The sequence below is a fragment of the Ptychodera flava genome (assembly GCF_041260155.1).
Source record: "Ptychodera flava strain L36383 chromosome 23 unlocalized genomic scaffold, AS_Pfla_20210202 Scaffold_23__1_contigs__length_28996876_pilon, whole genome shotgun sequence".
Lineage (NCBI taxonomy): Eukaryota > Metazoa > Hemichordata > Enteropneusta > Ptychoderidae > Ptychodera > Ptychodera flava.
The window spans coordinates 19,607,786-19,828,376 of record NW_027248277.1 but is presented as its reverse complement, the minus strand read 5'-3'; the positions used below and the strand labels follow the sequence as shown (position 1 = coordinate 19,828,376).

Genomic DNA, 220,591 nt, shown 5'->3' with positions numbered 1-220,591 from the left:
AAAAGCTATTCGACCTATCGTTATCTGGAAAGCGTTGAAAAATAAAACCGAAAATGAAATAAAAACAATATTTTTTATTTCAATAGTAGTGGTATCAGACCACAGGCACCCGACACGTCGCTTCGTGATCGGTAGTTGATTCACAGTAAACAGAGAAAGATCATCAGTACCGATCGCGAAACGGCGTGACGCGTGCCTGTGTATCAGACCAGGATTGTTCATTACAAATAACAATAGCGGATACAATAAAATGGTCACTTTATGGTTTCTCCACAACGTAAGCTTTTTGTTGTTTATTGAGCACTGTAAGTTCGCCGGCAAACGCGCCCGGGACTCGACCCGATACCCAATCCCAAGCGTTCCATATGGTTGCCGCGCCGCATAAATCATTAAAAGGTTTGTTTTTTCACAACAGACCGTTGGAGAGAACTGGTCTCGCTAAAAACTGTGACATATCCAGTTCACAATGAATATTAAGCGCATATATTCCGACACATTCACTAAAGCGAAAAGCCCGAACCTAGTATTTCGACTACAGAACCACAGTCACCTGTGGTCTATTCCGCTTTGCGTCTATGCTCCCGTATACGTGTGTACATATGCCTGAAAAGAACTTCTCAGGCATATGTACACGTATACACACGTCTATGGATGCATAGACGGAAAGCGGAATAGACCACAGGTGACTGTGACAGAACTCAAAATCACCGGATCTCGGCGTGGTGTCATGCTAACTGGATGCACGGATTACAGTCCAGTGGGACGCGTTTCCGATGGTGCCGCGGTGAGAGACACAGACAGCCCAGCTTGGATTTAGGTAACCAGGTCAAATTGCATCAAACAAATTGATCATTAGAGGGCGCTGTTCCATAGCGCTGTCACATAGCAATTCATGTAATTCATTGTAATTTTAACGCATTCACAGGTACGTAGATTTGTTTTATTCGCGAATTTGTTGCAATAAATTTATCTTTTTAAAAAAGGTAATTCGTGTAATTGCGATTGGAGCGCTCTCTCTCTCTCTCTCTCTCTCTCTCTCTCTCTCTCTCTCTCTCTCCAATAATGATTATCAAGTAAAGGTTACAGCAAAAAATAGATATGCAAACAAATCCATACAAGAGGAAATGGAGATAGAATATGCTACAATATTCTATTCTACAAAGAAATGGAGTTTGAAAACAGTCGTTTGAAAACAATAAGTCCTACAAAAGGGCTACTTCTCTTTACTTTTTTAAACGTAGACTTGTGGAAACAAATCATTGGATCAAATACACAATAAAAAGAAAATAACAATATCCTTGACTTACAGAGATATGATCAAGCAAAGTGATGTTAAGACTATCATATGGAATCACTCTACTTGAAATTGGTATAAGAAAGGACATTAAGTCAAAGGTCAAATTGGCTGTAAGTGGACCGAGAACCTTACTCTCACCAACAATTACAAACTCCTTTATATACAGTCATTCTAATTCAACAAGAGTCTATTGCACAATAGTGATAATGTAAATTCCACACAGGCCTAATTGCAGGATGCATGGACAAATTTATAATATGATGAAGAGATGTGAAATGTATTTGAAAGCCTGGAACACATGTTATTAAAATGCAAATAGGGGAGGGGGGTTTGGCAAAAAAAAGGTATGTTTCATTACTAAACATAATGTCGACAACAATATCAAATCACCCATTTTAGTGAAAGCAGTGAAAAAAACACACAAAGACTTTTACTCAAAATTACTATGCCATTGTTCGAGTTTTCTCATACAGCCTGCTTATTTCTGTTTAATACACTTCTTAAGAATACAATTTTACTTCAGTGTATGGTTCAGTGGTCGGAATATAAACTGCTGTAAGGAGTTTGTTTGTTGAAATTTAAAGCTACAAGACTTTGTTTTCAACAGAATCTCATCAACAATAGAAAATTCTGCAAGAAAAGAAAGTTTTTCCCCACTGAAAAAATTTATGCATGTGTGGATGCAAAACACATTATTTACTTAATATGGCCTTTTGAAATTATTTAATAATGATAATATTTCATCTTTTCATGCTCATTGGCATATTCATAGCTTCATCACACAGTGAAAGCGATCCAAAGTATGCAAATTAACTGAGTACAAATAGGAAGTGAGACAACTTTACCATCTTTCTCCATACATGGTGTAGTGCAAGATGTCTTCATAACTTCATAACTATGCGGCTAGGATACCACACAGGCCGGAGCAGTGCTACTCCTCTTCCACCTACACACCCCTCTTTCCATACAATAAATCACTTTTCTGGAGCGAAGTGGTAAGGCTTTCAATATTAAGGTAGTATGCACTTCGAAAGTGAAAGACTTCAACTCCTGCTCAAACTTTCCTCATTGAATCTTTCAACCATTCTCTTACCACATCAAAATAAAAATCAGGGTTCTGCGAGGCTGGAGGTAAAATTATATAACACTTAATACCGGTACAAGAAATTCAAAATGGCCACCATCTCTGTGTTAACTCGATGGGGAAAAATTATTTTTTTGTTTTCATAAAACTAAGATAGTGAAAAATTTTCTTTCTCAAGGAGCTTTAAAATGAGCCCTAATCAGAAAAGAATTGTAAAAATTTGAGAGTCCAAATGTCTGTCCCTGAAGCAAATTCTACCACAAGTGCTGTCACACATCAATCTGTAGTACTTGTTTGCTTCATGTGTTTTAGTTTTGTAGATTTGAATTTCCGTTAGTGTTTAAATAAATTGAACTCTCAAAAACAAAATATAACTTCCCTTTTCACTATTCATTAGAGCAAAATATCGTCGATAAACTTGATATGACAAAATGTGCTTAATTTTCAGATTGCAAACTGTGTGCAAATTTTGTGACATACCCCGGTTTCTTGGAATATTTGGTGTAATTAAATTGTTTAAAAACCGTAACCATTTAAAATATTTTATGATAAATGAACATTGCATGGTAACAGTTTTTCTTGATAAATGTTGTATGCCTCTATTTAGTCTCCACAAACGCTTAGGAATGAGCACCCAATATCAGAAATCTAAAAGTTAACTGTAGAGGGCGTCCTGCAAGTCAAAAAGCAAGGTAGTATGGATTCCCACATGGCCAAACTAGGCCCTAACTCAATTCATGTGAACATTCAACATGGAAGTTTTTGTTTCATCCATTTACAGCTACTTGTATGTCTACATGACATTCATGCGTTTAGTTTTCAGAGATTTGTTTCGTGAATAAACTTGTGAAAGAATCTGCAACATTGAAGTAAAAGAAACAAATCCTTTTAGACTTGAAGACAAAAATAAAACTGCCATTTTGGCATACTTAAATGAAATTTTCAATGGACACAGTGATTTTATTGTAATGTGATTTTAATAGCAAGAAATGAATGTATCATTTTCATTTATGTACAGATTGTAAATCAATGAAAAAATGATAGTATTTTGAGAGAAGTTTGTATTTCCATGGCCTTATGAAATGGTCTGGGAAAGAAATGTTCATCTGAGGCATTCTTGTACTCTGAGTTAGGGAGTACAGATCAGTATGCAACCAATGAACAAGGAGTGTGCATGGTCCCTCTAAGAGGGACCGTGGTGTGTGCCTTGCCTGAGGACTCCTTAGAATAGTGTAGTGTGAATGTTTGTGTCAGATCATGAAGTTCACCTTTGGGCGCCTTCCTTTTTTATCTAAATTTTGCAAGATTGGACCATGATTTCAGGGTAAAGTATTGTCTTTTGGCGTAAAATATGATGTATTACTACAATAGTTTACGAGTGACTAGTTGGCACACCTGATTTTACAGGGCCCCTTCCATACTAATTGTTAAGCAACTGGACCCCCTAGGACAATGATCATTTATAATATTGTCCAGTCTTTGCTGAAGAATTTGTCTGCTGTTAAATTTGGACATAATCATTCCTTACTGAAAACTATTACAATACAGCCCCAATGGCTGTATATTTTAACCAAAAAAATACAATTCAATCTTTGGATAGATGTGTGGAATCTCCATTTATTAAGCCATTGTCAATCCTTTGTGCATTTGGTCAATTAGAATCAGACGCTTTTACAATATATATATGCTGCGGACATGTTTGAGTTGCAACTCAAAAATTACTCAGTTGTCAAATCTGAGTTGAGTTTGTCACCAATGTTTGAAAAATATTCTGTGGTCACGCCTTGGTTAGCATTTTTACACAAGTTGTTTGTGATTAAAAACCACCTTACTGGAAAAAAATGTCTAAAAGAGACAGCAAGTTAGTTTGAACAAATACACAAGCTTGGAAAGTACAAAGGCAAGATACTCATTTAACATTAACACAACAGCTTGGTATCTTTCCACCATTTTCAATTGGATGGATTGATCCATTACAAGGAAATGAGGTGGAAGGGCTAATACCTTCATTCTGACAGAGTAAAGTCGGTACATGCAAAACCCCAGGCGATGTACACTGTGGGCATGGTAATATGGTTTAATCTCCATTGTTTCCTATAGTAAGGTCTGGATCTACGTACTGGAAAAGAGGGGTGACAATTCTTCAACATCACTCATTTGATGAGAGAGAGAGAATCTCAATAACTCTGCATAATTTTCTGTTACTTTTGTTAATATTGTTTTCAATACAAAAAGGATGAAACGGTAATATAATCAAACCTCTCAAAACCACGACACATTGTACCTGACATACTGTATAACATTCAAACTTCAAATTTTGAAGATGATGAGAATTATGAAGGAATTCTGTACAAGTTTTATTTAAATCTATGACAGGTCATTTTTATAAATTATTCCAGATAAGACAGTACCCGACGACTTTGGCAAAATTGAAACAAATACTTAAAATTTTTTTCTGACTTTTAATTTTTTTAATTTTAAATACACAAGACTTGTTAGCACACAAGATAAGTTTTTCACTAAATTGACACCGGTCGTAGAGCACTTTGTCCTCACACATAGCTATTCTCTCTCAGACTGAAGTCTTTACAGAGGACATCTACAAAGGAACTATATTGTATAAACTGTATCACAACAAAATGCCATAAGTACATGTCACAGTTGCTAGGCAACTGCTGAGTCACATACTAGGCAACTGCCAAGCCATTGCTAGTAACTTCTCCTTTCAATCACCTATGCTCAAAAGTTCTCTTGTATGGAATTTTTTGGCCGGATAGTATTCAATCAAAAGCACCCATTGGTTCTCTGATATTTTCCAGGAAAACTGACTATTTCATATTGTTGAATAAGTTTTAATTCTGAATATATAATATTGGTCTTCGGTGAAGCTGAAGCAAATATTCAAGATAACATCAGATCTGTCTCTCACACTATAAAGCTGTTGAATTCGTCATTGTGGTACGACATCGCAAAATGGCCAACTATCTTCTGGACATAACGCACACACCCCTGTAAAGTAAATTAAACACACCACGGTTACAACAGAATCACCAAAAGAACACTGCATATACTTAAAGGTATACAGTCACCTGTAATCTAAATATGCCCATATATGGTCAAAGGGGCGTTCCTTGGTATTCCAAATGCCCATGTGAGGGCGCTGTTTTTAAAAAGCGGCCACCCGCTTAAAATCTGTGATTGGTTAGATTTTCTCTTTCCATGGTAACTGTGGCAAAATTGGAACAGGTGACAGTATACCTTTAAGGTAGAATGCACCTCGGTGACAGATATTCAGACCCTTGAACTTGTACAAATCTTTTCTGATCTACCACTTGTGGGGGTTCATTTTAAAGCTCTTGGTGAAAGGAAACTTTACGACTAAATTTTATTTTTCTCCATAAAGTAAACACAGGGATGGTGGCCATTTTGAATTTCAAATATCGGTAAATCTTGGGTAATTTGTATCTCTAGTACGAAAACGTGCATGGTGACACCCAATTTTTTTTCTCGATTTTGAAATGGCTGAAATATTCCTTGATAAAAGTTTGAGCAAAAGCTCAAGTTTTTCACTTTCGAGATGCATACAACCTGAAAGCATTGAGATCACAAAGCATGTTCAGAGACTGTCCTGTACTCAAGAACACACTAAACAACCTCTCATTTGCTTACAACTATACTCAACTGTTTGAACTGTCCACTTTGCTCAATCATGCAAAACTGGTAAACAGGTTTCAGTCAAAAACAAAAACATTTCTTTATGGTTGTTGACATTCTGCAAAAATACCGTCAAGGACAGTTGTACTCACATTTGGTTTGAATTGGTCCATTCAATAAATATTTAAACCAGAAAAACAAGAATGACAAAAGTAAATAAGGTCTGAAACTTTAGGTACTGGAGGTCAACTTTAGCAACATGCATAGCAGAGGAATGTACACAGTCTCTCTTAGTTTGAGCAGGTCTGCTAATATGTATCAGTTCATGAACAATGACAGGAAATGACTCATGAGCTGTTTCAGTTACTGCCACCACTCCTACACATAATAGGTACACTGCATATAAATAGGTTAGAGATCATAGAAGCTCTGACTCAAATGTGTGAGCTGTTTCCGTTGCTACAACCACTCCTGCACATTTGCAGGATTTCCCCTTTTTCCTTCCTCATTTGCATATTTTTGACACTGACATGTTCATTTGAACAACGTCACATCTCAACCCCTGGGTCTACCTGTACACCAAATACTTAGATGGTAGGTGTGGCGGTTTGGGAGCTTTTGCGTCCAATGGAAATACATCCGCACATACATACCGTACATACATACATACATACATACAGACACCATCGACACACTATATAAGCTCTTTTTGGTATTTATATACATACCAAATATGAGCTAAAAATGAGATAGTGATGCTAGCTATTTTTCCTCAAACCATTTCCTAGGGGGTATGTTTCTTTCTCTTCACTGACAAAGACACCCTAGGGACCATCAGATTACTACCATGAGAAGAGCTATTTTGTTTTACAGTTGCATTCATATTTCACAAAAATATAAACTAATTTCATATCACTGTCTACACATTCAATGCAAAGCTTTCACCTAGAGATAAAATTCTTAATGTTGTACCTGTTATTTTAAGTTTTTCAGATCAGTTCACATCTTATTCGTCATCTGCTTCACTAGCCACTTCTTCCTTTTCCTTCTCATCCTCTCGTTCGTCGTCATCTCTTTCCTCCTTCATTTCATCATCGTCATCTTCCTGTGATTCCTCCGCATCATCCTCGATATCAAACGTCGTTCCGTCAGGAATAACAAACTCATCCTCATCCTCTTCCTGGGCACTGCCGCATCTACTTCCAGCGTCGGCGTCATCAACCATTTCCTCTGCAGTGTTTTGCGTTTCAGAATTCGCGGGTGATCTTTCCGGAGCCGTGATGAAACTTTCATTGCTATTGTCGGCATCTTCAACCCCGTCCCCATCATCATTCGATGTAGCTGCATTACTGCTCAGATTTGCATCATGGCAGTCATTGACTTCTGTTGTCTTTGATGAATCACGTTCCCGTGTATTAGTCTCACTGCTTGCCAAAACTTCATCATCATGCTCGGTGGCTTCCGCTATTTCTTCATCATCTGGTTTCTCTTTGGTATCACCCTCTTCATCAGAGGCTCTTTCAACTGTTGCTTCTGCCATCTCTTCACCATCACTGACTGATTGACCAACTTCCCCGACCTCTGAATTTGACGTCCTTTGAACATCGTGACCAACAGCGCCCTCTATAGACTCATCTTGGGAATCAACCTCTGTTGTTGGCTTGCCAGCTTCCATAATGGCTGCCTCTGTTGACTTTTCTTCTGTCATCTCTGATACTTCTGGTGGCTCACCAGCTGAAACATCCATTGGTGAATTATCATCCTGATTAATATCACCCTCTGAGGATACGTTACTTTCAGGAGAAGTTTCCTCTGAGGATTTACTGTCTTGTGTGAGTGCGCCCTCTGTTGACTTTTCATCTTCAACGACAGCTTCATCTGTTGGGTCGTTATCTTTAGTATCAGCGCTTTCTGTTGGCTTTCCATCTTCAATAACAGCCTTCTCTACTGAATTGTTATCTTCAGTAACAGCGCCCTCTACTTGCCTATCATCTTGACGGGTATCGTTATCAGGGGATTCATCATCTGGAGACACCATGCCCTCTGCTGCATCACGATCTCCAGTGACAGCGCCCTCTTTTGCCGCAACATCTGAATCATCCCTCTCAGTCGATTCAGCATCTCCAGAGACATCCTCCGATGGTTTATCGTGGATTGTACTGTCTGGTGACTGTGAAGCTGAATCAGCAGCCTGAGTTGCATCGTTGGTCTCGCTGACGTCTTCCATTGAAGAATCTTCTCCCGGTTTCTCAGTGACTTCTGCATCATCCGATGGCGCAATGTGAAGAGCGCCCTCTGTGGCTGCTAAATGTTGAGGCTCAATTATTGTTTCCCTTGCAGCGGCGCCATTCGTATCTTCATCTGTACCAAAGAGGCGGTCAATTATGTTGGAAACTGATGCATGGATATTGTCTGAAGAGACCTCATCTAGTAGGGGGTCGTCTTCAAAAATTGTTTTTTCAAATGATTCACGAGGCTTACTTGGGTTTGGGCTATTGCTATTTGAAGATGACAAGCTCATTTCGTCTTGCCGACGTGGCCTGGTATGGTGTTTGAATCCTTCAACTTCTGTCGGCCCATTGACGCACGTCATCACATGACCAGCCATGGCAGAGCCTGATTCGGTCACGTAGTTACATCGCAGGCACTGGAGTACCGAGTCTGACAGTCTGGTTACAGGGTGTAACGCTGGCGTTTGCCCGCCGGAACGGTGGAATTTGATCATGTGATTACTGAACGAGAGTCCACAGTATGTGCGATAGGTGCAGTGTGAACATTTCAGGAATGTTGCGAAATGTGACGACAGGGACGAGATTTCAGTACCGCACTCACTACAACGATGAACGTCATTCTTTCTACTCTTATCAAATGATGCCTTCCAGTCGTTCAAACTATAGCTCTCTAATGTACCTTTCCTTGCATCTCCTTTCACTTGTTTCTTTTTCTTCTTGTACTGACTGTAACTGTCACTTGGGGCTGTCGGTGCCGCCACCTCTGCAACTTTGACAGCTGTGGCTGGTAATTCAGCTTTCACCGTAACAGGAGAGCTCTGCTTCTTGGACGATTTGACAACAGGAAATCTCTCGTGGTCATGGTTCATATGGGTTTTAAGATCCAAAGGTGTAATGAACATGAGCCTACATTTCTTGCATCGGATGTTCCCGCTCTTGGTCTGATGTTTTTGACAGTGGCGGAGATAGGCGTTCGCGTCTCCGCTCGCTTTGAGACAGTGCGTGCAAAGGATACGCTTGATTCCTTCATGCTTTGCTTTGAAATGGTCGATGGTGTCTTCCAGAACGGACGAACGGAATCCACAAATGGGGCAAGAGTACGGCATTTGCAGGGGTGGATGCTTACTTTGCAGATGGGCGTACAGCATTGATCTACTGTCAAGAGTGATATCACAAATGCGACACTTCAGCTCCGAACTCCGGATGTGCGATTTTTCAATGTGGCACTGGAGTTCAAAGGGCGTGATGAAACGTTTTCCGCAGTGATCGCAATTGATGATATCATTGAGGGTAAGGTTCTCCTGCTTTTCCTTGTCTAAGTGGTTCTTGATGTGGGTCATGTACTTGATATTGTTACTGATTACTTTTGTACAGTGATAGCACTTAAATCCATGCCTGTATTTCTCATCAGGATAATCCTTCGACCCTTCCTTTGTCCCGTAATACTGTTCAACAGTGTATCTCATCTCTTTTTCCTTCTTCGGTTCTGGGTTGTCATCAAACCTTTGCTTTTTGTTGGGATTGCCGTCAGTGGTATTAATCATTGTCGGACGTTTGCCTTGGTTTGCTTGCTTTCCTGATGAGAAGGCCCTACCCTGCTCTGGACTCGACCGCTTCCCAAGAAGGATGTCGGTTATTGAAGACGGCAGGTGTTGAGGCGGTTGGACTGGAGCCGGTGGGGGTGGGGGTGGTGCTGGGGGCTGGTACACGGGTTGGGATCTTTGAGCAGGTGGTCCCAGTAGCTGTGACGATGGAACAGTCTGTCCTAGGCTCTGACCCATGGCTGCTGTGGTTGTGGTGGCAGGACTGTACACATAATGGTAGACATTCCCGGTGGAGGTTAGCAGTTTGTAATTGCTGCCGAGGTGTTGCTGAATGTTAATACCTGTAGGAACACGTATGACTGTTGTCTTCACCGGACCCTTTGATCCACTATCAGATTGGATGGTCGCTTTGGGCTGCTGACTCTGTACCTGAGAAGAGTTGGAGTACATCCCCGGCGCATTCATGGTTGTCTGATTTGGCAGTGTGATAGGTACCAAGGTAGGGCCTGATCTTTTTGCAACTGATCTCTGTATAATATTTGGCACAGATGATGTCGACATGTATGATCCAGATTGACCGAGTTGCTGACCTGACAGGACAGGCCCAGCGTTCAGAGAAACAGGCTGCGGCATGTGACCTTTGACCAGACTGGTATCCGCCGCTCGTATAAACATCGGCTGCGCCCCGACTTGGGTCATCAGCATTTGTTGGGTTTGCCTCTCATTAACTTGCCCACCGATCTGTTTTGCAATATTCTGGACAATCCCAGATGCATTGTGTATGGTCTGTACTTTGTTAAGGGAGCCGTTTTGCTTTTGTTGCAATACCTGAGCCGCATGCCTCTCCTCTTCGAGTTTTCGCAACCTCTCCTGTTCCGCACGCCGCGCCTTCTCCTTATTGTAATTTTGCACGATCAAAGCATGGTTTTTGACTGCCTGAATCTGCTGCTGGTAGAGTTGTTTTTGAGATGGTGAGAGGTCTTCGTCGTCACACTCCATCATCAACTCCAAACTGTTCTTGCTCTTGCGACTCATGTGAGATCTCGCTATGGCAGCGGCCATCTTGACCGATCTAGCAAATATCTATACGATGACACACTCTCGATGAATGACAAATCTGAAAGGAAAGAAAAATTTTTTACAGATTTGATTTCTATTGATGTTTGCAACACCGGGTACAAGCTTCAAACAGCAGAATATTTCAAACAAGTTATGAATATTTCAGCAATACCGGTAAACCACATCCAGCAACGGTATACCACAAGATTTTGACCAGGTCGTGACATGTGTACCAGCAATAGCAAGTGCACATATGGAGTGAACTGGTCAAATAGAGTGGTATACCCATTGCTTGGATGATTTTTTGCTATTGCATGTATATCATAATATCAAATTGAAATTCCAGCGTGAAACGTCAAAAAGGGAATTTTTCTCTAGCTTACAACTGATGCCTATTCAAACTGTACTATACTATGAATACACAGTCATTTTCACGTCTCGACCAATCAGATTGCAGTATTTGCACAATGAAGATACTGATACGATATAATTCCATGTAGAACTGATGACGCCCTCTTTGAGTCAAAGCAAACAATAGAAGTGTGATATCCAAATAATTCACCTCTAGTCTTTGGTGCATCAAATCATTATCAATAGTATAAGTGAACTGATACTCAGCGAGGTGGGATGGAAGAACAAAATAAGTATGTATTCATGCACGAAAATTTTATTTGGATAAACTCGATGGCCAAGTGCAAGAGGGGCGTATCTCCTGTGCTTTAACACAGTAGTATAGTGTTGCAGCCAGGAAATGCCCCTGCGACAATGCCCCCTAAACAGAACCCATTGTCCTGCCTTTTCGCGTTCTGCGGGTCACCTCCGGCACGTTCATGAGTCCGACTGCAGTGGCTGTAGTCAGTAAGTAATATCTGAAACCGACGGTGGCCTTCATTTTGCATGATTATTCTGAGGCTTATACGGTATCTATGTACTTTCGGAGCTGTGCTTAGTCTAGTCCAACTGAGGTCTGATTGGCGGCAGAGAATGGTATACTGCTACAATACGTCGGTTTCGAGTTACCATAAGACCATTCGGTAATTCAAGGATTTTAAGCTTTTGCCATTAGGGGCGCTCTTCCTTTGACCGGAAGTGAGGGCTACTTTCTGCACTCCGGTCTGCGTATATTGCTATAACACAGACTCCGTATCCGTAACCTAAGTTTAGTCTAATTTCATCTGCTCTGTTGTCACCGTAAGCATTGGACTATGCCAAACTTTTACTGCAAAGCGGCAAACTCGACAAATACACATGGATGAATGGCTTGACCTTCCACCGTTTCCCCGATGTTAAGAAAGAGAAACGCCTGAGATCGTCATGGATAAGGATGATACGACGTGAACTTAGCTGGGTACCTAACAGTTTCCACATGTTTGTGATCTATTCCGCTCTCGGACTATACGCCCCACAGACGTGTATACATATGCCTGAGAAGAAGGAAGTCAAGAAACCAAAGGGCTATTTCCTATACAGGGATTATGCCACCATGTCGTCTTCGACGTTCGATTTTACTGTGAAAAGTAGCAAGTTCATCTATCATGTAACCGACAATCGTTCCCTATCATTCTCAAAATTCATACCTGGTATTAATTGCTTCAAAAACCGCTCGTTTCGTGTGATTTCCTAACAAATTCGACGGACACATTGCCAAATCATAAGCATGAGTGACATTATTCGACATTATTCAAGGGCGATAATTCTTCCAGATCAACCAACGTAAAACGAAACAGCAACAGTCTCGATGTCGGCGTCTTGCCAACGCATGTAAAACTGGAACTTGCCTCGCTACTCGAAGAGCAAGATCACTAAAATGCATTAAAATAAATTTTCACAAACACAAACTAAGGAAAGAATCTACACTGCGCCTGATGAGAAACCACACTCGGGTTTCGAAACGCAAGCGTCAAAGGGCCACTCTATCAACTTTGTCACACCATAGGCCCGGCTGCGTCTCGCCATAAGCTTTCCCCACACAAACAAAACATTACCGTACACACAAATCCAAACTTCCCTGCAAATATCCGAAGCGAAACAAACATTTTTATTAACACAAACAATCGGATAAGAATGTAGGAACACATATTCGAAACGAATCAAACACAAACTCGACACAAAAAAACATTTTGGATAGTATGGTGGGGAGCCTCTTTCACATTTTTTACATTGGTTTCTAACCCAAGGTCGATGGATTTCTCAGCAAGCTCTACCAACTCAGCCGTTTTAGCTTTGGAAGGAGGAATCTTCCTTGCTTTTAAAAATTCTGGTAGCTCTTTTATGTTCATTTTGCGGACGTCTTCACGCGTGATGTTGTGACTTCCCTCCATGACTGAAATTTTAGCCCCCACGTTTGCGAAATCTCGAGCGCCCCCATGCGACCAATGTTAAAAATCCATGCGTTTTCTGACAACTCGAAACCGACGTATTGCCTAAACCTCAAGCATAGTGACACAGTGTCCCCTGGTTTAAAACTTCTGGCTGCTACACTGTGGATAAGCCTCTCTTGCACTGGGCCATTGAACTGGTATTTCAACCTACTTGTTAAGTACTTTTGAAGTAGAATACGCCCTTGGGAAAGATTATTGGATTTTTAAAATTTTCAAAATACTGATTTGGTCAACATTTGTTTTTATTTTGAAGTTTATGGTATTCCTTTCATCCACTTATTTTTTAATTGAAATTTTATGTTCTCCCATACAGTTAATCCAGGGATGGTGGCTATTTTGAATTTCAAGGGTCGGTAAATATTGTGTAATTTGTTTCTCTTGCTGATTAGCCTTTATCTATTATTCTTCTACCCTACATCTACATGTATTTCTCCATCTGCCAAGTCAGTAAAACGCAATAATGAGCCACACAATCTACGGGTATATTCACCTACTTGACAAGGCATGTTACAATCTGATCAAAATCAGATGAAGAGATAGAGACATTTCCACCTTTGCCTTTCTTTGCCATTTCTAACCCAATGTTAGCTGCTAGTCGCCTCACTACAGCTGACCCAATGCCATAGAAAAATCTGTTAAAATCTCACACTTTGCAGGAGACAATCAGGATGTGTTTAAATACCACGCTGCAATCCATAACAAGTGGCAGTCGTAGCCGTCTTTCAGATTGGTTGGATGTTCTGGCCAATGTGCGAGATTTGAACACAATGTTCTGTGGCAGTGGGTCAGATTGTACCAGTAGTGAGGCAATGAGCAGCTAACGAGAACAGCACACAACAACTTGGTGGAAACGATGCGATCACTACATCTGATCTTAACCCTTCACCCCATTTCCCTCTCTAGAGATACAACTTTACCATAGAAAACAACGGGATTGGGTAAAATCATAGTGGCAAAGGTTAAATACAGATTGGGATTTGGGTCTGTTACAAGTTAGGTCAGTAAAAATCATGTTTACAGCATCGATGTTTTCAGGAACTTTCATATGTGATGTCAAAGTCTTCATTGAATATAAATGCAACATCCATGTGTGGCACATGTTCAATACGCATCACTGGTTTTAACCAACTTGAGCTGATTGTGACAGATGATCTTGGCAAGATAGGATAAAGGTTGATAATATACCAAACTTAAAGGCCAACACTGTACACTTAGGGTACATAAATTAAGGGCAAATACACTATTTGCATGGAAGGATAATTAGCAAGTTGTGATGTTTGAAAAATATTATTAAACTTTTCTCTACATCTTGAATGGGTTGGGATGACATTTAGCTAATTAAGGACGCATTTAGCTGAATGAAAAATCTACTGATGGCAATGAAAATCCGAAAATGCTAAAAAAGCATGCAGCTTATTCAGTGTTTTACAGTTTTTCTGATGCACACTGTTTCCTCAATTCTGTGGATACCATCATACATGTACATGTGCATGGTAAAAAACTCATTGCTTGTGACCCACTTCCCTAAATAGAAGTTTGGAATTCTGAAAATCGGATCACGAAATTACGATTTGAACTTCCCCTAAACACAATAAATTATTGAAATCCATTGTTGAAAGTTTGACAAGCACAAAATTACCGGTACTCACAAAATTTTCACATTTTCAATACTTTGTTCTAAAAATAACATTAAATTACTATGGATGTGAAATCAGTTTGTCAAACAAGAAGCCACCTGGGTCCTGTAATCGGTCATGGCCCTGGGTAACTGTGTATGTAACGGGAATGTAAAATCTGACGGACCCAATGTGCATGTTGGCAAAATATGCATGACCTCTGTCATGTATTTGCCCATATTCTCACACTGTAGGGCTAGTCTTGCTTGTCTTTCTGGTAGTACTGAGATGTAGTCAATCAGAAATGAATTCAAAAAAAGTACTGAAAATCACCAAATGTTGCTACAACTGTCCCTTTCAGCCAAAGTGCTAGCAAAATGTTTACCATTAACTGACACAGTTTTCTGATGATAAGTTGGTGACTGCATATACTGATTGTCAAGCATATAATTTCTCTTTCATTGGGCGGATGAATACGAAATATCGTAAGATCACTCTGTGATCATAACCCCAGTTATTATAACCAGAATGGCTGTTTTACATATATCCAAGCAAAGGTAATGTCTCAATTACATGGATTGACAACACAAAATGTTCATATCATATTATATGAAATGTTCCAAAAATTGACCGAAAGAATTCTGATTAGGGTGAAGTTCAAGGACAAACTAGTTCTGTGTACAATTCACTCACATTTAATTACATTTACTTGATATGTTATTTGGAACTGATAGTTAATAATGTTCCGTGAAGATGATATTTGACCTGTCTTTGACCTGGTATCAGTTCACTATATTTCTGTATCAGAAAATTTCAATGAAACATCTCATTTCAGTGTGACAATCAATTCATACATCAAGCATTCAAACTGATCTAGTTACCGAATAACAGAATTTACTAATTTCTGTTGATCAGCTGGTCACCCACCCCACTGCTTTACAGAACAAACTGAGAATAAGTGTTTATGTTTGTAGTATATTTGCACAATAAACCACATTCAGAGATGGTATACCACAATATTTTGACCGGTTCACGACATACCGGTATGTACACGAATGATAGCGAGTGCATATACAGAGTAAACTGGTCGAAATGAAGTTGTATACTTGTTGCTGTAGTGGTTTATCACTTATATCGTAGTATCAAATCAAAATTCCGGCGTGAAACGTCAAAAAGGGAATTTTTCTCTAGCTGAGAAGCTCATCCCTGTTCCAACCATACTATATTGCCAATACAGCACGGCTGTTTCACATCTCCATCAAGCAGATCGCAGTATTTGCGCCATCAATATACAGGTATGATGTAATAAGGGACATGCACGTCAGAGATACCTTTTTTCCTAGCCGACATGTTTCATTTTCTTTTCCTTGATTTTTTTATGTTGACAACAACAAAGTGTATAGTGCATAATATGCAGCGTTGCCTGTACTGTGGACAGTGACAAAGTATTCCTTGTCCGGACTTGAATTCAGTTGACAACAATAAAATCAGACATTAACAGTAGTAACACTCACATGCTGTGTTGACAAGCTCAAACTGATTTTGAGACTGGAACAAAACAACTACATTAAACGTGAAGAACCGAAAACACATCAAGAGTCACGTGTACAACTAGCGGAGCACTTCTTTCAGCTTGAATTTTTACCTTGTTGTTGAGAGCTTTCGTTCAGAGAATTATTGAAGCATGCTGAAAACAGCATCAGTAAATCAATCTTTGTCCTGCTTGAGTACCGGTAATCACTTGCCGTTCAACAAATTTGGCAAAAACATCAGCATAAAACCATCCACAAACCATACAAAATTCTTATGACCTTACTCATTGTAAGCCCCGTAAAAACATAAGTATTTACACACTTTTCACTGACATTTCTCACTACTTTAGACATAAACAAACATGTTTGACTGTAGCCAGGAATGGAAGACACAGCTGCCTACGGTTTGACCTTATCACGATAGCATACATATCATAGTTGTGTGTCACGGATATCTGCTATCCTATCTTTTTTTATAATAATGCCTTCTTTATACAGATTCTCTATCCGCTAATTCAAAGACCTTAAGAGCAAAATTGTAAGAGTAACACCATGCTCCAGCACAGCAACAGCACATGTTGGTAATACCCATACATTTCCCCCTTTCACACTCATCCTGCAAATCAGCGTACCTACAGCCGCTTTTCAAGGTCAACTAATTGTATAACAAGTTCCCCTTTGCAGCAGGATCACTGAATTGGTGAAATGCACCTACTTGACAAAAAAGACACCAGATACATGTAGAAAAATAGGATGCACTTCAGCCCAGGGTGTTAAACTTGGGCCTTTAAATTTTATAAAGAGAATGTTTTGATTACTGGTAAAAACACACAAATCCACACAGTGTTGCAGTGCTTGCTAACTTGCATCTGAAAAAAACCTCTACATTTAAAATTCTTGGATTCACATTCAGCAATGTGTAGGCTGAAAGATTCCAAGAAAGAGCTTCCAACTTCCAAGCAGGCTAACGCGAGCATGAAAGAAGTGTATTGTTTGTCTATCCAACCTCACCCGAGCAGTGGCCCTGAAAGCTGTATACATATATCAGTGGAACAGAGGGAGGTGAACAGAAGAACGGAACAGCACAAAGGGCATCTCATCTGCAGCCGTGCCTGATCGAGGGCACAGCAACAAAATTTGTAACAGTTCAAGTACAGTTTGCACAAATGTTGTTTCTGACCGGGAAAAAAAAATACTAAATTTTAAAATATAAATGTAAAGGTTGGTTTACCACATTGTTCCCGCCACTTCTGTAGAGGTACAATTTTCAACGGCTACAGCTTGCATTGTGCACCCCTAAGTAGGTAGTAATCAGTCAACTAGCCCAGCTTTATGATTTACCACTGTGCTGTTGATTGCTATTTTTAGAAACAATGCATGCAAACTTGAACTTTAATGGTGTTAATTTTTTGTACTGGTTTTCTACATTCCAAAATTAGTTGAAAAAAAAAAAATTTACCGATCAGTTGCACTACCGGTATATCAACGAGACTTGCACACAATTATTTTCAAGGTCATTACACCAACAGCTTTTTGAATGAGTAGGAACGTCTTGGTTTCAGCTCTAGATCTATTTATTTTAAGAGTAAACATTTCTTGCAGTAGCATTTTTTCGTGTCAGTCATGTACTTCATTGATTGCAACGCAAGTACGCAAAAAAACTGTAAAACTGCACAAAACAGACTCGGATGTCCACAGAGCTTGGTTTCCTACCCACTGAAATTCATAAATTACGTTAACTGCTATTTTATACTTTGCAAAAAGTAATGTGATGGGACATGCTGCCCTGATAGTTAAGGTAGCTTTCTCGACTACCCGTATGTTTAATTGTTCACAGTACAATTCTAGTCTGTTACTTGTAGACTCCATTTTGAAACCTGCGGAGAATATGACATTTTCACTGACGTGTTTTTATGGTAAAATGCGCCTCTTGGACAGACATTCAGACTCTCTGATATGAATTTGGCATCACTTGTTGCAGCTTATTCTGTGTTTCCTCTGGCTTCTGAAATTTTTTAGTAAATTTACGAATTGAGTATTGAAACTTTTCGTAAATTTTGAAATTCATAAGTAAACTTAACCGTTTCAATACGGAATATCATTCAATCAAATTCAAATTAAGTACAACATGTGCTTAGACAGAAGAACTATTTTGAGGTTTGGGGGCCTTCAGCTCTCAATCAACTAGCTGCTTCCTCGCATTCGTATATTTACGAATCAACAATGAAAAAAATTAGTAAATCATCTAAAAGATTTTATGAATTTGAGAGTGGCAGAGGAAACACAGTTATTTTGCAGTTCATTGAGTAAACAACGTTTTTACCAGGAGCGTATTTTTGTGAAAAATTAGAAAATTATTTTTTCTCTATAACAACATGGGTGGCAGCCATTTTGCACTTGAAGCGTAGGTAAATCCCAGTGACCTCACATTTTTACTCTTGATTACAACAAGGAATGGTTTAAAAGGGAAGTTTGAGCAAAAGCTTAAGTCTCTGTATTAATGAAGAGTAAACTACCTTAAAACTTGTACAATAAAACTTGTGCAATAATTAATGTTTTCCCATAGGGTTTACAAAGGTTAGGGCCACTTTGAATTTCAAATACCGGTACATCATAGGAAGTTTGTTTCTCTGATCAAAAACATTGCATAAGATCTGTCAATTTACTCATGACTATGAAAGAGGACTGTTTTAGTTAAAGCCGCACTTTTCAATCCCAGGTTCTCGCATTAGTGGAGTTCTCCTCCCAGTCAAACACATGGCCAGTATGATGTTTGATTTCTATAACATTAATTACACAAACTGATCTCAACCTTTTGTCACCTTTTTCTAATCCTGCAAACAGAGTTTATGCAAGCTTTTGATTGATGGTCGGTTCAAATCGCCAACGGTCATTGATTCCCCACCACAAACGCTCGAATTTCCAAAAAATTGTCTTCCAGTCCCGTTAGACTTTGAATATAACCACAGAGTGCGATTGGCAGCAACTTCACGCTGACCACTTGGCAGTCTGTCTGTGTTTTTGCGGCCAGGGAAAACTAAAATGTGGCATTTTCTGGAGCGTGTGCCCGCATGTTGCCTGTTTGGTGTCCACTTACATGATAAACGCCGCCATACCTTGGCGTCCTTTTAAATGGATCCTCCGCCTTTAAATCCCAGCTTGAAAAGGCCCCGGATCAGGATGAACGTGTTAAGAAGATTATGAGGCATTTCTGTCTTTTGTCTTCTTTTGAAATTGCAATCATTATATAAATATGTTGCTAGATTTTTGGATTAAGTCAGGTATATGTGTGTGTGTGTGTGTGTGTGTGTGTGTGTGTGTGTGTGTGTGTGTGTGTGTGTGTCAGTTTGCTTGATTAAACAAGATTAAACACTACGCTCTGCATTTGTACGACGTTATATTTGATGATCAATGCTGGCAACAAGGAAATCCAATTTGCTTTCGGGAAAAGAAAGTGCAGGGGGCTCTCCACAAGGGGATTTCAAGGACTGGGTCACACGTATTTTTTAAGCAATCTATTCATATGTAAATTGCAAACAAAAGAATATATTTACACAACAAATATGCAAATTGTGCAGTGTTATGTAAATTGGCAGCCCGTTCTTTTTTCAGAGCTATGTAGAATACTGGAGGGACAACATGCTGATATGGCATATCCATTGTTATAGATGTGTGCTGTGTAGTTCATTACATCGTTTACTTTCTTTCACCATTTTTTGTCTACAGAATCCTTGATCCATTCAAACTTTAGTGTTTTACATTTAAATTGATAAAGCATTTCTGCTCAAAAGATGACAAACTCAAACATCATTTTCAGTTTAACTTTCCTTTCTGTTCTACTTGCCATTTTCGGTACAAATTTAAGGTGTGGTGGGAGAAAGTGAACGCATTTAGTAATGCAAGCTACCGACAACCACGCCTTTACAAACAGTCACAGGGCTCGAAATTAACTTTTTTCCCTGGTAGTCCCATTGGGCTACCATTTTCTAAAGTTGGTAGCCCAGTGACAAGGTCTGGTAGCCCATGCACGAATGAAGAGTTTTTTGTAAAGGATATTTTTATTTACCGGTATATCTAGACAATGAAAGATTTATTTTGCATGATTCTATCCAGGAAGTGAATTTTCTAGTCATTTGACATTGATACCTGCAGATCATAGCCTTAGGAGAACGGTATAGCAATGTGTAGTGGACAACGGTGACGCCTCAAAGTTAGACAACCTATTCACACATACGCAGAGCTTATATGCAAATTTTGATGTTCGCTATGACAACGACTTTTCACTCAACACATGTAAACATAACATGGCTGAAAATAAGTTGGCTATGAATTCCAGGATGGCAACTTGGTACAGTCATGTTCCTAATACTTTCATGGCAATTTTGGCTATATTTCTCCACCATAGTACACTATCATCTCGCACACTTTGGAAAGCGTAATTTGTTGATGGCCCGACAGCTTATTCTTTGCAGTTTGAATAATTTTGTGTTTAATTATGATTGATACATTGTGATTAAATAACTATGAAAATAAAATATTTATTGGCCATCATTTCCCGAGCCTGTCATCCATGTACATCAGTTCAGATAATGACGTTTTATTGAAAGTTTGTCGCAAAAATTTGACTGCACTGTCGCCTTTTAATTTGCATAACTGGGTTGACTGTATGAGCGTCGGTCGTCTCACAGCGATCAACATCATGTCGCTCACGAAGTAATTTCATGTCCCAGGCTTTGGTAGTCCGTGTGGGCTACCATTTCATGGGTTTTGGTAGCCCAAGGGAAAAGTTGGTAGTCTGTGGACGCGGGACTATCGCTAATTTTGAGCCCTGAGTCAAGGTATACTGTAGACTCTCCACACTGCCTTTTTTGTGCGCCAGGCACAGCGACTGTCGGTTCTTGCGAGGATATGAATATTCATAAGGTAGTGCCATCAAAAGAAACACCTATCTAACTGGACGGAGAGAATACATTATACTATTAACTAGTAGTGGCTAGTAGCAGACCTATGTATGCGATATGTTTTTATTTGTCATTTTTAATTTTATTTGGCTATGGTACTTGTCATTTGTTTATGATTGACAGATGCGTTAAGTTCTATAGAGTACCCGGATCAGGCAGAAATCCGATCGGTGGCTTGCAAGAACGTCCAAACCCTGAGATGCGCGTAGCATCTTTGAAGGGCGCGCACATATTCCAACTGTTTGACAAGGAAGAATGCGAATACCAGGGTCTCTACCAGACTAGGTATACTTGTGCACTGGTTTCTACAGAGTGAATGGTTCCACAGCAAATCCCCACTATGTTTCCCTTAAAGGTCTGGTGAAATGCCCATGTTGCAAAATCACAGAAATACAGTTGGTGGTCTATAAAACAGTTACATTCATTTCTTTTTTCGTTTAGCGCGCGTGATTATGAAATATGGCAAAAGAAAAATGCAATGTGGGCGTGTCCCCCGAGCCTCTCCAGTCGACTTTTTTCAGCTTTCCGATGTTTGCCCGACGCCGTATCTCATAACGGGAAGTAAAGTATTTCACATCTCCGTAAGCCCCCCACGGGGGGGTAACTTCTAGGGTTTCCGCTTACATGATCAGGACAGTGTCCTCCTTCACTATGGTACGACGTAGTTCTTCTTGTGGCTGTGACAGCGGCAAGAACATGAACGGCTCAACTGTAAACTTTTTCAAGTTCCTGTCAAGTTTGAGTGTTTGAACCATAATGTGCTTGTCTCTTCTGGTTCGTACGATCGGCCACAGTCCCCTCGGCTGAGCCTGCCTCGCTACTCGCTACACAGAAGGTTGGGACCGCAATGCAAATCAACTGCATGGACACCAACACTAAACGTTGTGACTGCCATTAAAATGCACTAGTCTACAACACGGAACGTCAGGATCGACCGCAATGCAAATCGACAGTAACTTAAAACGTAAATGGGACCGTGATTAAAATGCACTACAACTACAACACGGAAGGTTGGGACCGCGATGCAAATCAGCTGCATGAACAGCAACACTGAACGTTGAGACTACCATTAAAACAACAACAACACGGAAGTTTCAATTCTCGTGAAAGCCATCTATGCATGCTATACACTAGACTAAATGACGTCAAATCTCTCGCGAGACTTGGCTCGATTGCAAATACGTACAACGGAAAGAACGCAATAATACGGAAGTAGAGACAGTTTTTGCGAATCGCCGAGAGAGAAGCGCAGATTAAACAAAAGACTAAAAAACCACGTTTTTTCTTTATTTTACCATATTTTTTAAACAAAAATCAGTTTCGCCACTGTGGGGAATTAGGATCGATTTTTTTCGCCACTTCGGATTTCGATTCGCATTGGCGAACGTGGCGAATGGGCAGCGCGAACACTGCTACTAGCCTGTTTTGTTAGCGGATACCCGGCAGAGATAAGGCAGCGTTGGACCGCTATTCGATGTAAATGAACACACCTGTGACGTCACATATCGCCAACCATGATCCCTGCTGTGGGCGTGACCTGAGTGTCGCAAAATGACCCCATGAAAGCGCGCATAGAAATATCAAAAACATAGGGCTAAAGTCCCTGAAGCTACTATAGACATGGATACAAAATTAAGTATTTCCTGACTGTATGAAATTATCTCACTTACATGTAGGTCATCCTAGGGACCTGTAAACCAAATATTAAAGCTGTCTGACCAGTGGTTTTGAAAGAACAAGCAACTCAACAGTTGACAGAGCTCTGCTGTGTTATGTAGAGAATAACCTTTTGTGACACATGTATTGATGAAGAAGGTGGATATCTTTGATTAACATTGTAAGTGAGTTCTGTTGAATAAGTTGAGACTGTACATACTCAGAGAAAGCACACTGAAGAGACAAATGTTTGAAACTTAAGAAGTTCAAGGTCATCACTTATAAGGAATCATGTAGCTTTCATTGCACTGTTTACACAGATTGCATAATTGCTATAAATAGCACATGAGGAATCTTACAGCCCTGCTTTACCATAAAAACCCTATCACTTTGACCACTCTTTTAATTGACCACTCTATTTTTTTCCTCAAAAAGTAATTTTATTTTATCCTTACCAAGTCAACCATAAATGGAAATTAGAACTTTCTCTATCTCTATCTCTATTGACTATTTTGAGCAATTTCTTTTAGATAACATACAGGGCACAATAAATGACGGTTCAGAATATGTCAAAGTTGGGATTCAGGAAGTTGCCTTTACATGTTTTAATCCTCCAAGATGGTAAGCATTTCACTATGAACTGTCAAAAAAAGTTGAACTTTCTGATAATTCCACACTAAAATTATTTTGGCTTTGATGATTTCCTAATTATTCAATTATTTAAAATCATATTAAATATTTTTTTTGGGGTGAATTGATAGGGTTTATACAGTACAAGAATTACATACAATGTAAGTCAAATTTTGACCAAAAATGACAAAAAAATTCCTTAAAAATACACATTTGCATATTTCATCACAATTTGAACAAGTCTAAGTTGGGTTACCCCTAGGGACCTGTATACCAAATAACAAAGCTGTCTGACCAGCGGTTATGAAGAGGAAGATTTTTTACCAAAAACACCTTTTTGGCATTAATTTGCCTATTTTCAATAATATCAAAAAATTAAAAAAAATAGTTTCTCAAAATCATATTTTTCATCTACGCAACAAATATCAAATCAGTAAGTACTGCGGTTCTCAAGATATTTGAGTGGACGGACGCCTCACAAACGGACATACATACATACATACATACATACATACAGACTGACGACGGACGGATACCCATCCCAATAGCTTCTATAGACTATAGTCTATAGTAGCTAAAAATTAACACTTGCGCCTACTTTTTGGTTCCAATTCTGTTGCGAGTGTAATAGTATTGACCCCCTGGAAGATATTCAGTCACACAAACGGGACCATTTCACCAGACCTTTAAAAAAAACACAAACAGCTGACAAACTTTGACCACTGGCACAGTGCCAAATCATTCCAATGCGTCCACTGTGACATACTGTTGTTGATAAATGAATTTCGGTATGGACTAAATTTCAGTATTCTATGAAAACATTAGAGTAATATAATACACCCATGTAGACTGCATTGTCAAACTGAACACTGAGCATCTTTAAATTATTTTGGGAGTAGAACAAGAAACTATTTAACAAACAGAACTGAAATGGTACTATAGGAACATTGTCATTACTGAAATACTAATGGATTTTTAGGTTATTTCTACTGGCTGAAATAGTTGGTGTTACAGATTTGGTGTTAATGCTCTCTGTACTGTACAAACATCAAGGCATCACAGTTCACCATTAATGCTAGCTTGCATAATTGATTTACCAAACTTGCTCATAAAACTACAACTTCATCACCTCAAACAAATCCCATCTGATTTGATTAGCCATTTAATGCTTCAAAATGGCTGAACATAAATTATACCAGGACAGCTGGTGGGGCGGAAAAGAGTAAACAGAAGAGCAAAAAATCCTTGGGAAACAAACAACGTGAAAAAAAGGACCACTAAGCTAGGGGTGCCTTGACCTATTTAAATAATCAATAAATCAACATAACATGACCTCGCCGCATGATACCTGCTAATTCATGCAAATCCTGAAGAAAAATACTGCAAGAAATTAGCGGCGTTTGTGACTTCCATAATGGTAAATTCATAGACAATGCTGATGTCATTTTGGTGCAGGCAAACTGAGTGTGTGTTTTTTGAACTTCTTTCCCCAACATTTTACTTGGTTGATTTCCTACCATTGTCTTCCAACAGGTCATGGCTACCCAATCATGTTGAGTCAATGGTTGCAGAAGATCCAGCAGGATAAGGAATGCGACATTTCAACACTTCCAGCCACTGAATTTACAAACAGAAATGAAACTGGGCTCCAAAACCATTTTTCTACGTACCAAAACACTCTGGCTGTAAAATGTGGGCCCCTCTCAAACATAAATCAATGAAGCAAAATGGGAGTTAAATGCCATCCCTACTGAGTGCATAGATATACCGGTACTGCCTGACATGTCCTACCAATTTTCACTTCAAAGTTCTACCATAACTGGGCAGTATATCATATCTCAATCCTGCAGACCTGTGATGAGAGAATACATCTCTCGAAAAATTAATTGACTCTGCAACGCACAAATGATATTCCTATGGGTATTTATTTCTCAATGCAAGTTCACATATGATATTTTCAGACGTCTGTAATTTGATTATCTTTTCATTCCCTACAGTTCATCATAATGTACAAAGAATTTCATCACAATGTGCAAAAAATTTTGGCAGTAAATTATACAAGCTCCAAAGCCCCTTATCTGGTGAGTGGAGTGGCAGATACAAAGACTACCGCCATTTAACTCTGCTGTACCGGTATTGATAAGCCGCCATACATTTGAGCTATTCCGTCTACTATTCTTCCTCCTACTGGTGTAAAATGGACATTTAATCTGACGTTTTGGGGATTCATTTCATATTTTTTTGAAATCAACCTGATTTCAATGTCACCTGGCGTGCGGTCTAAAGTGCTGTCATGGTTTTTACGGCAGTCTGCGCACGTCACATCATATTATGAGCAGTAAGTTAACACTCCCTGGACCCATTCTATGATCAGACAATTTTACAGAAGTGAGACAATCAACACGCCGAAGCTTGTGTATAGTTGCTATGATCAAAAGTTCTCTACAACTGGATTTTGAGAGGTGGGCCATCCCATTTTTTGACCAATCTATACACATGCTAATAACCAAACAAAAGATATATTTTCAAGACAAAAGAATATGCAAACTTATGTTAATTGGCTCCCCCTCTGTTTTTCGAAACTTGTGGACATTGCTGAATCAGGCTCGCCTGTTGTTTCTGCCTGCCTAACAAGCAGCTGAATTATGAGTTGGTTAGTATCATACAGACTGCTGGGCAAATGGAATCCAGAGTTGGGATAGTAACTTTTTCAGGCATTCGCCCATATACAGAATTTTGAAATGATCTGCACATTAAATTAAAACGCAAAATAACAACATGGAAAACTTATTTATCAAACAAACTGAGTTTTGTTATCTGTGGTCCCTGAAGCCTCTCAAAAATTGATGCGCTCATTTGTCAAGTCAGTGAAATTACATTATATTGGCAAATGTCCGTATCTAACAGTCATGTGTGTGAGAAACAGTTATTAATTTTGTAATAACAGGCAGAATATGAACCTGAAACAATGTTCTTTTAAGTACTCAATAATGGTTATACAACAAGATTTCCCTTTGTTTGAATGTAAGCATATACTGTACCGGTACTACAACTCATATCGAGTCATTTTCAGAAGAACAGAATTTTTCTCCATAGAGTATGATAGAGTTTACACATAGTACAGCTGCCACTTTGAATTTCAGATACGTATCTAATTTTAGGTGGTGGTAATGTTTTTCTCTAGCACCAAACTTCACAAAGTGATCCCTGATTTACATACTTTATTATGAATGGGCGCGAAATTATGCACAGTGTTCAACCAAACTTGTCATCAAAACATGACAGAAAGTTTGGAACAGAATTCATTTGTCACAAATAAAATTCCATATTGTAAGACATAATGGTGATATGATAGCAAAGCTAATATTTCTCTATCAGAGCAAAAACTATGAAAATAGTATCAAAAGTTTCAGCCATTGGACTTTTAATATTTACACTACTGGTAGTCTGTGTTTATTTCAATTCAGTTTTACGTTTCACTTCCCAAGGATTTTCAGTTTCGAGAAAAATTTCGCATCAAGATATAATTTAAATTTGAATATAATACTGGCTCACTGTGCGTGATATTAACCTATTTTATCTATCCATTTTTTTTCCTTTGAGGATTGCTTTTCTGGTCTTAGGGGGAAGTCGCATATTTTCATTCTCGCTTTGTCTCAATTCAATCATATTGTTCAGTGTCTTGAAAGTTGAAATACGCTGGAAAACTGGTTGCTTATGGGCTACTTCATATTGCTACCTTTGCAACATAATAAGATAATATGTAACGCATTTGACAAATCATATGTAAATTACAACATGATTCAGGATTATGGGTTTTTTTTACGGTATTTCACGTTTTCTTGACACAAATAACCGACCAAAAGTAGTAAATTTGTCCCCTGGCCAAATACTAAAGATGGCTGTTCACTTTATCGTACCACCACCCTCAAGTCATGTCAACTGATACAAAGTATGCAGAGCAGAAGCCATTTTGAAAGGGTTGAGTTGTTTTGGCAATTTGCCAGAAATGGCTGTGGCTCTTCTATGAAATACACTTGACAAATCAAACTAAATGAAACACATTCAATTGGTTGAAACCATATAATTACTTACAATTGGCAACAGACATGCACACAAAAAGTACTTGTATATTATTTCTGGTTTTGTGACATATGATGATCGATCAGTCATAGCTGTTATCTCTATTAAGCAAGTGGCATGCATCTTTGTCCATCCTCATTCATTTCTCTATTATTTACTTCCCACTCATACACTGAAAGTTGGTTCTATCCTTAATAGTTCTCTTTTCCAGAACTTTCGAACATGGTAAAATATACCTCTCTCATATCAATTTTGATTAATGAATTTCCTCAATGTGAAATGTTTCGAGAGCTAAATATGTAGTATTTAATACGTATTTACCCCTTCAATGACTAATACATCTTATGTTATCATTGGCTAAATGAAATATTTTAATAAAAATTGGTATGAATGTTCAAATCATACAAACCATTGCACATATATTATCACACTAATTCACACGCCTAGCCTGGACATAATGAAATTACGAAGCAAGCACTGTACAAAATTAAATAAATAATGCAGATGAGAGTAAAATTTTAAAAAAAAATATTAAATTTCAGTTAGAAAATTAAAATTATAAATTTGCACTATGGCATTGTGCATGTCAAGGTGCTTCACGCAATTATCTATACGGTAAATTTCTAAAGATTAAAACTAGGTCAATGGAGTCTCCTGTGAAAACGAGTAAATAGTTGTGGAAAACACAAGATAAATGTAACTTGGTTGAGTGGCCTTGAAATGTCTGGTTTTAATATTGCCCTTTGGCGGCAAACTTGTTTATTTTATACACTGGCGGTAAAGTGTGAATGGCTTATCTGGTATACGCTATTCATGTTCCCGGGCCCCACACACGTACCGTCTGCACGCGGGCAATGGGGTAAAAAACTCGCCTCAAATTGGATATTCCAAACAACATCAGGGCATTTTATATAGAATTTCTTGCCTAATTTTAAGACGTTGTTAAATGTTCCAACTCGTACGCAAAGGTGAAGTGACAAGACCTGTTAAAGTGCCGTCGCACATAAACAAAGATGGCCGCCTGTGCTTAACATCCAGGAACAGTTCACAGCGGGCCAAACTCCATGGAAGTCGGACACAAATGTTACGCTGCACCATTTTTTTACAAAGTCGGGGTAGAATATCCATACATTTACCAAACTGTCGACTTACCTTCCAAGAAAGGGCAAATAGCTTCAAGAACACGCTTCAAATTGCCGCGGGTTGTCGTCGGCCGCACTTTCATACGCTGAACAATAAGTGACAAGGCCTACACCCTGTTCAGGTTGTTCACATAAAAGTTGTTTTCGAAGTGCATGGTGGGTTGTACGTACAGTTCGAGAACCAGGTAACTCGGTAATCAATTTGCTTTCGAGCTATAACCGTATTGAAATGTCTTCCAAACATAGCTTTTGTTTATCAAAGAATTCCCTAACTATTCAAAATCATTGTCTACAGAATAAAGACGATTGGTTAGATGTTAACAGAAATGGTTAAAGGGATAAAACTAGTTTTATTTTCATGATCAGGCGAGCATGATTAGGCTCTTGCATCATCCTCGAACGCGGGTTCGAATTTTACGCCTATGTGATAATGCACCAAACTTCTGCATTCGTCATTTAACATAAAATCTACAACGATTCCGGTTAATTATGACAGGGAAATATGTTTTACATGCATTTACAGCTTTAATTACAAAAAATGAGTACATGTTTTCCTCGTAGCAACTGCCGTCTAGTTGTTCACTTGATCCAGTTAGGCTTGCAGCAACAAAGACATGCACGAGGTCAAGCTACCCTCAGTATATGACCCTCAGGCTTGATATTTACATATTAACATCCTCCACCGCGGATGTTACCCGACTGTACCAATCACCGAAAGCTATAGGCAGCAGTCTCGCAAGGTTGCTCGTGATTGTTCAATTTCTGAACGCAACTCTTCGTTTGACCAATGCGTGGCTTCCATTTGTCAGAGGAAATGACCAAGGTTACACGCCTATCCATGGCAAACTATATATGGTTTTAAATGTTTATGATACTTGATACTGGCTAATAAAATCACAAGAGTCAGACGCCTCTACTGTCGACAATAAAAATAAGGAACACTTATCAAGGTGTCGTTATTTTCATACCTAAACGTTAAATTATTGTGCTTAAATCATACTGTGTCGTCCCAAAAATATGTACCAATAATAAATTTGGTTTCGATAACAAGCTTTAGGCCTATATGCCTATGGTGAGTTTTATCAATCCTTTGTCTTTGATTCGATGGCTTAGGGGGCTTAGTGAGAAATGAATATTTAAATAATCTCTATACGTTTACAAGGCATGGTATTGGTAGCCAGCCGTATTTGGGATGTACATTCCTGGAGTAGGCCTAAAGAATCACGGTTGCGAGTGGAGTGATACGTAGGCCTACCGGCCGCCGCGTACTATGCATATAATAATTATTATATGAATAGTACGCGGCGGCCGGTACGTATCACTCCACTCGCAACTGTGTAAAGAATGGTACAAATATATATAGCGTTGAATATGCTTGAGTACGAACCTTACAAGGTCTATTCTTGCTGCTGTACATAAGCCTGTCACGTGCACTGATAAAAACAAAAACTGAATGGAATTGTAAAGAATGACTGTTACCGAAGGCATAGACCAAGTATTTGTGACTAAGAATAGTCGTTCAGTGATGATCTTCATAAGGGACAGCCCCCCTCTGAATCCCGTTGAACGCACCCTAGCGCCCATCCCAAGTTGTCCATGCATGCTTTATTCCAGACGCTGTCACTCAATTGGCCAACGCGTGTTTCACCACCAAGAGCACTTGAGCACGCCCCTTCGCATGAACACTAGCGAGTGCGGTGGGTACGGAAACTTGGCCTGCTATAAAGTAGGGAAGGAACATTCGATATCAAGGGGAGGGGCCGGTGGGTCACGTGTTCAGAGCCGCCCAGAGAGTATGACTCCGCCAGGGCTTCTGTACGTCCCTTTGTACCACATTACAAACTCCCTACACGCTCTCCTACCCCGAGATTGGCCTATATTTGGTAAGGATAACCACCCCATCAACCATCAGATCATGACCATTAATTAAAGATTAAGGCAGATATGGTCCATAACGGAAAACCAGTACGGTAAAAATTGCACAAATAATTTTCAGGCTTGCTGCTTGTCGCATTTAAAGGGGAGGTGTCGTCGGAACTGCGCATGTACGACTTTCTTGTTTACAAACAATGTATTTTTATACATGATGTCTAGAGTCAGCACGTCATCATAGCTGCAACATTAAAATTTACGATATTTATTTGTAACAAACATCAATAGCCAACATACCATAGATACAGTCTTTACATCGGTCGTGGGGTTCTTGGCAACCTTTGAGCGGACAACCTCCCTTTAATTATTACAGTCACTCGAAACAGCATTTGCAACTTTTTCTTGTGTCTCTTCTATTTCATACGAACCTTAGTATTTGAAATTTTGCAGCCCAGGTCAAGTTTTCCTATCGATCGAACGCGTTACCTCTGAGTCTGCGCAGTAGCAGTGAGTTAGTTTAATCTGTGCCATGTGGAACTCCCCTGTATCACGCTCACCTAACTCACACATTCCATATAGGCCTACACAAGTCATCGCGTTCACCCAACTCACACGTTCATACTCGAGTATGTTAAGGCACGGCTCCCGCAAGGGCGCCCTCTATCGACGAGTGCGTTTCGGTTTTACTGGCTAAATCGGCACATCCTTCCGTATTAGTCAAACTTTGTATATGTTTTTTATAAAAAACGACTCCGCAAAATAGTATTATGTTGATAAAATCCGGAAATAATAATTTATTTCACTAAATAACGGTATTTTTGGTTCGAAAATGGTATGGTCTGTTCGAGCACAGAATCCAGCCGGTAGACTCCCCCATATCCTGTAAATAACCACACTGTCCGCGTTGACCTCACTTTCCATCACTAGTGCGACCTATACTGTAAGAAATTTCGCCCCCGTATTAATGACTCGCCACAAAATATCAGCTGACCCTTGACGGACGACCTCCAGTACGAGCGTAATTGGGGTCAAACTGTGCCTGCACTTGCTTTCTGGGATAAAGAATTGCCGTCATGATAATGACAAACATGTCAATATAATATTCAAATCAGCGATTTAAAAAAAATAACAAGTTTAGCGGCTGGATTTTGGCAATTTCTTGTCGTAATTTGGGACTCTAGCCGGCCCGGGGAATCCCTATGCAGGCCCCTGGGGAAGCCCATCCAGGGACCACATACAATGCTTTATGGGTAGAGACAGCTGACTGTATCCTAGTAACGAGGCGGTCGCGTCCATTTCAGCACCGTACGCATTCAGCGATCGCGTCGGTGCGAGAGCAGTTCTGGAGATCGATAAAATACTCAACCTCGCTTTTGTTTCTGACGTTTTTTTGTACATATCGTGAGTAGTGACAACCAGTAGTTGCAAAACACTCCTGTCTGTCCTTGATGAATGATGGCGAAAACAAGTGGTGGGCCACATCATGTATCAGGGATCAACATGTGCTGATGGCGGCAACCCCGGGCGGCAACCATGATGGCGTAGCCACAATATCCTTCGTCAAACTGCGTTCATTTCGATATGCTCTTGATATGCCAAAGACCGAAACGGTGAAGTTGGCTGACATAAATAGCCGTTCCAAATCTCCCGTTTGGGTCTTTTGCCCACATGAGCTGAAGCCTCGAAGGCTACACTCGCGAGTACTCGCACACCATACACGTCCGCGACCCGGTTGAATCAAGCTGAGCGCGCGCGCTCAGGGAAACATGAATATTTATTAGTGCAAATTTGCATATTCATAAGAAATTTCTCGAGCCTCGCCTTAACGTACTCGAGTAAATCACAGGCTTAAACCAACCGTCTACCTTCTACCCACTCAAAAAATCATGACCCGCCCCTGAAGACGATGAAAATTGTCATAGCCTCTTGTTTGCGCAATTGCTAGAGTAATTTGTCAAATTTTGTGCTATTTACAGTTACGTTAAAATGAACAATAATTTTCCTAGCAGCGCAGTTTATAGGCGTATGTATATCTACAAGAAGCGGTTTTTCGAAAGTGAAAAAGACCTAAACTTTCGCTCGGCCATTCTCTTACAAAATCAATATAAAATCAGGGGTCACCGTGCAAAGTTTGGAACTAGTGAAGCAAATTACCCAACATTTGCGATTTTTGAAATTCAAAATGGCCGCCATTCCTGTGTTAACTCTATGGAGGAAAAATTCTATTTGGATTTTCTAAAAATCGAGAAGGTGAAAGTTTTTCTTTCTCAAAGTTCCCCACAAATGGTAGATAAGAAAAGATTGTAGAAATTTGAGAGTCCGACTATCACATGTCTTCAGGAAATTGGGGAGGAACGGTGGGCCAGGAATTTGTTTTCATTTCTTCGTCCGATAAAAAAATAGCAAAAATTTGGCAAAAGCACGCTATATGCTGACTCAACAGAGCGTTTTAACATTTACGCTGTGAAGAAACGATCACTTGAAAAGGGACATGCGCAGTTCTCAACCCTGGTTATGGCATAAGTGGCTGTTTGCATTGACTATTTATGTGATTTTAGACCTTTTTGTTCTCCTTTGAAAGTTGTGCACAGTTTTGTCAATAGACCATGTTCCGAACCGCGCGAGACATTCCGAGATATCGCGAGAATATGTGGTTCGCAGTGGACGTGTTCTCGCAACACAGGACAAACTGCGTAAAACAGGACAAGTCGCTAATTACGTTAACACTGCATAAAATATATGAAGTTGCAATCTTTGCTCAGTTCTGCACTTTTTCTAGTTCATACAAAGTTTGACTGGAATCCTGTTTCTACGGGCATGTATTAAAGTCTCGCGAGATCTCGCAATAAGCGGAACATCGTCTATTGACCAAGAGATAAAGCTGATAAAGAACTCGTCCCTTTAAAGCCCCAGTGCTGCTAACTTTTGATGGTTTGTTCATTATTTTTATTTTATAAATCAATGATTGAAACTTCTTATTCTACTCCCCAAAGAATGTTGAAACACCCACTATTTAGCTTGTCAACTTAGCGTCTATATGACATGGTTATTGTTTACATTTGAATTCTAGTCCGGACCAGAAGTCAGGTTTCAACAATAACAATGCACTTTACAACCATAGGGGCTGAGTTGACAAGCTGGATACTTTGTTTAACAACATTATTATAGGGAGAAGAACAAGAAATTAGGGTTTACATTCAAAGTAATAATGGTGAAATTATCATCAAAAGTTAGCAATGCTGGGGCTTTAATGTTCGATGTGTGACAGTTTAGTAATCAGAAAGTGTTAATATTTTCAGTGTGCCCAGTCAGGAACGCCAACTACGGTTCCGTGTACATGTTGTTGATACAGCGTATACATACTGATATTCCTGAAGACGAACTCCCGGACCATTCTTTCCAGTTTGAACCGGCAAGAAAATTTATCATATGTTAGAAAGTGTGCAATGTATACGTGGCAAAAGCGATCTAAGCGAATTCTGGACGTACTTTCGATTTTATCGTCGCATAAAGCTTATTCAGGGGCAGTCAACAAAGTCGTTGAGATAAGTATGTAAGCGATTTCTTTGCGGGCGGTCAGGCAATATTTTTTACCGTATAAGCTAGGCTGGGCGGACAACGGATTGATAAGATGGGCGGCGTTTTGCCGTGTCAGCGGGAGGGCAGACATATGACGTCACACCAGTGGACGGAGAATTTCATCCACTGCTGAACAGAGACCCGAAAAGGCCTAGGGGGGGGGGGGGAGGATTGGGTTCGTTTTTTGATGGGCTAGGGAGAGTCATATGAGAAATTATGGCAGGGGAACTTTTGTTGTAGGGAATGGCAGTGGGAAGTTTCCATAGAAGGGGAGAGGGGAGATATACTGGATACAGGAGAAACATAATACGAGGGGAAGTATTCCGATCGTAGCGGGGAAGGGGGCCAGTAGCGAAGGTCTTCTATTTCCTTTTCCAATTTTGATCTGTGCAAAATATAGCCAATTTAACCTATAAAAAACCTACGGTAAAATTAGTCTCCATAATAGGAATGTTGGCTGGACTGCCCAGGTTGCAAGAGATGAAAGCTAGTTCTGAGACGTCAGAATGAAAATATCTTTGTTTGTGGTAACATGACCCACCTTCTTTCTGTTTTTTCACGGCACTTTTTTTTCCTATGGTATTTTTTTTTCTCGTTAAAGATATACATGTCTGAAAACCACAACAATGTGACCAAAAACCCCACCTTTTTCTTTAATTTATAAACTTCGCTCGGATTTTGCCAAAGTTTGCTATTTTTGACGATGGTCGCAAAATAAAAAATAAAAAAAAAGTGCCCGACTGATCTACCCTGTTTTTTTGAAGAAATGTTACTGGAAACATGCATGCTTTTATTTTGTCTTTAAATCACATTTTACCATTTCAAGTTTTGAAACTACACTTTCTTCTCTCGGTCTAGAATTCGATTTACACATCAGATTTCAGTAAGCTTACATTGGCTGCTTCCAAGCCCACAAGGCAGCAATTTTGCAGTTTTATTCAGATCTGTAGATTCCCCGTTCGATCCCCGAGTCACGTTATGTCCATAAACGCTCTGACTGGATTTTATTCAACACATCCTAGGACTGGACTCGTTATTCAACGTACATCCCAGCGTATGTGTGTCCATCTGTCTACTTTGTGGACATTGAAGGTACGTAATATGACGTTTAGGAGTTCATATAACAGTACTCTGACGATGTTGTTTCTGTTTTAATCACACTCAAGTCGAAGTCGTCACTAATATTCACTTAAAGGAAGTCAAAATAATAGGGCCTCTACAGCTGCAATGTACCGGAGAGGTACGGAGGGGGGGGGGGGGTCGGGGTTTGGATGTACTCAGAGTCTTGCGCTTGGGCGGGAGTTTGTAGACAGCAGAGCCGAATGTATAATATGTATGAGACAGGAGTTAACGGTTGTACTGAGATTCTTCAGGTTTATAAAAACAGTAAGCCCTGCTCAAAGGTCGATATTCATATTTATTCGAGGAAATCGGATTTCTTTTCGTTTCTTAAGAGTAAGATGGGTGGGGCAGACTTTATCAAACTTTTACCAATCAGTGTTTCGGTTTTTGCTCTTTGTGGAAGATTTTGTCCCGATCTTCCTCGGTGCGTCAACCGGAGTGCGCCCTCAACGGACAATTAAGAAACAGAAAGCCAGAGTCTTAGGCTGGTGTTTGCGTAAATAACAAAAATAGACAGCAGCAACAGACGTTACATGAAGAAAAGATGAAATTTTCTAAGTTGGGCATTATTTCCGAATAGCAAAAGGTCATTCAGCGAAACATTTTAGGGCTTCTAAGTGTACAATGAAGTTCAGTGTACAAACTTTCACCGAGAATGGTATAGCTGAATATATGCCTACATAATTAAGTTTGAATCTCATGCATGCTAAGTTTATAGTGTAGAGATTTGGATTGGTGGTACCTATCATGTAGGTAAAGATAACAGCTTTCACATTTACATTGCCGCAATGTGATTGTTCATTTTCTATACACAGCAAAGCAAGTCTGAATGGGTGTTCATTTGTCTTGAGGTCACAAACATTGAAAATCATGTTTGCATTCAGCAAAGGGGTAATTTTTGACTGTCGTCATTTTGTAAACCGAGTTACTGTCCATGTTTTCTTGCTGTAAAAGGTAAAAAAAAGTCAATTTGGCTACCAGAAATTTCTGGCACCAATTTCTGGGAGATCGTCCAGGGTGATATATGGTACGAGATTGTCACTAACATCAGCAAGACTGACTTATGGTGGACCCACATGGAATGAATTACCGATCGACATAATCCTTGAGGGTCCAGTTCCTTTGCAAAGCTATTGAAGCACGATTTTTGGTATGGAAATTGGGCCCATGTTTCTTCAGGTGCAACCTCACACATTTCACAACTTTAAATCCACTCTGTGTAATTTGATGGTATTGGCCGATTTTGGAAAACTTTTTCAATGATCTAGAACACAGCAACATCCAATTCATGAAAGACAACAATAAACAGCCAGTTTAATTTTTCCCAGATATTTTATTTCTCTGCTGCTGAAATATTTCTGGAATAGCTTACAACCCAGCAAGAAAGCAGTAAAATTTCACCAGCTTGGGCGGTTTCAAAACAGCTATTCTTATAGATTGCCTGCTTTGCCCCTGGTTACTTCATTTAAAGGGATGGAATATTTGAAATTTTATGAATTGAACTACAAAGCGTCATCGAGACGAGGTAACTGAATGCACATATTTCTAATCCTTGACATGTTTCAGGTTGTAGTTATTACCAGTAAATGGCAAATTGCAGGACAGGCAACCCAAGCAGAGAATGCTACTATGAACCACTTCGGGAGTTACATGCCAGAAAGATGAGATTCATGGCGCCCTCTATGGCCAGTTGTCTGACATATGCAAAAACTTCACAAACCAATTTTGCATAGCCCCTTTTTAAATAAACTACAAAATTTATCAAACGACAATACTGACCAAGCATAAACACTTCTTTTTATTCTCTGAAATTATTTTTGATGTAGGAGCTAAAATGATTTGTATTATCACCAGGAAAATCCAAAAAATACAGAAAATAACGTCTTTTGTGAATTCCATGCAACACTGCACTAAAACACACAACTTTATCTGCAATCAAGAATAAATGTACTGTAAATTATCATTTTAAACATAAGAGGTAAATGGTCAGAACTTATATGCTAATTCAAATCCCTACCCTGTGATTGGTTAATGTACTGTGACCTCTTAATTTGATTGGATAATACTCTTTATGTATATCAACATTGAGGTGCATCTGTAAATACTTTTATGACTTTGTAAGGGTTTTCGTAATACTAATAATCATGATAAATAACATTAGGGATGCGAACACCAAATTTTCTGTTTATAAATAGTTACTTTGGGCACACCCATCTTTTAAGATTAGGTTCATTGGCAAGTTTTGACTTTAGCAAACTTAAAGTTTTGCTGCATGCTGTTGTACACAGTAATAAATTATAACAGGAACAATAGTTAAGAAAGCTGATAGGTACTATAATCATTATTGACAAATGAGTCGACATAAAATACAAACAAAAATACAATTATCTTATGTGGCTGTACTAGAATTAACTTGGGAATAAAAATATTCTCCCTTCATTCCAAATCCATTGCTAACTCTGTGGCATGACAGCAGTACTAGAATTAATTGGGAATTAAAATATTCTCCCTTCATTCCAAATCCATGGCTAGCTCTGCTGCATAACAACAGCCTGATCTGACTATAATGTGGGAAGTGAAACACACAGTACATTTTCAACATCGTTCATGGCAAGATTGAACAATACTTGGCCTACACTCAGAAGTTTTTACAAAACAACATAATCCTAGGGGGTCCAATTGGTTGAAAAGCCATGAGAGGCACCCTAAGAGTATGTGTTTGTTTTCATACGAAGATTGGGCCAAGTTTTCCTCAGCTATACCAACATCTTTCAATTTATTTTCATTCAAAACAAACCAATCCTGTGACTTAGTTGATGAGTCCGACTGTAGGAAATATACTGACCATGATTTTAGGGCTGTGCAAATTCAGACGTCAGTCACTGGGCAACAATGTTGAGCTGATAAGTGGCCCTTTTCACTTGCCTGACAGAAGAATTGACTTGAAGTAAGACTAAACACTAAATGATGCATATAGGACTACTAGGCCAGCCTACAGGATCACCAGGACCGTGTATTGAGTTTTACTTACCCTAGTCTACAACTCACAAATGGCATTTGGCAACGATGCTGAAGTTATTTTCGTATTCGTTTTCGTATTCGTATTCGTATTCGTATTGGAGTCACTGACAGAAATTGTTATTTTTAGTCCAGGTTTCAGGTATGAAACGTGCAATATACGATATTTACTGAGGTTAAATATTGTGATAATTTGATTCGTAATTTCATCTGCCAAATTTGGTTAAATTTACATAAATTTGCATTTGTAGATATTAAAGAATTTTGTTCACTTCATTTATTGAAAAAAAAATACTTAAAATCGGTTGGGATCTGGTAAGGTAGCATCTTCGCTTGCCAATGTCTCTTGACCGGGCAGCTGGATGCACCCCGAAATCAGGTGGTCAGTGCCAAGTAATGGGACTCGTGAGAGCGGATGCAAAGGAGCTGCCCTGGACTGTACCATTGTTTTGCGGGGAGGGCAGATTTTTGTGAGGCGCTGCAAAACGGGTGACTGTTGAAAGCTATGATGAACGGGGGACTTGTCTAGGACAACCATCTGAATAAAAAAGTGTGAAAATTGTTATATCCGGTCATCCTTTTGGACTCACTTTAGAATGATCATATCCATTTACAATTTGTATTTCAAGTATTTTACTTGATTTTGATATGGCTCCACGTAGACCTGAAATAAATTATAATAACAATACAATACAATACTTTACAAAACTCAGGGAGTGCGGTAAGGCAAAAATTACAAAATTGCAAGTTACGACTAAGTTGTACGTGCTGCTACAGGGGAGAAAGTAACATAAATCAATGACAATAGGTAGTTTATCTTTCAGAGTAAAGATGTGAGCAATATTATACATAAAACCGGACCGACCGATAATTCATGTATTACATTCAATCAGGGCTCAAAGTAGCGACCATTTTCAGTCGCATAGGCGACCAAATTTTATGAGATTGCAACTGAATTTTTTTCAAGACATTTCTCCATACCGTATACGTGATCAAATACAACATATATTCGCTCAGTGTTCACGGAGCATTGTCCTGAAAGGCCACGACCCCAAAATACGCATTGAATAAGCATAGCCTTTGAGCGGAGTTAATCAAAGGTTTGAGCGCGTTCTCTCCACTGCACAGCGCTGCCAATGTGTCTGCTGATGTTATCTTGAATGATCTGTCAAAATATCCCATGAATTTAATGATAAATTTTACTGCAATCCAATCAAGTATCAGAAGCAGTTTTAGTGCTGTCACATCATTTCAAATGAACCAATCATAATCCCAGCATAAAATGTCATCAAAATATAGCTGACAAGGGAAAACAAGCAACCAGTAACTGCAACATGTTTCATGCGTTCACGTGCGTAATGAATATTTGCGTTAGTGGCATGTGACCGGCTAGACCATTTCCGGAAATCGTCCTTTGGAAAGCAGATCAAAGCATCGATTTCATCAAGCTTGGACTGGATTATCCTGTTTCATAAAGGTTTGTTTTCAGCTAGATCTAAATAACAAGCAACTTTATTGAAATATCATGGCAAATCTGCCGGGTAGCGACTGCAATTATGTAGAACCATGGAGGTAGTAGAGAACAGACCATGGATGGTACTGTGGCGATGACCTCAATGACCCGAGCGAGTTCGATACACGCCACAAGTACCGCTGCGATATCACAGCTAGGATTAAATGCGCATATACGTTTGAGTTTTGTTCTCTTGCCTACAAAATATCTATCGAAAGTTGATAGTTGCTGCATTTCTATTCAGAGTTTTGTTGAAAAAAGGAGCTATCTACGGCTAGCGGCTTAATTGGTCCCCCAAAATAGTACTGCTGAAAGTTTTCGGAGTGACCTGCAGAACGGAGTTGTAGAGCGGGGCAAACTGCGTAACACTAAAACTGGATCGCACAGTAACAAATGACGGAAACCGATCGAGCCAGTTGCGACAGCTACTAGACTAGCTGAAGTCTATTTTTCATAGAATACAGGTATTTCTCGATATTTCGCGATACAAATTAATTTCCATGCATTCTGGTGTATCTTATCATAACGCAAGTTGATCAAAATGTTCTGGCAATGACAGTTGACGCAAACGCAAGGAAAGAAAAAGAGATGGGCCGTACTGAAATAAAGACTCTGACAACAGCTCACACATTAATTTAATCTTTATTAGGGAAACAAATGTACCGATCGGGACATAGGCCTATGATACCATTTTGTTCATCTCGTTTTCTTTTATGACGCTTTCCCACATCATATGAGATGATATTTTCTTTGCGACAGCAGTCTAAATATAGCATGTCATCGACTTAGGGGCATGCGATAACGTTGAGCCCTGCATTCACTGTCGTTATGACGATCACTTTCTCAGAGATATCAGTTTAAAACAAGAAAATTACCTTTTAAGTTTACAACTCGTCAAATTGGGCGGGTCAGCTAAATTTCCATTATCGATACTAATGATGTCAACAGAATGTTTAAGTTGGTTGTTGTGATAAAGTTAATACGAATACGAATACGAATACGAAAATGATGTTTGTTTAAAAAATCTTTCCTCCAAAGACTACTACTGGCCCACAGGCGCTAATAGCTTGGTAGTCTGCTAAATAGATCGATTTTCGGCTCGATCTATCGATCCCGTGGTCAGTATGCCCGCCACTGTAACCTAGTGAGTATTTGGTTACAATGGCGCGCATATCGACTACGGGATCGATAGATCGAACCGAAAATCGATCTATTCAACAGACTACCCAGCTAAGGAGTGCCTGTGTACTGGCCGTTTGTTTTTAAAATCTCTCCTCTAATTATAGCAACGATATCTTTCAATCTAGGGCCTAAAAAGATTGGATCTTTTTCAACTTACATTCTCAAATATTGAAGTATTGATATATTGTCATATAAAAAGCACTTTAAGTTCTGTAAAGACAGAACTTTTATATAATACGTACGAAATTTGGACTAAAAATAAAAAATTTTGTCAGTGACTCCAATACGAATACGAATACGAATACGAAAACGAATACGAAAACGAATACGAAAATAACTTCAGCATCGTCATTTGGCAAGGGAGTGATTATATTACAGAGTCAACAAGGCACCCTAGGATCATCAAAAATATTTAACATCAGCCCTGGGGAGTATGTTTACATTACAGATTTTGCAAGGACCCCTAAGATCTCAATAACAAATTAGCATAAGCCTAGGGGGTATCTTTACATTACAGATTTTGAAAGATACCCTGGCACAAGATGTTTACATAATAAAAATGAAGACGGTACCTTGTATACGTATTTCTCAAGACGACTCCTTGCAGTATCTGTAAGTACAAAGTTGATTTAATTTTTGTGGCTTAACTGAATGAAACATCTAACATAAAGTACTCTTTGCATTGATGTGTCTGGCTTGGAATAATTTGGCCCCTTTTCCCATCTTGCATAAAATGAAGTGAAAATTATTGTGTCACAAAATCTGGATACTGGCTATGACATCTGATTCGACTCCAAACAATTCTGTGCAGTTTGACATTAATAGTGTTTTACACAATAGCCATTTAACCAAAAGCAACATTTCACTTGGGTACTTTTTTCCACAAACCTAAGGAGGCATTTGAGGTAATTCAGGTACATTCATACTCCAGTCATTGAATTAAGGAGCCCTGTATATATTGCTGGTGACATAGGGAGCTTTGAACTGCTTATCTATTTAAAAATTAACACCAATAATACAAAATAATCAAGGTGAATTGGCATATTATGTCCCTATTTCTTCATCAAACTAATTAATATTTGATAGAAAATCAGTACTTTCCAAGCATTTTATATACCCTTACAAAAAGTTCATTGGTCTATAGCAGAATACAGCAGTAAATATCAACAAGGGTGCCCCATACCCTCAAGCAGGTACTAACTGGAACATACTTTTATAATAAAAGACTAACAACTGATAAAATAAACTCATTTTGATATTTTCATAATCCCGGCGTAATTCAAGACAAAACACATTTTGATTTTTGAAAATCCTAGTGTAATTCAAGATCAAGCGATTGCAGTCTTTAAAATTGAGCTTCAAAACAGTTCACACCACACTTTATAATTTATGTAAAACCTCATCTCATAGGGGTGAATGTATCCACACCAACTAAAAACCAAAATGCACACACACACACACTCACTTGCAGAAAACCCCCAAAATATTTGCACATTATTGACTTGCGGTCATTTTCCATTCAAACCTATCATCAATGTTGCCCTGTATGATCAAAAAATCCCTTTGCAGCAAAGTTACATCTGTTTTAAAGAACAAGGTAGTAACACAGTATGTGGACATGTGACTGTTCCTTTCGATGAGGGAAACACTGACCTGCTCACCCCTGATTCCCAGTCAACAGTTCCACAATCACCATGATAACAATTGGTTTGGGCCAAACCATGGTGGTGAAAGGGTTAAATATGTTATGTTGACCTCTCTCTGACCACAAGATCATTATAAGACATTTAAAAAACAAACTTCTTTTAGTATATCTCTGTCCTATGCAGCAGGTTTACTGGCATCAATAACCACAATAATACTAAACTAAATCAAAAATACTTGTTTCAAAAGAAGTGCTTGAAACACGCATGATATAATTGCAGGAAAAAAGGTGGAAAAACTTCATGAGTGTATGGCACATCAAATCGCCCATACACAATTCTTAAAGCCTTGTAATAGCTTGGAGTTCATCAACATCTATATCGTCAAACCAGTCGCTCTCATCTGAGATCCATGGTTCACTTTCACCATTATGATTACTTTTTCTTCTTCTTAGTTTTGTCCTTCGCTTTCTTAGAATCTTTCTTAGCTCCATCAGTTCCTCCAGGTCTTGCCGTCTCCTCATTTCTTCCAGTCGTCTCTCTTCCTCTAGAAGATGTTGACGATCTCCTCGCCTTCGCCTTGGCACTCTGAAGTTCGGCCATGATTTTTTTCTCAGTTCTGGAAAGTGAAACGACCCCCAGACAAGACTAGAATCAGTTTTGTAACACTTTTGAGAACTTCAAAAAGATAAAACCTCCATTGGCAACCTGTTCACACCCATTTCCCAGTAAACACACCCACAGTTATCACTGATGACAATAGATTTGGACCAAACCAATTGAGGAAGAAGGGTTAAGAGTTTTTTGTGACAACTGGGTATCTGATACTTGATGAAACAACATAATGGTATTCACGTTTGCAAATAATATGATAATGAGTACTGTTTGAGCATGAATTCAAACTCCACAATGAGGAATTGAATACCAAAATATGCACAACAAACATTATTAATCAGAAATTGGGCACACTGTATATTTGGATTAACTGAAAATCAAACATGATATCAAACTCCTTATATTCATATGAGACCATGTGTACTTTCATGTACCAAATGTAGGCATGTACCGAAGTCTGGGAACAGGTTAACATGTACACCCCTAATCCTCCGTGAACAGGTCCACAATCACCCATTGATAACAATGGATTTGGGCCAAACCATGTTGGTGAATGGGTTAAGTCAGTCAGATGTGAACACTGGTTGACTCAAGCAGACATTACTGGTTGAGTTTCAATATCATAAATTTGCATGATCTGAGACTGTGTTTAGGACATGCCTGTCCACAAAACGCACATCTTGCTAGATGTGCTACAAAATACCCTATCTGCTTTGTGGAGTGACTGTGTCTAAATACATGGCATGCTGAGTTTTATACAATATCTGTTAGTGAGAGATGCCATTCAAAATTAAACACGCTGAAAACTGGCCTGTTAACCCTTTGAGCACTGTAATTTTTTCCCCAAAATATCAGGGCAACACTTTATCACTTTTTACGAATTTTTCTGTAATTTTTTCCAAGATTTTGGACTAAAAGGGTAGAAATTTTTATGGGCTGCACTTTTTTACCAAAATTTTGGGAAAGATCTGAAAACAATTGTCTGGATCTGAAAGAAGTTGTCGCCGTTGTATAGTATAAATGCGACAAAAATCGACTTTGGCACTCAAAGGGTTAATTGCTACACCTAGGAAGTTTACTGGCAAGCTGTAACTTTTGATATGTTTCCAGTATTTTGTTCTGAGCAATTTGTGTGGCACAAAATGATTTGTGATGTTATACTGATTTCTTGGTTATTTCAACATTTTCAAAAGCACATTGAAACACTCAATATTTAGCTTGCCAACACAGCGCCTATACATGTGAAATGCAATGTAATTGTTTACATTTGAATTCTAGTCCAGACCGGAATTCAGCAATAACAATGCAGTTAATACCAGTATGTTCAGACCAGCTGAATACTGTGTATCTCAACACGCTCTTGGAATTAGAACTTGAACAGAAACTGTGGTTGGCATTCAGAACAAAAATAGTGAAAAATCACTAAAAGTTACAGCTACAGGCCCTTTTACCCTTCAAGTGCTGTAATTTTTCCCACCAAAATTTTACTGCAACATTTTACCAATTATGAATTTTTCTGTAATTGTTTTGATAATTTGGGACCAAATGGACATCGTGTTTTGTTGCCTCCAGTTTTTTATCAAAATTTTGGCAAAAATCTGAAAAAAATTGACTAGATTGAGTATATTTTATAAAGGCAACAAGATTGACTTTGGTGCTCAAAGGGTTAAATATCCAAGGTGTTCCTTAATATGTTAAGAAACACTTTGTAAGGCATGTAAAAAACTCTTACACAGTCACTTCTTACAACAAAAAATCAATTATCGAATTGTTGCACAAATTCAAACATCAGTTGGATCAGACAGCATAGTGAAGCAATTTGCATATTCATGAGCCAGAATATGAATAGTGATGGCTGACATTTCAAATATGCAAAGTAGGAAGCCGCTGGAAAGCCTGTTAGACCAGATAAAACTCGCTTAGGTTAATTCTGCCTTTGCCTTGGATTAGTACTTGCCATGTTCATACTTGTTCAAATAAATAACTAAGTTTAAGGTAGAATGCGCCTCAGGGAAACATATTCAGACTCGATTTTGTTCAATACTGTTCTCGTCTATGGCTTGTAGGGGTTCAGCACTTGGTTTAAGAAAAATTTTAACCAGCTTAGGTTTTCAAATATGAGGAACTTAATTTTCCCCCACAGAGTTACCACGTGGATGGCAGCCATTTTGAATTTTAAATATTGGTACATGTCAGGTAATTTGTTTCTTTAGTACAAATCTTTGCATGGTAACACCTGATTTTTTTTAATTTGGTAAGAGAATGGTTCAAAATTTTATTGAGGAAACTTTGAGCAAAAATTCACGTCTTTCACCTTCGAGGCGCATACTACCTTAATACAGGGTGGCACAGGAAGGAAGTAGGTTGATGGAAAGTCTGAAAAGATTGTGAAATTGAGAGAGATGACAGTACTAACCACACCACTTTTTATCAAGATGATAAATATCTGCGAAAGATGTGACATGGAGCAGGACAGGGACAATGAAGAGAACAGAAAAATGGAAAAGAACAGAACTGAGAACTCAAAAGTTGTGTGAGAAAGTTTCAGAGTTGACATCAGAAATTTAACAAGTGGTAAACAATTGGGCTGATACTGGTACTTCCTATGATTGTAAAATGTGAGAGAGCTAATGACAACACGGAATTTAATGAATCTTTTTATCAAATTTGAATTCACATCCTGTAGACCTACAAACCTAGCAAAGAAGTCCGAGATCAAAATGACATGCCCACATGAAATCATTCAGCGTGATAGTTTTGTCGACTTTCAACTCTGGGAATATATTTTCAAATCTGCACGGAGACAATTTCAATGAACTGCCTTTCAGTTGATGCACATCACTTCATTTTCAGTGTCCCCTCAAACTCACAAGATTCTGAACTTCATGAGTCAACTCTGTGACTTTGTTGAAAATTTCTTTGCGTCACTGCCCTAAACCAGTACATGTGTCCATAACAAGTACAATTATTCACAGATGACAGTTGAAATTTCTAAATAATTCTTCTGTACAACTCTGAAACTTTGCAAGTAAGATCAATGCAGAAAAGAAAAAATAAATACAGAAAAAGAAAGCAATCATATCAACCCTTGCATTCCTGTCTAGTGTAACAATCATCAAAGGGACCCTATCATCCCTAATAATACCAAATTATAGATTATTCCAATTGTTTTCATTGTGAGTAGACCATACAAAAGGGGTAGTGTCTCTGCAATTTGTGCGATTCTAATCCTGTCACCCCTATTTCCCTGTAAATTGGCCAATCCTACGTATTGATAACAATGGGACATACCAATGCTTGGCGGTAGAAGGGTTAACTCTTGATGAAGGTTACACCATTTGAAGCGGGGGTTGATAGGAGGAAGGAGAAACACAGGACTGTGAGGGTCGACATTGACACTCCATGCAGTGGGACAAGATTGAAATGAGATGAACACCTCAGTGAAATTCAAGGTGCTGAAGTCGTAAAGTAAGTAAAGAGACTAAAAGGTTTGTTGACGCAGAGGAGGAACCACCGGCCAAGTGGAAGATAACCAGAAGACTGTGGAAATAAATTGATATACATTAGATCTTTATGTAAAATGTGATTGTCTGGATGGGTGTGTGCCCATACTTCAACTACAGTTATGGCTGTGTGTGCGCCTCTATCTATGGGTATGGCTGAGTGTGTCTGTATCTATGGGTGTGGTAGTGTATCTATGGGTATGGCTGTGTATGTCTGGGTATGGCTGTATGTGTCTGTATATATGGTTACGGCTGTGAGAGAGAAAATGCACCAAGCTGTTGTATGTGGGAAGAGCAGTTAAGGGCCATTGCATTGCTGAAAGGGGGGGGATTTGTTGGAACTGTGCCTGTGAAACTTTCTTGTTTACAAAAAATGTATTTCATGCTTGAAATCTAGACGCATCACATCAACATATCTAACTGCAACATTTAAATTTTAGGATGTACATTATGACAAACGTGTTTTAACTTTTATCAATCGCCAGCGTACTTTGGATACAGCGTTTGTATGGGTTGTATGGTCCCACACAACCTTTGAGCACAGTTCCAACAACCCACCCCCCCTTTAATGGTTTCAGATAAGACCCTTTGAACCCTGACCCCTTGATGACCTAAACGTCATACAGGAATTGAACCATGGCACAGTGTTTAATGAATAAATAAATAATATCCAACATAGTAAAATGTGGCAATTTGTCAGAATTTTTAAATAATAACTGTAATATTACTGATTCCATCTATTCTGCTTTTTTCATAATTGTCTTTTTACATTTTGAAATCTGAAAATCTGAAACCAAATGTTAGGTGTGTTTTTTTTATTGCTGCGGCGTTAGAGTGCAGTGCAACTGGATGTGAAAAGTGTAGATATATATTAAATTATGAAAAGTGTGGATTAAATCATGAAAATTGTGGAAGAATGACACACAGTGAAATGCAATGTAGTTAGATTGAGTAGAATCAATTATACCGTTACCATAGGAGCTGCTTTTCCAACATGGCCATCTGGATACTATTTTCCAGACTCATTGCTATTTTTACACTTTTACAGTATGTCGGCAAATCGAGATATATAAAATTGTGATAAGCTTTGTCACATTTTTGAAAGAGTTGTCAGGTTTTTTATCTTGTCCGTGTGGTGGTGATATGATCTTTCAGTAAAGTCACTGCTATAACAAATATTAGTTGGTAGTGAATGAGCTGTTTGCAATGATATCAAATCTACATATTGGAGTCTGAGGTTCACAGACAGTAGCTACAGCTTATGGACTTTTACTGGTATGTGTTGTTTGTCCATAAAATTGTAATGTAATTCAACAACATTCAGAGCTCAAATGTAATTTTGAAAATCAATCGGGAAGTCCATCAGAATGGAAGAGGGCTGTAATACCATTATTTGACCCCAGTTTCTTTTCTTACAGCGCCCCCAACGTTTTATCTCTCACTTTCAGAAATACAGATAATGGTTACCATGAGGAAACATAGTGTGTTCTATTTGATTTCCTTTTTTGGCGGCCATATTGGATAAGTAGCTCCATGGCAACCAAGAGTAGAGAAACTTCACTCAGTGTATTTAGTTAGGCATGCAAAACAACAAACAAACAGACAAACCACTGAAAACCAATGTACCTTTTTCTTCCGCTTCTTGTCATCAAATCTTAACATATGCAATGTAAAAAAATAAAGACATTTACAATGTGAGATGGGAGGGGTACTATCCATGATACAAAAATGAATGAACTTGACAAATGTAATGGCACCGGTGGTAAAATGGAACCATTGCTCCTGCATGAATGAATTACAATGAATTTGAAAATTGAGATGTCTTCAATTTCATGAATATAATATGACTTGTCCTTACGGTAGGATGCGCCTTGGCGACAGATATTTGAACTCTAAAACTTTTACAACTCTCTTTTGGTCTTCAACTTGTTGGGGCTCATTTTGAAGTTTGTTGAGGAAATAAATTTTCTCTGACTTATTTTTGTGAAAATCAAAATATTATTTTGTCCTATGAAATTACAACAGGGGTGGAATTTCAAATACCAGTAAATATACGGTAAATTTGTTTCTCTAGTACCAAACTCTGCACTGTGATCCCTGATTTTTCTTCTTGCTCTCCAAAGAGAATGACATCAAGGTTCCTCATGGAAAGTTTGAGCAAAAGTTTGAAGTCTTTCAATTTTGAGGCACATACTACCTTTAAGGAAAGCATTGACAAAAGACGCAGACCACCAGTGTTATAAAATTTTACAAATGATGTACCCTTTAAACATTTTCTCAAAAATTGTTACTTTATGATGAATTGAAATGTTCATTTAAAGTATATATTCATGATTTGTTTCTTGTCTTGATGGAAAATATCTCCAACCATTCAGCGGCCTGTGGCACAAAAAATGTAACTCAAATTTTCATTTTGAGGACAAGACGCAAATCACTGACAAAAATGACTGTCATTATTGATTTTCATTGATGAAAATTTTTACACTAATATTGAATTATGATCTTCTATGCCAAGAATGTGTTAATTTTCTCAATTAATGCATTTCAAGACAAGAATTAAAATACGAAAAAAAATCTCTTTTTACCAAAATAAGAGTTATGTCTCCTTTCCTGAGAGTCACAAACAATTTGTGTTTTCTCTAATACATTTCTGAACTCTTTGAGTCAATTTCAAAACTTCCGCATTTCTTCATCAATACATGCAATGTATAAACTTTTAATGAATCAAAACAAACTCCCTCTGGGGTCAATGGTGTGTCACTGGTTCTAATCCGGAATATAAATGACCCACAGAATTCTACAAACTCCGTACACCAAAGGAATCATGTGATGGTGGTACAAACAAACCCATGTGTGTTTACATATATGGAAATACACATTTCTATACGTATTTGGTTCTCTTTGTGCTGTGGTCAGTTCAAAATCTTGGTCTAACTCATTCAGCATAGAGGATATAGTGTCAATGTTTATCATAATCATTTGGAAGATGTGGATAAGATTCACATAAGTTTGTTCAAGACTTACAATTTAACTTGCTCCGGTATGTAGACGTATTCCAGTGGGGTGAGCTGCTTCAAATCTTCAAGACTTGTTACAAATCGTAACTTACGACTGAATTTAGAACTTGTAAAAAGAAGAAAGAAGACTGCTGTCATATACAACTACACATGCTAATGTCTGGAATTGTACATATGAATAGTAACATTGACATCTGGCACTCAGTTCACACGCATACACACAAACATACACATACATAAATATACACAAACACACGCACATGCATACACACACATGCACATACACACATACACATGCACTCAAGCACACACACAAAGGCAAACACGTACTCAAACACAAATACACATGCATAGCATACTTTCATACATATCCATACATACGGTATAGTGCCCCAAAGATAGACACCAGAACTTTAACTGAAAATAAACCATTGTACAGATACTTAGAAACAACTATATTCTTACCTAATAAATGGCTTTGAAAATCTGACTACAGTTTTCAACCACAGGTTTGGATGGGTCAGCAGTAAGGCTTTCAGATTCTTCCTTAATCTGAATGATGTATGATATTAGAAAATTACATGATGATACCCTGGTAGATGTGACATGTTAGATCATTCTGTATCAAGAAGACTCTTAAACTGGATGCATTGTGTACAGTTAGTGTTAAACAGAAATTTGTTTGTTTGTTTTCTCTATCTCAAGAATATCATGTCAAATTCAAACATAAGACTCCAATAATGATGACCCAGCAATGTGTATGTGTCAAATAAGATCCTGCTATTTGTCAAAGTTTACAGTTTATGAAAGCAGCTGAAAATATTCATTATCATTTTTAATGTATTATAAATGTCTTTACGTACACTTTCAGAATGTGTCAAAGATGTCACTGATATCAGGAACTTTTCTGTTAATAAGGGAATGGCAAAAACAACGGCAAAGGGGAATTGCAGATTCTTTAACCCTTTACACCCTGACCCCCTGGTACTCTATGACGTCATCCGACATTTATGTCCGAGCCGGGTTCAAAGGGTTAAACAATACAGTGACATCACCGTTTTTTGTGTTATACATCGCCAGTTCTTTAACCTCTAGTGACCTATGACAGTACGAGGGGAGGTACCCTGTCACACTGTTAAAGTACAGAAGTAAAACAAACATGTAAATCAGGAGCAGAAAAGGCACTCTTTTCAATTGACATTTTCTGTGAAAAATGGAATCACAAAACAAGTTTTGCCAAATAGTCATTGGAAATAACAAAGTTGTAGAAATTGGCATGTTTTTAAGAACCAGTTGCTGGAATTTTTGGAGATTTTTTTCAGAGTTTTTATTTTGTACATCAATTGTGTAAGTTCTTTTCCTACTCTCAAAGCATATTGAGATGCATAGTATACAATTTGTCTACAGCCTCTGTAAATGTAAAATGCACTGTTATTTTTTACGTTTGAATTCTAGTCCGGACCAGAATTCACTTGTAAACAATAACAATGCAGTCTACACATGTACAGGCTGAGTTGACAAGATGAATACTATGCTTTGGGAAGAAGACCAAGGAATGGTAGTTGACAAACAAATCAAAAATAGTGAAACACATTATTCAAAGTTGCAGAAACTTGTCGTTTAATAAAAAGCAAAATCCACCACATAGGTGAACTGTTACCTTCTGTCAATCATCTTGTAACATCGTTTCAACCATCCAAGATTTGGTGCTTGGTGTTTAGTACATCCACCATGGAAGTAAATAATCATGTAATCTTGAGCCACTAGTAAATCCAGAGTACTTATAACATATCTGTAGATGTGAAGAAAAATGTACAAAGTTTTTCTCACTCAACAAAAGAAATATTAGACACGTCAGCATTATATATACCTAGATCAGTATTCATGATTGGTAAAACTTTGAGGAAACTTGCAAACTATGAACGTCAGGTCTGTAAAATAATTGAAATTTTATTTATTTGCAAACATTTTTTTAAAATCTTGAAATGAAAGATGCACAAAGTGGCAGTGTAGGTAATGTGGACTTTTCAAAACGAATGGTCTTAAACTTCTGCCACTGAGGGCGCCCTTTCAGAGATTCCCCTTCATGCAAAGGGTCATTGAACTATTGGCTGTGAGCCACTGAGTTTGTACAGTGCAGGATGTTTATGTTTTTGTCAAACACACAATAAAAGAATCTTTTCTTTCAAATGGCTTTCAGGTCAGCTGAAATTATTTGCAGTGATTTGGCACCTGGCTATTTATGCAGCATAAGATTGTAGACAGCTCAATGTGATTGGTGATTAATATTTACTCGGCTGGCCAAGTGACCAATACCAGAATCAAAGTCATTGAGAAGACCAGTTGTTTTTGGGAGTATTATGGAATAATCTGCCTTTTCTTCAGCACTGATGTCATAAATCAACACATCACAGTTGTCTTCAATCGTTTAATAAACATTTGCATAAAAATTGATATTTTTATGATAGCCCAAGCTTTTTTCACAAACTATGGAAGGTAAGTCCATTTTCCAAGATTTTCAAGGAATCATTTCAATTTTCCAGAAAGTTTGCAGATCTCTCAATGTCAATAACAATATGGTAATGTTGTTTCAAAAAAATCCCAAAAGCAGTACATACCATAATATGAAAGTGAATGGTTAAAGTAGTGAATTGACTTACAGGAATAAATTGTCCATCACATAGTTATAATCTTTTCTTGTCTTTTCTGGCAAATAACACGCCGCGAAAACTATGATTGCATTTAGTCCATCACCATAGTAACCTGTCAAAGAACAAGCCTCATTATTCCTTATCTAATCCGTGTTGTGCACTTGTTTACGATTGCAGCAAAAACCGCTTATGATATTGCCTGTTGGAAGTGAACTGTCATGGACACATGAACAGATACAGCAAATATTTTCGATCACCCTGCCAATATTCTGAAAGACACCAAAAATTACAAGAGTGATAAGAAACATGTACATCATTAAAATAGGCAAGCAGTTCCTACGGAACTCTAGGTCACCTACCCCCTGGATGTTCACCGCTTGGATAGTTACCCTAACCCTATCCATAATCCTGTACAGCTCAAGCAAGCACATCCAGGGGGTGACTGTACTGATGTCTTGTAGCTCCATTTTTCACTCCTGCCATAGTGGGCAATACATGTACTTTAAGGCATGTCAATACATGCAGAAACAATGCTGGATGGGGTAACTCATTCATGTATTTTGTTTTTAGAATTCTTTGTTACGTGTATTATGCTATGTTATATTACGTTTGGTAATTCTTGTGTTGTATTGTGTTTGGTGTTAAGAACCACAAGTAACTTTCTCTATAGGAGATAATACAGTTTTCTGAATCTGAAATATTGTGCCTACCACCGTGGGAAAGTACTTTCTTGTATGGGTGTATAACCTTCATGTCTAAATTGTAGTTCTTTCCGCCAATCTCAACAACTCTCCAGTGTCTGTTGTCCTTTGTCTCTTCCGCTGCTGTGTATTCTGGGATCTTTTCTGATGAAGTTGTCTTTGACAGGGGGGTGTCATCTGCTCATATGCAAAATACACATGAATTCGGTAAATATTAAAATAGTGCGGCTGCTATCTCGAGGATTAAAATAATAAATAAATAGTGATATATGATAGCAAGAACAAGTTCATTGTTTTGCCAACACTGACCGTATATCCAGTATTGTTAGTGTTGAAAAGTGAATTCAGGTCTGGACTTGAATTCCATTGTCAACAATAACATTTCACACCACACACTGACACACTGCATTCACTGATTGACAACCAAATACTGGGTATTTCAACATGTAAGAGCAAGCAGACCAAGAAATGTTGATGAGAGGTTGAATGAAAATACCGGAAAAAAAATTATCAAAAGTTACAGTTACTGTAGACTGAAAGATCCATCGCTTGCGGGCACTCTCTACGCTCCCCCGTCTACGAGCGCCCTCAAGCGATGGATCTTACAGTCTACAGCTTTACCGTAGCTTTAACTAAGTTCAGTCTCATTGTCAACATAAATGTCTTGGAAGAATGAAAGAATGTAGTATGTTTACCTTCCCATTCCATTTCACCGCTGGTCATCAAAATACTACTATCATCTCGGAGACTTGGTGTACGCATGTCCGGTGTCTGTAAATCGTCAATTCTACTCAAATCAAAGCTGTCGCTAGGTGTGGACCCCCTGTCATCATCATTGTCAGTGATCTTCAGTTCTGCAGGGGGGCTCACTTTCTTCCTGGTTTTAGGTTTTGCGCCCAGATCCAATGATGCTGTGGGTGGTTAATATTAAACATATCATTTATATGACCAGCAAGAAATTCACACTAACAGAAAAGTGTCTTTACTTTTGGTCTTTGTGAGGTTGTTTCCAAATAATTGATAAAATTCTGAATTTCATGTACGATTGAATTTCTTTGATAGCTGCCTATTTTAGGGCAATGTACAGACAACTCTCCAGAGTGACTGTGACAAAGAATGTCACAATGATGTATGTAGCAGTGTTTCCTCTGAACTGCAGCATTGCCACACTGTGGCGAGCTAGCTATACCCTTGCTGTCAGGCAGTGAAAGGTACTAAAACCACAAACACTGGAAGAGAGATGACGGTCCCACAACGGAACACCATTCCCTGATCATACAAACTGTTGTCTATTTACAGCATGGTAACACTCGAACGCATACATTTCAACGTCTCAAAAAATAAATAATGTCGTGCATTCCTTGATTTTATTGCTGTTGATGAAGAGCTCTTTCGATAGACTTCTACCTAATACTTTCCTGATTGGTGGCATCATTGAGGTTCTCACAGCTCTGTGTAAATACCATGCTCATTCAAAATTTCACTATGTGGAAACACATAAACAAACAAACAAACAAACAAACAAAAACATAAATAAGCAAAACCTGGGGGGCCCTTTTTCTGCAAATATGGATGAGACTCCAAAAAAATGCCAATCTATTTCTTGAAAGCTGCGCAGAGAGATCAACTGATGATAATTTTGCTGGGTAAACTCACAAATTACGCAAGTCAATGGACTTACTAGGTCTTGTTAATGCATCATCTCTCGGTGGTACCGGGTCTGTGATATCTATCTCTATGACATCATTGAGCCAATCTTCCCCGATATCAGCATGGTGTTTCATGATATCATCATCGTCCTGCCATTCTTCCTTCAGGTTTACGCCAGCCATCCTCTCCTCGGCGTCTATCGAGCGCTGCGGCACGCTCTTCTTTCGCGGCGACGCCTTGGCGACATTTTCCGCGATTCGCATGCTACTCATCAAATCCCCTTCTTCTTCCTCGTCTATGTATTTCTCCATGTATCGCGCCACCGCTTCCTTCTGTGCAGCGTCCAAATCATTTACAGTTCTAGCTGGATATTCGTCTTTATCTAAATCAGGTGTTGTAGCCTTGTCGTTTGGTACGCTTTCAACTTCGGGTGCTTTCACTTCCGTGGCTCCTCGTTTTATCAGAATTGTCTTCCTGTCCAATGACCACCCTTTCCTCTTCCATAATGTCACTCTCAATAACACCATTACTTGTTGGCTTTTCCGGAACCACCTCAACAGTGACGACGTCCTCCTCCGTCTCACTTACAGGTTCCTCAATCTCTGCTATGCTTGTGATGGCGTGGTGCACGGGAGATGGAATTTCACTGCAGCTGAAGGACCCGCTTGTCGTCGAGGCCTCGTCACCGCTAGTCTGCGACTCGCTGTCACCACTTGGACTTGACACCCTCCTGTCTGTCATCAATCCCTCTGGTAATGACAAAATTGACAATATTATCAACATTGACTCCTGGTACATTAGACATAAAACTGACCTGAAAGTACACTAAACACAGTACATCATAAACAATATACTACCCTATGAACAGCCCTTATTATCATACCAATATACTGATGGTATAAACACTGCGATCTTATTGGTTGAAACATGAAAATAACTGTGCCATATTGGCAATATAGTATGGTTGGAACAGGAATGAGCTCTCAGCTAGAGAAAAATTCCCTTTTTGACATTTTGCGCCAGAATTTTGATTTGATATTATGATGTAACGGCAATAAATCACCTCAGCAATGGGTATACCACTCGATTTTAACCAGTTTACTCCATATGATGCACTCGCTATGGCTCATATACACGTCGTGAACTGTTCAAAATCTAATGGTATACTGTGGCTGGTGTAGTTTATTGTTAAATATAAATACTGCCTGCACAAACAGCTCCTTTTGCCATGAGAAAATACATCAAAAGTTGCACAGCATTTGAAATTCATAAATAATATTCATAAATAATGGAAAGCAAGTTACGGAAAACTATCATAAGGTATTGAATAATTTATGAATGTGAAGGGGACATCCTTAGGGTTTCCTAGCCTATTGATAAAGACGACAAAATATTTATGTTACCACTTTTCAGATGTTGCAATAATCATATCTTGAAATATATCTCAACAAAATAAAAAAAGTAGCAACAACCTGTAAAGCTAAACAGAAATATTGATGGTTAGTTGCAGAAAGCTTCTTTAAAACTAATCACAAGTTTCAATTACTCTACAGTCATGTCTTTTGACCTTGAAGAAAATTGCTGTCATTTTAGGGAAGGCCTCAGTCTCATGATAGAGCAGGCATTTTCTCAGGTGAAGGTTGTTATCAGAGAGAATTTAACATAAATTACAATGTGACCTAACATATTATGCTTCTTTTGTGCAACAACACCTGAACATTAAGGTAGCATGATATTCAGATGCTCAAACTTTTGCAATACTTCTCTGATCTACGGCTAAGAAAGTTTTTCAGTGTCTTATTTGAAAATCAAAATTTCATTTTTCCTCATAGAGACAACACAGGGATGGCAGCCATTTTGAATTTCAAATATTGGTAAATGTTAGGTAATTTGTTTCTCTGTTACCAAACTTTGCACAGTGACCCCTGATTTTTATTCTTGATTTGGCAAGAGAATGGTTGAAAGTTTCACTGAGGCAAGTTTGAGAAAATGTTTAAGTCTTTTCACTTTCGAGGCACACACTACCTTAAAACTTTCAATCACGAAATTTTGCAATCACCAAATTGGTTCGATAAAAAAGTGACTGCACAGAGGCAAACACAAATGGTACTTTTTGCTTGAGATATCCAGGAAGGGTCACCTGTTTTTTTAAGCAAAAACAAAAAATTCTATATAGCAGATGTCTAATAATACAAAAGGTGTGATTCCTCAGAACAAAAAAATATGGGCATCTATTTTGAAATTGAGGTCTTTGAATGAGGTGTTGAAATTGAGTCTTTGAGCAACTTTCATATTATTTTATGGCTGATACAAGCTTATTGTTAGTCTTAACCCTTTCACCACCATGGTTTGTCCCAAATCCATTGTTTTCTATGGTAAAGTTGGATCTGTATACAGGGAACTGGGGGTGAAAGGGTTTAAGCATACCTGAACATGCCGACAAATAGCTGTGACTTTGAGTATTTCCATTATTTTAGGCATTTGGATATGATTTCAGGAGTTACACAAGACACACAGTTTTACAATCAGAACAAAAACATTGGAAAATACATCAAAAGTCACAGCTACTGGCCAGGAACTTTATCACACCCCTGAACTTAAAAGTTTGGTACAACAAACATTGTAAATCAGTAACACCTGTTCCACACTAGTATGTTGCCAAAACTTCCACTGTATTATTCTTTCTGAAATAAAGTCATACTGTAAAACTTGCTGTGTCTGTTGATGAAAATTTGGCCTAGCCTCAAGAACACTGGATTCACGATAAACTAGAGGAAAATTCGACACTCCTTGGGATATATAAATATTGAGGTAGAATGCGCCTTGGGGGCAGATTTTCAGACTCTCAAACTGTTACGATACTGTTTTGGACTACCACTTATGGTGGCTCATTTTGAAGTTAATTGCGTGGATGAATTTTTCTTTTCATGGTCTTATTTTTGTGAATCATTTAGTTTTTCCCATAGAGTTAACACAGGGATGACGGCCATTTTGGATTTCAAATATTAGTAAATTGAAGGTAATTTGTTTCTCTTGTACGATATGTGCACCGTGACTCTGATATTTATACTTGATTTTGACAGAGAATGGTCAAAAGTTTTCAGGGGAAAATTTTTAGCGAAGTCTTTTAACTTTTGAGGTGAGTATTATCTTAACCCTTTGAGCGCCAGAGTCTATTTTTGTCCCCTTTATAATAAAATAAACCCCAGCCAATTTTTCCTAGATTTTCCCCAAAAATGTGAGAAAAAACTGTAGCCAATGAAATGCAATGTCAATTTTGTTCAAAATTATCAAAAAAATTACAAAAAAAATTCATAAAAATTGGTAAAATGTTGCACTAAAATTTTGGCGGGAAAAAATTACACTGCTCAAAGGGTTAAGGTAGCTTGTGCCTCAAAATTGAAACTCTCACTCAATCTTTCTGTAAAAGAATTTTAAACCATTCCCTTCAAAATAAAGAATAAAAATTGAAAATCATTGTGCAAAATTTGGTGCTTGAGAAACAAATTACTGAATATTTCCCAACTTTTGAATTCAAAATGGCAGCCATTCCTGTGTCGACTCCATGTGGAAAATTAAAATTTTTGATTTTCACAATAAATAGGACAATGAAAACTTTATTTACTCTGTGAGCTTCAAAATAAGCCTTCACAAATGGTAGTTTAAAATACTGAATTGTCTGTCCCTCATGCGCATTCTACCATATGTCATTAAAATGGCACACTCATACAGATACTGATCAATTCAAAATGCAGATGTGGCCAGCGTTCTTCAGTTTTGCAAAATTTCAGATCTGACACTCCATCACTGGCAAAAGAAGATCGACATTGATGAGGATAAAGATCATGCAGAAAGACAAGGGTTAAGTAAGGTTAGAAATAAAAAGACGTAAGGAAGAATAGAGAGACAGACCTGAGGATCTGGGTCTGGGTTGGTTAGGTACAGAAGTGAGATGAGGGGTCAGCTGCTCGGAGGAACCATCAGACGCAGGAAGAGTGGAGTTTCCAGGAGTCGAAGAAGAGACGACTTTGTCTGGTGGCTTTGGGACATCAGATGTGAAGGAGAGTTGAGAATGATCTGATGGTGGGTGTTCAGAAGTGGAAGTGACTGGATCATGAATGGTATGAGCGGTTGATTCTCTAGGTGATTTTGAGTCTATGTTAGAGGAGACGTTAGGTAAAGAGGCTTGAGATGGCTTGACTTCTGATGAAGTTGGTGCAGGTGAAATGTTTTGAGATGGAGAAATGAGAGCTTTAGGTTCTGATTCAGCTGGACTGCTTGCAGAGCTGTCAGCTTCACTTGAAGGTTTGTCCGTAATTTCACTTTCTGGGACTTCAACAGTGACTGGATCAACAGGAAGTTCTTGTACAATTTCCTGAACTGTATACACTTGTAACGATGGTTTTTCCTGCAAAACAGCCTCCCTAGCTCTCTCAGGCGTTGGGTCTTGTGGTGATACACTCTCATTTCCTGCCTGTCTTTCAACACTACTGTCAGGTTCTGAAGTCGTCGTCAGGTCTGGTGAGACTTGTAAAACAGGTGGCTCTTGATCAGTGCCTTGAGGAACCGTGTCCAGTGACACCTGTGTTGCTGGAATTGTTACTCCAGGGATTTCAGTATGCGTTTGTGTACTATCTTCAGCAAGTGAATCTTCATTTGTCACTGAAGCTACTGAACATAGAGGATTAACTTGTAACACTGGTGGTTCATGGCTTACCGCTTCACCAACACCATGTGACGGTGTTTCTGATGAAGGTACATTCTCAGGAGTAGCCTGTTGTAATGTTTCCGTAATGTCCTCTGGAAAAACCTCAACATTCTTTGAAGCTATTTGTGGATGGGGATAAACGTGCAAAACTGGTGGTTCCTGGCTGTGCGCTTCTGAAATTCCACCTACTGGCACCTCTGTTGATGGAATGTTCTCAGGTGTGAGGTCTTGCTGCATTTCTGTTACATCATCTGGCAGCACTTCAACATTCCTTGAAGCTACTTGTGGATGGGGATAGACATGTAAAACTGGTGGTTCCTGGCTGAGCACTTCAGACACCTTACCTACTGATACTTCTGATGATGGTATGTTCTCAGGAGTGACTTCTTGCCTCATTTCTGTAACATCCTCTTGAAGCACTTCAACATTCCTTGAAGCTGTTTGCAGATGCGGAGAGACCTTTAAAACTGGTGGTTCCTGGCTGAGCACTTCAGACACCTTACCTACTGATACCTCTGATGATGGTATGTTCTCGGGAGTGACTTCTTGCCGCATTTCTGTAACATCCTCTGGAAGCACTTCAACATTCCTTGAAGCTGTTTGCAGATGCGGAGAGACCTTTAAAACTGGTGGCTCCTGGCTGAGCACTTCTGAAAGTTCCCTGGTTGTCTCTTCTGTTGATGGTAGTGTTGCATGCCTGACTTCTGGCTGCACTTCAGTGACATCCTCTTGGAACACCTCAACACTCTTTGAAGCTACACGTCGGAGATTGACCTGTAGACCTGTGTCCTGGCTTGGTGCTGCTGACACTTGATCGGGTGGTGTCTTGGTATCATCCTTAACCTCATGCTCTGTTTCTACCACATCTTCAGGAATTATTTCACTTTCAACAGATATCTCCATTACACCAGGCGTGTCATCACTGATTATGATAAACTCTTCCTCACACTCTTCCTGGGACACCATCGCAGAGTTCTCTTTTGAGTAAGTCACTTCTAACTGTTGCTCTGCCAACGGTATCTCATAATGCTTGCAAATGTCTTCATCTACTTTATGAACGCCAAGATCAGCACTATGACGAAGTACAGGTAACATACTTGCAGGATCTGGAGACATTGTTTCTTCAGTTTCTACAGAAAGTGATAAAAGATCTTCAACATCTTCCTTTTCATCAGCTTCCTTTATTTGAATGAACTCATCTTGTTCTTGCTGATTCTCAACCACTGGACTGGAATCTGACAACTCAGAATTCTCATCAAGCTTACTTTCGGAAAACTCTTTCTTATCCTCTTTGATCTCTTCTGACATCTTTGACAAGTTATCTGTGGGTGTAGCATCTTCAGTAACCACACTTCCAGTCTCTTCCATAAGTTCCTCAGTCTTCTCCTCCATAACTTCCTCACTCTGTGCCACGACAGAAGGCACTGGTATATCTGACTCTGCCAACACAACCCTTTCATCAATTTCATCTGATACAACTATTTCAACGGGTTCTGACTGAACCAGCAGCTTGCCTTCAGCTGTATCTTTCAAATTATGTGAGTCATCCATCAGTTTAGTCTCTGCTTTGGACTGGGACTCCTCCTCATCCCGAGGCAGGACAAAAGAGTCTTCAAACCCTAGCATGTTACCCGAGGCCACTGCTACTGGATATATTCCCCATGGTGAGACATCTACTTCTTGTGGCTCCTCATATTTGACTATGCTGCACTCTTCTGCAACCTCATCACTGACATCCTTCACTTCTGCAGGCTCTAATATTTCCCAAGATTCATCATCAAAGGTTAAACCTTCATTTTCATCTTGTGTCGTTGTGCTTCCAGCATCATCTATCTCTGTGGAAAACTCTCCTCGCTTTCTTCCTTTTGTGAAATATATTCAACTGTCTCATGAGTCTTTTTGTCTGTGCCCTCTGTCACTGAAGTATCTATGTTTTTCTCAATCTCAAGCTCTTCTGTTTGGTCTTCTGAGCAGATTATCTCGTCGCTGTTGTCAGGTGTAGTGTTCTCACTTGAAGAATATTTCTGAGCCAAATGAAGCAGATTCTGCACTGATTTTGTTGCTCCTCTACATCAGGCTGTGCATCTGTGAAAGACTGGTTCCTACTTTCATCCTTAATCTGCATTAACTGTGGATACTCTTCCAGCACAAAGCTTAGCTGTTCTGGAGGCATCACTTCTTGTATCAAAGCAAACGCTACTTCTTCGGAGTTCACTAGTTCAAGTGCCTCTTCAAATGCATCTTCCTCTGGTCCTGGAACATGCATGGTAACTGCCTCATGTAAATTTTTAGTTGCGGTAATGACGTCTTGAACTTTGGTGTCATCAAGTGATGCAGCTGGATGATCTACGCATTCTTCTTCTTCTTCTTCCTCTTCTTCAGACACAGAAGATCCAAAAGAAACTGATGATTCACTTTCATTATCTTGATGTACTTCTTCTGTGGCGACTGTCTGCATTTGATTTTGACCACTTTCACTCGTTTTGACATAAATCTCCTCTGATTCAGTAATGATATCATCATTCTCTGGTTTGTAAGCCGTTTCATCATCCACATTATCATCATCAGAAACTGATGTTCCATCTGATACGGGAGTGATCTCATCAAGAGAACCCCCACTGCCACCGTTTACATGAAGCCCCTCATCTTTGCTTTGTACTGAGTCACCAGGTGTATCTGGAACTCTGTCATCATCTTCATCCTCATCACCAGATGACCAGGAAAGAGATGTTCCAACAGAGGATCCTGCACAAGACCTATTACTATCATCATCATCTGAGTCTTCTTCTGCATGCATTGCCTCAGGTAATTTATCAAGATATTCCCTATCAGTTGTGTTTGAAGGAACATTCTCAGTTGGTACCTGTTTTCCTTCATTTGTGTCCTTCATCTCATACAGAGGTCTTGTTGTATCTGCCAGGAGGTCACTGTCGCCTAGCAAGTCTGCAATGGCTGTTTGTGAAGGAGAGATACCTACATCAACGTTATCTCCAACACTGGACAAGTTTTCCTCTTCAGACTTTTGTGCTGTTTGTTGTGGAGTGGGAACACTCATGTCCAAACCTAGCAAGTCGTCAACACTGGTATTTGTCTCTGTAAGTAAAAGCTCATCCTGCTGAGTTTTGGGTGTAGATGGAAGATTGGGTTGAATATCAAGCAAATCTTGCGACGACTGTACAGGAACAGTAGTCAAGGACGTGGCAATGTCTTCAACTGGTGTAGTAGACTTGCCTTGGTTCTCGGTAAGATCATTCAAAGTCAGCAAACTGCCCTCTGCAGGTGATAATGCAGATTCCTCATCTTGAAGAGGATGTACTGGAAGAGATGGAGGTGCACTGTTTTCCATGGAAACTGCACCATTGTCTTTCTTGCTGTCGGAAAAGTCTAAAAGGTCTTCAAACTGGTCAAAATAACTCTGATGACGTTCAGATTCAGCTGATGTATGATCAGGATGTTGAGTGGACAAGGATGGAGACAGTGAAGATGTATAAGATGGGATGGGAATGAGAGAGGAACTGGGATTCATATTGGCTTCAGCTGCAGCCGGGTGCTGAAGATTCATCTCAGAGAGGTCATCATCTGTTAGTGGAGAACTTGAAACAGTTAGTGTGTCATTGTCTGTACAGCTTCCAACACGGACACCAACACCACTTTGACAGTTACCACCACCATCACCACAGTTACTTACAATACCGTCACCATCACCATTGACACCACCACCATTGTCACAAACAGTGTTACGTAAATTTACATCAACTACGCTATTCTTATCATTATTTCCTCTTCCACTGCATTCAATATAACTTTTATCTCTTAAATCATTTTCAGGCCAAGCCAAAGGTACTGACTTTTCTGATTCTGCATTTGAGTGAATATTGATGTCCTTTTGCAAACTATCTTTTTCATCAATACAGGATATTTTAATCTCTTGAACAGTCTTGACACCGTTGATATTTTTCAAACCCTTTTCGTCGTTATCACTATAATCTATACTGAAACTACCAATACTTTGAATATCTTTCATTCCACTTTTTAACATTTCAACACAATCTTTATCGTCTCTCATTTTATTACATTTGTGATCTTGAAAGTTGTCTTGCACAGTCACCTCAGTATTTTTTATATTGCCATAGTTCTCTCCATCTTCATCACTCACAGATAATTCTGATTTACCCTTACTATCAAATTTGGAGGCGGCTTTTATGAATTCCTCTGATGCAAAAGAATTTAACTCAAACTTTTTCCTGCTGTTAGTAAACAAACTCCTCTCTTTGGATGTAATATCTGCATCAGCTTCCCCTTTACCAAACTTTTCATGAAATTTAATTTCATTGGCATCTTTTACGACCCTTCTCTCAACATTATTTTCAAAAATGCCATTCTCAGCGACATTTTTCTCAGGAATTATTGATTTTCTGGACTCTTCATCTCCACACTTTACAAGAGATGTTCTCATGTCCTTTTTTACTATCCCTGGACACTGTGACTCATCATATTCAACATCCTCAGGGATTCTAACCTTAAAACCGTTGCTCAAATTTTCATCTCTTGATGATTTTACAGATGTTTTTGTGGCCACATCCTCTGCAGAGTGAGAGTCATGTCCTTGACACTCATGACCCGAATTGCCATGACAACAACATGTTGTACAAGTATGAAGGGGTTGTTTGGTTTTTTCAATATGCGATAAAACTTTCATTGATTGCAAAAGAATATCTCCATCTCTTTCTGGTGATTTCGGTACCTCGGGGAGAAACTGTCCCTTCCTATGAGGTGCTGGTTTGATGGCTGGGGTATCAATACTGGACAAGCGTACCGGTCGGTAGGTGGTGATTTTTGAGAAAGGATTACCTTGGCCGACTGGTGAAGTTGGGGAAGGTGTTGACAAGAATGGATTGGGTTGCAGTGTAGTTGTTGATAAAGGGAGTGGTTTGAACTGGACGTTTTGAACAGGTGAATTACATAATGATTTGCTTTGCGTTGCCAGTGCTGTACTAAATGATGAGGGTGGTATTATTGAAGCCGAAAAAATTGATGTAGGACGTGGGTGACGAGAACTGCTTGGTGAAGGTTGAATTTCAGGTGAATGATCACGTGTTAAAGGTTGCATTACTGATGCAGTACAAGAAGTTGGTGACTGCATTATTGGTACAGTGTTATTGCTTTGCATTGGAGGAGGCACGAAAACATCACTGACAAAGGGATTTCCTGTCAGATGTACACTTTCTAATCCTAATCCTAATCCCTTTCCTTGGTAATTTTTATTCTTACTATTCACATTCCCGTTCGTATCTACTGGGTTCAATTCAGCGGCTAGTATATCAAGCTCAGTTGGTTTGAAAACATCTGTCAGAAATGGATTGTCTTCCAACACCAAATTTTTTTGTCTTTCATTGCTACTATTTGAATATTCATCTATTGTGACCTTTGACCCACAATTTAAATTTATTGACCCCGCTGCAGCAGCTGCAATTTGATCTTCAGATGGTGAAAAGATATCTGATATGAATGGATTGACCTCTGTTGGGGACAACATACCCTGATGCTCTTCAATGTCTGCTATGGTTACCGGGTCAGAGGTCGCTGGCTGGTCAATCGGCACAAAGGGTTCACTCATAATGTTGCTGGCAGATTCTGAGACTCCAGGGTGTGTGCTGTCATCAGGCGTGTCATTATTTGGACTGTTGTGGTCTCCGTTTTCTACAGTATCTCCATCCCCTGGGGTCGTGTTGCCTTCTCCTTTTATAGTTCCCTCTGTTTCGTCGATGCTTGTGTATGCCAGCATGTACGCAGCTATGTTTGTGGACCTGACTGATGGTTCAATGTACGTCAAATCTTGGTTGATCATGCTAAGTTCCTTGTCAACGTCTGCATCATTCATCATGTCTTCTGTAAACATCTTTGCAACGACATTGTCACTCGGCAGCTGAAGGTCTCTCTTTGAAAATCTAAAATCACAGTATTCCCCATTTCGCATGTCTTTTGCTATGGCGTCGGCCACAACATTGTACTTTGCTGATGTTAGGTCAATAGCTTTCTCGGGAAAATTTGTAGTCCTTTTGTGATCATCAATATCCATATCATCAGCAATCATTTCAGCTACATTGTTGTCACGACTAATTGCAGGTTCTGTGACCGTAAACTCAAAATCTATTTCATTTTGTAAATCCTGATCAAACCTTTTGGAAAACTTATCAACTTCCTCATTTTCAGACACTGAATTCACTTTGTTGATTTCGTAATCTTGACCCGTACTATCTTTGTACAGATCATTAGCAATCATTTTTGCAACTTCATTCTGTTTCAACTGTTCATCTGTAAATGCATTACCCTTGTTGGCAAACTCAATCTTTTGGAGCTCTGAGATATCAGTGACACTTTTACTTTCCATCTCTCCGCGATCACTCTCATTGAAATTCTCTTCCTTGGCCATACTCTCTGAAATTTCTGTAGCAATGATATTGTTTTCTAAATCAGTCATATCTTTCTTTGCAAAAGTGATCCCTTGCCTATTTTCTAACATGTGTTCAGCAATTTCATGAGCAATGGCGTTGTGCCTATATTCGGTTAGGTCTTTCTTTGCAAAAGTGATCCCTTGCCTATTTTCTACCATGTGTTCAGCAATTTCATGAGCAATGGTGTTGTGCCTATATTCAGTTAGGTCTTTCTTTGCAAAAGTGATCCCTTGCCGATTTTCTACCATGTGTTCAGCAATTTCATGTGCAATGATGTTCTGCCTATATTCTGTTAGGTCCTTTTTGGCAAAAGTCACTGCGTCATCTCTTGTGGCCATGCTGTTTGCAAATTCTTCTGCAATAATATTACTTTCAAAATTTGTAAGGTCTTTCTTTACGAAAATGATCTCTTCTCCACGTTTGGCCATGTCCATGGCTATTTCATCTGCAATGACATTATGTTCAAATTCCATTAGGTTTTTATTTGCAAATGAGATCTTCTCTGTCTCCGTGGTCATATCTTGGGCAATTTCTTTTGCAACCGTATTGTACTCGTATTTTGTTACATCCTTCTTTGGAAAAACGATCTCTTTCCTGCTTTCAGCCATATCTTCTGAGATAGCTTCAGCAATGACATTGTGGCCAGAATTCCTGATGGTTTCGGTTGGATTCAGATTTTCATCTTTTGTCTGGCCATCAGAAAGTGAATCCACTGCAGTACGTCCAGAATCTTCACTACTGTCTGTAATGGTGTGATGTTCAGTGGAGATCTCTGCTGTCATATCACTTGCCATCATATTGGCCACTTCGTTATGTGTCATATCACTCGTGGATTCCTCCTTTGTTGTGAAGACAAGGCCTTCTTTGTTGTCACCATCCACTTTATCAGAACTTCCGTTGTCTATGTCTGAATAAAAATTGTGGAAATTCTCATCTTCTTCAACCTCTCTCAACCTTTCATGCACTGCATAGGCAATATCAGGGTTGCTGAGGTCAACGCTGCGCTGCTTTGTGTCTCCTATTTCACTCAGTTCAGCGTCACTGAGACTTCCATACGAATTCTGCGGTGTCAGCGGAATCAATGGGCTCTGAGTCGTTTCATTCCCTGTTTCAAACTTGCTGGGAATCGGAACAGGCAGGGATTTTTGTTGTGTCTCTACTTCTATGAGATTGCTTTCATCCTGAGTTCCGGCTTGAATGTTCTGTGCATCCGAGGAAGTGACTTCACCAAGCCCGAGTGGATCAAACAAATCCACCTCTGGTTGAGATTTCAACGGCAGATCATCGACTCCAAACAAGTCTGGCTGCTGCCATGTTGCTTGCCCTGTGCTAAAGGTATTATTAACATTTGAAGAAGCACTGACACTGATTAGATCCGGTGTTCTTGACATTGGAGACACATCCACCAGTGGATCAAAACCACTATCATCACTTGCACCTGTGGGGCTTAGGATTTCCGGGGGCAGCTGTGTATCAAGAACTCCAAACGGATCTTGATCAGCATTGTTGTTTGCGTTGTCATTTGGTTGCGTTGAGGGCGCCGGAGCAAATGGATCCAAACCGAGTAAATCTACGCTTTTCTGTGGGCTGCTTGGCGTATTTGCTGTAGTTGATGGCTCTGATGTCAATTCAGACAGTCCTGAGCTTTTTGCACTTAGAGTGTCGCTATCCAAATCCATCAAATCACTGCTCCTTGATGGTACAGTATCCTTTTCATGGGCAGTGTCTGTGTTCATATTCTCTAAAAATTCTGTGAATATAGGAAGTACTTTCTTTCTGGATGCTGTTATGTTGCCTTGGTAATAGGCTGTTATCTCTTCAAAGTTGGTAACCATTGGAGACAGGTCCAAGTCTGGCATGATGGAACACTCTAACTTAAAGATGATGTCGTTCTTTATGTTGTCGTGGCGATGAGCATAGATAGCCAGCTGCCTGGTTGTAGTGCCTTCATCAATGCTGATTGCCATGATGACAAGTATATCAATGTCATGTGAGGCACAGAAGCTTTTGAAGTCCTCGATGATGTTGTCATTCTGTAGAAATTTCTGTAGAAGATGGAGACAAGAGTGTTAAAGTTGAAGGTCCTATCAAAAACATGGACTCATTGGAAGTACCGGTATGTATGTACCACTATGAGCTAAATAACAACCTCACATCAACAATCAAGTAGTGTGGTCCAAATATGCACTTAGTTCTGTACGATAAACTATGCACATGTAACTTCTGTTGAGAATTGTAACTTCTAACAAGGGAATCACTAGTGCCAGACACCTTCAAATTATGGAGAATGTATGATCTATCGATGGTTATGTAACTCTTCCTTCGTATGGTGAAAAACGGAAGGTAGAATTTATTTTTTCTTATTGTTGATTGCTAAATTTATGCTTAGCATAAAATTGCATTCTAAAAAGCTGAATATCAGAATATACCGGTACAAAAACAGGAATATCTGATATTTGCCATGAGGCAACTGGCATTTGACAAGTGTACTAATTCTTTTTCCACGATCACTTGTCGTAATGTTTGAGTGATTCTTGAGATTTGAGGTATGGTGTGTACTTACCTCAAGGTGAAGGGTTATGGATGAGAAGCCAAGTTTGATGACATCATTAGAGAGACACTTCAGATCTTTCAAGAGAATCTCACCTGGGTCCAAACCTGGGGCAGTTTTCAAAGAAATGGTTACAGAGAGATTGTGAATAGTTGCATCAAGAAAGATATTATGTTGGTATATAGTGGCCAACTAAAACTGTGCAAGGAAGTTTATGTTTCAATTTACAAATTGAAAAAAAGAAACCTTCCCATTTTAAGACATAGTAGCAACTACAATGACAAAATATAAATTATAATGACAATACAAACATTGGATGTTTCTATAGGGGAAATGTAAGTTAGCAATATTTCAGATATTACATTTTTGGGTACATTACAAAGGATAGATTTCACAAATTTGGGTTAGTTGTATGTGACTGTATTTGCAGGTTCTCCCCAGGAATATCTGATAATGTAATGGCCAATATGCATAAGGATATAATCAATTGTTACATTAATTTATATTATTTTACCAAAATAAAAGAATAGTGGCCACTGTGCTTTAATTGCCCTTTGGAGAACACTGATTTACGTGCGAAAATAAAAATTGTGTTTGATTTGAACTTTACCTGAAAGATCACATTTGGCAGACTGTAGAGACTCGTACAACTCATTCTTGTCAAGGCTTGGAAACTGTTCTGTCAGTTGCTCTACCATTGCTACATCCTTCGATGTTGTCTTGCCAACAGCAGGGTCAAAGTTCACAGTGTCCAACAAAATGGTGCCTGAAATCGTAGAATAAATGTAGTTTGTTGAAAATGATAAAAAAGGTCAATTTATTGTTTCCTGCATTCCTACTCACAACAGCTCTCCTCCCTTGCTACTTTTACGTCTAACATAGAGGGCGCTCTATCTCTTTCTATATTTAAAAAAAAAATATATATCTATATATCTATACATCTATATATCTATATATCTATATATATATATATATATATATATATATATATATATATATATATACTTATGGTTACTCTGAAGATTGGAAGTAGCAACTTGGAACATGTATACATGCCTAACATTCCTCAAAAGACAGGACAATGTGAGCGGGCACGCAAGTGAAGGCTCATTGAACACAATACTGAATCACACTACAGAATTTGGTAAATTCTTGATCAAATTCAAAATCAATCGAAACGCCCCCATCACCTAGCAAAAACATCACAATCAAAACTGCCTAGCTAAATTCTCACCCTTAAAAAGAAAGGTTCAATAACCGAGCTTAATCCTGACTGTGACCCCTCCACACGCTGTAGAGTTCATGAAGCACTCATATTATACACATACTAGTTATCATACATTGGACACAAACTCAATCAAAGTAATGAACACATTGCTAAACTTCAGAGAGAAGAAAAAATTATATACAGAACAAAATAATGAATATGTCATGAAAAGTTACAGCACTATTGCAGGACACAGTTTATAAAACACCCTAAAGCTTCAGTGTAAGACTAAGAGTGACGTGACAGAGAAATTGGGACTACCGGTATTTCCCTCTCGGTAACTATCAACTAGTGTCAACTAGGTATACAATATCATGAAAATATTTAGACTATTTCCCTCTTGGTAGCTATCAACTACTATCAACTACACAATGTCATGAAAGATACTTACCTATCAAAAGTGTAGCAACTTCCTCTGTCAACACAGAAGCATCAGTATTGACAATCTTCTCTGTGATTAAAGTGGCGCAGGACCCCACCATTTCTATGGTGACAGGGCAGTTGTCGTCTCCATCTCCACGCTGGTTGCTACGGTGATCTATCACCTCGACAACGCAGGAGTCAAGATCAGCCTGCTTTTGTAGCAACAGGTTGTGGTCAACAAGGGTCAGGGACAGCTTGCCCTGGCTGTGGAGGTCGTGGAGGTCAATGTCATCCTGGAAGGTGAGGTGGGTTTCATCGATGCCAAGCCGGTGTAGGAAGTATGTGATCTCTGTACGTAATCTGAACTGTTTACGAGGTATGTTTAAAACGGGGATAAACACATTTTCTGTGCTTGGCTTTGTCTGAAATTTAGAAAAAATAATGAAATTTATGCAACTGTTTGTAGTCCTATCACTTTGTGAAAACAGTCACTCTGTCACAAAGATGTATCAAAATGACGTTGATTAGAACAATACAAAGAATGGTTTAGTAAGTACCTTCCCAAGTGTTTTTGTTAATGCTGATACTCCAGTAACTTTTACTTGGATTCCACAGACATCTTACTATAATGTATTGGTACACAACATAATGTAAGCGGGGTCACCACACCGTTTATAAAACTTCCAAATCTTAGCAAAAGTTCTGATCCATCACCCAATGCTCCTCATAAATTGATTTGCTGATCGAATGTCCTTGTGAATTCTATGCAATATTTCCATGACAACACAATATTTTTATTATATGTCTACCATCAAAAACAAAATTTTTTGTGTGCGCTAAAATAGTCCTAGTGAACATGTGTTACATAACATTGACTATGTCAAGTCACCCAAAGTGTAGAGCATTCTGTAAGGTTTCTGTGTTCACTTTTGGATGGTTTCAGGGAACCCACTGGATAGAATGTTTCTTGCGTTCTGTGTGTGTAGTTGCACAGACTATCGGAAGCACATATTTGTGCTATAAATCGGAAGCTTACCGGTATATTGCACATAAATTGACACTACTGAACCCATTTGATGTCTGAGTAATAAATGTAAGATGTATAATAATAAGTTTATTTTGAAAACATTGTAACGGATGCAGTCAGACATTTGCATCTCACATCGCCCCTCCTCTTTGCATCAGGCAACAGCTGTGTTAATCATGTTCGTAAATCCACTGACCAGTATTTTTATAATAACTCATAAATTTTGAGTAAACTTCAGAAGTACTATACAGCAAACAATACACAAATACCTCATTTAAGAAGTAAGCATAGACCAGAGCTGACACAGTGGAATCTAAGTCACATGCTTCGTTGCCAATGACAACATGAATCTTCTCATAAGTTGACAAGTTGTTCTGCAAGGAAAAATAAAAATAAAATACAGTCAATTACTTGTGGAACTCTATTGCTGATAAATTCTGAAGTATTGTATATAAACTTCCAAAGAGTTCTTTTGACATGGCCTGTGTATTGGTGACCCATGGTTAATAATATAACTATGCTGTTTATATTCAGAGCTAAAAGAACAGTGGTCATGAACTTCAGACATGTGTCCTAGCAAAAAGCAGTAGACTATAAATTCCTAGTGTTAACCCACTTTGCCAATTTTGTGTGTCAATATCAGGTCAAGTTGGCTAAAACCAGTGGGCATAATCATGTTGTATTTCAACAAAGACCTGAACTTTTGGAGGACCCTGGAAACATACCGTAGATACAGTAAACACAGTTTTTACTGACTCAACCTGCTATAACATACGGTACTAGATTTTGCTTAGTACCACTTTTTACTGACGATACAGTCTGTCTAGCAGGAACAGAGTTTATGTAATTGCCACACTGTTTTGTCACACTGAATGGACTGATTTTTGTGAATTCTGACACAGATGGCAGTATCACAGTCAGATTCAGCATTAGGTATTGGACTCTGCATATATAAGTAAAATCAATTTATGATATCACACCCTCGACTATGAATTTTTAAATTTTGCCAGAGTTCAAAGGTTATATTACAACAGTTCTTCTTGGTATAACAATGCAGAGGCAAGCAAAAATGGCACCATATCTTGCATGTACCAAGACTTCATAGTCAGACCATTGGATCTTTGAAAAGGAATCTTAAGAGGGATGGTCAGCATGCTAACATGCAAATATTCATTTTTTATTCAAGATATGACAATTTTTTTGATCAAGATTTCATACATTTCCTGCAGTTTTCCATAGTTTTGTGGTAGACTTCCAGGTAAATATATTTCCTAGAAAAGCAGGGTTGCAATATATTTTAGCAACTTTTTGTCTGCAACCCTTCCTCCCAATTTTTATTACCCCTCCAAAGATTTAATGGTTGACCCTTTAAGGTATTAGTATTACACTCCTAAAAACTGAAAGACTTTTGTCAAAAGCTTTCAATGACGGAACTTTAAATAAATTCCACAAATGTTCAAATATTTACAGATATTTGAAATTCAAAATGCCCAGCACTAGGGAAGAAAAATCATCTACGGTATGATGGAAATTTAAATTTTTAATTTTCACAAAAGGAGAGGGTTTGAACTTATTTTTTCTATGGACTTTAAATATTAGCCCTCACAAGTGTTGGATTAAATACAAGTTTGTGGGTTTGAATTTCTGTCCCTAAGGTACAGTTTACCTGGACAACTGTAGCACACTCAGAAGAGGGAGAAGGCTGAAATTCTACACTTGCTGTCTGATTTTCATGTGAATGTATTGTTTTTTTGAAAAAGCAGTGTGGCTGCAGAATATTTTAGCAATTTGTGTTAGAACAGCAAGTTTTTCCCAATCTTTGACCATCCTTCCAGAGATCTACCCAGTAATTAACAACACCCCTCCCCCCCCCCAGCAAAAACACCGAACTACTGTGATGAATTTTGACGAGGGAGAAGTTCCACATTGATCAATGAGTCATCAATGACTTTCACTAGTCATCAGTCAAATCTAAGTGAGATCATGGCATTGACTATGGACCATGTGTCATTGACACCACCATGGCGATGTATTTATGGAATTTCTGTTATCAGGCAAGTCTGTAAATTTACAAGAAATTCAGACCAGCAGTTGTAATTGACATTGGAGTACAGCTGTATTTATAAACTTGAATTCATTGCATTAATTTTATCCTGGTACTTGTCATGGTCAGATATGGCATTGTGCTACATCCTCTGTAACTCAGTCTAGCCATGCAAGTGTACGTTGAATGGAAAGTAGTGAGCTATGGGTTAATAATAGAACATTTGTGATTGGCTTTTATCGCCAGTAGAAACTAATAGCCATTTGCATTTCAGATCAATATTGGTACTTTTGATTGGCAGTTGCTAGGAGACATATAATGTGTACATCTTAGTGTTCACCATAAGAAACCACCTTCTGATGGGCCCAGGGACAGTTATCACAGATGTCTCATATTCACTGCTTCGTTAGATTCAAAAGTATAATGTGAAACAATCATACAGTTGTACACAAACCAATTGCACATAGAATAAAACAAAATGATCTATTATATAAAATCACACAGCATCAATAGACATTAATTGGGGTCTAATGTGAACTTTGTTGTCAGATCTACACATGCACTCATTCCAGTACAGGTATTATATTCCAACACTGTGCACCATAGTTGTATATATGAACATATACATGTTGAGTATTGTCATTACAGGTATAAAGGTCATGGTACAATGTATAGTTATGATGAAAGGTTCAAACTTGAGGATCACATTGTACTGTTTCTACATTTCTACATTTCTATGGTTTACATTTATACGAGTTCTTTCTCAGAATAAAATCACAAATAAATAAATGGATAGATAGAAATACTTGTGGTCTGATAGTGGACGTCTACTTTTGAAATACCAAATTACACTTTCAATTGGACGAGTTTTTAATTTGAATTTAACATATGTTTGAAGATCTCATGTACTTAATAGAAACATTCAACAAAAATTCAACCTGATTGAAAAAGAAACTTATCTATAGCTAAAACCTGTCACTGTATGGCACTGGAACAGACTTATCAAGATGGCTTTAATCTGTTAGATAATTTGTGTAATGATGAACAGTTATTGTACATCAAGTTCCCTACACAACAGTACATGAGATGACGTGTACTTTGTACAAATTATCATAAACCCTCTTCCCTAATGCATAGCAATTACGTGTCCATACAATGACAACAATACTGTATGATATAAATGTTGATGGGGATTACAAATGTACATGTACAGTATGTGTACTGATACGTGTCTTCTGTATTACCAGACCATGGCATGCAAATGCCGCAAAATAATCTCCACATTATTCATTACATAATTGTAAATAAATGCAATATTACTAATTAATGTACTGGTTCCTCACACGGCAATCTTGGAAAACTATCATGGATTGCATATCTGTAAGGATTTCCATGGATTTTTTCAACAAGACCTAAGTTGTAAGTTTTGTTAGCTATAATGCTGAATGCTGACTTGGCGGTATTTTTTATCACATATACTTTATATTTTTCTCTTTTGTATTATTATAAAAATGTTGTCTGTATTGTGATCCTAATATTACTATTTTATGTCCTTAATATTGTGTGTTATGAGTATATACCTAAACAGTCCCTTATTTTGTGTTTTTATTTTATCACTATCATTTTGCAAATTGCCACAATAGACTAATTATGTTATAATGCAAATTACCATCAATATGGAATTTTTCAGTCAAGCAAATTACCATCAATATGCAAATTGTTATTGTTATGCAAATTACTATCAATATATAATTTTTTTCAATTATGCAAATTACCATCATTGTACAAATTGTCACCATTATGCAAATTATCACCATTATGCAAAATACCAGCATTATGCAGATACCTCAGAGTACTGTATACATGCTGACCATGCAATGAGCACACATACCAGTAGTGTGCCCACACACAGACATGTCTTTCTGAAAACTTAGCATCAATTTGGGGAATTGAAGAACATTCTTTCTTTGTGTGTTAGCCCTATATCTTTACACATCAACCAAAATATTTGCTTGTGTCACAAGCAATTTGTTTGCATCGTGGCACATCATATTGGCTTTGAGAGCACACTGTCTACCAGTATGCTATCAGTGCAATTTACACGTACAGTCTAACAACACTGGTACATGCCCATCTGTTGCAGCTCAACCAATACATTCCCTGTTCACAATGTTATTCTGCAGCATTTTATTGAATATTATTATGTGTGTACTAGGTAAGGTGTATTGGCACAACGAATAGTGTGTTTGTGTGTAACATGTAAGGTGGATCTCTCGTTGTTCAAAGGTATTACTGATTGAAATAGCAACAATGCCTGTCGTCATAGTTTGTCATGCTGAAACATAAAATTTTCCTAGTTATGGATGTTGACTTGTATGGCATTGTTCCAGCAGGCTGTGTGGTAGAAAACTTTTTAGAATGTTTTTGCTACACTTTGGATACATAACAGTTACTCTACCCCATTGTAGGTACACGTACAATGTATTGTTGGGACTCCTTGCAGCACTCTTGCAAGGTTGTCTCTGACTGGTCCATTTCTTTATATTTCATTGTGTGCCAATCATGTCAGCCAATCTGTGAACATGTTTGACAAGTACATAAATTTTTTAACTGACTGTATTGCCAGTAGTTGCACGATGAAAGGCTGGACAGATGCCGTACTGTAGACCTCCTCAGAGACCAGGTTCAGCCAAACTACCGTAACTGTGTAGTCTGGGACCTCTCATTGGTTATGGTATACTAAACACTTCAACAGAAACCTCCATGGAAGGTGTATACCGTAACCAAGAAGAGTCCAACACAAGCCAAAGTACTGTTACACATTTACTCTCCTATTGTGATGTTGTTGTTGCTCTGAGGCGACTAAAGTAAGTTCATACCACTTGGTAACCTACTACCAAGACAGTTACCTCCTGCAAATAATCCATTAAAACATTTCCCACCTGCCAGTTTGGACTAAAGTTTGGCCCTGGGTTAGGGTACAGTGTAAGTGCCTAGGGATTACTGCACTGGAGCCTGGCAACCTGGTAACATTGACTAGCCAATCAACAGTAATGCTGCCAAGGTATATGCAAATGTAGTTTGGAATTTTGTTCTGATATGATGAGGTGCTGTGTACTGAAGTCAGTCAACTACGATGCACTGGTATGGACACACACTGTACATGTACAATTAGGTATTTTGTACTGTAGACAGTTAACTGATGACACGGCTGGAGATAATACGGTACACTCATAACGTCATTGGTATGCATTTATACCGTATGTCAATTGGAATCCATGGAATGTTAATATTTAGGGAATCTATAACAGATTTAATCAGAAATATTAGTAAACTGTCGATATGGAATAACTTTGTTCAGAAATCACCCGCCATAATATTGTTAGATTAAACACACATTTGGTTTTATAATAGGGCTAATGATTTGATTGCAGTGGAATTGTAGTATGTGAAATTTGCTACAGGTCATTCTAAATGTCATACACAATGTAATCCCCATTGCAGATTGGCATTCATACAAGGTGGTTTCTGTCAAAGTCCACACATGATGCACGGTACATGTACAAATACATTTTCTTTGTATGATTGTGCAAAGATTTACACAATGGTATTCTTGTCTCAGATATTTATAATATAGATACAACATATGTTAACATATCTGAGCTTCCTCTTTGCTGGGCGTGTAGGAATTGCTGACATACATGTACAAGCACACTGGGAAATCTGTCTCCTGCTAATGCTTGTCACATGAGATGTACTGCTACACAAGATAAGCATAACACAAAACAGGGCCTTTACCCGGTTATTTCATGATATCTGAGCTGTATTTACAATGCCTGTATAGATTTGTCAAATCAACAAATACGGACACATGCATCCTGTTTATAACACACAGACCAATCATGATAGGTGTGCACCTTTTTGTGAAAGTTTCAAGAAAATGACGATATAACAAAGATGTTTTCTTGCATTTCTACATGCAAAACCTATGGAATTGGCTGTCCCTGCACAACCCATGTGTAGTCCCCTACCATAACAAGTTTTGAAAAGGAAGGTTAACAAAGCAGATTACGACCTTCATTGAAATTTATTTAATCCTCATGTCTGTGCATTTTTTATCCTTGTCCTGTATGGGAAGTAGCATAGAGTATGTATTCATGGCTCACAGGACAACAATTGGATCTACACGAGTACTGCGACAGATGTTCCTGTGGTTGTCATGACAACTATTCAGGCTACAAAACACGAGATGAAAGTATGTCTGGATGTCAGGAGGTCGGAAGTCAATGTGAATGAATCACATGATTTACTGGCATGGAATAATAGCAGAGGTGCAACCTGGGTGAAAGATTACATGAGTCACTGGATTACTTTACCCTTTTACCATAATGGTTTGGCCCGAACCCATTGTTCTCAATGGAGAGAGTGGACCTGACTACAGTGAATAGGGGTGAACAGCTCACCAATCTGCAACTTTTGGTGTATTTTCGTGATCATTGGTAAAATATGTTATTTTACTTCCCAATCATTTCAAATGCCAAGTGTTCAACTCGTCCAGTACCAGAATTGAAAGTAGCCGCCTTCGTGGCAGGTAAATTGTACGTTGGCAAGTGAAATTTTATAGTTAAGTGTGTGATAGGCCGAGGGGAAATAATTTCCTATTATATTACCATGCCCTGTCCATTGCGTTTTAATTGGTCGAGCTGAACCACGTGACTGCCCACAAATACACAGTAATGGTTTGTTTTCATGCCCGTGAATATGAATAATATCGTAAACATAGTAACTTTACGGCTAAAATGAAAATTGTGATTTGTAAAAAGATCATAATCAACCACAAAATAAAATGGAGCATTTGTGGGCCAAGTTTAGACGCTTTTTTTCAAAAAATCTCCGGATTTGCAAAATTTTTGCAGCGCGCACTACTCACTGACAGGTTCTGGGGCCCCGTTGTCATTCGCACGGGAAATTTTCGTAAATTTTGACGGTTTTTAGGGGTTCGTTGATAATATAATGGAAATAACAGACTCCGCGCTGACCATTAACGTTTATTTATGGGCGCGGGCTCGAGGAAAGCCAAATTAACGGGCTCGGCAAGCCTCGCCCATTAATTTTTGGCTTTCCTCTCGCCCTTGCCCATAAATAAACGTTAATGGTAAGCGCGTCGTCCGTTATTTCTATATTGTTGGTTTGCTGAGATCAGAGGCAATGGTTGTGCGATTTACTTTTAAGTATCAGGGCTTGTATTCTTTTGCCCAGACAAGCAACTTTTCAAAATTACCTGCCTGGATATTTGGTTGTCATTTTTGACAAGTTTCTTGTACAACTGTACAAAAGATATAGAGTATTAGAAATCAGGAAATATAGGTAGTCCCGAACATATGTATACTGATTCTGTATTTTTTTGAGAAATTTGATGCAAATTAAGCAGCTTCAATAGTAATTTTTTAATCAAGTTGAATTTTGTTAATATTCTCATTGGACGCCATATCAAAAAAGAGTTGAGAAAAGGTTATGGTATATTGACAAATGTAGATATTCTTTATCAAGTTGAATTTTGTTGAAAGTCTCATTAGACATATCTGAAATGATATGAGAAAAGGTAATGATACATTGACAAATATCCAATATTATACCCATCCAACAATGTTTAATGGCAACCATATACAGCGTATGACATCCCTCACTTACGCACTGCATAAAGAATTTAATATACTGTAATTTGATCTGTTTCTGTGACATATACGAGAAGCAATTTGAAATGTCACTTGCGTTGAACAATGACCGGTCATGACAGTTTTACGTCACCATTTCATTCATTGAATGATTCTCTGTGTATGTTGTAACTGTATTACAGTTTTCTCTGATGATGCTATCTGTTGGTGACTTGCTCAAAATATTTTATGAAACATGTTTAAAATGTTTTTTTTTTTTCAATTATTCTACAACTTATTTATTTTAGGAAAGAACGACATCATTCAACATTTCAGAATATCAAATATGCCCAGCAGCTTGTTGGGTACAAGATACTGGTAATATTGCTGTTAAAATACATGTATACAGTTACATTTTATACAAACACATGTACACTGGTGTCAAATTAAATAAAGATAAGTATCCACAATAGAATGTTACAATAAGTGTACTGTACATAAAAAGTCACTGTGTCTGCTGATAGTTTTCTTGTCTGCTACTTTGACCTAGTTTTCTTGTCTTCTTCATTTGTCTTTTAATATGATCTTATTATTTATGTATTTGATTTCTATGAAAAGAGTTTTTACACCTACATAGTTATGGACTTTACATAAATAAATAAATAAATAAATAAATACATAAATAATATAATAAATATTTTTTGCAACATTTAACTGGGGACTAAGGGTTCTCCTAATGGGGATTTTGAGGGGTTGGCCACCCTCTTTTTGACCAATCCATTCATATGTTAATTGCCAATTCAAAAGAAAACATTTCCACAACAAATGTATATGTGCAAATCGCATTGTTATGTTTATAGGCTGTCCCTCTTGAAAAAATTGAAACTACATGTCTTCTCCTTGATTAAAGTATTTTAACCCTTTCACCACCATGGTTTGGCCCAAACCCATTGTTATAAATGGTGATTGTGGACCTGTTACAGGGAATTGGGGGTGAACAGGTTAAGGACTATGTTATGAACAGTAGCTTCACAAATACAGTGTCTACTAATAGCATACTTATTCTGGCGATGCAATGTTGTAAACAGTTACCGTATGGGCTGAATGCATTGTTAGCTGTTGGTGTATATAGGAACACTATGGAAAGAATTTTGAGATCAGTACAAGAGTGAAAAAGATATGACATGCTTTTTTAACCCTTTGAGTGCCAAAGTCAAGTTTTGTTGCCTTTATAAAACATAACAAAACAAAATCTAAGTTTATTTTGTCATTGAAGGACCATATCAGTACATGTAGATACATAAAACAAAAGCATTGTGAATGACACAAATCACATCTGACCTCAACCCAGTTGACCTCAACCCAGTTAACCTCAACCCAGTTGACCTCAACCCAGTTGACCTCAATCCAGTGACCTCAACCTAGTTGACCTCAACCCAGTTGACCTCAATCCAGGTGATCCCTAACCCAGTTGCTCACATGAAGGCCTGGAAGTGCACTTAAATCCAACCGGGAAACATGATTTCAGCTTCCATTAACCTCGATAAATGGCCTGCCAGTAATTTACACTGCTGATAGTTTTTTTAACAACAAAACTTTCCAAAACAAAATGGGAACAGTGATTCAGAATCAGTACTACTCTATGTGACATCAATTCCATGGAATAACCATGGTAGACAGTCTGGGCTATTTCGCCTATGATAATCAAAAACAAACTAAATTCAATCTCTCTTAATGCAAGGAGTTTCACATGATATGTAGATGTCCAATTCTATAGAGGACTTTTCCCGTAAGATTTCCCTAAGCTGTCACAGGAACAGGATGTGAAAGATAAATATACTGTACAGTACTACATGTGATATACTGTATACATACTGTAGAATGTGTGTCCGGTTCTGACTGAGACAGTATCAGGATTCAGCACAAGGGGATTTTGAGAGCCAGGCCACCCATCTGTTTGTTATTACTTTACACATGTACACTTTCTGAAACATCTTGTTGTTGCACAAAAAAAAATCGTAAAAAATACAGAGAGAAGTACACTAAAATTGTTGATGATACTTCTGTTTTCTCAGTCTTTTGAATTCAAAGCATAAAGACTACAACGGTTGAATGTCAAAGGATGGGGCCTACAGCCTGTATTTCTGCCCAAAGACTGTACCATACATTGCAGTTCCCTGAGAGAGCACTTCATGGACACAGCAAAATTTGTACAGAAATTTGTCGGGTTTCCATAAATGATGGATGGGCACTTGGGTTTCTATCCTAATTAGTAATTTGGGTATGTTCCAAATAGATGCTAGGTTCACAGTAAGGCCCTGGGCTGCCTCTGGGCCTGGCCACAGACTGTGAGAAGTTACAATAATATTTTGGTGTATTTGAATTTTCCGTGTCAGCGTCACTCATTGATGACTGACCATGCTCTTTACTGTCAGGGCCTCAACTGTTCACAAAGACAATTTGGGCCCAGTTGCAAATTTGTGTCAAATCTGAACCCATTTCTAATATTCAACATTACATGTACCTAGGTTGGCCCAGTGCTGACATTTATGCATTAACATTGGTTTTCAAAACAAGGATTGAAAGAGGTGACCTGAGCTCTGTAATGTGAACATACCGTAGTGATAATAAGCAACTTATATTCTGCATGGCTATTTGTTGAAGCACTTACAAATAATATTTTACTCCTGTGAAAAGGCGCTAACTTTTCAAAATACCGTACCAAAGAACCTCTGAGCCAAGATGTATTTATAATGAGTTCTCTGACTTGATGAGCATTGCTGGTATTCACTCCCACTGTACAGGTGAGTGACTTGTTGCTATGGCGACTAAAATATGGCGGAGCAATTTCTCTGCTACATCAGCCAATACACAGGAGACACCTATACTTTTATAGGTGAAGATGACAATTGAATTCTTGATGAAAAGGCTCTTCTATAATTTCATGTTTAATTAATTGGAAATGCATTTTTAATCCTGGGAGTGTGGCAATACATTAAAACATACCATTCACATTAGCATATATGGTACTATGTCTCAGCTCTGTGCCAGCACTTTCACCGTATTTCCTGTAAAAGAGTTCATATCTACCCTCTGTATGCAGAACAGATACGATTCTACAAAACTCAGGCATTGTACGTTGAGCTAACACATGTGTATACTCTGTACTCGGTGACCAGTCTGACTAACAGACAACTGACTGACTGGAGATTTCCTTCCGTCACTTTAGGCACAGCCGGAAAAAGAATCCGGAGAGAATTTCTAGGCAGAGAAAATCTTTAGTCAGTTTATTTAGCATGAAAAAAGAGATTGTTTAACTACTGAACGATTAAACTTCCAACTGAATATTTTATCAAAATACAAGGACACCCAGTGTTATTATCAGCAAATATTTATATCGGTATACTACCTAGCACATCTATAAAACATGGCACGCTATCAAATGCAAATCATATTCCAGTGTGGAATAACAGGAGAACATACTATGCTTTGTGAACATTTTTAGAAATACTTTGTCAACACAATCTGTACATGATAATTGTACTTGTTCATACATGAAATTGCATTTTCCCTTTCATTAGCAACAGATGGCTCTTATGTAAGTTTATAATTCCCCAACTGTATGTTTCTGAATTCAAATTAGACCTGTTCATTGATTTAAAAACTAAAGGTTTGTTTCCTGCAAACACAATTTAGATCATTGGAGGTTAATAAAGCAGTCAACAGCCTATTATATCATTGCTAATTACTAATGCAGTGCAATGTACACTAAGAATTGTTTTAGAGTATGGTTGACTGGCTAGTTTATCTCACCCGCACAAAACAGATCAAAACAGTGGTCTGTGTATATGGTATTTCAATTGAGTAGCAGACACTCTCTGCTTGATATCTATAATGTACAGACAATGACTCACTCTCCAGTTAATGTCTCAGACAGACATTTGGACTCAAAATCTTACAATTCTTCTGTGGCCTAACATATACACTGGTTTCGAGTTTTCAATCCCCTCGTTTCTGTGAACAACTAACTTTAAATTTTGTTCTTCATACCCCCCCTGCTTCAGGACCGAGAATTGCAGCTTATCTTCAGCAATTTCAATTGATTTGATACATTATCATATCTGTGTACCATGTCAGAAAATATGAATGGTGACTTTACCATCCAACTCCTGCCAGACAGTATCACTTCCCCTATCTGCGAAGTCAGAATTGTTTTGGGCCAAACCATATGTATTTTTACCTACAGATATTAGTCCATAAAAATGTTTACGTATCTATGTTTCCAAAGGCCTTAGAATGATCATGTTTTTGTTATATATATGGTAAAATGCAAAAAGCCGCACATGTTATGCCTCACTGATTTTCACTACTGACCTGATGGTGACATATGAACTTGGAAGGACAAAGAATTAAATATATTGAAGTATTTTTAAGGTAGTATGAGCCTAGAAAGGGAAGGACTTAAACTTGGGCTCAAACTTTCCTCAGTGAAACTTTCAAAAATACTGTTACTAAATCAAGAATAAAATACACAAATCACCATGCAAAGTTTGATACCAGAACTGGACATTTACTGATATTTGAAATTCAAAATGGCTGCCATCTCTGTGTTAACTCTATGGGGGAAAATAAAATTTTCAAATTTTGAAAAACTAAAACAGTTGAAGTTTTTCTCACTGCAAGGGCTTAGAAATAAGTCCCAACATGCGGTAGCTCACAAAGAATTTGTAAACATTTGAGAGTCTCGATATCAGTTGCTGAGGCACTTTCTACCTTAATATAAAAGATAGATTCAGCTCCGTATCATACCAGCATTTTAGGGAGTGTTTGGAGGTATAAAGACGTTTAATAACATTAAACACACCAAAGATATATCTTGATGTTGAGCGGCCTGTAAGGACACTAGTTCCTTCACTGGTATTGGTATGGCCACTAAAAATAATAGGTTTGTCTCTGGTCATTGAAATGTGAAAAATGATGCGGTGACGCGATTTTTTTTTTTCAGTTTTTTTTTTATTTTGGCTGGAATTTGAGTTGACGCGACACTTTGAAGTGATGCGCCGCGCTGACCAGAAACAAATCAATTTTTTAATCGGAGTGTCTATTGACACCCGGGTGTCAATAGCCAGAAGCTGCCCTATATGGCTATTGACACCCCTCGACCCGCGACCCTACTCGAATACCTTCAGAACCGAGCTAAGCTACGTTGTTCATTTCTTGTTTCAGACAAGTTGATGCCCACTTTTTTGCTGTCATGGGTACAGCTTTAATGCAGCTCGGGGTCAATAATTTTTATCCGCGGGCGAAGCTTGTCGAACAACATTTGACCCGAGTTGCGGAACCTTTGAACAACATGCGGACATACTATGCACCGACAAGGACCGACAATAGACCGACAAGGACCGACAAGTGACCGACAAGTTGAATTAAAACCATTCTTTTTCGATGTTTTGGTTCTAAAATGTCATTTTCTACTATTCTGGTATAATATAAACACAATTGACAACGGCATTGAAGAAGGAGAACGAAATATCGGCCGACAAGTAAATCGCGTATTAAAGGAGGTCTTTTGGCCTTACTATGAAGGACCGACATGTGATCGACAAGTTGAATTTAAACCATTCTTTTTCGATGTTTTGGTTTTAAAATGTCATTTTCTACTATTTTGGTGAATATTTACTCAAGTGACCGAACTGAATTGACGAAACTGAACGAACTATTGGCCGACAAGTAAATCGCGTATTGAAGCAGGTCTATTGGCCATACCATGGAGGTAAGAAGCTACCTCCATGGCCATACTAATAAGGACCGACAAGTGATCGATAAGGTGGATAATTATCATTCTTTTTCGATGTTTGGGCTTCAAAATGTCATTTTCTACTATTTTGGTGAATATTAACACAATCGACTGAACAGAACGAATAAACTGTACGAAATATTGGCCGACAATGAAATCGTATATATCTTGAAGTTGTGGCGTGTGATTAAAAACATACATACGATCATATTGAAAGTAAAGTGTCTTTTGATGACATTGAAAGAATTTTGACCAAAATGAGGGTGTCAGGCAAGATGTGTTTAAGCCCCAATTTTAGTTGCAGTACTAGTGTACATCAATAAATTCAAGAAGCTGCTTAATGAATCACTGCTTGGGGTATACTTTAATTCAGAACTCATAAGTGGCCTGTTTTTTTGCTGATAATGTAGTCCTTATGGCACCAAATGAAAAACAAATGAAGTCTATGTTATGCATTGCTAATAAGTATTGTAAACTATGGAAAATATCAATTAATGAAGAGAAGTCTAATATTTTAATAGTAAATGAGAAAGTTGAAAAATACAAAAAATGGACGATTGGTGAAGTTAAAAATAAATAATCATCGGTGATAAGTATCTAGGCTAATGGATGTCACATAATCTCTCTCACCATACTCATTTTATGGAGATAAGATCAAAATTTGACAGTTTGTTTCCTCCCATGAAAGCAATCTTTGGAAATCATGCAAACATTAAAGGAAATGATTATGATTTGACATTATGGAATCATATTATACGTCAGAGCAAAAATATGCGGGAAAAATGTTGATACTTAGAAAGTCCTCAAAGAATGCAACGACTAGTGGGTAAATTCATCCTAAAAGCATGCAACTATACATCAAATGAAGCAATTCTTGGTGACCTTGGTTTGCACTACTATGAGAAGTAGACTTGATATCATGAAACTTAAATACTGTAGATTATTGTTCATGGCCCATTGGTGTAGACCTATATGTTGTTCAGAATAACTAAGCTGAGTTTGGTTGAATTTGGAGGCCGACTGGCGAAAATACGGGAGGGGTGTCAATAGCCAAATAGAGTGTCGGTTGGCTATTGACACCCATTAGTATAGGCCGCCTGCAGTAGCACTATGGGACCGCAAAATGACGACGAAAGAAGCTATTTCGAAGGAATTTTTTTGGATTTCTATTGAGAGTATATGTTGTTTAGAATAACTAAGCTAAGTTTGGTTGAATTTGGAGGCCGACCGGCAAAAAAACGGGAGGGGTGTCAATAGCCAAATAGAGGGCCGGTTTGCTATTGACACCCGGGTGTCAATAGCCAGGAGAAGCTCTATATGGCTATTGACACCCGGGTGTCAATAGACTCGGCCTTTTTTTTTTGGCCTAATGTTATTTGTAGACTATAATAGGGTCAAAGGTCACTTTTATGATCACTTGACCTTGGGGAGCAATCTACCGGTATGTCCTGCAGAAGTGTATGTATGTTTGCACTCCATGTAACATGCAACTGACTATAAGCAGTGTTTTCTCTGCATGTTCACTGAAGGGGCAATTTCTGCCCCATTCATCAAAATTAGGGGGCAGACTTGACATTTTAGGGGGCAGCATTTTTTAATGCTTACTAATGATATTAAACAACATATCCTATCAAAACATGAACATAAAATGGCACTAGTATCCATGGAGACTGAACGATAACTATGTCCTTGGCTGTTCTTTTTCGATGCGTACACTCCACGTTATGCACGTCACCAAAGTTGAGTGACAGGCGATATATTGTCTTTTCCGAGGCAGTATTCTGGCCAAAAACAACAGGAAATTTACAGTTCACTACACTATTATATGCGCTTGGATCACTATCATATGGGCGTATTTACTTGCTGTGTTTTGTGCGCGATTTTCGCGCAGTCAGTAACTTTTAAAGGGCAGAAAATGACTCGAAATGCGCGATTTGCGCCATCGCGCAGTCGAGAGAAAACCCTGAATAAGTTATTTTCTATGCAAGAAGAGTTTTTCTACAACATTAACATATATTATTGTTGGATAAATTTGGATAAATTTTCATTAGTTTTTCAATTGATTAAAATTAAGTACATGTTTTGGTACACTGTGATAGTAAGCACCTCAAAATTTAAGACATACACTTTTGCTCAAACTTTCCGTATGGGAAATTTAAACCATTCCCTTTAAAATTAACAGTGAAAATCAGAGATCACTGTATAAAATTTGGTACGATAAAAACAATATTTAGGGATGCTTGAAATTCAAAAATCTGTCAACTCTATGGAGGAAAATTACATTTTTGATTTTCATAAAACAAAATAAGCCTGAAAAATTTTATTTCCTCCAAGAGCTTTAAAATGAACCCCCACAAGTGGTAGACCAAAACAGAATTGTACAAGTTTGAGAGTCTGAATATCTGTCCCCAAGGCACGTTCTACCTAAAGGTGAATATCTGCTTTCTGCTGACAAAACTCAAATTATCCAACCTAGAATAGTCTAGATACAAGCTGTTTATTTTGCGGTAAGCACACACCAAACATCTGGCTTTGCAGAACTTTAATAATTATACACTGGCCAGATTACAGACAACACCTGGAAACTGTTGCTCAATTGTTCAAGTCAAATGTCATCATCTAGACTGATATGTATTCGATTAAAAATAAAATCTACACCAGAACGTATGAACATTTACCGGGTACCTTTAACACACAGTTTACCAAATAAAATGGGTTGTCCTTGCCTTTATGGAAGGGTGTACAAAGCTCAGATGAATATGAAGGACCCTGCTAAGAGGTGACTGAGAGAATCCCTGTTGATTTTACATGTAATTATTTAAAACCTGTTTGACAGACATGGTACTACACTGGGACGTGCACAATGACAAGTGAAGAGGTAAGGGGGCGTCATTCTGAATAACATCCCTGGCAAAACATTTTATTTTCATTTTGACGGTTATTGAAAGGCAAGCTCCAGAAATAAGTTTGCTGTAAGATGAACGCCGAGTAGGAGGACACTCCCTGAGGCAAAGATAAAGACTTGCGGCTATATGTACAGTAGTATATGTAATCTTGGTATTTTTGAATCCCATGGGGTGTGTGTTGCTGTTGTGTCTGCTCTAGAGAAGACATTCAGAGTGACTCATAAATTGTCATCCAAACTTGACAAATTGCTGATTGTTACTTTCCAAGCGACCTTCATTTCAAGGCTGAAACCATAAACCACTACAACCTTACACTTTTCCTGGTTTTACTGTAAAAAGCATGGTTCTCCACAAAAGGATTTTAAGCAGTAAGCCACCAATTTGTTATTTCAGCAATCTGTAAATTTTAACAACAGAAGAATATGCAAATTATGCATAGTTATGTAAATGGCCAAACCCTGTTTTTGGGAGCTGAGGCAAACACTGTAGGTACAGCACAGAGGTTCTCGTCTGTACTATGACCACACGAGTACCTACACATGCATAGCATCACAGCAACAGTGATGTCATTGACAGCTGAAGTAAGGGGAGTATTGGGGCGGATATTTGTAATAAAAATAGAACAGCAATGTAGGTATATATGCTGTCTGAGTCTCTCTGTGTACTGGTTGGTTGTATGAAAGAGTTGTCCTAGAAGTGGGCTGTAACTTTTGGTTCTGGTGTAAAAATATGTAATTCACAATTACATCTTGTTTTCTGTACACAAAAAGGTGACTGTTCACAAATTGTAAAAGTTCAGTTAATGCAGTCAGTGCGACGACGACGCAATGCAATCGGGTTGCAATCATGGCTATCATAAGAAGACATCAGACATTATACCAGCCCCCATGGTTTCCAAACCATGTATGTGCTCACACCCTAGAATATAACATCGTCTTTGTCATTTTGTGTCAACGACATCAGAGAATGAGAATTTCTTACAGAGGGTCACTATGGAATCCCACGGTGCATTCTTGAGTACTCTCATTGTTGGAACTATGGTTAGCTCAAATGCCCGATTACGCCCACCCTAATAACATATGGGACGGGTTTTCTTTTGTGTTCTCAATCCTTTTATGAGACTCAGGTGGTCTTATATCTCTTTTTACCTTCGTCTAGCCCTTATTTCAATTCAAAACTAGCCTGTGAGTGTGAAAATAGCCGGCACACAACGGGTCCAGCGCCAAAGTAACTAAAATTTCCCCAATTGCATATCATTACAATCGATATACATAATTTATGGATCAAACTTCTTCCTCGAGTGAAAAATTACAGAAATAACCTCACACAACCAACAGGGCTGCATGTAAACATGACCTTACCACATACTGTGGGGGGATTCATGATGTAAACAACGCCACCGGGAGGTGTGGCTAAACAGCTCAAGGAAATGTAGATCCCGCCAAATATGTCCTTTAGTTACGAGAGCTTTACAAACAGGTAATATGTGAAATTCATGAGAATTCGAAATTTTGAGTTAAACTGGCTGGAATTTTCGGCTCATGGCATGCACGAATTTTTCACTAATGACACACGCCAGACGACGTTCAGAAATAGTAGTCACCAGATACACAGCCGTACGTGATAATATGATGATCGAGTGAAACTTGTGGTTGAGACGTTGAACTTGTAGTTTGTGTTTACCAAACACCAAGGCACAAGTTAGCGGTCAAGTGTGTGTGTTTACATATTATTTTGCTGAGGGTGCGGTCATAATTTCATAATAATTGCACATCTTGATGACTCAAAGTGTTGATGGACGGCCTGAGGTCACTCTCCGTGAATAGCATAAATTCAGAACTACTTTCTTTATATTGTGCGTTTTTGACGTGCTTGCATGGGAATTCATCAAGCATTACGTACGACGTAAGCCTAACTTATTTCAGAGTCCTTGTGTTTGAACATTCAGAGAATACGTTTCGGTTGTGATGTTAGCAAAGTCAAATGACACATACCATAGCACAAACCGTCGCGTTGGCAGGTTTCAAATTTGCTGGCTACGCAATCCGCGACGCGACGAAGGTTTACGCACCATATACACATAAACGTACTCACCAGCTTGTTTTTCGTTTCTTGCAGGAATAAATCCATTCTGCTATTGCTCTAAGTCCATCATGCAGACGAGGAGCTATGTGTCAGTGAAGTTGTTGTTCAAATATTTCCAGTTACCCACAGCATACGAACAGGTTGCCGGTCGCTCAGCTCCGATCCGAGTCGGTCAACTTTGAACTTACTGAAGTTGTAATGTTCAACTTCCGTCTGACTAGACGTAGACTAGCCATTCTTTGTCAAATGAGGGCGCTGCGCTGAACACCAGTTATATGTAACGTTATATATATTATATTTCATTAGATGTAGCGGGGACGGCTGACACGCTTTTTGTACAGCACATGTTTTATACTAGTTTCCGCATTTTTCTTCGCTGAACAAAGTAAAATGTTTTTTGTAGGCAACAGTATGTAACTATTTAGAGAGAAATGGACCACAAAAAACATAATTCATATATTTTTTGCGCATCAAGTTCCAAATATTTAGTTCTCATTGATGACCAAAAGGGCGCGCCTTACAAAAAACAAAGTAAAAGATAAGTTTTGCTTACTTTTCTTAATATTTTGAAGGATACGTTTCGTGAATTGATTTCTTTAATAATGGTTAGATATCACCAGTGCAGCGATCTAACAGCACAAAATGAACCTCTAAAAGTAAGAGTAATTTTTCATAGTCATTTATAAGCCTACCTGAACCCACCATTTCCGCTCTGTCGGCACAATTTTGTATTATTAAGACAAATATTTATAGATTTTAATACCGAAAGATTTTCTTAGGTTGACAATTGTGTCGTGCAGACTACAGTGAAAGTATATTAGAGAACAAAGACATTCTCCTTGATTTCATGGAATTTTTTGTACTTAAACAAAGAAGGTTTTTGATTGGATGGAAAATTTTCAAAAAAAAAGCAGCACCAAATGCACTGAAAAAAATAAACCCCCTTTCAGTTTTCCTTATTTAAGATCGCCAGGATGTTTCAGGCCTTCCCCGTCCAATAATTATTGAAGGCTCCCTGTCAGCAAAGAGAACATTCATGCATGTCACGACATGGTGGCACAAAACAAACAGTGTTTTGAAATATATATTTTAAAAGTAATAATGAATTATTAAATAATGAATAAACTTTGATAACAGCAGTCCACCATCAACATAAAACATCAAACCTACGTATCTGTAAATCAGTAAAGAAACAAAAAAAAATATGTACAACAGACCGGTCTTATGAAAGTAAACAGTGTGAAAGAAAGAAATGCTCACAAAGAATGAATTCAACGCACATCCTTCATATCAAAAAAATTATTCATAAAATTAAAATTGTGTATTTCACATAAGTGATACCATGAATAATATCTGTTGCATTGTTGTCGCTATCAATGTCTTTGCTATTCTCTGCTTATTTTTTTTTTTTGACATTGGTGTTGTTGTCAACATCCTTTTTTCGTAAAACGGTACTGATGGTTAAGACATACATTTTTGCAACTTTGCTCAATAACCTGTTTGCACTCAAAGTGTGTTCTAGGGTTTGATTTTGACCCAAAAATATGTTATTTTTTAAAGTCACTTAGTGTAAATCAGTGCTCCACTCTGAGCATACAATATCCAAAATATTCCATCATTTAGATTAAAAGTTTTGACCGCATTTCCTTTGATTTTTGCTGTGTTTATTTTATCACGGTCCGTGTGGGCCGTGATTTTATGCAGCATCAACGTCTCAACTGTATAATGTGCATGCTTGGCTTCCAGCCCAAGCTATACAGTATGGCGCCCTCTTACGGTTCACCATAAGCTCTGACGTTTTCTAACGACCCACAGTTTCGATGACGAAATACACATCTGATCAGACTTGTCGTCTGGAACCTGTAACCTCACAGCCTGTTAGCGTTTAGGTCGACATGTCCACAACAGAATGAACTCACTTTTGTTCCATTTATGGCTTGTTTGAACCCATTTTATTCAGGCTGGCTCCGCTTTACGTCAAACAGATCTATACCCGGGTTCTGTAGGTGACGCCGAGAAAATATTTGAGCTGCAAGAGTTTCCAGTTCTCTACCAGACGGTCAAACAACATTGTACACGGCCAGCATTCTTCCCCACTTCCGTGATAATATCATTTCATGTTGACACCTCGGTACTACAAGATGCGGCGCTACTACGCGGTTTTGGGGACATCTGTCTTCTTCGTTGCTATCTTCTCTATGTATTTACTCCTCGATCAGGCCGCCAGTGGACCCGGAATAAACAGCCAACTCCAGGAGGTAAGCCATGTTTTATGAAACACTACACGGTGCTGTGTACACCCATAGCCTGTCTTGTGGATGTGCAGATGTTCGTCGTGTTTTGACACAGGTTGGAGTCAAAATATATGATCTGACGTGGATGTACAACATATTGTAAATCTATTAGATCGCCAATCACGTGAGTACTCCTTCGGAAGGCCCACAGCAACGTGCCATGCTTAAAATATAAATATTAGAAATATTATAAAATGAAAAATTTCATTCCCTCCAAGTCTGTGGTGCACTGAGTAAGGGGGTTAATTATTAGCCATGCGCCCACGCTGCATGATAAAACTCCGTGTAGCATTGATACTATAAGTGTGAATATGGTATAATACAATTAAAAACTAACAGCCACACAGACAACATGTATCTAATATGTTAAGTGCTTTCATTATATTCGAGAAAGTGAAACATGAATTTAATCAAATATGGTAAAAATGGAACAAGCTGGAACAAACCTGACAGACACATGTATACAAGTATACACTTCTTTTACTAAGTGTTATTCTGTATCTACGAATGCATATTTCTCATCAGCAGAAACAACAACAACAATGACAACAATAACAGTAACAATAGGAATAAATTAAAATCTTTAATAGCTTTCAATACACTAGTTTTCATTAGTGAAATTTTTGATGGCAACAGAATATCGGTGACAAAAACTAGTGTGGTTAGTCAAGTTTTGATACCACCAGTTTCCATCATTGATAAAGTCCGTATTATTAGTAACAATGACAGCAACATCACAACGTTAATAATAATGATGTTAACGATAATTATGATGATAATTGTAAATGGTACGCTAGATGTAATCCCAACTTGAACCCCAATGCAAGCTACAAACAGGAATCTCACAAACACTGTGATGCAGTTGCTTACCTTTTCCTCTCAGACATCATTGCAGCATATTAATGGATTCCAAAACCAGAATTTGCTGGTTGTTGTGGACGCATTGAAAAACATGCTGTTACCTACCATCTTGTGATCCATATGGTATTTTTTTTAAATTAGTTCACTTTTTTCTCAAAGTGTGCATATGTGTATGCAAATTTTACAAATTACAGTGAACAGAGAAAAGTAGTTCAAACAAAATTCACCGACTTTATCTATCAAAGGTCTTTGCATTATAGAATCAGTAATTCTTTACTGGGGAAATTTACTTAAAGCCGCACTTTTTAATCTCAGGTTCTCGCATTGGTGGAGTTCTCCTCCTGGTCAAACATTTGGCCAATACGATGTTTGATTTCTATAACATTAATTTAACAAACTGACCTCGACCTTTTGTCACCTTTTGCTAATCCTTCAAACAGAGTTTATACAAGCGTTTGATTGACGGTACATTCAAATCGCCAACTGTCATTGATTCCCCATCACAAACGCTCAAAATTCTTAAAAAATTGTCTTCAGTGGTGTTAGACTTCGAATATAACCACAGAGTTCGATCGGCAGCAACTTCGCGCTAACCACTTGGCAGTCTGTCTTCGTTTTTGCAGCGGGGGAAAACTAAAAAGTGGTATTTTCTGGAGCGTGTGCCCGCGTGTTGCCTGTTTGGTGTCCACTTAGACAATGAACGGCATTGAACGCCGCCATAGCTTCGCGTCCTTTTAAAGGGAGGCTCCGCCTTTAACCTTTCGAGTGCTGTAATTTTCACCCACCAAAATTTAGTGCAAATTTTACGAATTTTATGAATTTTTTATAATTTTTTGATAATTTTGGACCAAATGGACACCACATTTCATTTGCTACAGTTTTATCTCAAAATTTTGGCAAAAATCTGAGAAAAATTGACTGGGGTTTATTTTATAAAGGGGATGAAAATAGACTTTGGCGCTCAAAGGGTGAAGGCCAATTTGAAAAATGTTGTGTTTCCAGCAACCCAACCAGGGGCCAACTATGTAAAATAGCCTGACCCCAAAATTTTTTTTGTATTTTCAAAAATCACACATAATTTTGCCAAACTTTGCTGCTTCTTAGCGGGTCACGCCTAAAGAAAACAAACAAGTTCCTGACCAACCCACCCTATTTCCTGAGGGCGTACTAACGGAAACGCACAATATTTTTTAGGTGCTGACTGACCTGTATGCATAATATATGTACAGTACATGCATGTATGTGGCATGTGTTGCCATATTGTCATTCTCCAGATCCCAGTACTGCCATTGACTGAACAGTGTGTGCTACGATCTATGGATATTGTATTAACTGTCCATCAATAGCTTGTTATGGTAGAGTCAGATTTTTCATTCACCAATATTATTAAAGGGACAGTACCTCTTAAATTTGGATGACTTTTTCATTATTTTTATTGTATATGTCAAATGCAAGTTCTTGTCCTCCCCCTCCCCCCCCAAAAAAAAAACACTTGTCGAAACACCCACTATTCAGCTTGTCAACACACTGTCTATTGTGTAAAAATCTAAATGCACTTATTGAATTCTAGTCTAAACCAGAAGTCATATGTCAACTATAACAATGCAGTCTACACATAATAGGCTGAGTTGACAAGCTGAATATCAACATGCTTTGGGGAGTAAAACAAGAAATATTGTCGACATTTAAAAAAAAAATAGTGGGAAAAAACATCAAAAGTTAGCATTACTGGCCCTTTAAGCTCCTTCATCTGTAACTTTTGATCTTTTATTTTTTTGTTCTGTTTTAAAATCCTTTTTCTTGACCTACTTCCAAAGTCATGTTGATATGCTTGAGTGTTCAACGAGGCGACGGAGCCTGATAGTGTGTAGTGTGTGATGTTATTGTCATGCCGCAGTGAATTCGTGTTCGGACTAGAATTTATTTGTCAGGGATAATATTGTACACAGTGTGTTGCATTATACAGTAAAACATCAGGGAGATGGATAAGAAAGGTTGTTACTTAATAATACTAAGAAAATACAATCAATAGTTATAGCAACATGTAGTGTCCCTGTAAATTAGATTAGAAAGTGATGTCCGTAGTATCAGTGTATTTTCACAGAACCAAAGTGTATACTTACAGACTGATTATTACTCCATGTCCAAGCAAGCTGAAACTTGACTGTACAGTGGAGTGATAATATGTTGTATGCTGCTAATATCAATGTCATTATTTTAAACTCCATGACTGGTGTAAATGGTATTTTATCTGTCTTTGATGAAAAACAGCCAAAAAAATGACAACTGTCCCTGTACCTAAATCCAGATAATACCATTGTTTGAGATCAAAGAATTTTTTAAAAAGTTTCCTGCTGAAGGTCGTGACAGATGAGTTTGTAGACACGCTGTGATATGGCTCAATGCACCATTTGTAAATTATAAAGAAATTCATAAACATAACGTTCGTTAAAGATGTTCACACTATGTCGTGCTTCATTATTTGTCATAGCACGACTCACCATTGTCTGAAAATAGCAAATATAAACACTGGTACCAGCGTTATTCCAGATTTCTATGTGTCTTTTTTGTGTGACTGTACATCTTTTTTTCATATAATTACACAGGCTGGTAGAGCATTAACCCTTTTCCTGCCAGACATTATCACTTCCCCATCTGCCAAGTCAGTAAAAAGCAGTATTGAGCCAAAACCACATGTATTTTCACCCACTTGGCTTGGTATGCTATGGCAGCTTTAGCCAGTAAAAATCATGTTTACAGTATCTCTGTCTTCAGGGACCTTCAAATCTTAAAGTCTTTGTTAAAATGCACCTTATGAGACATGTTTTGCATCACTAGTTTTGATGTTGAAATATGAACTTGTCGGGAACATAAACATATGCACACACAGATACACTCACACAGACATACATGTACATACATACATACTACATACATACATACATACATACATACATACATACATACATACATACATACATACATACATACATAAAAAATATACTCACTAAGTCTCCAATTTTACAAGTAGTTTTCCTTTGATCATAATGTAACATTGTTGAATTTGTTTTTAAATTCAAAGACTTTATTATCAGTATACATATTGATTTCCAGATTTTAAACAACTTGTTGCATTGTGAAAAGCCTTTGCCCTGATTCACACAGGCATTCACAAAATCTTATAAGTTACATATTCAGATACTGTTTAATGTTGATAACCCTATCGTGGCTTTCACATATATCATACTTAACTCCTGCCATGCTACATGTATGAAGGCTATAGGTTTACAGATATAATTGAAGGGACAATACACCACAGGAAATCGCCGAGCAAGTCTCGATATGAGATGACAAGGCAGCAAAATTAGGTTGCATCATTCAATTTCAATAAATGCTATGTACAGAGAAAATGATTATCTTATAACCTTTTTCAATTTCGAATGCCCTACATGTTTTATAAATATGCGTGACAGCTATATCTCTGTACTGTTAGTAGTGTTGGTTTTTCAATTCCTGTAAGATTTTAAGGCCAATCGACAAATTTACACAATAATAAAATGGCGTTTCAAAATAATGTACCGTTAGAAATACATGCCATGGAAAGTTGCAGGCTTTCTGTATTACTGATATTCCTAATTACAGAGCAAATTTGTACTGAGTATAATTATTCTTGTCGTGTCTGTTGTTAATACTGGCAAACAACAATGGCTGTGGCAAATTATATTTGTTTTATATGTTAGTGTGTGTTTTCTTATGTCAAGCTTGACCTATCATAGCATGAAGGAAAGCAGTCATTCGATTGTTATCTACAGAAATGCTTGGAAGTCTTGTACATTTTGATGCTGATTTCCGTGGTCATGGCGACATCAAGTAGCTGTTGACTGGCATGTGTGTGACAAACAAATTCATGAACATTTTAATTTGTATATTTGCAGAGTATGGCACAGTGATATGGCTGTAATTTGTCATCCGCATATCTGTGAAAGTCACATGATTTTTTGCATGCTTATTTGTGTATCATGTCATATAAGTGTTCAAATTCATATAAATGTTGATTTGTGTATTTTAAATAAGTCCTATGCATTTCTGTTCACATATTTTCGACAAGTATACACTTGTGGTATATCATCACTGTCAGCAAGCACATCACAAAACAATGTCTGACACACTTTAGTGTGACACTGTCCATTCAAACTTGTGTTAAGTGATAATTTTGCTCGAAGATTTCAGTCTCGGAGTGACGAAAGTCATTGTTGGCAACCAAGAAGTCAATAAGTCGTCTTGCCTTGCACAGTGCTGGAGCTATCCCATGATCCGTTCTGATTTGTAACATTGGAGATACCCCAGACAAGTGTAGCTTTCTCCAATCTGCACTCAAAAATTCACTGATTGGTCCCGCAAGGAATTGAAACAAAAATGAACCAATCACAAACAGCCATGACAGACAGCTTTATGATGTTGACCCTCCCTGAATAAGCCAATGTTCACGAATTAAGTGAACAAGTACAAACTGTGAGCATAAAATTTTACAGGAAATATAACTCTTATCCCAGCAGATTTATCTATTCATATAAGGTCACTTGTCAACACCAATAAAATATGATAAAACACATCCCCTGGTAACAAACTTGACCTTGTGAAGACCATTACGGACATGTATAAACATGCTTTTCACTAAGTCTCATGCTATAGTAAGACATATTACACCAACATGATATCCTCATTGAAACATGTATCCCTTTTCATGCCAAGTTCATATTTCACCATCAGGTCAAGTTGGTTAAAACTAGCAAATCAAAATATATCCCATATATAGTGCATTCAATAAAGCCTTGAAGATTTGAAGGTCCCTGCAGACATATATGAACATGACTTTGACAGACTAAAGTTGCTATGACATGGGAAGTGATACTGTCTGGCAGGTAAAGGGGTATACTTGTACATGAGTGTAGAGAAATACAGACCCAAAACTTGTAGTTTTGGGAAAGCCTGTAGGCTATTTCACTGCAACTAGTGTACTGGTATCGTGTGAAGTAATCATGCATTGTTGGTTGGTAATTGCATCAACACCGGTCAAAGAATATCCCTACCAGTGTAACCTCAGAGGGAATTTGAAACAAAAACCCTCAAAAGGTATTTCTTGTCATAGAAAACTGTACCCCTCTTCCTGCAAGACAGTATCAATTTCCCATCGCCAGTTGGTAAAAAGCAGTATTGAACCTAAACCATACAGATTTTCACCCACTTGGCTTGGCCAGCTACAGCAGCTGTAGTTCTTCAAAATCATATTTAACCCTTTAGCACCAAAGTCAATTTTGTCATCTTTATTAAATGTACCCTGGTCAATTTTTTTCAGATTTTCCCCAAATTTGATAAAACAAACTGTAGGCAATAACAATTGATGCCCATTGGGTCTAAAATTATCCATAAAATTACAGAAAAATTCATTAAAACTGAAAAAAATTTTGCACTAAAATTTTGGTTGGAAAAATTACAGCACTCAAAGGGTTAACAATATCTCTGTTTTCAGGGGCCTTCTTGTAATCAATATTTTGTTAAAATGCACCTAAATTGGTATAAGGGATTACTTAAAGAAATTTTCAGAAATTCTAAGTAGTTAAGAAATGTTAAAAGTTATAGGACACATGGATCCCTATAGATCTTATTTTTCAAGACACATATTCTACATTTACTTCACTAAATCCTGTGAAATTTCATTGTATGAGCTAAGTAGCAATAACTTTTATGATATCACCACTGTTACATCAGCAAACCTTGCAATTTTATAAGTTAGGATATGATTATTCTTGTTATAACTAAATCATTTTCACTGTCATTATCTTTGGCCTTTAAAGTTTCCAGAGAAGTGTTTAACCCTGTCAAATTAAGTGTATGTGTTTGGAAAGTACAGATATTGGCAAATGCTGTTATTTGTACCGATGTAACCATAGTACAATATTTATAAGAGTCATGTGCAGCAATGTTTGAATAACCTAAAAGAAAATTGTTTTTCACTACCCTGTTCAAATCAAAGGTTGATCTGATTCCAATCAAAATTTGCACCAATGTTTTACTCAGAAGGTACTGAACTCAAAAACTGTTTCTCATAGTGAAAAGAATATCACTTCAGAGAAAACAGAAAACAATCTAGAACCTCAAAATTGTAGACACACTTTCAAAAATTTATGCAACAGATTTTAAACACAGAAGTTTCGATCAGAAGACTGCCACAATATCTGAAGGCCCCATTAGCTGTGTTTCTTTGCATATTGCTTACCTAAACAATATCATCCAATCTTTAGGGAGGTGGCTTGGATTCCCATTATTAAGCCGTATTGTCTTTGGAAATGTCACTATATGTATTTCAATCCTTTGTGATGGATGTACGGTAGTCCGTCAATTAAATTCAGAGTATATTTGCAGTGGCCATATTTGGGTTGCAACTCAAAAGTTATTCTCCAGATAAAATCTAAGTTGTTCACCCAATAAAATCTAAGTTGTAAGCAAATACCGTATTTGAACAACGTTCTGTGGTCAAACTTTGGTAAGCACTTGTACATAAGTTACATTTGATTTCAAACAATCTTGTCAAAAAAAAATACGAAAAGATTGTGCAAATGGGTCTTTAATACATCCTGTGTGCTAACCGTAGAATGCTGTTTGTTGAAAAATCATTGAGGATTGAATTGAATTCATTTGTCAACAAAACCGTCACAATTTTACCCAGTGCGTGTGTCAGCATGTTTAAAGTTAATACTGTGGATTTCAACAATCTTTTGGGGAAACAAGCAGAAAATATTTTTATATGGAGAATAAATAATGCCAAACATATGGCTATTTTCCCAGCAATGCTCACATACAAATGAAATTGAAACTATTTTTACTTAATAAAAATAATATTAGCAAGCATTACAGCTATTGTTCCAGTATTAATACAGATTTCAATGAGATTGAAAACTACATTGAATTAGGATAAAAGTCTGATATGTCATTAAATGAATTTAATATACCATTACGGAAATTAATTTACTATTAACCCTTTGAGCGCTGTAATTTTTCCCGCCAAAAATTTTGATGTAACATTTTATGAATTTTTATGTAATTCTTTCATAATTTTGGACCAAATGGACATTATATTTCATTGGCTACAGATTTTTATCAAAATTTTAGCAAAAAATTTGGAAAATATTGACTGGTATACATATGATAAAATAAGGTGACAAAATTTGACTTTGGCACCCAAAGAGTTAATAATTCTTGAAAGCATTTGTGTGCAAATGTAAACATAAGACATGTACCTGTATGAATGCATTTAATGAACATGTATATTTGTAAAATCCTGTCATAAGTACATAATTGAAAATCTAAGAGCAATTTTCATGTATATGATCTAATATCGTCAGTTCAGAAGAACCTGATTTTATCAGTCAAAGATGATGTAATCCTTGAAAATTGAAAAGACAGTCTGACCTAGGCTGGGCATAAGTGGTTGTCAGTTGCAGTAAGTGATGAATTTGTTCTTTCCATGAACAGAAGTAGATATATGCTATGATTCATTGATTTGTACTAGCTACACGTTTAACACTCTTAACACTAGAAAACTGTTGACAATGGATGCTTGCTATATTGAAATTAACCAGATTGGAATTGGCATAGCAGTAGGTTTTGGCGCCCCAGGTATGTGTGAAAGCCACAGGAATGGCCATTTTATGTGTGCCTGCACAGAGACAACTGATAAAATAAACAATAGTTATGCAAACAAGCACAGCCTGGTGTGAAAGTGAATGACAATGCCATACCCTTCGGGAAATGGTTTCTGCCATATCACATGATGAAAGCACTATGCTTGGCACTTTTCCCTATGATTCAAAATACATTAAGTTGATGAAGCCCTAAACTGCAACTTCAGCCACTATTTTATCCGTTTTGTTAAAAAATCATGGTAGTTATAGATGACGAAAATGGCTTTTCATGATCAAGTGACCCCAAAGCTAGCACATATGTAAAAATTGGCCTCGGTGAACTTCCCCTTTAATTTTTCCCAAGAATTCACACAGGGTGTCATGGCCATGTATTTTGTAAGCCATGATTAATATCCATCCCACACCAATAATAATACATTCTGTAAAATCAATTTGACATTGTCTGCATTAATTACAACGTGACTCTAGAGGCAAAGTGAAATATTTGAGAATAAAATAGTATTAGTACCAACAAAACTGATTACATTCATTCAGTCCCTTCCAATATTTAACCTGTAGAGTGGCAAAGTCAAGTCTTGTTGTCTTTATACAACATGATCATGATTCACACAATTTTTTCAGATTGAGACAGTATTTTCCATATTTTTACCAAAGTTTTGATAAAAATCTGTTATCAATGAAAAGTTACGTCCAGTTGGTCCAAAATTATTGAAAGGTTGCAGAAAAATTTTTTGAAAATTTGTAAAATGTATTTTGGTTGGGAAAAATTACAGCACTCAAAAATTACAGAAAAATTCATACAATTATGTGAAATGGTCCATCGAAATTTTGCGGGAAAAATTATAGCACTAAAAGGCTGTGACCCTGAGATAAAATTCTGTTTTATGCTTGTTGAAGACTTCTTGTCAACAGTAACAGTCGTACAGGTTGGATAGTGGACTGATTAATCATATCGATGCAGTAATCTCATTTATGATATTACTTTTATTACACATTTATTGCTGTAATATGATGTCATAATGAATATGCATGTTCTGTTTATCAGTTGAAATGGCATAGATGAACAAACTGTACAGCCAGTTCATGAGCCAGTTCAGTTGCTATTTTGCCCAGTCCTCTTTGCTTTCGTTCATCCAACAGACAAATGAATTATTCAGATAGAAACTATGAAATCTTGACAGATGGGCAAGTGAAAAATGAAGCTAATTTTATGGTTTAGCCTCAGGGCTACTCCAGTGTTCTCCACATCTTTTAAAAAACACAGGGATTCCAATTTTATGGAACAGCCTTCCGATTGAGGTTTGTCTCTCTCAAGCCTGCCAAGTTTTAAATCAAGTCTTAAAACACTTCTTTTTAGTTCTGCTTTTAATTGAACTTGTCCTTTGTATCGATGTTTTTGTTTTGTTTTAAAATCCTGTAACCTTATGTAATATTGAATTTAATTTACCCAGTGTCTCTGATCACACTTTTTGTGTGGATTTAGTTGCTTTGTAAATAAATAAATAAATTATTATTATTATTATAATTTGCATAACAATATATAATTTGCACTTTCTCTTGTTGTGAAAATGTATTCTTTTGGTACAGTTAATAACACATGTACAGACTGCTCCAAAATCAGAGGGGTGGCCCACCCATGAAAATCCCCTTGTGGAAAACCTTGTGAAGCTGTGGAAACCACTGATGATGTGTCAGTACTCAATATATCACAAACGACCTCAAAAGAGGGATAAAACTGCAGCAAGTGAAAATGAATACAGTAAAAAATTGGCCTTTATGAATGCATATACAAGACACTGATATCTGTAGTGTTGAATTAGTGAAGAAATATTTTCACAACTGGTGCATGCATATCTAGAATGCGTACATGTATGAAATCGTATGTTTACATAGTTTGACAGATGTCAGATAATGGTATATAACCTACATATAATTATGTATAAATAATGTTGAGTTACTTGCATGATGTAAAACAGCTGTCATATATTGAGTACCCTAAAAAAATTGGCCGACCAGCGAAAGATAAAGTACTTGTTAAAAGGCGGAGGATAAAAACTGCAACAAGTTAAAACAAATACAGTAAAATACTGACTGACCAGTTGTGAAAATATTTCTTCACTAATTCAACACTACAGATATCAGTGCTCTTCTTGTATAATATGCATTCATAAAGCCCAGTGGTTGCATTTTTATGCTCTTGTCCTAGGGATACAGTCATCGGAATTACACTCAAGGTCATATGGGACCCATACGACCAATGTAAACACTGTATCCAAGGTACGATGGTGATTAATGACAGTTAAAACATGTCTGTCATAATCTACATTGTATAATTGAAATGTTGCAGCTATGATGATTAGGTACATCTAGATATCATGCACGAAATACATTGTAAACGAGAAACTCCCACAGGTGCAGTTCCAGTGACTGTTCCTTTTAAATCATCCAATGTCTCTCTCAGTGTTTCTAAATTACATCTTTCACAATAAGCGGTGCCTCTGATGATATGTACACAGTGAGGTGGTCCATTGATGTGGAAAACATTGTATAAATTTAAGCTTATTTTGTACAGCGCCCTCGTCGCTGCAGAACAGCATTGTTACCAGCAATGTTGTGCTCCTTTGAAGTTATATCTGATTTGTAGATTGTCATTGATTACAGCAACTTAAGGAGTAAGAAACAGTGTCTATACTCTACCTGATTGGCTATTTGAAATAATTGTCATTGATTACAGCAACTTAATGATCAGAAACTGTGTCTAAATTCTACCAGATTGGCTATTTTGAAATAATAGTCATTGATTACAGCAACTTAAGGAGTCTGAGACAGTGTCTATACTCTACCTGATTGGCTATTTGAAATAATTGTCATTGATTACAGCAACTTAATGAGTCAGAAACTGTGTCTAAACTCTACCTGATTGGCTATTTGAAATAATTGTCATTGATTACAGCAACTTAAGGAGTCTGAGACAGTGTCTATACTCTACCAGATTGGCTATTTTGAAATAATTATCATTGATTACAGCAACTTAATGAGTCAGAAACTGTGTCTAAATTCTACCAGATTGGCTATTTTGAAATAATAATCATTGATAACAGCAACTTAGGGAGTCAGAAACAGTGTCTATACTCTACCTGATTGGCTATTTTGAAATAATTATCATTGATTACAGCAACTTAATGAGTCAGAAACTGTCTAAATTCTACCAGATTGGCTATTTTGAAATAATAATCATTGATAACAGCAACTTAATGAGTCAGAAACTGTGTCTAAATTCTACCTGATTGGCTATTTTGAAATAATTATCATTGATAACAGCAACTTAGGGAGTCAGAAACAGTGTCTATACTCTACCTGATTGGCTATTTTGAAATAATTATCATTGATAACAGCAACTTAGGGAGTCAGAAACAGTGTCTAAACTCTACCAGATTGGCTATTTTGAAATAATTATCATTGATAACAGCAACTTAGGGAGTCAGAAACAGTGTCTATACTCTACCTGATTGGCTATTTTTAAATAATTGTCATTGATTACAGCAACTTAAGGAGTAAGAAACAGTGTCTATACTCTACCTGATTGGCTATTTGAAATAATTGTCATTGATTACAGCAACTTAAGGAGTCTGAGACAGTGTCTATACTCTACCTGATTGGCTATTTGAAATAATTATCATTGATTACAGCAACTTAAGGAGACAGAGACAGTGTCTATACTCTACCTACCTAATTGGCTACTTTAAAATAATTCAATATTGAACTGCAGCGTGCTCTGAAGGTTATATCTGATTGGTCGATTGTCACTATTCACAGCAACTTAGGTGGTCTATTTGTATTATTCAATTATAACGGTAAGATTCAACCAACCAATTGGATAACAGCTTCCGAGATGCTGCAAATTAGCCCAAAAGTTACAATGACTGTTAGCCAATCAGTTGGCTAACAGCTGTTGAGATGCTGCACACCAGCCTAACTCGTAGGCTGTTGTTACAAAAGGGACTCCTGAAAGCAATCCGGGTCAGCATGAAAACCCCACAATGGCAGATATATTCTTGGATGCATCCCAAAATATTTGTACATTTGAATTATACATTTAGTGTACACTATTTGCATTGCAAACGACAGACCCACACAGACTCTCAGTAAATCCATATGAAGTAGCTGACTGCTCTAGTTTCAAATTAAACAATCTGAAAAGGTGTATTCGTACATGCTTTCAGGTTGCTATTATGCCATATCAATCGAAATTGTTATTTTTGAGATGCAATTTATTTGTTTTTCTTGTTTTATATAATGTTTAGTTGTATGTTCATTGTGTCACAGTCAAGTTTTTGAAATTTAGCAGTTGTTATCTCAGCAGAGACAGTGTTTGTCAAAAGAAACAATGACTGATAATATTTGTTTTTGTTGTTCCATGAAAGAAACACATTTTCTTTGTCTTTTCCCTAAAGTGTATTGACATAATACATAGGTATTGTCAACGCAAAATACAGAGTACAATATGCATTGTTTTTCTTGACAAAGAAACTTTTGTCCCGACTGAAAATCAAATGCTAGAAGTAACACCAAACATTACTCACATACACAATGTGTTGATAAGTCCCAGATGTACAGTGGCTGTTTCTAGGTGACTGTTAGAGTAGAGCAGGAAGATGCGTGTCACAGACATAAACAAAACAATGGGAAATTTATGAGCAGTTACTTTCATGCAACACTGACACTACTCATAGTTGTGATTGCTGTAACCAGATATAGAAACCATTTTGTGAGATACTTCACCCTATATAGCACTTCCAGGCAAAGAACACTTTATGTCACAATATTTTTCATGCTACATGTATCGTGACGGATATTTCTTTCAAGCTAGCTATGTCACCATCCTCTACACATTCTACCAGTAATTGGTATTCCCCAGACACAAAATTCCTTACAGAGATTGATGTTTGTCCTTTCTTACTGTTGTTTTTTTTCTCTCAATATTTTTCTGACTTCCTCAAGTAATAACCTACCCTCCCGACATCTCTGTCCCCATGATTCTCCACAAATTTACAGGGTTTTTTTTATCTGCAAGGCTAACCGGTTCACATCAGCAACCGATATACTGGTACATCCTCTTATTGCAACCTGCTCAAGGCAAACAGTGCACGTTTGTTTACATAGGCATCACTATTTATTTAAATTTTGTTGTATTGATTGTAGAGAAATCCTCTGTCAAATGTTGTCAGGTTTTATTTACTGAGAACTGCGTTGTTACCCATGAAACTATGTCAAAGCAGAACAGTGCTGAGCTCTTAATACTTTTGATATGTATAGTGATGTTTGCTTTGCTGGAGCTTTGATATGAAATATTTTGCAATTAGATTATTGTTTGTTAATGTTTGTTTGTTTAATGTAAACTGTAGTGAATGATGGCTGTACATAGCATTCAATGGTAATGTAAGGAGTTATGAGGTCTATAGACTAATGCTCCAAGTCTGTAGGCAGATAAGTATTAAAACATAATAAATTGAAGGAGGAAACATCAGCAGACTGTTGCTCTATAAATTGTAGGTTGTTTGTAGATTGTGTGGTGAACGCCTTGACCCACCTTGGCCAGCCAGTAACTCAGCTGCCGAGATATGCCAGGCAACTTGGGGCCAGTCTATGAGGTGTACTGAAATCAAAGGAATGGGCCCATACTTTTCAAAAAACACCACTGAGGGCGCTATTTTTATCACCAGCTGAATATTTCAATGGACTTGACCACATGAAACTTTAATCAATACACGGCTAGTTACTGTGACAAGTACTTCAGCTAACATTAATCTAACACCTGTCAAAAATTGCGATTGAATGTTTTAAAGAAGGTATTGTATAGATAGCTCAATGAAACGTCTTTGCTGATGGCAATTAATTATAAATCTGGAAGGCTCATCACATTTTTTCTGCACACAGTTGCTTTTAAAGATTAACTTTTCTCTCATTTTCATTTGTTTCTCGTTGTTGTTCTCACCTTAAATTTTAAAAATACATTTGTGATTCCCCCTACATACATAGAAATAACCGTACCTTTCCCATGTCTCTGTCCTTATAGCTCCCTGAAGTCTACATTACAACTGTTCTTTCCGTCAGTCCAGACACAGCAACCTCCACTCCAGTTGCTGTTCTTACAGTCTGCTTTAGGCAGATAAAAACATCTGTATTTATAAGCGTAATTATTTATGGAATCATTGTTGTGTCGTTGAATCATTGTTCTAAATATCTCTCAAATTTACTTCTGTTGATGGTACAAAAGATGATAGTTGTGTGTACTTGGTAATTATTAAAATTACATAGATATATAATATACACTCAAAATACAGTTTACAGTATTTACTACTATGTACAAATATATATTTATCATACCGAGTGCATCCTAGTCCTAGTGTTGTCTTTGTTGACGAAACAGAAACAGGTTTGACAGATGTTAAGGCTTTCTTTAATAAATGGCCTAATTGCTTTATCACTTTCTCAGAAACTTGTCCCATGGTAGCTTTAATTTCAAAGTTGGTTTGTGGGTTACTGCTATGGTGAAATATTCAATCATACATAAAATTGTGTGTGTCAATATTTTTAATTTGGTTCATCAAATTACCTCATATTCCAAGCAAATTGGAGTAGTGCAATTGATGCTATTTTTTGGCATTATTGTTATTCAGGGTGAATTATCGGTATTGGAAGCCAAACTGCAGAACCTGGAAGAGAGCCTGGCCAAGAACAGAGACACCATCAATCAGATCAGAGACACAGTCAATCTCCTAGCTGAAGGGAAAAACCAGCCAGTAGTACAGATGAACCAGCAGCCAAACCAGGTCAACATCCATGTACCGAGAACACAGAGACACGGCCATGGATTATGGAGATGCCGTGAAGTATAATGGAGTGGCAGCAAGTGTGGATAAGGACGAATGCACGTTTGGTGATACGCCGAGTGGAACTTCAGCTGATGTCAAGGTAAGAATTATGTATGTCTCAGGGTATGTACCGCATTGTGTAGTCAGCCTTGTGTTACAATAATAATTTCTACAAAAATATTATGAATAATCTCAACACACTCACTACGTATCGAAACTGACAGACATTTACACAATGAATGTTCAGACAGAATTTGTACTTTTGTGATGGAAAGAATGTAGAGGATGAATTTCACTTTTGTCTAGTATGTCCATTTTACAAAGAGCTTAGAGAAAAATACCTACCTGGTAATATTTATCAATTTCCTTTGAAAAATTTGTAATGTTATTGCAATCTAACAATGCTGCATTGTTGCGAAATTTATCAAAATATATTTTCTATACAATGAAGAAACGTGTAAATGCATCTTCACAGTGATGTCAATTTAAAGTCGTGTAATATTCAATGGCTGATTTCAAGATTTTCTAATACAGCTGCCTTCTTAAGAGAATTTTCACTTATTTTTGCGTACATCATGGCTGGTGGCCTACTGTATGTGAATAAATAATAATAATAATAATAATAATAATAATAATGATAATAATTATAATAATAATAATAATAATATTATTCCATTTTAAGAGGGCAATTCTGTATGATTACCGGTACTCATTATCACTTGTGAATATTCATGTCTCCTGGTGTCTAAGGTCTTGTAGTCTTGCCTTACACTCTTACAGCATCAAGTGTAATTTCTTGCTGTGGTCTTTACCCTTAATTACCCTTCCTGGCTTTGCCATTTCCTCATCTTCCATGTCAGTAAAAAGAAGTATTGAAAATGTATTTTCAGTTTCACCAACTAAGCCTGTATATAATAGCAGGTCAAGACAGCAAATTGTCCTGGTATCTATGTTTTCTAAATATTCAAGTTTGTGTTAAAGGGATACTGTCGCGTGTTCCAATTTTGCCACAGTTACCATGGAAAGAGAAAATCTAACTAATCACAGATTTTAAGTGGATGGCCGCATTTTAAAAACAGCGCCCTCACATGGGCATTTTGAATACCAAGGAACTCCCCTTTGACCATATATGAGCATATTTAGATTACAGGTGACTGTATACCTTTAAAATGCAATAAGCCGGGCAGGTTATCCCTCACTGGTTTAAACCAACTTGACCATCTATCCAAGTGACATTTGGTGAAAACATGAAGTTTGACTTAGAGATGATTCTTATTGATCTTTTACAGATGTTGGATGTTTTTGATCTGGTGAAGTTTGACAATCCTGATGGTGGGTCGTGGAAACAAGGTTTTGAGATTACTTACAACACACAGCAGTGGGAAAGAGAACCATTGCAAGTATTTTTGGTACCTCACTCACATAATGATCCAGGTGAGAAAACCCTATAGTAAAGCATTTCTACACTGAATGTGAAATGCTACATTCAAACAGAATATGCCTCAGGGACAAATATTCAGACTCAAAATTTTTACAATTCAGATCTAATGTGCATCTTGTAGGGGCTCTTTTTAAAGCCCTTTCACCACCATGGTTTGTCCCAAATCCATTGTTTTCTTGGTAAAGTTGGACCTTTATACAGGGAACTGGGGGTGAAAGGGTTAAAGCCCTGGGAGTAAGAAAAACTGTCTCAGTTTTTTTGAAGATCAAAAATTTTATTTTCCTTCATTGAGTTAACACAGGCATCTTGAAATTCAAATTATTGGGAAAAGTTAGATACATGTAATTTATTTCTCTAGTACCAAAATTTGCATGTTGACCCCTGATTTTTATACTTGATTTGGTTCGAAAATGGTTGAAAGTTTCATTCAGGAAAGTTTAAGCGAAAGTTTGAGTCTTTCACTTTTGTGGCACAAACTATTTTAGAGTAGAACATGCCTCGGTGTCAAACTACAATGCATATTTGGCCTACCACTCGTGTGGGGGCTCATTTTGAAGTTCTTGGAGTAAATAGTTTTTACGGGCTTGTTTTTGTGAAAATTGAAAATTTTAATGGTAGACCAGCTGTTGTGTTTTTATTTTACCATAGCATAACAAGCACTCACTTGATTACACATTCCACAACCACAGCTTCTGGCCAGATTTCCAGTGATGTACAGTAACATTGCTAATTGTTTTTATCCCTCTAGGATGGATCAAAACTTTTGAAGTTTATTTCCGAGATCAAACACAACATATCTTAAACAATGCAGTTGTGAAATTACTAGAAGATAGGAAAAGAAGATTTATCTGGGCAGAGATTTCATATTTTTCAAGATGGTGGGAGGCCATTGATATGGCTAAAAAGAAACAAGTTATAGAGTGAGTATTACCATGGTATTAGGCAAATGCTACAAAGGATGCATCAGCATAGTGTATTGCATGATGAGAAGTGGAGGACGATGTGTGGCATTTATGTCGGAGTGCATCCTTTGCAGTATTTTTGCAATAACATTATCGTTATACATCTTACATTCATCACTGGAACATAAATAGGCTGAATTTTGAGCTCTGCATTCAGGTATGGCTTTTTATGGGCTCTCAAAATTCTATTGTGCCCGAAGGTAAATATAATGTACCTTACACTGTGCAGTTGATATAACATGAACATGGTTAGAAGGGGTCAGGACAAGTACTTTTCAAAAATTAGATGCACACAATTCCTTTGGGAGAATTTTTCAATTTCTTCCTTCTCAATCAGTAATATGCATCATCGTAAACAAATGAATTCTATGTTGGACAAACATTCAGTGCACAAATCAGATATTTATCATGTAAAATTTTATTGAAGTGCCGCAAAGTGACCTCTATAAGAGGTGATTGCTCTATAAGGTTGACTGCTACTGGTTTGGCTGTGTTATTGTTAGCTATAAATTGGACTTACAGACACTATATGCAAGTTGAATACTGGACATTTCAATATTACCTTGCAAGCATTACAAGAAAACATGACAATAAATTTATAAAATGAAGATTTTTAACATGCCAATATCTCAAAAACAAATTTACTCATTGGCGCTTTACAAACTTAAAAATTAAAGTAAAAAGTGCAAAAAATCATCTCAAAAATAAAAGTACAATCAAGCAACCGTAAAATTAAAAAGTTGAGGTAAAAATACTAATAAAGTTCTCAACGGATGATTTCAGTATATCACATACGGAACTGAATACTGAAAACTTCAAGAAAAGTTTACAGCTAACGTAGCTTTCATTGTATTTTTGAACCCAAGATTAATATCGAGAGGACAGCTTGAAATAGTGTCCGGTGGTTGGGTAATGCCAGATGAAGCCAACACACACTACTATGCTATGCTGGATCAAATGATTGAAGGCCATACATGGCTGGATGCTCATCTAGGTAAGTAGATACTGTACAGTTGATGTGTCAAGTGATAAGAAGTTTCAAGCTTAGCCATGACTGCCTGAATTAAAGGGGCAGTCTTCAATCCCTGGGTCTCACATTAGTGGCTGTTGACAGTCTTCTTTGCTCTCCTTTAAAATTGTGTACAGTTAATCAATTTGCCGATAAAGCTGATTTCCCCTTTAACCCTGTGAGCTCCAAAGTCAATTTTTGTCACCTTGATAAAATGTACCTCAGTCAATTTTTTTCAGATTTTTGCCAAAATTTTGAAAAAAAAATTGTAGCCAATGAAATGTGATATCCATTTGGTCCAAAATTATGTTAAAAATTACAGAAAAGTTCATAAAAACTGGTAAAATGATGCACTAAAATTTGGTGGGAAAAATTATAGCACTCAAAGGTTAAACATTTCAGTTGCTTTGCCTAGCCATAACTAAGTTTCTAGCCCAGCAGTCTGTGTGTAAAAGTCTATTGGGATTACATATAGTTGCCAAAACGCCAGCCCACTGTGTGCCTTTGTATGCTTCTGGGCAAGTTGGTTCAGTAGACTGGTAGACTTTGTGAGCTTTTGCACCAATCTTCAATACCATAGGGAGTAATTAGAGACCCCTAAGAAAATCCTTTTAGTTCCTGTCCAAATATATGTGTCCATAATCAGTAACCTAGGGAGTCATCAAGATCAGGGTCAGGGACAGAGTATTTTGCTAGAGACCCCAAGGAAAACCCATTTAGTTCCTATGAAAAGATCTATTTCCAGTAACACTCACTTATGCTACTCTCTTGACAGGAGTCAAGCCAAGAAGTGGTTGGGCAATAGATCCATTTGGCCACTCACCAACTATGGCATATCTGTCAGAAAGGGCTGGCATCAATGCCATACTGATACAGAGAGTCCATTATTCCATTAAAAAATACCTGGCAAGTGTAAAGAAGTTGGAATTCATGTGGAGACAAAACTGGGGTAAGTCAGTTACTGGTATCTTAGTTGAATTACGTACTGTGTTGTGCCGATATCAAACTGATATTGGGTAGAGTCTGCAGTGTATTTATAACTTTGTTTGATTGGAATATATCTGTATTGTGTGTTTATCACGTTTATCAGTCGGATTTGGTCAGATTATTGTGTATTTATCAAGAAATGTTGTTGAACACTATGTGCATTGTATGTGTTTATCAATGACATAATTTTGAATAGATTATATCTGCAGTGTATGTTTATCATGTTTATCAGTGATATTTGATTTGATTATATCTTCATTGTGTTTACCAAGAAACTTTTATTGAACACTATGTGAAGTATGTATTTATCAACAAACTTTTGAACAATATCTTCAGCGTGTGTTTATCAAGAAACTTTTGTTGAACAATATCTGCAGTATGTGTTTGTCACTGATAATGAATAGGACAAAAATGGAACAGTGAATTTATCTCTCACTTTGTCATGAACTATATTTTTATAGCTTGAATGTATATAATCTTATGTTCCTTGAACAACACAACAGAAAAAATACATAAATGGTTTGTTCGTCTGCAATTATCATATTTTCTCCAAGTTTACTATTTCATATAATGTCCTGTTTCCTTGTCCATCAGATCATGGATCAAGCACAGATATGTTTTGTCATATGATGCCATTCTATAGTTATGACGTACCCCACACATGTGGACCTGATCCAAGAGTGTGCTGTCAGTTTGATTTCAAACGTTTACCCGGAGGGAGGGTGTCCTGTCCTTGGAAGCTCCCACCTGTACCTATTACAGATACTAATGTAGCCAGCAAGTAAGTATCTCTTCAGTTGTAACATACATGAACTGCTCTAGGCCCAAGTCTTTGTGGGATAACATCAAGTTCTACCATGGGTGATTCTATGGTAAGTGCAATTGACTCTCCTTGACCACCAAATTTTAGCTTTGAGCTTAAATGGTAAAGTTTTATAGTATGCACATTGAAAATGAAAGTTTTTAACATCTTTGCATCTTGAAAATGAAACTTCTTCTCATACTTTGCTCTACGAATCTTTGACATGTTCTTTGGAAGGGAGAGTGAAAAACAGATTACTTACAAATCGTTATATTAGAGCCCCAAATTTTCTCAAAGTGACTGGCATGTGAAATTCAAAATGGCCACCATTCTATGTGTTACCTCAGTGCGAAAATAATTACGCTTTCAATTGTTATAAAAAAAGTCATAATTATACCGTGTTAACCACTGCTATCCTGTATGTACTAAACGTGCCACCACCATGCTACGATGGAAATGCACTGACAAGAGACAAAAGCAGGAAAATTCAGAGATACTGCCAATTTAGCACACAATCTATCTGGAGAAGTGATGAAAATCAGAATTGAAATTAGACAAATACAATAGAGCAGATCCGTTGCCATGATACCACTAAAACAGCGCCCCTTGTGCTGAAATTGAAAGATTGAAGCTTTGAAATGTGTTAAATTTATAAAATGTCATTACTGCATGTTACTTTTATCCTTGATAATTTGATTTATTTTATTTCTACAGGGCTGAAATTTTACTTGATCAGTACAGAAAGAAATCACAACTTTACAAAACTAATGTGCTACTAATTCCCCTGGGAGATGATTTCAGATACGACAAAATTATAGAATGGGATCAGCAATTTTCAAATTATGGCAAATTATTTGACTACATGAATTCAAACCCTAGGATGAATGTCAAGGTAAGAAAAATACACTTTCCCGTTTATTACAGAATGGAACATTTCCGACGTGCAACGCTGTGTTTTACTGTTACTTACACATCTTGTAGCAACTTCTGTAATCTTCGTAGTGTTACTGTAGTATTCATGTACAATGCTGGTAACCTGTACTACCACATAAATCAACATGTTCTATGACACAGTTAATATGACATTTATTTTCTTTCTCTCTTCTCTGTCCCCCCCTCCTCTCCCTCTACCCCCTCTCTCCTTGCACTCCCCCTTTCCCTCTTTCTCTATCCCCTCTGTTTCTCTCTCCTTTCACCCTCCCTCTCTCTCTCTCTCTCTCTCTCTCTCTCATCACCACTTTATACCCTCTGTCTCTCAGGCCCAATTTGGAACATTATCAGAGTATTTTGATGCAGTTTGGAGGAGTACCGGATCAGAGCCTGGCAGTAAACCAAACGGCTTTCCCACACTTGGTGGTGACTTCTTTACCTATTCAGACAGAGAAGACCACTATTGGAGTGGATACTACACATCACGCCCATTTTATAAAAATTTGGACAGAGTTCTGGAATCAAATCTCAGGTAAGAAACTATTATTTTCACCAACAAATCAGATAATACTGCATATTCCCCTGTGAAAGGTATTTATTTTGACGTGGACCCTTCCATGAAAACAAGCATTCGTGGAACAGAAAATTTAAATCATATGATTGTAATGTAAAGGCCATCACATACTTGTAAATGGGCAATGAGTAACCATTCCATGTAATTCCTCAGTGCTATACTAAAGTTCAAGATGGGAATATCTTGAAGCAGGGCTTAGGAACCACCTTAAAGCCAGTATTTTCCATCTGACAGTCAAAGGAAGGCAGTGTATAAAATTTTAAATGCCAGCTATGCATGCTTTCTCACATGCAGAATTGGAAATGGCAATCCTTTTGCGTTGCCAAACCCACCAAGACAATGCTTGTTGCATGGCAACATCTCATTGGTCTGCACAATTTTGGCAAAAAGTTTCCCAATAAACTTTATAGGGTGTTCAGGCAGAGCTTGATTAGGGAGAGAATCTGTGGTCAGGAGACAATATTACGATGACATCATGACTGACAATGGACTGGACCATGAACGCCGACTATTAGATAAAGCACCATCAGAGATAATGTATTTATTCTTCACTACAGGGCTGCTGAGATTGTTTATTCCCTTGCCATGGCAACAGCCAAAAGGCATACTATCCCAGGATTCAATGGGCTGACAGAAATGGAGAGATTGGTGAAAGCAAGGAGACAGATGGGATTGTTTCAACACCATGATGGCATCACTGGTACTGGCAAGGATGTCGTGGTCATTGACTATGGACAGAGGTCAGGTTTGGCTTCAGAATTTGTATCAACTTTATTTTCTCTGTATGTTTATCAAAATTCTTCTCCCTGTTTGAAGCTTGTTGACCACATTTTAAAAGTCGTAAGTGGATACTGACTTGTCGGTAAAATATCAATCCTTGTTGTAACAAATGAAATCTCAATGCATGACTTTTGGTGTCCCAGTTACCTTCAAAAGAGAAATGACTTTGAAAACTCTAGCACAATCCAATTGAGGACAGACTAAACGAGATGTGTTGATAATGAGTTGATATTTCAAAACAACCACGCATATTTTTACATTCCTGATGGTCATTGAATAGACTTCTTGGACCACTTGTCATATTTAAAATGGAACTTGTTGGAGTTAGCTTGAATTAAAAGTTCATCAAATATTGGTATCACTAACAGCGCTTGTGAATTTTCATCAAGTTTTACGGATGAGCAATAATTTCTTTTATCCTCTGTCATCTGTGGTATCACTGAAAATATTTTGCCTGGTACTTGCGCATGGTATAGATGTGAAACCTTGCCTTAGAAAGTTGTTGACTGTCAACTATAACTTGACAAATTTATTGATTTAATAGGATGCTGGAAGGTATCAATGAAGCTAAGAGGGTGATCAGAAATTCAGCTCAGTTCTTAATGATGACACAGAAAGACAATTATAAGGAAGAGGTTGTGTTCTTTGACCTGGTAAGAATAATAATTATCAAAAATATCTGCCGCTTTATTTCTCAAAACATTACATAAATATTCTCCGGATCAAGATTTTCCCTGTGTAGGTGCTATGATACTTTGATCTCCTTTTATTTGTCATTTTGATCTAACAATCTAAAAAAGTAGTTTCCTGATTAAACATAAATAATATTTGTCCATTCCTGCTGTTGTTCTAATTGTCAATGAAATGTTTTCTGAATGATGGGAAAATGTTTGTTTTGCAACTTGTTGGAAGCCATGGTTCTTTTGGAAGTGACAAATATTACAGCAAGTATACTGAGCATACTTCTAGTATGTATTTCACTCGCAATCAAATACTGAGCATATTGTCACTGGTGCAGTTACATATGTCAGTATGTCCTTTGTTTTTATCTGACAGGATGAAAAGAGGGCAAGCCATGATGCCATGTCTGAGAAAACTGTCATTTCTCTCAGTGATCAACCAACGTAAGTCATATCACATATTGTCATACTACAACAAAGTTCATAAAGTCATTTTCTGCTTCTGGCGATACCAATTCATTGCTGTTACTGTGAGAAATTCATTGATCAAGTTAGTTCACAGTGTTTGTACAGTATTTGCCTTGTAGGAAAGTTGCTTTAAAGAGAGGCGAGATGATAATATGTCCCTTTACCCTTTGAGCGCCAAAGTCAACTTCAGTTACCTGTATAGAATATAACTGCAATAACTTTTTTCAGATCTAGAAAATTTCTTATCAGATTTTCCCCGTAATTTTGTTAAAAACTTTAGCCAATGCAAAGTTATTTCCATTTGGCCTAAAAACTATCAAAAAAATTGCAGAAAAATTCATAAAAATTGGTAAAGTGTTACACAGAAATTTTAGTGGCAAAATTTACAGCACTTAAAGGGTTATAGTATCTGCATGCTATACAAGTTTATTGTTGTTACTGTGAGATATCCATCTTTCAAGCTTGTTCACAATGTATGTATGGTCTTTGCCCTGCAGGAAAGTTGTGATCATTAATTCCTTGGCACAAGAGCGACAAGAGATGGTGTTACTGTTGGTTTCGTCTTCCAATGTTGAAGTCATGGACTGGCAAGGCAATATAGTGACAAGTCAGTCCAATTTAGTCTGGACAGGAACTGACTCATCACTTGAGACATTCTTTGAGGTAAGCATTTTACTCACACATCTTTCTAGGAGGAAAACATATCTGAAGAACAGGAGAAAGCAATATGAACGGTGACCCTTACCTTTCGTTTTGCTTTCTCCTGTTATTTTTATGTATTTCTGAAATAAAACACAGACTGATTAACCTTTTGAGGGCCAAAGTCAATCTTAATCTATACCCAGACAATTTTTTCAAATTTTTGCCAAAATTTTGATGAAAAACCGTTGCCAATGAAATGTGATGTCTGTTTGGTCCAAAATTATCAAAAAATTACTGAAAAATTCATAAAATTGGTAAAATGTTGCATTAAAATTTTAGTGGGAAAAATTATAGCACTCAAAAGGTTAATACAGTCTGATCTAAGCTGAGAAGGGTAAGTTGAGCAAGCTAGGATTGATCTGTGTTCAGAATGTCAAATTTGTGAACATAAACGAACTTAACAGTTCAGTTTCACTTACGTAGACGTTATTGATTTGGTGAATTTGATGAGTACCATGGAACATCGAAGATATTTAGTTTACATATTGTGACAATGATTATTTTTCTCTGTGTGAACACCTTAGAGCAAATTGAATCAGCTATGTACAGGGTATAGAGGTAAACCAAAGCAGGTATGGAGAACAGGGAACCATAAAGGAAGTACTTGAGAAATGTCTTGAACTTAGGGAGCCTTGGATAGGGACAGTAGTAAGGTTAGGCCCTTGGGGAACAAGGCAGTTCTCTTCACTAGGCCAAGTGAATCCATAATATCATTATAGGTAAAGAGTCTGGGAAAGGGATAGGATAAGTTTAGGCCCTTCAGGAACAGATTATTTCAGTTAACAGGGCTTGTACTAGTGAATTCATAATGTCATTAACTTAGGGAGTCTAGGATAGGTATTTGAGTAAAGTTAGGCCCTTCAGGAACAAAGTATTTTATGTCATCACCTGGTCTAAAGAATCCGAAAATATCACAAGCTTAGGGAGTCTAGGGTAAGATTTGGGAGTTCAGGGATATATAATATTCAGTTGACCTGGCCTAGTTCATTTATACTTTGCCGTTTTGCTTTTCTTTCTCTGCAGCTTGTATTTGTGGCTGAACTGCCGGGACTTGGTATGAGGACGTACTCCATCAGAGACTTAGGGACACATGAATCACCAGAACATTCACAATCCAGAGTTACTATACTGAACGCTGGTGAACAGGACACACTTGTCAGGTACCATACAAATATTAAGGTAGAATGCCCATTTGTGACAGATATTTAGATTTTCAAACTTGCACAATAGTGTTTTGATCTACCACTTGTGGTGGCTCATTTTGAAGCTTACGGAGTAGAAAAAGTTTTAACCAGCTTATATTTGCGAAAATCAAAAATTTAAGTGTTCCCCATAAAGTAAATACAGAGATGGGTGCCATTTTGAAATTCAAGTGTTTGTGAAAATTGAGTAATTTGTATCTCTAGTACCAAAATTTGCATGTTGATTGATTTCAAAAGTGAATGGTTTTACATTTACATTTCTGTTACTGCCAGGTAGCAATGTTTTGAAAGTGTTCTGTACTGGCAGTTACTTGTATCATAAAAATATTTCTTGCTGATAAACATTTCTTGTATTTTATTCACAGAGGCTCTTTCCACGTGTTCAAAGAATCAAATGCGTACGGTGACTTCTCAATAGAAAATGCATTTATAAGTGCTGAATTCACAGGCACCAATGGATTACTAAAGGTAAGTTGATGCAACCTTCCTAGGTCAGTAACTCCCTTGATGTTTAGTCACCAGCCATTTACCCAAGCCCTTTCCTAAAGTTTATCTCCAACCGTGTTTGGGGGTAAATATCTGGGGCCAACTGTCCTCTTGTTGTACAAGCTGCCTGAGTAAGCTAATAGTGTTCTAAGACGGTTTCAAGTCAAAAGTTGCTGCTGCTGGATTTGTACAGGTCAAAATAATGTGCCTCACTTTGATGAAGGGTCACAAATTACCTTTTGTGGACACTCAGAAAGCATCGTTACACAGACTTGTTCTGTTCAGGAATACAAGTGAATTCATTCTGTGTGGTTTATTTCTGTCTCTTTGCAGTCAATCACAACAAAAGCTGATAGCAAACGCACATCCATATCATTAGACTTTGTCATGTACGGAACAAGAAACACCAAGGATAAAAGTGGAGCATATTTATTCCTGCCGGATGGAGAAGCAAAAGTAAGTGTTTTAAACTTCTAGGAATGAAAATCAGTGTCTCACTGTACAAATTTTGGTATTAGAGAAATAAATTACATAGAATTTACCAATAAAATTATTCAAAATTATAGCATACTCTGTGGTAACTCTTGGGGAAAAATTAAATTTTTCATTTTCAAAAAAAGAAAGTGACAACTTTATTTGCTCTTCAGATATATAAGAAAATTATTTCATAACTTTTAGGACAATTACTCATTCAAGAAGTGCTCTCAGGGATAGTTATGGTACAATTAAATGATGACAACATTTTGTTTCTTCATTTCAGACGATCACAGAGGGTCTTAAACCAGTCATAAGGCTTATAAGAGGCCGGTTACTATCAGAAGTCCATGTTACATTTGACCATGTTTTCCATTGTGTTAGATTAGCAAAATCACCAGGTATGTATGCATGTTTATGCTAAGTGATAACCAATCATCACCGTCCACAGTGATTTGGTAATGGTGGTACCTCAAAAATTGTGTTTGGGTTGCCCAGTCTTGTTGCTCGGGTTTGACATAGTACTATATTAATGCAATGCTATTATGGGCCTACAGAAATGGCACAGAATTTCTCAAACCATATATCTATTTACCAAAACCATAGCAAAAAACACATTCCATGTTTACCAAAGGCTACCATCATAAGTACAATATACATAAATCTATACAGCTGTTAAGTGTTCTTACATAGACAGAGCAATTGTACTTGGATTTAGGGAATCTCCCAGCCATTTGCAATTTGAACAGATATCATTCCGTGTTTGATACCATTGTAGGGAGTCCAAAAGAGTTTTTCAGTATGGCTGCCAAGCATCAACCTCTGTGATAGCATTTCAAGCCATAGGCTCCAATTTATTTAGCCATTCGTAAAGTGACCTTATTCAAATTCAGTATGATTACAACACTGGGGAATAACAGTGACTGGAGTATAACTAATTGTCTGTTGATGTTGTCAGCCGTTTTCTGTCGTCAACCAATGTATTTTTCAAAATTTTACAAATAAGAAATCAGATTCCATGACCATGACCTTATACAGATTTGTTCTAATTCTGATGAAATCATCAGTGTTAAACTATTTTGTATTTATCCAGGAGCTGATGGGACTGCACTAGAAATCTCCAACATTGTGGACATCAGAAGTCAGAAAAATAAAGAGATAGTAATGAGGATAAAACAGACATTCAAAACATTGATAAATCATTTTACACAGATCTCAATGGATTCCAGGTAAACATGTCATAATATATTGTTGCTGTCTTTCTTATTAAACAATGAGAATATGTTTAATGAATGTCTCTTATACAGTGAGGAGGTGATTTTCAAAGCTGTTGAAATGTGATGTCAATAATACCGGTGTTTTTGTGTGTGATATTGTTTTACAGAACTTCATGAAAGCATGTACTACACTTCATTGTCTTATGTGGTGTGTCTCTTGTATGAAAGGCCTTTATGTATGCTTTTTGTACGAAACTGTAAATGCAGGCTGAATAACGCATGTTCATACATGATTTTATGAATGAGTATTTGACAGTGTACTATTTCTAATCTTTTCATTTCATTGAAAAGCTGTGTTCCTTATCATGTATTTACACTTTTCACTGGTCTTTTTATTTTGGCCCTACCATTTGCCCATACCAAAACAACAGGTCCTGGTGCATTAAAATGTCTTGTGATGTTTGCATTTCAGATTCAGAGAAGAAAAACTTTATCCAAATTACCACTACAAGCTAACGTATATCCCATGCCAGCAATGTCATATATAGAAGACGGCATGTCTAGACTAACTCTTCATACAGCACAGGCCTTAGGTGTTGCCAGCTTACAAACTGGTGAGTAGACTTTGTTCTTAAGGGAGCCGTCATTATTTATGGCCTGGGGGGGGGGGGTCGGAGGAATCTGAGGGGGGGTCACTCAAAAAATCGAAAGCTACAAGGGGGGTTGCTCAAAAGTGGAGAACAAGAAAGGGGGGGGGGCTACTCAATTTTGTTGACATATATTGAAGCATTTAGTGGAGTTACGAATTAATACAACAATAATAGTAAAGATATGTATATTCATACACGGTATTTGTGTACACACACAATATATATATATATATATATATATATATATATATATATATATATATATATAAATCTAAATCATAATACAGGTGGTTTCAAGTAGAAACTAAAATCTCATTACACTATGTGTTTCACGTTATTGTGATCTTCAGACGAGAATGATCAGCTATTCGACGTGGCAAGCCTTATGTTAGAGGCTAGTACTGTACATTTTCCTGATTAAAGATTGATATACTTGCCTGATCATTAATGAGAAATGTCTGCTTTCTAAATTCTACATTGTATAGGTTACCAATAGGGGAAAATGTGTAAAGCAAGCTTATTCTGATGCTATAAAGTTTAAAACCAGTTGAATGCCTTGACATCAAACCCATCTTTATTGCAGGAAAATAATAGTAAATAATAAATGTGAATAAATGTATGTCTGTCGCTATTTTTCGGTTTCAAAAAATATAGTTGAAATCAGTGAACTGAAATATAAGTTTTGGAATACTGTCTCAGATTTATTTTCCTTTGAGTTTTTATACGAAAAAAATACTCCCCAAGTGCCACCAAATAACACCATTTTAATCTCTATTTTTCAAAAGCTCCAATGGCAGGAGGGGGGACACCCCCCTCCTGACCTCCCCCCCGTGACCGCTTATGCGGTCTCTTGTGGTGCTTTCGCACCACATCTTCCCCCTCTTGAAAAAAAATCCTACAGAATAACTGCATGTCACCAGAGCACTGGATACAGACCTGTACATCATAGTCCGGGGTCACTTGTCGTGATTTTGGCTTCCGTGTGCATTTCGTGAAGACTCTTGTCAACATATATCATTTTGTTCCTTAATACCTGGACAGTCCAAAAAACATTGTTGGCATTTTTTCTTTCCACTTTGTCAAGGTCAAATTCAAGGTCATTCGTTACTCTGCAAATTCCATTGATTAAGCAGCATACAAATTGGCTATAATCATTGACCAAACTACCGTCAGTGGTGTAGGGGAACTAAACAGCTCATGATATATTTAAAAAACCTTGTCTGAGGAATTATTGGATCTTTTTTTACCGTTTTATATGGATTTATATGCAATTACAAGGATTGTGTGTGTTGCAGTTGTCCATCATTTCCCATGCACTGTGTTAAAGAATGACACGGATTGGTTTCTGACATGCACTGCGCTTGACAACTACATCATAGAGGTTATTTTATCAATTTCTGTGCATTTCAGCGTAAGCCGTTCGCAGTATTACCAGCTCTGCAAGGTTGTAAATCCAGACCTCTGCGCAGAATTTAACTAGTGTAGACTGGATTACTGTGCAGCTAGCAGTGTACTCTTTGATTGTAGTAAGATTAAGTCATCTCTTTTCCTCGCATTTCTCTCCAAGCCATGTAAAACGATTTGGATGTTTCCTTAGTAACAATAGCTGGGATTAGAGACTTGTTGCTAAACATAGGCTACATGTAGAAGCCGTTTATCAAAACTAAGCCTCTTGACTGAGAAATATAGGCTATTACCTGTGTCTTTTGGAATCAACTCCAGTACACACAATGCTGTACTAACCAAGACACCCATTGGTAGAACATTGATATAGAATACGAAAAGTGATACATTAACAATAGGTTGATTCTTATTGAGACACAGGTTTAGTCCATAGGTTATTTAGGGTTAAAGATGACAAGAGAAGTCAAGAACAGTGTTAGTAGTTTCTCAGAAACCGTTATCCAAAGGCTATTTACTCGATATTGTAATGTCACGGAATAGTAAACATTTAGTGGTTGCGTTTCACATATAAATATTTCACATAACTGACATTGCATGCAAATAACTTTGTCAAAATTTTCAGTATGGAAAAACGTATCATTCCTCTGAAAAGATTCCTGAAACAGACTTAAAGTCTGTTTCAGAACGTTCTCTTTATGCCTGATACGTCAGGAAGCAAGTGGTGAGCTTGTGTCAAATCCCACTGCATATGACACAGTGCGGAGTTTGTTCACCAGAGAGGTGTATTTGGTGATGGTGTCTTTCCAGAAATAAATTCAAGACTCAGGGATGATGATTCTTTTCTCCCTTCGAGCTTGTGGTGCTAGCTGGTATAGGGAATGCTATTAAAGCAAATACTTGCCACAGAGGTCAACTCCAGAGAGCAAAATTGCGCTATGAAAAAGCATTAGAGCAAGGTGATAGCTCTGTAATATTAGGTAAAGCAACTTTAAACCTCATCTACTACGGAATGTGTTGTTTCATCTGAACATAAAGTTGCTTTCACTAGACCATCAGCTAGTACATACGACAAAAGCATGTGTTTTTTCTGTCAACAATATAGGTTTTCTTTGGGTCCTCTCCATGAGGTTTCTTCACTCAATACTGGGGAAAACCACAAAGGGCAGTAAACCAAGGAAAATCAAACTTGTTAAAAGTCAGACTCAGTGGTGCAATAGATCCAAAGGATGCTAGAGCCATTGGTATTAAATATCACAAAAGATGTTGGACCGAGAACGTTGAAAATGTCTTGCGAAATTTAAACACAAATGCAGACTTACACCCATTGTGTGAGACTGGATCTGCAAATGTCGGTAATGACAATACCACCATGCTTGCTGCAGATATCGAATTTTTTCCTTGTTGGACTTGCTGAAAGAGCGTTTTTTAACCTTGGAGAAGTACATGACTCATATTTGGCAATACGTAAGGAACATGGAATTGTGTGATGGTATTACTTTTATAGCTAAACTTTCTTCAGATTAGAGTTATGGCATTAAAAGTCATTGACCTTTGACAGGAAATGTTAGGGACCGGTCAGTTTCTTCGGCCAGGGGGTGGATTATTTTTTGCCGGTGTCAAAAAGTGGCTGACCTCCCTTTTCCAACTTTTGAAAACAGGGTGACCCCCTGTGCACGACAAAGGTAAAATAAAAGGTGGTTGTCATGTCAGTTGTAAGATAGGACCTTAAAAGTGTCAATTCTAAAGTTTGAATACAGTATTTTGAATGAGCTGTGAATGTATTCCACTCTTTTTATGCATAACCAGATCTTCAGAACTGTTATAAGACAAAATGTAAAATTTGTGAAATTTGAGTGCATGTACACTTTGCAAACTTACTTTCAATTTACAGACATCAAGATATTTCTGACATATATCTGATACATTAAAATACTGCACCCTAAGGGCGCGCCGAAAAATATTAAACATCCAGATATCTCTGATATATGTGATATATGAAAGTCATACGGATGAAGGGCGTGCTGAAAAATATGTTTGAAATTTAAAGTAACTGGGCGCGCCGAAAATCAGTAAACATAAGATATCTCTGATATATATATCTGATATATGCAAGTTTCGCGCTTGTTGGGGGGGGAGGGGGAGCTCTCAAAAATATGTCTTATTATTATTAAAGTTACGCGCCCAAAATGCACTCGGAAAATGCAACTCAATGATGAAATTTGTTGCTGGCAAGATGCATTTTAGGCAAGTATGAGCCCGTGTCGACCCCCCTATTCGGCATTTCAATAACATGGTAACCCCCTTTATCACCAAAGTCAAAAACAGGGTGACCCCCTGAATCCACCGCCCCCAAGGCCAAAGAATCTGACCAGTCCCTTAGACATCTGATTTCCTGAGACTATTGTATAAGTTTTATGAATCTGAAATTGTAGACAAGATAATCAATGTGATGTTTAAGATATGGAAAATCAATGTGATATTTAAAATATGGAAAAATTCGAAAGAAATTTCATACTGACCTTTAATTGACCTTTGGTAAAGTAGTTCTATATATTCTTAATGCAATAGCCGTTTTTTCAACAAACCTAAATTTTAATGATTATAAGGAATAATCCATAACAAAATGCATGTTTCCAAAAATAATTTTGTTGCAAACTGGGCATAAAAATCCTTTTATAGCTAAGAATAGCTGATTTTGTTGATTTTAAGAAATGACCTTGAAATGACCTTCAGAGTTGTCAGAAAAAATGCCAACAATGTTTTTTGAAAATCTTGGCCATTAAGTAAATCGATGAGCTAGGTTGGCAAAAATCTTCACTCAAAACACACGGAATGACAATTGACCCCGGACTATCAGCCCCCTCCACAGCAATTGGAACCTCCTTCCGACAAAGACCTATACCACAGGGTTTAATCAGGGTCTGTACAGGGCCTGTGCAGCAGCAATCCATTTTAGTGTGTAGATATTTAACTTCTCCAATTTTTTTTTTGGGGGGGGGGGGGGGTCACTCAAATTTTCTGTAGCAGAGAGGGGGGGTTACTCAAACACGTCATGGTTGGCAGGGGGGGTTACTCGAAATTTTGGAGTTTCGAAAGCAATTCCTCCGACCCCCCCAGGCCGTAAATAATGACGGCTCCCTAAAGATGCTAACTAGTCATCCGGGGGGACTTACAGATTTGATCATGTCTGTACGTCCATGCATCCGTTCACGCAAATTTCTCAGAGATGCCTGGAGCGATTTCATTCAATCTTGGTACAAGGATTACTCCCTATGTCATACATATGCACATTAATTTGTTTTGTGATACGATCCAATATGACCATCATTTCCGTCGGTGGATTTTAAATTCATCGACCAAGTGGGGACTGTGTCGTTGACAGTGACTTGTTCTTAAAGCTGCTAATTTGATGATATTTTCACAATGTTGATCCATAAACAAGAGTTACACCTGTTGTATTTAGGACAGAGAGTGATACATGTATGTTATCTGAAGGAATGAATATTAATTTTAAATGTATTCTACCATAGGTTGGTTGGATGTATTCCTGGACAGAAAACTAGAACAAGACGACAACAGGGGATTGCAACAGGGAGTCAAAGATAATAAAAGAACACCAAATTTATTTAAGTTATTACTTGAAAGAAGAGGTGCAGATGCAACACAAACAGTGAGTCCTATTTGCATTTCACATTCAGGATTACATTGTAAAGTTATACACAAAATGCTTGAGTTAATATCCGATGATATAGTACAGCAGTGGTATTGTCCTTGACACGATGTGTCTTTGATAACCCCTCTGTATGATGAACTTGGAAATAAATTAAGGAGTTTTGTGAATAACCTTATTGTGAAATAATTATTTTTATTAGTCAAAGTTCTAAAAAAATCAGAAGTATAGTGGTTTTTTTGTATTTAAGTTGTTTTATTGGTAACATTTTCTTTAGTAACAGTAACTTAAATTAAAATGAAGTACAGTGCTTAGTTATCTACAATTTTGTGTAAAATTGAAATCCATTTGCTGCAATGTCTCTCTAATTTGTCTTTTTCCAGAGCTATTTCGTACTCTAGATGGTAGTTGAATTTCACTTGCAACATAAAAGCTGCAAAGTGTGGTTTATTCTGTTTCATTTTCATGGCATAGATGTATCTTTTGGCTAACAGTAGCAAGTGATTATTGAATGCCTTGTCGTACACTGCATCGTACACTACATCACCCAATTGCAATGATTTTCACAAAAATAAGTCTGTGGAAAGTAAAGTTACTACATGAGCTTCAAAATGAACCCTAACAAGTGGTAGACAAGAAAAGCATCATAAAATTTTGAGACTTTAAATATCTGTCCCTGAGGCACATTCTACCTTGATATAAAAATTATAACACTTCACGCAAACTACAACTGTGGTGTTATTGTATCAGGGCATTGAGTGATTATTATGAATTGTCAATACCAACCATGTACGAATATGATCTTATCATATCACTGTGAAAATGTACACCCTCAATTCCCTGTAAACAGGTCCACACTCACCATTGATAACCATGGGTTAAGGCCAAACCATTGTGCTGAAAGGGTCAAACCTGTGACAGTATTATGAAAGGAGGTGAGTATCTAATCTTTATTTGTATCTTGTTTTTGCAGACGTCAACAGTTCCTACAGGGTACCCATCTCTTCTTAGTCATACAGTCAGTCAAACTCTCAACAATCCACTGATAACATTACCTACCTTAATGGATGCTGACATCGTCACCGAGTTCGCACCATTGACGCAGCAGCTATCATGTGACGTACATCTTCTAAATCTACGCCATCTCCACGATATGAGGGAGGGTGAATCGGTACCTGGCGATGGTGCTCTTCTACTGTTACATCGACTTGGTTTTGATTGTAAATATCCAGCTACAACTCTTACATGTTCAACAAATCAGGGTCAAGTAAGTCATTTTCAGATACTGCTTTCATTCAAAAGTTGATGCAGACTTAACTCTTTTAGTGGCAAAGTCAATTTTTGTTGCCTTATTAAAATACACCCCAGGCGATAGTACATGCTAATAATAAGTTGTCTTGCCATTTTATCGATGGGAGAGGGTGCAGTCAGTGTTGTTTTCATTGCTTCTTGCTGACTCAGGCCAGAGTTTGAGGAATCAAGAAAAGCATATGATGATAGAGGGCGCTATGCTTACAACTACTGACTTGCTTGTATTGTTTGCACCACACATGCCAGTGATTCACAGCAAGTCAAGTTTTCTTGAATTTGACTCAAAAAAAAAATCTTTCACCTACCTGCAGTGGGTACACTGGTGAATACATTATCTTGAAACAATATGTGCTGTTTGTGTCAATCTCCAGGCGTTCCACGGTATTATTATCAATATTCTAAGATTTTCTTAAGAATAATTTCTTAATGATAGAAAACAAATATCTGAAAACAAAAAGTAAAATTTTTTGTCTGCCTATCCCTCCTGACACAATCTTGACTACTAGTATGTGACATGTACTCACATACAGTCACATGTTCTCTCTGGACGGATGAGACAAAGTCAGAAAGTCGTTGCAATTGGCAATTTTTGAAACACGGGGGTATTATCCTAATAATTTGCATGGTATGTTAATAAAATAACCAAGAATGATTCAAGTGAAAAAATTATTCAACAATTCTTGCTGTGGAAAAGTTGCAGTAGCTTTTTCTGTGAGTTCTTACACAATCTTTTCTGTGATGATGAGTGTTGCATCAAAAATTTCTGTTTACATTTCAGGTGACACTGGGAGATTTATTTACAGAAGACAATGTGCAAATAGAGGAGGCGACAGCAACATCGTTAACTATGATGTATGAAAAAGGCCAAGTTCAACTGTCAGAAGCTCTTTATATAGAACCAATGGAAATCAAAGCATATAGACTTAAATTCCATTAGCAAAGTTGTGAGTGGCAGTCACATTTGATCAAGCCACTTGGACATTTTAATTTCAGAATGTGAGAGAACATATCATTAACTTTAATGTACTGAATCAGAGAAACTTTGAAAGAAAATGATAAATACTTCCAGTGGGTGTCTTGAGGGCTCCCTTTGGAAATCTTGATTCTTGCTGTATTCTTTGCTTTACTGTGGAATATGTCGCCGTTGATAACTCTGGACAAATGGAAACTTGTGACTGTGATGCACGGACTTGACAGGATGTGCAAGAAGATATCCAGTTGGATGTTACACGATTTTGATAGTCACAGAATGTCAGTGATGAAAAACTGTGGAAATACCATGACCAAACACTTTTTTTTTAAATTCTTAAGATCGTTTTGAATTGTTTACATGGAGATATTTGCTGATAAGTGTATGTGATTTTAATGATTTATCGTCGTTTGACCAGCCAACATCTCACAGTGCTTTTAGTAACAGTGCATTCCTAATGTCATGTGTGTCACACATTGAAATGTCAATTATTGTATTTGCATATTTGTTGATCACGTGACCTGTTTCAGCCAATCCTTGTCATCTGTATGGTGGCAGTCAGAACACTTTCCTAATACCATTGGTCTCACACATGGCAAGGTCAACATTGTATTTGCATATTTGTTGATCATGTGACCATTTTCAGCCAATCCTTGTCATCTGTATGCTTAAAGAAAGAGCAATTTCCTATTTTCATGCGTCTTACATATGGCAATGCTATGTGCACTGTATTTGTATATTTGTTGATCATGTGACCTTTCATAGCCAATCAGTGCCATCTGAACAATGGCAGAAATGCACAGTATCTTTTCGTTCTCCTGCTAGTGGAGATAAAACTCATGCTGCTTTGAGGTTTGTACTTGTTTAAATATTTTTAACTTGTAAAATTTCGCTGGACTTTGCATTTTCAGCAGCCATCACAGGCTGAAATCAATGAAAGCACAACATATCCATCATTGTGAAGTCAAACTTCTGAGTCACGTGTCCATGTAACCATTTCACTGTCATTGCCATGCACATACTTGTGGATTCCCAGCAGAAACTCAACAACTATTTCAATCTCTTCACAAATGTCTATGTTTTACTGAAGTTCTGTTCACAAATGTCTATGTTTTACTGAAGTTTTGTTCAACAACGATATTCAATATCTTCACACTCTTGTCCATGTTTTACTGAAGTACCGACAAAAACATTTTGAATTTCTGTGACTTTGTCAATGTAATGTACTATCATCGCAATAATGAATTCAAATACACTTGTTTTTACACTAAGTTTATTGTATGTGTTTCATCCATCCACATCGCTACAGTTCACCAGTTTTATTATCTGCTCCTTGCCTTATAGCCAGTTGAGGTCTAAGTTAACCGTGGAATTCTTTTCACATCAGTGTTAAGGTTTTGCAAGATCCTTGTGTTTAACTGCAGGGGTTGGAAATCTTCATTACATCTTTCCCAACCAATTTCATACTTGGCATCATTTTACAAGTGTTATAGCCACAAACTGATGACGTCAAATCGCTGTACACAATACACAGTGCCATAATTACAAGGCGGCTGTATTTTGTGTACGGCGATTTGATGTCATCAGTTTGTGGCTATACCACTTTTAAAATGATGCCTCATAATCATGTGGGGTCTTTTAGTTTCAAAATGATATCAAGGTCTGTTATCATACACATACCTTCCTGTTATTACACTCATGATAGAAATGTATGAAGTAGTTGGAGGGACAAAAAATACTTTTTGAGTTGCAACTACAATATATGACCACCAAAGTGGTTTCATAGAAACCAAGACAGAGAGAAATGGTCAGCATAAAGTGAAAGAAATTTGGCCACTAACCCTTTTTAGTTCACTGTCAATCTGTACAGTCTTTAACTTCATTGCATTCAGGTAGAGTTGCCTCAAGGACAGATATTCATGCCCACAAAACCTTTCACTATATATACTGGTCTGCTGCTTGTGTGAAGTGACGTTGACATCCATGGAGTGAATGATCTTTTTGCAGTCTCAAGTAATGTCAAATATGATGCCAAAGTTTTCAAAGTGACCCCCAATTTATTTTCTTGATTATTCAAGATCATGATTAAGTGTTTCTTTACATAAAGTCTGCATTTTAAGTTTTCAGTCTCAAGGCTCACTCTGCTCTGAACAGCCACTATATGACAATTGTATGGTCACCATGGTGATGGCCAACAGTGCGAAAATGGTGATTCAAATCTGAGATGGTTCAATGTTTCTGTTGTCTACAGTAATTGATAGATTACCCTGACCATATATGTGAACACTGACAAGGGTGTAACTGCTGCAATACAACCCGTCCAATCTTGTCCCCTTGTGTACATGGCCAACAACACTGGAGGAAAATAGTTCAACAAAGCACTGGTGTAACAGGGTTGTCAGAGCAACAGTGAATGATAAATCATTAACACAGGAGAAGATGTGAAATGGACAATATTTTTTTATCTTGGAATTCCCCGTTTGCTGACCAACGTAAACATGCAAACAAATCTCACTTTGATGTAATAATCTGGTCAGTCTATCATGAACTAAAATGAATGGAGTAATTCACAGTTAGTGTTTATCTGGAAAGTAATTCACAATTTTGAAGTATGGGTGATCAATATTCATACACATATCATATACTTGTAAAACCAGCATCAACTCGTACACTTGTACCTCATTTTATCTAGGCTTATTTCTGACAAGCTGAAGAAAATTTACGAATTTGCAGGAAGAGAGTAATCACTAACCTTTATGTTTCCTTTTTGTATTTCAACATTCACGGACATTGATGTTGTGAAATTGACATCTACTGAAAATTCTGTCATTCTGACACCGTGTTGATCCTTATACGTCGTTAGTTTTGAAACCACCAGAACAATATAATGATAAAACAGTTTGCATATTTGGCATTGAGTTAGACTCCCCAGGCACTTGTAGAATCTGTTATTGCTTTGAATGGCCAGTGGCTGTAACTTTTTGGCGATTTTTTTTACTACTTTTATTTTGTATTTTAATTGCACATTCTTGTTCTACTCCCCAAAGCATATTGAAACACCAACTACTTAGCCTGTCAACCCTGTGCCTATACATATAAAAGGAACTGTTACTGTTTTGAGTATCAAGTCTGGTCCAGATCAGAATTCACATGTATCTCAACATGCTTTGGGGAACATAACAAGAAACTGTAATTTCCATTAAAACGAAAATGGTGAAAAAAAATTATCAAAAGTTCAGTTATTGACCCTTTTAAAAGGAATTTGAGTCTTTATATAAATCAATGCATTGTTTCCATAGTACATTGTATGTGCTATGTCATTATTTTCTTCATTTTGATAAAACCATGTTAACTTACCAAAGTGACAGAACCTTGTTCAATGTAGATACAGAAAATTATGTTATTGTATGATTCTGATTTTTGATTTTAGCTCATATTTGGTATGTTTATAAATACCAAAAGAGCTTATATGGTGAGTCGGTGACGTCTGTATGTCTGTATGTATGTGGGTATGTATGTGCGGATGTATGTCCATCACACACAAAAGCTTCCATACCACCAAAGCTACCATCTCATTATTTGGTGTACAGGTAGATGCAGGGGTTGAGATGTGACGTTGTCAAATGAACATATCAGTGTCAAAAATGTTGCAAATGAGTGTTTAAAACCTGTCCATCCCCATTTCCCTGTAAAAAGGTCCACACTCAACATTGATAACAATGGATATGAGCTAAACCATGGTTGTGTGAAAGGGTTAACATGCATTGAGGTGTCGAGCAAGTACTTGAAATTGACATGGGTCACAGTAGACATTCAGAGGAACTATGTTGTTTTGCATATTCTATGTTTATTGTGGCAGGTAGTGGTTAGAGCCCTGGACATTAGTGATATTTGTTACTTTTTATCTTGCCCTTACGGAAAACCTATGTCCACAGTAGATGAGAGTAGATCTACGGACCGTCTGCAGTAGACTTTATGTAGATCTACATGAGGGTTTTGTAGATGAACAGCCACAGCAGTTTGTCTACATGAAGCTTTGTCTACAGATATTGTCCACACCAGACATGACTATGTCTACATTTTGCACTAACTTCGTCTACGCTTGATCTACACTGATCTACCATATAATCTAAGGGAGTTTCATCTACAAAATTCACTTAGGCAAACAAAGACTCATCTACTTCTAATTCAAAAATCACCATCTTGTCTACATTTAATCTAATGTATTGTTTCTTGCTGTATACTATGTCCAACAATCCAATCTCTTCAAATTCTATGATTGGCAAACTGCAGGCTCCATGCGAGAAGGCACGAGTAAAAGACAAGACATTTTACCTTACATTTGAATATATACTGTACAACAATAGAGAGAAGAAATTAGTGAATTAATTTTCATTTCATCCTAAGGCACTCCTGTTTAACTCGAGAAACACAAATGCAAAATATCACAGGGATCAAACTACAATTTTGTGGTAAAGTTAAAATGCAAAGATTATCCAGTAATTAATTTTGAAAAAGTGACTTTAAGTGAATCACAATAAAAAGAATAAAAAAAATCAATGTTTTCATTGATACTTTCTTCAGATTGGTCAATACAGTAGCATCTAACCACGGGCCGGACACTGATCTAATTCATAAGTTGTTTTTTTTTAGTTATGTGACTATTACAAAACTTCATAAATATGCAAGTGAGCTATTTGTTAACTGCAACTTTATTTCCTCGGCTTCATATCCAACAAACAATCAAACGAACCTGTTTGATATCCCAGCTGCTTTTAATTGTAAAAAATAAAATCAAAACTATCCTCGTATAAAACTTTCTGAGTATCATTAAGTCACTGCTGAATCGTGTGAAAATCAGCAGCCACGGCCCTATCTCTCGGTCAACTTACAAATAATTGTATTGACATTGTTATCATTGCCACGTAACAGATAAGACTACGTTACAGTGTTATTTTGGCAATGGCATTCCAGTACACATGCATAACACGAGTCAGCTTTAAAATTACCAGTACTGCTTTAAGTAATTTCTTCACCTGAGCGACGTATTTTCTTGCATTTTCATGAAGAGTTCGCGCATGGACTGATCTCCCCACCACCTTTCAGCCTCCACCTCTTGCTCTTTTAGAGCAAATGACCTTGTGACTGGCTTCGATTTCCGGGTCAACTGTGAGAGTTGACCTTATGCGCATGCGCAATCAGAAGGCGCCATGTTTTCAACGGTTCATCATATCAATGCATATCGGGGAGAGAAGCCAGCCTGCTCACCATTCGTACTTCAACAAATCTTATTTTTCAAGCACATTTTCGTCATCTGCACACCTTGGAAACAATGTGACATCAATTCTGATATGCATAGAAAGTGTTCCGATCGAGAATTACATCGGGTTGAGACATCGATAACTTGACAATGGCAGTGCCTCTACACTGCAAGTACTGGTACTGCGGTAATCGTAATGCAACTTGTAAGGTAGGCCCGTGAGCTTGAGGTAGGCAAGGTTTGTTGATCGCCTGTTTTAATACCACGACCATATGAATTTTGATTGTGTAACATGTAGAATATTTCAGTTCTAAATTTTTTAATAAAGCGTCGTTGAATGTACTGAAATGCTTTGTATGCAGTTTATTCTGTTAATCATGTAATGATGTATGTACAGTTGAGAAAGATTTTGAAAAATTTGAGTAGGCCTAAGCATGCACAATGTTCTACTCTCTATTTCGACCTGAATACCACTCATGATCGGTCATTGAATGATTGATTTTTCCAGCGTGAGATATCTTATGCAAAGGTCCATCGATACCATGGTGCTCAGTGAAGTTGCCACCAAATTACATCAAGAGGATGTTGTTGTGATATGCAATATTGTGATACTCATCATGAACTACAGCTCTAGCCCATGCTACACCATGGCCATCGGTCAATTTTTAAAGTCTAAAAATTGATTGACATGTTAACATACTTACATTTTCATTTTTAACACTTTTGCAAGATCTCCATGCCTCACTAATTTCTAGTTCTTTGTCTTAGCTACATGCATCTTATACGTAATTTATTCCATCTACATCGTGTCTGCCTTTCATCTACATTTTATCTACTCTCTAAACTATGACCTGATGATTAATATGCACAAAAGTAGACGAAGCAATAGATCTACATCTTGTCTACATGTCATCTACCTGAGATCTACATTTCATCTAATTTTTCATCCACATTTTGTCTACATTTCATCTACTCTCTGAACTATGACCTCATTAGTATGCACAAAAGTAGATGAAGCAGTTCATCTACTGCCCAATTAAAATAAAGTCTACTGTAGATCTAATGTGGACTAGATGTAGATCTCAATTTTCCGTAAGGGTTTACAACAGTCGTCAGCGTTTGTTGGAACATACCACTATGAAAACATTAATTATTCACTGGGATTTCACTATTTTCAGAGATAGACGAAATTTTCTAATTGAAAATCCCATGAAAATTTCAAATTGCAATAGATTCTATTTTTTCACTGGCAAATGAATCAAGTGTCAGTGACACAATCCCAAGCACCAAATTCCCAGTGAAAATTATGATAGCGTGTTCATTCATACACATTTATTTAATGTTACATATAAGTTTGTTTCATATTTTGGCGTTATTTCAAGTTGAAATGTATTTTTAATATGAGTACAGTTGACCTCGCAATTTTGTGCAGAAGTAGAAAAATAGTGCAAGGATGTTGGTAATTTCTGTGCACTTCACTCAGAATGTAATATGCTATAGCTGCATTGGATATTTTAGTTTGGTGCACTCACAAAGTTAAAGGTATACTGGCACCTTTTCCAATTTTGCCACAGTTACCATGGAAACAGAAAATCTAACCAATCACAGATTTTAAGCGGGTGGCCGCTTTTTAAAAATGGCGCCCTCACAGAGCATTTTGAATACCAAGGAACGCCCCTTTGACCAGATATGGGCATATTTAGATTAGAGGTGACTGTATACTTTTAAGAAAATTCAATTGAGTTGAAAAAAAGTAGGGTGCATGCTCTCCTTACTGTACCACACTGTGCTAAATTTGTTTGAATACATCTGAAGTTGTTTGCTCAGCCTCAGATCAGAATTCTCTTTATGAATCTTTAGTCTTTGTAACTTTTACTTTCAGTAGGTCACCAAATGTCAAATGTCTCCAAAAAATGCATCATTTCTCACAGATTTCAATCCAGATATAATTGCAAGATGAAATTTTTACCATATTGTATTTAAATGGCATGGTCAAAAGATGTTACGAAAAGGCTATCTGTAATGATATGTTATGGATGCCATTTGCAAGCAGCCTCATTATCTGGTGTGCATAGAGTATTTGTAGTAAAAGCACTGTTGAAGGACAAGAGGCTGTAACTTTTAGAGATTTTTTCACTCTTTGTTTTTTAATGCCAACTACAGCTTCTTGTGCCAATTCCCAGAGCATGTCAAGATATACAGTATTCAGCTTGTCAACTCAGCCTATACATGTGTAGACCGCATTGTTATTGTTGATGAGCGAATTCTTGTCCAGACCAGAATTCAAATGTAAACAAGAACAGCGCATGCTATATATATAGATGCTGGGTTGGCAAGTTGAATAAAGCACACCAGCGATGGCATACCACGAGATTTTGACCAGTTCACGACATATATGCACAAGCGATAGTGAGTGCATATATAGAGTGAGCTGGTCAAAATCGAGTGGTATACCTCCGCTGGGTGTGATTTATTGCTATTATATCATAGCAGTATATTGGCATTCAGGCATGGAAAGTCAAAAAGGGATTTTGGAGAGCTTGAGTGTGTGCCACCCATAGTATATTGCCGATATAGGCTACCACGGTTCTTTTCATGTCTCGACCAATCTAGATCGCTCTATTTACGCTATCAATGTACTGGTATAATAGATGTTTTAACATGCACTGAGGTGGAACAAGATGTAGAAATTGCCATACTAAACAAAAATATTGAAACAATCATCGAAAGTTACGGCTATATTGGCCCTTTAAACGGTACGCCATGTCAGTGTACCGGTAGCTACTTGACCTGATGTCAGTATCATTTCCATGCAGGAGGGTTACATGGTGATATTCCCTGGTAGTAACAATTGATTTCTGTCACATCATGCTTCATCAGGCAAACCTGCTAAGTGTCATTTCCAATACGTCTCAGTTTTTGTGCAGAAATTCATGAAATTCAAGGCATTACTTGTAAATACAAAATTCAAATGTACGTCTAAAATATATGAAAGTGTGAGAGAGCAATTGTCAAAGCAACATTTCAGCAATATCATTCCTTGAATAAATTGAATGTTTCTGTCAAAAGATTGCCACCATAGTAATTGTTATTTCAATTAGATGTTCAACTATTCAAGTGAGCTAGGGTTTTTTCAGACTTCATATGTGATCCTTTTCTCAGTTTCTGAATAATCCTGGGTAAGGATGTGTGAAAAGACAGCCTTCTCTTTAAGTGCTTTTTTACATCTAGAAGCTTACAAAATCACTCTTCATTTGTAAAAACTCAAACACAGTTTTGTAATGTGGAGGCAAAGTCTAGTTTATAGTCTTTTAGCTTTAGCAAATCTTTCTGCAGATAGGTATATGTAGCTAGTTATGTCATGTCATTTACCGTACCAAGGAGGATAGTTGGTTAAATCAACTACAACTGTGATGTTACATCATAGACTCTAATCATGGTGCAGAAGGCCATGATAAGTAGCAATACAGTGTATGTGCATGTATCAATATTTCAAGATCCCACCATAAAAGGGACATGGTGTGCACAAGTTACTTTCAGGGTATTTGTATACGAACACACACTCTAGAGAGAACACTGCCTGACAGAAAATTCTGAATATTACAAATAAAAATGGCATCATTTAATGGTTATTTTGAAGTGTTTAAACATGCAGTCAAAATTGCGTTTGATAGGATTATTGCTCAGAATTATGTTGTTAAAAGAAACACGTGAACATACTACTGGAAAAATTCCTGTTACAAGCTACTGCTTGATTTCCTTTTATACCTCATTTGCATATTTTTGACACTGACATGGTGCACCTGTAATACTAAGATGGCAGGTGCTGTGGTCTTTGAGTTGATGTGAACGGATGGATCGACTGACGTACACCTGCACATACATACATACATACATAAGTACATATATCACCGACTTACCATATAAGCTCTGTAAGGACATTTGAGTAGGTTTGTCTGAAGGCAAAGGCTTGTGCCCTTGTCTAGTATTTGTCAAATTGCATCATGTTTTGCTTAAGTTTTCTTAATATCAAAAAAGAAAAGTTCCTGAGACATTCAATATTAAGTGGATGCGGGAACCCTGTATACAAAATATAACTAATGGCAGTGCCCATCAGTAGAACGATGTGTGGAAATACAGCAAATACTCGGGAGAATTCCGTAATTATTCGCCTTTTACTGCATTTAGAAAGCTTTGCACGTAGAAAATTATGTCAGTGATTGTGATAAGTTCAGTAATTAGCTTATGAGATTGTACTGTTTGACAATCTGTTTTGCGCATTTGCATATGTGATTCCCTCAACTTTGCTGCAAAAAACTTGTAGACTGTGGACATCGTTGGCAAATACTGAAGACAAAAAGTGAGTACTAGCTGTCTCAGTGCCTTTTATGACAAGTTTGACCCTTTTCATAATGAAGTTTGCTCACTTGCATATTACTCATCTTATTAATTTTATTTGAACAATCTTAAATTTGCACAGAAACTGGAATATTGAATCAAGTTGAAAATATAAAACTTTCAGCCAATTAAGTAGTATGAAGGTTTAATTTTGGATATTTTTTCGTATTTCTGTAACCATTTAGGTATTAGTCATTTATTCAAGTTTTAAATGAACAGCATGCATCTTACTGCAAACGTTTAAGGTCATAAAAATGGAGTGTAGAATTTTTAACTAGTTTTGAGATTTGTTTTGCTCATTTGCATGGTAGTCATATGTTTAAGTTTGCATCAAAATAGAATGTTGCCTTCAAATTTTCAAGCCCCAGGGCCAGTAGTTTTAGTCCCTGTGTACTAAGTCCGCTGAACTTATGGATTTGGGTCTGTCAGTGTGTCTGTCCACACAGGTATCTCAGACATGTCTGAGCCAATTCCTTTCAAACTTGTGGCAACATATGGATGATATCTGTTTTTAAAGTGGCATTCATAATTTAATCTAATTTGTATAATCAGTGATCTTTGAAAAAAGACATGTCTAGAGAGACTGTACTAAATTTGATGAAACTTTGTACAGATGTTCCCAAAGAACTGTAATAGTCCACAAAGACATATGACAGTATTGTGTCAATCAATTTCTTATTTTCGGTATGATTTTGTAATAAGGTCAAAAGATACTGCATCAACTTTGATAAATTCCTCCTGTTTTAACCATGGAATTGGAATAAATGGACAACTGAATATTTCAAGTGTGGAGTGTTCAAAACGTGGCAGTCCAAGATGAGCTAAATTAACAATAGGGGAGGAAAACAACATTGTGCAGTTTCACAGTCAGCAAGAAATTCTTTGTACAAAGGATACAGCCAATTCAGACATGTTTTGACAGCTAACATGGTTACTTTGTTTGCTCACCAGACTGCTCACCTCCACAACCTATCATCCCCCTAACTTTGTCCGCTGACGATGAAAAAATTTAAACCTTTCCACAACAAAGTATGTAACCAAAGACCGTAACCTGGAGGTTAAATTTGACAGCAAATTGATAACTTTCGATATATATGTGATAAGTTTTCAATTTTTGAAAACATGGAATAGGACAATACTGTCAAAAAGTCATAATCTACTGCACTCCCTGCTTCAAATCTTAGTTTGCTTTCTTTCTGTATTGATGCACATGTTGACTTTTTGAATGTTTTGTCAAATCTGGCTGCTTTGGACAAAACATATCGTGAGAATATAATGAAATGCCTTCCTGAATGAATGAATGAATGAATGAATGAATAGTGTAAACTTCACTGACCTTGATTTTCAAATCTGATTCAAATATTTTCATTATTCAATGACCATAATAAGTTTGGGATGTTTTTTGGCACCTTGTATATTTACATCATATTCAATTGTACAACTACAGAGTACTTGTGGTGGTTCTCACTCTATCAAATGTTTCGATTATTCTGCATTCATACATTATTTATTAACAATTTGCAAATAAATTGACAGATTTTGAAAGAATTAAGTTGCAAATTGTCATCCCCTGACAGACATCACCGACCTCATGTATCTTAAGCTTAGTATGACACCCCATGTGAGATGAAGTGATACTGTATCCAGTCACAGCCTCTCCACCCAACTAAGCCAATCAATGAGCAAGTTTTGCATGATTCGTAAAGTAAGGCAAAACGTTTTAAATGTCTACCAATGGGATCGAATATGTCAACTTGAGTAAAACGTCCACACATAAAGACACACAACATTGCCGTGATGAACTTTAACATAGATACTTGAGATTATACTATTTACGTTCTCTCACAAAATATGAATATCTGTTCGATCACTAAGTGCACTTTTGCAGTTTTGTTCATGATAATCACTACATATACGCTAAACGCCGTACGCTCATTGACAGATCTTTCCAACAAAGTTGTAATATATACCACAAACACACACAAGTACCCTCCTTGAGAAAAGTGATGCGTTCGGAGCAAGTTTCCAGTGTTCGTTAACACATAGCAGGTAGCGCCTATGATTAAAACAAGTCATTGACAATGACATATCCCACTTGTAATAGAGTATTAGTCTTGATGGGGCAGGGAATGTGGTCATTAAGAAGTATCACTGGAGTGTATATGTTGAGATCTATGGGCACATAGGTCTATGTCGTTGTTCCCAATTTGAAACACATGAGGCATGTCTAAGTTATGGTTCTAAATGGGGAAAAAAGATCAGACCTCTAGCTGTATTGGCCAGCCAAGAAATACATATGCGCATAATAATGTGGTACAAGATGTGACATCTTAAGGTCTAATATCCTATCAGAATTGGAGGGTATAGAACTTGTGGTTACTGAGTTATGCATATATATATATATATATGTATAATCAAGGTCAAAGGTCATAAGGTCACGTGACATTTTGAAAAAAATTGTATTGCTAATTAATCCCTATATGCCAAAAATCAGACCTCTAGCTCTATTCCCTTGCCCAGAATTAGATGTGTGCATAATTAATGAGGTAAAGCGTGTGTTGTCATAAGGTCTCCCATCCTACTAAATACAAAGGACATAGCACTTGTGGTTACTTATTTATTGACATAAACATATATTTTAGGTTAAAGGTCATCGAGGTCACATGACATTTGGTCAGAAAATTTCTCTCCTATAGTTACCCCTATATACCAAAAATCAGACATCCAGCTCTATTGGCTTGCTCAAAATTAGATATGCGCATAATTAATGAGGTACAATATATGGCGTCATAAAGTATCCCATCATATCATACATGCAGGTGGTAGCACTTGTGGTTACTGAGTTGTGGACAAATATGTATATTTGAGGTCAAAGGTCACCGAGGTCACGTGACATTCTGTCAAAAAAATTGTATTGCTAAGTTATCCCTATATACCAAAAATCAGACCTCTAGCTCTATTGGCTCGCTCAAAATTAGATATTGCATAATTAATGAGGTACAATATGTGGCGTCATGTGTCCCATCCTACCATACATGCAGGAAGTAGCACTTGTGGTTACTGAGTTATGGACAAATATGTATATTTGAGGTCAAAGGTCACCGAGGTCACGTGACATTTTGAAAAAAAAATAGTATTGCTAAGTTATCCCTATATACCAAAAATCAGACCTCTAGCTCTATTGGCTCGCTCAAAATTAGATATGCACATAATTAATGAGGTACAATATGTGGCGTCATAAGCTGTCCCATCATACCATATATGAAGGGTGTAGCACTTGTGGTTACCGAGTTATGGACAATATATATATATTTGAGGTCAAAGGTCACCAAGGTCTCGTGACATTTTGTCAAAATATCTGAGATATCTGCGTGAACGGATGGACTCACGGATGGACTCATGGACGGACATGACCCAATCTATAAGCCCCCTGGACTTCATCCATGGGGACTAAAAACTGTGTCACTGCATCCTTTTTGCAATATGAATACGATGAGAAACTGAATTTTTATTTTTCTTGGCCTTATACATGGGAGTCTATGGACTGCCTTATACATGGGAGTCTATGGACTGCCTTATACATGGGAGTCTATGGAGACTGCCTTATACATGGGAGTCTATGGAGGTGAAAACTAAAAAGTCCTCTAACACGGCCAATTTGATCGCATTGTGAAACAAATCGACGTGCATCTGTATGGGGTAGGTACTATCCTTGTGCAAAGTTTGAAAGAAATTGACCTGGGTATGTCTTAGATATCTGCGTGAATGGACGCACACACGCACGGACGCACACACACGGACGCACGCACGCACGACGCATGCACGGACATGACCAAACCTATAAGTCCCCCCCGGACGGTGTCCGTGGGGACTAATAAGACACAGGCATGTTTTCAATACCCACCTATGCATTGCAAAGATGTCAAAATATAAACATATAAACAAACAAACCATTTACGACAGAGCACCAATAGACCTTTCCCAATTATCCCACAATGCACTGCTGTGGCTACAACAAATACCGTATTTACACTCAAAACAAGGAAAATACTGACTTGTGTTGTACAACGGATTGTTATACAAGAATGACACAAATTTGCAATGCCAAATAATTCCCCGTATAAATTCTATCCAACTGCGACGAAAATACAGGTCAGGGTGTAATCTGCCGTAGAGTTCTATGAGTAACATACCTGCGTGTACCCTAGCGCGCACTGTATCATGGAACTAGTAAAAGAACTACACAACTTTGCCTTCATAAATAAACACGGACCCAGTACAGGTTCTTGTATAGCAGGCTACCATGCATTCTCGGTAGAATTAGAATCCAAACATAAATGCTTGGAAGTCGTTTTCTTCTTCTCTTCTTCGTCCCCCTCTCTCTCTCTCTCTCTCTCTCTCTCTCTCTCTCTCTCTCTCTCTGTCCCTCTCTCTCTCTGTCTCTCTTTCTCACACACACACGTACACAAAGTAAGAATTCAAATTGTTCGCTTTTGCGAAAGTTCTTTGACGGAAAACTACCCGCACAAGCTGCAGCGAGGGTATTTCTTCCGTACTTCACGTTCGTGTCACAGGATAATAAAAATCCTGGACTTGTTTTAAATATTAACTAAAATTAATTTTCGCCCAAATTTCACCTTAAGTTGTCTTTTGAAACAGACCCAAAAACGCCATCGGGGCTGACTCATTCCATTGACATAGCGTGGTCCCTGTTGACAGTATTTACACTGATTCATGTATAAATCTGATTTTTCGTGTCATAATTATCATAGTAATATGCATTTGGAATGGATGAAATAGCTAGGTGCACTGAACCCTCGAAATTAAAGGCCATTTGTAATTCTCATTTCGCCAAATTTGCTTGAGTACGGACGTGTTTGTCTTCAATTACACAAGTAGTACGGTGCCGTGGTACCTCTGATATCTGGTAAGGACTGGACAACGTACGACTACTGTTCGCAACAGAAAGCTTGAAGCTGTTCTCCAGTAAAACCTAGAGTTAAGCTGAACAGAGTTGCTACACTGGTGGAGAATCCGGGTAATTGAAGCGACATGACTTCATGATCTTTAAAGAATAGGTAGAATTGAGATTGATGGCTTATATTTACAGCAGGGAACTCAGCCTGAGTTGCAGCATAAGCTTTCTCATAAGCGTCTCCTGAATGAATCTCATCTCTCATTTATTCCATTTAAAGGTTACTGTTACGTAATCTACCTTTACTCTAAAGGTAATACACATTGAAATCTAATGACACACCATCTCATGATACAACGAATTGCTGACTCTTCATAATATGTTTATTCTGCAAATGATACAAAATATTTCTTTTTACATATATCTTCACATTTCTCTGTACATTTCTCATACAATGTTACAAGGAAATACAAATGTCTCAGTAATTGAAGTGACATAACATAACATAAATGTAACTTCAGTTTGAAAATATAGTCATTGAAACAATGTCAAATTAATTGCTATTAGAAAGCATAAACCCTACATTTTGTCCCTGATAATGGTTTTGTGACATGTCAAAAGTATCATTTTCTACAAGAAATTTTGTGACTACTGCCCTCCTTTTTCATAAATTACAGTTTACATATTATGGTATGTTATAGAACTTTGCAAGCAGGTAACGATCTCTTGTAATATTCTTAGAAAATCTCACACATGTACAAATCTTTCAGGATGAAATTTAAAATATATCTACCTAATAATATTTGGTTTAGTATAATTGTCTTTGGCTTTGAAAATCTCAAACTGTGTTAGAGGAAAAACATGTCTAATTTTCAGCATCAAATGTATTCTACTCCGGTCAAATTCCATTGTTGATAATAACAGAGAAGAGTACATGCTATCAGGCTGTTTTGACAAGATGAACACTGGGCATTTTGACATGGTTTTGGGATGTGGAGAAGATAATTTGCTGAACAAAATGGCACCGATGAACAAACAACAAGAACATCAAGTGTTCATATAAAGACTGAAAACTTTTAGTGAAGTCAAAACGTATTTCAACCAAATAATAAAATGTGAAAAATTGATGGACAGTCCACCATGCAACCTTTCAAAGAAACTGTGAGAAAATATTTTTGTTCAATATAAAATAGTACATGCATTGCCCACAGTTAGAAATATTTGTCGGGCATCATGATTAAAGCTCTAGTTGCTCAGCAACACAAACTTTATATTGAAATACAATATTAGAAGGTAAATAAAAAGTTATAGCTCATGTACTTGAAAAACTATCATGACCTTGAATTTCAAAATTTGAATTAATGAATCATTAATCATTGCAAACTTTCTGACAAGAATACAATAAGGTAAAGGCTCACAGTAATGTAACAAATTGTGTAAACAAGGGCATTGCTTTAAGGTTACACAGAAATTTGACAAACATTGCTTGGAATGTGCTCAGTAATTATATTAATTAAAAGCAAAAGTATATTTGAAGAACATCAATGTAACTGAAGGAAAGTGACCAGGTATTTTGCTAGCTATTAGCTAGAATAATTACATTGTCAATTCTTTTTAAAAATAACAGGCTTCTGTTTCCGAACCGACATAAAGTTATTGTAGTCAATAACATGTTTTCTACTCGCCTACACACTTACAAGTGTACACATTCTGCATTCATTTTCAACATTGACACAAAATATATCCATAGTAAACAAATCTACTCTCAGACTGTAAGAAATCATAAGTAAGGCTTAACATCTCTTCAGGAAGAAATGTTGTAGACTTGCAGTATAACATCCTATCTTTAAAATGTTATAACATAGGGCCACAATCCCTGAAGATAACATGGATACAAAATTAAGTATTTCCTGACTGTATGAAAAAATCTCACTAAGGTTATCCTAGGGACCTGTAAACCAATATTAAAGCTGTCTGACCAGTGGTTTGTAACAAAAACAAGCAACCCAACAGTTGACAGAGCTCTGCTGTGTTATGTAGATAATAACTTTTTGTGACACACGTATTGATGAAGAAGGTGGATATCTTTGATAGCTCATTTCAGGATGGCCGGACAAAAATGGCAAAATTAGCTGCAAAAATACAAAATTGAGAATTTCATCATAATTTCAATATATTACATTAAGATAAAGCCTAGGAAACTGTATACCAAATATCAAAGCTAACTTTTGAGAAACAAATATATTGACCAAAAACGGCAAACATGACCAAAAAAAACAAAAATTGAAGATTTCATCACATTTTAATATATCACACTAAGACAACCCCTAGGAACCTGTAACCAAATACCAAAGGTATCAGACAAGTAGTTTTTGATTAACACATTTTTTGACCAGAAATGGCAAAAATTGCACCAAAAATTCAAAATTGCAGATTTCGTCATATATTCAATATCTCATAGGAACCTCTATATCAAATATCAAAGCTGTCAGATGATTGCTTTTGATGAAATAAAGTTTTGACCAAATTGACAAAAAAAAATCCTTAAAAATACAGATTTGCATAATTTGAACAAATCTAAGGTGGATTATCCCTAGGGACCTGTATACCAAATAACAAAGCTGTCTGATGATTGCTTTAGATGAAATAAAGTTTTGACCAAATTGACAAAAAAAATCCTTAAAAATACAGATTTGCATAATTTGAACAAATCTAAGGTGGGTTATCCCTAGGGACCTGTATACCAAATAACAAAGCTGTCTGACCAGTGGTTATGAGGAAGAAGAAGATTTTTTCAAAAACGCTTTTTTGGCGCTAATTTGCATAGTTTCACCAATATCAAAAAACAAAAAAACTGGTTCCTCAAAATTACACTTTTCATCTACATAACAGATGTCAAATCAGTAAGTACTGCGGTTCTCAAGATATTTGAGTGGACGGACGCCTCACTAACGGACATACATACATACATACATACATACATACATACATACACACACATACATACATACATACATACATACATACATACATACAGAGTGACGACGGACGCCAGGCGGATACCAATCCCAATAGCTTCTATAGACTATAGTCTATAGTAGCTAAAAATACAAGTCACTATATCTTTTACACAATATAAATGTTGCTTTATATCAGGGGCAATTGTTATGATAAACCTTGCAGATCATATTGTTGTTTGCAGAATCACTTTGCAGTGTCCATATTCCATATGTTAACATTCATTTTTGTCATATCATCATGAGACATATAGTTATTATTATAATACAATATCGCTCATACTCGTGAATGGAATATGTTCATCAGTCATACACTTAAAGAACCATAATACAAACAGAAAGAATGGCATATAATAGTTCTCCTATAATTCACATGAAATACAACATGGCTAGTATGAATATTTTACAACAATGAAAAATAAAATTCAATTTGTCAATTTCGACCTAGCATTGGCTGAAGGAATGCCAAAGACATTAGAAAAAACCCTTTACATTGTAATTAAATAATATTACAATTTGAATTTAATGATACATTTTAAATTGCACATTCTGGGACAATGTTGTCAACATCAACATCAATATCAATCATTTTAAATGTTACAATTCTCCTAACAAACACATTAAAAGACCAGAGGCAACTGAATTATTGTGTCAAACTTCATGTCAAGAAAATCATGAAAATTAAAAAGTAGGATCAGTAATGTAGCTAATTATAAATATAGCTACATTAAACATGTAGTCAAATAGCCACAAAAAGAGATTACCTCTTGTTCGAAAAGTACAAGATGTACCAAATACTTACCGATCAAAAACGAAACTAATAGGAAAATGGCAGGCAACAAATGTAGTTTATTACATGCCTCGCATATCGAACGTCGCGCGCTCCATAGGATTCAATGGTAACTCGTCGATGACGTAGCGGGCCGCATAGTCATCATTGGACTGAAAGTGAACCGGAACTATTTTCAACTTGACAACTTTTTGATGTAAAAATGTTGAAATTTCATGTTTTGCATAGGAGATCAGGTTTTGGAAAATTTTGCAGAAAAAATTGTTAAACCGCATAACAGTAGTTTAAATATAGCATTGCGCCATTCGATGATGAAAATCGTTCCATTTTTAACGGATTTTCGTCTAAAATGGAAATAAAGCATTTGATTATGATTTGCCAATAAACCTAAATATTTTGAGTGAACACTCTGTAAGAGAGGCATGTAATAAAAATATTATAGCCCAAACAAGGGACTATGTACCCTCGGGGCAGGAGACAATTTGCCCTCCTTACGTCGGGCAAATGGTCACCTACCCTCGGGCACATAGTCCCATATTTGGGCTATAATATATAATCCTAATAAATAAGCTTGTATACTGGTACGTATTACAATCTATAATATTGCTAATGATACACCAGTGGTATATTTACAGAATGATACACATAGAAAATTCAACACTCTGACTTAATTGTAATGAGGGAAGATAATATTCAGTTCATAGAATTATCAATCAATCTTAGAAGACATAAAATACTAGTCACCAACTTCTTCTTCTCATCATTATTAAAACGTATTCTTACAAGTTTTGACACTTAATTTCAATTAGTCTGCTGCAAATCATGTTCTTGTTTACTACAAATCATGTTTCAGTTTCCAGTGTTTCCGTAGTATTTATGCTAAGTGTGTAGCATTATGGTTTACAGTCTAGGTTTACATGAAGTTATCATGATGGAAAAAATTGAGATAAGCCACAATAATCCCCACGTGATTAATTAAAGCTACCTAGCGGCTGATATACCGGTAGCTTCGCTGTGTTCATGTAGAGAATAACTATTTTTGACCCATGTTGATGAAGAAGGTCGAAATCTTTCATAGCTCAATGCAGTGGCCAGAAAAAAGTGGCTAAAATAAGCTGCAAAAATACACAATTGAAGATTTCATCATACTTTGAATATATCACATCGGATCATCCCTAAGAACATGTCAACCAAAGCTATCTGATGAGTAGTTTTGTGAGAATAAAATTTTCTGACCCAAAATGGCAACAATTGCCCCCAAAAATAAAAATTGCAGATTTCATCATAATTTCAAAAGATCAAATTTAGTTCATCTATAGAAACCTGTATACCAAATTTCAAAGCTGTTAGACCAGTACTTTTTAAGAAACACATTTTTTGACCAAAAATGGAAAAAATTACCCCAAAAATTCAAAATTGCAGATATCATCATTATTTTAATAAATATCATTTAGTTCATCTATAGAAACCTGTATACTAAATTTCAAAGCTATCAGATGACTAGTTTTGAAAATATACATTTTTGGACCAAAAATGGCACAAATTACCCCCAAAATACAAAATTACAGATTTCATCAGAAATTCAATATATGACTTAGCTCATCTGTAGAAATCTGTATACCAAATTTCAAAGCTATCAGACCAGTACTTTTTGAGAAAGACATTTTTTGACCAAAAATGGCAAAAATTGCCCCAAAATTACAAAATTGCCGATTTCATCATAATTTCAATAAATATCATTAAGGTGATCTTTGGGAACCTGTATAATAATTTGCAAAGCTATCAGATGAGTAGTTTTGGAAATACACATTTTTTGACCAAGAATGGAAAAAATTGCCCTGAAAATACAAAATTGCAGAGTTCATCATAATTTGAACAAATATCATTAAGTTCATCTGTAGGAACCTGTATACCAAATTTCAAAGCTATCAGATGAGTAGTTTTGGAAATACACATTTTTTGACCAAAAATGGCAAAAATTGCCCCAAAAATACAAAATTACAGATTTCATCAGAAATTCTATACATCTTTCTTTGTTCATCTATAGAAACCTGTATACCAAATTTCAAAACTATCAGACCAGTACTTTTTAAGAAATACATTTTTGACCAAAAATGGCAAAAAATTGCCTTTAAAATACAAATGTGCATATTTCTGCATAATTTGAACAAATCTGAAATAGATTATCCCTAGGGACATATGTACCAAAATCAAAGCTATTTGACTGGTAGTTTTGAAGAAGAAGATTTTTAAAGATTTTTTTACCAAAAATGACAAAAATTGCCTTAAAAATACAAATATGCAAATTTCACCACGATTTGTACAAATCTGACTGAAGTCACCCTAAGTAAACTGCATATCAAATTTCAAAGCAATCGGACAAGCGGTTTCAGAGGAGAAGATTTTTTTACCAAAAACACCAAAAAACCTCAAAAAATACAAATATGCAAATTTCACCACAATTTGAACAAACTTAAGTGGGGTCACCCCAGTGAACTGCATATAAAATTTCAAAGCAATCGGACTTGTGGTTTCAGAGGAGACGGCAATTGTTGACGGACGACGACATACAGCGACGATGGACGACGACGGAAAATCAATCTATTTGATAAGCTGCACGTCGCTGACAGTGGAGCTAAAAAGTCTATGCACATCTAGGTGTAGAAGACCCCTCTGTTAGTCCTTAGATAGCATAGAGTGGCTCCTTTCTGATGCTTATCAGTCTTTGGCTAAAATTACCAGTTGGGACAGCACTTCCAGTTGTATTCTGCAACTTCTTATTATTACTTTGATTTTGGACATTGAATTTAGCAAACAACAGCAAAAGGTTATTTCATCAAAGCACAATTTGCAATATTTGTCTGATGTTTTATGTAACAAATCAAAAAGTAGCACCTGGATAGGTCACCAACATTTTTCTAATGAATAGAAACAACGACAGCTTGTTTAAGAGGAGGGGCTTAGAGTTACTCCTTTGATTGTAAAATATGTGAACTAAAACAAGATGCCGGATAAAGCCTTTCTTTGACTATTTATCTAACGATAATGGGGTAAACACATGGTAAACAGACCCACAAATATGCTTCAGTTTTCATCATGGACAGAGGGCAAATTAATGAGTTTATTGAGTGTCCTTGGTAAGCCTGTTTTTGGTTGCTACAGTTACAAAATTAATGAATGTTCAGTTTATTCGGTATGCTGTTGTTATGAATACATGAATATAAAGTGTCCACTAGGTTCAAAGACAACATCTGAATATGGGCCAATAGGAGTTTTTGAGTTTCCCATTCCATAAACTACATGTATGCCTGGTGCTGCCTTAATTAACATAATAAATTAACAATGTCAAGGTTTTTTAAAAACGGGCAAACGTTTGGCTTTCAAAGGATAAAAAGGTGACTTATAGCTTACCAAATACTACAGCTGGACCGGCTAGATTGTGACCAGAAAGCTAAAAATAATAAACAGTAAAAGGAGAACAGTGGACATGGCAAGACAGCAAAGTTCAACAAGTGGATCTTGTACAGAACTGTTTTGGTTTAACCCTTTCACCCCCAGTTCCCTGTATACAGGTCCAACTTTACCATAGAAAACAATGGATTTGGGACAAACCATGGTGGTGAAAGGGTTAAAGACTGTCCGTGATTAAATAAGGAGTAAATACTCTGCCATGCACAAATAACTATCAAAAGCACCTGACCAACTCCCATTGGTTTTCCTTGAAATAATTAAATTAAATAATGTCTTAAGAGAGTTCCTTTGTTATTTCGTCTTTAATTTTGCCAATTTGTAAGGGGGGCATTATCGCTTATTCTATGTTAACTGTTGTTAAGCTGATGGTAGGCTACTTGTGATAGATACAGAGTCTTGCCAAGACAAATGAGGAACTCCTGAGCTGGAACCAGTATAGTGCTCACTTTGCCCTCTACCATACCTACTGCTTCTTTCAGATATATCATAACTTAGAGACCTTTGAATTGATGACTTACCAGATGAAGAAATCTGATGTGCACCATGCTCCCATTTAAAACCTCTTTCTTCAACTAACTGAAACTCAACTCATCCTTTGACAGAAAGTCTATGTCATCTAAACACTTGGGAAGACGCTGTGTAGGATTATTAGTGAAGTCTATATATTTTACATTTATCAAATATTTCAGACCTTCATTTAAGTATTCTGCACCCTGGTCTCCTATCTTAGTACAACTAAGGTCAAGGTGTTCTAGTTCAGTCAGGTGTTTTCCATCAAAGATTCCATGAAATGTTTTGCTCCAATATTTTCTATCTTATTATTGCTAAGATTGAGCAACTTCAGATGCCTCAAATGAGTGAACCATCCACTTAAATTGCCTGCTCCAAAGTCACCAATTTCATTCCCACTAAGATCAAGGTGATTTAAGTTGTCAAATATTTTCATATTCTCAGTAACTTGATAAATGCCATCATCTGAAATGCTGATATTGTGAAGATTCAGATGCCTCAAACTTGACATGTCCCCCAATTCTCTACTGAACTTTCTTATTCCATCATCTCCAATTTCATTATCACTGAGATCTAGGTACTCTAGAAATTTCATTGTTTTGATGATACTGCCAAGTTTTTTCATGCCTCCTGCTTTCATTCCATTACAACTCAGATTCAACTGTCGCAGGTGTCTTGATCCTTGCATAGCTTTACATGCCTCCTCTGCTCCTTTGTCTCCACTGTTGTTTTGACTAAGGTCAAGATATTTCAGAACTGTCATATGAATTAATAATTTGCTTAATTCTAAAGCTCCCTTTAGACATAATACATTTCCACTTAGACCAAGGTGCTGCAATCGTTTAGTGACCATATCCTCTTTAAAGTCTTCCAAGGTGAATTCCCTAATACTGCTATATCCAAGTTCGAGGTGGTTCAGTAATTTCCAGTGAGATATGGCTGTAAATAATTTGCCAAGATCAAAATCTTCAAGATTGTTGTGACTCATATCAAGATGTTTTAAAGATTCTATATCATAAAACCAGTGCTCAGTGCAATAGCACCATCTTTACTGATGTTGTTATTGCTGAGAACAAGTTGCTGAAGGCCTCTAATATATGTCAAAGTCTTACTGATATGGTGGGATCCTTTGTCACCAATATTGTTATAACTGAGGTCAAGTAGTCGCAAAGACTGGCAATCTTTCATTCCTTCAGTGATGCATATTATACCATCATCTCCAATATCATTATGACTAAGATTTAGACTCTTTACCCATTGTATTTTCTCAATCTCTTTCCCAATCCTCATTGCCCCATGGTTTCCAATCATATTGCCGCTGAGATTGAGGTTTTCGAGCCAATCAATGTTCCCAAACTCTTTGCACAAAACTTCAACTCCAGAGTCTCCAATTTTGCAGTAACTTTAATCCAGAGAATTTAACACTTTCTTGTTGGTTACCCAGAACATAATTTTGCTATGCCTTGCTCTCCAATGTTATTGTTACTAATATCAAGGATTTTTATGTTATACATGTCATGAAACAGAGAACTAATTGCCCTAATTTCAGTAATATTATTATTACTGAGGTTAATAGACTCAACCAAAAGTGCATTATTTATTCCGTTACAGAAGCGTTGTATGTCCATATCTCCCAAGTTGCTATCTCTCAGGAAATGTGTTTCAAGTTAATCAGGTTAGAGAGACCCTGACAGAAGTTAGCAAAAGTAGTATCACCCCATTGTTTACCCTCCAGGGTGACATCTTCAACTAATGAAAGATAATGGATGAAGTTTATATCATCTAGTGAAATATAATCCCTTTCAAAATCAAGGTCTGGTATATAAATGTCTGGTCTGTCAGAAATATACGGAATAATGTGCGAAGTAGTTGTTAAGTTCTTGGCAATGTTGATGATTTTGGCAGTCTCGCCATTTGAAACCTTGTCCAGTAAATATAAAATACCTTTAATACCCAAATTTGTGTTACTGAAATTTGCCTCCACAAGCGCCTTTAGGAAATGAAGTGAATCTCCTATATACCTTATTCCTTCATCTCCGATATTATTTGAACTAATATCTAATACTTCCAGATGCTTTAAAGTCTCAAAATTATTAGCAAGCTCTCTAGCAGCGTCTTCATTCATGCCACAGTGACTGATATTTAACTCTTTTAAATTAATCAGCATGCCAATATCTTTGCACATCAACAAAATATCCCCCATTTTAAAGTTACAAACAGGTACATTGAGTTTTTCATTCTGTAGCAAGTTTTTAAAACGTTTCCTTACAGCATCCACATCAATGGTAGTGGCATTTAACAATTGCTCCAACGTAATATCAGGACTTTCCATGGAACACTGGGTATTAATGCAACCATCAATAAGAGATAATCCAGGAAAAGTGAAGACATTAAAATTACATTTAATACCAGGTTTTCCTTTCATCTCAAGGAGTTTCCACATCTCCTCTGCGTTGATTTTATTTGATCCAAAGTTCACAAATACCGCTGGCAGTGTAAGCAATGCATTCTGAACATCCTCATATCCAAATCTGTTGCCACTCAAATTAAGGTATGTCAGTGATGATGGGATTGCCTTTGAAAGCTCTTCCTGAAAATGCTGCTACTGATTTTCACTTAAGTTTAATTGCTTGAGCTGATAGCATCTATGAAGATTTTCTGTGACCAGTCTCATCAGAAGATCAGGGTCATTTAGCGTACTTTCACTAATATCTAAATATGTTAGTTGTTCTGTTAGCTTTTTACCCGAAAATAGAGCCTTCAAGGAATTTTCTGTCAAAAAACATTTCCTGAAAGATAACCTGGTGATATTAGGAAGTGTTTTAAGTCCTTTACATACTCTTTGAAACTGCAACTCACACAAGCCTGATAAATCTAATTCACTAATGGACAACATGTGGTCTAACATGCCACTTTTACGAATTTCACTGAACAGAAGCTTTTCGTCAAATTTTGATTCCACTGGAAAGTTACTTCAAGGAATGATAGAAATTCGGCAGTGCATGGTAAGTTACCTTTTATCTTTGAGAGAAGATGATCGCCTTCAACACTGTTAAGCAATGAATTCATATCCCTTGTGTCAAGATCATTTGAACTGACATCAATGCATTCTACATGAGGCACTGAAGGAAGGTATTCAATTATCATACTCAATTCCTTCTTTCGCAGAAAGCAATACCGCACATCAATATATCGAAGAGATGTTGGTATGTTTTCCATGAGAGATACTATGTGTTGCCTCAGATCATGAAAACTGATATTAAGGTACTGTAGTTCATTCAATGAGGAGAGACTCTTAAAAAGAGAACTCATCAATTGATTAGAACAGCTTGCGTTGAGGTCCAACTGCTTCAACTTGGGCAAATGATCAATGCAGCAATCAACCCTGGTGATCCTGCACCTTTCAAACACCAAGTGTTCAAGGTTTGGCAGAATGTTAAGGTTTCCATAAACATCATTAGATTCACAATCAGGTAAATCACTGAAGCTAACACTTTCCATACGCTCAAGGCAGTGAAAAATATCTCTCATCTCATTCAGCAATAACCTGTCTTTATCAACATCTGGTAAAGTTATATTTTGTGGAATTTGTGCTTTGACACATCTCAAAAGTGTGTTCAGACTTGACATATTGTTGCTTATGTCTATTTTACCTTCCAATGAACTGCCTTGTACCTCATGCAAGAGAGCTTTAACTTCTACTGCTGTTAGATCATTGTGCTGGATATTGACATTTTGTAGCTGTTGACGTGACAATAAGAGTTCAGCCAAGGTCTTTAAATCATCCATGCTGCCAGAAAGTTTATTGTGACCAAGATTGAGAATTTTTACACCTTCTGGACAGTTTCTTATGAGTTTTACAACTATTTTACCATCAAGTTGATTATGGCTAAGATCAAGGTAATGTAACTCAGACAAAGAAAGTAGACTATCATTTAACCATGTTACTGCTGTCCATTCTTGAATATAAGAAAGATTTAGCACTGATAAATTCCCAAAAAGTGCAATACTGTTGCAGAGATCATTCAAGAGTGCTTGGGGTAATTTGGACACATTCAAATGTGATACCTGCAGACACTTGTTCCTGAGATCTACAAACTCGCTCAAAGTCTCAATCAATAGGGCAGTCATACTAACGTCACCTATCTGGTTAATTATTTGTTCACACTTCAATAATCTTAGGCTAACACCATCTTCAATGCCATTATTTTCCAATAGCACTTTTACTTTATCCACTAATGGCATTAATGCCATACACCCATGTGTACCAAGATGATTATTTCTGAGATCAAGAGTTTGTATAAACAGGGGAGATATTTTATACATGTAACAATATGGTGAGCAAATGATCTGCCCAATCCATTGCATCTTAAACTAAGCATTTCTACTTTGAGGGTAACATTCTGTTTAACAAGGCTTTGTAGAAGCAAAATGATGAAGTCTTCCTCAAAGTAAGTCAGATATAACTCCTTTAACAACTGCTGTGTACCCAAGGCTTGCACCTACAACCTTGCTGTACGTTTACCATTTTGTCTGTCAGAGGTAAAGCCACCATTGTCAATAGACAGACATGTTAATTTGAAATGGAGTGTATTGGTTCTCAGATTTCTCGACCAAGAATAGAGGGTGTAACATTTTTGCTATAACTGCCAGTCCCACTGGATTGCTCAGATTGCAAATCATAGAACCACTTGGACTTTCAATGTAACTGTTAAGATATCTGTAAAATTCATCTTGCCCATGCATTTTGTCATCTTCAGTTGTTGGCATAATCTTATGAATGTAACAATTATTCTTTCTAATGAAAGATAGTGGCTGAAAGCTATGAAGAGACATGCATTTGATATCCAATGCTGACAGTTTATCTGATGGTGCTTGTTTATACCATCTTCTATAGCTTTTGCATAATTGTCGGGACAACAATTTTCACGCAGACATCCCCCAAGAACTGCAAGTTGCTGAGCTCTACTAAGGAGAGACCCATAAAGGCTATACGGAAGCAAAACAAAGAAAAATGATGCCCTATCTTTAAGCATCGAAGATACATAATACATGACGATAGGCATGGTATTGAGGAAAGTTTTTCGCTGTAGCAACACCCTGGGTGTCTTGGATATATACAGAGCAAGTGAATAAAAGTATACATACTGAGAAGGGAATACATATTTATTCTGATAAACCTTAACTAGGCTAAATAAATCTGTCTCATTAATCAACCCCTTCTTTACTGCATGAAGTTGAAACACTGGTGTTTGTGGAATGTTATAATATTCATGCTTCCCAACTTCATACAGACTCTCCTGCACAGTTTTCCAAATGTTGTCAATCTCATTTGGTTTTACCTTACAATACATTTGTACATGGTTTTTCATTGCAATTTCAGTTGCCTCTGTCAATGTGTTGGCAAAGTGGAATTATCGTCATACCAGTAAGATATTATGTGCTGGAAGAAAAAAATCATCCCAAATTAATTTATCCATCAACGAATTAAACTTTGTCTCAGCTAGCAAACACTTATCTTGGTTCCCTTCTATGTGATCTAGTACATGTTTCTCCAATCTCCCATACCGACTCTTGATGAAATTCTTCTTGGAATGCAGTACACAGCAGACATATCTGTTGTACGAGAAAATAAAATTTCTAATGTAAACATAAGTGAATGCTGACATTGACATAATTTCAGAGAAAATGATAGAAAATGAAGCTAACAAAAAATGTGAAAACTTGGACACCCCCCCCCCCATTACATTTTACAATGTTATCATTTTAAAATCTCTCAATCAGATCATCCCTATAAACTGCATACACAATTTCCAATGTATTGAATTAATGTTTTAAGAAAAAAAATGTATCAATGTCACTGAGCTACCATTTTGATCATAATGTATGATATGTATCTGTATTGAACAAATTATGTCTCATACTGGTAAGTGTTTTTAAAAGAACCAGGTACTTACTATTAGGTAAGCTGTGAATTTAATTTTCAGGAATACTCAAATTACATTGTAACGGTACAAGTACTGTTGTCATAATTTAGAACGAACAACATGAAAACATCCTTTAAAATCTGCATATCAAAGTTTTAAAGCCATAAGTAGGTGATTTCTCAAAACAAATTCCCAATCGAATGAGTAAAATCTTTCAGAAACACAGCGTTGCTAATTTCTGATCTAAAAGAGTATGATGTTGCTAATTTTGTTTTAATCAATATTACGGTGAAAAGCCTCATCTCTGACTGGTAATGTATTGCTGGCAAAATTACGTCAGGACTTGTTATTGAAATGCATTGAGAAAATAATTTATTTGCAAAAAAGCGGCTGATTACTGGTACACATACATGTAGGTTTTTACCTGTAATCACAACATATATTTGAACAAACTGTAATTTACTACCAATAGTGCATGGTGTCCCGACAAAGACATTTGACATATGCAGCAGATTTTAGTTGTTTTAACAAGACAGATATACTTTATATACATAACAACAAATAAGGAAAATATCTTAACTAAGTATTCATACCGGTATGCAAATTTCATGATAATTTTTGGAACTGTTTGAGGTCTGCAGAAATAACTTGCAAATAAAATGTCATTAAAGTCTGGATTGCCATTATCAATAATCACCACTGAGTCGTATTCTGTTGTTACGATTGTGATATCAAACCATACTTCTTACACATTTACTATTGAAGTTACAGTAGCTGTTGGCTGTATTTGATCATTTTGTGATCGGGTATGATACTTGAGTCAAGTCACTGTGAGTATTGGCATATTCTAAGAAGGAGGGCTGCAGTATGAAGCAAAACCGAAGACTAAATGTTAATGATAAAAATCAATGAAAATAAAATCAGCAATTTCTTACTCTGTTGCTTAAATTGTGAAAACAAAAACTGTACTTGAAAGTTATTTACAATCACGGCAACAACTACATTTACATGACCGGGCCATATTTGAAATAGGAGGACAGTGAATAGCTCCCTAAACTGAGCGTACATTGGCAAAATCTTTGTTGCAGTGCGAATGTACTAAAGCGAATCGAAAGCAAACACATTAAAACTAGTGAGTATTACACCAGTAAAGTTTAACTCTAGCTGTTTTGAGGTTGAGATCATCGTATTTGTAAGTAATTTATGATTGCAGCGACTATATAGCTATAGCCTTGTGTCACCCACAGGCGCCATCTTTGAAATTAGGTGGCTAAAAACATAGAGCTCTGGCAAAATTCTATGCCATACTATGATCATAAAATTATTTGAGATAAAATGTCAAAAACCAATGCTTACAACATCCTTATAATCTAACACGCTTGTTCAGTTTTTAGTTACAGTTACGCTTTTGAAAAATTTACGATTGTGTCAACCCGCTATGTAGGGTATGCTTGCATTGATCATGCACACTGCAATTCATATGCCTCCCCACTGCAAGCTGCTGACCGCACTTGCACTCAATCCGACTTATACCTTTATATAAACTGAATACAATTACGATTTTACAAAAAACGAGCTATCATTATAAGGGATTATTTCTGTTAATGGTGTGAGTATGGAGAAATCAATTTTTAAGGACCACAATAAGGTCTACGAAGAAATGTTTCCATCTCACTGGCCACGATTATGCGTAGCCAGGTTCAATGGGAGAAGTGACATAATATGCACCTTCTCGTACGCTGACAGATTTTCCCTTGTCGGCCAAAATTTTTAAAACGTACATTAGTGCGGTTATATGGTCTGTTGTGCAAGAGTACATATTTCTAATGCCATAAAATGATAAATAGTATATTTTCAATAATATATTAACAGTACTTTGCCTTGTCTGACAAAGTTTGATGAGCCTCACGCATTGTCTATGGGCTGAAAAGCAGCCATACGGGTGGGTTTCATTGTTAGTTTGTATTTTGTTTCTTCAATTATGTAACCACTCCGTTACACATGTGTGATGCAAATTTTCTTGACATATCAGCCTTATTACAAAAATTAAATTATTGATATGATATTGCTACGTCGTGAAGTAAAATGATATGCATAAGTATGACATAAGTCAATGTCCTTGTACCAACTTGAATAAATCGGTTGATACTTGTTTGAGTTATGGTTCCGTACACAAAAAAATACCGCAATTATACGGTGTTGCTCAAGTTTGATCAGAATTGGTACATACCAGTATGGGTACCAAAAATCAACAATAAGTGTTGTTTCTATCTGTTCAGTGCAGGAAAATTCTACGTTGATGTTATGACAATTTCTGCACAGTACAACCAGAAAAACAACAAGAAATATTTAAACCAGAAAAACAAGAATGACAAAAGTAAATAACGTCTGAAACTTTAGGTACTGGAGGTCAACTTTAGCAACATGCATAGCAGAGAATGTTTCAACCATGGATGTACAAAAATAGACATCCATGGTTTGAGCAGGTCTGTTAATATGTCACAGTTCATAAACAATGACAGGAAATGACTAATAAGCTGTTTCAGTTACTGCCACCACTCCCACACATAATAGGTACCCTGCATACAAATAGGTTAAAGGTCAAAAACCTCTTACTCAGATGTGTGGGCTGTTTCAGTCACTGCCACCACTCCTGCACATTTGCAGGATTTCCCCCTTTTCTTACCTCATTTGCATATTTTTGACACTGACATGTTCATTTGAACAACGTCACATCTCAACCCCTGCATCTACCTGTACACCAAATACTGAGATGGTAGCTTTGGCGGTATGGGAGCCTTTGCGTGTGACGGACATACATCCGCACATACATACCCACATACATACATACAGACATACAGATAAAGTATCGCTCAAAGCTTCGCTTTTTTAGCCTCATTATCGTTTCCGTATCGTTTCCGTATTGTTTCCGCATCGCCCAACCCCAATCCAACATCGCTCACTCGGTTGTTTCGTATCGTTTCCACATCGTTTCCGTATCGTTTCACTAGCGCATCGCCTCATTCCTGCCCATAAAAGGTGTGTCCTTTCATTTTAAAGTTGCATCGCGTCGAACAATAAAAAGAACGATATGCAAACGATTTAATTTTGCAATATTCGCGATTGCAAAAATCGCGCAAAATTGACGTTGCAACCATGCATAATCCCTCACCATGCTCACTGCTAATTTAAACTACCTTTTGTCATGTCATGACCTCTATCAACAGCTGAGCATGATCGATCGCATGACATGATACTTTGTGTGTGCTTTGTTGTTGTTGCTGTTGATGTAATTTCATTATTTCCACAATTATTACATGGGTATCAAGGAGCAGAATGCTTCCAATGCATAGGGTTATTGTATTCACAGAGAAATTCACATGGAGCTCCCGTGGTTGTAGGAAAGCACAAAAGCATAGTATTGTTATCAGATCAGGTACTGCAATGTTATATCATGTGTAAACGGTCATGCTCTACGCTAAAAAAAATGACTGATTCGTATCTTCAAAGACAGGGAGAAAAAAGTCTGTGGTATTTTGCTATAGTTTTTGGTACACAATTTTCGTAAATTTAGGTAAAAAATCCTTATGTCAGACGAAATTTTTCCCTCACATTTTGCAGCTGGAGAGCAGGCAGTGTAACCACAAGTCACAGGCAGGCCAGTGGAAACTGGCGGGGCTAGCAATTTTTTTGTCTTCTTGCCCGGGGACAAGTGAGTTTATGACTAAAAAATGATTTGCTCATGAATTGTGTTTAGAAATGTTCCATGACGTCCAACATTGTTCACTTTAAATAACACAGTCACATCAGTTGCACATCTTTATGTTTTTAGTAAAATATTGCGTGGCTAATCAATTTTTGCTGTGGCTAATGTTTTTTGCATGAATTAGCCACGCTAGCAGACCGTGGCTAATTTGAAAAAAACCTAGTGCGAACACTGCTGCTGTGTCATGTACTTATCTTAACATCGATATTTAGAAATGCGCAGACATGGCACAGCGCATTTTTGTAAGATGTAATAAATGCAATGATTTTGTTGAAAGTTCTGAAAAAAAATCAGAGCACAGGGGTCGACACGAGGTCGCGGCCATGTCGACCGACTCAATTTCTGCTTGGCTGCACGGAACTCAAAGACATCGGATATGAGCATGAAAAATCGATGTCATTTCGTCAAAAGTCAGCGAAAATTGAGAATATAGACAAGATTTCATCTAGCTGAAGGTAAATGATCGGTTAATAATTATGACTTTGAATGTCTCGGACGATGTGGGTACGTGATTTAGAGTGATCGGCGCGGCGTGACATATGTAGGCCTACTCAGATTTATACCGTATTCACACGGTGCGATAGTTTGCCTAAAATTAATTTTATTTTTGATGGATAATTGGTTGCGGAGTGTAACTCTATAGTATGAATTGCGTAGCAATTATTGAAACACTTGGAAGTTCCCGCTATCAGACTGTTATCAATGTGTTGTGACTAAAGGTCACGGACTTCCTTCTACGTCATAATTTATTCACGTCAATCGAGTTTAAAGGTCACTGTGTAAAGTGTTAGGAGAATTCATGGCGGCATCACTGTATGTGTTAACCTAGTATATGATACACTGCAGTTATTATTTTAGCAATTCTCCTTACTTTGTACGGCCAGGTTTTTCTTGTGCGCTTTCACGGACATACATGTTTTACGCGTAAAAATACTAATTTCAGTCATATGAAATGGTCATCCGCATACAGTACCGCACATTTTTGGGTTTCTAGTCAGCGGAAAAGTTGTCCCACGTCATTTTTGACACTTGTCTCATCGGGCAACCGGTACTGCTGTTTCAGTTGCAGTTGCCTGAACGCGACTTTCACTTGCAACCGTTAATGTCTGTCCCTGGCAGAGTGCTATCTTGTTACAATCAAAGTGAGACTTGAGTGGACACCGTGGGTCATCAGTATGTATTAGGGAGATGGTGCAGTGGCAAAGAATGTGAAATTTTCAGAAGAGTTACTTTCAGAATGTGCTTAGGAATACAATTCAGAATAACATTCAGACACTCACTATGTGAGATAATATTCTGTATATTCCAGAAGAGTCCTTTCAGAATGTGCTTTGGAATACAATTCAGAATAATATTCAGACACTCACTATGTGAGATAATATTCTGTATAGAAGTAACAAGTCATTGACATTGACATAGTTCCCACTTGTAATAGGAGTATTAGTCTTGATGGGGCAGGGAAATGAGGTCATTAAGAAGTATCACTGGAGTGTATATGTTCAGATCTATGGACACATAGGTTGATGTCATTGTTCCCATTTTGAAACAAGAGGCATGTCTAAGTTATGGTTCTAAATCGGGAAAAAAGATCAGACCTCTAGCTGTATTGGCCAGCCAAGAAATACATATGTGCATAATAAATGAGGTACAAGATGTGACATCTTAAGGTCTACTATCCTATCAAAATTGAAGCGTAAAGAACTTGTGGTTACTGAGTTATGCATATATATGCATATTCAAGGTCAAAGGTCATCAAGGTCACGTGACATTTTGAAAAAAAAACCCATTGTATTGCTAATTAATCCATATATGCAAAATTCAGACCTCTAGCTCTATTGGCTTGCCCACAATTATATATGGGCATAATTAACGAGGTAAAGCATGTGTTGTCATAAGGTCTCCCATCCTACTAAATATAAAGGACATAGCACTTGTGGTTACTTATTTATTGACATAATCGTGTATTTTACGTAAAAGGTTATCGAGGTCACATGACATTTTGTCAAAAAATTTCTATCCTATAGTCTGTCCCTATATACTAAAAATCATACATTTACCTCTATTGGCTTGCTCAAAATTAGATATGCACATAATTAATGAGGTAAATATGTGGCGTCATAAGGTGTCCCATCATACCAAATATGAAGGGTGTAGCACTTGTGGTTACTGAGTTATGGACAAATATGTATATTTGAGGTCAAAGGTCATTGAGTTCACGTGACATTTTGTCAAAAAAATTGTATTGCTAAGTTATCCCTATATACCAAAAATCAGACCTCTAGCTCTATTGGCTCGCTCAAAATTAGATATGTGCATAATTAATGAGGTACAATATGTGGCGTCATAAGGTGTCCCATCATACCAAATATGAAGGGTGTAGCACTTGTGGTTACTGAGTTGTGGACAAATATGTATATTTGAGGTCAAAGGTCACCGAGGTCAATGACATTTTTTCAAAGTGTCTGAGATATCTGCGTGAACGGATGGACTCACGTGGATGGACTCACGGACTGACATGACCCAATCTATGAGCCCCCTGGACTTTATCTGTGGGGACTAAAAACTGTGTCACTGCATCCTTTTTGCAATATGAATACGATGAGAAACTAAATTTTTATTTTTCTTGGCCTTATACATGGGAGTCTATGGAGAGCTGCCTTATACATGGGAGTCTATGGATTGCCTTATACATGGGAGTCTATGTACTGCCTTATACATGGGAGTCTATGGACTGCCTTATACATGGGAGTCTATGGACTGCCTTATACATGGGAGTCTATGGACTGCCTTATACATGGGAGTCCTGGGCAAAGGTTTGGGTTGCAAAGTTGTGTTTGCAGACCTTTGGAAAGCCGAAAGTGAAAGTGGTTCCACCAGGCCGCTGGAGATCACCTTCTTGAGTGGGGGTACATGCAATGGACGGCCCAAGCGGAGGACAGTCAAACAGACTGGACGGAGAGACCCCCATGAAAGTGTATGTATGAGTGTATGTTTGTAGGAAGTATGGGTTGGTGACTCTGTAAAACCAAGTTGACTCGCTTAGTTGCAAAGTATGGGACTCGCGGCCCAAGGGGCAACAGCACGGCTCTGGGGGGAGTTGTGGGCTCATGGCCCGAGGGGCTGCAGCACGGCTCGGGGGGAGTTGTGATCTGGGGGGACAGGTGCCCCTGTGCGGCCCCAGCATGAGGGTGCAATGATGTTTGGTGCTTGTGCAATGGGGGGGTGACGCTTGAGACCAAGTTGACTTGCTGGTTCGAGATGAGAGTATGGGATAAGAGCCCCGAGGGGCGGCAGCACGGATCGGGGGGGAGCTATGGGCTCCCGGCCCGAGGAGCTGTAGCTGGGGGGACAGGTGCCCCTGTGCGGGCCCCAGCATGAGGGGTGCAATGGCGGCTGGTGCGTGTGTAATGAAAGTATGGGATACGAGCCCAGAGGGGCGGCAGCACAGATCGGGGGGAGCTATGGGCTCCCGGCCCGAGGAGCTGCAGCTGGGGGGACAGGTGCCCCTGTGCGGCCCCAGCATGACTGCCTTATACATGGGAGTCTATGGACTGCCTTATACATGGGAGTCTATGGTCTGCCTTATACATGGGAGTCTATGGTCTGCCTTATACATGGGAGTCTATGGTCTGCCTTATACATGGGAGTCTATGGACTGCCTTATACATGGGAGTCTATGGATTGCCTTATACATGGGAGTCTATGGTCTGCCTTATACATGGGAGTCTATGGTCTGCCTTATACATGGGAGTCTATGGTCTGCCTTATACATGGGAGTCTATGGAGGTGAAAACTAAAAAGTCCTCTACCACGGCCAAATTTGATCGCATTGTGAAACAAATCGACGTGCATCTGTATGAGGTATGGTACTATCCTTGTACCAAGTTTGAACGAATCGCTCCAGGGTCTCTGAGATATCTGCGTGAACGGACGGACGCACGGACGGACGGACGGACGGACGGACGGACGCACGGACGGACGCAAGGACATGACCAAACCTATAAGTCCCCCCGGACGGTGTCCGTTGGGACTAATAAAAGACCATGTTGTCATAAAATTTGCATATCGATAAGTGCATAAGGCCTCACAATAAATACCAGTTTGTCAATCCAATAAATTACAGTTTGATCATTTTGTACAGTGGCTGCCTAATGGCGCTGTTGATGAGCAAATAAAATAAAATGAAATAAAATAAAATAAAATAAAAAAATAAACTTGCAATGAATTTGATGTCAGAAAGATCTCTTTACTGTTATATTTGTACAATGGGGAAATAAAGTTTTTGTGAATAAAGATCATGGGATGCTTGCCTGTAATCCAAACTTCTACAAAATTACTCTGGGTCTGTACTGAACTGTTTGGAAGGCTGTGCTTGCAATAGGGTTGTTGTCTCACAACCGGCGAATACAACATTGATTATGCAACTAGTAGTCACAACTAAAACAAAATCCTTAGGGGCCGTCGATAATAAAAGCTGACGCACAAGAAACGTAATTCCTTCGTTTTACTTGAAACCCCCTCCCTTCCCCCTCAAAACGAAAGTTCTTATGCGAAATCAATTTCGTATTATGATGCCGTTTCTGACAAACCCACACGCACCTCTCCGATCCGCACGCCCATGAAAAAATACCGGAAGGGCACAGTAATTAATAAATCTCCACTTTACGCGTTTCACTTTTTAAGACAGAACAGTTTAATGTATTTCGCACGTAGGAAAATGTTTCACATACATGTTTCACGTTGAAAAAGCATACAAGTTTTTATTTCACATTCATGTCTTTTCGTTGTCTTTTCTGTCTCCGTATTTTGTGGTCATTCTGTTCTCGATGAACGCGAAGGTAGTTTTGCATTCTCGCTGCAAAGTCGCACTTCGAAAACAATAGAAAATCCTTATGCGATTTTGACGCACACAAAACGAAATGAGCTTTTACCCCCTCCCCCCTAAACGAAAGAATTACGTTTGTCGTGCGTCAGCTTTTATTATCGACAGCCCCTTAATTCACTAATGAGACAGGTTACATGTGAGACTGCAATCTCTACAGTATACACTATCTATTTGGTCATTAAGGAAATTGTCAGTAATTACTCAACGCTGTCATACTGTACCATAGTTGCGTCAAGCAGCCAACCATCAAATACACTTCCCTCGCTGTCTCTACGTCTATACACATACCGGTACACTCACCATCAAGTGTCCCACTAGAAGGACTCGTTGACTAGACTAACTCAAAAGACTAACCTGTGACTACATTCTGTCCTTCAGGATATTTAGACTACACTATGCTGCATACCCCTTAACAGGATATTAGCAAGTAAATTTCCTGGCAAGACAAACTGACGCCTGAACAACGCCTTTAACTCTTTCATTTGTAAGCACACACCGCTACACAGGATAAGGTGTTAAAAGAATTTAATAAGCGACAGTGGACAAATACAGAGCAGTGATAACCTAATTAACGGAAAATACAATGTCAAGCAAAACTACGAAAGTAAAAATCTAGGCAAAAACCATTTCAAAACTAAGCACAAAATAACTCAAAGATTGGGTGAGGGGTCTCCGCCAGTCTGCTTCCTGGGCAAAGGTTTGGGTTGCAAAGTTGTGTTTGCAGACCTTTGGAAAGCCGAAAGTGAAAGTGGTTCCACCGGGCCGGTGGAGATCACCTTCTTGAGTGGGGGTACATGCAATGGACGGCCCATGGTGGGAAGCAGACTAGTGGAACCAAGGAGATGGGGTTGGTGGCGGGATAGCTTGGCAGACAGCCTGATGGCCTAGAATGAATGAACTTGGACAAGAAGCTTGCAGCAAGGATTAGGTCAAGTGCCGTGCGCAAGAAAGATGGTAGCTAGATAGCAGATGCTAAGTGTCTACGTCAGCAGATGAGTAGATAGATAACCAGTATAAGATGTCTATGTCAGCAATGCAAAGTGACTTCAGGACATGTTGTTCTGCAGGCAGCCTAGCTCTGTGGACTTACAAACTGGATTTGTGTTAACACACAATTCCTTATTTTGTAAGCACACACCGCTACACGGGATATGGTGTTAAAAGAATTTAATAAGCGACGGTGGAAAAATACAGAGCAGTGATAACCTAACTACGGAAAAATACAATGTCAAGCAAAACTACGAAAGTAAAAATCTAGGCAAAAACCATTTCAAAACTAAGCACAAAATAACTCAAAGATTGGGTGAGGGGTCTCCGCCAGTCTGCTTCCTGGGCAAAGGTTTGGGTTGCAAAGTTGTGTTTGCAGACCTTTGGAAAGCCGAAAGTGAAAGTGGTTCCACCGGGCCGGTGGAGATCACCTTCTTGAGTGGGGGTACATGCAATGGACGGCCCAAGCGGAGGACAGTCAAACAGACTGGACGGAGAGACCCCCATGAAAGTGTATGTATGAGTGTATGTTTGTAGGAAGTATGGGTTGGTGACGCTCGAAACCAAGTTGACTCTCTTAGTTGCAAAGTATGGGACTCGCGGCCCAAGGGGCAACAGCACGGCTCTGGGGGAGTTGTGGGCTCACGGCCCGAGGGCTGCAGCACGGCTAGGGGGGAGTTGTGATCTGGGGGACAGGTGCCCCTGTGCGGCCCCAGCATGAGGGTGCAATGATGTTTGGTGCTTGTGCAATGGGGGGTGACGCTTGAGACCAAGTTGACTTGCTGGTTCGAGATGAGAGTATGGGATAAGAGCCCCGAGGGGCGGCAGCACGGATCGGGGGGGGGAGCTATGGGCTCCCGGCCCGAGGAGCTGCAGCTGGGGGGACAGGTGCCCCTGTGCGGGCCCCAGCATGAGGGGTGCAATGGCGGCTGGTGCGTGTATAATGAAAGTATGGGATACGAGCCCAGAGGGGCGGCAGCACAGATCGGGGGGAGCTATGGGCTCCCGGCCCGAGGAGCTGCAGCTGGGGGGACAGGTGCCCCTGTGCGGCCCCAGCATGAGGGGTGAAATGTGGGTGAAGCTCAATGGACTCCGGTCCCGAGGGGCTGGCAGCACGGCTCGGGGGGAGCAATGATCTGGGGGGACAGGTGCCCCTGTGCGGCCCCAGCATGAAGTGGTGATGTGGGTGGCAGGTGGCCCTGCATGGGGTGAAGGTTGCACGTGGCCCTGCGCGCGGTCCCGACAGGTCCGAAATGTGGTGTACGTGCGAAACCAAAAAAAGAAAGTTGCCACCGAGTGGCTAGTGTCTCTACAAAAGGCCCTATGGCATAGTCATTGAGTGAGATGCGTGACGCAGAAGGCTTTCTGGTGTCCGAATATAAGTACGGTAACAGTCACTGGACCACCTGCCGAGAGTTTGAATAAGGTGGTCTGGAAGGTGGGCGTGTGCGGCCGTGGTGGCTGCCCCAATGCGAAATGAATGTCCAGCGTACAGGTGGGGCTGGAAGCCAAGGCGCGAAAGTAAGGAACTGAGCAGCGCAGTGAATGTCTCGCGGTTTAGCGGTATTCTTTCTGGAAGGATGAAGAGGGTTCCTGAGGCGAAGAACAAATTTGTCGGCGGACTCTGAGGAAACGCTGGATTGTTGTGACTGGGCATATCGTTGACTTGGTGGCAAAAAGACGAAGCTTAAAGCCACGGCGCATTTGATCTGTTTTGGATGCCTTAATGTTCACGGAAAGAGCATCCGGATAGCCCTGAGTGTCGGTTTGGACGTTGAGGTCGCGAACACACAGGTTATATGCAGGGTTAAAGGAGCGTCCGGAGCAGGTGATTCGCTACAGCGGAGAAAACCAAAGAAGGCTAAGACGAACGCAGATTCCAGCAGGAGGTCTAGATATGGTCCATACACAGTCGAGCGGAGCAGCGAGCACAGTTGTCGCAGGATATCAAATGTTATGGGTAGCCGGGGCGGGAAGATGGTCCTTGCAGCCGTTGAATTCCCCGTAAGGTGTACTGGAGACGAAGGTGTGGTTGGTTGTTAGTTGAGGTGAGTGGGTTTGGCAGACCCGCCATTATGTAGTGATGACGGATGCCGGCGAGATAAACCTTGATGGTGGAGTACTTGAGGTGAAGGTGGGTTGCACAGTGGACGATGAAGTAGATTAGCAGGTCTTCGGAGATGGGTGGATAGTGAGACGTCTGTACATGAGTGCCGTACCTTGCGGAGAATTGTACCCACGAGCGAACTCCGGTTGCATAAGATTCAATTGTCCGGGTGCCCAGTGCAGCTTGCTTGAAGGTGGCGGCCGCCCTATTCAGTTGAACATTATGTTGGAGGGTAGTTGGCAGGGTGTCGCATTGGCCAAGGGAGCTGCTTGGCGGAAGCGTGTCATCTGGAAACGAGAAAGAGAATCAGCAATTAAGTTATGTTTGCCTGGTATGTGGTCGGCATGGAACATGAATTATGGGAGTCAGCGCAAAGCACGAGGGTGCGCATCAGTTTCATGATTGATGGTGACTTGGAACGGCCTTTATTGAGAATATGGACCGTGGCCATGTTGTCGCAGTTGAACACCAAGCGTTTGCGGGTCCATGATTGGCCCCAAAGTAGAGCTGCGATGATGATTGGGTAGAGTTCCTGAAAAGCAATGGAGAGCTCACGGTTGGCGTCAAGCTTGAGATGGGGGGGGGGGGGCAGCGTGCATTAAACCATTGCCCTTGGAAATACCTGCCAAAACCAATACCACTGGCATCTGTAAAAAGCTGTATTGCTGAGGCCCTTGTAGCGTGGGAGTCGAGGAACATTGATACTCCGTTCCAGCTGGAGAGAAAGCGGTGCCACATCCGAAGGTCAAGTCTGCTCTCGGCGGTCAAATGGATGCGGTAGTGGAGTTTCCGTGCTCCATTGGAGATTTCGATTAGGAGTGATATGAAAGTTCGCCCAGGTATAATGACACGGCATGCAAAGTTGAGGTGCCCTAGGAGGCTTAGCAGTTCTCGTTTTGTACACGTGGGGCGAGATAAGAAGGACTGGATGAGGGCGGCTATTCTAGACAGTTTATCGTGAGGGAGCCGCGCTTCCATCTTCACTGTGTCAAGCTCTATTCCAAGGTATTCTAGTATAGTAACGGGGCCGACGGTCTTGTGTGGCGCGATGGGTACAGAGAGTCTCCTGAAGATGTGGGTAATTAAGGCCATAGTGCGGTCCGCATCGAATGATGGTTTGTCAACTGTTAGGAAATCATCTAGCAGGTGGAAATTATCTCGATACCGTAATTTTCTTGAGCAATCCAGCAGATGGCCTTGGAAAGCTGATCGAAGATCTTAGGGCTGGAGCGTGACCCGAAGGGCAGTCGGGTGAAGAAATAGAAATGTTTTTTCCAGTGGATGCCATAAAAGTGCCATAGCGAGGGGTGAATAGGGATGAGCTTGAAAGCATCGACAATGCTCAGTCTTGCACCCAGCCATGCTCCTCGGCCCGCCCTTTGGATGGCTGCAATGGCGTCGTCTATCTTTACGTAGGAGAGCGAAAATTCCTGTTTGTCGATGAAGTCATTGACGCTGGGTGTGTCGTCATTGTTATGAGGAGATGACAGATCGACGATTAGGCGTTTTTTTTTGGATGAGTAGTTCTTTTCTGCGATACCTAGCGGGCTACAGCGATAAATGGCGTATGGTGGTGTGGTGAAAGGGCCGATAAGATAGCCCTTTTGCAGTTCGGAGTTAATTTGGTGCAACACAAAATCCGGATCTTGTCGGGCTGAGAGAAGGTTACGACAGATGAGCGATGAGGAAAGTTGACAGCGTAGGCCTGTGTTAAATCCTTCAGAAAGTCCTGTAAGCAGGTACTGACGAATCCTTTGTCGGGGTGATTTGAAAGTTCGAGGCAAGGGTGCCAATATTAATTGGTGTTGATGGTGCACAAGTGTCAGCGTTAAATGTGGATGGCGTATCGTGCAGTCAGGCTCTGTTAGCTTGGTCTTTAGGTCGACATTTTCCTTGAGCTGATGAGTGATCGGATGAGTGGCATACCAAACACACGTGGGAAAAACCACAGTTACTTCGTTTGCAACCTGGCTGGGAGTTGAAGTTATTGCAGATTTCCTTACCCTGGTAGGTGACGCGTCTTCTTCCGCTTCTATCGACGGTCGATGAAGGCGATTGGAACCTTATGGGATTGCTGTTTGGTCTCTTACTCTCGAGGTACGGGCAGACTTCGGTGGTATGCACTGCGCTATTGCAGACGTTGCAAAGGTTGGCCTTGAGACCGGAGAATGTCGAGGTGTAGATGAGCGAATCGCGAACTCCCCAGTCTACTTTGATGCCATGATTTAACAGGAGTGCGGCCGCCTTGGCGGAAAAGTCGCGGTGGTATTCGTAGAAGGCGAAACCACTGAAACGTTTTGACATGCCAACGATGTCCGTGACGTATGCATCAAGTTCTGTTCGACGATTAGGGAATGCCTCACACTATGACGTTTTTATAGATGGTGAAAGCTTGAATGAATTCAGTAATGGTGAGAGGTCTATTTACTCTGCCGTCCTGGAGAGGTTTCAGAGACAGGGCTTCGTTGCCGATGATGATATGTCGTTCGCCATCGTGGTAATTGTAGCCGGGTATGAGTAAGCAGGCAAGATTGATATCCTTACCTGAAAGAATATCGCGGCGAATAGCAGGTGAAACCAGTTCGACGTTTGGCAGTCTTTCGGATGGTATACCGCGGCCCTGGAGGAGGTGTTGGGAGAAAAGTTCGAGACAAGCGCGACCGCGTGTTTACCCCTGGGTTGGTCGCTTGAACGGGCTGATCATGAGCTGCCTGGGCGCCGCCATCTTGGTTCTGCTGGGGGCTGTTGTTGTTGCCGGAAGTGAAGGCTTCTCCCCGCAGGTCGGTGAGAGGGCGTTGTTGCAGTAGATTTGCTATGTTGGCCATATTGGCGGCCATGTTGGCCATCGAAGTCTGTAGGGCGGAAAACATTTCCATCGTCACGACTCCCGATTGAGGTGGTACTTGATTTGTTGATACTGGAGTTTCGCTTTGCGGTATGGTAACGGCAGCTGATTGAGGTTGTGGGAGACCGTGGGCAGCTGTCGCTACGGTGGCTGGAGCAGTTGGAGCGGTCTGACCTTGTTCGGCAGTGGGGAGGTCAGGAGTGGACGACGCCCCTCGCGTCCCTGATCGTGCACGGGTCACTGGACGAACGTACGGCGTAGACTTCTTGGTTCGTTTTCGAGGAGGCATTGTCGACGCTGTGGTCCGGTAGATACGGGAATGAAAGGAGACGGGAGTGACTATAGAAACGAGCAGCAGGGAGTGTTGTAATAGCTTGGCAGACAGCCTGATGGCCTAGAATGAATGAACTTGGACAAGAAGCTTGCAGCAAGGATTAGGTCAAGTGCCGTGCGCAAGAAGATGGTAGCTAGATAGCAGATGCTAAGTTGTCTACGTCAGCAGATGAGTAGATAGATAACCAGTATAAGATGTCTATGTCAGCATGCAAAGTGACTTCAGGACATGTTGTTCTGCAGGCAGCCTAGCTCCGTGGACTTACAAACTGGATTTGTGTTAACACACAATTCCTTATTTAAAATTACTGAGGTGGGAGGACTTCTGCCAAATAAAATAGATGAAAAGGTTGAACAAAGTGTCAATGTATTGCTACCTTTGGATTCTCTATAAAAAAAAGCTCAAATAATGGTGTCTTACGGAAACTATATAAATATAGCTTACTTGGCAAATATGGTCGTTTTCTTTCTATTACTTATGGTCTCTGGACTTGACTTGTTGATGCCTCATGTGACCTTGGACTCACTGTATTAAAAATAATCAAGTTAACAAAATTATATTAACTAACAAGAATAAAAACAAGCCATTGTCAATGACATAGTCCCCACTTGTAATAGGAGTATTAGTCTTGATGGGGCAGGGAAATGTGGTCATTAAGAAGTATCACTGGAGTGGGTCAAGATATATGGGCACATAGGTCTATGTCGTTGTTCCTAATTTGAAACACATGAGGCATGTCTAAGTTATGGTTCTAAATCGGGAAAAAAGATCAGACCTCTAGCTGTATTGGCCAGCCAAGAAATACATATGCGCATAATAATGAGGTACAAGATGTGACATCTTAAGGTCTAATATCCTATCAGAATTGGAGGGTATAGAACTTGTGGTTACTGAGTTATGCATATATATATATATATATATAAGGTCAAATGGTCATAAGGTCGCGTGACATTTTGAAAAAAAATTCTATTGCTAATTAATCCCTATATGCCAAAAATCAGACCTCTAGCTCTATTCCCTTGCCCAGAATTAGATGTGTGCATAATTAATGAGGTAAAGCCTGTGTTGTCATAAGGTCTCCCACCCTACTAAATATAAAGGACATAGCACTTGTGGTTACGCATTTATCGACATAAACGTATATTTCAGGTCAAAGGTCATCGAGGTCACATGACATTTGGTCAAAAAATTTCTATCCTATAGTTATCCCTATATACCAAAAATCAGACATCCAGCTCTATAGGTTTGCTCAGAATTAGATATATGCATAATTAATGAGGTACAATATGAGGCATCATAAGGTGTCCCATCATACCATATATGAAGGGTGTACCACTTGTGGTTACTGAGTTATGGACAAATATGTATATTTGAGGTCAAACGTCACCGAGGTCACGTGACATTTTGTCAAAAAAATTGTATTGCTAAGTTATCCCTATATACCAAAAATCAGACCTCTAGCTCTATTGGCTCGCTCAAAATTAGATATGCACATAATTGATGAGGTACAATATGTGGCATCATAAGCTGTCCCATCATACCATATATGAATGGTGTACCACTTGTGGTTACTGAGTTATGGACAAATATGTATATTTGAGGTCAAAGGTCACCAGATCACATGACATTTTGTCAAAAAAATTGTATTGCTAAGTTATCCCTATATACCACAAGTCATTGTTGATGACACAGTCCCCGCTTATCCATTTTGTTATAATCTTTGGTGTATAGGTAGCTGTGGTCTAGGTCGCTGTGGAATGACATTGATGCAACGGGTGCATCAGGCCTGTAACTTGCATAATAAAGTAATCTGAGGAACGTTCAATAAATGACTCATCTCTGCCGGTAATGACCACTGAAGGAACTTTTGATTACATCACACATAACGATGCCCTCACTGCCTCTAGTGTCATGACGGCACATACTATACACATGGTTTGGTGGAATTTTCGAAATGGTATGGGATCGGGTATGTTGTTGTAATCAGCCATCAGCCATTTCGGATCATATAATGAAACAAATTAATGTGCACAAGAATGCAGCCATAGCATTTTATCTTCGTATCACGTTTGAACAAAATCAGTCCATCGAGGGACAGTGACCTATGTTTATGTTTCAAAGACATAAAAAAATCACATCACACCAAAATTGAAATCAATGGCTGTCTATTGACCATATGGATCATAGCACAAAATTAGTAGACATGCATATGTATGCCATAGTACTTTATCTTTGTACCAAGTCTCAACAACATTGGTTAAGGAATATTTGCATATGATTAAGCCTCAGAAACATGAAAAAATCCAAAAATGACTATCGGGCAGCGATATTGGACAAAAAAATGACAATCTGGCAGCCATATTGGAACATGTCACAAAGTAAATTGACATGTATGCCATAGTGCTTGATCTTTGTGCCAAGTTTGGACAAAATGGGTGTAATGACCTTTGAATTACGCTCCAAAGACATGCAAAATTCCAACAAAATGACAGTTCTGCAGCCATATTGGATCCTATCGCAAGGTCAATTGAGTATGCATATGCATGCCATAGTACGTGCTTTGCCTTTATGCAAGTTTGAACAAAATCGGTTCAAGGATGTTTGAGTTAAGGTTCAAAGACATGAAAAAATCGCAAAAAATGGCCGCCTGTCAGCCATATTGGATCATATCACAAAATAAATCGGTGTTCATATGAAGGGCATAATGTTTTGCTTTGGTGCCAAATTTGAACAGAATCGGTGCCAAATTTGAACAGAATCGGTTCAAGGATGTCTGAGTTATGGTCCAAAGACATGAAAAATCGCAACAAAATGGCCGCCTCACGCCCATATTGATTGTATCGCAATATAATTTGACATGCGTTTGTAGGCCATAGTGTTATGCCTTTGTGCCAAGTTTGAACAAAATCGGTTCAAGGATGTTTGAGTAAGGTTCAAAGACATGAAAAAATCGCAAAAAATGGCCACCTGTCAGCCATATTGGATCATATCACAAAATAAATCGGTGTTCATATGAAGGGCATAATGTTTTGCTTTTGTACCAAATTAAACAGAATCGGTTCAAGCATGTCTGAGTTATGGTCCAAAGACATGAAAAATTGCAACAAAATGGCCGCCTCACGCCCATATTTGATCGTATCCCAATATAATTTGACATGCATATGTAGGCCATAGTGTTATGCCTTTGTGCCAAGTTTGAACAGAATCGGTTCAAGGATGTTTGAGTTATGGTTCAAAGTCACGAAAAATCGTAAACAAAATGGCCGCCTCGCCATATTGGATCATATTGCAAACTATTTGACATGCACATGTAGGCCATAGTGTTATGCCTTTGTGCCAAGTTTGAACAGAATCTGTTCAAGGATGTCTGAGTTATAGTCCAAAGACATGAAAAATTGCAACAAAATGGCCGCCTCGCGCCCATATTGGATCGTATCGCAAAATTATTTGACATGGATATGAAAGCCATAATGTTATGCCTTTGTGCCAAGTTTGAACAGAATCTGCTCAAGGATGTTTGAGTTATGGTCTAAAGACATGGAAAATCGCAACAAAATGGCTGCCTCGCGGCCAAATTTGATCGCATCACAAAATAAATTGACGTGCATCTGTAGGTCATAGTGCTATGCCTTTGTGCCAAGTTTGAACGAAATTGGTTCAGCAGTGTCTGAGAAACTGTTGATGACGGACGGACGGACGCACAGACGGGACCCAATCTATAAGTCCCCGCCGGACTTCGTCCGCGGGGACTAAAAAGTCAGACCTCTAGCTCTATTGGCTCGCTCAAAATTAGATATGTGCATAATTAATGAGGTACAATATGTGGCGTCATAAGCTGTCCCAACATACCATATATGGTGTAGCACTTGTGGTTACTGAGTTATGGACAAATATATATATTTGAGGTCAAAGGTCACCAAGGTCACGTGACATTTTGTCAAAATATCTGAGATATCTGCGTGAACAGATGGACTAACGGAGTGATCACGGATGGACATGACCCAATGTATAAGCCCCCTGGACTTTATCCGTGGGGACTAAAAACTGTGTCACTGCATCCTTTTTGCAATTTGAATACGATAAGAAACTAAATTTTTATACATGGGAGTCTATGACTGCCTTATACATGGGAGTCTATGGACTGCCTTATACATGGGGAGTCCATGGAGACTGCCTTATACATGGGAGTCTATGGAGGTGACAACTAAAAAGTCCCTAACACGGCCAAATTTGATCGCATTGTGAAACAAATCGACGTGCATCTGTATGGGGTAGGGTACTATCCTTGTGCAAAGTTTGAAAGAAATTGACCTGGGCATGTCTGAGATATCTGCGTGAATGGACGGACGCACGGACGGACGCACGGACGGACGCACGGACATGACCAAACCTATAAGTCCCCCCAGACAGTGTCCGTGGGGACTAATAATGTCACAGCTGTAAATACAATTAGAGAATATGACATTAATCCAGTCCAATAATTTCCATTCAAGGTATTACATTACCAGGTCCATGGGACGTTTGAAAGTAGGATCATTCTGAGAAAAATAGGCAGATTCTTTTCCTGCAAATAATAATTAATTTCAATCTGTGTTTTACTAGGGTACATAGATGTCACCATAGTCAAAGGTACAGTAGCTGTAAATTTTCTCTTATTCCACTGTCTAACTTGTGTTGAAATGTCCAAATTTCAGCTTTTAAACACACCCTATCTTTGGATATATGCACTGTATTGTTTTCATTGCATTAAGTATGGACTTACAAGGCTATCAAGTTCAGTTATCACCACCACCACCACCACCACACCACCACCATCATCATCTGCATCATCATCATCATCATCATCATCATCATCATCATCAGACTAGGGTACATAGATGTCACCATAGTCAAAGGTACAGTAGCTGTAAATTGTCTGTTATTCCACTATCTAACTTGTGTTGAAATGTCCAAATTTCAGCTTTTAAACACACCCTATCTTTTGATAATATGCACTGTATTGTTTTCAATTGCATTAAAGTATGGACTTTAATTCAATTTCTCAACAATATCATTTCTGACCATGCATAAAGAGACTCTGTTCACCTAATGACATTTTGACACTGCAATATATTCTGGGAAATACAACAAGCATCCTGAGTTGATACACAGAACAAAGGCACTGACAAATTATCCCCATTTACAGCTACTGTCCCTGTAATGAAGGTATATTACAGCTACTTGTCTTTTGAGCCACAATTACACCAAAGCACACACCTGAAAGCCTTGGTAACACTGTCAGCACCGACTGCATCTCTTCTGTTGATAGCATTTCTCAGTTGGAATAAGGAACCCCTTTCGTTTCCACTGCCTGGTTTGTAGAATAACTAGTATATAAGCTGAAAAGACAAACATGTAAATACTTTGATAAGTCACATGATTGTAACACTACATGTGTATGTCTTACTATACTTAACAGCTATAGCAAGCATGAGGTCTTAAAAACATTTTCTTCAGGCACAGGTCATGCTCTTATTTCTTCATGCAACATGCACTGCAATGTATGCAAATTAACATGGGCAGCTTGTACAGCAACTTATAGGCCAAAGTTAGTAAAATATGCCTTTTGTTTAGATACAAAGACTTTGACAGTCATAGAACACAATATTTTCCATGAAATATCAGAGTGAAACTTTTTAAGGGAATGCAAACACAGAATATCCTTACTTATGGCCTGTAATGCTGATATTGTAGAGTAGCAAATTTCTGCTGCCTGGACATGCCATGCATTACATAACAGCATGCTGAAGTGCAGAGAAAACAAAACTCTTTTTTCTTGTTTCTGTCACTGTCAGTTTGTGTATGTATTGTAATTTAGGAAATTTCTTGTAAAACACAGAAGGCCCTTGCTTATTTTGCAAACTGCAAATTGCAAATTGTGTACAAAGGCAAACTTATTTTGAAACAAGACATTGAGGTTTGCTTTCCTCTGCAAAGTAATGTGAAGCCAAGGCATACCCGTATGGAGTTCATCACCCTGTGTAAACCTTCAGGTCTGTGAATTATTCCTGCAAGTGTCTCATAATCTGTCTCTCCATTAAACATTGACATCTGTGCTGTGTACGCCCTTTCAATTGTCAAAACATCACCACCAAACACAACTTTGCTAAGAACTCTGGGCTTATCCCCCTTTGTATGAGGTACATATTTTTCATGTATTTGTTGAACGATATGTATTATCCCTTCACTATCATTTTCACTCTTATCTATTAAGTCACAGATGACAAAGTCAGACTTCTTTGATGTCTCCTTCATGTATGGATGTGTTATACACCTTGGAACACACTCACTATATGGTTGTAAAAATGTAAGATATTTGACCATACTTTTAACAGTATGGAAGATAAAGTCCCTATTTAATTCATTGATTTCCTCAACAGTAGGCAAGAAATATATGCTAGGTACTTTAAGAATATCATCCTTGGGTTTGCCATCTGGCAAGTGATCACCTAACACTCGTTTCTGTATTCCAACATTCAAAAACCAATGGAGACTTTTTTCGCTGTTTGTCTGAGGTCATATATGTTGGGGTTATAGTCAAATCTAAATTGTCCCCAATGATTTCAAAGGAATATCTTTTCCAGCTGCAGGGGAATTTTTTGCAAACGATGTCAAATAATCAAAAGTTTGGCATTGAGAAGCAGATGTATACAAGGCACCACATGGAGAAAAACTGACAGAATTGACCTGTTGTTTGATGAAATAGGAAGACTGAGCTCTGACGTTCGTGACTGATTCTTTAAAATCACATGCTGCAATGTGACTCAAAACTGCCACTTACCCTTGCTGTCTGTGGTGGTTGTTGAGCCGCACTTATTTGAAGAAACAGAAGCTGCAATTGGATTGCAATTAGCAAAAGTGTATGCACTAGGTGCTTGACAGTAAGTAGCAAAGCTGTTAAGGAGAAGTATTCATCGACAGCACCATTATTACAAAAGGGTAGAACATCTAATGCAGCAGCAGGCTGGATTATAGCGTTATCATTACTTGCACAGCACACTGATACAGGGAAAGAAGGCATTCTATTGATGCTACCATTTGCTAACTGTGATGAACAAGATGAAACCATGTCATTCATTGCACTTTCATAATCAGCTGACACAAATGATGGAGGACGTTGTGTTTCACTGGTACCACCATCACTGTTAGCTGATTGTGATGTGTGAGAATTGCATATTGTGTCAGTGGTATCATCACAGTCACTGACATAGGTGTTTGAAGGCATGGCACCTCAACAATACCACTTGTGACACAATTAATGTCACAATCTCTAAGTTCTGCATCACTTTGGTGTATCAAGTCCAGTGTTTCTTTATCAAGAAATGATACTGGTGATTTGTTCACAGTTTCAGTTGTACAAAGTTCTGATGGCAAATTGGACAAAACTGCCTCAGCCCCTTTTATATTTTCAATGTTGATGACTGGTTTGGTAAACCCCTCCTCAATCAACTGTGCATGTTTCATCGAAACTTGCCTTTTTTTCTTGTAGCTGCTACTTGCTGAGACACAGCAACCAATTTCATTCATGATAGTCACAGTCTGCAAAAAAGGAATTAAAGATCAGTATTGCCTTACTTCACAAATTCTGTTGTGGCCGTTAAAGTCACACACATCATAACAATGGAAAGAAGACAATGAATGTTGGTATAATCACGGAGGTGGTATAATGCTCCCAGAACAAAGAAATGTACCATAAAGATGCATGTGATAAAAAAAACTGATTGTTTTTTTTCAAAAAATAACAGTATTTGTATTATTAAACTGTGTGACTTGATTACATGATAAAAATTAATATTGAAAGTATTGAAAGTATATTCAACCTAAAATTTGTCTTGCATTTTACTTGTGTGAAAACTTACTTCATTGGTTGCCCCTCCATGATCTAAAACCATGCCAATGGCATGCTGTACCAAAGACATGTTTTGGTTTCTCTCAAAGAGCAGAGAACTTCCATGATAGGCAATGCCGGTTATTGGGATCTGCATGTTTGGGTTCTTAGCTGCTATGGCCACTAGAGTTTTATATAGCAGCGGTGCTCTACAGAAAAAAATAATTTATAACATTACTCATAAGAAAAAGTTTCTTTCATTATGTTTACAGGAAAAAACTTTACATTGAAATTAGGACAAATGCAAAATTATAATTATTCATGAATAAATATTTTGAAAATTTTGAACAGAAAGATATATATATATAAATATTTTACCTTTCTTTCCATTCATTTGTAATTTTTTCCCAGTTGACACTAAGGAGATCATCTGGTGATGTAGATCTGAGATAAGATGGGTTTTTTTTGCTTACAAGTTGTTGACACTGTGTGGATAACCTTGATAGAAACTCCTTCTGAATAGGTTCCCTTAAACAGCTGCTTTGGTATAGCATCTTTGCAAAACCTCTTCCATTGACTATAGATTTGCAGATTTTCTGTATGTCCTTGTCTGTGATGATTTTTGTTTTAACCTGGGTATTGTATTTCACCATTATCTTCAAAAAATAAAAGAGAACATCCTTTATTTATCATCATAATCATCATCATCATCATCATCATCATGACTTTTTGTTGTTTGGGACAAACTGCGGCTCCATGTTTATCATAGATTGTATATGAGTAAAAACCATAATTATTGCTGATAAATGGCCAAGTGTGCCATAATGCATGGGGAAATCATACATGAAATTGCAGTTGCTACCATCATGAACGAAACTAATGGAAATATCCAAGATTCCACTGCGATTTTATGTGTCACTGACCAAAAATCATACTGTAATGAACAACGTTATTATGTGGTCCACCTTTTTTCCTACATTTCGATCTTTTTCTTTATCTTGTCGCTCTTGAGCAAACTGAGAAGTCGGATTATTGCCCCAGGGTGTTATTTTCAATCGTGTTAAGATTGAAATCGTTATAACTTATAGATAGTTATAGGGCTTTAAAAGACTTGAAAACACACTGACCAAGCTAAACTAAACGTACCTTAACGTGATAATCCTTCTCATCTTTGGTTTTAATCGTTTGCGTCCCAACAGTCACACAATTTTTATCACCTTGCTGGGGCACAAATAGACGAGTCAAAACAGCTGGTGATCGCCAGCGCTCCGGTACCGGTGCTCTCGTCCAGCGCGAGCGTTTGGTGAGCGATCTTCGTTAGGTTTTTTGCTGAACCGTTTCGGCGTTGGTGTGAACGCAACTTCTCTTTTCCTCTTTTTCTCTGGAGTCTTCGCCGGCAGTGATGACTTGTGAATGTCACTGATCTGATTCGAGAGATTACGTTCCTCTTCCCGCATTCGTGCACCCATCGTTGCGATCGTTTCTCGAACCTTAGCGAGTCTTCTGACTTTGTTCAGGCACAGCATGCATATACGTGATGACAACCCATCACCTTGCGAGTAATCGCCTATTATTGATTCTAATGTATGTTGTAGCACAGCGACGCAGTCGTTAAAGAGACTACGGTAGTTCTTTTTAACCGCCCCGCCACACACACGACACACGATCAAACACTTGTTGTTACTTGACGCCATTTTGTTGTTCCCGCTTGATACTACATGACTTTATAAAACGATTCGTGATTGGCTAATTCTGACGACATCTTCTCATGAATAATTAATTAGCCCCCATTCTCACTTCCGCGGTTTCACAGCGTAATCTGCCAGAGCTTGATTTTTGCGCAGGTCAGCGGAGCGGAAATCATTGCTCTGGCAAGCGAGAATGCCACATCTGGAGCAACTTACAAACTTAACCAATTATACAAGGATGATGACACAAGAGATAAAGTTAAGAAATTTAACTGTGGTGAACTTGACTTTTCCTTACAAATCCTTACCTAACTTGATCTACATCTTAAACTAAAATACACTGCATGGTTAGTTGCACACAAAAATACATCAGGGGTGTACCATTTGATAAAAGGGGCTGTCTGGAAGATTGATGAGGAACATTATCTTTTTTGTCCGATACATTGTACATTCTTTTTTTCCCACTATACCACCTTTTCTTTTGACAAACCTTCTGTGGCTGATTTTTTTATTGACATTTGGATTTTTTTTTCAAAATCTGCCAGGACTCCCCCCCCCCTCCATCACTCTTTAACATTGAAAAAAACTTTGAATATATTTGTTGGAAACCAAACCTGCTGAAATCACCTCAGCTATGTTTTCTCATTATTTTTTACCGCATTTCAACACCAAATACAGTTTACCATTTCAAATGCTTACTGAATACACCGCATTATCTTAAACATAGGGCCAATGTCCCTGAAGCTACTATAGACATGGATACAAAATTAAGTATTTCCTCATTGTTTGAAATCATCTCACTAAGGTCATCCTAGGGACCTGTTAGCCAAATATTAAAGCTGTCTGACCAGCGGTTTTGAAAAAAACAAGCGACCCAATAGTCAACAGAGCTCTGCTGTGTTATGTAGAGAGCAACTTTTCGTGACATATGTATTGATGAAGAAGGTTGAGATCTTTGATAGCTCATTTCAGGATGGCCTGACCTAAAATGGCAAAATTAGCTGCAAAAATACAAAATTGATGATTTCATCATAATTATGTATAAAAATGTATACCAAATATCAAAGCTATCACATGACTAACTTTTGAGAAACATTTTGACCAAAAACGGCAAAAATTGACCCAAAAATACAAAAATTGAAGATTTCATCAAATTTCACTATATCACACTAAGAGAACCCCCAGGAACCTGTATACCAAATATCAAAGGCATCAGACAAGTAGTTTTTGAGAAACACATTTTTTGACCAAAAATGGCAAAAATTGCACCAAAAATACAAAATTGCAGATTTCATCATATATTCTATATATCATATTTAGTTTATCTGTAGGAACCTATATACCAAATATCAAAGCTGTCAGACGGGCGGTTTTGATGAAATAAATTTTTTACCAAAATGACAAAAAAATTCCTTAAAAATACAGATTTGCATATTTCATCACAATTTGAACAAATCCAAGTTGGGTTTATCCCTAGGGACCTGTATACCAATATCAAAGCTGTCTGACCAGCGGTTATGAAGAAGATTATTTTTTTACCAAAAACGCCTTTTTTGGCACTAATTTGCATATTTTCAACAATATCAAAAAATCAAAAAAAGCACAATCATTTCAGGTCAGCCCAAAGTACTTACATGCAAATTTTTCATGTAATCTGCTCAGTGGTTATTGAGTTTTTCAATTTTGACTGTTTTTTTTTACATTTTTTCATTAAATTTGCATATTTTTGGCAATGACAACTTCATTTGAACAAAATCTCATCTACAGCCCATCATCCATGTACAAACCAAATATCAAGATAAAATGTGCAGCGGTTTTGGAGTTTTTGATGTTGACAGACAGACATACAGACATACAGATATAAATACATACAGACATTTACCTAGCCTATAAGAATAGCTTCCATTGCCATATATACATATGGCTATGGGAGCTAAAATGGAATCAGATCTCATTTCCACAAATATTGAATGCCGATTGTAAAACATCTCTGAATGAGGTGAAAGAAAGATTTGTACTCACTCCGTAAAAGGCATTAGAGAGACTCACTTTCACCAGACTTAGATTGGGTAACCTGCACAAAAATTTAGGTGAAAACGAATATAGCAGTTGGAGAAAAAAAACAAAAAAAAAACAAAAAAAGGAAACAAAAATATTTCCTTTAAAGGCTGCTGAAGCATAAAGTGTTAGAATCAGGGGCTAGGAACAGTGTTACCGCAGGCAACCATGCAGCAGTGGTGAAACAAACAAACAAACACTGACTTTACATTCAGTTGAAAATACATGCAGCCATCATAAGGCTTATGTACCCAGTATCATGCTGTGCAAATAAACACCAACATTCAATGAAAATGATTTATTTGTTTAACTATTTGCTTGAGTTTTTTTTCCTTTGTTGCATTGTTTATGAGATGAGTATTACTTTTCCCTGGCCTTAAAAATAATGTAAATTATTTTATGGAATGTATGAATGATATCAGAATGGGTCAGTGTGCTCGGATTAAAAATAAATCGAGGGAGGGGTAGAAAAAGAATCACAAACAGAATTATTTCGTTTGATTTGGCCCACTGTTGCATAGTGTTGCTGACATACAAACAAACTGCAGAAAGTTGACCTTTGACATCATGCAAGTATTGCCATATTTGGAATGACCTTTGACATTTTACAAAAGAAAGTAACACTTTGTAAGATTGGTGCCTTCAAAAATTTAGTTGCATTCACCTTTGGAGTGAATTCAAGTTCATATATTATGAAGCAAGCTTCTGGTTTTACAACTATTTGATGAGTAAATGTACAATGAATAAAATTTCAATGAAATTTTTTTAACTTAAGGCTAGTTGCATATCAATTCTTAAGTCACATTTAGTTTATTTAAAATTTACCTCTTCAAATCTTATTTGTCACAGTTTTGACTGAATATTTATATGACATTGTCTAATGCTGGTTCAAAAACTGCTTGTTAGAATTTTTCAAGACACATATAAATGAATTTCACTTCCATTATTGTCAATTTTTCACAAAATCAAACTGCTGACAGGTAAATTCCCCGTCGATCATGTTTCCAAGGTATGATTACTGATGTTTGTTCGACACTATGCTAAACATGGCAGCACCAAACCCATCCTGTTGTGTGAATGTAAAAAACTCCTTACAGACTTAGTGTGTTATGGTGAAACTAGATCACCTACAAACGACAACGGTACGACCCGAGCTGAATTGAATGGGTTATACCATGCTGTTTTGTAGGGGGTGATGGTGGGTTTGTTAGTGGGTGACTAATAGTATTTTGAAGTGATCTGTGTTGACTGGGTGTACCTGCATCATTACTGTAACAGTTCTGGCAGTGTAGTCTGGAAGCCCTGATCCTGACGTCCGTGCCCTTGGCATCGGTTTCAAGCTGTACATTACAAACACAACACTGTGAAGAAACACACACAAACAAAGAGACAAATTTGAACATTCTGCCTCACTGAGATTTTTCGTCTTAGAAGATGACTTTGACAATGCTAAATTGGCTGAGAAAACTATCCAATAAATTGATGGAATGAACAGGAGAGGCTGAAATCCAGATAAAAAAATACACCAGTATGTTTCCAAGTGAATTCATCTTCATTTTATCAAGATTGACCCTCGGTTACCTGATATATCATGATTTTCCAGCGCCATATTGAATTGCTATATACCTTGAGTGCCAGAAAGTTCCATCAACATCGTGTATGTGTCCACATCTTCATTGCTATACGGGATAACATGGGGAATGCTGGCCAAGGGGTTAACATCAAATTCATACAAATGGGCTAAACCAATGGCCGTAGAGGGCGCTGTTCCTTCAACTGTCGATGGCTCACATTGTGACTTTAATTTGACAAGTTTTAAAGTAAATTTCGCAATGTGTATGCAGAGCCCTGCACAATACAAACCTTAAAACAATGCATATGGAAGTGAAGTCCAAGAGACTTGATGATCATGGCAGAACCTTTGCCCAGCGCAGTTCCACATTTTGTACAAAGTACTTTGCCACTGACAGACAGATTGCTCGGCTGTTTGTTACCTGCAGGTGCTGGCGGAACTGCAGCTGTTGGTGGCTGAGATGCATACGGGTACCTCTGTGGTGAGGTCGGTGACCTCTGTGAACCAATGCCGTTGTTGCCAGTTGTATGTGCCAAGTTCTGTAGAGATACAACAACACAGTATCTTGGTGATGAAAGGGTTTAGAGTAAGGGGTTTAGGAATAAACAATAAAAGGCAATAACGCCTAACCCTTTCCCCATCATGATTTGACCCAGTCTCATTGTTTTCTATTACAGCGTTGGACCTCTACACTGGGAAATGGGGTAAAAAGGATAAGAATGGTAAAAGTACCGCAATATGTCAAACACCGGTGAATGTCTTCTATTGTTACTGCAGAAGCATTATGGAGACCTAGCTTACCTGAATGACATTATCAGGAAGTGGGCCGTTATTTTTCTTAACTCCATGAGGAATATTCTCAGAAGAACTACTATAGGGACCTGGTCCCTGCAGAGAATGTCTAGTTTGTGCTTGTGGTCGGCGATCACTATCATCAAAGCTTCTCTGTTTTCTCTCAATGTTCTGATATTCTCTAGCTCTGTTATCTGGTTCCATCTCGTGAACCATTCGCCTCTTTTGCAACTTTTCTTTTCTCTCGGCCTTAGTCCTCGTGGTGAGGTCTCATCCTGACTGCTTCGTTTTCATGAGGCATTCTCTGTCCCAAGTCCCCTCTCTGGTGGTGCATACATGTACATGTACCTCTCGTCGTATCTCATTTCCGTGGGTGGTGGGACATCTCTCTGTGGCTTTTCTGCCAGCATGGGGCTTGTTTTCCTTGGAGGTGTGATTTCATAAGGTGAGCCTCTATCGTCACCTTCCCATTCATCTGGCCTTCTTCTTTCTGCTTCTTCTATGAGCCAGTGCTGGCCGGTTGGAGCACTCTCATCTGCTTATAGAAAGGAAAACCAGAATTGAACAAAAGCAGTCAGTAATATTTTCCTTTCGTTCAAAGTCTAAAGTTTTAAGAAATTTTTCGGCTTTCCTCTAAAGCGTCAATCTTTTGAAGTGAGTGTCATAAAATGGTTCTGTTAAATATAAAGTTGAATTACAAGTTTTGAAATACACTGATGACTCACCTCTGTATTTTGACATGAGACTGTGTTTGGGTGCAAAATCTCTCTCTGGTTGAACTCGATTTCGTTGTTGAGGCACTGGTGCCTGCGTGGGCAGAGCTTTCTCGGGTACTGTCCTTCGGTGATCCACTACGTCCCTTTCCGGTACATCAGTCTGTGGTTTCTTGTAGTATTGGTTGTACGCTGGTTCAAATTGAGCCTGAGTAAGGAATGGTCTCTCTTCTTCACTGGTTGTTCGGCGGTCACAGTGTTCGGTGATGTTGTGGGATGCTTTGGAGATGTGATGTTGGGACGACTCTCCAGTGTGTAGGATTGCTTTATCTGCGGCTGTGGCTGTTGTTGTTCTTGAGGTTGGGGCTGGTATCTATCTTCATCTCCATGAGGGATAGCTGCAAATCTGCGGTAGGCATCTTTGTTCGATAGATTACTCTGCGGCACGTTTGTTTTCTTCAGCTCTGCTTCGGTCTGTTCACTGGCTTTTGGTTTCTTCAACACTGACTTCTGAGCCTTATTGGGTTCTTTTTTGTATTCTGGCTGGCCAAGGGCAGCAAATTTGGAGTAAGTTGTTCTTGGCATCAGATTTGTCGCCTTGGTAGGAGGGCTGTTGCTGAGTAGCTTCTTCCTTTCTTCTTCAAGTTCTCTCAGTTCTTCTTCCTGCTGTCTCTCAAGTTCTAACTTGTGTCTGTTCAGTTTTTCTTGCTCTCTGCGGATTTCTTCCAGTTTCTGCTGCGCAATCAACTCCCTCTCTTGTTGCCTCTGTTTCTCCCTCTCAAGTTCTTCCCATTCTTTCTTAAGCTGTGCCTCTGCTTCAAGTCTCAGCTTTTCAATCTCCAGCTCTCGGGTCCTCCTCCGTTTCCGTTCGATATGTCTCTTCTTCACTTCAATCTCCTGTTTCTTGTCCTCCTCCTTGTCCTTCTCAAGTGTCCACATACTTTCTTCATGTTTCAGTTTATCCTCTTGAGTTTCAAATGTTCCTCTTCCGCCAAGTGTCTCTGTTCCTGTTCATAAATGGCCATCAAGTCAGCTTTCCTCTGTTGGTACTCTTCTTCCCGTTGCTTCTGATCCCGTATGAAGTCTTCCCTCCTCTGTTGTATTTCCTGTCGCGCACGCGCCCCAGGTTCGCGACTGAACAGCTCCTGTTCGTATTTCTCCAGTTTTTCTTGCTCTCTCTCCCTGTTCCTCAGCATCTCTTCGTGGATTCTCTCCAGATCTTTCAGGTACTGCTCCTGCAGCCGCTTTTTCTCATTCAGGTATTTTTGACGTCTCTGCTCGTCTTGTTCCTCCTGCCACTTCTCCAGTTTCCTCCTCTCCTCTTTGATATCAACCGCTTCATCAGAGACTGCATGGGTGGCAGCTTCTCAAAGTCATCAAACATGTCAGATATCTTCTCTTCTTGTTTGTCGTCCACCTTCTTCGCTGGCATCTTTTCAACCTTTTTCCGCAGTGCTTCGACATCATTGTTTACTTTCTTGGTTTCCGTGATGAGAAACGGTTTGTCTGATTCATTCTCTTTATCGCTGTCAGCTGATATTTTAGGGATGAAGCAGACACCAAAAGAATTGTCATCAAACAGTAGGGTACACATTTGTTCTAATTTAATGAAACGCAGAGCGATTCTGATGATTATGTGGAGGCACACTTTGACATTGAAATAAGACGTTGTCAGTTTTAAAAAAAAATTTGGGTTTGACAATGGCAGTTATTACTTTCAAAATAGGAAGAAAAATACAAATATTCCCGCTTGACTATGATGGAATTCACAATTTGTCTTACTCTTTCTGATGAATAAATTTTTGCGATTGACATGGTAATTAATTACAAACATTGTCAAATTGATATTATGAACACCTAAATTAAAAATAGTGACAATGTCACTGGTCGCTCCCATATAGTTATCAAAACAAGCTAAAATCAAGCTAAAAGATTTTTTTATCACAAATAGAAACAATTCCCCCAATAAAATAAAATTATGCAAATTTCACCAGAATTTGATCAAATCTTACTGACGTCACCCGTAAAAACCTCTACACTAAGTTTCAACTCAATCGGACGTGTGGTTTCAGAGAAAAAAAAAATTTTGATCAAAAATGAAAAAAATAGCCCAAAAATGCAAATATGCAAATTTCACCACGATTTGCCCAGATTTGGGAAAGGTCACTCCTATGCACTTCCATACCAAGTTTCAAATCAATCAGACTTGTGGTTTCAGAGAAGAAGATTTTTTGACCAAAAATGGGAGAAAATTACAAAAAAATTCATGAAAAATAGCAAGTCCAAGATACTGACCCAAGATGTGCACAATCATTTCAAGTCAGCCCAAAGTACTTACATGCTAATTTTTCCGGCTTACTTGCAGCGTGTTTGCAAGGTTATATCTGATTGGTCGATTGTCATTATTCACAGCAACTTAGGGAGTTTATTTGCATTATTCAATTATATCGGTGAGATTCTGCCAACCAATTGGATAACAGCTTTCAAATCGCTGCAAGTTGCCCCAATTTTTCATCTAATCTGCTCAGTGGCTATTGAGATTTTCAATAAAATGTAAACTTGTAAACATATATACATATGGCTATGGGAGCTAACAAGCGACCCAATGGTCGACAGAGCTCTGCTGTGTTATGTAGAGAGCAACTTTTTGTGACATATGTATTGATGAAGAAGGTTGAGATCTTTGATAGCTCATTTCAGGATGGCCTGACCGAAAATGACAAAATTAGCTGCAAAAATACAAAATTGATGATTTCATCATAACTATGTATAAAAATGTATACCAAATATCAAAGCTATCACATGACTAACTTTTGAGAAACAAATATTTTGACCAAAAACGGCAAAAACTGACCCAAAAATACAAAATTGAAGATTTCATCAAATTTCACTATATCACACTAAGAGAACCCCCAGGAACCTGTATACCAAATATCAAAGGCATCAGACAAGTAGTTTTTGAGAAACACATTTTTTGACCAAAATTGGCAAAAATTGCACCAAAAATACAAAATTGCAGATTTCATCATATATTCTGTATATCATATTTAGTTTATCTGTAGGAACCTGTATACCAAATATCAAAGCTGTCAGACGAGCGGTTTTGATGAAATAAATTTTTGACCAAAAATGACAAAAAAATTCCTTAAAAATACAGATTTGCTTATTTCATCACAATTTGAACAAATCCAAGTTGGGTTATCCCTTGGGACCTGTTACCAAATATCAAAGCTGTCTGACCAGCGGTTATGAAGAAGAAGATTTTTACCAAAAATGCCTTTTTTGGCACTAATTTGCATATTTTCAACAATATCAAAAAATCAAAAAAGCACAATCATTTCAGGTCAGCCCAAAGTACTTACATGCTAATTTTTCATCTAATCTGCTCAGTGGTTATTGAGATTTTCAATTTTGACTGTTTTCACATGTTTTCACTTAATTTGCATATTTTTGGCAATGACAACTTCATTTGAACAAAATCTCATCTACAGCCCATCATCCATGTACACACCAAATATCAAGATGAAATGTGCAGCGGTTTTGGAGTTTTGATGTTGACGGACAGACATACAGACATACAGACATACATAGATACAGACATTTCCCTAGCCTATAAGAATAGCTTCCATTGCCATATATACATATGGCTATGGGAGCTAAAAAAAGCATTGGCATAAATTTGCATAACATTGCATTAATTAGCATAAATTAACTACGACGTTCGATTTCGCGGTGACATCCGTTTATACAGCCCCCCACATCTTTTCTGTCACTTTGGTTCTGAAAAGGGGGTTTTATAATGGGAGGAATACGGTAGGTTAATGGTCAAAATCCTCTCATTCAGATGTGTGGGCTGATTCAGTTCACTGCCACCACTCCTGCACATTTGCAGGATTTCCCTTATTCGTACCTCATTTGCACATTTTGACACTGACGTGTTCATTTGAACAATTCACATCTCAACCCCTACATCTACCTGTACACCAAATACTGAGACTAGCTTTGGCGGTATATGGGAGCCTTTGTGTGTGATGGACATACATCCGCACATACATACCCACCGACTCATCATATAAGCTCTTTTTGGGATTTATATATAAAACCAAATATGAGCTAATGAGTGTTTTCAAAGCCGTACATACAATTGTGGATTCAATGTATTATCACATACAGAGACCAATCCCCATAGTAAGATATCACACCATAGGTATATGATGATGATGGATTAGACCTGGACTACTTTCAATGTAAATAAACTAAATCAGCTGTTAAAAACTGATTTTCAAATTCCTGAAACGCAAAAGTGCGAGGGTGGTGAAACAAAGGGAAAAATGTGATATATGTATTGTGAACATGTTAAACATAAAATATCATCAACACCAGAATTTTTATGAATTTGTGTTTTTTCATGTTGATTTGTGAGGAATTGTGAATTTCTTTTCCACTGGCACTTTAAGCGGTTCTACACTGACTACAACATCATCATGGCTTAAGACATTACACTATAATGATGTTGGATATTAGACCTGAACTACTTTCAATGTAAATGTTAGCCTTATTTTGGTGTGGTTTACGGGCTAGGTGTGTAGGGGTTTACGGGCTAGCTGTGTAGGAGCAAACTCAACAACTTAGGGCAATCACCAAATTTGTTCGTGTGAGTTGGGTCGTGGAATTCGTGAAAAATGCGGTTGCGTTGCAGGTAGGGGTATACCAAGACAAGTGTAGGGACTGGACAAATTACACTGACACTTTAAGTAAAATGAAAGAATAAAAATGTAATGAATAATGATCGATAAAATTCAAATGTACCGGTACAGAGTAATAGTGTCGAACTACAATCTCATCAACAAAAACGTACTCTTCCTAAATCAAACATGCACACTTCAGAACTCAATATGTCTAAATGTTATAAAATAAAAGATATTGATTCAGAAGAGCAAAATGATATCAAAAACCTGTTGAGAACAAGTAACACTTATAGTAACAATGTTCAACTGTTGCCACTCGTTCCTTTTCACTTGTCAGACAAATCAGATCGAAGGCTCTGAACTTGTCATACAAACAGTACAGCGTCCGTTGCAGTGATTATCCGAACGCCTATGTGGTAATGTTAATAACATAGTGACACATTAGCATTCCATCCAAGGTACACATTTCTGGAGAAAACGAGCGTACCTTCACCTGCCAAAAGTCACTTCAGGCGCCATTCAAAAGTTCATAAACAAACGCAAGACCAATATAATATTGACTTTCAGCGGTGAGGGTATTGTCCCACAAACAACAGTCACATCGAGTTTCTTCGAAATTAAACGAGATGAGTTAGAAAGTATCGTCCATCTCAGTAGCGTGTAAATGGGCATAAGAGACGGCAGAGCATGTCTCGGCTATAAACCACAGACATTACACGCAATTCGCCACGTATGAGTTCAACTGGGAAATTTGCTTGTCGACAATGCTCCGCGTTCCTTCAAACTTGAAGTAAAACTCAACAACAAAGCATTGATCAGTTCTGTGAATAAAAAATCACTAACATTTTTGATTAATCATGTTCATAAAATGATCCGTCCACAGTTTAAACGCCAGAGTTATGCTGCTTGTTGCATTCCTCGTGCCCCAGTTCAGAGAACTTCGAATGGCCGTAACGTTATCAAATTGAGTCCGATTTTCATGCAACTTGCATCAATCAAATTGTACTTACATCAACTTCCAATATCTGAAGCATCAGCATTGAGAAACCTGTGCAAGCATCCCTAATTGTCAGATCTCTGCAATTTATAATGACTCCAAAAATGCGGGCAATCACCCACGCTTTGTTCAAGTACAGCAGACTTGACATTCAAAATTGTCGAAGAAATACCTCTTCACACGCCGGGATCTCACGAAGACCAGCTCAAATAACTCAAGTCTAATTAACATCAAGCTTCCATCGTGTCCATTTTGGATGCCATTTCGTCACACGATTCCGCCAATGGTTTGGAGTTTGTGGAAACTTCAACTCACATCGACCTTGTTACCGGACACCGGCCATATTCCAAGTCTCCCTATTATCAAGTTTCTTCACAGTATTACACCCATCAAACCTTGGGTGAAATACACGCGCGTCTTCTTTGATCGAACTGATTTAACCTCTCGAGCAGAAAAAAGTCAACAGATAACAATAAAAGAGCTTTCATACAGAAATCACAAAACCTGTGGTTCAACTATACAATCAAAATTACTTCAATTGCGTAATCACCACAAAAGCAAAAGTCAGTAGTTTAAACCGCCCATCATCAACTATTCGTGGGTCATCCCATTATGTCTTGAGGGGGTCATATTCTACAGTATCACAAACTAAAACAACTGTTCAAAACTGATTTTCAAATTCCTGAAATGCAAACATGGGAGGTTTGTGGCACACTAAAAGGGGAAAATGTGATACAGTTGTACACATGTAAAATACGAAATACCGTCAACACCAGAATTTTATGAATTCGTGCTTTTTTGTGTTGATTTGTGATAAATTGTTTAATTTCTTCTCCACTGGCATTTAAACACATTCTACACTGCCTACATGTTTGTGTCGTCTACCTTATCAAAAAAACCTCTGCGTCTGTAGATGTCTATCAGCAACATAAGCATAGACAAAAACACAAGACAAGAGTACTGTGACCACAATAGCAGCAGGGATTTTCTGAAGCAACATTAACAGGTTGCAAGTTCCACTAACATAATGATCAGTGCTGCCGATGTGAGTTTGTCATTTCTGACAGCAGCAACAATACTTCTCCAGACTTGAGACGGAGAAGAAGAAATTCCATTTTATTCTTCAAAAGCAACGGTAGTCCATAAGATTTTCCGAAATTTAAAGGTGCAAACTATTGCATTGTGCATGAATATTGAACATCATTTTTCCTGAGTTTCAAGTTGACACTCACTGCTAGTAGTCATGCCAATTTTTTAATTACAGCTGAAACTGTTCTCATATTGAAACAAGTCATTGACAATGACATAGTCCCCACTTGTAATAGGAGTATTAGTCTAGATGGGGCAGAGAAATGTGGACATTAAGAAGTATCACTGGAGTGTATATGTTGAGATCTATGGGCACATAGGTCTATGTCGTTGTTCCCAATTTGAAAACATGGCGCATGTCTAAGTTATGGTTCTAAATCGGGAAAAAAGATCAGACCTCTAGCTGTATTGGCTCGCTCAAAATTAGATATGCACATAATCAAGGTCAAAGGTCATGTAGGTCACGTGACATTTGGAAAAAAAAAATTGTATTGCCAATTAATCCCTTACATGCCAAAAATCAGACCTCTAGCTCTATTGGCTTGCTCAAAATTAGATATGCACATAATTAAAGAGGTACAATATGTGGCTTCATAAGATGTCCCATCATACCATACATGAAGGGTGTAACACTTTTGGTTACTGAGTAATGGACAAATATATATATTTCAGGTCAAAGGTCACCAAGGTCTGGTGACATTTTTTCAAAAAAATTATATTGCTATGTTATCCCCATATACAAAAATCAGACCTTTAGCTCTATTGGCTCGCTCAAAATTAGATATGCACATAATTAATGAGGTACAATATGTGCGTCATAAGGTGTCCCATCATACCATATATAAAGGGTGTAACCCTTTTGGTTACTGAGTAATGGACAAATATATATATTTCAGGTCAAAGGTCACCAAGGTCTGGTGACATTTTTTCAAACAAATTGTATTGCTAAGTTATCCCCATATACCAAAAATCAGACCTCTAGCTCTATTGGCTTGCTCAAAATAGATATGTGCATAATTAATGAGGTACAATATATGCATCATAAGGTGTCCTATCATACCATACATAAAGGGTGTAGCACTTGTGGTTACTGAGTTATGGACAAATATGTATATTTCAGGTCAAAGGTCACCAAGGTAATGTGACATTTTGTCAAAAAAATTGTATTGCTAAGTTATCCCTATATACCAAAAATCAGATCTCTAGCTCTATTGGCTCGCTCAAAATTAGATATGCACATGCACATAATTAATGAGGTACAATATATGGCGTCATAAGGTGTCCCATCATACCATATATGAAGGGTGTAACACTTGTGTTACTGAGTTATGGACAAATATGTATATTTGAGGTCAAAGGTCACCGAGGTCACGTGACATTTTGTCAAAATATCTGAGATATCTGCGTGAACTGATGCAGGTATGTAAGGGTGCCGGAAATCGACAAGTGCGGGGCCAAAGTGAGGGCCAGCACAATCAAAGTGCGAGCGAATGTGAGGGCTTGAAGTGAGGGCTCTCACAATCGAAGTGCGAGCAAATGTGAGGGCTTGAAGTGAGGGCTCTCACATCAAAGTGAGAGCGTATTAAAGGGTTGAGACTTGCGAAAATCAGTACTAAATTCACCTTGATCGAATGAAGACTTGTAAACGGCGCAGCCCTGTGTATGAGCATGCATGGAGCTACAGCATCGATGGAAGCTTCACGATATGAGCGAACGGCTAATAAAGTACATGACGTCCCTGACGGAAAAAACTGTCAAACACCGTAAAAATATAAATGAGGCATTTTGTAATCTTTACATCGTGAGTTTCTTGAAGAATATAATGTCTGGCTGATTTTAAAAATCACCGACTGACTGATCGGGCAGGGATCCCACATTCAAAGTGCTTGTCAAAGTGAAATCGAACGCTATATGTGCGACAGGCAGAAATATTAAAACATCAGTCATCGCCATGATTAGGTTTACACTGTCAGGACTGAAAACACTTTCTTGTAAAGCTTTTAAACTTGAGATAAGCCCATCGGGGGATTATCGTTATTGAAATTAATGCCATGACAATAAGACACACACGACTGATCACGTCGTTCAAAATCTCAAGTGTCTCTCGACACTCATGAAGGCGCGACTTTGCACAATTTTTAAATAACGGGTATTTACAATCTAGTATCGAAGTTTGACATATCGACAATTTTGAGACTATAGAATCAATACTAGAATCGAATGAACTGCGGTTGTCCCATGGGAAGCCGCGTCTGTGTAACCGCCGATATTCACCGGCGTTTTGGGGGACTGTAATATCGATACTACACGATACCCGAATAAATTGCTTGGAGCCATGGCACGCCCTGTCTGTTAAATCGACGATATTTACCAGATATTTATCGGCGATTTGGGGATTCTTATATCGATATTAGACGATACTTGAATGACTTGCCCTGTGCCTCGGCACGCAGATCTGTGAAATCTCCGATATTTACCCTATATTTTTCGGCGATTTGAGGACTCTAATATTGTCGGGAATGGAAATCCGACAGAAATAATGCAAACAGATAATATATTTCCTGTTTATTATCCAGGGTTCTGTACACATACTAACGACGATTTCACAGCGTCAGTTTATCTATTAGTTTATTTGTTAGTTAAATGAAGCCATAACATGCAAATCTGACCTTTCCGTTGTTTTTTATTTTATGTCGACTTTGACATTTAACTTTGGTCGTAGACCCTCGAGAAAAACTGTGATCTTCATCGTTACCAGAACATTCACCATGACTGGTATCAAAAAACCCTCAAAATTCTCTGTGTCATTACTCGGAACGTGCCATGCAAGAGCAAAGTGTACATATTCAGAACGTCAGTTTGATCGTTAATGAGATTCAGTGTTAAGTACGAAGTATTGTTGTCGGGGACCGCTTGGCAAATAAACTTAATATATATTCCAAGATAGATCGCAAAAAACAACAACCCAAAAAACAGCAGTTGCCTGTCCCGTTTTTCTCAAGGGTCTATGCTTTGGTGTATATATAGAAGCAGAACCACGGAATAAAATGTGTGTTGTAGCAGAATTACAGAACACATCGTGTCTGCTTGTCTGTCCATCAGTCACACCAAGACGAATTTCCCTTCGCCACAAATATCGATACTAAACAATACTAGAATGACTTGCCCTGTGCCTTACAGTTCTGGCCAAACCCGACTTCCAAGGACTGACTCTTCGATACTAGACGATAATAGATTCTGTCAAATCGCAAGTAAATATCCGAATGTATCAGAGATTTCACCACCTCACGCTTCTTGCCCAACCCGACTTCCAAGGACTGACTCTAGCTTCGATACTAGAGGATACTAGATTTTGTCAATCGCAAGTAAATAGATATCGGAGATTTCATCACCTTACAGTTCTGGTCAAACCCGACTTCCAAGGACTGACTCTACCTTCGATACTAGAGGATACTAGATTTTGTCAAATCGCAAGTAATAGATATCGGAGATTTCATCACCTTACAGTTCTGGTCAAACCCGACTTCCAAGGACTGACTCTACCTTCGATACTAGATGATACTAGATTTTGTCAAATCGCAAGTAAATAGATATCGGAGATTTCATCACCTTACAGTTCTGGTCAAACCCGACTTCCAAGGACTGACTCTAGCTTCGATACTAGATGATACTAGATTTTGTCAAATCGCAAGTAAATATCCGATACATATCTAAGATTTCACTACCTTACAGTTCTTGTCAAACCCGACTTCTGAGAAATGACTCTAGCTTCGATACTAGATGATACTAGATTCTGTCAAATCGCAAGTAAATATCCGATACATATCTAAGATTTCACTACCTTACAGTTCTGGTCAAACCCGACTTCTGAGAAATGACTCTAGCTTCGATACTAGATGATACTAGATTTTGTCAAATCGCAAGTAAATATCCGATACATATCTAAGATTTCACTACCTTACAGTTCTGGTCAAACCCGACTTCTGAGAATGACTCTAGCTTCGATACTAGACGATACTGGATTCTGTCAAATCGCAAGTAAATATCCGAATGTATCAGAGATTTCACCACCTCACACTTCTTGCCAAACCCGACTTCCAAGGACTGACTCTAGCTTCGATACTAGACAATACTAGATTCTGTCAAATCGCAAGTAAATATCCGATACATATCTAAGATTTCACTACCTTACAGTTCTGGTCAAACCCGACTTCTGAGAAATGACTCTAGCTTCGATACTAGACAATACTAGATTCTGTCAAATCGCAAGTAAATATCCGATACATATCTAAGATTTCACTACCTTACAGTTCTGGTCAAACCCGACTTCTGAGAAATGACTCTAGCTTCGATACTAGACGATAATAGATTCTGTCAAATCGCAAGTAAATATCCGATATATATCGGAGATTTCACCATCTTACAGTTCTGGCCAAACCCGACTTCCAAGGACTGACTCTAGCTTCGATACTAGACGATAATAGATTCTGTCAAATCGCAAGTAAATATCCGATATATATCGGAGATTTCACCACCTTACAGGTTTTGCGTCAGGGTAGCGTCAGGGTTCAGGTGTCCGAATTTAACGTGTTCATCGGGTCGATGGCATATTCAAGCCGAAAATACCGTGATGTAATATTTTTAGACTCATACTCTCGCCATTGCTGCAATTATAAGGTTGAAAAAATACGCGGAGTCTTTGAGGTAGGCAGTATTGCTCTGTCTTATTTATTGTTGACAGTACAACCGGCTTAATTTTGAAAGTCTGAAAATTTTCAACGGTGAGTTTTAGTTACACGTTCAGTATTTTACGCGTGCGCCCCTTCGGAAGCAAAAACTTCCGACTTTTATACAAGCTGATAACTTGCTCCAGACCATGACAATAATTAAGTGTCTAGTTATGACGTTTGGCCAATTTCAAGATTAAACTGCAATGATCATTTCCATCAAACACAAATTAGAGTGACGGTAAGCTGAGAGACCACACCCGATATTGACACATGAGAGAGAGAGAGAGAGAGAGAGAGAGAGAGAGAGAGAGAGAGAGAGAGAGAGTGTGTGTGTGTTACGCATTTACTGGGAAATAGCCACCGCGTTCAGTTGAAACATGTTTCAACACCACCTTTCTTACGATCGACTAAGTCTAGGTTGTTGTAAACGTAAATGCACAAAATGTCTTTGGCATCCTACATGCCTGTCACAGAGTTTATGTTTATCTCAAGGCTGATACACGATGCATGCATAGGACGGTGATGCATATTCGTTTTACAGCAAGTGATTCGGTCGCGATGTGTTGCTCGCCGATAGATTGCTTGTTCTTATCATCAAGTCGTCGGACGGTTGGCTTAAAAGTTTCAGAGCCAGAGACGGCACAATCATTTCCGCTACAGACAAACAACGTATGAATGTGATGAAAGGTCGCAGAGCTTTCTGATTATATAGTATGAAACAAAGGAGACAGTCAAATTTCTAATGACTGGTCAATCGCTGACTACACAGAGATAGCTATGATTTCTGTGACAATATAATTGACCATGAGATTGATTCTGTGAACAATATTCAAGGGCTCGTTGACCAAGGTAAATATCCATCATTGTTAACAAAATGTAAAGGTTAAAAGCATTCACAACCCCTGATATTCTGATGCAATTGATCTTTTGAAATGATTATCAAACTTTGTGTACAGAGAAAATAAAAAGCATACTGTCAGTACAAACGTAAAAAAAAATTTGTCATTTGCTGTTGTCTGATTTCTCAGTTTTAGTAGCTATTGAATTTTTTTATCCTCAAAAATCAATCATAGAGAACCAGACAAGTCTCCAAAAATACATTTTCCCATGATCTTACTTTATCTGGTGAACAACAAGCCACTCTAAAATTTCTTCAAAAAGTTTCCTCTTTCTTCGAAAATTCTCCGGCAAAAACTCCGCATACGACGTCATGTCGGATCAGTAACAGAGTTCACGTGCCCGGGTCGTGAACTGGTTTAACTGAAGTCACATTTATCAAGCCTACAATGGTACCAAGAAGTATCGCTCGCTTGAGTTGCATGTATTAATAATAAAAAGGATATCTGTGATATTTGAAATGCAATGACAACAAACACGAAAAGGTTAACGATAAAGACGGAAGTGATGTAATGGGTCATGATCTGTACGCAGGCCATTGTGTACTCGTTCCGCGCTCAGCCGTTCAACTGTTCAAAGAGCTGTGCCGCGCTGCGACTGTGTTCTGGAGATAGTAAGTTTTTATTCAACGTTGAAAACGACTTTGACTCTCATTTTTCGTATGTCTGAGCCCGAATTTGATCGGTTCAAGGCGCCCCTCACTTGTCTTCAAGCCCTCACATTCGCTCGCACTTCGATTGTGAGAGCCCTCACTTCAAGCCCTCACATTCGCTCGCACTTTGATTGTGAGAGCCCTCACTTTGGCCCCGCACTTGTCGATTTCCGGCACCCTTACATACCTCACTGATGGACGAATGGATGGACAAACAGACAGACATGACCCAATCTATAAGCCCGCTGGACTTCATCCGTGGGGACTAAAAACTGTGTCACTGCATCCTTCTTGCAATATGAATGCGATGAGAAACTAAATTTTTATTTTTCTTGGCCTTATACATGGGAGTCTATGGAGAACTGACTTATACAGCTTGAGCGGAGATACCCCTATTTGCATATTTTAATTAGAATTTCGTTCAAATGGAAGTGATGAGGGCGCTGTTCTACTTGACCGTTAGTGTGATTTTTCCTGTTTTTTGGGGGCAATTTCAGCCCATTTTTTCCCAACAAACAATGTCAGAGACGTTTCTATGGTCATATAAAGCAGGTAAGTTTGTGCCTATGAATTTTTATCGACTTCTACGGCTTACTTTTGGTGCTATGTGTGTATTGTCGATCTATGGCTCGCTTAACATAGGCCTACCATGTTGGCTGCCGCAACTACAGGCCCAGCTGATTATTGTGAATATTTTTACATAGTTAGACAGTCTAATCATTATTTAAGCCCCCTAACTTAATTTTATTCTTGTTCATGCCCTGCAAATCACTGCTTTGGCCTGCCCCGTAGGTCGTACACCGTCCCGTCATCAGAAGACAAGATGGCCACTTAGAGAGTGAGGAACGTGTTGCACTCCGCTGATGCCTTGCTTACGTTTACAATTACAAATTGTTTAGGCCCAAAGATTGCAACAATACCACATATTTTACTGTTGTCAATCCAACTTATGTTATATTTATATTTGATACTTGGTTACTATTTTGCGGTAGTCAGGACTCCTGGGCATTGGCTACCGATATTCCATTGGGTCCATTGGGTAACCGGAGAAGCAGCCAGTCGCGAACTCGGCCAGCGCCGGTGCCGACCAACTCAGCCAGTGGGAAAAGTCGGCCACTCGCAACAAACAATTTGATTGCATACGCATTCTCTTCTCAGTTGAATATGCCAAACAATTTTAACTTTTTATTACCATAGAGTTTGTTATTTTGTCGGTTTAATACTACTACGAACAATCAGAAAACAACTCGAAGTCGAAGAGCTCCCATGTCAACCCTGCATAACATGTACGGTCTGCCTCAGTGTTTCTGCAGATCGCGCGCGTACCGTATTAAAGTTCAGGCAAACATTATGCCATTTCTTCAGTAAAATTCATGGCTTGATGACTCTTAACTAATTTGCTTCACCATCTCCTATGACTTTTTTAACGAACTTCAAGTGTAACTATGACGATCAGGCTGCAAAACTCGCTACCACGATCGCGATACACCGCCATCTACCCAATGTGTGTATATCATACGTGCGTTGAACTGTGATCTATGAAGTTTGCAAACATTACGCTCATCTTATGAATGACATTTAGATCGCTTTCGCATATATCTTAAGTGAGACTTCAAAAAAAGAAACACTATTATGGAGCATATATTCTAATTGGGTGCATATTGTACTGGCTGACTTCTCTTGTATTCGGTTATTGTCAACTGTCAGTGTCTGTCTGTTTGGAGTCGATGCAGGATGTGGTGGTCGGACATTCCCACGTCTGATTTTAGTAGTGACCCCTCAGCCTTTCAAGATAATAATATCGTTGTAAGAGTGGATTTGAGCGACCGTGATTTGTCAGTTTTCCTTTTCACTGGTAACGGATAGTATATCACTGTTCAGTTACCATGTTTCAACTCATCAATGTTGACTGAAGCCCGATAGCGTAAAGGCGAGTTTCCCGTTGCCATAGCGTTGTACGCTGTACACGCGTACACTGGGCTGTACGATCGGCCTTTACGTAACACTAACAGCGCATACATGGCATCGTGAAATCATGCCGCAAATATAGGCGCACTGTCAGAAATTCAAGAAACTTGTCACAAGCGTTGTTCAACAGCAAGTGGTTTGACACAACAAGTATTATTTTTGTTCAAGACCTGTATCAGTGTGTTTCGGGTCACTGTCTAAAAATAGCACACAGCTGACAGGGATAAACCATCATTGCAAAGTACGAATTCAGTTGTCAATTATCATTAGTATTTATTTCTATCATGCCAAAAGTGTACATTACCTCATAGCTTGTTCAATTTCGCATTAAATAATCATATTTGTGAGCTTTCGAGCCCATTTTCATAACCAGTCGCTCGAACGACGTGTATTCTGCCATATTGCTTGTTTACATTCAGAATATTCAATTATGCAAATTTCTATACGTCCGTTCAAGCTGTTATACATGGGAGTCTATGTACAACTGCCTTATACATGGGAGTCTATGGAGGTGTAAACTAAAAAGTCCTCTAACACGGCCAAATTTGATCGCATTATGAACAAATCGATGTGCATCTGTATGGGGTAGGGTACTATCCTTGTGCAAAGTTTGAAAGAAATTGACCGAGGCATGTCTGAGATATCTGTGTGAACGGACAGACGCACGGACGGACAGACGCACGCATGCATGAACATGACCAAACCTATAAGTCCCCCCGGACGGTGTCCGTGGGGACTAACAAGGTCAACATGTTTGTAAAATATCAAATTTTGAAAGTTCCATATAAAGTTTGCAAAGCAGAATTCTTTGTATGATGTTTGAATAGTGAGAGAAATAACAATCTGTTCTGGCTGAATGCAATATGTCCTAATATTCCACTTGTACGTCCTGTAATTTGAGGAATGAATTTTCACTCACATTGATGCTATATAGTATGTACCAACTAAATACCTTGCCTTAAAAATCCCTGGTTTTCCATATTTCTGCTTAATTTCTACAGAAAAATTTGAACAAGAGATGCTATCATCTTAGAAGATGACCTTGACAGGGTCATGAACAGCTGAGTACAGTCGTGTCAGTTATGACCTAGCTATAGCCATGACTGCATAACACCAGCGCATGAATTCTTTTCAAATTGTCCCGATAGTTCTTTCAGCATTTGCATGAGATATCATTCCTGAAAAGTTTATTCACAGAAAACTGGGTCTATGCAAGTGATAAATATATAATCCCTGTATTTCTCACTCGTGTGACTGCATCGCAAACTTGTGATTTCCCTTGTGTGTAGCGGTCATATTCCCCTCGCCTATGGCTCAGAGGAATACAAACACTACATGGGGAATAACTTGCCCTTAGTAAAGTTATATATACCATCTATAATTATTACAGATGAGTAACAAGTTAAAATTCTAGATATCATTCCTAATACAAATGTTACCAGCCAAATTATACTTCTCCATTTCAAAGTAAAAAACCTGACAACAACATCAATGCAGTCAATCTAACGTGCTCTGACTGCCATTCCTACCTGATTGAGATGAGGGTGATTGTTGAGAACATGTGTCTTCAATGCAGACCGTATCATTATCAGTTGATTGACTGTGAGTAGGTGACGCATTGGCGGGAACTGTAAGTGTACGAAACAAAATAATGTCAATGGTGCAAAGTCAGTGTTGCTGATTTTGACACACACACACACGTGTGCTGGGACTTATAACCAAAGTCATAATGAGTACTGTGACTAATTTCTAAGAAAATGTTGTTCTATTCTCAATAATTATGTAAAGATACATAAAGATACATTCACACATACATGCATGCATGCATGAGCGCGTTATTGACTATTGAAATTGACCACACACATACATAGTATACATACGTACATACATTATGCAAATCACCAAATTTTATGGCTTCTTTTTTTCCTGTTTTCAACTTTTCAAGAAAATTATCTCAAAATCTCTGGCTGGGTCAAATTTTGTAAAATTTTAACATTGAGTTCTTTTTATACTATATAGCAAAACAAGAATTTTATTTGGAAATAAAGTTCTTATATTTTGAGAAAAAAAAGTAAAAGGTAATGATTTTAATTTTGTTTTTCTTAATGTTAATAACTTTTTTCAATATTTCAACTCCTGCTTTTTTAAATTGAGAAAATATGATTTTTTTCCCACATATACTCTCGTTTCAAATGAGATATTGAATTTCATAAAGTAGTATTTTCATAATAAATACAAAAATACTGCCAATGGCGCTGGACATAATGACCGCCTAATATTATTGGCATTTATCAACAACCCCACTCACTGTGAATTAGACAGACCACAAAGTCAATGTGTAACATATAGCTGAAAGACTATTTTCACATTGCAATTTTAAGCCTATTCTTATGAGAAAAGGGACATATATATGTATATTGAGAAAAAAGCAGAAGACATATTATATTTTGTAAATGGTTTGTTGATCAAGTGACAATCATGTATGCATCTCTTGAAAAATTTTGTGGTTATAAGGTATAACAGTAGTATAAGAATAATGAGGTTAGAATAAGTGTAGTCAAGCTAAGTTGACAGTAATTAAGTTACAAAATTATACACTAAGCTAAGGAAATCTGAATGAAATAAATGTTGAAAGTAGTAACTGAAGCTAAGATAGGAATAAACTGAAAGTACTGCTAAAAGTTTGGAAGAAGGCAACCACAGGCATTGATCAATACCATGGTGTTGGAAACGTAAAGCCAATCTTACTTGCCACCCTTATTACAAAAAGGTCTATAAATGTTAGTCAATTCAAGGGGCAAGATGATCTAGTAGGGCAGCAAAGTCATGGTCATCTTTTTGTCTAATACATTGGGTAAGTTCATGAACTTTACATAAATCTTGCTATAGATTTGTTGCTAATGGGCAATAACTGTGTTTCAGATCATTTGAGAGCAATCCATCCATGACAGGTTTAAATTGTAATATAGCTTCTCAAATAATTTTTTTGTTCCATGTAATTTCCTGTGAGAACACATGGACAGATGCTCAGGACAGATGCTGGTGCTAGCTTGATGACTAACTAAAACTTGTAACTTCATTGTCTGAGAGTATACTCGTGGATACTTAATCTCTGTAATGTGAATGTCAAAGTCTGTATATTGACTCAAGGATGTTTACTTTACAAATGCCTAGGGTCGTCTCAAATGTGAGAATCTAAAATATGAAATATGTTTTTTTTATTCTTTTGTTGCCCAAAAGAACGTGGAAATCTCTGATACTTCGAATCAGCCATCCTGCATATTTCTATGAATTTTAGCTAACAATGAATACTCCAGGGTAGCCTCGTTCCCACGATATCCAGCACAGCCTCGAATCCGCCCCATTTAAATTACAATAAAACAAGTCTTATTGCACACTCAAAACCACATTTCTGTTCCACAACTCATAAAACAGTCCAAAATGCAGGATTAGTGTACCTTCCAAAACTACATATATGAAAGACCCCTAAAAATCAATTAGTTAAAAAGGGGGTTAGCAATTTCCCAAAACTATCTAACCGCTACACTGTTTAACTCCATTTTTAGGAATCGGAACCTTGAATACAATCTGAATATCTGTACCAAATATCATCGCGATCTATTCTGTGGTTTTTTATTTTTTGCCATTTACGGAAAATTTTCACTGTCTGACACCAACTTAGCCCATCACAATAACATGATGACCTTCAGTCATTATGTTAAAAATTGAGTTTTTTTAACTTAAACATCTAGCTCTTCATCCTTGAGAATACTATTGCTACCACACTAAATTTGGATTCTATGCTTTTTAGTCCCCACGGACACCGTCCTGGGAGACTTATAGGTTTGGTCATGTCCGTGCGTCCATCCCTTTACACACATATCTCAAAGATGGCTGAAGTAATTTCGTTCAAACTTGGTACAAGGATTATTACCTATGTCATACATATGTACGTTGATTTGTTTTGTGATTGAATCCAATATGGCTGCTTGGTGGCCATTTTGTTTAATGTATTTGATGTTGGTGCATATGTTCACACAAATTTCTCAGTGATGCTGGTAGCGATTCCATTCAAACTTGGTACATAGATTACTCCATATATTATATGCACATTGATTTTTGTTTTGATCCGGTCTAAAATGGCCATGTTGCAATCATTTTGTTTCCTATATTTGACGACCATGCGTACGTCCGTTCACGTAAATTTCTCAGTGATGCTTGGAGTGCAGATGATAGTTGGTATATCAATCCTTATGTCACATATATGCATGCCAATTTTTGTATGATCCGATCTAAATGGCTGTGTGATGGCTGTTTCATTTCCTGTATTTGATATCCATCCACAGGGTCGCAAGGATTCATCCACAGGGTCTCAAGGATGGCCAATTAAGAGATAATAAAGAATAATGCTATGTCCATGCATAGGGGCTGATGAATGCAAATATCTCAGATATACCTGTGCCAATTCTTTTTAAACTTAATACAAGGATACTACACTATTGAATACATATGCAGGTCCATTTATATTGATGTGGCATGCATAATTAGTGCTAATTTGCATAATTTTGCATTAGAGCACTGTTTCTGGTAGGATTATGCAAATTTGATGGAACTTTGGACAGATGTTTTTTACACAGAGTTTTATGTGTCATGTCAAACAACATAAGTAGTATCTCGCATCAAACAAAATTCATGAAAAATGGCCAACTTTGTCCCTTTAACAAGTGGGGACTGTGTTATCATGCTGACTTGTTAAAATATATAGTCTGAGGGAGTTTTCACATCATCTTTTTATTAGAAATATTGCTTTGAAAAAGTGTACTGGTTAATGGCAATGTCACCTTAAACCAAAATGCCTTTAATGTTACAACTACAAATTCGTACCTGGTGGTGGTGAAAATGATTGTTGAGAAGATGTGTCTTCAATAGAACCTATACCATCATCAGTTGAATGTATGTGCTGAGGTGACGCAGCTGCTGTGATTGAAAGAAACAAAAGACTGTCAATAATACAGTGTTAATGCCACTGATTTTGATCTGTATTCAATTCCTATTGGTCCAGCTTGAATAAATAGGTGCTCCCAAACAGAAAGGACCCTAGCATAGTTATTTATCTCACTTGCAAGGGCATGGTTAAACCTTCTGTAGTTACCAGTGTGCCTGCTAAGCCAATTAGACGCGTCATGAGGCAGAGCAAATCCGCCTGACGCACTGAAATTACAAGTAATCTGACGCGTCACTGACGCAGCTGTAAAAAGCCTGCCAATGACTAGAAATGCTCAGCAGATTCATAATTTTCACAGATAACATGTTTCCTTTGGTGAAAAAATATCTGAATATGTCATTTCTATAAGTCTCTGCAGTGATACTACGTGCGGATTGTACACTTGTCTTGCCTATCGCTCGATGGGGAAGGAGGCAGCCATTGTTGTTTTCACTGTCCTCTCACTGACTCACATCGAGAAAGACTCACTACCATAGAGGGCGCTACACTTACAACTGCTGACTTTTATTTATTTTATAACCATTTTCATGCATGCGGTGACGCACACCAAGTCAAGTTTTCTTCAGTTTGACTCAAAAAAATTTTCTTTGCCTCCCCTTAGAGGGCACACTGGTAGTTACCCTTATTATAATTTGAATATGAACATGCCAAGAAACATTGCCATAAATTCACTATGGCTGCTTTTTGCCACCTGTATCCAATCTCCCAACAATCTGCAATCACAATACTTCATGAGTCAGTTAAAAAGAATTCCAGAGAGATTTAATGTAGATATAGCACGCAAAGACACAAATAGCACCTTTTTCAGAACCGAAAAACTCTTCTACCAGCAAAAGCACTTCATTTTGACCAAATATCAAAATAATTGCTGAAGAAAAATAAATGCTAAAATTTCACCACAATTTTAAAAATCTGACAGAAATCAACCCTATGGCCAAGATTATTGAGTTTCAAGGCAATCCAACTTGACCTTTGAGAGAAAATGATTTTTTGACCAAAAATTGGAAAAATTTTAACAAATCTGACAGATGCTAACCCTAGGATTATACATACCAAATTTCAAAGCAATGGGGCAAGCGATTTGACAGAAGATTTCTTTTACCAAAAATAGGAAAAATTACCCCAAATTTCAAATATGAAAATTTCACCAAAATGTTAACAAATCTGAAAGAAGCCTACCCTGGGATCATGCATACCGAGTTTCAAGGCAATAGGATGAGTGCTTTCAGAGAAGATATTTATACCAAAATTAGGCAAATGCCCAAAAAAACACAACTATCAAAATTTCACAATTTGATCAACTCTAAGTAAAGTCACCATAAAGAACCAAATCTGACCTGTGATCACAGACTTTGAGCAATTTGCTGGATTTCCCCCTTTTTTTACCTAATTTGTATATTTTTACACTAACATGTTCATTTGAACGAATTCACATCTCCAACCCTAGCTGCACCTGTACACCAAATAATTTTGATGGTACGTGCTTATTGGTTTTGGGAGTTTTTGATGTGGAAAGACATATATCCACATACCTGGTATACTAGTTAACATACATACATACACACAATATATATATTTGTCATACATCTACCATCGAGAACAATAGGATTTTGCATGCGCTAAAAAAGCCGTACGGAACGCCCGTTCCGTAACAGGTACGGTTTCCAGGCACCCCATCCCCTGTGGCCATGTCTGCACGTTCACTGGTGGACAGTTTCAAGAGACCCATTGGACAAGTGCCAGAACAAGTCTAGCGAGCACTCTGTATGTATGTGTATAGTGTACACACACCAGAAGTTGCAGAAGCACGTCCGAGATAGCGTTCCACACTAGTGCGATAAAATCGAAGAAAAATTGTCGATACTGCACGAAAACGGTCACTACTCTAACAATTTGATGCCTCTGTCGGAATGTAAGATGTACAATAATAAGGTTATTATCAAGAAAATACCGCAAAGGATGCACTCGGACATTGGCGCCACATATTGCCCTCCGCTTCGCGTCAGGCGATACATTGCACCAATGTCCTCGTGCATCCTTTGCGGTATTTTTGTAATAACCTCATAATATATATATATATATATATATATTATATATATATATATATATAATATATATAATATATATATATATATATATATATAAAGTCACATAGTTTATTACCCGGTATACCATTTAAGAGACATGCATGCATACATACATACACACACACACACACACTATATATATATATATATATATATATATATATATATATATATATATATATATATATATATATATATATATATATATATATATATATGCGCACACACAACCAGTAAACATTATGATAAAGGAAGATAAAGAAAGCCATATATATATATATATATATATATATATATATATATATATATATATATGCACACACCTGGTTAACATTATGATAAAGGAAAATAAGAAAGCCATAACATAATATTTGGCAGTTACGGTGAAATAGTCACAACAAACAAGAAGTCAAATTCATACCTGCCCCAGGTAGAGTGTTAGATCGTGGTGATTCGGTTATACGGGTTGTGAAGGTTTCATGACTTCCATTGATTTCAGTGTGACTTTGGAAACTATCCTTCAAGTTTCTGGTTTCACCAGTTACCTTTGGATTGTTTAACATCTTGCTGATCTGTTTTGACAAATCATCGACAGAAGGTTCATAAAGAAAGTACTCTGCTCTTTCACCAAAGTACTTCTTAAGAAACTCTGCCATGGCAGTTCTCCTTGGAATCAACACAGGAAGTCCAGCAGCTATGGCCCACAATGCCTCCATTCTAAACGGCTCATCAGGTGGTATTACAAGGACATTGCTTTGTTTAAGGTCCCTGTAAATTTCATCTTGAGAGCCGTATGGAGGATAAGTGTTTGGTTCTATACATGTACAGTTTAAATTGTCACGAAGAAAGGTTTTGGTGTCATTGCGATCAGTTGCTGATGACGTACGAACAAACCACTTTGGAATCTTTGCATGCATACATTGAAACCACTTTGCTACCTGACCCACTGCAGCCGCAAGAGTTTTGAATCTTGTGGAGTGAACCTTCTTGTCTGTTATCACTGTTAGTATTTGTTTGAGGTCACTTGTTTTGGACATTTGATCTACATTTAGATCAAAGAAGGCCTTCTCTGGTCTTGGAAGATAGATTTTATGCTTTATTTGAATATTGGTCAATTGGTAAAGTTTTTGGTATTCTTCAAAGACTGTTGGTGCAACAGAGAAAACTGCAGCTGTTGCTTCTGCAAATTTCAAATTTTTGTCTTCTACATCAACTGATGGAGTTGCATGATTTATCAACACAATATCTGCATCTTTGAAACAGCGTTTTCTCAAGGCAGATGCAAAGATGAATGACGTTGATGAATTTATATGTTCGACAATATAGTCAACATCCTGAAGCTTTGTGAGAGTTGAGAAGTAAATATCTGGTGATAGAAGCCATTTGAAAGACGGTTCATCATTTTCGCATGCATCTATGATGTCATCACTCAAGCACGGCAGTATCAGTTCAACTCCACAGTCAGCAGCATCTTTCTTTTCTTCTTCAGTTGCCTTCAAAACAACACAGCAGATCTTCTTTTGTCTGTTTTGTGCTGCAAGGCTTGCAAGTTGACAGTTGATAGCTGACACTGTGTCTCCAACACGGGACCATCTTTCAGCCAGGAATATGGAAGTCATTTTGCTGCATGTATCTATGTAAAAAGAATTATAGGATTAGTCAGTGATGACCATAATTTTGCTAGCACAATTTGTTTTCTCTAAAGGAGTCAATTTCATACACACATTATCAGTGTGAATATTAAGTGATCTAGTGTGACAAGAAGTGTGCAGGTTTTCTGTAATACAACACTGCCAACAACATATAATTGTAAAGAACTCAGTACAATGTTTCGAGATCTGACTGCTTTCTTTTCTGAATAACTTTGGATTATTGGATAGTTGATATTATTTTGATGCCAAAATTTATATCAATTGTATAAGGCCATTCTTAACCCTTTCTCTCCTCTTCCCTGTACCAAGGTGGAGGGACTGTGCCTGTACATGTGGCAGGTACTGCACAACCAACTTATTGAACACTGCAGGGATATACCATATTCAGGAAGTGAAACATCAGCTAACCTCATTCAATTTGAATTAACAGTAGCATTAACCCGACGTAAAGAAACAGGGTTTGATTCAAATCCAGGGGTAATGGCAAGTCCAAGCGTCATAGTGGCTGATCACGTTAAGCCAGTGACAGATTTAAATGATCACAAAGAAGGGCATCATATGTTATCCAGCATGCTTCTACCGGTACAGCCACTTTGGGATGGCAAGGCATTGTGTTGTCTAAAAGGTTCCATAGAAACACTTGCAGGATCCTATATCAACATGGTGACAGGCACCTACAAGACCCACTTTTGCTCTTCCAAATTTACAAAAAAGTAAAATGACACATTTAAAGTATAACTTACTTTTTATATGCTGTTTGGTGCAATATTTTACATCAAATGATATTTCATTGTGTGATTTGAGCATTTGCTACAATTTGGATGCTTGAGAAAATAAATTGATAAAGGTTATCTATATTTGAAAACTCATAAAGAAGATTAGTCCTGAAGCAACCTTCATTTCAATTTGGTATTTCAAGCTATTTCAGAACTTAAGACAACCCTAACGGCATGCTGTCTTTTGCGCAAGTCCAACGATAATGTTCTGAAATGATAGTTTTTATTAGAAAGTTTGAAAAGTTACTAACATCATATACTATTACATTTTAGGTGAAACTTAACTACGTACTTGTGTTCAACCCATCCTGCTGCCCAACATTCTGATTTCTATGCTGTTGACTAATGCTCTGACTGCTATGCTGTCTTGTTTTCAGACTCTTCTACTGACTGTACCACGGGTTCTCGTTGAAATTCATCCAAATCTATCGAGAAGTAAAATAGCAGATATTAACTCTAGTATATCTTCATTTACGAGGTGCTGTAACCACTGCAGCATTTTGTTAGGTGCGACCCTTCAGCAATTATTTATCACATATTTGATTTTGTGGTTTGATCATTTATATCTCTTTATGGGTGTTAGGACTTTGATGTTTAAGAAAAGAAATTGATTATGGTCACTTAGGCCAATTTCATATTTCAATCTATTTCAAAACTCAAAACAACCATAACTGCATGCTGTGTTTGGCAAGTCCAATGATAATGTTCTAAAATACTTTCTAAGTTTAAAAAGTTTCTAACATCATATAAGTGTTACATTTCAGGTGAAACTCATCTACTTACCTGTGTCAAGGCCATACTGCTGCCCAACACTCTGATTCCCATACTGTTGACTAATGCTCTGACTGTCATGCTGTCTTGTTTCAGACTCTTCCACCAAGTGGACAATGGGTTCCCGTTGAACTTCATCAAAATCTATCGAGAAGTAAGTAACAGATATCTACTCAGGTATATCTTCATTTGTGAGGTGCTGTAAACACAACATTTTCATGCGTGTGACTCTTAAACAACATCTACATCAATTTTATTTCACTTTGTGATTTGATCATTAGTTGCCCTTTATGATTGCTTGGATTGGATATTTTAGAAAAGAAATTGATCTGTCACCATTATTTGAAAATTTGTTCTCAATAAACCTGTATTTTAATTCTCAGCATTTTATTCTCATGATTCAAAACTTAAGACAGCCTAGAAGGCATGCAGTGTTGTGCCCAATTCTAAAATATAGTATGTTTTTTGGGATAGCCCAACCAATATGAAACTGCTTGTAAAAGTTGAAGAAGATTATTAAATGTTGTGTATGATGCCATTTTCGCGGTACGGAAGTGCCACCGATCAGAATTCCTCAGAGAAGCTTCACCTTTTCTAGAAATCACATGTGTTGTAGCTAGATGAGGATTTTAAAAAGAACAGAAAAATGGGTGTTCCCATTGTACTTTTGAGATAATTTACATTCAATCACCCATTACCCCATGAATTTGAACACCATACACGACTTTCAGGGACATTTGACTCTTTCGAGGAAAACAAAACCATGGTGAATAACAATATTATTTCATTTCACTTGTGATTCTATAATATCCTCTACATATAGTATTTCCAGTACAAGCACCAGGGATGAAGTTACTGCTCCAATAACAAAGATGCCATCTTTTACTGTATAAAACTTGTGAAAAAAATGCTGAGTCAGCATCAGTGGTTTTTCAAAGGAAAATGTATGATGATTCTGTCTAAAATCAAGTTTGGTGACATGATATTTATTTTATATTTTTCAATAAAGCATCTTTACACGGATAATTTGTAAAAGTTTCAGGAAATTGACAATATTCCTAGAATGTTTTCTGACATTCCGTAATTCTACATGCAATTTTATGCCACGGCTAATTTTGCATAGGCCCTGGGTAGTTTACTACTTCAAAGTCTTTTCCTAATCCCTTTCATCAAAGTCCTTTCCTGGAAATGGTCTTCACATTTTAGTTTTAAAAACTAATGTCAGCATCAATGTTTACCAGCCACAATTTGCAGAGGTGGTGTTTTTTCATGAGTTTCGAATTATGAAGAATGCCTTATCGAAATCTTGATAATAATCATTGGTACATCCGTAATACTTAGAGGACAGGCATGTTTATATCTAAGTTGTTGATGAGACTCCCTAGATGGGAACTCTAGCAAATGCACCTATACACGGAAATTTTACATCATCATCTGGCATTTTGCCAATGTGCTTTGTGGAGAAGATAGACATGGCCACCCGGTTGGGTAGAAAAAGCAGATTTTATATTATTTTGGTTTAAAACTTCAGCAAATTGCACTTTCTGTGCAAAAAGTAATGATAAACGCTTTTCTGGCATAAATATAAACATACCATATACAGCTAATGGAATTTTGAGTGGACTTTCCCGTTAAGGTAAACTAAATACCGGTATTTACCTGTGTTTCCGCCAGGCGGTTGACTAACAGTCTGGTTTTCCAGCTGTTTTCTTTCAATTCTTCCACCAACCTGACCAAGGGTTCTCGATTAATTTTCCCGAGAAGACCTTTCAGCAGGGTAAGATTTGTGTAACCTATGTGACCAAGCTCCTCAAGTTTGATAAAGAGCTCATTTGTGTCGGCCAATCCTTGGAGAGTTCTAGCCGGAATCTGCTTTCCCTTCACAAGTCCATACAAGGACCTTTGTTCTTCCTCTAATATTTCTTGAGATATATCAAGGAATAAACCTCGAAGTGGATCAACATTCCCAGCCATTTTGATCTGATAAAAATAGACAGAGAAGTAATATGTTACATACTGAACATCTAAAGACTTCTGTCTGTTGTGAAGACACACGGAGTGTGATCCCATCGACTTTTCTGTGCAGAAATAGATATTTGCAGTCATGAGGACCATTCCTTTGGCGGGCAACAAACGTGTGATCTAGCCCTTGTTATCACATGTTTTAATTAAACCAAAGAATGACACAGGTATCTGAGAGGTCATGATGAAATACAGTATCAACATTAAGGACAGCTACAATAGAGACAGGAAAGGCATGTCTGCCTTAGCGTTTCCTTGCTAACTAGTACACAATCTGTAAACATGTTAATAAAGTCTTGCAAAATTGGTGTTGGTTGATGACCACGTTGACCAGCACAGGTGCTGTTCTAACATATGTAGATCTGAGTTCATTTAGCAGACACTTACAATCACAGGATGCAATTATCCATTGTCTAATTTGATACTGGACAGTTTTTCAGCATGCCCAGCTCATCTCAGATCATACCAAGACAAGAAAATACCGACAAGGACAGTGTGCTCACATTTGGTTTGAATTGGTCCATTCAAGAAATATTTAAACCAGAAAAACAAGAATGACAAAAGTAAATAAGGTCTAAAACTTTAGGTACTGGAGGTCAACTTTAGCAACATGCATAGCAGAGGAATGTTTCAACTCAGTCCCTCTTAGTTTGAGCAGGTCTGCCAATATGCAACAGTTCATGAACAATGACAGGAAATGACTCATTGTGTAGGCTGTTTCAGTTACTGCCACCGTTCCCACACAAGGAAGGTACACTGCATACAACTGATGTCATGCCTCATAGAACCTCTCACTCAGATGTGTAGGCTGTTTCAGTTAATACCACCACTCCAACAAATTTGCAGGATTTCCCTTCTTCTAACCTCATTTGCATATATGGTATTTTGACACTGACATGTTCATTTAAACCCCTGGGTCTACCTGTACACCAAATACCAAGATGGTAGTTGCGGCAGTTTGGGAGTTTTTGAGTTGGACGGACATACATCCGCACGTATTAACATACATTCCGGTATATACATACATACCGATACATGCATACAGACACCACCGACTCTGTACCATATAAACTCTTTTTGGTATTTATAGATATACTAAATCTGAGCTAAAATCTCCCTTATTGAGTTTTAAAACTATCTGTTTCAAATCAAGATGTGATAAATCAATCACATTTGTGAAGTTAACGTAGTACACTTTTGTCAACAAACAGCCAGACTGTTTGTACCACCAGAGGCAGTGTTGTAGCCAGGATGTACCCTTGTGACAATGTCCCCTCAATGGAACCTGTTGTCAGGCACACTCATGAGTCAACTGTGTTGGATTAAGTGCCAAACATTGGATACTGATAGTGGCCTTTGTTTTGCATGATTATTTTGAGGCTCATATTTACTTACTTTCTGAGCAGTGATTAAAAGTAATTACAATGCTGCACTTGATATCAAACTTGCTTGTATAGTCTGACTGAGCTCTGATTGGAGGTAGATACAGCATATGACCCAGTCCTGGTAGCTTGAATTTTGTATTTTGAAACTAATTTGTTAAACAAGCGACCTAACGGCCGATATAGCTCCGCTGTGTTATGTAGAGAATAACTATTTTTGACACATGTGTAGATGAAGAATGCAAATTTTTTTTAGCTCATTTCGGGACGGCCTGACAAAAAATAGCAGAAATAGCCGCAAAATACACAATTGCAGATTTCATCATTTTCGGAACATATCACATTAAGATCATCCCTCGGAACATGTCAACCAAAACCATCTGGGGAATAGTCTTTTGAAGATCAAATTTTCTGACCAAAAATAGCAAAAATTGCCCAAAAAAACAAAATTGCAGATTTCATCATAATGTCAAAATATCATATTAAAATAACACCCTGGAACCTGTATACCAAATATCAAAGCTATCAGACATGCTTATTTTGAGAAACAAATTTTTGACCAAAAATGGCAAAAAATTGCTCAAAAAATACAAAAATTGCGGATATCATCATAATTTCAATATATCACATTTTGTTAATCTGTAGGAGCCTGTGTACTAAATTTCACAGCTATCAGGTGAGTAGTTTTGGAGAAAGACATTTTTTGACCAAAAATGGCAAAAATTGCCCAAAAATTATTAATTTAAAGATTTCAACATAATTTCCATTTATCACATTTTGTTCAAAGCTATCAGGTGAGTAGTTTTGGAGAAAGACATTCTCTGACCTAAAATGGCAAAAGTTCAGGGAAGGCACTTATTTTTTTATCCACTTGCCCTTCGGGCAAGTGGGGGTTCAGTTCACTTGCCCGAATTGGAAAACCACTTGCCCAGTATAATTTACGTGTTTGAAAAAAGCTAAAACATTGGTTTTTCATTTCACGCACTTTATTTTGAAAATTATGTTATAATGAGAAAATGTCAGACATTCTCATAGGGTTCTCCTCACACTTCTAAGAGTGCTGGATGGCTCATTTATATTCCATTAATTACTAAAGCCCCATTACCTGTATCTTTTAGCATCCTTTATGTGATTTTACTTCTGAACTAAAACAAGTTTTTTGGAATTTGCTCTTTGAGGGGTTGGAATACAAGTATTGTTAACTGCCCAGTGAGACTGCATGTGCAATTTTGAACAAGAAAAATAATAAATATGTGCCCAAACGTAAAATGGCACCCCATGCAAATATAGCAAAACCAGTGTATACACCGTGCATATATGCATTTGAATATTCACGGAAACAACAGAGTAGTCCAATGTAATGCAAAGTGTTGAATGTTTTCAACTGGGACATGCTTTGTTTTCTTTTAAGTATGGTGGGAAATCAAAATAATGGTTAAAATGTAATTTACCAATTTTTCACTAAAGAATGTTTTGTAAAGCAGTAAAAGACTATATCCTGTAAATGGGTAGAATTTAAAGAAAACCAGAGAAAATAGGAAGCCTTTTTAAGTCAACAAATTTCAATATTTACAGCTAGTGGGGCTTTCATATTCATAGAAAAAATTCTAACAGTTCATATGTTTGTATGTTTACTTTCTTGGGGCTTAATGTACAAATAATAACAGCCATTTCAATTGTACCTTCAAGGTCTTTTAGCTTTTAAAAGTTTTAACTTATCTATACAGAAAGAAAAAATCTGTAGCTATAAAGGAATGTTTTGAAGCTTCTGAAAAATAATGTACTTCTTTGTCATGTTTTTACTGCGCTTATATCATACACCAGCCCTATGAAAGTTTGGATTGCCATTGCACTATACCAGTATCCTATGTTTTTCTAATAACCTAGGTGGTCTTTTAATGCTCATGCGCAGACTAAATAGAATTAAAACCAACAACCTAAGGCGTCGGTGTTTTTCAATGTGTCTTGAAAGCTGAATCTCTCGATGTCAAACTCTCTCCAATTGCTTCTTGACAGTCATTTTAGAATGGGAAAATTCACAAACAGAGAGGTTGGTCGCCACGGACAAGTAACTTTTGGCTTATTGACCTGAAAATTAAGTCAGTGTTTGTTGAAAATTCAAAGACTTGACCCGTTGACACCAAATATTGCTCATGACTTCATTGCATGCGGTCTTGCCACTGACTTTGCCACTCACTGTCCCTCAACAAGTTACTGTGACATTGATGAGTACGTTTTAGTGAAAGTCCAATTCTATGTGGTGATTTTTAACCACTGGACTTTATTTTTACATTATTATAAACGTTCATACAAAGCACAAAAACCGCTGTGTGTTTCTTTTTTTACCATATCGACATATTGTGAGACACCGTAACTTCACAGTCAATGCAATGAACTTTGGTGAACGTACGTTCCACCAGCTTAACAGCCTTTTCATATGCAAAATCAGCGTACGGTAATTTACCGGTACCGGTGTATTGTTTGAACTGGATTTTATTGACAGCGATTATATGATTCTTTTCGTCAACTCTTCATGCAATTTTATGAAAAATCTTATGGAAATGTTCACAATGACATAATATGATTATTTTTTAAGTCCATGTTCCCTCACCAGAAAATCACTCTCGTGAATTCGATTTCTAGGTATTATTTTTGCACTTGTCCCGTCGGGCAAGTGGCATCGGAGGTTCACTTGTCCGAACGCGACTTTCACTTGCCCCGGGCAATCGGACAACCCTTAGTGTCTTTCCCTGAAGTTGCCCCCCCTAAAAAAAAAATTGCAGCATTCATCATAATTTCAATATATTACATTTAGTTCATCGGTAGGAAACTGTATACCAAATTTTAAAACTATCAGAAAAGTAGTTTTGGAGAAAGACATTTTTGACCAAAAATGGCAAAAATTGCCCATAAATACAAAAATAGTGACAATAATCACTGTTCGCTCCCATACAGTTATCAAAACAAACCAACAATTGTATGAAACATGGACATACACATACAGACAGACTGACATTCACAGACTGGCACAGAGTGATGACATTGACCCAAATGTGCCTTGGCCCATGAAGAGTGATAAAGATAGTTAAGTATAGTTAAGTATAGGCCTACAGACACTGAGGGTGAATATGTTACAGCAATTTGATTAGTTTCTTTTCGTTTTCTACTTCTGTGATAATTTTTAAGACAATCAAACTGCAAGGCAGTTTTAATATGTATTGACAAACATGTTATCTTTTACAAGCACACAGCAAACTGTTCATGATTTTTCATTTACAATATTTGACATAGACTGAAATACATAACATGCAACCGATATTTACATTTTGCCCATGCACCAGATACATGGAGAGATTTCAACATACAATCATCAACTCAGAAACCCTACAGGGAAAAGTAAACATTGTTTTATGAGTTTGCTTGGAATACCAGTATCAGTCCAACCAGGGTATAGCAACACCAGCGGGTCTGGAGACTTGGACTTGAATAGGTCATAATCGAGTTTGTTAAATCAACAAGTCACTCTCAGTCTCTGGTTGTACATTGACTCCTTTTATTTCTAAAGCCGACGTTTCGAACCCACACGGGGGTTCTTCTTCAGGGCACTAAACAAATGAAAGAAAACATATTCAAAGCGTAAATACAAAGATAACAAAGCTATTTGTGAAAGCCGTACAGAAGTGGTAAAAATGAATACAGTATAGTGGTTGCTAAATTAATGGATACAATATGCAATATAATAGTTGCAAAAAATAAAGAAGACGAACTGATAAGGCAATACACTATTTACAGTGGTGAAACTTACATTGTAGGAGCGTAGAGCCGGTAGTGTGTGGCTCAAACTCTAGGTGGAACAGAGTGTGAAGGAGAGGGCTCCCTAGTAGCTAATACAATGGTGAAAATGGATATGGAGTTAGGGGTCACCAGTCTTTTTTGTTGATACCATAAGGGTGGAGGGTATTAAGTTTCAGTTCGAGTGATTTTCTTATTTTATCTTGTTTCGAGTAAACTTTGCAAATACCGATGAAAGTGAAATGATTGATGCTGTGATCCGGGCTATTGAAATGTTGGGCGATTAGGGTGGGTTTATTTGAACGTATGCTGTACAGGTGTTCATAGATTCTTTTCCGGAGTTCGCGTTTTGTTTCTCCAACATACAGAAGGTGACATTTGGAGCATTGTATTGTGTAACCGAACAGAAAAGACATGTATGAAACTGATCGTAACAGAACACAGAAAGACAATCAATTACATTGGCCGGACTATAAATAAGATCTATGAAGAAACCAGAGACAAATTAACTACAACTGAATCATGCTATTTGAGAACAAAGATCCGCGAATGGGTTGACAAAATCACTGCGTTCCGTAAGAAACAAAGGAAAGATCGCCATTTCGTCAAAAGAAAATCAACCAGCAACAAAAAGAACACCCAAAAACAAAAAAACAAAGAACATAATGACATCACAGTCACAAATCTCTCGCAAAAAACCCTTACACCACCACAAATTTCAGTCCTATCAAGAGGTCTCTCATTTTGCCCCAAACCACACCACATCAACAAGATGGAACTACAAACCGATATCCAAGATTTCAAACGAAGGTGTCGCCTCCAATTTATGTTCAGAGACACCGAATCAGATGATACTGAGAATTATGACACCAACGTAGGACCGTTCAAAAAGGAAAAGTCTGGATATAACCCACCAAGAAGCAACCAGCCAGCTTTAGAAGCATTTCTAGAAAAAACGAAGATGACATCCTTGACACAAACAATGGAGACGCACATATGACAACATTCCCAAAGACGAGAGAAGCGCCATCACAGAACTACAGAACGACAACGAAATTACCATCAAGCCAGCAGATAAGGGGAGCGGCGTAGTTGTCATGGACACTAACTGGTACATAAACAAATGCGAGGAACAATTGAATGACTCTACATACTACACCCCTCTCAAATATGACCCTACCACTGAATATCTAAAAGAACTAGAGAAACTGGTAAGAAAATGGGAAACTAAAAGTGGATAACACATGAAACTGCCATTCACCTTATTCCCAAAGAACCCACCCCAGGTTACTTCTACGGCCTTCCCAAGATCCATAAACAAGACACGCCACTTAGACCAATTGTCCCACAATGCAATTCTCTAACTACACCTCTAGCAAAATTTGTTGACCATCATCTCCAACCAATAGTTAAATCTCTCCCCTCCTATCTCAAAGACACCAAACATCATCTGCAAGACCTTGATCAAATCAAGTTAACAAACGACTCCCTCATTGTCACTATGGATGTAGTTTCCCTATACACAAATATCCCACACGAATATGGTATCACATCTGTTAAACAAGCCCTAGATAATTACGCACATAATTCCACTCACCCTGATCTTATAATAGACATGTTAAAATTCATTCTCACCAGAAACTACTTTAAATTCAATGACAAATACTATCTCCAAACACATGGCACCGCAATGGGGAGTAAAGTTGCTCCATCATATGCCAACATCACCATGGGTAGACTGGAAGGTGACATTCTAGCCAACTATAACCCTAAACCAGCCCACTGGAAACGTTTCATAGACGACATCCGTTTTATTTGGTCACACGGGCTGGAAAAGCTCATTGAATTTCACCAGTACAGTAACGCGGCCCATCCCACCCTGAAGTTTACAATAGAGCATAGCTCATCCCAATTACCATTTCTGGACACACTTAT

At 37.9% G+C, this 220,591-nt stretch overlaps 9 protein-coding genes and 1 long non-coding RNA gene across 10 annotated transcripts; 1 reads left to right on the top strand and 9 right to left on the bottom strand.

Annotated features, from left to right (window-relative positions):
- Positions 1-36,756: 36,756 nt before the first annotated feature.
- On the bottom strand, positions 36,757-61,512 carry LOC139123572 (uncharacterized). The gene is made up of 11 exons (XM_070689739.1): positions 58,849-61,512; positions 54,968-55,685; positions 53,982-54,197; positions 53,296-53,463; positions 52,595-52,697; positions 51,595-51,726; positions 50,400-50,486; positions 49,942-50,040; positions 48,544-48,571; positions 41,456-43,418; positions 36,757-38,512 (listed from the first exon to the last, which is right to left on the bottom strand). Exons 1-2 carry the CDS (start codon positions 61,268-61,270, stop codon positions 55,357-55,359), a joined length of 2,751 nt encoding a protein of 916 aa, XP_070545840.1. The 5' UTR covers positions 61,271-61,512; the 3' UTR covers positions 36,757-38,512; positions 41,456-43,418; positions 48,544-48,571; positions 49,942-50,040; positions 50,400-50,486; positions 51,595-51,726; positions 52,595-52,697; positions 53,296-53,463; positions 53,982-54,197; positions 54,968-55,356.
- LOC139123817 (BCL2/adenovirus E1B 19 kDa protein-interacting protein 2-like) lies at positions 43,235-55,247 on the bottom strand. The gene is made up of 8 exons (XM_070689969.1): positions 54,968-55,247; positions 53,982-54,197; positions 53,296-53,463; positions 52,595-52,697; positions 51,595-51,726; positions 50,400-50,486; positions 49,942-50,040; positions 43,235-43,418 (listed from the first exon to the last, which is right to left on the bottom strand). The coding sequence occupies exons 1-8, from the start codon at positions 55,245-55,247 to the stop codon at positions 43,235-43,237; spliced, it is 1,269 nt and encodes a 422-aa protein (XP_070546070.1).
- A 107-nt stretch (positions 61,513-61,619) lies between the features above and the next one.
- On the bottom strand, positions 61,620-89,982 carry LOC139123816 (serine-rich adhesin for platelets-like). The gene is made up of 7 exons (XM_070689968.1): positions 89,803-89,982; positions 71,577-71,681; positions 70,309-70,702; positions 69,261-69,416; positions 68,663-68,757; positions 65,183-68,144; positions 61,620-63,223 (listed from the first exon to the last, which is right to left on the bottom strand). The coding sequence occupies exons 1-7, from the start codon at positions 89,836-89,838 to the stop codon at positions 61,620-61,622; spliced, it is 5,352 nt and encodes a 1,783-aa protein (XP_070546069.1). The 5' UTR covers positions 89,839-89,982.
- Positions 89,983-91,609: 1,627 nt separating this feature from the next.
- Positions 91,610-129,516, top strand: LOC139123815 (alpha-mannosidase 2x-like). Its single transcript, XM_070689967.1, is given in 25 exon segments — positions 91,610-92,051; positions 107,332-107,526; positions 107,528-107,626; positions 108,816-108,960; positions 109,716-109,887; positions 110,796-110,923; positions 111,714-111,887; positions 112,520-112,706; positions 113,442-113,619; positions 113,987-114,189; positions 114,789-114,971; positions 115,556-115,664; positions 116,068-116,135; positions 116,657-116,822; positions 117,386-117,411; positions 117,761-118,021; positions 118,429-118,531; positions 118,883-119,005; positions 119,310-119,424; positions 120,117-120,194; positions 120,197-120,252; positions 120,713-120,854; positions 125,825-125,964; positions 126,938-127,231; positions 128,054-129,516. Coding segments are annotated over 25 exon segments (3,621 nt in total). The 5' UTR covers positions 91,610-91,934; the 3' UTR covers positions 128,213-129,516.
- A 21,340-nt stretch (positions 129,517-150,856) lies between these two features.
- Positions 150,857-151,594, bottom strand: LOC139123814 (protein NLRC3-like). The gene has a single exon (XM_070689966.1). The coding sequence runs from the start codon at positions 151,592-151,594 to the stop codon at positions 150,857-150,859; it is 738 nt and encodes a 245-aa protein (XP_070546067.1).
- A 15,277-nt stretch (positions 151,595-166,871) lies between these two features.
- On the bottom strand, positions 166,872-185,639 carry LOC139123813 (LIM and calponin homology domains-containing protein 1-like). Its single transcript, XM_070689965.1, has 5 exons — positions 185,445-185,639; positions 184,934-185,182; positions 184,329-184,431; positions 171,902-171,982; positions 166,872-168,565 (listed from the first exon to the last, which is right to left on the bottom strand). Exons 1-4 carry the CDS (start codon positions 185,637-185,639, stop codon positions 171,933-171,935), a joined length of 597 nt encoding a protein of 198 aa, XP_070546066.1. The 3' UTR covers positions 166,872-168,565; positions 171,902-171,932.
- On the bottom strand, positions 175,889-182,392 carry LOC139124287 (uncharacterized). The gene is made up of 8 exons (XM_070690428.1): positions 180,471-182,392; positions 179,703-179,980; positions 179,356-179,533; positions 178,727-179,035; positions 178,278-178,328; positions 177,455-177,625; positions 176,220-176,321; positions 175,889-175,894 (listed from the first exon to the last, which is right to left on the bottom strand). The coding sequence occupies exons 2-8, from the start codon at positions 179,975-179,977 to the stop codon at positions 175,889-175,891; spliced, it is 1,092 nt and encodes a 363-aa protein (XP_070546529.1). The 5' UTR covers positions 179,978-179,980; positions 180,471-182,392.
- On the bottom strand, positions 185,451-206,149 carry LOC139123571 (calponin homology domain-containing protein DDB_G0272472-like). Its single transcript, XM_070689738.1, has 4 exons — positions 206,054-206,149; positions 202,699-202,797; positions 186,161-187,681; positions 185,451-185,970 (listed from the first exon to the last, which is right to left on the bottom strand). The coding sequence occupies exon 3, from the start codon at positions 187,085-187,087 to the stop codon at positions 186,287-186,289; it is 801 nt and encodes a 266-aa protein (XP_070545839.1). The 5' UTR covers positions 187,088-187,681; positions 202,699-202,797; positions 206,054-206,149; the 3' UTR covers positions 185,451-185,970; positions 186,161-186,286.
- A 2,539-nt stretch (positions 206,150-208,688) lies between these two features.
- Positions 208,689-213,437, bottom strand: LOC139123569 (uncharacterized). The gene is made up of 4 exons (XM_070689737.1): positions 213,120-213,437; positions 211,473-211,604; positions 210,982-211,114; positions 208,689-209,894 (listed from the first exon to the last, which is right to left on the bottom strand). Exons 1-3 carry the CDS (start codon positions 213,432-213,434, stop codon positions 211,073-211,075), a joined length of 489 nt encoding a protein of 162 aa, XP_070545838.1. The 5' UTR covers positions 213,435-213,437; the 3' UTR covers positions 208,689-209,894; positions 210,982-211,072.
- A 4,960-nt stretch (positions 213,438-218,397) lies between these two features.
- Positions 218,398-218,844, bottom strand: LOC139124064 (uncharacterized). The gene is made up of 2 exons (XR_011549856.1): positions 218,670-218,844; positions 218,398-218,469 (listed from the first exon to the last, which is right to left on the bottom strand). It is a non-coding gene; the product is annotated as an uncharacterized lncRNA (long non-coding RNA).
- Positions 218,845-220,591: the final 1,747 nt, after the last annotated feature.

Bases quoted from the DNA above. Each gene is read 5' to 3' on its own strand.
- LOC139123817 (XM_070689969.1), bottom strand. From the start codon at position 55,247: ATGGAGAAATACATAGACGAGGAAGAAGAAGGGGATTTGATGAGTAGC. The intron at 53,464-53,981 runs GTAAACATACTA...GCATATGAGCAG, and splicing joins CGGTGAAATGGAATGGGAAG to ATGACACCCCCCTGTCAAAG. The intron at 43,419-49,941 runs GTAAGTCTTGAA...TTCACTTTCCAG, and splicing joins ATACCGGAGCAAGTTAAATT to AACTGAGAAAAAAATCATGG.
- LOC139123572 (XM_070689739.1), bottom strand. From the start codon at position 61,270: ATGCTAGGGTTTGAAGACTCTTTTGTCCTGCCTCGGGATGAGGAGGAG. The intron at 55,686-58,848 runs GTCTGTCTCTCT...TGTCATTACCAG, and splicing joins ACCCAGACCCAGATCCTCAG to AGGGATTGATGACAGACAGG.
- LOC139123816 (XM_070689968.1), bottom strand. From the start codon at position 89,838: ATGGATTTATTCCTGCAAGAAACGAAAAACAAGCTG. The intron at 71,682-89,802 runs GTGAGTACGTTT...TTTTCCTTGCAG, and splicing joins AAGAAACGAAAAACAAGCTG to AACAACTTGTCAACTTATGA. The intron at 69,417-70,308 runs GTAAGTATCTTT...CTACGATTTCAG, and splicing joins AGTTGCTACACTTTTGATAG to GCACCATTTTGTTGGACACT.
- LOC139123814 (XM_070689966.1), bottom strand. From the start codon at position 151,594: ATGAGTCACAACAATCTTGAAGATTTTGATCTTGGCAAATTATTTACA.
- LOC139124287 (XM_070690428.1), bottom strand. From the start codon at position 179,977: ATGGTGAAATACAATACCCAGGTTAAAACAAAAATCATCACAGACAAG. The intron at 179,534-179,702 runs GTAAAATATTTA...TTTTTTCTGTAG, and splicing joins ACAAATGAATGGAAAGAAAG to AGCACCGCTGCTATATAAAA. The intron at 177,626-178,277 runs GTAAGTGGCAGT...CCTCATACAAAG, and splicing joins AACCACCACAGACAGCAAGG to GGGGATAAGCCCAGAGTTCT.
- LOC139123813 (XM_070689965.1), bottom strand. From the start codon at position 185,639: ATGGAACCAGATAACAGAGCTAGAGAATATCAGAACATTGAGAGAAAA. The intron at 185,183-185,444 runs GTAAGCTAGGTC...GTATCTCTACAG, and splicing joins TTCCTGATAATGTCATTCAG to AACTTGGCACATACAACTGG. The intron at 171,983-184,328 runs GTACACCCAGTC...TTTTTAATACAG, and splicing joins CTGTTACAGTAATGATGCAG to TGAGTCCAAGGTCACATGAG.
- LOC139123571 (XM_070689738.1), bottom strand. From the start codon at position 187,087: ATGTGGACACTTGAGAAGGACAAGGAGGAGGACAAGAAACAGGAGATT.
- LOC139123569 (XM_070689737.1), bottom strand. From the start codon at position 213,434: ATGGCTGGGAATGTTGATCCACTTCGAGGTTTATTCCTTGATATATCT. The intron at 211,605-213,119 runs GTAAATACCGGT...ACTTCTCGATAG, and splicing joins ACCGCCTGGCGGAAACACAG to ATTTTGATGAAGTTCAACGG. The intron at 211,115-211,472 runs GTAAGTAGATGA...ACTTCTCGATAG, and splicing joins GCAGTATGGCCTTGACACAG to ATTTGGATGAATTTCAACGA.